General features: G+C 44.3%; 5 protein-coding genes and 1 pseudogene across 28 annotated transcripts; 3 read left to right on the top strand and 3 right to left on the bottom strand.

Annotated features, from left to right (window-relative positions):
• The first annotated feature begins 64,987 nt into the window (after positions 1-64,987).
• On the top strand, positions 64,988-83,328 carry CLDN18 (claudin 18). 2 transcript variants are annotated; one of them, XM_036332471.1, is made up of 5 exons: positions 64,988-65,207; positions 77,273-77,437; positions 79,006-79,123; positions 81,903-82,013; positions 83,157-83,328. In XM_036332471.1, exons 1-5 carry the CDS (start codon positions 64,988-64,990, stop codon positions 83,326-83,328), a joined length of 786 nt encoding a protein of 261 aa, XP_036188364.1. The 2 variants fall into 2 exon arrangements, with proteins under 2 accessions (XP_036188364.1, XP_036188365.1); XM_036332472.1 differs by lacking the exon at positions 64,988-65,207 and adding an exon at positions 69,364-69,583.
• A 9,085-nt stretch (positions 83,329-92,413) lies between these two features.
• Positions 92,414-127,557, bottom strand: DBR1 (debranching RNA lariats 1). 10 transcript variants are annotated; one of them, XM_036332463.1, is made up of 9 exons: positions 127,021-127,557; positions 126,223-126,347; positions 123,717-123,797; positions 121,500-121,585; positions 119,648-119,872; positions 116,456-116,536; positions 116,060-116,205; positions 109,920-110,355; positions 92,414-92,665 (listed from the first exon to the last, which is right to left on the bottom strand). In XM_036332463.1, exons 1-9 carry the CDS (start codon positions 127,215-127,217, stop codon positions 92,429-92,431), a joined length of 1,614 nt encoding a protein of 537 aa, XP_036188356.1. In that variant the 5' UTR covers positions 127,218-127,557; the 3' UTR covers positions 92,414-92,428. The 10 variants fall into 10 exon arrangements, with proteins under 10 accessions (XP_036188356.1, XP_036188353.1, XP_036188354.1 ...); XM_036332460.1 differs by lacking the exon at positions 92,414-92,665 and adding an exon at positions 105,020-106,999; XM_036332461.1 differs by lacking the exons at positions 92,414-92,665; positions 119,648-119,872 and adding an exon at positions 105,020-106,999.
• Positions 127,558-127,912: 355 nt separating this feature from the next.
• On the bottom strand, positions 127,913-131,345 carry LOC118668136 (annotated as a pseudogene).
• A 6,137-nt stretch (positions 131,346-137,482) lies between these two features.
• Positions 137,483-211,117, top strand: ARMC8 (armadillo repeat containing 8). Of its 11 annotated transcripts, none has more exons than XR_004971541.1 (22): positions 137,486-137,762; positions 153,064-153,140; positions 162,182-162,253; positions 163,861-164,003; positions 164,105-164,202; positions 168,334-168,426; positions 172,071-172,151; positions 173,945-174,020; positions 174,117-174,207; positions 176,013-176,073; positions 178,023-178,196; positions 181,486-181,581; positions 190,577-190,659; positions 190,966-191,047; positions 194,702-194,788; positions 197,766-197,858; positions 199,473-199,622; positions 200,787-200,882; positions 201,909-202,004; positions 204,349-204,421; positions 205,084-205,337; positions 205,710-205,804. XR_004971541.1 is itself a non-coding variant. In XM_036332456.1 (22 exons), the coding sequence occupies exons 1-22, from the start codon at positions 137,718-137,720 to the stop codon at positions 208,794-208,796; spliced, it is 2,022 nt and encodes a 673-aa protein (XP_036188349.1). In that variant the 5' UTR covers positions 137,491-137,717; the 3' UTR covers positions 208,797-208,940. The 11 variants fall into 11 exon arrangements, 4 of the variants coding, with proteins under 4 accessions (XP_036188352.1, XP_036188348.1, XP_036188350.1 ...); XR_004971540.1 differs by having other exon boundaries at positions 137,489-137,762; positions 178,023-178,223; XM_036332456.1 differs by lacking the exon at positions 205,084-205,337 and adding an exon at positions 208,763-208,940 and having other exon boundaries at positions 137,491-137,762; positions 178,023-178,223; positions 205,710-205,803.
• Positions 211,118-213,614: 2,497 nt separating this feature from the next.
• On the bottom strand, positions 213,615-232,871 carry NME9 (NME/NM23 family member 9). 2 transcript variants are annotated; one of them, XM_036332454.1, is made up of 11 exons: positions 232,418-232,453; positions 227,957-228,014; positions 227,019-227,122; positions 224,904-224,975; positions 223,297-223,413; positions 222,104-222,179; positions 219,636-219,718; positions 219,247-219,339; positions 217,447-217,601; positions 215,801-215,937; positions 213,615-213,948 (listed from the first exon to the last, which is right to left on the bottom strand). In XM_036332454.1, exons 1-11 carry the CDS (start codon positions 232,448-232,450, stop codon positions 213,887-213,889), a joined length of 990 nt encoding a protein of 329 aa, XP_036188347.1. In that variant the 5' UTR covers positions 232,451-232,453; the 3' UTR covers positions 213,615-213,886. The 2 variants fall into 2 exon arrangements, with proteins under 2 accessions (XP_036188347.1, XP_036188346.1); XM_036332453.1 differs by lacking the exons at positions 213,615-213,948; positions 215,801-215,937 and adding an exon at positions 232,771-232,871 and having other exon boundaries at positions 217,409-217,601; positions 232,418-232,454.
• Positions 232,872-243,737: 10,866 nt separating this feature from the next.
• On the top strand, positions 243,738-282,131 carry MRAS (muscle RAS oncogene homolog). 3 transcript variants are annotated; one of them, XM_036332450.1, is made up of 6 exons: positions 243,738-244,108; positions 268,138-268,348; positions 276,829-276,982; positions 278,253-278,352; positions 280,348-280,427; positions 281,616-281,715. In XM_036332450.1, the coding sequence occupies exons 2-6, from the start codon at positions 268,156-268,158 to the stop codon at positions 281,713-281,715; spliced, it is 627 nt and encodes a 208-aa protein (XP_036188343.1). In that variant the 5' UTR covers positions 243,738-244,108; positions 268,138-268,155. The 3 variants fall into 3 exon arrangements, with proteins under 3 accessions (XP_036188343.1, XP_036188342.1, XP_036188345.1); XM_036332452.1 differs by lacking the exon at positions 243,738-244,108 and adding an exon at positions 269,252-269,303 and having other exon boundaries at positions 268,219-268,348; XM_036332449.1 differs by lacking the exon at positions 243,738-244,108 and having other exon boundaries at positions 268,156-268,348; positions 281,616-282,131.
• The last annotated feature ends 6,227 nt before the right edge of the window (positions 282,132-288,358 follow it).

The following is a 288,358-nucleotide window of genomic DNA, read 5'->3' as shown; positions in this document are numbered from 1 at the left end:
GGATGGGAGCTATGGGGGGAAAAAAGAGGAAAAATGTAATAATATGAACAATAAAGATTTAATCAATTAAAAAAAACCCACAAACCTATCAGTAGGGGACTAGTTAAGTAAAATGTAGTACAAGTGTGGGCTGAACCACATGTAGCTATTAAGAAGAACACGGTTAGTCTGTAAGTGCTGTGATGGAAAGCAATCCAAAATACTATTAATTGAAAAAAAGAAAAATGCAAATCACAGAATAGTCATTCTATACACTCATAAAAATTTCCTTCTAGTGCTTTTATGGTTTTATTTTTTAATGTTTAAATCTTTGCTTCATCTGGAATTCAGGTTAATGTAAGGAGTGAAATAGAGGCCAGGTTTTATTTGTAATCAGGTTTTATTTGCAGTATTTTGTAATTTACAAAAACTTTATATCCACGATCCATTAATTATACCTCCTTCCTCAGCAGATCACAGACTCTTCCTCAGCTAGCATTTTCCTCTCAACAGGTAAAATGTGTTGCAGAGCAGAACTCTCCAGCCCTTAACACAGCATGGCACAGAGAGAAGATAGCGTGTGTCTGGTGCGCTGAGGGAATTAGAAGAGGTTGCTTATGCCAGGCTGCTCTCCCTGGTGGGGGAGCTCCAGGGTCCCGGGGTGGGTGGAGGAGAGCAAAGATTAGCACCTCCGTGTTCCTATAGCCCTTTTCCAATGCGCTTGTACACTAAGTGGGACATTTCCTCAGGAGCCCTGGAATTGCAGAGAAAAGGAGTTGGCATGGGAGGAGGGAGAGAGGGGGATCGTAATCTGACACGGTCTGGGTTGGGGTGGAGGGAGAGTGGGAGACAGGCAGCAGTCAAAGGAGGAGTTGAAGGGTGGGAGGGCTCGTGGGCAGGCACTTTGGGAAGAGATACCAGCTTCATCCCTTTCCAGGAATTGCAGACAGGTTGGCATGCATGTGGGCTTTTAGGTTTGGTCTGAAGTGCTCTGCTAACACGGAGCACTGGAAAGTGGTGGGCATGGAGGTGGGCAGACTCAGGCTGTGCCACTTTCTAGCTAGGTGACCTGGGACAAGTTACTTCGCGTCACTAGGCGCAGTGACCTCATCTGTAAAATCAGGTTAGGAACTATCGTGCAGGACTGGGGAGAAGGAAACAAATGGTTCTCACAGTGTGATCCCCAAGCAGTACCATCAGCACCACCTAGGAACTGGCTAGAAATGCAGATTATCAGGCCACACCCTGGCCCACTATTGGGTGGGACTCTGTGTTTTAAACAAACTCTCAAGGTGATTCGATGCACGTTCAGGTTGAAGACTCAGTGGTGTATAAAGCAGAGAAGCCACCAGAACCAGGCTTGAGGCTGGGAGTCAGCCCTTCATCCCTGCTCAGAAGAGCCCATCATTGGCAGGATGGAGGCCAAGATGTAAAAGGAGGCCAAGATGCTCCTTTGAGGTTGGTCCTTGAGGTTTCATCCCCTATGCTTCATCTGAAGAGATTTTAAAGATAGTATATCTTAGGGGTTTGAATTCCTGGATGCAGGTTAGAATCATTCGGGAAGCATTTGAACACACCTGTGCCCAGGCCCAACCTCGGAGATTCTGACCCAGAGGTTGTGGGCTAGGGCCCAAGCATGCCCAATACCCGCAAAGCTTCCCAGATGCTTCTAATGTGCATTTAGGTTGAGGGCCACTGGTTTAAACTTGGAGTGAGGCTGGAAAGTGGGGATGACAACTCTGCTGCCATTTCCCGCCCTGGGAGTTGGCCCTTACGCTTTTTCAGCAGGTACCCTTAGGAGCTCTACATTTGGGCAGAAATGTGGAGCCTGTTTAATTCCCACTAAAAGCTCTATTTGTATCTTCCCAAATATCCATGGTAGAGCTTCACACTAAAGACTGTAGACTATCTGATCCTCCCTCCCTCCCCTTGCTCCTAAATCCCCACCCCCACCATTAAACCCAACATACACTACTGCTCTGCATGGGGCTAACATTCAGGCTTTCTCCTACCTGGCTAGGACAAATTTCTTGAAGATGGGAAGAAACAGCAAATTAATATTAATATCAAATCAAGCTTTCTCAATAAGAATCACTCTGGTGTGACAGGTTCCATCTCCAGCCCATGCCATCTTCCAATTCGACATACTAATGCTGCGCTGACCTTCCTAACCCTATCTTGTGCAATCGGGCAGGTACCATGAATAATACAACAGACGTAGGACCTGCAGAGAGTAGCATCCCTTCCTCCACCTGGGACTAGGGTTTGGGTCAAACTCAGCTGTAGCCTGTCCCTTCCAAGCAAGTTTGGTGCATTTCAGGTTTTCTACTGGGCCGGAAGCAGAGGCACCCAACTTTCCAGGGGAACCCAGTTACACTATCATCAAATATTTTTTTGTCCTCCACCAACAAAACAAAACAAAACAAAAGAACAAAAAGAGGATTCAGGCCAAACCCCTTGAAGCAGCAAGAGCTCCACTTGATAATGAAGAGTGTTACCTAATGCTTTTTCCATCAGTCAACTGCCTGAGTAACTATGACACAATTTTTAGCAACCTGATCTCACTCCTAGTGTTTCTGCTACCCCATTGAAGACCAGGGGATTCATTAGAGAATACAACTTGATAAAACAAAGCTTTCCCTTTTCATCTCATAAGAAATAAGAATCCACCTTCAAATCTTCCTGTGTGATAGGGCAACTTATCTAATCTCTCTGCAGGTCAGTTTCTTCATCTGTAAAATGGGGTGAGTGTTAGGAGCCCAACTCAGTTTGATGTATAATTTTTTGCTCAGTAAATAGCTGTTGGATGAAAGGAAGGAATAAGAGACAAGGATAAACAATGCCAGTTATAACCCAGAGTCACAGGGCTCGGTCTTGCACAGCTGGAGATAAGTTTTAATAAGTCTGATCGTTTGCCCAGTCCTTTATTCCAGACCACACCTCGGCCAGGATGTCAGAGGGATATGGCTTCCCTCCTGGTTCTCCCCTATTTTGTGTGTGTGTGTGTGTGTGTGTGTGGTACCCAATGACAGAGTCCCCCTGGTTCCCCAGATAGGCAGGCGACTGTTTTGGTTCTCCCCCTGGGCGGGCACAAGATATGGCCTCAAACCACAGCTATTCCTGGCCTCCTGGGCTCTCTCACTCTCTAGTGGATACTCATCTTTATTCCAGGTCTCCTCTCTCGGGCCTCTCCTCTCTCAGGGACACCTGGGTCCTCCCTTGCCTTTCTTCCACTTTGGGAGAGTTTTTGAATCCACATCTCTCTCTTTTATTTCTTTTCTAATCCTCACCTGAGGATGTTTTTATTGATTTATTTTTTAAAAATATATTTTATTGATTTTTTACAGAGAGGAAGGGAGAGAGATAGAGAGTTAGAAACATCGATGAGAGAGAAACATCAATCAGCTGTCTCCTGCACATCTCCCACTGGGGATGTGCCCGCAACCCAGGTACATGCCCTTGACCGGAATCGAACCTGGGACCTTTCAGTCCGCAGGCCGACGCTCTATCCACTGAGCCAAACCGGTTTCGGCTGATTTATTTTTTGAGAGAGAGAAAGAGAGAGAGAGAAACATCAATCAGTTGCCTCCCATATGTGTCCCAACCAGGGATCAAATCCACAACTTAGGTATGTGCCGTGACTGGGAATGGAACCACCACCTTTTTGGTGTGTGTGATGACACTCCAACCAACTGAGCCACCTGGCCAGGGCTGGATCCACATCTTTTGAGAGCTCTTAGTAGATGCAACTTGTTTCAAGACAGACATTGAAGGTAGCTCTCTGTTTTTAGGAACCTCTTAGGAATCAAATGGAAATAAGGATCATCATAATAACAATTAGATTTAACTATTCTATGAGTTTTGTGTAGACTAATTTATTCCTCACACCAACTACATGAGGCAGGGAGTATTATCACCACTATTCAGATGTGGAAACCGAGCACTGAGATGTTACATAACTTGCTCAAGGTTAGACAAAGAATAAATCATAGGGCTTATAGGGCACAGGGTTACACACCCAGGCAATTTGTGATTTTAGCTACTATACTATGGTTGCTTCTTAATGTGCTACAGCATCTTCTCCATCCTGGTATAATTTGAACGTTGAGAATTGGATTGCCAGCATTTGGATAGATTCATGCAAATATGAGAAACTCCTGGATCCCTTTATCCCCTTGTCAGCAGGAGCAGTCCCTCCATCCCCGGACCCCCAGCTGAGAAGACTAGTTCCCTTGCAGGAGGACCCTGTGAATAACCTCACCCAAGGCAGTTGCCTTACAGGAGGATACAGATTCTTCTTAAGATATATTCTCTTCACCTTTCATGGCCTCAAGACTCCTAACCGTTGTCAGATTCCAGCCATTCGAGGGACAAGTCTGGCCTTGAGGATACAGCTTTATACACCAAAATAATTGCAAGATTTTGTTCATTTATATTGGCAAAACCCTACGTAATATACATGGAGATGGAATAAGGTTGATAGACTAAGGAAAATGAACAAAATGTTGGCTTGGGCCAAGTGAGGTACATTCCAGAGACACTGAACTTTAGTTTCTCCTTTTAGGAATAGGTAAAAGTATATGGGTTTGTAAGGGGTAGCTGCATTGTATTAAGTGGAAGCATGAGTTTGTTGATATTGTTGGTGAAAGTTTAAAAGAGTAGAAAAGTATATACAGATGCTGAGTGGCCAAAGGTGTGAACTGTTCTGGGTATTTCTCTTGGGCTCTCAGCCCCACACTTGTTCTACTGTACTCTTCTCTATACCAGCAGAGCTGGAAGCTTGAAAACTACATTTCCCAAACTCCTTTGCTGCTGGCTTCTGTTAAAGTCAGCCAGTGGGAGGCACTGTTAAGAGATTAGAAGACAGGTGGAAGACAAAGCTGTTTTTCTGCTTCTGGATCTAGCAATGACCACATGGGGACTGTAGGCGACTGCAGGTGACCAGCTTCCTGAAGTCGTGGTGACTGCTACAATCACAACCACAGGTCGCTGCAATCGTGACAGGGCTCCTATAGCTGAGGCAATAGCTGCAGCAACAGTGGAAGGAGGGGCTTCCAAGCTTTCTGCTCTGCAGCAGCAGTGCTGCTTCTGCCCATTGCATGGGGACGGCAGGACAGCTCTGCCAGTCTCAGCAGTGAGCACACGCCAATAGGATCTGGGTAGCACCATCTTCCCAAAAACCTTCATAACCCATTTTCTATATTAAATTCTCTCTGTTTGAAATACCTAGGTGGATTCCTGTTTTTCTGACTGGATCCTGACTGACACAAAGAGAGAAAAATAACATCTTCTTCCTTATATGGTTGTTGTGAGTATTAAAGAAGATAAAGGTAAAAGGTACCCAATACAGCACATGACACAAAGGAGGTATTAAATAATAACTCCACAGCCTCATATTCCTTTCTCTCCACTCACGATCCCTCGTTCCTGAGTTCTCTATAACCTCCTGTGGGGGCCACTTTGGGGACACATGCCTGTCCTTTTTTGTCTTTATGTGTGTACTGCTTCATGATTTCCTCCCTTTACATCTCTTTCCCCTGTACTTACAGTCATTCTCTTAAATCTCTTTTCCCCTTTCTCTCTCTCTCTCTTTTTGAGTATAAATTGGTGCAGCCACTATGGAAAACAGTATGGAGATTTCTCTCTTTTTGTCACCCCTACTCTGACCTTAAGAAATATCCTTTCCCTTCCTTCCTCCCCCTCTTCCCTTCCCCAGGCTCCTCCTATTTGCTCCCTGCTCCTGACACAATTAATCAAAAAGGTCCCTGCATTACTTTGAAAGGGAAGTATGGTGCTTATCTATGGTGCATTTGCATGAAGGGAAGGAAAGAAACACTAGACAAAGAAGACCCTGTTTTAGCAACTTTTCATATTCTTGGAAATTCCTAGAAATTCCCTCACAATCTAAGTCTTTATGGAGGCTCAAGGAAAACTCTGCTTTTTGTTGTTGTTGCTGTGGTTTTACTTTTTTCATTACATTTTGCTGCTAGTAGAGCAACAGTAAAGTTATATACAGTGTTTTTCTGCGAATGCTCAGTATTTTAATTATATGATGGGGTAAATGAGATTTGTGGATTCTAACCATATTTCTAATACATTTTATACAGAGAATATTATTTAAAATTTTTAACTGATTTGTAAACTTTTTTTTTTTGGAGGAAATAGTTGTAAATCAGGGACATCCTTGTCTTAAACTAGATTCCCAACAGAGGTTGAAAATTCATGCTAAAGTGACTCATTAGCATATGTTTTCAGGAAAAATCAGTAAGGAATTGGGAAGGGAGACCAAGGAAAAGAAGAAGGGAAAGCAAGGGTATCACCCCTCAGTCAACAACTACTCTCAAGGGGATGGAAATTCTCAGGCAGGCAGGCTGTTTGCAGCCTTAGCCAAAGTGGGGTTAAACAGCATGAGGGAAGCTCTCACGAAAAACAAAACAAACAACAAACAAAAACACAAGTTCTAGCTTTGGGGATAATAACATTTAAGGAACCAGCATAGAAAAATGGTAAAGGGCTTGAGGGGATATTAGTGGAACCCTGCATTTTATTAATTTCATAGGTGTCTGCCCTTGTTTATTGAATGAGTGACTGAATGACTTTGGCTTTGTAGATACAATCTTTGTAAAGAAATAAATTTATCTCTGGTCTCCCATGTGTTCTTCAATTTTAAAATTTCTTTCTCTTCTGTTTTTCTTCTTTTCTTTCTTATATATTTATAAATAGTAAAATAATCACTCACATTTATGAAGTACTTAATCTGGCCAGGTACTCACTTGATTTTGTTTATGGGGTGTTTGGTGTGATTCAGGTATTTTATGTAATCCTCATAACATTCTCCCTGAGATCAGTAGTATTGATGTCCCCACTTTTAATTGGGGGTTGTATACAGATTAAATTATACCCTAATAAATGAGTCTGGATCCATCTGACTTTTACCTCCTCTCCCCTTTACTTCTCACCATCTCTTTTCTGCGCGCGCGCGCGCACACACACACACACACACACACACACACACACACACACACCGTGATTCTTATAACCATTCACTTTAATGGGAGTCGTTTGCAGATATCAAGTCCCAGTGAGTTTATCAGAGAGGGAGTAAGCTGCCTTGGTTAAAATAACACTGTGCAGTAGAACAGAAAATAAGATGTCACGGCAAACTAAACATCTGCACTTTCAAAGGAGCTCCATACATATAGATTTGACCTGCCCAGAAATTGCCAGAACCTTTAGCAGGGGCCAGATGTTGGTAAGTTTCACCTGAACCCCAGGGAGGCCCAAAACATAGGGCAGGAAAACCGGGTGTCCTCCCTCTGGTCATTCCCCAGCCCCTCTCTATGGTTCATTCACCTCAGATATTTGTCCAGAAAGTGAAGATGTTTAGTTTGCCATGACATCTTATTTTCTGTCTCACTGCACAATGCTATTTTCACCAGGGCAACCAAGCTCTCCGATAAACTTTGAGAACATTTGAGCCAGCTTGACAGTGAAAAGACTCAGTGCACTCTAAGTTTTATATATTTATTTATTTCACTTTATTCCATGTTTAGTATGACTGAGTAACCAGTTCAATGGGAAAAAAAGGTGGGGTGGGAAACCAGTGTGGATTGTATAATAAAGCAGCCCTGGTTACTGCACACTATATCCCAACTGTCCCAATATTCCTTTCAAAGTACAGATTCTTAACACGGAGAGATTAAGTGTGATGGGCAGCTGATATTTCACCCCAATTCACATTATGGCTCTGAATAGGAACAAGCAAAGGTGTACCTCTTCAGAGAATCAGAAGGCACATGCCTCCAAGGACTGCGTTCACCAGGCAATGCAGCAGCAGCAGAGAAAGGTCTCAGTAAGGGCTCCATACTCACGGCACAATAACAAAGGCACCAAAAACCTGCAACCAAACTCTGGTTAGCAATATTTCCAGTAGCAATAGTGCCAAGCGGCAAAGCAAGCCTTCTCACCACTTGTGTCTGTATTTTCACCGTCTGCGTGGGCGGTCCCCTTCAGCATCTCCTATGTTTCTTTCCAGTTTCCAGAGGATCCCTTTTTCACCTCCTATCTCATTTAGGAGAGATTGGACTTGAATTCTATTTTGTCTCCCTGTCTGGGGCTTAGGGAATGTAGAATTAAAAAGCTGAACATTGGAAAGGACTTGAGAGGTCATTGAGCATAATTCCCATCCAATGCAAAAAGCCTCCTTCTTGAATACGTGCGATGATGGAGGTCTCACAATCTTATCCGGTAGCAAACAAAATTGTTGAATAGTATCCTCCTCTGTAGAGTTTCCAGTGTGATTGTATTTGAATTGTTTTTGTCTTAAACATGTCTTCTTACAGTTTTACTCATTTAACACCTGCGTTTAGGGACAGAAAGCTATTTCCATAGGGGGGCCATTAAATCTCTGGACAGTTCCAGATGATAGGAAACTGCAAGATCTAATTTTTTTCTCCTTTTAGAAGATGGAAAACTCTGTCCCACACACAACTTTCCAGCAGCTCTGTAACTCTTGCTTTCTGTAAGACGGAGAACATTGTGTGGCCCTGTATTAGTTTGCTAGAGCTGCCATAACAAAATACCGCAGGCTGGGGAATTTATTTGCTTGCAGTTCTGGAGACTGGAAATCTAAGATGAATGCCTTGCAGATGGCTACCTTCTCACTGAGTACTCACACCGCCTCCTCTCTGCTCACAGGCCTCCCTGGAGTCTCTTCCTCTTATTATAAGGACTCGGCCCTGTTGGATCAAGACCCACCTTTATGGCCTCATTGAACCTCAATTGCCTTTTTAAAGGTCCTACCTCCAAATACAATCACATTGGGAATTGTGGCTTCAACATATGATGAATTTGGGGGGAGAGGGAATTGGGACACAAATCAGTCCCTAACAGACTTTCTTGCAGGGCTGAATATGTGCGGGACAGCAGACCAGCACACCCTAGAGTCCTCTCACTTGTTCCAGGCTCAGAGCTCGGGGACACCATGGGGCTGTCCTCTCTTTGCAGAGATGATGAGACAAAAGGAATTGGTGGAGTTCTAACTCTTATTTGCTGGGGATACATAATCAAGAAATGCTTGTGACAGGTGAGTAGGTAAACAAAAAATGCTCAGACAAAACATAAGATGTGCCAATGATCATGCAGCCAAGAGCTGAATGAAACCAAGGCCTTTATGGAAATAAAGAAAACTGAGGTGACAGACTGGAAACTCCTCTTTCTCCCCAAAAGCCCAGGTGGTCTAACACACAGCTCTGAGAGGCGGTTCAGGTACCCACTGAACCAGTGGGGACACTGATTGGAGGAGTGTCATGCTCCCAGGATTCACCAATAAATAGGGTAAGGAAATGCATATCGGGACTGAGAGTTTCCTGCAATTATGACATCGTCTAGTCAGCATTGATCACGATGAGACAGACAACACAGGCTGCAGGACAAGGTGATAGTTAAGGCAAAACCAGGACTGTGGTGGAACTGGAAGCTCCAAACCTGTCACAGGAAGGAAAGATGTGATGGGGAGGGTGGGTAGGTCACCTCGGAGAACCCAGTAATGCCGGTATTTATATATACAAGTGATGTGAGCGTGTGCACGTTCAGGTTGATTACTTAGGAAATACCATCTCATTCATTTCATGCTGCTCTCAGGCCTTCTTGGGTTTTTAGTAAGAATTCCTGCATCACAAGGACCTTTTCAAAGGATGCTGAAGAGAAGGAGCTGATGAAAGGGGCGGAGGCCGGGGGAGAGGATGGCAATGAACTGTCGCATTAGAATCCAGGGTCCAGAATACAAATACTGAGGATGGAACCACCCATGCTCTCTTTCTTCCTCCCTCTTCCTCTTCCTCTTCTTCTTGCCCAAATGACCTTCTCATTCAGGAAATTCTTACAAGCACAGGCACTGGGCGAGGCAGGGGGCACTGACCTGGCCTGGCTGGGCTTCCTGCCTGCAGACAGCCATCTCTGCCCAGGGGCGCTGACAGAGCAGGGGGCTCCGGGCCCAGAGCGGGGTAATTACGCCAGCCAGAGCAGGAGAAGGAAGGGTTCCACTGTGGCTTCACAGGCGAAAAATTATATGTTCAGTCCAAAGCTGTTGAATTCAAAAGGCAAATCGGAGGCACCTGAGGTATCCCAAGGCAAAGCGCTCCTTGAAAGTCACCTCCCTCTCCTCAGATGCCAAAGGGTCCCATTTCAGGTTTATCAAAGCTGCGGGGATTAGCAGGGCCACACCCCCGCCAGCCCCGCTCGCTCCTTCTCTCCACTTCTCGGTTTGTCTAAATAGTTGTTTTGGTGAGTGAGAAGAAAGAATGGGAGGTAATTAGTGTTTCCTGTAATAGTCCGTGTTTCGTTTTGTAATCCTCTGGCAGGTTTATTTTCATGTTAAGCAAAGGAAGTCCCACTGGAATATCGTAATCTCTTCTTAGTGTTAGCACAAAGCCTTGGTGTTTAAATTAATAGAGAAATTTTCAAGGAAACTAAGGCTCTTCTCAAGAGTGGAGTTTAAGGAGCACAGCATTCTTGGGAGCTTGGCTTGCCCCACAGTGTTTAAGGCTGAGGTGAGAACTTTTCTAAGAGGCTGGGTAGGGGTTTAGGCCTGAACTGCATGATTTGCCAAAGGTTACATCTCTACCTGGCATTCTGCTCCTGCGGGGTCTCACTCTCCAGCCCCTTCTGCCTGTAACGGCTGCCCTGGTTCAGGCCTGTCCGATGACTGCCTGTGACTACCCACCCCACTGTGCTCCTCATTTGTTCCAAAGCTCCCAGAGCCCTCAACCCGGGTCCCAGTAATTAGGTCCTAATCCAACTTTTCTCCCTGACCCCTAATCCTCACCTTCACACAGTCATTCCAGGCAAACTATTGTTCTTCCCTCATCCATCTTGCATTTTCCTATCCCCATGGCGTCGTCTCTCCCCATTCCTCGGCAAGGCCAGACCTGGCCCATTCTTCAGCTGGGACTGCCTCCTTCATGGTGTTTCCTCCTCCACTGCTCCAGGCTGGCAGGGCTCCGTCCCACCCTTTGTATTCCATGGACTCCGGCTCTATCTGTCTGTAGCACTGAGCAGTTTTCGCTTGGTATAGATTTCTAATCGCTACATAACTCATGAATACATCTCCTTGCAAGAGACTGGAACACAAGTAAAACTGAAGACCTTTTCACCTCCATCCTCACTCCCTTCTCCCCCCCCCCCCAGAGGCAATCACTCTGATGAGTTTGATGTGTTTGCCTTCTAGGTTGGTGTCTACATTACCTACATCTGTGTATATCTATCTACAAATATAAATAAAATATAAACAGATATCATATACATTACATGTAAATATATGTAATTCTGCGCTTGCCTTTTTGAAGCAGCATTGTTTTTTGAGATCTGCCCACGTTGCTACATATAGATTTAGAGACTGTCTATTCAGTATTCTACGGAGTTTCATCATATGACAACACTTCACATTTTATTTAGCCTATCCTCTCTATTCATGGTCATTCTGTTCCCTCTGCCTGGGATATTTTTCTGCAAGCTGGCCCAGCTAACTAACATCCAGGTATTGCCTCCACTATAAAGTATTTTCTGACCTCACCCTCCTCTCTAAGTATCCCTCCTCTCCTCTGTCACCACCCCTTTGATTCATAGTGCCAGGAAGACTGGCACCCAATACCACCCCCCACACACACACTGTCATGTGGAGCAGCTGCTCCTTCCTCCAAAGCCCTGGCATCTGATGGCCAAAGACCTGGAGGCTCAGCATGCACCCTGGCAAGGACAGCTCTCTCTCACTCTCCAGGGAACCACAGTGCTGACTTTTAAAATAACAACATATTCAGCAGCTGGTACACACTTTTGTGTTTTTGTGTGAGCTCCGTGAGAGTGGCCACTCATTGCTGTGTCTCAGGAACCCGGCACAGAGCCTGACACTTAGTAGGTCCTCAGTAAATGTGCTGGACTCTTTTGTTGGATAAGAATCCTTAGGGGTTTCTGATTTAGAGTCTTTCCTTGAGGAATGCACTATGTTTTAAGAAAATGCTTATTCCCAGCTGCACAGTTTAGGTACATAAAATTTGCGTATTGCAATAAATACTTGGCCTCATGAATTTCTAGCCTGTTAAATAACAAAACTTAAAATGCTAGGTAAGCATGTAAAAAAAGATAGCATCATAAATACCAGAAAATTACAGGTTGGTGATTTTTTTTCCCCCTTTGAACTTGTAACTTTTTACCAGATGAAAGAGTGATGGCCTCAGAGAGAGTCTTGAGTAGAGTTTTTCCTTATATTGCTTGTTGCTGATTTCTTTGGGGCAAGGAGGGAAGCACCCATTATAGTGGACACCGACTAGGGTGGCGGCTCCCCGGTTCACAACACATCTCCCTTCACTAGGAATGTCCCCAAACAAAGATGTGGGCAATCAGAGACTATATCTTACTATGTGAGAGGGATTGGTTGAAGGATAGACCCCTGACTGAAGCAGGGCCAATTGGTCTCTCTTCCAGAATTTGAAACTTGAAGTTCTATGAAACCAGTGACTGGAGTCATGGAGTGGAGTTAACATAATGGCAGCCCCTGGGGAGTTGGTTCACAGATCCTGCTATGGAGGTCTCCTGAAGGTCCTGCTCTGAATCCATTCTTTCCTTGATCTTGTGAGCCAACTCAAGTTCTTTTCAATACATTACCTTTTTGGATACACTCAGATATTCATAAACTCGTCTACCTATTCCAGGTTAAAAATTCCAGGATTTTATTGCTCAAACGTTCTCTCATTCTTTCTGAAGGGAGCTGAGACTCAGCCTGATCTAGATATGGAGTAGAGCTCAGCTGGACTGGTCAGTGGTCATCTGTTACACAAGAATTCCTGCCACCTGGGCAAGATGGGGAAGCAAGAGTCTTCAGCTGTCTAGAGCTAAAGGGGAAGACTTGTTCTACTAAAGAAAGAACATTTGGCTTGCCTTTTAAACAGCTATGTGGTTATAAAAGTAGGGGAAAATTTAGTGTAATTCCTATCTTGAGTTTGCTAATCAGCATGACAGCACCGGTGGTGTCAAAATACCCCATCTCGTCAATCATGTGAACCAAAGCAGTGCCCTAGACTTTAGGAAATTAAACTTTGACTGTTCTGAGCAAAGATAGCCATTACTGTAGAACTATGCCTTGCAATGAAATATGGCTCAAGAGGCTTTAAAAATGAAATTTTAACAATGAGATTGCAAATAAGTACGAAGAGGGAGAAAAAGATAAGTAGAGAAGCAGTGCGATTTCTTCGGGAATTCCCTGATAAGCCCCAATTTTTAATATGAAAGAACATGGTCCCCAACTCAAGGACGTCGCAGTCTGGTGGAGAAGATAAAACTCTTAACCTAATAATTCAAACCCAAAGGGGAAAGTGCTGAGAACCCTGTGAGAGAGAGGGAGAGAGTGGGAGGTGACAGAGCAGCCACTTCCAGCTGAGGGATAACATCCTGTCCTGGTCATTGTTTGTTTTATATAGACTAGATCAGGCTCCTCATCACATTATTTTTATTCATTCCTGTTTGGGGGCACCTAGTAAGTGCTCAGTAAATACTGTATTGCCTGAGTAGTTGACCTGTATCACATTAAAGATTACTAGCATTAGTTGAGCCTTGAGCAACTACCAATTACTTATTACTCGAATGAAAGGCTCCTTATGGACAGTACCTCATTCCATCCTTACACTATGTCTACACATAAGTTGTATTCTTCCCACATTATAGATGAGAGAACTATCTCTTGGAAAATATAAAATGACCTGCCCAAGACCACACCGCTAGTAAGTGGTAGAGTCAGGATTCAAAGCCAAATACTGAAGTTTTCCCATTCTACTCTATGCTTCTTGGGAGATGTTGCAGAATATAAAGTCCAACTCTTCATTTTACCTGCAGCCAGGGAAACTGAGTTCCCCAGAGGGACTGACTCACTTGCCTGGAAGCAACACAGAGGCAGAGTCCAGCCAGGCTTCTGTGGTATACAGCTGGTTTACCTTCCAGTTCACGCAACTCTCAACCTGCCCATCAGAACGGACCATTTTTGTGCCCTCAGGTGTTGTCTCTACATGTCATCCATCATCTGTGACTCTTTTTTTTTTATTAGACTTTTAAATCCTTGAGGTCAGCAATTCTAATCAAATGAGTGCCCAATATAGGATCGAATGGGATTCTTGTTGTTTTAAAAAGATGCAAGTCACTTTCTTATTAGTTCTTTGCAAAAGAATTCATTTTATAAAGCGTTCTCCAAATCCTATAGGAAATGTATTAGGACCTCATTGTTTGCTCTAACCCCAGCTTGGAAGAACCTGAAATCTATTTCTTGCTTAAAGTTTTCCATTGGTCTTCTTTTAGTCTAGTGTATTACCTAAAGCTTTCTTGTCAATTTGATAGGAGATTCTTACCATAAAGACAGAAAACATAAAAACTCCAAGTAAAAAGATTACAATATCATCATATTGCTCCATCAATTGATGAACAGTTAAACAAAACATGGTATAACCAAATAATGGAATATTATCCTATCACAAAAAGGAAGTACTGATTCATGCTATACCATGGATGAACCTTGAAAACATTATGCTAAGTAAAAGAAGTCAGACACAAAAGGCCAATATTCTATGATTCCATCTATATGAAATGTCCAGAATTGGCAGATCTATAGTGACAGAAAACAGGTAGGTGGTTACCCTGATTTGGGGGAGGGGGAAATTGGGTGGGTCATAGCTAAAGAGTACATACAGGGTTTCTTTTGGGGATGATGAAAATGTTCTAAAATTTGTTGTAGTGATAGTTGTACAACACTATGAATATACCAAAGATACTCTATGAATATACTAAAAATTGCATACTTTGCAATTGGATGAATTATATTTTGTTAGCTTTGCCCCTCAGGCTGAGCTTTGACCGAAGCAGTTTGACAAAAAAATGGGCCCTTCCCAGTTTTCAACCCCAACTTCACTGGCAGGAAGTATTGCCTTTATTTCACTCTGATTAGTAACAGGAAGCATTCTGTCTTGAGGGGGAGAGATGGGTAAGGAGGCAGACTGCATCCGTTAGGGGGTGCAAGGACCCTTAATGAAAGGCCAGGTTGTCACTAACCATTCAGGAGGGATTGAAAAGGGCCCCTGGTTAAACCTAAGATTGAACAGACTAGAGAGATGAAAAATTGGGAGATCAAATCTGTGATCCACAGGCCTTGAAAACACCCGAAGTTAATCTCACTGCTGTGGCATTCCTTTTGACTTCTTTCTTTATTAAAGGAGACTTTCTTTCATGTGGTGTTAACTTAAAACTCCACTAACAAAGTAATTGCCACTTCTGTATTTAATTTTTTTTTGTCCTAGACTACAAAAGACAGCTGAGTTTTCCCTCACATCATAAATCTTGGGCTTGTTATTGATGAATTACCGTGTGTGTGTGTGTGTGTGTGTGTGTGTGTGTGTGTGTGTGTGTGTTTTAATTGTGTCTTAAATAGCTCTCCTATTTCAGTCATTCTGCCAACTTCCTGGAAGCACACTGTTAATGGTCGTAGCGATCAAGCACCAAAGGTTTCGCTGATACTTGTTGGACAGCAGTTTTCCAGGCAAGGAGGGGAGAGTTGATCAGATTCAAGCAATGTGAATAATAAAGCTTTGAGGCTGGGAGGGCGGCACGCAGAGGTGATGCATAATTCATCAGGCGAATTAATCAAGTCCCCTTTCCTATGCCCATTGCAATTACTGAGAACTCGTGGAGTCATCAGCTTTCTCACCCTCCCTCTGCCTGGTCCCTTGTCCTGGCAGCTGCAGAAGCTCTGGGTTAGAGTTCCTGGCTGCTGAGGTCCAGTATCCTGGATGGAGGGTACCCAAGACTGCACCTCCCTCTGCCTCCGCTAGGCGAGGTTTTCTCCCATGGCCCGAACTGGGGGAAACGCACGCAGGGGTTTGGTGTGCAGCAGAGCAGAGAGTGGGGACAATTAGTTTTCTTCATGCTTGGCTGAGCCTTAGTGTAGGGATGGACCGGCTTAGAGGGTGAGGCAGATCGCAGATAATAGAAGCTTCATTTCCAACTGACCCTCCAAGCGTTCCGCTAGGCCCAGGAGAGAGGAACAATGCCGACCACCGCAAGGAACGCCAGTGCTGCGCTCCCACCAAACAAGGAGGGAAAAACAAAAGCAATAGACAGGCTTTGCCGTGAAATGGTTTCTATAGTCCCCACCAACAGAATAAAGAAAAGGAAAAAGGCCCTATTGAAGACAGGTAATAAAGTCTGGTAATGAAAAATGTATTTATCACACAAACAAGAAGCGCGCGCACACACACACACACACACACACACACACACACACACACACACACATACACATACACACGGGCCATTGTGTGGGCAAGTTCCTTCTAGCCCGGGGATGTGTCTCCGAGAAAGAAAAAAAGCCTCAAATAGAAGAGCCCTCACTAGATGACCTTGTAGCTCTCTTATAGGTCACCAAAAAGGATGTGAGGGACTTGAGTTTAACACCACGCACCAAAGATGAAAACAAAAATGTTTTCAAACCAGAGGGAGAAATGAAACACTCCTATAATTGGTGCTCTTAGCCTTCTCTTCAGTTGATCTGTAACTATGTAATAAACCATCCCCAAAACTTACTAGCTTGAAATAACAGCCATCCTATATAATAAAAGCCTAATATGCAAATTGTCCCCTCAGGCAGTCGTTCCACCCTGGAGACTTGGAGTTCAACTGCTTGCTATGATGTGTGCTAACCACCAGGGGATGGCACGGAATATGTCAGGCATCAGCAATGCAGCACTGGCAGTGGGCAGCAGTGGAAGTGCTGCAGGCCCTGAAGGGCCCCAACAAGAGCAGGACCATCGTGGGATGGTGGAGCAGGTGAGCAGGTGGTGTCAGGCCAAGGCGGGTGTGAGTGGGGGCCTGACAGCCCTGCTGATCGCCCCTCAGATGGCAACTGGAAGGAGCAGCAGGGGGGCGGGGCCACTGCCCGGCTCCCAGATGCTCAGGGAGAAAGAGCAAATAGCAATATTAAAATACTAGAGGCCCAGTGCACAAAATTCATGCATGGGTAGCGTTCCTAGTGGCTGCAAGCTGGGACCTTCCTTCATTCTGCGCCACCCCCTAGTGGTCAGCACACATCATATTGAGTGATCAAACTCCCAGTAGGTCGAACTCCCAAGGGGAGACTTTGCATATTAGACTTTTATATATATATATATCTTCTAAGTATTTCTCTTCCCATGTGTATGAATCTGTGCACAGGGCCACTAGTTTTATTATATACTAGAGGCCTGGTGCTCGAATTCGTGCACGGGTGGGGTCCAGCCAGCCGACCCCAATCAGGGCCAATCGGGCCAGGCTGCTGGGGGGGAGGGGGGAACGTGGGCAGTTGGCCGGCCAGCCCTGCCCCCTGTTCAAACTCCCAGTCGAACTCCTGGTCCAGGGGACAATTTGCATATTATCCTTCTATTATATAGGATGTTTCACGGTTCTGAGCCCGAGTTTTGACAGGTGCAGTTGGATGATTCATTGGCTCCATGTAGTATCAGCTGAGGTGACTTGATGGCATTCACCTGTCACCTGGGCTGGTCTGAGGGTCCAAGATGGCTTTCCTTTTTTATCTTGTGCCCAGGAAGGGATGTCTGGAAGGCTAGTGAGCTCAGCTGGGATACCTACGTAGCCTCTACTTGTAGCCTCTCCAGCGTCAGGGCTCCCACACAGAATGTTCCCAGAGGGCCTGGGTCTGGAAACTGGCATAGCATCCCTTCCACCATATTTTATGAGAGCTTCCTGAGGAGGGGACTCACTGGGAAGAGTATAATGAATATGCAGTCATCTTAATCCACCGCACTTTTCTTCACCCTGGGAAGAAGAAAGAGATGGCTCCCCGTGCGTGGTATGTGGCATTTGGGAACAATAAAATAAGCAAAGAGAATCACCCTTACAATTACTACCCAGCAACTCAAGTCACATGTTTTCATAAGGGTAGGCTTGGGTGAAGCTCCGAGGAGAGCTGGAATGTGTATGTGGGCTAGGAGGAGAGATCTCCAAATAAATTTTCTAGCCCTGTCTTTGCTCAGTGGCTAGAGAGTTGGCCTGTGAACCTAAGGGTTAGGGGTTTGATTCCCAGCCAAGAGCACATACCTCAGTTGCAGGTTTGTCCACGGCCCCTGTCAGAACATGTGCAGGAGGCAACCAATAGATGTGTCTCTCTCATGTTGATGTTTCTCTCTCCCTCTCTGCTTCCTCCCTTGCCTAAAAAAAATAAAAATAAATAAAAATAAATCTATGGAAAAAATATCCTTGGGTGAGAATTAAAAAACAAATCCTAAATCTCCAATTCAAATGGTTTTCTCATTTTTCGCACATGGCCAACTTCCTCTAGTTTTGTAACTAAATAATCATTTTTCAGTACCTGCAGGCTCCAGAGGATTTATTTCTTTGCTGAATGAATGAATGAATCTGACTTAGCTTCGTGAAGGTAGAAATTTGTCTTAAATGTCTTCTTTGTATTTATCAAGAACTGTATAGCGCATTGGCCTTACTGGGTTTTTTTGTTTGTCTGTTTCTTTTCCATCAGTGGATTCTGACTCCTCCATCCTGGCATAAGTTATTGGGAGGAAAGTTCACTATAAGATGGCTTGTCTTCCACTGCCTCATTTTGCCCATCCATTCTTTCTGGATGTTTGCCTTCTCCTTCATGGGACGGTGCTATGGTCTGAATGTTTGTGTCTCCTCCCTCCCCCAAATTCATGTGGAAATCCCAATCCCTCAGGGTGATAATACGAGGAAGTGGCAATGTTGGCAGGTGATTAAGTGATGAGGATGGAGCCCTCGTGATTGGAATTAGTTTCCTTATTAAAGAGACTCCAGAGGGCTCCCTTTTCCCTTCGCTATGTGACTCCACAGCCAGAAGCTGGCCACCTATGAACCTGGAAGAAAGCCCTCATCAGACACTGAGTCTCCCAGCACCTTGATTTTGGACTTCCCAGCCTCCAGACCTGTGAGAAATAAGTTTCTGTTATTTATAAGTCACCCAGGCTGTGGTATTTTGTTATGGCAGCCAGGATGAACTAAGGTGATTTTTTTTCTCTAAGTTTTACACTTTTCGTAAAAAGTTCAATATCTCCGGTTTACAAGACTTGGTTTCATGGAGACTATAGAGTTTCTAGGCCCATTCAGTAGAGAGAGGCCGGGCAGGAACTCTGACGACACAGCCACAAGGGGAAGGGCTAACAACAGAGCTGGGAAAGTCACCCCTTTTGTTAGTGCTTTGCATCTGTCAAATGCCAATTCAGACTTCCATCAACAGGCATATTTGAAAGGATACATGTTAGGGAAATTTGTTATCCATGCAATTTCAATAAGAGCCAATTCTATTAACTCCTCCAAAGCCCATGCATTATGGCTTGGCTTTCAGGAGCGAGCCTTGAATAAACTTTTCAGTGATTTCACAACACTCCCATTATGGCTGTTCCATTATGAAACAGATGAACATTTTCTTGAACAATTAGACAGGGTTGTGTAGAATAAAGAGTGAGGTTTGCCTGAGATCACGGAAACCTATCTGCTTAGGTGATTCATTTTCTTCCAACAAGGCAGCCCATAATAAGCTTTTCTTCTGGAGCCTTGTCTTGCTTCCCATTTCAATTAGTGACAATGGCTGGAGAATGGGAAGAATGTCTTCTTCATGTCCTTGTGCTGCAAACAAGACTGGCCAATGAAGAGCCGTGAGGGAGGGAAGGGGAAGCAGCTGCAAGGAAACCCAGTCTGCTTTCTCAGAGAGGCTCCAGCAGTGCCGGGATAGGGTCTGGGGGAACTAGGTGGCAGAGCTAAGAGGGGGAAGAAAGACTTGGGTGCAATTCAGCAGGAACCGAGTCACTGCAGGCAGAGTGGCAGGCATCGAGTGACCCTGAGAAGCATCACTGCCTCTCATGACAGAGGCCGGTCTGATCCTCGGGCCTTGACCCCTGCTGGTTTGGGCATATTGAATTGTCACACTTTCTACAAGTCATTTGTACATGTATGTGTCTTGACATACTTCTGCCGTGTTGCTGTGTTTTAGACAGAGTTTCATTGCTTCCTGTCACCAGGTATATCAACTGCTCATTCTTGCAGACACAGTGTGAAAATGAGAGAAATTCAATATCACCAATTCGGTTGTTCATTTATTCATTCTCTCATTGAATGAGCACTTATTGGGCATATAGTGCATACACTGATTTCCAGGCATCCCAACTACTGGGCCATGAACTCTAGCTCAAGAGAGGCAAGCTTTTTATCTTTTGTGTCTGCCTTCTCCTCCATCAAATTACTCTTATCCCCTACATCCACATACAATTCACCTTTGGCAAACATTAACAGTCTGCCCCTCTCTTCCAGACCCTGTTTTAGGCACTTGCAATCAACAGTGACCAGAATATAGGTCCTGTATTGGTTTCCTAGGGCCATCTCTAAGAAGTGCCACAAACTGAGTGACTTCAAACAACAGAAATGTATTCTTTCCCAGGTCTGGAAGGTGAGAAGTCCAAATTCAAGGTGTCAGCAGGGCCATGCTCTTTCCAAAGGCCCTAGGCAAGGAAGGCAAGAAGGAAAGCAAGGCCTTCCTTGCAACTTACAGTCTAGAAGGGAAGAAATGAGAACAAAAAGTGATTGTGGCCTTGAGTGATAGGTAATATGACGAAAGTCGCACAAAGCCCAAAGGCAAATGAGATATCAGCTGTGGAAACTGGTCTGGAAGTTGATATGCACTAAAGAAGAAAGGGATAGAGATGGACAGATCCTAGTTCCCAATCAGCTGCCCATTAGCCCTACACACTGTGAGGGAGCAATGCAGAAGACACAGCTATTATTTTCATTTTATGGAACACCAAACCTGTGAGCTTGGGTCTTTGTGCCTTGGCCCCAGCTAGCCAGATGACCTACCCCAGCTTCTCTCCCCGTGTACTCTGCTAGGATTTAACCCTCCACCCTGGACCCCTTCACAAAAAGGAGAATCAAAGCAAAGGAAGTACAAGGGAAAACAAGGGTTTCTAACCAAGGCCCATTCATTGCAGAGCTTCACAAAGAGGTAAACCAGTGGTCAGCAAACCGCGGCTCTCGAGCCACATGCGGCTCTTTGGCCCCTTGAGTGTGGCTCTTCCACAAAATACCACGTGCGGGCACGCACGTACAGTGCGATTAAAACTTTGTGGCCCATGCGCAGAAGTCGGTTTTCAGCCGGGGCGAGTCTATTTTGAAGAAGTGGCGTTAGAAGTTAGAAGTGGTGAGTGTCGGTCGGTCGGGCGACAGGAGACACAGCACAGCGGGCCACAGGATACGCAGCGCGGGGGAGGTACATTGTTTTGAGGTACTGAGATTGACCCCTTCCAACTCTCCCATCCACACTCGTCTATCTGAAACAAGTATACAAGACAAGTGTGGATGGGAGAGTTGGAAGGGGTCGACCTCAGCGAATGTACCTCAATCAGATCGAGGACGTTTTTAGCAAAGACCAGCTTAGGAGCACCCTAATTAAGTTAATAACAATGTACCTACCTCTACAGTTTAAGTTTAAAAAATTTGGCTCTCAAAAGAAATTTCAATCGTACTGTTGCTATTTGGCTCTGTTGACTAATGAGTTTGCCGACCACTGGCCTAGGCATTCTGGATACAGTGTTCGATCAAGTGCCAAATGTCTCTCACTCACTGCAGGGCCAAAGGTATGTCTGCTCCCATTCCCTCCCCCTCTGGGGCTATGGTCTAAACCAGTGGTTGGCAAACTGCGGCTCGCGAGCCACATGTGGCTCTTTGGCCCCTTGAGTGTGGCTTTTCCACAAAATACCATGTACAGTGCGATTGAAACTTCGTGGCCCATGCGCAGAAGTCAGTATTTTGTGGAAGAGCCACATTCACGGGGCCAAAGAGCCGCATGTGGCTCATGAGCCGCAGTTTGCCAACCACTGGTCTAAACCATGTAAGATAGAAGGACATCACACCAAGGACATGAGCAAGCCTGACCTGGGAGCCAAAGAGATGGACTGCAAGGTCTGTGCGCACACCTCTGATATGCCGCTATCCGAAAGAGTATCTGACTTGATCCTCACCTTGAGTTGTCTTACAAAGGACCCCTTCCTATTACCTCACACTCCAGGAAAGGTGGAGCACCTCAACACCCCTTAGGGAAAATATATTATCAGTCTTCCCCCTGCCCAGGGGGAAAAGAGGACTGGGGCATCCGAGATAACACCATCGTGTGCCACATACAGCACCTTAGTCTCATGAGAGATGTCCTCCTCGGGCACACCCATTTAGGGCATCATGAGTTGATGAATCAGCAGCTGTTTCTCAGTTCTGGAAACCCAGCTCTTGTCCCGTCCTGAGCAGATCATCACCTCTTTCTCAGTGATACTGATTTTTCCCGATACAGATGCTCCATCCTGATCCCTGGGACTCAAATTCGTGGAGGGGGCTTGCTGCTTCTCCAAAATGAGGCAAAAGATGCTCCACTTCTTTGCAAAGACAACTGTTCCACTCCACCCAAGAGGTAGCCATCTCTTCTCCTATTCACCGTCACCACCCTCTTGCCGGGGGGGGGGGGGGATGCTGGAACCCCTTCAGGTCCTTTGGGAGACCGGCCTGTTGCCTTTGTCTTCTGAGTGAATGTCATGGTGTTGAGGGGGATCCCCCACCAAGTGGAGATAGGCTGAGTGCTAATACAGCACTGAGACAGACCAACCCTAAGCTCCAAGAACATTCCATAACCTGGCAGGGGTCCTGACTGCTGCACTTTAAATGCAGGTTCCCCAAATATTCTCAGCCCTCCCATCTGGTAGGAGGCTCACCTCTGACCTGCATGTCCTAGAAGCACACATAGGGTCACAGGGAGTTTTTGGCCACACGAGGTTATACTGAGGTGCCCCAATAACTTACCTAAAATACCCCTTGGAGGATATTCCTCAGTTTAGCCAACTATGAGATGAGACTATACTTTCTGCCCCCTTGTCTGCAGCAAAGCAGAAGACAGGCCCACAGTCAGCCTGGCTCTGGTCTGAAAGCAAGAATTGGGAGGAAGGGAGTGGTGTAATTCCTACATGTGGACCCACATATTGCCTTCATAGGATAATATATTTCTTTGGGATGAGAGAGAATAACTGTAGACTCATTAATTAAAACTCTTTTCATTATGACCAAGTCCCCAAGTCTCTCCTTTGATTGTAATGAATCTGATCAGAGAAGAATTTTCTCTTAGTATCTATGCAATGATAGAACTTTTCATCCCTGATAAGATGTGCTTAGGATTCATCACAAAAGTGGTTTGCCGCCACAAAACCTAAGGTTTTGACTCTCAGGTTGTGAGACAAAAAGCTGATGCATACTAGTTGTTGTTCTTCACTGGTCTGAGTTTTCCTCTTCCTCTTCTCCTCCTTCTCTTTCTGGCTCTCCTATCTTTGAGAGTAGGTTTCAACTGCACATATGTTGAGTAGGGATATCATAATTCTTCCAAATGTTCCTTGGCCCCATATTTATAGCTTCTTCTGTTTCCCTTATGCCTGGGGTCACCATGCCCCACTCAGCACCATAAGGTGGTTTTTCCATGATAGTAGTACCTAAATTTCCACCCACACCTACACCCACCCCCAAGGATGAAAACCTGGGTATAATGTCCTTTTCTCAAGGAGGATCAGCTGAAACTCTTATCTTGGGCAGAACCTGAAGGAGGACAGGTAGAAAGGAAGTGACATCCCATGGTCATTTAAGACGTTCCCTTTTCCATGAATATCCACTTGTGCACAGTACATTATCTGCCATCTTTACTTTTTGCCTTTCTGGCAATGTTGACTCACTGAAAAATACTGGTTTTTATTAAGCTCCCAATATTGTGACTATTTGTGTTTTATGGGATTTTTCTATAATAATTTTCATAGCCTATAGCTCTGTGATGCAGATATACTGCTCTACAAATTAGTCACCATTTAGACCAGTGGTTCTCAACCGTCTGGCCCTTTAAATACAGTTCCTCATGTTGTGACCCAACCATAAAATTATTTTCGTTGCTACTTCATAACTGTAATGTTGCTACTGTTATGAATTGTAATGTAAATATCTGATATGCAGGATGGTCTTAGGCGACCCCTGTGAAAGGGTCATTCTACCACCAAAGGGGTCGCGACCCACAGGTTGAGAACCACTGATTTAGACCATTTTGCAGTAGAGCTCATGAATTTTCCCTTTCATGACTCTGACCTCTTGAAATCTTTCCACTGAACTTTCTCTAAAGCCTCAACCTCACCCTGTAACTGTGAAGACTGTTGTCCAGCCCCCATCTCAGGCCAATCCTCAGGCTCTTGACTTTCCTGAATCTCACTCCCTCTCTACAGCTAAGATCCCACCGATAAAGAACGTGGAATTGGTTGTCCACTAGACCTCCCATCCAACGCAGCCCTGCAGCATGCAATTCACTAATAAGTGAGTAGCTGTTATCGGTCCACACTCAAACTGCTACTCTATATTTACTTCTTAAATGTATTCTTGACAGCCCACTTCAGCTTTAGAAACTGCAGATATGAATGGGGATGTGAAGAGGTATCAGGCCTTACTGTCAAAGAATGCAAGAGGTTTCTGCCATCTGCAGTTCTTGTGGTGCAACCTTCTACCCACAATCACCCACCAACCTTCCAAGCCAGCGGGTATATGATAAGAATGGCTACTGGGGTTAGCCAACAGTGGACAGGGGTTGGGTGGCCATTCCATTCAAGTTGGCATGCTGATCAGCTCCCACCTAACAGCTCAGGGCCTGGGCCCAGCCCTCCTCTTTCGGTGCCCATGGCTGCCTGATCCGTCTGCCCTCTTGTCACCTTGCTTTACCTTCACTGCCCTAAAACACACTCCTTCTCTCTTACCCTGCAACCTGTGCACTTGCTGGTCCCCTGCCTGGATACTTTTTGAGAGCTATCTAAAGAAATCATATATTTTTTAAACATACTTTATTGTTTCCACCACTAAGTGTTACTTGGCTATTAGTTCTATTATCAACTGATTTTTACATTTCTTTATGGTGTTAATTTTTGTCAGTTTGGTGACTCTTGTTTTTATATTCGCAGAAACTGTCAGCCTGTCTGTGGATGCTGCACTCTGCTTATAGCCACATTCTTCTCTCGGAGGCCGGGTTGGGGGATGCTGGGAGTATTCTGGGTGGAAGAGTCACAAGTTGCACTTCTGGGCAGCAGGCTCTGGGTCAGGGGTGGGCAACCGGTGGCACGCGTGCCAAACATGGCACGCCAGTAACTTTTGCTGGCACGCGAAACCCTCTCTTATAATCTTCCATTTACAATTTTTTTCTTAATATCAACTTTTTTTATTTTTCAGATAAATTCAGTGTAGGTGCATCTTAGATAAATAAATAATTTTACATAACATGTATACATTAAAAAATAAATGTATTTTTCATCATCATATACTGTGTTTTTGTCGCTCGAATGAATTTTATTATTCCTTCAAGGTTCTTCACATATGTACACCTTAAGAGATATCAAGTAGGCGTAACATGTTCTCAAAAAATTAGGGTCGGCACACAGAAGAATTTTGAGTCAGCGATTTTGCTGGTTTTGGCACGCACTCACAAAAAGGTTGCCCACCCCTGCTCTGGGTTCTTCCTGGGTGTATCCAGCCACCTGAAATGCCTGCCTAGCCCTCAGTCTGGAACTCTCTGCTCCTACCCAGGCATCAGATCCTTCTATTCACTGCATGGCGTTGGAAAGGAGGGGATGGTGGAGGAGGGGCCCAACATCCCAGCTGCTGTTCCCCTAGACACTCCCTCCTATGACCTGGCAGTTGTTCCAAGACTCCCTTCTGCTCTTCTATCTGCTTCCTCTGAAGCCTCCCACCTCCTGTAATCGTCCTTGTCTGAGTGTGTTTTGGGCTGTGATTTCTCAATAATTCCTTACGATTTTTGGTCAATTTATATCATCTTTTCTTGTTTTCTAGACCATTATGAATTTTCCAAAAAATATATACATATTTTTTTTATTTCTAGGGCATTAGGGTGAGAAAAGAAGGCTGAAACATGTGTTTAGTGTGTCATTTTCACCCAATCTCTTTTTTTCCATTTTACAGATGCAGCAAATGAGGTTTAGGGAGACTAAGTAACTTTTCAAACTCACACAGCCAGAAGTGCGGTGAGACTGGTGGGTGTCATGATGATAATAACTGTCTGTTGGGATTGGCGTAATAATGATGGTAGCACAGAGACAGAGAAGACCTTGTTTTATGGACTTACTCTAGAGGACTCCCTAACTTCAAACTATTGGGTCTATTCAGATGTTCAGTCCAAAAATATTACGTATGGCTTTAATAGGTATATAAAAAGATTCAAGCCGCCAATATTTTTTTTACAGAATACTTAGCTATTTTATTAAAAATAGTGCCCCTAATGAGAATTCGTTTCTTATTTAAAGATCAGCTTTACACACATTGTGTGCTGTATGACCAGGCAGCACTGCTCATATTGTTTAATTCCAAAGGTAACTGACTGGAATTAAACATACCAATCTCTTCCCATCTCCCTGATCTTGGGTTTTGTAAAATGAGGATTCTAATTGCAGTGTTTTATGGTTATAAGTGGTATGTGATAGGCTGTCATTAATTAGTAGTTATTGTAAGCATTAAAGAGTGGTCTCTCAATAAAACAATATAACACACACTTTTAGTTTGAGCAAGATTTCTGATGACCCTCTATTTTATTTTGGAACTTTGATCTAAAAGACCTTTTGCTTTCTTCATTTTTCCCACAAAACTTCTGCTTCAGTTAACACTGCCCTTGGATCCACACTCTGTTCCTGCTACCCTTAAAATTTTTCTTTTCTTAAAAATATCTTTATTGATTTCAGAGAGGAAGGGAGGAGAGAGATAGAAACATCAATGATGAGAGAGAATCACCGATCGACAGCCTGCTCCACATCCCCCACCAGGGATCGAGCCCACAACCCAGGCATGTGTCCTTGACCAGAACTGAAACTGGGACCCCTCAGTCCGCAGGCCAATGCTCTATCCACTGGGCCAAACCAGCTAGGGCTACCCTTAAAACTTTTATCTCTTGCTCCTGGAAAGCTGAGGACCCTCTCCATGTAAGCGATATGAGAACAGTTGGTTTCCAAAATCAGCTAATAAACTTTAGTTTAATTCTTGCTGACTCTAAGGAGACAAGAAAAAATATTTCCCTAAACAAAACCCACCATAAACAAGGCTTGCCTACATTCCAAACAGCAATGCATTAGGAGGAATTGAATACATGGGAGGTGTTGAAGAAAAGGAAGCTACGGAAATGTTTTCATGAGAAGAAATGGCAAAACTTATGGAGGATATTGAGAATGTAAGTCCTTGAACTGAGATTGATTGAGAAAAAAAATTATGAAAAGATTGTCTGCCTGAATAATAGAGTAACTAGCGACCTTGAACACAGAAGGAGTGTAGAATAGGAGTGAAACAATGAAATCTTTTTAGAACAGAGAATAATACTCATAAGAGGCAATTTTTAAACGAAAGACAGAATGTTCTATAATAGAAATATTGGGGGCCTGAACCACCTTGCAATTCATAGAGCAGGGAGCACCAGTGGCCTTGCCTACAAGCACACGGCTAAGAGAAGGGAGAGCAGCTTGAAATAAGATTATTAATTTCTTTGGAATGAGGCCAGTATAACATCCCCTTGCAAAGCTTAGCCAGATTCTTACAAGATCACTGTGAACAATGAAATCTAATGAATATGCAAAAACAAAAGCCAAGACACATCTGGTTACACCAACAAGATGTAGAGTTGTTTGATCTTTGAAATAAAAACACCTTGTTTTCCTGCCTTCCATAGACTTTGTAATATTTGCCCTGATTAATAAAGTAGTTTTCATCCAACTTCAGGCAAGAGCAATTGAACAGAAGATATTATAGGGCTTTGATGATTTTTAAAAAAGATAAACATTAAGTGATATCAGAAAAAAAAATGATGATTTTGTAGGCCTTTATTTAAGTACAGCTTGGAAAACTATAGTAGACTTTCCTGTTACAGTCTACCCAGTATCCTTCCCCTCCTATGGGGTACTGTATCCTTTTTCTGGGTACCCATTTCTCCCTTTGGGGAACTGCTCCTGCCCCTTTTCACAGGTGCTGGAGGGACTGCCAGGCAAAGATGCCATGCTGTGGTTCGTTAGTCTCCTCATGTTTCTGACTTGAAGGTGATGGGAATTTGTCTTTTTCTATTGGTACAGGCTTTAAGAAAGTGACTGCTAGTGGAAACTTTTAGTTTTTGTTGTCATTGTTGTTGAAAAATATTATTGGCAATTTTGCTTAATGAGTTTTCAAAAAAGAAAAAGAAGAAGAAGGAGCCTCATAAGTTTTTAAAAAGGAAGCAAATGCATGCTTGAGTATTCATGAATGAATGACATGAAATTCAGAGGGATAATGAAAACATATAGCAAACAGGATTTTTAAAAGACATCTTGGAAAACCAAAGAGAAGGAATACTGCTAACAAGATAAAATGAAAGAGATTGTTCCTTCAAAAGAGGAGATTGGAGTTGTATGTAAAGAGGGAGATTATAATTCTTAGCTTCCAGTGTATAAAGGGAGACCTTGTGGATTAGGCGCACCCCATGTTCTTGATGACTTTTAGAAGCAAACCTGTTGTTGCATAAGTTAGCTCTCAGTATCTACAGCCATTTTCAGTGGCTATTCTGGTTTTCAGTTGCTTTATAACAAACTATGACAAATTCAATAATTTAAAACAACAACCATTTTATAGTTTCATGGATCAGGAATTCAAACTGGACTTCGCTGGATCATTCTTACCAGTGTGCTGCACATGATGTTAGCTTAACTCACATGCTGGTGCCTTAGCAGGTATGGCTTGAAGGCTAAGCTCAGCTGGGTGCCTCTCACTCTCTATGTAACACCAGAAGTACAAAATTTTATCGATATGTAAATTATCTGGATTTTAAAGTTTTAGTTTAAACCTAGCTAATAATAAATCTGGTATGAGTCTATAATAGAGATATATCTTTTATTCCCTCTTTAGTTTCTTTTGTTTGTGCTCTGTCAGGGTATTTTATGTTTTATTAGGTAAACTTTGGTGATTTATATTTTTCTAATATAGCATTTTTATTACCCAGTTTGATATTCTATATTTATGTATTATTTGTTTATCTCTCTATATAAAAGTCTAAGCGACTGCTTGACCATTCAACTGGTAGCTATGACACGCACTGACCACCACGGGGCAGATGCTCAATGCACAGGCATGGAAACATGGAACAGACTAATGAATCTCAGAGGGAGGGAGAAGGGCGGGAAGAGATTAACCAAAGATCTTATATGCATACTCGAGGGCCGGTGCACAGATTGGTGCACCGGTGGGGTCCCTCAGCCTGGCCTGCAAGAAACTGGGCCAAAACTGGCAGTCTGACATCCCCTGAGGCGTCACGGATTGTGAGAGGGTGCAGGCCAGGCCGAAAGACCTCACCGGTACACAAATCCATGCACCAGGCCTCTAGTTAATGTATAAAATAAACACATTTTAAGTATATAACTCAATAAATGTATCTGTATGTGTACACCTCATTACTAACAACTAGATCAAGAGGAATATTTCTATCATGCCAAAAATTCAATAGCCTTTTCAGTCAATAGCTACCCACCTCCTGGGGTATAATCAAATTTTTAGACTTCTATCATCAGAGATAATTTGTGGGGAGTTTGCTATCTTTGTGAATGGTGGGGGAAATTTTTCCTTCATGATTCCATGCTCTCAAGTAGACGACATGTCCACAGCCCACCTGTTAATCAAGGCCATTGTTTACCTGTAAAAAAGCCCTAACCTCCCCTGAGTGCCATCAGACCCAATGGGAGCTGACAGCTTCATGGTGTCCAGCCACCACAAGTTCAGGCTTTCATGCAGTTCCCAAGGTCATTTCCTGTGTCTCCTTCTTGAAAATTCCTCTAACTTTTGGCTGGGCATCTAAAACATGCCTGAGTCTTATTAAAGACCCAATTGACAATAGAAAGTATCAAAGGCAATATGCAGAGAAAATAATCTTCAGTAATTTCACTGTGCTATCCGGTTTTATTTGCATTGTTTTGCCATTATTGTTGTAACATTTAAAAATAAGCTATAGCCCTGTCCCTTCTTTCTTAGAACTTATTGACAATGTTAAAATGACTATAAGAAAAATACCTCATTGACTTGGCAAGACTCCTACCAAGTGAGGCCAGAGATTGAGAGCTAGAAGCAGCCTACCTAAGCGTGTGTGTGTGTGTGTGTGTGTGTGTGTGTCAGGTATGTCAGGAGAAGGGGTAGATGATAGCTTTCTTAACAACAGCCTTCAAACAATGCTCCTCTTGCAAGCTTCCAGTTTTTCTGGAACTCAGGGAAATTCATTGACTACTAGTATTTGTGTCGATTTATGGACTTTGTAAGCATGGACTTTTCTGTTACTTTTGTACAATCTGTTTTCTAATTTTCAGAATTTCTTCATTTTTTTTAGTCTATATATGGTACCCTGCATCTTCCTGTCACAAGCTTTTTTTTTGTTTTGTTCTGTTTGTTCTTACACTTTAATATACTTAGGATTTTTATAGGAATGTGAGGTAACTATAGTGATTCAATTTACCAACTTGAACCTGGAAGTTTGATATGAATATATTTCAAAACTAATCTAATAAGGCCCCAAAAACCAAATGCTCCATTAAGAGCAATTAGTTTAATATATTCAGATCTTTTCAGAAAATGCTTGGCTCTTGGTCCTTTTGAAGTAGGAGAAAGAATGAAATTGGATCTCATCTGATCAAAGTAGTTAACCAATTCTTAGAAAAAATATACTCCAAGAAATTTATCAATATTTCCCATACTTTGAGAATCTTACAGTGCTCTCCAAAGGAAGGAGAACTGGTTCAAACCTACATTTTCACCTCCAAAAACTCACCAAAGTAAGCAGTCTCTCGCCTTGTATTAAGTTTCATGTTGTCCTTGATTTTCATACCACAAAAGATTAAAGATAATACCACTAATTATGATATTTAAAAAGGGCCCTTCCTGAGAATGATCTGCCACTGGTATTGTACTATATAAAGACTTTGATAAATAGCTTTGATAATTTATACTCATTAACAGGAGAATGCAGGAGATTAAAGGTAGCAAGGGTGAATAGCCTCTCATTTTTGCAAAACTTGTGAAACCTTTTATTCACCTACTAAAGCCATTATTAGGTAATAATAAAAAAGGAGGTGTGCTTCATCTATGAACTCAGAGAGGGAATAAAGACACAAGGAGCTATTTTCTCTCAAGAGAACTGTAGTGTCGTAGATTAAAGGTGGAAAGACAGCCATCATTTAAAGCAGCTCACATCTCCAAAGGATATTTATTCACAAACTGATTAGAGTTGGAAATGAAAATGATTCAGTTGGTGGGAACATTACAACTGCCCTTTAAAGTGTGATGGGAAAGATGAAAAGGAGGCTCACTTACCCCTTCCTTAGCATGCAGACCGAGATCAAAAAGACTCCTGTCCCACTGGTAGCCCTAATGAGCCTGCGCTTCTATTTAGCTCTTCAGCTATTTCCAGTGACTTGGAGGCATGTTGTCTGACAACCCTGACTCCCCCATTGCTGGAGGCAGCATCACATTTTGTGAATATTTTTTTTCCTTGGGGTGGGGGGGGGGGCGGGCAGGAGGAGTGTGATTTGATTGAGGTTTCCAAAATGGTAATGGAAATTAATGAAGCCACTCAGTAGAACCCTTTATGTCTCCCCCAAAAGACCTGCTTCTTTTCTATTGCTACTCATCCCAAAATCTTTAGTCATCTCCTGCATCTCACTTCCTCTCTCATCTCCCTTCAGATCTACTAGCAAATCCTGTTAGCTCTATTCCGAATCTGATCACTTCTCTCCCCTTCCACTTCTTCAACTCAAGTACAACTCATCTATTTCGATTGCTTTAGACTTTGTGTCTCACTCAGGACCTGAGAGCTCAGAACACTGCTGCTATCCAAGTCAAAGGGATAAAGCCAGTTAATGTGCTGGTCAACTGAGAGTCAAAGAGATTTTGGTTTTTGAATGTGATTAAAAGGAGTAATAAATTCAGAAAACAGTCAGTCCCAGAAAAAAAAAAAAAAGTCAAAACTTCTTTAAAAATTGAAACACTATTTCTCCAAAATCAAATTTGTTTCTTGTTATATTTCATCAAGAAAGGGAAAGACCAAACAACTCTTACTTTATTTCAGATGCCAAGTTCATATTCAAGGTATCGTGGAGCAAAAACCCCGGTACACAGGATGGCTCCTTAAAATCACTCTTTGAATCGTTAAAATTACCTTTCATTAGAAAGACACAACTAGTTGGTTCATGCTTATGAAAATTCTTACATTTATATCTGTGTCTTCTGTGGGCCTCACAGTTTTCAACACGTACACCCTTATTTTATGTACCATTATGAGAAGAAAAAAATATCTAAGATGGTATAAAAAACTGAGATATGAAAGGCCTATATGTTCCATGCAGGACTAAACAAGAAATATACTTGCATTTTTTAATTTTGGTCCTGAGTGAATACAGAAAAAAAATTTCTGGGAATCTGAACCAAAAAACTGCTCAAGCAAATTTGCAGTCTAAATTCTCATTATCTATGTGGTCCCAACACTATCAAGCAGAGAATTGAAAGTGATCTCAGCTTGGCTGTGCCCCCAGATTCTCTCTGGAAGAACTCTACTTCCTTCTAGACTAAAATGCCATCCTGATCTCAGAGACATTAACTGTCTAAAGATGTGTGTCTAAGACCAACGATTTTCAACCTTTTTTATCTCATGGCACACATAAACTAATTGCTAAAATTCTGCAGCACACCAAAAAATATATTTTTGGCCAATTTGACAAAAAAAAATGTATAATTTGGATTCATTCACACCAGATGGCTATTGTGGTGTTGACTGCTGTCATTTTTTGTATTTTTTGACAATCTAAGGGAAAAGAGGTCAGTGCCCCTGACTAAAAAATCAGGTATTGCATGCTTTAAAAATTCTTGTTGAAATTCGCTGTCTTAGACTAAATGAAATCCTTCGCCATGTTGTTGATGTCTGGCCAAGTACAGCTTTTGAGTTCAGTTCTGCTCCATCTTGTATAACTACACAAATTTAGTTGTGCAGTACCTCAAAGGCTGATCAATAAGAGGCATACAGGCACACAAACGAATATTGAAATTTTTATAATAAAGAGAAAATTGGGCAGTGCACTTGGAGGTCCCAGATCTGTCTCTTGTTTCAACAGCGTTTGGACGGAACAGACCCAGGGACGCCCCTTCTTCCAGCCTCTGGCCACTCTCCTGCGTCTCATTCTTATGAAATGAGAACCTTCAGCACCACCTCTGGGACCAGTCAACACACCGGTTTGTTTGTTTTTTTCTACCTTCACTCCTTATTGCCAAACAACCATGCGCTCCCACATTCGTCAGAATTATTCCACCGAGGCAGAGGCTGCTGCCAACCGCCTGGCCAGCCTGCATCTGCGGGCCTCCCACACCTACCTCTCTCTGGGCTTCCATTTCGACAGGGACAGTGTGGCTCTCGAGGGCGTGGGCCGCTTCTTCTGCGAGTTGGCAGAGAAAAATCGAGAGGGCGCTGAGCATCTCTTAAAGTTGCAAAACAAGCGTGGCGGGCGCATTCTCTTCCAGGATGTGCAGAAGCCTCCCCAGATGAGTGGGCAAAACTCAGGACGCCATGGAAGCCGCCCTGGCCTTGGAGAGGAACCTGAACCAGGCCCTTTTAGAGCTGCAGGCCCTGGGTTCTATCCGCACAGAGCCTTGTCTCTGTGATTCCCGGAGAACCACTTCCTGGGTGAGGAGGTGAAACTCATCAAGAAGATGGGCTACAGCTGACTCACCTCCGCAGGCTGGCAGGCCCCAGGCTGGGTTGGGCGATATCTCTTCCAAAGGCTCACCTTCAAGCACCACCAGGAGCCTTTGGAGCCCAGAGGCCTTTGAGGGGCCCCTCTGCATCCCCCTGGTGTCTCTGGCTTTTACCTGAGCCTCTTCCCAAAACTACTAGCCATTCTTTTAACCACCCTGAAGCCCTCTCCCATGCATTGGACCAAATGAAACAATAAAGCTTTTTGCAGCAAAATAAAATAAAGAGGAAATTGAGCAAAAATTTCATCAGAACTTAACCTTCCTAAGTTCTCACTTCTCCTAGAGACCAAGAAGAGCAACAAGAAAAGTGGGGGAGAAAAACCTCACAAACACATTTTTAGAGAAACTAAGAGACAGGAGAATCCTGAAAATTCCCCTTGACATGTAAGTAGTATCAAAGGCAGAGTGAACCACAAGCCTGTGCTGGAAGTTTCTGAGGTGTCACAAGGAAAAACCGAAATATGGAGGGGGTAGAAGGGCTCATAGACCTTGGAAATCTCCTTCCAGGAGAGGCTCCCTCTAGAATAAACTCAAATGGACCAAAGATTTGAATATAAAAAATGAGACTATACAAGCTCAGATAATAACATGAATTCCTTTATAAACCTGGGATGCGGAAGATCTTTTTAACTATGACTCGAAATTCAGAAGTCATTTAAAATTTTAATAATTTGATTACATAAAATAAAACAGCCTTTCATTAGATAAGTAAAAAGATCTCTGACACGCTAGAAGAAATAGTTGTCATTCATATTTCAAAGAGTTAATTTCCCAAATACATAAAGAAATTCTAGAAAATTGGAATAAATGATAATCCAGAAGAAAAGTAAGCATAGAAATTATAGAGATTTTTCCCTCATGCTCTAAATATCTCGATTTTATTTCCTGTTAACTTTTGGTTCTGGTTAATATCTCAAGGTCAATGTATAACAGGGGTAAAGAGTTTCGTTCATGATAGTAGATTTAATTCATATTTCTAATAGTCTTTAGAATTTGGAACTTGTGCTTCTCTTCCTTTTATACTTGATAAGATTTTCATTCTTTTTACCTCATATGGTGACTGATGAAGCACTTATTTGAGGAAGGAGAAGGGTCAGCTCAGCCATTTTTGTTTTTCACTTGCAATAACATCTTCAACCAATATTTCTTATTTAATTAAAATCATATAGTATTATCTTTACATTACTTAACTGAGCACTCTTACACTGTAGTGTGTTGCAATAGCCTAAAAGTGAAGTAATGAGAGAGAGTTCATGCTCTAGTTCCCACATTTTCCCCTCAAACCAGGCAGATTAAGGAATCAGGGTATCCCTAAGGCAAATAGGACAGCCTGGCTTTGTTGGAAACAAAACTAGAAACCAGAAAGCCTCAGGATCTCAAGCTCTTTCTCTCTCTCTCTCTCTCTCTCTCTCTCTCTCTCTCTCTCTCTCTCTCTCTCTTTTCCTCTCTCTTCCTCCCTCTCCTCACCCAGTGTCTCTATTTTTCATTCCATGCCTTTTTCTCATCTTTAACTTTTATTCTGCTGATTTATTTTTACTGCTCATGAGCAAATATGGTAACCTCAGGGCTACTGAATTTTAGTATTTTCATGTCTTCAACATAAGGGGTCAGCTAAAACTATCTAAAAGCACCATTCAAATTAGCAAGAGCCAAATTCCAAATAGCTGAACTTGGGTCAGAGGCCCTGTCCTGGTGCAGTCAACCCTGGCCAAGCCCAGGCTCATAGGTGGGTGAGATAGATTCTCAGAGAAGGAGATCTGGACATGGGAAGATTTTCTAAAAAGCGGCTTTCACAGATGGTCCTAGCTCATGTATCCTGATGTAGCCATCTCGCTGTAGGATTGTCTCGTCCATCCTTTGGCTGTATGATTTCTCCTCACATGGATGGGGCTGGAATGGAAATGTGAACATTTGTTTCTGTGGTTTTCTTTTTTTCTCCATTTCTGTATCTGGCCGCCTAATTGACACATTTGTTCATCATTAATTGGTGAATACACTAAAACAGGTTGTAGTTAATTCTGCTACCCTCAGAGCCTTCTCCTTTTTATGGTTACCTTGTATATCTTTGTTCTTGTTCATCATGTGTGGACTTTACAATTTAATCTTCAAAAGGTAATATTATGCCCACACTTTCAAATTCACTGTGCACATAAATCCTCAAGAGGGGTCAGTGATATTGAAGAAGGAAAATGTCACAAAATGGTTAAGAAACAAATATAGTTAACCTGGAAAAAACAAAAACAAAAACAAAAACAAAAAAAAACACCATGTCATCTCTTGAGAGTACAAAACTAAGCCAAAAAAAAAAAAAAGGAAATGGAAAACTCACTTCAAATAATTATGATAACCTGTATGCTATCTATGCTCAACGTTCAGGTATGTGATGTATAGAACTAGATATGGAAATCACATTGGAGTTGGAGGTAGAACTGGACATAGACATACAGCACAAGCTCAGAATGAGTGGGAGCCACTGTGGGCCGGTTCCCTTTACAGTGTCTGGACCCCTCCACTCAGGATAACTTAACAACCACGAAGGCTAGATTTTGACCACGGCAGAGGCATTTGACAATCTACCAGGGGTGGGCAAACTTTTTGACTCGAGGGCCACAATGGGTTCTTAAACTGGACCGGAGGGCCGGAACAAAAGCATGGATGGAGTGTTTGTGTGAACTAATATAAATTCAAAGTAAACATCATTACATAAAAGGGTACGGTCTTTTTTTTTTTTAGTTTTATTCCTTTCAAACGGGCTGGATCCGGCCCGCGGGCCGTAGTTTGCCCACGGCTGATCTAGACAGAGGTAAAACCCACCAAAACTCCTGCTTTGGGTTTCTGTCTTGTGTGAAAGCCAACAGACTCATGACCTTATTCAAATGAAAGAGAAAAAAAGGTGTTGTTGTTTTTTTCCCTCCTTGTCAGGGAATTAAATGGTAAATAAAAGTATTTAACTCTACTTAAAGCCTAAAACAGAGGGGAAAACAGAAAAACTATTTTGTCTGCAGACAAACAGGGAAGATGGGGAGAGACTTCAAGATTTTGGAGCATTAAAAGTGATGCAAAGCCCATTTAATGGGCACCCCCAGAGCTTTTTTTTCCCATGCACCGCAATTGATTGCCATGAGATTATGATGCCATTAAAATTCACTCTGCCCATAAACTAATGCCGTAGAAAATGCTGACGTTTATAGCAGTTCCTACAAGGGACATATTTCAGTGTGAAAGTAAGTCCTAATGTAAGAACTTTATCTCAGTAAAGCAACATCTAGGAAGGGGGAGAGAAGGAGGAGGAAGAGAGGCCGGCCAAGAGTGCTGGGAGTTTTATTTCTCTCAATAATGGGTGTATGGATGCTAAATTTCAAAGACTTTTAAAAATAAATCTATTGGCCTTTGACAAAATCAATCCAAACCCCATAAACCAAGAAGTCATCCACTTGATATTAATGAGCCCACATTTGCATTTATTTGTCTCTTACACTAGACAAACCATTAATTTCGTGTTTATGCTTCCTTTGAAGTCTGAATGCTCATAGATAGATGGCCTCATCGAATCTCCTGCTGCTACATTAATATTTCGCTATAAATGATAAATTTTATCATTTTCCACAACACCCCTTTTTACTTTAAGAAAACTGTGAAAATACAAGCAATAAGTCTTAAGGCCTGAAAGCACAGCTTTTTTTATTTTTAATACTCTTCAGCAGGGATCATTAAAATAGTGATATCTTTAACATCAGGATACCTTTGATGGCCTCTAGAACTTGGAAGCCAAGATGATGTACATCTCATCAACGAATCAACCTTTCTTGAGTAAAAGGTGGTTCAGTTGGCTAGAATCAACACACAGGTCCATTTTTGACCAACACTTGTGCCTACAGTTTTTTCAGAATTTATCTGACAATAGATTCATTTCAAATATGAGCCTAATTCATTGGTTTTAAAAAGAAAAGTATTTTGAAAGGTTTGAGGTGGAAATATTTAACTCCAGGAGCTGGTTCTTGCTTGGCAGAGCATAGGAATGGCAAAGTACTGGGTGAGAGGCAAGGAGTTCTACATTGAATAGATTGATGCTAAATGATATGCATTGTGTTATGTTACGGAGATGGTCACAATCAATTCAATTATTCTATTAAATAATAATTGTGATGATGAAGGTTGTGAAGATGATGATGATGACTACTTATTGGGCCCTTCCTACACATCAACAACCTGAGAGGTAGTTACTACTGTTATTCTTAGTTTATAGATAAGGGAACTGAAGGGAGCAAAGAGGTAAATAGTTTGCAAAAGGTTTAACCAGTACATAGAATGATAGGTCTATTTGCCTCTTTGTCACTGTGCTCTTACAGTCAGATCCCCAAGGGTCCCCCAAGAATGGTTCTGTAAGTGACTCAAACCTTTTATTTAGATCTATAAGACCCTCTTACTTCTGTGTTCATAGTAGAGGTAAGAAGGATTTCATAGCCAGGAATTTCCAAGGGATTAACTTTGGTGACATCACTTACAGTCACAGCCTGAATTGGGTGCATGGAAGAACAGGAACAGCTCTAAACCTTTGGTCCAGGTGTTTTCTTGGAATATTCTGTCCTTGCACATTATTCCCTTCTATCCTTCAAGCAGCCTCTTTTCCATTCTGACAGAGATTCACAAATTCAGTGTCCCCCACAGACACTCACCACCTCTCTCAGATTCGTTCTATCGTTCTTTATTACCCCCATCACCTAAATGTACTTGCCCTTTGCTTATATATAAAGTCTTTGCTACAATTCATGTTTTGCTTTGATGTTTCATTAAAATTAATGTTCATCTTTTTATATTTCTCATAAATATGCAATTATATCCAGGTTTTTTTTTAGGTTTATGTTACACATTCCCTTTGGGGGAAGAATGGGCAAGAATTCTATCTTTGACCAAAAATCCTCATGTTCAAATTGAGTTGATTAAAGAACTATTCATAATCGCTAAAATATCATCATAATAAAAATGTTTATAAATAATTATGGTGCCAGATATTTCATTTGATTTTTTTAAAAAACTTCTGAGCCAAATCTGTGTTTAAGGACTGCAGTAAAATGTTTAACATGCAGACATAAGCTTTGTTATTGAAATCATGTACAGTGTTTTGAGGCTTATTGGTGCGGGGCACTCCTTACGTGCTTCACATGTGATACCACAGCTACTCCTTAAATGGGCATTATCATTATCTCCCTTTTACAAACAGGGGAGAAGCTGGCAGGGGAGATACCATGATTACAAACAGGGGAGAAGACAACTGCCTGGATGATAAGTGCCTCAACTAAGGTCACACAGCTACTAGGAGAGGGAACTGGGCCTGAAACCCAGAGAGTCTGACTCCAGAAGTCCCCTCGTCGCTACAACACTGATTTCTTTTTTTAATAGTCACAGAATAACCCAGAAAGGAAGCCTGTTTTAATATACTACATATGGATGCTGTGGTTACCTATTTTAATAAATTATATATTTTTCCAGGTCTTTAATTAGATTAATTTATTTAAAAATAGCCTTCCTTGCCCTGGCTGCATGGCTCAGTTGGTTGGAGCGTGGTCCCGTACACTGTAAGGTTGCAGGTTTGATTCCCAGTCAGGACACATGCCTGAGTTGTGGCTTAGATCCCCAATCAGGTTCGTGCAGGAAGCAATTGACTGATGTTTCTCACATCGATGTTTCTCTCTCTCTCTCTCTCTCTCTCTCTCTCTCTCTCTCTCTCTCAAATCAATAAAGATGTCCTCAGTTGAGGATTTAAATAAAAATAATAAATAAAGTAAAATAAAAATAGCCTTCCTTGTCACCCTCTAATTTCCTTTTTAATTAAATTTTGTGGTGACGTTGGTTAATAAAATTATATGTTTCAGGTGTACAATTTATAATACATCATCTGTATATTGTACTGTGTGTTTACCACCCCAGGTCAAGTCTCCTTTCATCACCATTTCCCTCCCTATACCCAATACTACCTCCCCCCTCCCCTTTCTCTCTGGTAATTATCATACTGTTTTCTGTGTCTATGAGTGTTTTGTGTGTTTATGAGGGGTTTTTTTTTTTTGGGAGGGGGGGAGTTCTCTTAATCCAACTTTTCACCCAGTATTTTAGTTACTTATATTTTCTTTGTTAAGAAAAATATATGTTAATTGAAGAGAAAATCATGACAATCTCTTAGTTACTCATGGCTACAGCTAAAGCCAGTCCAGTCCTTTTATACCTATCACATAACTTCCCAATTTCCAGTAACACATCGAAGAGGAAATAACAGGCTTTTGATGCTGAACTTGCTCTCTCAAACTTGAGAATGGCACCCAAAATAACAAGACCTGGCTGGAACTGGAGCAACTCAATCTTTAAAAATTGTTTAGTTATTTCCTTTCTGAGCAGCTACACTCAGACAAGGTGATCTGTCTGTGACCAGAATTAATCAGATTGGAGCTAAGAGTTTCGTCAATGTAGACCTGAGGACTTGGCAAAATCTCTTTGAAGCGATGAGAATGAGGAATTCTGGTACTGACTACACAGCTTCTACTTTAATTTCTTATTTTTATGACTCCTTCATATTTCTGCACTTTGGGGGATTAACAGTTTGCCATATTTTTATTACCTCTGAGTGGAATCCTAAAGAAGATACCAGCACATCATAGGCTGAGGAAGTTAAGAAGTTTCCTTAAAAAAAGGTAGGCCAGTGTGGCTTGGTGGGTAAGTGTCGACCTATGAACCGGGCAGTCATGCTTCGATTCCCAGTCAGGGCACATGCCTGAGCTTCAGGCTCTATCCCCAGTGGAGGGCATGCAGAAGGCAGCCAATCAGTGATTCTTTCTCATCACTGATATTTCTATCTCCCTCTCTTTTTCTCTCTGAAATCAATTTAAAAAGGTAGGCTAGAAGCTTGAAAGATGGGGAGACCCACTAATTGACCCAGTAATTGAAGAACCATAGTGTTCATTAGACTAGTTCCCAAGGTCTTGTTGCAATGCTTAGCTCCAGACAGTGTTTTCTTGATGTTGGTTATGTGGCCATAAACTATTGTGCCCAGTGAACCAAGAACTACCCCAGATGATTCAACTTTCAGAAAAAAGAAAAAATAAACTAGTTTCAAAGCATAGCAGGAGATTTTGTACAGCTACCTGACTAAATACATCAGAGGTGAGACCATAATTTAAAATAAATGATTAAGATTTGAAATAATAAATTTAATTAGGCATGAAGGCATTGAAATTTCCACAAATACTGACACTTACACCAATTTGCCTTTGTCTCCACAGCAATGAATTATGAGAATTTAGGGGTTTAGATGCTGAATTAGTAGAGGAGTAATTCTTCTGGCTAGGTTCTGCCTTGAGCCATTGGCAGTTCATTAGTGTTGCCCTAAAAGCACAAGCTCTTATTGGTCATCACTCTTCATGGGATCCAAGCTTGAGACAGCCACTTTGCCTACATTTCCCCCTTCCTTAGTAATAAGATGATTAAAGAGATACAGTAACTGAGAGCTTCTTTATTTTGCTACCTCCATCCACTCTCTTCTTTTCCTACTAACCATTTCAAGTTCTCCATTGGATTTCCTGATTCTTGAACCAAAGCTGACATTCACTTCAGCCCATTCACTTTGGAGAAAGGAATAAAGAAAAAAAAGGGGGAACAAACCTTAAATTTTTTTCTTTTTTTGAAGAAAGAAATGTTAACACACAAGGCTCAGTGGATGCACAGGAGACAAAGTTCTTTCTGTTCAGTAACAATCACCTGGAGCAGGGAGTGCCATCATGTTGGGCAAGGTTGCAGCGCGGGGCCCATTGTGTGGGATTATGTGAATATGTGTGTCAGCCCCTCCACTGCCAGAGCCTGTTCTGTACTCAGAATGGTGTCCATTGTGCCTGTGTTGCTAGAAGGACCCGGGCTCACCAATGGAAAACGCTCACTCTGACCTTCCCCCAATCTCTGCTTTGCTGTCCAAATCTCCATTATGGGTATGATGTGGACCTCTGGCATCCGGGGCTGCTCTTGGCCTGTACTTCTGAAACAAAAGCTATTATACTGCACTATGAAAGCATGGACACAGAAATAAAACAGCCTGAAAGGCTAGACTGAGCGAGGGAGTGTGAGCTCCATTTAAAGTTAAAAACCCATGGAAAACAAAACACTTCCGATTAAATATGGGCTTTCATGCCTTTGTGTACACACATATGTGAGTGTTCGTCAGAACATTTCATCCAAACGCTCATGACAAAAGCGAGTGACCTGTCCTTGCTTTCCGAAGCCAAAGAGAAGTGTCGCTGGAGAAGAGGCCAGAAAGGAAGGAATTTTAAGCTTGCTAGATAAAGCTTGTTCTAATTAATGGGCTCCAGGACAGAGCGGGGATGGAGGGAAGGTGTGTTTTCACTGAGAAATGGCAGGCAGGGAATACAATGTATGTGATGTGTCTGTACAAATGAAGGCGGCAATCAAAGCATTTATGTCCAGCCTGCCTCCCCTCCCCCCACCCTTTTAGGAGAGAAGTAACAGAAAGCAGATGGAGTTTTGCTTTCATTGGGGGAAATTCGGTGTGCACCAAAGATGCTGAAGGCACTACCAAGTGGCTGATGTGTCTGGAGCTACATTCATTTCCTTGAGAAGCCCAAGGTGCTTTGAAAATGTATGTGTCGGGGGGAGATGCTTCTTAGGTCTGGAGTAACCTTGTGCAATTATCTGAGGCTTACCTGGGCTTCAGACATCACCCATTCCACGCACACATCCCAAGCATTTAGATGTGGCTGTTCTTAAAGCTGTCCAGGGCAAAAGGACTCATGACTTCCCCCAATTAAGCATTTTGGTCCCAAACTCACCTCCATTGTTTCGCTCATAGCTGTCCCCTCTGGCTGATATCCCTTGCTTCCTCTCTTCACTTATATAGCTCATGTCTTATCTAGCTGCATAACTCAATTTTAACCAACACCATGCCCTCTAACTCCAAGGCTGAGTGAGGGGCCCCCTCTCCCACAGGCCTCTGCCTTAGTCCTATTACAGAGCCTACCAGGCTGTACTGAACGTCTTCCCTACTCCTTTGGGAGTTGCTGGCCTCATTTCTCCTCTATAGGCCTAACAACATACATAACACCTGACAAAAGCCCATGTTTTGTAAGCATTTTATGAGTGAACAACTGATGACCAAAATTCCTTTCATATCCCAGTTCTAAATCTGCTTATGCTATCACTTAAAGCCAAGAAAATCAATTCAATGTCTCTTTTTCATTAGGAGCGTAGAGTCCCCTTCCACAGAATGGAGAAGACTGAGGTTACCCTTCTGTAGCCACAAGCCAGGCATAGCTGTTGTAAACAGGATCCAAATGTAGAGTATATGACAGTGATGGCGAACCTGTGACACGCGTGTCAGAGGTGACACACGAACTCATTTTGTTGGTTGATTTTTCTTTGTTAAATGGCATTTAAATATATAAAATAAATATCAAAAATATAAGTCTTTGTTTTACTATGGTTGCAAATATCAAAAAATTTCTATATGTGACACGGCACCAGAGTTAAGTTAGGGTTTTTCAAAATGCTGACACGCGGAGCTCAGAAGGTTCGCCATCACTGGTCTATGAAGATGCCACAGGAAGAGGGTGGGGAGAGACCCACAGAGCAAATCCAGAGGTCATTCACCCTGCTGGATTCATGTATGAATCAAAAAGAATCACTGAAACTATGGTTTGTCCAAAGGAGTGAGTGCTGTAAACTGGATCCCTTGTGCATCGATGTTACATTTTGTTCATTCCTAATCCTCAAAGCAACCACATATGATAATCTGAGTTATAAACCGGAACAGAGATACAATATACTGGGGGTTAGCAGCGTTATCTCCAAAGCACTAGTCAAGAAAGTGGGCCTATATCCACAGCCATTCTCCTTTCCTTCTTGGATTTGGCACTCCACCAAAATCCTGCCCCTGAAGCTTCCTCACATGTGTACATGCGATGGCAAAGCACCAAATGAAAACACAAATAATTCAATCTAAAGCCAAAGCCAATTCTGAATTACTTGTCTCAACAGAATTAACTGAATTTGCCAAATGCTCTGATGTTCTGTAACTATAATTACACTTCATAATTTGTTGCAGTACAGTCACTTGGAGACAGAAGTGCTGAATTAATTGTACCATTTTTGTGACCTCTAGACTTTCTCCATTAAGACCAAGTTAATTTCTCAACATGGAAAGATTCATTTTTTTTGTACAGAATAATATCAGTAATAAACCCAGAGCATAAGTGAGCAGTGTGCACAAATGACTGCTATCAAACAGCTATGCGATCACACCCTTGTTCCGCTTAAATGCAATTTATGTCAAATACATTAAGGGAGGATGTGATGAGTATTTGATTTGTTTTGGCTTTGTGGGCAAATAGCATAATTTCTCAAGGATTTGGATATGTGTTTGCGACTAGGCAAAACTAATAAGTAGGGGCATTACCAGGAGGGTCGTTGATGGGGTCTTGATGCATTTATGGAAGATAGGCTTCTCCAGGGAGACACGTGAGGGCATCCTTGGTCAGAAGCACTCCAGGTCATCAAGAAGCCATTGGGCATGTGCCGCTTTTGAGGAGATCTCTTTATCTTTCAAGCTTTCCCTGAATATGTGGATGGCAGTAGGACAAACCTGATATAGTCCAAGCCAACCCTTTGGGCCAATGCTTTGATGCCAGTGTATCTGTGAGGCAGGCAGGACAGTGGCCTGGTGGTCTTTCTCTGGAGAGCACTTTAGCTGATGGTTTGAGCAGAAAGGTTATTTCAGAGCATCATTCTTTTGCAGACTGAGAAATGGCCCATGTGCTGGCCAGGTGCTAACTGAGCTGCATTCATTTCCTTGCATAAGATCCAGGCTGACAAAGATACTCATTTATGGGTAATGCCAATAATCAACAGAATGGACAGAACTAATCAAGATAAATATTCATGGTTCAATGATATCTGAGGGACTGACTGTGCTTTAAATGATGTGTTACTTTTCAAAAGCTAGCATTAACCTGATTTGGTTTTAATGTAAGTGAGGAGTAGAGGATGTAAAACTTTGAACACATCTAAATTATTCATGGCATCTTCTAAGTCTCTTAGCACTAGTTTTTCAGATGCTGTTTACTGTTTAGATATTTTTCCATTGATGATCTTGAGTATGAAACCTACTTGATTCTAGCACATTACACTGTGATAGAAGCTATTATTCCTACTTATAAATTCTACTTAGCTCTAAACAGTAAAGAGTTACTTTGCATTAACAAAATTATTGATGAAAATGATAAATAATAATATGGCTTTAAAAGTGATTTAAACATACATTATGAAGGACTCAATCATTCAAGTATTACCCTATCAGTCATTTATTTAAAAGAACTTGGAACTGGTTTGTAATCAGTATAGTGTTCTGTCTTTATTTCTCCTGAAAAAAAATGGGGATATTACTCTAAATGTCTGGTACATGGCAAAGGTCTGTCATTACCATAAACCAGAGGTTTCCGGGCAGCATCCAGCATACTAAAGATGAGAAATGAAGGAATCAAAAAAGATATGGCACATAAATATTACCAACAGAAAAGTAGGCAAGCAATATTAATTGCATCAAAAATATTAACATTCAAACAAAAATATGTCATAGTAAAGGCTACAGACATGCACTTAAAACACGGACTCTGAGCAGGTTGTATTTTCCAAAGCTGGCTATAAAAATATTGCCCATCCCACATGCTCTTCTGCAATGTGCCCTTGCCACTCCCCATCCAGAGACTGAGTCTGATTTTCCTGCCCTTGAATCTGAGTTGGCCTTAGCTACTGGGTTGAAACCAATGAAATACAACAGAAGCGAAGTTACAAGACTTTTGAGGGGAAAGGTCAGCAGAAGCCTGGCAGCTTCCACCTTGGTCTCTTGGGATGATTGCTCTCCAGACACTCCCAGCTGAATGCCATGCTCTGAGAAGGCCAAGCCCATGAAGGGCCATGGGTAGGTGTCCTGGACATTAGCCCCAGCCTTTGAGTCACCCCCGCTCATGACCTTAACATTTGAGTGAAGTCTCCAGGTGAGTCCAGCACCCCGCCATAAGAGTCCTCCCACCTATTTGTGTCTTCACTACTGCGGTCCCACACATTGTGGAACAGAAACAAGCCTTCTAGATGTTCCCTGAAAGATTACTTACTCAGAATCCATGAGCATAATAAAAACGGCGCTGTGTTATGACAGTAAGCCTGCTCTGTTTTACAGGGATCAATGACCAGAATAGACTCAAAGATAAATCAAGCAGAAATAAACTACACAGGCTCCATATATAAAGTAAAAAGTTATGAAATTTCAAAGAAAATTAAATAATTTGTAATCACAGTGGGAAATGTTACCATGTCTCTATAAAAAAATAGATGAAGGAAATAAAAAGTTGTAAGAACAAAGAATAACACAATTAGCAAGTTGATATAATATATATATACATATGTATATGTATATATATATGATTCTGAACCCACAAAATAAGTAATGCATGTTCTTTACAAATTCAAAGGCAACATTTATTTTAAAGTTAATTTTTAAAAATTTACCTTGACCTTGTATTATGTCACAAGAGAAGTCTCAAATAATTTCAAATAAAATTAATACAATACATACAACATTTGTTGATATAACAGAATTAAATTAGAAATGAACAATCACAAGTTGGTAGTATATAGTATATAAAACATAATATTAAAGCATATAAAGCAAGCATAAATGCGTGCATATGTATATATGCATATGTATGTATATATGTATATAAATGCATCCATACATAATTCATTATTTAAAGAGAAAATCATAATGGAAACTGAAAAATGTTTAGAACTGAAAATTAATAAAAGCATTACTGTAGGATGAAGCTGAAGTACTACTTAGAAGCAAATTTCAAACATTAGATGCATTATTTTTAATCCTGAAAAAATTCAAACAAAAGTAGAGAGGAGTGTAATGACTCTCTCTGTACCCATCTATCCAGCTTCAACCTTTATTAACATTTGACCATTTGGGATTATTTGGGAGCAAAATATATCATATCATTCCATCAATAAATCCTTTAATATGTATCTCTAAAAGGTAACCATCTTTATCATCATACCCAAAACAACTAATAATAATTCCTTAATAATATTTTAGCTTGTTAGTTAGTCAGAATCCAGATTCTAAACAATATATGGTTATTATTTGATTTATATATCTATAATCCCCCCCCCTTTCTCTCATTACTAATTGTTTGTTGATGAAGCCTATTGTTTTTCTTAAAGAATTTCCCAGTCTGGATTTTATTGATTCCATCCCAATGGGGCCATTTAACATGTTCTTTGGTTCCCTGTAGTTAGATGCTGACAGCTAATTCAATCAAGAGTTGGATTTTTAGCAAGAACCCATCATAGGAACCAGCACATCAACTCAGGAGACTTTACAAACCATTGAGGATCATTGCCCACCTCCATTTGGTCATTAAGGGCTGCAAGGTGGTGAGCTCCTGAGGATCTTATTCTTTATTTCCGAACTAAAATTATTCTGAGAAGAACTTTCCTTCATCAACTATTTAGTTACTCTGAGGTATAGTTTGTATAAGAAAAGCAGAATAAATGCGGACACTTCCCTTTCTAAAGGATTTTCAGAATAATGAGTTGATATTCTAACATCAGAAATTACCATAAAGGATATTTTTAGTATCATTATGAGTTCATGGATTTCAATATATATGATATATCTCAATTCACAGCAGATAATATCTTGATGGTCATATTGTCCCACTTTTGGCCAATGAAAATGAACCCCTTTAATTAAGCATCAGGGTCCTATTGTTATGACCCTGGTAGGCTTTGATAGCTTCTTTATTATCTATTGTGACAGATGTTCCGGGATCATTTTGCACATTTTCTGCTCCAGATCTGGACTCAGCCATTCCACAAGAAACTCTGATTTCTTCCAGTGGGAATGATATTTAGAGAAATGCATTTTATATGACAAATTGGAAATAAATTAGTACTGTGGTCATTTCAAGAAGCTAGATGCAAACATTTACTTGAAAAGAAGTAGAAGAAAATATTGAAGCTAAGGGCAGAAATTAGAAACTAAAAGTTGGTTCCTTGCAAAAACTAATACAATTAGTTTTATAATAATAAAATAGACAAACTTTTAACCAGACATTTAACCAAACTAAGCAAGAATAAAAAGGCAGAAAAAAACAACATTTCTGGAGGGTGGGGAGAGGAAGAAGACAAATTTACATCTAAAATGATACTAAAAACATTATTTAATTAATACTATAAATAATCTTATCTAAATATATTGGTAACTGGGTATATTAGAAAAGTTTCTAAGAAAAATTTAAAAAGCAAATTGAAGAAGAATAGGAAACCTGAATAAACCAAAAACTACCAAAGAAATTGAATTGGAAATTGAAAGACTTCCTCACTCTTTATTTGCAAATAAAAGAATTCAGCAAGCTTGCTAGAGACAAGATTTATATACAAAAATCAATTGAAATTCTATATAATAGTAATAATTAATTGGACAAATAATAGAAAAAGATCCATTCACAATCCCAAAACATTCAAATCTACAAAGAGTCTTGTGATACACATGCTTTATGGAAAAAAATTATAAAGCATTACTAAAGTACATGAAAGGAGACCTGAATAAATAGAGACAGATACTCCACGTTCATAGATAGGAAGACTTAATCTCATAAAGATGTCAAGTATCCCCCCAAAGTAACCTATAAATTTAATGTAATTCCAATCAATATCCCAACAGGGTTTTTATTTATGGGATGTGACAAGCTCATCCTTAAATTCACATGGAGGAGTAAAGGGCCAAGAAAATCAATGACTCTTTTGAAGAAGAGGAACAAGGTGGGTGGGTGAGTGGGGAAAGGGTGGGACTGTGGGATGGCAGGAAGGCAGGAGGGGAGGTCTGTGCCCTACCACCTGTGGGACTGTCTATACAGCCATTGTAATGAAGGAAGAGTGGCACTGGTGCCAAGATGGACAAGGAAATCCAACTCTGCCACTTATTAGCTATGTGACCCGGGGCAAAACTCTCAGCCTCTCTCAACATCTTCTTTAATCCTGCCTGGAAATTTAGCTTTATAGCATCCTAGATCATACATGTGTTATGCAAAATATATAAAATAACTGATGTAAATAGTAGGGACATAACATAGGGTATTTAGATACATATCTGAAAACCAAAAAGAGTAATTCAGCTGTAACAAGCTTTATTAAAATATTAATTCGGAAATTGCACTTCCAAATGTTTTGGTTTCTCCTGGTCTTCGGGGATCCTCTTCACACTACTGCCAGGACTGTGTGTCCTGTGTTTAAAAAAAAAAAAAAAAAATCCAGAGGCTCTTGGCCAAGCTCCTTACTTGTTACTGGGTCTTGGCTGTCTTTTTATTTCTGACGCTCACTTACCAAGCACAATTCCTCACTCTCTTCTGAACCTAGAAGTCCTCATAGGTTTCTTTGCCCTGGACACAAACAGATAGCCCTCAGTAAATTTCTCGGTCCTTTCCATAACCTGGACACAGCCCTCACAGGAGGGAGAGCACACAGCCTATCTTCCCTGTGTCTATGAGCCAATAAGCTGCTCAAGGTAACAGGGATATTGCTATCTAACTTTAATTAGAACTAACTTTTTTAATACTAGAAGGTATTACCTGAAACCTTTAACAGTAGTTGTAGGTAATTTTATTTTATTTTATTTTTTTTTTTTTGGCCTAGATTTGTTTCCCAAATTATCTCTTCTTCTATAATTAACATTATGTAATAAGAATAACTAAATAACATTGGAGGTATAAACAATCCTATATAATAAAAGGGTAATATGCAAATCAACCTAACGGAGGAACAACCAGTCGCTATGATGAGCACTGACCACCAGGGGGCAGACGCTCAACGCAGGAGCTGCCCCCTGGTGGTCAGTGTGCTCCCACAAAGGGAGCGCCGCTCAGCCACAAGCCAGGCTGAAGGCTGGCAAGCACAGCAGCCTGCCTCTGCAGCAGTGCTAAGGATCTCATAGGGAGCGGGCCTAAGCCATCAATCAGACATCCCCCGAGGACTCTGGGACTGCAAAAGGGCGCAGGCAGGGCAGAAGGGCCCCCCTCCCCCTCCCAGTACACAAATGTCGTGCACCTGGCCTCTAGTATCAGATAATATACTTTATTTAATTTTTAAGGGGGAAAAAATGTATTGCATTAGTACATCTCTTCCTTGCAGGAAGGGGCCTTCAGTTTTGTCCGAGTTTCTTGAGCAGGGTCTGGTTCACGGTACAGGCTCCAGGTTTCATTACTGACAATGCTTTCTATTGCTGTCGACATAATTTTCCTCACCAGAGCCAGAACTAGGTCAGAGAAACCAGGACTTACTAAGCAATAAGAATTATAAATAATTCCTTGTAATTGTGTGAGTTTGAAACTTATTACATGAGGCATGTGGGCCTTCGACGGCACAGAATAAAACTGAGGTTTTTAACTCAGCTCATCCAGCTAAAATAGGAAGCCAAGGTTAGCTGGTATTAGGGAAACAACAAACACCTTACACCGCTTCTCTGAGGCCAAGAATGGCTTTGTACAGTTCTGGTCTTCACTAAAGTTGGTGAGCAGGGCTTTATGAAACAGTCCTGGTTGGAACCTCTAGACCCCAGAAGTTCTCGACCCCTTTTTCTATCATAGCACACATGACCCATGATGTCCCCATGAGGATCATACTCCATGTATGTGCTGTGATTATGGGCAGCAGCAAGATAAAATAGGCTACAGTTTATGTGTAAGTCCGAGCAATTTCTTTCTCTCCTTAAGAAAGCACATTAAAGGCAAATAAGAGGGATTTTAAGGGGAGAACCCCAAAACTGCTATAATTTTTAATGAATTAAATTGCTCAAAACTTCACATCTTTCTTACAACTGAGAGTACTGCTCTAAATACTTAATCTTGGGTATCAGCTCTCATAGAGACACTATGTTCCAATGACAAGGACGCCCTTCTCTCTTCAGTAGTCACAAATTTCCAGAAAGAGCCTGGAACTGTCTCTCTTCCCCCTGTCGTGGTGGTGGTGGTGGTGGTGGTCACCTCCAGCGGGCACTGCAAAATTTGTGTATCGCTTGGTAACGCTCATCACGATGTCTACACTTAATGAAACTAATCCTGAAGGTTGGAAATCAAAATCCTATCTGGGTTGAGTTTAGGGTTTCCTGGTAAAAGAGGAAACAGGAATCTTTTGGCTCAGTGGCACTTTTAAAAGGAAGTTTAATTGAAGTCTGAAATGTTGCATAAATGCAAGATATAAGTTTTAATTGAAAAATAATTATAACCACTTAATCATTTTTAAATGAGGGCTGTAATTGCAGTCAGTGCACAATAGCCACATACAGACACTGAGATTTCCGCAATAAAGCAGGGATGGTACAGCTTGATTTGCTAATAGCACTTCCACTTCTCCTCCCTTTTGTCTCAAAGATTAATTCAGGCAAGGGCTATTAGTGCTGTTAATTGGTTCTGCAATTTAGACCTTGTGCCTGTGAATGAATGACTGATGCAGTCGCTCAGCCAATAAATGGGAGCACTTCGTCAATGCTCCCCATTGTCCGGCAGGGCATCCTCCCTCCTGCCAGCCCTTGGGGACAAAAGGCTCAGCGCCTCTTCTAGGTAACAGCTTCAGTAGGACCTGAGATAGGTCGACCAGATGCCTTTGAAATGAGGCTGACTTATTGAGTCTAATGATATTCAACTAGCGCTCTTCCCCTGTCACCAGAAGGAAGGTTTCTTTTTGTTTTGAACCGTTCCCTCACTCTGTTATGAGGTTATGAAGGAATAGGAGATCTGGTTGTTATGACGCTTGGCAAAAGAAAGCACCAACTGTAACATTAGCTTGAAGATAAATATACCCCAGAGCTCAGGGAGAAAGCCTTCTTTAATTGCTGCAGAGCCTTCCTGGCATGGGCATCGCACCCCCAGGGACGCCTCGGAGAGTTATCAGGCCCGATGGGGAACCATACCGAGCGTGCCTCCCCCAGAGGACTCTGGAGATAATTGCAAACTGAAACACCACCAAAGAGACATCCTGATTGAAGACTCACTCACCAGTGGTCATTTGCAAAGTCACATCAGATTTCATTATTCAGACAAATTTCCATTGCTCCATGCGAGAGCCCCTCCTCACTGCAGGCCTATCCCTCTCCGCCAAGGAAATGTAGACCAATGCTTTTCGGAAGGAAGACATTAGGAATCAATGGCCTACCTGCCATTTTAGCTCCCTAGAACAGCCTCAGGCCAAGAAGAGGAGGGCGTGAAATGCCCTTAAGGAGGGGAGGGAAGTGAAGATGGCAGGGTGCTCTGTGGCTGACTTGACAGTTGAGCATGGACATCCCTTGAATTCTGTGCAGATTGTGAACTGAGGTTACATATTCATGCTTCTGCCCAGGGGGCCATCCGTGTTCAGTTTGGATCTCATTTGAGAAGTAATTCTTCTCTCCAAAATATAAGTTTAAATCTCTTCTACTCATGCAATAGAAACTGTACCACACGGCAGGAGAGCCAGAGATCAGATGAGAGAGGGGAATGCCACAACGCCAGGAAGCAGTTTCTGGAATAATGAATTTCTAGTACAAATTTCCAAATACTTAAGAAAATAACTTTGTCCATTCTTTAATAACAGCCTAATTTTTACTTTCAGCCCAATGACAGAAACCCAGATCCTCTTCCTATGTTTTCCTGAAGGCTGAATCCAAACCTAAGTAGTAAGACATCAGGGAGGCATCATCTGTAGAGAATTTTATTTTATTTTTTAAAATGTATTTTTATTTATTTCAGAGAGGAAGAGAGAGAGCAACATCAATGATGAGAGAGAATCATTGATCAGCTGCCTCCTGCACACGCCCTACTGGGAATCAAGCCCACAACCTGGGCATGTCCCCTGACCAGGAATTGAACCATGACCTCCTGATTCACAGGTCAACACTCAACCACTGAGCCCCACAGGCTGGGCCATAAAGAATTTTAAAACAATAATAAAATGTGTTCAAAGTCGATCTGCTTTTTAGTATCATCATGTGACAATTCCATATAATCTATATATATAAAAGTCTAAGCGAGCAAACGACCGAACGACTGGTCAATATGACGCACACTGACCACCAGGGGACAGATGCTCAACACAGGAGCTGCCCCCTGGTGGTCAGTTTGCTCCCACAGCCAACCTCCCATGGCCCCTCCCCCGTCAACCTCCCACGGCTCCCATCGGCCCCCATCACTGACCAGGCTGAGGGACCCCACCCATGCACGAATTCGTGCCCGGGGCCTCTACTGTTAATAACAAAATTCTTCTTCTCCAAAACATCTTTTGTTGGTCTAAAAATCTAAAGTTACTGTGGTTACTCTTGATTATTAATACTAATACATACGTAGTCTTCAAATTAGCACATTTTATTACTTCTTTTTTAATAAGCATTTTCTGCATAGAAGTTAATTCAGAAAGTTTCCTGCTATCTACTTGGCCTGACACACTTGAACTTAGCTACACACATTTGTTTCAAGAGTAAGCTCTTAAGGGTTCAGAATCATTGTGTTTGCTTCTGGCACAGTTTAATGTCTCTAACTCCTATGCTACAACATATTCCTGCATTTAATGAGTAGATTTAAAATAAGCCCAGATAGCTTATTTGTTTCAAAGACAAAGAATATGTTTTATTTCAATTCTGTCATTCTGTGAGTGCACTTGAAGTTTTTCTTGTATTTAAAATGTAAAAGAATACAAACTACAGTGTAATTTTTTTTCTTCTTAAAAAAAAAACACAAAACTAACCCTGGCCAGGTGGCTCAGTTAGTTGGAGCACCATCCTGTGTACCAAAAGGCTGCAAGTTCAATTCCCAGTGAGGGCACATACCTACATACCTAGGTTTCTGGTTCAATCTTGGAGAGTCTGATGGCTGGGGAGGAGGGGGTGGGCATGCAGGTATGGGAGTCAGCTGATCAATGTTTCTGATCAATGTTTCTCCTTCATATCAATGTCTCTCTCTCTCTCTCTCTCTCTCTCTCTCTCTCTCTCTCTCTCTCTCTTTCTCTCCCCCTTCCTCTCTCTCTCTAGAAATCAATGAAAAACATCCTCAGATAAAGATTTAAAAAAATCCTAATGTCAGTAGAAAGTATTAATTCATGACTTCCCCCCTTTTCTGTATTAAAATATTTTCATTTTTATTTATTTTTTTGCTCATATATGGAAATTTTATTTTTAAAATGTCACAGTCCATGTTCTTCTTTGGACACTGTTATTGTTTCCTTTCATGATTATTGCTGAAAGAAATGTGGTCATATAGATGGAGAACATGTTAACAAATAATCTTCTGTGATATCAAACGTACTGGACGCACAGTTGTAAGAGGACATACTGATTACTGAAATGTGACTACGTTTTGGTCGCTCTGATTTGTGGACCTTTCGCAATCTATGAGTAATCAGGAAAGCTGTGGGACCTGCTTGGGAAGTCATCCATGATCAGGGAAAGAACTACGCCAAGAGTGGGTTTGAGAGGACACTGGGAAAGAAAGTTGTGTTGTGCTTGCAACATATGGATTCTGTTTCTTTGCTGTTTTTTGCGAAGCATCCTGCAGGGAAGCTATACTCTCATGATTACACTGGACCCCTACACTGAACTGAAACGTGATGGGAAGAGCAGAAAATGTCTGAGAACACCAAGTGCCGCCTTTACACTCCGTGTAAGGATGTGCCTGAGCACAGCCAGAGCTGCTGAGACACGCAGAGGCTGTCCCCAGAAACCTGGTCGCTGCCAATGGGCCACAAATGGCCATTTTATTTATCATCCCAGGTGGAGACTTTCAACAAGCTCCTTAGTGAAGAATGCATTGAAATTGATCACAGAATCTATCTGTATATGCTTTATATTTAATTGCCTGGTTTAAAAAAAAATGAGTTCTATCTCAGTAACAAACCCACGTTTAGATGTTATAAACATCCCCCAAAGATTGTTTCAAATAGATTTGGACAGCTGCAACTTTAGAACCAATGAGTGGATCCCACAAAGAGGTAAACTAGGAAAGCAGCTCCCTCCCCCACCGAAGGCCATGTTAACAACCTTATTTCTGTCTGAGTGAGTTTCATGCTACACTCACATTCTTCGGGAAAAAAATAGAAACACCATAAAACCTCGAGTTATACAGACGATAAGAATCTGCAAAGTACTCTAATCTAAAACAGTAATTGGAGGCATTAATGTATATATAATTGGGGAGTAGAGACCTCTGCCCATCAATTTGACATTAATTTCACTAAAAGAAGATATTAGAACACAGCCTTTTAATGGAATTATTAATCCGATTAAAACTTTATTCACCAACATGAACAAGCAAATCAAAAGAGAAGAAATTAAAATGCCCACAAATACAGGCGAATGTACTTACTGGTGGATAATAATCAAAGAATTGCAGGTTAACCTAGACATCACTCCCATGTATTCTTTCTTGGAAGTAGTACAAATATTGATAATCCTCAGTTTTTAAAGATGTGGAAAATTGTCATTTAAACATACTTTTTTTAGAAGGAGTATAAGCTGATCTACATATATATATATATATTTCTTTTTTTTATTGATGTCAGAGAGGAAGGGAGAGGGAGAGAAAGATACAAACATCAATGATGAGAGAGAATCATTGATTGGCTGCCTCATGCATGCCCCACACTAGGGGTCAAGCCCACAACCCAGGCATATGCTCCAACCAGAAATTGAACTATGACCTCCTGGCATATAGGTTGATGCTCAACCACTGAGCAACGCTGGCCAGGCTGATCTACTTTTTGAGAGAACAATATGATCAAAATTTTAAACGTGAATCTTTTTTAGGTTCATACTAGATATTTCACTTTAGTTAGCTTATCCTAAGGAAATAATAAAACAAGTGGGAAAAGATTAAGGTTGTAAGATACCAATATCATTGTTCATAGAAACATCTATATATACAATCATAGGTAATTGACTAAATGAATGATAATATAGTCACATGATGGAATACTATGCAGCTTTGTAACAGATTGAGGTAAATTTTGATGTAAAGGCATAAAAATTATTCCATGATATATTAAATTAAAAATATAAAGGTTACAGAATACTGAGTGTGATCAGTACATTGAATATATACGACTATTGATATAATAATAATGCAACTTTATTTTGGGGGGTTTTAATGACACTTTAAAAATTTGGCCAGTGGGTACACATTTACTCTGCAATGAGATAAAACTCCAGCAGGCCCATGATTTTTCTGCTCACTCTTGGTTAGACAATTCCACAGTCACTTTAAGTTACAATTACTGTTTCAGCTAAACCAACAGCCCACCCACTTCAAAAATCAGAATGGTTGGTCCATGATACTAATCAAAACTCCAAACTTGATTTAATATCATTTACATATGAGACCTGTTAAGATGCTAACCCTTTGTCATTTGTCTTTTAACTTTGTGCTATGTTTTGCTGTAGAGCAAACCTGCTTCGGGCCAGAAGCCTATAATTAAAAAGGAGAGTGAAGCTGTCTTCTCTATATAGAATGTCTCCTCCCCTCTCCTATGCACCCTTCCTCTCCCAGGAAGACCTGTTGCTAAGTTTCCTTGAGGTGGGGTGGGGTGGGGTTGATGTGGGATGGGAGGGTCAGTCAGGGAATAGGAAAGGTCTTACTTGAACTGGTCCAACAGGAAACTCATTACTAGGTCAAAGAAATTGAACCAGAAACCAGTGTGGAACAATAAGACACCAAAGACAGAATCTAATCTGAAGTCCAAGGGAAGTGGCTGGGGCTGTTTGCTGAGCGGGCTTATCTCTGAGAGAGAAGGTACAACGGAGGGGAGGACATCCCAAGTGGCAGAAAAGGAATGGGCAGTGGTTGGGAGAAGAGAAAGAACGGCCTGTGCAAGAAATAGTAGGGATCCCGTGGAATTAGAAAGGAGGGAGCAAAGGGGAAGGAAGGAGTCATGGCTACCCAGCACTTACCTGTCTGCATGTATTACTACCGCCTGAGCAGGGTGTCTCATGAGTCTCCTTCAACTAAAGGCGTAGCTGAGGCTCAGAGAAGCTGAACAAGCAGCAAAGCAAAACACTAAACCTAGGACCCCTATTCCGATCCCCTGTTCCCTCCACAAGTGGTGATTCCCAAACAACCCACAAAACCAGCATCTGAGTGGCTGCTCACATCACCTGAAGAACTTCTTTAAAATTCATCATCCATGATCCCTGGCCTTGTCCCAGACACATCGAATCAGAATGGCTGGGAAAAGGCAAAATAAGACTTGTTCATAAGCTTTCTAGGTGCTCCTGTGGTGCAGCGAGTTCGGAGCTAATATGTTAGGTGTATCACATTACCTCTAACATATCTCTAGGGCAGGAGGCAGATGAACTGTTTTTCCTGGACACCAACTTTGCTTTACTTTATTAGAGCATCTCCTGGGAACTGCTCTGAGTATATCCCCACACATCGTCCCTCCTCAACATGCTGATGAGACTGGTATTATCGCCACACCAGTGAGGAGCTGAGAGCGGTTATGTGATGCACTAAGGGGCCCTTAGCCAGTAAGTAGCAGAGCTGTGGTAAAGACCCCAATCTGTAGGAGCCCTGGTGCCTGGTCTTTGTCCCTTTCCACACTGTACAGGAGAAAGACCTTATGCTGCGAGGAGGGAGGAGAGATCGAGATACTGCAGACGAAAGGGATAATTATGGAGCAACTTAACAGAGGGATTTGTGTTGGTGGCCAGACTGTGGGAAACCTCGGCTGGGAAAACCAGTGAGAGAAAATCTGAAGAACGGGTTCAGGGACTGCGTTTGTGGACTCCCCCCATTATTCCTGAGTCCGGGGCCTCGTGAGGACCAGGTGCTTTGAGAAGTCTTTATTCTGAGCAGCTGGCTCCCTCTTGTGGCAGCTATGGCTCATCCCTGAATGATCTGGGACCAGGCAGCCTTGTGGAGCCCTGGAGGCACCCTGGCTGCACATTGGAATCATCTGAGAGCTATTAAAATGTGCTCGTTTCCCAGGCCAGTGAAATAAGAATATTAAGGGAGATTGAGACCTTCACTGTCCAATACAATAGCCACTAGCTACATGTGGCTACTGAGCACTTGTGATATGGCTAGTTCAAATTGAGATGTAAGTGTAAAATACACACTGGATTTCAAAGACCTAGTACAAAAAAGAGACTGTGAAATATCTCATTAATAATTTTTTTAAAAAATTATATGTTGAAGTGGTATTTTGGACATATAGAGCTAAATAAAGTATATTGTTTAAATTAATTCACCTGCTTATCTTTTTACTTTTAAAAATGTAGCTACTAGAAAATTTAAAATTACATATGTGGCCCTCAGGTCATATGTAAGATCGCCAGATTTAGCAAATAAAAATACCAGATGCCAAGTTAAAATGGTATTTCAGATAAACACAAGTAAATTTCATATATATATATATATATATATATATACTAGAGGCCCAGTGCATGAAATTCTGCACTAGTAGGGTCCCTAGCAGCTGCCAGCTGCCGGCCGGATACTCCCTCCCTTCCCCCAGCCAGCCCTGCCCTCTGGTTGAACTCCCAGACAACTCCCAGTCTAGGGAACAATTTGCATACTGCGCTTTTATTATATAGGATATATATTGTTGTTGTTAATCCTTGCCCTAGGATATATTTCCATTGTTTTTTTAGGGAGAGTGGAAGAGAGAGGGAATGACAAAGAGAGACATCAATGTAAGAGAAACACATTGATTGGTTGCCTCCTGCACGAGTCCTGACCAGAGCCTGGGCCGGGAAGGAGCTTGCAACCAAAATACATGACCCTGATCAGAATCAAACTCAGACCCTTTGGTCCAAAGGCTGACGTTCTACCCAATGAGCCAAACCAGCTAGGGCTATTTATTATATCTTTAGTATAAATATATCTCATGAATATTTGGAACATACTTATGCTAAAAATAAAATTCATTGTTTATCTGAAATTACTTTATTCACTTTTTCTTAGCAAAGAAAGGGAGAAAATTCTGCAGAGACACAATTCTGACTCAAGCATACACAACCCCTCCTCTCCCCACCCTAAATAATGCACCTTAGCCATCAGTATACTTGGATTCTCAGTATATAAACATTTATATTTTGGTTGGTTGCAACACCACACTTTCCCCAAGAATAGTAAGTAACTTATATTTGTGCAATTATAGTGTTAATTCCTTTGGTGCCCAGAACAATATACAGTCTATCTTGAAGGAGTATTACAGCCTCTGTTTCTAGTGAAATAGAACATTACTTAGAGTTTAAATGCTAGTGTTTTCAACTTCTACCCATCAAGATTTCAAAAATCAGATGGTCTGGTTTATAAAAAAATCATATTATCCATAAAAAGTAAACAGTAAAATAACCTAAACACTCAACAATAGGGGAATGGTTAAACAAATATGGTACCCCACATAATAGAATATTAAAAATTATGTTTGCAATGAATTTTTAATAAAGGAAATATTTTTATAAATATAAATGAAAAAGCATAATAAAAAGTATATATGTAGTATGATACTGTGTTAAGAATATTGTATTCAAGCAAAGAAAACAAGAAAGAAATAAAGCCAAAATATTAACAATGGCACCTCTTAAAGGTAGAATCACAGTTATTGTTTTATTCTCTACTAGAGGCCCAGTGCACAAATTTGTGCACAAGTGGAGTCTGGCCAGCCCGCCCCAATTGGGGCCGATCAGGCCGGGCGGGCCAGGGGGAGGGGCCATGGGCGATTGGCCAGCCAGCCCCGCCCCCTGGTCAAACTCCTGGTTGAACTCCCAGTCAAACTCCTGGTTGAGGGGACAATTTGCATATTAGCCTTTTATTATATAGGTGGTTTTCTTATTTTGGGTTCTTTTAAATAATTTTCTCCTTTGTTTTAAATTTTTGATTAGACTTTATTTTTTGAGCAATTTTAGATTCAAACTGAATAGAAGATACAGAGATTTCCCATATATCCACTGCTCCCCCCCTCCCCGATGCACACACACACAGCCTCTGTTATTATCAACATCTTCCTGCCCACTGGTACATTTGTTACAACTGATGAGCTACATTAACATTTCATTATCACCCAAAATCCACAGTTTACATTATGGGTCACTCTTAGCATTGTACATTCTACAGGTTTAGAGAAATATATCATGACATGTATCCACCATCATAGTATTATACAGTAGTTTCACTGCCCTAGAAATCCTATGCTCCACCTAGTCATCCCTGTTTTGGGTTTTGAAATTTGCTTATTCTTTAACGTTTTCTACCATTTTACATTACTTTTACAATCAGAAAAAAATACTGTCATTTAAAGAAAAACTTTTGTGAAGGAAAATGCAGGTTGGAGCTTTCATTTTCAGCTCCCCTGAACAAAAGCACCCAAAGGTGAACATGCCATCTGTGTGTGGAGTATCAGGAGGAAGCAGGGAGCCTCCTGCACCTACAGCTAGTCAAACAGAAACCAGCCCTCCCACTTGTTTGCTCTCTCGTCTCCTTCTCTTCCTGAGAGCGGGGAACACAGAGAACCAGGGCTTCCTGATTCTGAGTGTCGGCTCAGATAAGGTGTGTGCTGGTGAAAACCTCAGTGACCATCACCCCAACCACTGCCCATCCAATGGGCTTCTTCTCGTCTTGTTGCTTGCATTCATTAACTAGAGGTGATTTGATTTTACATTTTAATTTTTTTATGTCAACTAGAGGTCAGAAGGAAAACATCCTCCTCAGCTCATGTACATGAACCCTTTAGTTTGTAAAACAAAGTCAGAACACAGGATCTTTCCGGAGTCTTCTGAAGCATCATCACACTCCCTTTTATCCACCTAACATACAGAAATCTTTCACCAAGGAGAGTAGTATATTTTCCTTTAGCATACCTCTATTCTTCCAAGTGGAATTTTGATTTCAAATTCTTAAATAAGATGATTTCTCACAGCCCCCATTCTGTTGCTTGTCTTTTTACTTTTTGGATGGTGTCTTTTGACACACAAAACTTGGGCCACCTCTCTTGGAGCCCAGGTCTATTCCTCAGTATTCTAATAATACTCGCTCTCCAAAGCCATCATCATTCCTAGTTGCCAGTCTCCTTCAACGTGCTCACAGCTGTTTTGGGCTAATAATTTCCAAATAGGAAATACACACAGCCCAGGTACAGACCAAACAATCCACTGGTATACAGGAAGATAATTTCAGAACTTCTATTTACAATTATTTTTGTATTATCTTCCTTTATCTCCATGTTAGGTTGTTTTACAATGTAATACAAATAGTAGCACACATGATATCATGTATAAACGACTATGCATATCTGGGGACAAGGACTGTATCTTATTCATTTCTGTATTCCCAGTGCTTAGTGCACTGTCTGACTCAACAGTTGCTTTTTAAATAAACGCATCTATGAAATGAATCAAATCAATCACATGAAATCAGTCGATTAATCAACCAATGATGATTCTTAGTCCCCGTCCAAAAAACATTCTAGAGTTCCTTGTACAGTCATAGTCTCTGTCCTTGGGGATGTTTCATTGCTTCCTTTCTTTTCCATTCCTGATGTGAAAGATTTTTCACCAGGCACACCATGCCCATCCACTTCCACCCACCTCATTCCCTGCCCCCTCAACCAGATCATCCTGAGTCCTCAAGATCTCCTTTCTTTGTTCATCTACATCCTCTCTCAAAGTCATCACCTCCCCTCAGAATCACCAAAATATTCACTCTTACCTTCAGCTCAAGAGTCATGTTTCTGATGCCTATATCCTGGCATTGCTCCCCCTCAATGCACCTTAACGGTGAATATCTCACTGGATAAAGGCAGCTCCTAGCCCTCCAGCTCCAGGCTTCTGCACTCGTGCTGGTCCATCATAACAGTTTTCTTATTTGAAAAGAAATGAGGAAAAAAATGGAGGACAATGTAGAACATAAATACAAATATGTATGTCCTAGCTGTCCATGACTGTTCTTTATTGAGATTGTACTTTTCTATATTAAAATATTCTTTCTCTTATGAATGATGGTGATTATGCTAATTAGTTATTGTTTTTACTGGACATAATGAAAAGTTGGCAGTCCTCTTTAGGTCCTGAAATCTTTTGTATAAAAATTCACTCATTCATATAATCCAAAAGTCTGGGATCACCAAACCATCAGCAAACAGACATTGTTTTGTTTGATTTGTTTTTAAGGTGGAGGCAGGAGACATTGATTCATGGGGTAAAATACAAAGAGTCCACAAGAGGTTACAAACTAAAGCCTGTCATTTAATCATCATGCCTTAGGCTGAGGCTTAGGACATCTCTTTCCTAATAACAATAGCAGAGTTTAGATCTGAGAGAGAATGTGAGGGGCCTGGGGCACTGAACGTCAATGAGGAAAGCCTTCAGAGAAAGATACACAGGTGAGGTCAGAGGAGTCAGAGGTCATCCGAGATGTCATCACACCCATGCCAAGGCTGATTCTGTCTCAGAAGTTTTGGCATATGTTGGAGAAACATGGGCGAAATGGATAGTGTCCATATTTCTGCTGCATCTTGCTCTATCACCAAAGGGAACAAGGTTTGGGTTTTCCAACTAAAATTCTGTTTGGCAGACAAATAGGAACCTAATTTTTGTCCTGCCTGAGAGGATGTGTAATGTTCAATTATTTTCCAAATATACTAGGCATATTTTTATTAAAAGTTTATACACTCAAACTGAGACTCAAAAACACATCCAGATCTAAAAAGCCAATGGATGCTGGGTGGTATTCTGGTTGGCCATGCTTATTGGCTTTCGAATGAACTCCTGAGACTGAAATGGGGTGGGTACTTGAATCATTTATACCCCTGTCCACAGTCAGGGGATCATTATCTCGTTCCTCCCACAAGCCAAACCAAATGGAAATGAGTCACTACATGGCTAATATGCCTGGAACACCCATATTAGGCTGAAAATCAGGTTTCAGTGGTCATTTTTCTGAGTCATCTCTGACTTGGCAACATGAGCTCATGTCAAGAACATGCTGAGTTTCTCCTACAGAATCTGGGATGGACATTTCACCTGGAAGGAACAGGTTGGCTCTCTCACTTCCGGAAATCTGAATTTGTGTTTTTCAGAGCTCACATTCAGTGCTTGGAGATCTCTGGACACAGTGGTATTCAGTTTGTTATTTCTCAAAATATTTTCTATACTTTCAATGAAAAATAGTCTTTATTTCTCTGGGAAACAGAGGGCCAATTTTGATTGAATGGCATAAGTAAAATCTTACAACAATGCCAGAGTTAGCACATGAACACCTTCACGTGTTATCAGACATATATAAAATGCTTTGCCCCTATTTCCCAGATTGGTAAAAAATAAAATAAAATAAAAATTTCTACAAGTTTCCCAATAATCCTTGAATGCTGACCATCTGGACAGAAGGTTAGACATGAGGAGTATTCCCCTGGCCAGAGGGCTAAGGTGGACTTCTAGCAGCCAGAGGGGCAGAGGTACCAGGAACAAGTCTCACAGTCACCGAAGGGCACTTTAAGTCAGAATTCTCTCTTCTCATCTCAGGCTTCACAATTACCCCATTACTGGGAGTTTGAATGTGTGTTCTGACTTTAGACCGCCCCATGACTGAGCACATCACCAAGCTATGACCTCTGCTCTTGCTTTGTGTTTGCTATAATTGTCTGAGTGTATTGCTTCCCTTGTAATGCTTAGTATTTCACATGCATAATCACATTTGATCTACAAAACAATCCAGGAAGATAAAATGGTTATCATCTCATTTTACAGATGAAGACAATGAGGCTCAGAGAGGTTCAGTGACTTAGCTGTTGTCCCACACAGCTAGTCAGCAGTGGAATGAGGATTGAACCCGGGCTGCCTAGCCCCAGAGCCCAGGGCCTTCCTGCTGCTTCCCTTTGCTGCCTTCCTCCTCCACGATCTCTCTGCTGGAGGCTGAGTCAAAGCCACAGAAGCTGCAGACAGCTTGACTACGTCAACTACTCAGTCCCATCAAATAACGACAGTTGATTATTTGAAGATTCATATTTGCAAATTTACCTACTCACTAAAATTATACCCCAAAATCAATACTCAAAACACTTCCTCGGTCATTATTGGACACGTGCATTGAGCTGCCAGAAGTGCATGCTCTTAGCTGCCCTAGAACAAGACGAAGTTCTGTCCCCTCGTTTCAGCTCTCCTACTGTCATCAGGTGTCCTTCTCACATTTAGTGCCATGTTTCCACATTTCTGTGAAATAAATTTCTCTATTTATAATGGCCCCCAATCTTAGTGCTGAAGTTGCTGTCTAATGTCTCCCAGTGCAAAAAGGCTATTTTGTGCCTTTCCGGGAAAAGCATGTGTGGTATTATATAAGCTTCGTTCAGGCATGAGTTACAGTGCTGTTGGTCAACGTTAATGAATCAACAATAAATATTAAATTGGGTATCTTTAAACAGAAACACACACAAAACAAGATTATTTATTGATCAGTTGATGACACTGTGACTCTCAGAGGCTCGCAGGAACCTAACCCTGTATTTCCCTAGGGGCAATGGTTCAGTATTTGCTAATTTAGTGTTCCTGGTGACTCTAGAACTTAACTGCCGTGATTAACGAGTACTTCATCCTGCCTCATAACCAGCGTTACCTAAGTTTTTAAATGAAAGTGGCAATGGCACTTTGGGAGGGCCATAGGATGAAGCCCGTTTATCTCCAAGCATTTCGTGGCTTTAGCTCCTAGAGGCCCTGCCTGGCCAACCTGCCGGGCCTTCCAAGAGTGCCCTCTGCACCTGCTTTACCCTCTACAGAAGGAAACCTGGCTAATCAGGAAAGAAACTCCCTCAAAAGGTAAACAGCGAGGAGAGTGTACCTATGGTGGAAAACAAATGGGTCTTGGTACCATGTTGTGGAAATTATCTCGCCTAGGTAGATAAAGGAGCAGGCTGAGCCCAGGTGGCACTGTTGAGTCCCCTCCTCCATTTCATGGCCCATTTGTGACGTATGCACCAGTCTGTCCCAGAAAACTCTCTCCCTACACCCAACGCTCTCAGAACTGTGTGGTGCCCTGTGTCTACGCTGCACCCCACCATGGCCGTGACCGCCTGCCAGGGCTTGGGGTTTGTGGTTTCACTTCTTGGGGTTGGGGGCATCATTGCTGCCACCTGCATGGACCAGTGGAGCACCCAGGATTTGTACAACAACCCGGTGACAGCTGTGTTCAACTACCAAGGGCTGTGGCGTTCCTGTGTCCGAGAGAGCTCTGGCTTCACTGAGTGCCGGGCCTACTTCACCATGCTGGGGCTGCCAGGTAAGGGCTGGTGGCGGGGAGGCTGGTAGGGGCCACTGGGCCTCTGCCTGAGGCACCATGGAGGGACTGCTGGGGAGGGAGGAGCAACAGCCCCCACCACCAGGGTAAGAACAAGACCACAGAAACCTTAGGGAGAGGAGCTTTCTGGCGCTGTCAGGATCCTGTTCCCCTCACTGGATGGTGCCCAATTCTCCCCAAGGGGCACATTTTAAAAATAAGCTCTATGTGAGCAATGGCACTGAGTCTCAATCACCCACAGTAACAGGACTGAGGGGGCCCAGACTTTAGCCCCAAGATTCTCCTTCCTGAATTGGGGACTGTGACTCTCTCTCCAGGCCCCCTTGTGCCTGGTCCCAGCTGCTAGGGAGATCACTTCGTAAGTCATGTAAATGTCTAACCACTATGCTGTATTCCTGGAACTAATATAATGTTGAAGGTCAACTATAATTGAAAAAATTAAATAAATAAATTTTAAAAGGAATAGACGATGTTTAGATAAATGATAGCACTTCTGTGTAATGGACTACTAATAAGCTCCTGTTAAAATACTATTTTACTCATATCAAACTAAACATTTAACATTAAATATATTAAATGGTGTTTACAAAGCTTTGGTTGTACATGTATGCAATTAAGTGAAAAGAGAAACATCAAATGGTATGATTTTTTAATCAGGTAAAAATTATATACAGAGAATGGATAAAAAGGAAGTATTACAAATTTTGTCTAGGATTTAAAATTATGAGTGATTTGTTAAAATTATCACTACTTACAAATTTTCTATTATGAGCACCAAAAGGTGGAATCAGAAATTAGAGATATTCAGGGTGGTACAAAAGTAGGTATACCGTTGTTTGTGCAACACAGAGTTTATCAAATAGTATTATTATTTATTAATTAATTACTACATTATTTAATGAAGAACTATAAACCTAACTTTGCCCCACCCTGTACAATGTGATAATGTATTTTTAAATTAATAGATGTATTGATTATTTTTATTACTAGCTTACTAATTTTACTCCTCCCATATTTTATTTTATATTGCCATTAGACCACCATTTTTGCTTAACTACCATACATGATCTATATTTATATTCCTAAAAAATGGTAAAGCAAAGGTGAGGGAAGTATATTCTCCAATATCAGTAAAATAATAAAAGCTCCTGGAAATTTGTAACTTGAAATGGCTCTGCCAGAACCATATTTAACCTTGAATATAGGGATGATTTTCCCTAAGAAGTCAGCAAAACATGTGCTCCATTTTTAAAATGATTAAACGAAGTAGTACCGACATTATTACATTATTGTTAGACAGAATCAGACCATGAATTATCATTACATATTATTATAATCAAACCATGAATTATCAGTATTGTTAGATCTACATTTAATTTAAAAAAACAAAAACAACACCTATTGCCATGAATGGGGAAGCCAGCTTTTCCCCTGCGGACCTTATTCACTCTTTGGAAATGGCAGCTAGGACAATGGTCACCTCACTTCAAAGCACAGAAACTCCAGGAAATGAAAAATCCCATCTTCCAGATGTTGTAAAACATAGTCAATGTTTATTTCACCTAAAAAAGCATGTAGCCTTACAACTTCTCTCTACTCATTCAGTATTTTGCCTACGTAGGGGTGGCTTTAGTTTATTCTTTAAAATTAACCTTCCCTTTGTCCAAAAAATAAAGTTACTGTCACCATCTCAAGCAAGAAAGAAAGCTCGATTCATTAGACCTAAATAATATTTCCCTGTCTTGAAATTTTGCATAAAAACATTTGCATAGGGAAATGGGAGTGAGAATAGATAACTTGTAATAACCTATTTTTTAATTTTTCCATTATCAGCTTATTATTTTAGTGATATTATAGTCAATGTGTTGGGGGTTGTCAGACAAAAGTAATAAAATGAACAACTTACAACCAAACTCTTAGAGTTCTCTTTATGAGTAAAAAGCCTGTGTCTTGGTTGAAATAAGTAAAATGGACTTTGCCCACAGAAACAGTGACAGAATCATTCCTGAATGACTCCAACATTTTCCAAACGAATTGGTCAATCCCTGCCCACCAGCAGAGACCATAGTCACTTTTGCTAGTTGTCCCCTCCCTACCTTTTTGATTTGGCCTTGTAGCTCAGTTCAAGGGGTACAGAGACAACAACACTATCACCTTAAGTCAGTGGTTCTCAACCTTCCTAATGCTGCGACCCTTTAATACAGTTCCTCATGTTGTGGTAACCCCCAACCATAAAATTATTTTCGTTGCTACCTCACAACTGTAATTTTGCTACTGTTATGAATCGTAATGTAAATATCTGATATGCAGGATGTATTTTCATTGTTCGCGACCCACAGGTTGGTCATATATGACTCTTGCTTACTCTCTTTTTGGGGGATTTCTGGCTCATACTTCATTATCTACTAACCCTGATCACAGAACCTAAAGCAAGGTGTGTGGTTGAGGGAAGTGTTGCCTCCATTCAAATTAGGAAGGAGACCTTTCATATTTGCTTTCTGTGTTTGCTGGGAATAAAGTCCTGAGAGCGGTGGTTGGGTGCACCCAAGATAACATTGAAATGTCCAGTTACTCAGCCTTGTTTCCTGGAGAACCTGTCCAGGTTAGAGGGGTGTGTATGTGTGTGTTTCAGGGCCTTAAAATATAGATTTAGAGAAATTCTAATTAAAATGTATCTAAATTCAGAGGCAAAATGCACAGCTCAATTAATTCTAAAAAAAAAAAATGTGTTGACAAAATGCAATGGCTGATGTCTAGCCAAGTCTCTCTTTTGCATGATTATATAATTCCTGATACTTTTATCAATTGCAGTGAAAATGTTTCTGCAAAATGTAGAAGATTGTATGCAAAATGTGAAAGGGCTTTGGAGTGTCCTAGTTTAGTCTCCATGTTACAGATGAAGACACTGTGACCTGCAGAAACTCAGCAGTTTGCCCCAAATCACCCAGCACAGCATGCGTCAGTGACAGTGTCAGGAGCAGATCCTCGGCCCCCCAGGAACCTATCAGGCCTCCAGTAACCGGAGTCCCTCCTCTGGCCTTTGTGGAAGCTTCTGTGACTGCCACGTGGTCTTCATGTGCTTCTTGTGGCATGAGGTGGGGGTCAATAGGATACCTCATGTCTTTTCATCCCAATTCCTCTAGGTCAGTGATGGCGAACCTATGACACGCGTGTGTCAGAGGTGACACGCGAACTCATTTTTTTGGTTGACTTTTCTTTGTTAAATGGCATTTAAATATATAAAATAAGTATAAAAAATATAAGTCTTTGTTTTACTATGGTTGCAAATATCAAAAAATTTCTATCTGTGCACAGCACCAAAGTTAAGTTAGGGTTTTTCAAAATGCTGACACGCCGAGCTCAAAAGGTTCGCCATCACTGCTCTAGGATTTGGCTGCCTGTTCTCAAAAGTGGGGACAACTTAGTCTGACCCTAGTTCTCTCTATGGAAATAGAGAAAGAACACCAGAGAGGACGTTGAGCAGGGAGCTCCGCCTTTGCTGATTTAAAGCATCTGTGGTTCACTAGGACAAGTTCCTGGAACTGTTTGTACCTCACTTGACTCACCCCCCCAAAAAAAAATATGGGGGAAATAGTAACACTGCCCTGCCCATTGCTGTAAGATTAAAATGGAAAGCTATAAAGGAAAAGTGGTTTATGAGTTGTGAGGAGAAAATCTGAAAATCTGGTTTACGATGGAGATTCCTGGGCCATTTTTCCAAAGTGAGGTCAGCCAGGTGGTTTCCTGAGATGAGCGAGGCCCAAAGGAAGGGCTTGTGGGGGTTCTCAGCGGTGGGCACCAGCTCTTTCCCCGGAGGGTGGCGTGCTGGGGGCAGAGCCAGAACCAGGAATGGGGCCGGGCCTGGGGGAGGGCGTCCGCTCAGCCCGCCCTGCTCTCAAACCAGCGGGGCCGCGCAGATCAGCAGGACAAGTGCCTCTTGGGGCCGCTTCCCTAACAAATGAGAAAATAATGCCCTTGAACCAAGAGTGAAACTGAACTATCTAAGGAAAACACTGTGAGCAAATACCCAGAGCTGAGGGAAACCGTCTGATTCGCGCGGCTCCCCTCCGGAGCACGGTAGGCGCACACCTTCCACCGAGGAAGGCGGCGAAGGCCAGAGTGCCAGAGGCCCGAAGCCATGTCCACCACTACGTGCCAAGTGGTGGGCTTCCTCCTGTCCATCCTGGGCCTGGCGGGCTGCATCGCCGCCACGGGCATGGACATGTGGAGCACCCAGGACCTGTACGACAGCCCGGTCACCTCCGTGTTCCAGTACGAAGGGCTCTGGCGGAGCTGTGTGAGGCAGAGCTCAGGGTTCACCGAGTGCCGGCCCTTCTTCACCATCTTGGGCCTTCCAGGTAGGCGCTGGGCGGGACCCCCGGCGGCCCCACCAGGTGAGGGCGGGAAGGGGCTGCGAGCTCCCACTGCAGCCAGGAGAAACCTGGGAACAGGTTTGGCTAAGAATAGAATGTGTGACCAGGAGGAGTTGGCCCCAAGTCAGAGAGGGCGATATCATAGGGGAGAAAAATCAGAGAATTCATACTCGTCAAAGGAACTGGTCGTGAGGGAGCAGGTCACGAAAAGGATGGGTCGGATGTAAGGGCGTGCGCATGACACCAGAACAGACTAGGGTTCCTCAAGGAGGAAATGAACTGCGTGCATGTATGTGCATGTGACTTGCTCCTGCCTGCACATACACAGGAATAAGAAAGTAGGATGGTGACTATTACAGCCAAAAAGTTGAGTTGATTTTATTTCATTTTTTATTCAATTTTTCTTTGAAAAGTTGGGTCTCTGTAGGTGCTAAATATATAGATAGATAGCCATTAAATTATAGTCTGTTCTGCATTTATGGTGAGAAGTTCTGGTATGCACTCCTAAAAAACAATGTCTGTCAGAATATAACTATATAACTGTGTACTGTAGCTTTGCCAAGTTGATACATTAACTATCACAGGCATCAGGCATGTGTTAGGACAGTGAACAGTGGATGAACGCATACTTCACTGAATGAAACCCAAAAGGGCTCAATGTCCTGAGCTTCCCTCCTAACCCCATTCTGATCTCAACTCTCCTCCTGTTTTGATGGCCTGGCCCACTTACTTTGGTTCTTATTTACTCTACCTTCTCCTTATCCTACTGGATCAGGAGTAAGTGGCAAGTATGTTGACCTGGAGGACAGACTTCACCATTCCTTGAATGCCTGCAGCATTCAAAGTTTATGTGCCGTAATGTTTCACTTGATTCTCATTTTTATGGCTTGGTTTCTATGGTTTAACTTGCCTCCCCATTTGGAGTATAGATTTCTTGTAGAGTAGATAATACTTAAAATTTTCTCCATCAGGGTTCAGGTTTAAATTCAGAAAATACATTCAGAAATTTAGAGGTATACAGGATGAAGAAACTGGCAAAAATTATTCACTCACTCTTCAATGATTTGAAATGAATCATTTATTCTAAATGATTAACTCATTCATTCATCTATTTTAGTCCACCCATCCATCCATCCATAAGAAATATATAATTATAAAACTATAATTATATTATAATAATGTCAGAATTTAAATATAATTATAAAAGTGACATTCTTTCACCCCTGAAGATGAACTAAATACACATCATAGGATATTATGGGAGCTCTACTTGTGTTTAAAAAAAAAAAAAAAAAGAGCCCTAACTGGTTTGGCTCGGTGGATGGAGCGTTGGCCTGCGGACTGAGGGGTCCCGGGTTTGATTCTGGTCAAGGGCATGTACCTTGGTTGCGGGCACATCCCCAGTGGGGTGTGCAGGAGGCAGCTGATTGATGTTTCTCTCGCATAGATGTTTCTATCTCTCTATACCTCTCCCTTCCTCTCTGTAAAAAATCAATAAAATATATTTTTTTTTAAAAAAGAGAGAAGAAGAAGAAAGAAAAGAGAAAATAAAAGGTCAAGCTAAATGGCTCTGAGGAGTGTCCAGAATATGAGTTTGGTGAGGACAGGAAAATGGTGTTGGGTTCTGCCTCTGAAACAAACACCTTGTGAATAGATAGATGGAAATAAATGTGCATGAAACTGTTAAGAACCTGCGACGCCCTTGAAATTGAATTGAGAAAAGCAATTTAACTAATTCATCTTTATTTTTGGAAAGAAATAGAAGATGTGTGGCCGAGTAGAAGAATTGGGCTATGTATTCCATTTTTGGAAGCTACTTGTATTGCAGGATCAACAGGACCACAGACTACATGGAAGACCTGCTTAGGGAAGCAGGGGAGGGCGAACCTGGCCAGAGGGAAGAAGGGAACCCTATAAGGGAGAGACATGCTGTAGTGTGAGGGGAGAGGTCAGAAGGGACTTGCAAGACCATGGATTGTTGAACTGTTAAATGAAGAAAAATGACTGACCTCATATTCAAAATTAAGGCATGACATCCCATGACTTTATGCTTCATAACCTCTCCACAGAACCTCACCACATTATCAACCTCTTGCTCTTTCTTTATCTTCCCATATGTGGAGCTCCCAAATATTTCCACTCTTCTAGTTGGCCAAGCCCATTTGTCTTTCCGGTTTTACTGAGAGAAAGCCTGCTCCTCTCCCCCTTGACATTTCTACCCTCTGTGGAACAAAATCCCCTCTCTCTCTTCTGTTCAAGGCCGGCCTCTCCACCAGAGCTCTATAGGCCCCACACCATCCTGTCTGGTCATCCAGCTGGTCAGTCCCTCTCCTTCTTGCCTCTTTCATCTCTCCTCCTGACTTATGCTTATATCCTCCTTTCCTGGAAATCTTCTCTTGGTTCTGGTCATTGTCAAATTCTGTCTCTCCCTGTCCATTAATGATACTTTGGGCTTGCTCCTGGATACCCATTGTTCCCACTGCCCAAATGCCCCACCGCCACCACCACCCCAAATGCCATCTCCACAAATCTTCACATATGTGAGGTCCAGCTCAAATACCACCTCTTCCCTGAAGCTTCTTCACATCCTCATATTGACTAGGATCTCACAAACCTTTGTACCAAACCCAGAGCACTCTGATAGCAATGAGCATATTCTGCCCTCATGACTCTGCTCACAAATCCAAAAGCTGAGAAACCGAGGCAGCCATTGAAAAGGTGTACCCCAGCCCTGCCCATCTGGGTCAGGGGAACAGGATTCCACCAAAAGCCAGGAAAGACATTTCGTGGGACTGGATTGGCAGAAAAGGAGATGGTTTAAATCTTTGATAAAATCTAAAGCAAAAATCCTTAAGGTAAAAAACTATAAAACTGCTCTTAGGAACCTTTCTAAAGGAGCTGCCTTGTTTGCTTCTTCTTACAATTGGCTGTTTCACATAAAGTCTAATGCTCATCATCATGTAAAACCAGCTTGTCTTTCCCCAATGTATGGCAGAAGAAACTGGCGCTAGGAGGTGAACTGATTATAAGTTGTTTGTACAGCTGAAATGAGATCTGCAAGAACCGCCTAGTCTTTGGTCAAGCTGCATTTCCTTTCTTAAAAAAAAAAAAAATGTGTTAGCCTTTTTAAATATGTGGGCAAACATCTAAATGTGTAGACACTATTGTACATGGAAGGAAATCCCACAGAGAACTGAGGACACATCTACAAAGTCCAAGAGAACCTGTATCTTGGATATAAAAATGCTTGCCCTGATTTCTCATGATCAAAGTTATGTAGAAATCTGAATGCCTCCTCAGCTTGTGGTTGTGGAAGTTGCTGCTTGGATAGCAGGGCAGTCACCCACAAAGCTTCAAGCCCTAGCATGGGTTAGTCACTGGAGGGTCATCATTTGTGGAGGGGCCACCCATTATGAGAGTTGGACCCCATCTTAGAGGTGAAAAGAAAGGTCAATGACGATGTTAGCCACCTACACTGACTCATCCATCAGCCACCTCCCTTGTTCATTGCCAGGTGATCCTGAGTCCATTTTCCCTGATCTTCCCTCATTCCTTGGTCCAGGCCTTTCTCTTCCTTTTTTTTCTCTCTCTCTCAAATCTTCTTCCCCTATTGCCCTTTATACTCCCTCACCCATGGCTTTTTCAAATCCTCAACCATGTTTTGTCACCAGGAGAGAGGATTCAGGTTTGTACATAGTTAGTCCAAGCCAAAGCCATGAGGAGTTGGAGAGGGGTAACTTCTTTTTAAAGAAGGGAAGGGAACTGGTATTTACTGAACCTGGCTTAGTTCTATGCTGGTGCCAACTCGCATCTGATCCTCACAATACCTCTATGAGAAAGATATCTCTATCCCATTCCAGAGTTTAGGAAATTAGGTTTTAGTGAAGTTACATTACCTGCCTAACAACTTACCTGGCAGCACCCATTCTGAAGGATTTCTCGAGATACAAAAGACCTCCTATTGGTTCCCTGGGATCTATGGAAAATCTAGGCCTTTCACCTTGTTCTGAGGGGCCTTGCCTCTGAGGTCTCACCTCAGACTTCCCTCCTCCAGGCTCCTCTCCTCTACCAGCCCTATCAAAGGCCCCAAGTCGGGGCCTTTGGCTCCTGGTGACTTGCTGTGTCATCAGCCCCACCCTCACCCTTAGCCAGCTCAGTGATGTCAGCCACTCAGTTCCTCTCAACTCCCCACTCTGAGCACCTCCTCCTGAACTCCCTTGAGGTCAATTTTCCCAAGTTAAACAATTGAAATTTTGTTAATAAACAACTAAATGAAAATCTCTAGGGGTAGGGCCAAAACATTAATATTTCTTTAAAAGTTTCCCCAGGAGATGCTAAGGTGCAGCCCAGGTTAGGAACCACACCTGAAGGCATCTGGCTTATCAGTTCATTTTAGGGGAATAAGAAATTTTGCAACACGGAGATAGCAGGGCAGTCACCCATAAAGTTCCCATTTTTCTGTTTGCTTCTATCAGCCCTGAATTCTGCCCACCCTTCATGTCTGATAATGCCTCATTGTTCATTGAAAAGAATTCTATAGTCACACCTTTGGTGTGAGGAATCAATCTATAGAACCTGTTGACTCACTGGTTATCGGCTGATAAGCCTATGACTCTTGCTCAGAATCTATAATAATAAAAGCATAATATGCTAATTAGACCAGACAGCCGAATGACCTTCCTGAGAACCTTCCAGACGAAGCCGAGGCTGCGAGGGCCGAGGCAAGCCGCCGCGACTGCAAGGGCCAAACCCCTTGCACGAATTTCATGCACTGGGCCTCTAGTATCAAATAAGAGACAGAGTGGCTAAAAGAGAAACCTACCTCCTTTAGGGGCAGTTTCTCTTGTTATCTATCTATGGAAAAGGATTAGAATCCCAGTTGGTAAAATCTTCTAACTAGAAAGGAAGTTCGGGTCACAACCATCTATCACCCTGGTTTTTATTAGACATAGGGGAATTCTAGCAGTGAGTGATGGAGAACATTTCCTCCTACTTCCTTGCATCTGCCTCCATCACATTGTCCACTCTCAGAAGAACCTCCCAAGGGGTCTCCAAAGCATGGAAGACTTTGGTCCATCCATCCAGACTGAATTGTGGTTCTGACAATGGCCCCACAAGATATAAAACAAAGTCGTGTCTTTTCCAACTGCAGGCTAAAAGAAAGGGGTAGGAGTAAGCTAAAAGGAGATTCCAGATATAAAAAGGAGCTCAAGATCTGGGTGGACCCGTAGTTCAAAGCAGGTTCTAGTGTTCATCAGAAATCCAAAGGTCAAGAAAGAGCAGGAAAGAAGTGAGGACGTGTCATGCAAACCTGACCCCAGCAGAGGCAAGAGGGCATCTGAAAGCCTAAGGCAAAGGCTGACTGGGACAATCTGGCCACAGCTCCAGTACCTAGGGGCTCCTATGGCACACCAGCAGCGACTCTTCACATCAGGCAAGCCCACAGTGCTTCCACCTCCCACCTGCCAGCATTGCCTTCCCTTCTCATCCAACAGTGTCAGGGAAGGTCACGTACCTCAGCCATAGCCACAGCACACAGGTGATATGTTTTCAGGATCAAATATTAGAATCACTCAATCAAAAGAGATTCGATGACCTTATCCTTTCCAAGAGTGTGGGATAAGAGTAAGTTTTAATAGATGAGAAAAAGACATCTTTTATACTACTTGGTTAATTATTGTTTGGTGGGTTAGCTAGTTGGATGCTTGATTGGTTGAGCATATGAATGTGTTGTTTGACTATGGGAGTGCACCAACATGTGCTAGAAAGATGGAAATGAATACACTAGTAGGTGAAGCATGCTTGCATTTGCCAATAAGGAAATGAACAGGATGTTTGTTACCAAAATCCTATGGGGCCAGGAAAGCCATCAGGCAAGGCTTGGGAGGTCACAGGTGACACACTAGAGCCCTCCTGGTTTAGGAATCGATTCAAGGACCACTCCAAGGCTCTCATGAGTTCTCTTTGCTTAGTGGGGTTACCATGGCTCTAGCATCAGAATTCAGCTGCAGGTCCAAGATGACACTGTGATCAATTCTCCCAGGAATGAATGGTCAGATCACAGATGATTGATCCATACCATAAACCAAAACATCTACTTTGAAACTATAGGTGCTAATAGGACCAAGACTGATCATGGCTGCTTGTAGAATCCTCTTCCCAGGAGAGAAGCAAAGTTAAAACCAGAAGTTTTTTTATAGAGAAGTGAGTCAGAAGCTAATAAATGGAGGTCAGCCCAGCCGGGTGTGGCTCAGGGTTGAGCATCCACCCAGGAACCAAGAGGTCACCAGGTCGATTTCCAGTCAGGTCATATGCCCAGGTTGCAGGCTTGAACCCCAGTAGGGGGCATGCAAGAGGCAGCAGATCGATGATTCTCTCTCATCATTCCTTCTCTTCTCCCTTCCTCTCCTTCTCCCTTCCTCTCTGAAATAAATAAAAATACATTTTTAATAATAATAATAAAAATAATAATAATAATAAATGGAGGTCAGTGGCACAGAACTAGAGTAGCTGGATACCATTGTCCACAGGGAGCTACCTGGTGGAAAAGAGCCTCCATCCCTCAGATACTGCATAAGGCTCTTTAATGAATCCCCCATGATCTCCCTATCCTTTTTCAATATATGTCATTTCATTGCTATGACAACTAGAGTAGGATAGAGCTTTCTGCTTTGCTCCACACAGTTCTTTAGTCCTGCTCTACTAGAACTGTCCAAGCTAGGAGCCTTTCTCTCTGGAAGACATCAAGCCTTCCTTTTGTAAGATTCATTATGCTTGCAATGGACATGTTTACTGACTGTCTTTCCCCACTTTGGTAGAACCTCCATGAGAGCAAAGACCATGTCTGTCCTGTTAATTGCTGCCATCTTGTGCCTAGTCATAGGGCTCAGTAGAAAACCGTTGAGATTGATCACTGCACTTTAAGGACATCCTAGAAATCATTGAAGGTTTCTAGGGTGTCCTTAAAAGGAAGGTCACTGCAGGAGAGCCCCAGCAGGACTTACGACTTCCACTGATCCTGAAAAGGAAACTGCTGGTCAACTGTGGTCATGTTGAAAGGCCTGAGATTGATAGAGTACCTTTTTATAAGTACCCAAAACTTACAGTTCACCATGGCCTTAGTCACCCCCTTGGAAGGAGGCAAAAATACAGTGGCCTTGTTATATCACTCAGTGGCCTTACTTCATTATATGCTATAAATGAATTCTGGGTTTTCCTAAAGTCGACACACAACTATATGAAACGTTGAGCCCTCATGGAAAGACTAGAGAAGACAGATGTTTGGGTTAGAAGTCAAAGCAACCCAGTTTTACTATGAGCTCTACCAATAATTTTTAATGTCACCTTAGTCACACCATTTCACTTTTCTGGTCCCCAAAATATCAAGCTTTAAAATAAGGACACGAAATAGATAAATTCCGTGGACCCTCCCAGCTCCAACTGTCCATAATTTTCTCATTCTACAGGCATTTGCATGCATGTCCTTCATCAATCATAGGATTGTAAGTGATGGTTTTGCATTTCCCACACTTCCACATCCCTTGACAATAACAAGGTTCACATCATGGTTTATGGATTTGCTGTTCCTCAGAAACTCAGTGCTGGTTGGTTGTGGTTGCTGGGTTTTATCAATCATGTTGTCTGTCTGCTTGTGTCTTGCCCCTTGACCCACAGCCATGCTGCAGGCGGTGAGAGCCCTGATGATCGTGGGCATCGTCCTGGGTGCCATTGGCCTCCTGGTGTCCATCTTTGCCCTGAAGTGCATCCGCATTGGCAGCATGGAGGATTCTGCCAAAGCCAACATGACACTGACCTCTGGAATCATGTTCATTATCTCAGGTAAACTAGGAGCCTGGGGTTCCTGCTCCTAGTTCCCTGACGTGCTTCTGGGAATGTCAGAATCATTCTGGCAGAGGAAACACTGCTTCTAACTATTGAGCATAGCTTGCGCACACTTCAGAGCTTTGCACACTAGGATTGCAGCAGGGATGAGGAACCTTTTTTCTGCCAAGGGCCATTTGGATATTTATAATATCATTCGCGGGCCATACAAAATTATCAACTTAAAAATTATGTTATTTATTGAATTTCGAGTCCCGTCTGCTGTTGCCTTGGCAGGGCCAGACCAAATTACATAGCTCTTGGGCCAGAGGTTCCCCACCTCTGTTTGGCAAAATTATAATGAGTGCTAATGTCCCTCTTAGCTGCCACCCCAGTCCCATTATAAGAGACTGGAGGCCCACTGCACGAAAATCGTGCAGGGTTGGGGGATCCCTCAGCCCGGCCTGCACCCTCCCGCAGTCCAGGAGTCCTCGGGGGATGTCCAGGAGCTGTAGGACATCCTTAGTGCTGCCGTGGAGGCTGGAGAGGCTCCCACCACCGCCATTGCATTTGTCAGCCGTGAGCCCAGCTTCTGGCTGAGCAGCACTACCACTGTGGGAGTACACTGACCACTAGGGGGCAGCTCCTGCATTGAGCATCTGCCTTCTGGTGGTCAGTGGGCATCATAGTGACCGTTCAGTTGATTTGCATATTAGCCTTTTATTATATAGGATTCACAACCCTAAGGTAGTCATGTGACTCAACCCCTAAAGGCATTATTTTGGTAAGATTCTAGAAAATGATTTTAAGAGAAGAGTTCTTAACATTGTCAAAGAACCAGGCCCCAAATGTTTGTACTATTTTTTTAAAATATATTTTATTGATTTTTTTACAGAGAGGAAGGGAGAGGGATAGAGAGTTAGAAACATCGATGAGAGAGAAACATCGATCAGCTGCCTCCTGCACACCTCCTACTGGGGATGTGCCCGCAACCAAGGTACATGCCCTTGACCGGAATCGAACCTGGGACCCTTGAGTCTGCAGGCCGACGCTCTATCCACTGAGCCAAACCAGTTAGGGCCAAATGTTTATACTATTAACCATTGGTTCTAAAATGCATGCAAAATCTCTTTCTGCACATAGTCAAATCCTTCCTTAATTAGAGAAATAAGAGTGTCCAAGCATCTAGCACAATGTCTAGGACAGGGGTGGGCAAACTTTTTGACTCAAGGGCCACAATGGGTTCTTAAACTGGACCGGAGGGCCGGAACAAAAGCATGGATGGAGTGTTTGTGTGAACTAATATAAATTCAAAGTAAACATCATTACATAAAAGGGTACGGTCTTTTTTTTTTTTTAGTTTTATTCATTTCAAACGGGCCGGATCCAGCCCGCGGGCCGTAGTTTGCCCACGGCTGGTCTAGGACATAGTGGGAATTCAATAGTCGATGCTTGGAATAACTGTCTGTATAGGAATGGAATGTTCTGAAGCCTATTCCTCTACACTCATTTAAGTATACATTGCCTCAGAAACATTGTGGTCACTTTAAAGCTGACTCCAGAGCTTTCTTGTTCTTTATCTACAGGTCTTTGTGCAATCGCTGGAGTGTCCGTGTTTGCCAACATGCTGGTTACTAACTTCTGGATGTCCACAGCTAACATGTACTCCGGCATGGGTGGGATGGTGCAGACTGTTCAAACCAGGTAACCTCCTAACCTCAGGATTCCATGGTGAATATTGTTGTAGAAATCCAATTAAACACATATGCCTAATGTGACTGTCAGTGCCTGAAATAGCAAAAATTTATCAGAGGCAACCATGCCATATCGTAAATCAACAATGATCTGTAAATTCATAACCTTCATTTCAGTGAAATATCCTTGGTGATATGACTTGAGGCTGATCTGACATTTGCACTGAAATACAGTGACAGTTCACGATATTTATCTAACACTCTTACACAGGCCCCATTGTGGTGGCCATGAAAGTGGCACTATTAACCAAGGCATGTAAATGAGCATCAACCCGTATCTCTAGTCCATGATGGGTACCCGGCTAGGGACAGGTAAAAGATTGAATAGAACTGAGCAAGATTAGTGAGAAAAGTAATGTTTCCATCCTCTTTCAGCTTGACTCTTTCTCTTGTTCATGAATTCATTCATTTTACAAATGTATTGAGCACCTACTGTGGGCCAGGAACTGTTCTGAGTGCTGGGGTAAAGACAAGTTCACAATTCTCATGGAGGTTATGGTGTAGCAAAAGGACATGAAACCCAGCTATAAATTGGTATCTGAAGGAGGGCAGAACTTTTAAAAGATGAAAAAGCAATTCTAACATGTGTATTCATTTAACAACTTCAAAGGGACATTTCTCAAAGTAAGAAGCAGCAGCAAATCCCTGAAGGAGAAAGACCTTGTTCTGAGAGAGCAATGCAAATATTATAGCTAATAACCGGTCATCTCTGGAGTAAATACACTTGGTATTTCTTCAGCCACACCATTATGGGATACAGACAGGGTATAAGGACATGATAAAACCATTTACTCTCTGGCTCCCCTGGAACTCCTATCCCCATCCATGTCCCTGCTTTGCTTCAAGGAAGTGTAACTGCCTTTATCAGCCTCGATGGTCCCCCAGGTTCTCTTGGTTACATTGGTTCAAGGAAGTGTAACTGCCTTTATCAGCCTCGATGGTCCCCCAGGTTCTCTTGGTTATATTAAGGACAGAGAGACAGATTAGGGCGTGGGACAAGCAGAACAGGGAAGGGTGGTCTCAGGTGAAGTCTTGGACTCAGCCTGATCCTAGGGAGCTGTGGGGTCTTTCCTATTTCAGACCAGCCAGCCTCTGTGCATGTGGGGAAAGGGACTCCAGTGGCTGACCCAAAGCCAGAACTCAAGGGAGAGTCACAAGGACCGGCAGGTAAAGGCAAAATAACACAGGAGCTGGGGGAGAGACACAGAAATGGATAAAGGGACACAGGGGAACTGGGCAGGGCACCATTGTACCTGCTACACAGAGATTTTCTAATGCAAACACACTTACATCACATACACACAAGGGTCTATTTTTTTCACCTTCTTATAAAAAAAATCAGAGCTGGCGACACTGGGCCCTCATTCTCAGATGGCAACATCTCTGCAGCTGAGAGGCAGCTGCCCTTTTAACTGGGGCTCACACTCTCCAGGTTGCCACAGTCCCCACTACCCTCAAATGCCCAACTCTGAAATCATTTATCATCACATTTATGGTTTTCCCCTCCATATAACAGAGTTAAGAAAGTGAAGTATTTCCTTACACCTAGCCCACTTTGCTTATTTAAGTTTCTTACCTGTCCCAGATAGGTATACACGGTTGCTAACCCTGATCAAGAGTGTCTAAGTTACCCTAGCGGCTAGGGTGGTCAGCAAACTCATTAGCCAACAGAGCCAAATATCAACAGTACAACGATTGAAATTTCTTTTGAGAGCCAAATTTTTTAAACTTAAACTATATAGGTAGGTACATTGTTATTAACTTAATTAGGGTACTCCTAAGGCTTAGGAAGAGCCACACCCAAGGGGCCAAAGAACCGCACGTGGCGCAGTTTGCCCACCACGGCCCTAGCCGGTTTGGCTCAGTGGATAGTGTTGCAGGCTCGATCCCCGGCCCCAGGTCAGGGAGAGCGCAAGTGCAGAGGCAACCAATTGATGTGTCTCGCCCACCTGGATGTTTCTCTTTCTCTGTCTTCCCCCCTCCCTTCTACTCTCTCTAAAAACAAAATCAATAGAAAAATATCCTCAGGTGGGGGTTAACAAAAAATTAATAATTAAAATGGGCAAATTAAAAAAAAAAGTGTCTAAGTTGAGGAAGGCGACCTCATCCCTCATGCACAGAGGATGGTGTAGTTTGTGATTAACAGGAGGGCTAGGGAGGCAGAGTGGCCCGCGTTTGACTCCTGGAAATGCCATGTTCTTCCTGGGTCTTTGGAAAAGTTAACTAGCCTCTCAGAGCCTCAGTTTCCTCATCTATAAGATGGTCACATCAATTTGTTCTTTATGAAGACGGTACTCCTCCCTACACGGATGGTTGCCGGGATTACGTGAGGTAGGTGAGATGAATGCTTCCTGGACCACAGTAAGAACTCAAGGGACCAAAATTCCTTCAGAAATTGAGACCGATTCTCTCAAACTTCTCTGGTTAAACTGTCAAGCCCCTCCCCTTTGGCGACCTCAGTGATCTAAGAGGTCCAAGAATCCTGCAGCTGAATTGCTGGCTAGCTCAGTGCCGATGCTATGCTCCAGGGCACCTGTTCAGTTGGCTGTGACCCAAAGGCATGTGTGTTCAGGAGGCGTGGGCAGGGGTAGGTGTAGAATCCAAAGGGGAAACAGAGAGGACAGGCATGGCCAGATGCAGTGGGTGGAACCTGGGGAGTTGAGTCAATACAAATATATTTGTAATGTCTCAAGCTTTTCCACATTCATAGCCATCATCTCCCCACTCAGGTACACCTTTGGTTCGGCTCTGTTCGTGGGCTGGGTCGCTGGAGGCCTCACGCTAATTGGGGGAGTAATGATGTGCATCGCCTGCCGGGGCCTGGCACCCCATGAAACCACGTGAGTTTCCCCATCCCAATGTGATCAGAGGTCTGATTGGGTCCATTTTAACATCTAATTCCCAGCCACAATGATCAGTCCAGGCATATGGAGTAACATGGTTGAGCATGAACCTTGTCTTTTATGGGGAATAGAAAAACGGGAATAGGAATATTTCTACCTCAGCACATTTAGGTGCAATCCTATTTGAAGGGGAAAAACCATCCGGGGTTCCCTCTGGCTCCAGTATTCTGTAACTCAATGGCTCTCAGCTTGGAGCAATTTTGTCCCCAGGGGATATTTGGCAACATCTGAAGACACTTTGATTGTTACAACTTTGGTGGGTGGGGGGATAGGTGACACTGGCATCTAGTGGGGGAAGGCCAGGCAAGCCCCCACAGCAAAGAAGCATACAGCCCAAATGCCAATAGTACTGCTCTTGAGAAACCTTGCTGTAGCTCCATAAATGGGCCCGGAGTTGAAGACCTGGATCACCGTCTGGCCCTGCTGTTAACTAGCCCTGCGACTGCCAGCAAATCATTTGCCCTCTCTGGACCTCTGTTACCTCACCCATAAGCTGAGCCAAGTAGAGGAGTTGGGCTGCATGGAAGTACCTTCCAGCTCACAAATTCTATGATTCTTTGGCACAACCATGTTCCCCTGGACACTGTTTCTGGTTCAGCTTCACTTTAATTCAGGGGTGGGGAACATTCGGCCCTTGGGCTGTATAAGGCCCACAAAATCATTTGGTCTGGCCCTGCCAAGGCAGTAAGGGGTGAGTTAGTTAAATATTTGACCAAATATAGCAGGCTAATTTTTAAGTTGACTTCTTTTTTTGTATGGCCTGCAGATGATGTTATAAATATCCAAATGACCCTTGGCAGAAAAAAGTTCCCCACCCCTGCTTGAATTGATTAACGGAGGGAACTGGTAGTCAGTAACTACCAGCTCTACTACAAAGCAAGAAATTCTGCTCTACTGCAGAGGTCGAAAAACCAGTGTCCCAAAACCTAGAGTGACCAATTCTCTCAGTCTGCCCAGGTCTACGGGTTTCTTGGGACACTGGACTTTCGGTGCTAAAACTGACACATTCCAGGGTAAATGAGGTGCTTTGTCCTCCTACCAAATACGTCTATGATCCTGGAATGTTTCTTTGTCTTTCAGTTACAGAGCCGTGTCTTATCACCCCTCGGGCCCCAATGTCGCCTATAAGTCCGGAGGTATGAAGGCCAGCCCTGGCTTTGGGCCCACCACCAAAAACAAGAAGATATACGATGGGGGTGCTCGCACAGAGGACGAGGTACAGTCTCATCCTTCCAAGTATGACTACGTGTAGCGCTCCAAGACACCTGACATGGGCAGAAGAAAACCCCAAGTAGAGCTCACCCAAAAAACAAGGACATTTTACCTTGATCCCTGATGGCTTTTGACTCCCTGCTGGAAGTTAGAAAAGCATTGATTTCACCTATGGGGAGGCCAGATGGTCTTAGCCACATGTCTCTGTCTCTAAATATTCCATCACAAAACAACGAGTTATCAGATACGAATTAGAGCCTATAGCTCACATTTTCCAATCCTCTATTTCTTTTTTTTAATATCTTCCTAATCTGATTATAGAATATGGTTTGAATTCCTATCTGACACTTGAATGATTTAGACAGACTCTCCCTCCTCCTTCTAGCCAATAGCCCATTGATGATCTATTTCTCAACTCATCCTCTGCCCCCCCACCCCCCGCCCCCAACAATTCTGAAAGGAAAAAAAGAGAGTCTGTTAAAAGATATCATTTCCTGCTACTTTTGCCTCTACAAACACTGATTGGAGAAGAGGAGAGAGGGGAAATATATTTGTAATGTCTCTAGCTCATTATCTGAGTTTTCTTATCCTGTCATCTTAAATGGACCAAAGTGATTTCAGTTTGAAGAAAGCAACCAAGCTTTTCCACTTCTTTTGGCATCTGCTCATTCCAGCAAGACTCTCCCAAGGGTTTCCTGAGCCCCCCCCACTGTGAGTCCCCCTTCTGTCACAGACCAGAAAGCATCCCTAGAAGAACGAGAAGAGGTTGTTGTTGTTTTTTGCTTCTCTAAATATATTTGATATTCTACATATAGTTAGAATAAATAATGTATTAGTAAAATGATACACCATCTCTGTGAATTAGCCTCACTGCAACGCATAGATAAAAAAAATGAAAAACTAATTACTTTGATGTTGTCTATATTGTACTCTGTGAAAATCACACTTAAGTCAAAATTTCATAAAATGCTCACTGATCCTAATTCCCTTTGAAGTCTCCAGGACTCAGATGAAAATGATAGAATCAGTGTAACCCATATAAAAACCAAATAATGGAACACAACAGGTCTAGGAAGTGAGTTGAACTAGTTTTGTTGTTGTTGTTATTTCAAGTGATGAGCATGAATTTAATGTTATGTTTCCAAGTGCTACATGTCCACATTTGCAGGGCTACAGGCCACTGTTGGCTGACAGTAGACTCACTTGGCGCTGTGGTCAGCTTTGTTACCCAGAGAGCAGTTCCCTTCACTAAACTGACCTACAGTGTTTAGACCACTGAATGTTTAAGAGCTGAAAGCTCTTTGCAGCCACACACTTTCCCTGTGTTTACATCAGAGCTGCAGAAAGCCTACATTCTTTCCAGGCCACCAGGATTCCATCCCAGCACCAGAGCTAGAATAGGCCCCCTGGAAAACTGAGGTATGGGTAAGGGTGGAGGGGATCTGACCATTGAGTTATTATTTGGGGGGGAAGGAGAGTGGGGGAGGGAAAGACATGTCCTAACTCAATAGTGCATATAAAAGTGACCTCCAAGAAGATGGGTGAATATTCAGAGGATCTTTAGGCTGGACAGACTATATCTGGGGAAAGACCAGATCAGGGCCCATTAAACAGAAATGAATTGTGTTCACTAAGAGACCCTTCTGACTGAGCTATCAGTGGTTTTAGATAAAATCAAATAGAGTACGCATGGAATTCGTTGTCTAAGCTGGGGTAAATGATGAACACATAAATTAATTCAAAAATAAAAAGTGGGGGTGGGGGTGGAGGAAGAGGAAGCTGAGCAATCTAGGGCATGGAGATTGTCAGGAGTCCTCAGGATTTGAGTTGAAAGCGTCGGGGCACAATGAGCTCTCTCCCTCCTGCCACCAGAAAGTCCCTGGTGGGGTGTGAGACACTGGGGTGTGGCTCCGTTGGGTTTTAATTAGCATAGTCTCTGTGTAACACTTAATTGTTTAAAAGTCTCCAGGTAGTTAGACTGTGTTTTGTAATTTTGTTTTGTTGCTCTCTCATTGTATATGCATTGAATATTGACCTGCATGTTTTGTTACTTAAATATTAAAAACAGTTAACTGCCGAGACCGGTTTGGCTCAGTGGATGGAGCGTCGGCCTTCGGACTGAAGGGTCCCAGGTTCGATTCCGGTCAAGGGCATGTGCCTGGGTTGCGGGCACATCCCCAGTGGGAGATGTGCAGGAGGCAGCTGATCGATGTTTCTCTCTCATCGATGTTTCTAACTCTCTATCTCTCTCCCTTCTTCTCTGTGGAAAATCAATAAAATATATTTAAAAAAAAAAAAAAACCAGTTAACTCACATTCGGACAGCTTCTGTTCTTTTTTTCTAAGCTCTGGGAAGTGGAGGTGGGAGTCTTGGCACCTCAAAGCTGAGTGCATCTCCCTGGAGCGTTTCTGCTGGCACTGAAAGTCCTGCATTCCAGGGAACCCCTGGGCCCCCAGCAAGAGGAAATCTGGTCACCATGTGCCCAGGCTCCATAGCGAATAGAAAGACATTCCAACCAGGGTGGGCCTGGCTCCACACCTCACTCTCTTTCCACCTTGTCAGAGTGAGTCCCACTAAACAGGCAAAATACACACATACATATGCAGGAAAAAAGAAAAGAAGGAAGGAAGGAAGGAAGCAAAGAAGGAAGGAAGGAAAGGAGTAAATCTACTTTAAACAAAAAAGATATTTGCTTATTAAGCCAAAAAGCATAATACTTAAAACAACATGATACTGCCCTAGCTGGTTTGGCTCGGTGATTGGAGAGTGAGCCCGCGGACTGAAGGGTCGCTGGTTCAATTCTAGTCAAGGGCACGCACCTTGGTTACAGAGTGGATCTCTGGCCCTGGTCCTGGTCGGGCACGTGCAGGAGGCAACCAATTGATGTGTCTCTTTCACATTGACGTTTTTCTCTCTGTCTCTCCCTGCCACTCTCTCTAAAAATCAATAGGGGGAAAATACCTTCCAGTGAGGATGAACAAATAAAAACCTAATACCATAAAATTCCAATCATGAATTCTCAAGTTTAAAAAAAAAAAAGTAAAGCAAGAGCAAATCTATTGTAAATGGTGGGCAGACAGATGGCAGGGATGAGTGAAGACATCAGGCTAGCTGGTCCCTCTGAGCTGACACATTCCGCCTCTGCAAAGCACTGAGTACGCTGTGCAACGTGTGTGTACTTTTAAGGCCTTCTGGACCAAAGAGGACTATGGTGTGATGCCACCTGTTAGGACAGGGAACGGCCCAGGATCCCCAAAGTGTACTGTGTGCAGGCGGGTTTGGGCTGAGGTCATTTCATGTCAGCACTAATCTTAGGCGGGAGCTCCCAACACTGTCCGGGATCTGAGTCCGTTTGCACCACCATTGAGAGTGTTCCCATTCCTTTCTTGTCTCAAGTGGAGCTGGATCTGACCTGCTCACTCTGGTCTCAGGCTGTTGACCAGTCCAGGCTTTCCCTGTTATCAAAGCTGCCGCCTTGGGCACTTGTTGACAATAAAAAATAAAAAAAAAAACTTATTTATTTTGTTCAACAAGCCAACTTGAATTTCCCCAAAGAATTTTTTGAAAAGTAAAACATCAAACATATTAAGCATGTGGGATTCTGCTGCCCATACTTATTGCCCCAAGGAGGACTGTTGCCATGGGAATGGCTCTGTAAGGAGAACGGAGCCGGGCTGAAGGTGAATAAAATACCATAATGGAGCACAGGCCACCCAGCCAGCCAGCCCCTTATGCTTCTTGGAGTGTTTACCCAAGTCTTAGGAGTTAAATCATAATGAAGAGAGAGTGAGAGAAACAAAAATGTCCCACTGCAACAAACACGTTGAGGGATGGGGGTGGGAGTCAGCATGTGAGTGGAGATGTGTTGAAAGTCAGCAGTGAGTATGACTGTATCTTTTCCTGAAGGCTGGCAGAACCCTCCAACCAGTAGCTTTTGTGTGGACAGACCCGTCCCAACCGTCTGCAAAGGGGCACGGCCAATGGAGCAGACAGAACTCAATGAAGGGTTCACCAAAGAATTGGTGTCAGGATGACCCTCGTGGTCTCTGGCAACAGACTCTGAGACTCTGCATGGCTCATTCTCTGTGACCCAGCAGTCTCATTCCTCGGAATCTGCCCAAAGGAAATCATTCTGACTCTTAAAAAAAAAAAAAAAAAGGTTGTGATTCAAGGCTAAGAAACTATATGTGGAAGGATGGTATGTGGAAAACGTGAAAAGAAACTTGGCACTGTTATCATTCTAGAATAGATACATGTTTTCCCCGGTGCAAGGAATCCCACAGAAAATGGTGCACAAAAGCTGAACAAAGATAAAGCTTTGACTTCTACAAAAGCAAAATGCAATCCATACAAACGAATAAGTTCTCCAGTTGCAGAATTTGTAAAAGTTCTGTGCACTGGCCAGGTTCTCATTACTGCCAAGGGCTTATGTGCAAGAATGTGTGGGGAAAAGGTTTTCTCTTATTATTTTTGTTAATCCTCACCCAAGGACACGAAATGGAACCTATAACTCTTCAGTCTATGGGACAATGCTCTATCCACTGAACCAAACCAGCCATGGTTGTGAAAAAGGTTTTAGATAGTAAAGACTACCAGCAAACATATTGCATTGATGAAGTTTCTGGCTTTCTGTATAAGTTTACTTTCTGCCTGGGATTTTCAAGGCATAATATAGGTGTTCAAGTTACAAAGTAACGTTTTAAGCCAAATAATTAACTTTAAACCAAGGAAGTTGATGGGTATTCACTCTTTTGCTCTTAAGTTCTGAATAGCACGATGTAACTAGTCTCCTGCCTGAAGCTGTTCTTTTCCTTACAATCATTTTATTGAACTGGAATAAGTGACAAATTTAAATTTGTCTTTAACATTACGTAATTGTTATTATCCTCTCCATCTACTTTATTTATGGATATTGCAAATGTGAAGAGATTGATATTTTGCCTTGAACTTGGCATCCAGACTTAAAATTCTTCCCTCAATCCCTTATTGGTTGCATAGTTCTTAGAATCAGCAGTCCCTTGATTAATTGCATTTTGCAAAGTATTTAAATATCTGAGACCATTATTGCTGAATGGCTCCTAAGTAATTAGACCCGGCCCAAATCAAACACAAATTGTATTTGTGATTTTTTATTTGTTCCTGGAGCCAAAACGCCAAAACCTTTTTTATGAGTATAAGAACACAAGGAACACTCCACATGGGTCCAAATAAATTCACTGGATTTCAGAAAAACATGTATTCCATGCATTACCTTGAATTCAAACTGGCATGAAAGATAGAACAGTGTTCATCCACGATGATATGTCATGTAAATGAATCACCACTCTTTGGGAAAGCTCTTTGAAGCAGGACCAAACCTTTTTTTAACTCTCCTTCCCTTCTCCACCAAATAAATAAATAAATAAATAAATAAATAAATAAATAAAACAAAGTTGGGGGGGGGGATGCTGTGAGCACAAAGAAGTGCAACATGGGGTTGTTTTTAATTCTCTAAAACTGGTAAAAGGTAGGGGGGGAGGGGCGGGCAGATCTTAATCCTAACAGCAGGGGAGAAGTTACACTATGTTGCAGCAGCATAACAATATATTTTGCAGAAAGTTGTGTTTAAAATTTTGTTCATAACTGATGGAGAATTTCTCATCCTTTCATGTTACAAGAAAACCATCATTGTAAATACAATATGATCTGAATCATGGGGAAAACAAGCAAGAATCTGGAAGGAAGTGCATCAAACTGTTAATAGTTCTTGGCTTTAAGTGCCGAGACTGGGTTAAGTTTATTTTCTTCTGTTCTGTCTTTCTAAATTTTCTATAAGGGGCATGTAATTTTTATGTTTGCAATAGCAAACTTTCTAGAAGACCCAATACATGTTTTCTTACTCATAGGCACTCCCAAACCTCCTTGCTCTTGTCTCCTTTTACTATAGAACCTGGAAAAGCTCAAATGGCCGCTTTTCCAGCCATCTTTGTCTCGGCACAGGTCTAGCCCATGAGAGGTGAGTGGAAGTCAGAGCCCTGGCCTTTGTGTACCCTTCCTCCATCTTTTTGTCTAGAATGTAGACGCAGTGAGTGATAGGGGCTGCAGGAAGCATCCGGGGACTAAAGCAGAAAGGCCTAGAGAATCAGAGATGCTGGCTGTAACACTATCAGAACCAGAGATGCCAGTTGAGCCAATGCCAGCAGCTGTCAGGTATTGAGACCATAAACAGTTTTGGAGAAAGCTGTGTGGCCGCAAGGACAAGAGCAGAGTTTCTCAACAGTATCATGTGGGGAGAGGTTGTAAATATAAAAATTACAGAGCATGTGAGAAAACAAAGCAGGATAAGAAAATCACCAGATGCAACAACCAAGAAATACCACTTCTCAGGATCGACAGCTAATTGGAAAATATAAGAGACTGAAAAATAAGAATACTGTAAATGTTTCTCAATAAAGACTTGAAGAAGAAAGAAGAGGTGGTATTTTTTATTCTTTATTTTATTTTTATTGATTTCAGAGAGGAAGGGAGAGGGCGAGAGAGATAGAAACACCAATAATGAAAGTCATTGATTGGCTGCCTCCTGCACGCCCCCCACTGGGGATTGAGCCTGCAACCCAGGCATGTGCCCTTAACTAGAATCGAACCCAGGACCCTTCACTCCACAGGCCAATGCTCTATCCACTGAGCCAAACCAGCTAGGGCAAGAATAGGTGATATTTTTAAATGAGCCAAATAAAATGCTTAAAATTTTAAATATAGTCATTGATATAAGAATCATAATTAAGCTAAAATAGTGTTCTAGACACAGCAATGGTGACTTACAAGAGCAAATAAAGAAAGTGACACAACACAAACAGAGATAAAGATATAATACCTAAAAAAGATTTTAGCTACATGACACACAGGATGAAGAGCTTTGACATGTACTTAATTCAATTCTAAAAAGAATAATAGAATGGAAAAGAGGAAACACCATTAGACCTAACGAAAGACATATGTTGAAAACACAGTCTCCTGAACAGAACTGAGCTTATACTTAACTACATTGTTGTGAAAATGAAGAATATCAGCAATGAAAAGACCAACTTAAAATAAACAAAGAAGAAAATTATTTATTACAAACCTTTGATAATGAGACTGACTTCAGCACAATAAATGCCAGAAAACTCTGTAATAATATATTCAAAGTTCAGAGGGAAAACAACTGTCAAACTAGAATTTTATACCCGGCTAAACTATCATTCTAAATTAAGGGCAAGATGAAAAGTAGTAACTATGATCAAGGCTTTCAAGGAACCAACATAAAAGATACTGTCATTTTCAGCTGGCATTTTTATCAGGAGATTGTGTCAGCCCCTCAGGATTTTCCCAATAAGAAAGAGTCAGGTCTGAGGAACTGGAGATTCTATTGACCCTATTTGAATGGGGAATCTCAGGGAAATACCAGTGGAGATTTTATCTAGACATTCAAGAACAGGTGGACCTTGAAGAGCAATCCTCAGCTTAGCATCAGTGCCCTTTATCCATCTGGAATTTCTTCAGTAGTTTGAGAACAGCAAAGATAAATATACTAGCCATGCAGAGGGCCCAGCTTAAACTTACACTATGCTTACCCTGGATTGAAAACATATATCTGGTTAAGTTTTTATGCAAAGGGCAGAAAACCCACTCCATGATTCTGGCTCTCTCTTCCTTCTGCTGACTCACCAACTAAAAATGGTTTCCCTACCCGGACCCAACTCTATATGATATTTTAGTTCAGTTTCTACTACCACCAAAGCATAATCCATGTTTCTCTCAGTTTAAATTCTTCTCAAGAGAGACTGACTGACCACTAGCCAATGAGAAATTGCCATTCCTCTGTGAAGGGTGCACCTCTGATTCTATCAGTTCTGCCCCTGTATAGCAGAAACTGTCGGCTTGCCTACTCAATAACAATTCTACTATTATCACCTTTACTTGCTAAAAAAGTGTATCCACCTCTCCCTCCTCTGACCCTATCCTCAGCTCAAAGGATATACATTCTGTTGCTGTAAGTCAATTATAGTGACTAAATCTCCTTCCAGTGATTGGTATAGGCAGTGGTCAGCAAACTGCAGCTCGCGAGCCACATGCGGCTCTTTGGCCCCTTGAGTGTGGCTCTTCCTAAGCCTTAGGAGTACCCTAATTAAGTTAATAACAATGTACCTACCTATATAGTTTAAGTTTAAAAAATTTGGCTCTCAAAAGAAATTTCAATCGTTGTCCTGTTGATATTTGGCTCTGTGGACTAATGAGTTTGCCGACCACTGGTCTAGGGGAAAGAGCACACGGCCTAGTTTTAACTAGTGATTCGTTAAAGAAAATCTGTTTGAGGAGTCTTAGAAAGATTTCTTCATTCTGAATGAGCATACAGCAAAACAGAGCCCTATCTCCCAAAATATACACACACATGCACACAAACACACATTTTTCCTCCATCTAAGTATAACTGTGACTAGATGTGATGATTGAAAGTGCTAAAGCCAGGTTGCTACCAGCCAGAAAGTAAAGCCAACTCGTGGATTAGGCTAGAACAAGAGAAGCCTGGGGAAGTGAAGCCAGAGCTCTAATTTATGCTCCTCATCGGCAGACATCCCATCGCTGAACTTTTTGGAATGTGTGATAATTAACGTCTTTATTACTTCGCTCAATTTTGGTTGGGATTTGCTATTACTTAAAGCCAAGGCATCCTAATCGAAACAAGCATAGACCCACAGGCCAGGCTTTTATCAGAGGCCATGGGTAGTACAACTCCCATGCCACACAAATACCCACTGTGTCACATGGGTTTGATGGACTTGGGGAGCATGAAGACTGAAGACTATCATAGGATATACCATCTCAAGGGAAGAAAAGTGATAAACAACAAGTTTACCTCAAGGATGAGCAGGGATGATTCTGGATGCAGTGTGATGGTTGTCATTTTGATTGTCCTCTAATCTAGTATGTATAGATTTGTATCTGAGTTCTAGAGCAAGTGCACTGCAAAAAAATAAATAAATAAAGTGAAAAATATCAACAACTGTTAGTGGTAGAAATGGGGTTCTTGTGGTGTCCGCCTGGGGACCCACACATGGGAGATTAGGGTGTTGAGGTTTATTGAAGGTGGAGCAAACACAAAGGACTGTCTGGGTTCAGCTCTATCCTGCTGTGGGAAAAAACCCAGCCTTGTCTTTATCAGGCCCAGAAATAGGGCCCGTGACCAGAAATTCTATGCCAGTCCAAGGCTTAGTCCAGTTCAGTCTCTGTCCTCCTCCGGCTATCTTAGTCTGTTCCCGGCTGAGCTTTGGCTGGTGCTGAGTCAGGCCTGTGCTTGGAGCCCACTTGGAGTCCATGCAGCTGCCAGACCCCAGATGGCTGCTAGGCCTGCATGACTGCTATGGAGAGAGAATGCACACACTTCAGAGTCAAGCACATTACAGAAAAAAAACAGAGAGGGAGGGAGCACTTTGTTAAGCTTGAATTATATCATCTTAGGCTTAGGAAGGAGATAATGTAATTTTTAAAATAACCAATCAATTTCCCTGTTTTTCATAGGCTTGTGTTCGGTCCTTCCCCTAACCGATCCATTTTCTATGTCTTCTGGAGTTCTGTGTCCCTTATCCTAACGGATCCTTTTCTCAGGCCAGACAGACAGGTCTTCATGGTCATTCCCCCCTGTGCCATCTTGGCTTCTACTGCACATGTGCCCAGCAGAAGAATTTCCCCTTTATTTTTTATTCCTCCCCACCCCACCTCCACAGTCCAGGCAAATGGACCAGTTGTATCCTGGGGCAATTGAAAAACTGGTCCTTCCTCCTTCCATGCGGGAGGGAGGGCTGGCAGGGCAATGCTTTGATACCCTGGGATGCCTATGAATGCTGCAACTTCCTAGTGAAGCAGGCCCATCATGCAATTCAGCTCCCCAGTCCATCAGGCTCAACAATGTCGATTTCCTTTGCTCCTCCCTCTTCCACTAATATCTAGCTACCTACACTAGCACAACTACTTCACTAAAAGATCTATGGCAGCCCTGGCCAGTTTGGCTCAGTGGATAGAGGGTCAGCCTGTGGACTGAAGGGTCCCAGGTTTGATTCCAGTCAAGGGCACAGGCTCAATCCCCAGTAGGGGGCTTGCAGGGGGCAGTCTATCAATGATTCTCACTCATCATTAATCTCTCTCTCTCTCTCCCCCCCCCCCTCCTTCCTTGTCTCCCTCCCTCCCTTTCCCTTACTCTCTGAAATCAATAAAAATATTTAAAAATAAAAATAAAATCTCTGTGGCATGCTGAGACGTGCTAGTAGCTTTGGTGCCATGGCCTGTCTGTGCTAGGAGACTAATCTAAAATTTTCTGGGTGGGTGGAGAAGTTTTTTAGTCTTGGACACCTGTTTAGAATCAGAGTTAGATCTTTTTTAAAAGGTTTTTTCTTTTACTATATTTTTATTGTTTGCACTATTACAGACGTCCCCTCCCCCTCCCCCCACCTCCACCGTTGGATCTGAAATGCCAGCTCAGAGTGATTCCAACTGACTGTAGTTAGAAGGACTCAGGCATGCGGGAATGCCGTGATCAATTATCAGTGTCTGTGGAATTGGCTGGGGAATGGCGGCAACATGTCACACACTCGCCCTCCTGCATCCCTTCTGAGATGGACCTCAGCCAATCACTCCCCGCATCAGAGTGAGGATGCCCTCCCTTCAACACCCCATGTTATACATTTAAAAATCTTTTATATGTTATTTATTCATAAGCAAAACTACACTTACTAAAGTGTACTGTCTCCAGCCATTCTCATCACTGTCAAACAACCCACCAAACCCAAGAGCCATCTCATCCTATTTATTGTCCTTTGTGCGTTAAAGTACATGACAATCCTCAACTAGTGCTATTTCTTGAAGAACAACAGCACTTCACCTAGTGAATTTCACTTCAGGATTTTAGTACTTTTGTTGTTTTTAGTATTATTCTTGTTTTCCTTCTTCGTCCTAAAGATTTTTAACCATGAGTAGCTTTGACATGCTTCAAAACTTCTTTTGTTCTTTCAGGGAGCTTTTGGAGAGGGTCCAACTTCACAATGTCCCTGTGAAACAGGGCCATGGAGAATCCTTTGAATTTACTTCCACAAATATTTCTTGAGTACCTACTTTGTACCAGGTGCCATGACAGGTACAGAGATGAATAAAGAAGAAAGAGAAAGTATCGTTTGTTGAGATTCTGCTGTGGTATGCAATGTGCCAATACCACGCTCGTTTGAAGTGTTTCAGCTCGTTTCATTCCCATAACAACCTCCCAAAGCGTCATTATTACAATTACAGCTGAGAAAACGGAGGCTTGGGGAGGTTACATGGCCTGCCCAGCCACTCATCTAGTGATTAGTGGAGCTGGGATTTGGGTCTGTCTGACTCAGAGCCCAAGGTGTTTCAATGCATCACAACATGGGGCCCAATGACAAATATGGCTCATAAGGAAGTGGATGGGCATCCTGGGAAATTTGGAGTCATAGCATTTCCTAGCGAGCTGTATGAAAGTGGGCCCGTTATCACTTTGTAAAGTATTTCATTGTCTAATCACTATGCTGTACACTTGAAACTAACAGAAAGTAATATTGGTTGTCAATTGTATTTTAAAAATTAAAATTTTAAAAATAAATAAATAAATAAAAAATAAAGGCTTCCGCTAAGGGAAAATAAAAAGTGGGCCATTTACCAGTACTAACCTCTCGTAGCCTCAGAAGCCCAGTCAACAGGGTTTGCAAGGTTGTAAAGCACCTATTGTTATTCCCAGCTTTGTAAATTACCATTTCTCAAAGGGGCGGGAGCCGTTTTCCTACACACCAAATTCTCAGAACTTGCAATGGCTACGAATTATGAAACCTAGAAGTAAGTTAACAAGATGTTGCTGCATGGCTTTGAAAAGGTATGCCAGTTACTGGAAGACTCTCAGGAGAGTCTGCAATAAAAGAAAATCCCAAATCAGAGGCAAGTTCAGAGACTTGCATTCCTCCTCCCAAGTCTTCATTCAGTAGAGCTACTGGCCAGGAATGACAAGAGGACTCGCCATTGTTCAGCCTGCTCATGAATTTGCATGAAAAGTGATAAACAACATGACCACCAGGTCGGGCCCCCTGGAATAGCCAGGCATCTACAGTGAGAGGAAGGCCATTATCTACACTGCCTGGAATCCTGCTGCAAATCTTTACAGAAAGGCACAAACTCACATTGGATCAGGCTTTGGCTGGCCTCCCGGGAATGCTGACTCTGTTTGTTAATGCCAGGACAAGTGCGTCCCTGAATGAGGAAATTGACAGGACACCTGTCTCTGCATTGAAACCTGATTAAAAGGGAGTCCAGCCCCTTCTGTTCTCTCAGGAGTCTTCACAGTTTCTAAGCTGTTTAGTTCTTTGTGATTCAGTAATTTTCATGGCAGGAAGACTCCAGCCTTACTTTTTCTAGTGATAATCCATTCACAGTGCAGCATGAATGCTCAGGGAACAGGTTGCCTCCTCAGGAGAGAGAAGGATCATTGCCTAAGTGGCAGGATGTGAATAGGAAATGAAAACTCATCCCCAATACACCCAAAGCTCCCCCTTCAAATAAAGACTTTTCCCTATCTCCTATTACTGATACTGTGAATTCTCAATCCTACCAAAGGTTTTCGTGAAAGAGCCCCCTTAAAAACAGAGAAATAGTGCCCGGCTGATGTGGCTCAGTGGTTGAGCATCGACCTATGAACCAGGAGGTCACAGTTCAATTCCTGGTCAGGGCACATGCCCGGGTTATGTGCTTGATCCCCAGTAGGGGGCATGCGGGAAGCAACCAATCAATGATTCTCTCTCATTGATATCTCTATCTCTCCCTCTCCCTTCCTCTCTGAAATCAATAAAAATATATTTTAAAAAAAAACAAACAGGGAAATAGTGAGGATGGTTGCCCAACATTGTGAATATACTAAAAAATAATGAATTATATATACTTTAAAGTGGTGAACTTTATGTTATACAAATTAAATCTTGATAGTAAAAATATTTTTTAAAACACACACAAGGGATGGGGATGGGGGGCAATAAGGGGATAAGGACACATATGTAAAACCTTAATAAAGAAGAAACACACACACACACACACACAGACACACACACACAAACACACGAAACTCGGCCTTGAAAAACTTGTCCTTGAGAGGTCTGGAGGGCCAGACTCAATTGGAGAGTTCTAGAGAGAGACTTCTGTGCTTCTTGCATTCTGTTGCATTATATAACTGTATTAATTGTTGTAATTTTTTTAGTTAAAGTTATTTACCAGTCAAAATGCTTAACTTTTATCCCCTCACATTCAAATAAATTAAAACCCCAGAAATATGTTCCTTAGTTTCCCAGGGATTTGGAGAACCTGTGGCAGCACCGCTGGCTTGTGGGCTTGAGATGCATGAGAGGAGAGCCAGCTTGGCAGGTGTGAGTCCCAGGGTATGATCCAGGGATGAGTCCTTGCTGTGGGACCCTGGTCTGGTGAGGTCACCAAGAGCATCCATTGTCTACTCTGCTAAGTCAGGAAGCCAGCACCTACTATAACATGAAACATACCCAAACAGAAAATACACTTTATGTCACAATAATAATTGTCAAAAAAAAAAAAATTCACAACCGCAACAGCTTCAAAACACCACAGGTACAGACGTTTCCACTCACTAGACCGTGGCTCCAGAGTTGGAAGAGCTTATTCAATGCAGAAGAGCTCCCTGAGGTAAGCAAGGAACAAACATTCAATAGAAGGTTTCCAGGTAAATCAAGAAAGAAACGTTCCATCCAGTAATGGAGACCTGTGAAGGCGAAAATTAGGACGGACTTCAGACTCTGATCAAGAACAAAATGAATGTTTGTCTTCAGAACAATGCTTACTTTAATACATCAGCTGGTAAAGAGGTGATTATATCAAACAGGAAACTTCAATTGGAGGATCTACATCCATCCTAACCCATCAAAACAGCCTCACTTCTCTTTCTATGCCCAGTGTACAGAGGCCTAGAGCTCAACTCTACAAATGCGAATGTAGATGTGGTCATCTTAGTGAGGAGACAGGAAGGAGCACCCATGGCCTTAGCCCCTGGCAGGTAAGGGGCCCCAGGCCTCATCGACTCTGTTCTTTTACTGCTTTCCTGGGAATTGTCTAAATCAGTGTAAGTTGCTATTATTGTTCGTGGATGGAGGTGGCCAACCATATACAGAAAAATAAACCCTATATCTGCATCTAGGAAATGCAGTTAATTACCCCATTGACCTTTACATTTAGTATACTTCAATTTTAAGAAATAATTTTAAAGATATGATTCCTCCAATTTAAAATCATATTATATTCCAGTAAGAATAAACACAAACAAGTAAGTCCATGCTTAGAAACACTGTGGTGAAATTGTAGAATTGCAGAAATAAAGAGAACATTTTAAACTTAAATCAAGAAAAAAGAGAGGTTGACTACAAAGCAAGAGCATTTGGGAAATAACAGACTTTTCCAGAACATAATGGAATCATATCTTTATGTAATGATGGAAAGCAATTACCATCCTAGCATTTTATACCTAAATATTCTATCATTTAAGAATGAGAGTGAAATCTTTTTATTTTCTATTTAATTTTCTTCTATTTCACTTAACTCTAATGGCATACAATCCAAGTAAAAGCATAGAGTGTTCCTAAGCTCATCCCTTACCCCTCAGTCAGGTTGCCACCCCCAAACCTTTTCAATATAGAAACTGTCAACCACCTATGACTAAAGACTGTATTGAGAGTGCCTGAATCCACACTCTAGAATGAGAAAAATCTACCAGTTTATAGGGTATTAAACCTAAGTATATTTGCCACCTAGCCTGCAATAGCTAATGAATAAAAATTATGTGATCAATTATATATTATCACACTCAAAATATTGATGGTCCAAGCCCCTATGCACTGGACTAATAGGAAGTTCATTCTTTGCTGCAGCACCTTCCCCAAACTTCTCAGATTTCTCATAATTTACATTTGAAACCCAAATGTACCTACCTCTACCCATGGGTGGTTCTGGATGAGATCATGTTCCTCCCTAGCGGGTCCAAAGTGCCACATATACACAGAACCTCTGCCTGTACCCACCCTCAACTCTCCCCCACCCTGTGATGTACCACCCCCTTCCCATCTCATGGATGTACCTCATTCTCTCCCCTCTGGAGTCCAGACTACCATTTTCTGGCTTCTTGGAGGCCACTCTCAACTGCTGTCTACGCCACTGCAGATCTGCCTCTGGCCAGTTGTTCCTTTCTCCCCCAGAATGTGGCTGGCTTCCCTTCTGAGGCCCAGTTCTCTCACAGAGCTGTGTGGGCCCCTCGTGGTACAACTGTGAACCCCATACTTCCTAAATGGCTTTTTCAAAAGTCCTTTTGTTTCTGCTATACATTCACCACAAAAGAACTAATTCAAAAGCCAAAAGAAAAAACAGACAATTGTGTGACAAATGGCTTAGAGCCATGAAATAGTGATTATAAATATAGGCTTTAAACATTCTGAAATGAGGCAGTTCTAAATTTTCAAAGAACAAAGAAAAAGAAAAATGATTTTGTCAATATCAAAAGGACTTTCCAGTTCTAATTAACAAATTGACAAGCCTTTTTAAAGGTGAAAGTGAATTTCTACAGCCTGAGGCATTCATGGGATTCTAGAATACTATAAATCCTGGAGATTGTCGCTGCCGACCCCCTCACTTCAAGATTGAGAAGAAGAAAGTTTACATGACTCTCTCAAGGTCACAAAACACGTTTAAGGCTGTCAAGATTTGAATCATAGCTCCTGACTCCCTTCTCCAGGTCCTTCCCACTCATTCTACAATAGAAGTTGCTTTCACAAATGGGCAAGAATCCTCAGGATTATATTAATAAATATCCAGCAGTGGTTGCTGTGGAGGTGGTAGTGACGGTGTTACGTATATGTGCTGGAATGTTAAGGAGTAGTGGACAGTTCAAGGGCAACTCAAGGGCACATCCGCCAAAGCTGAGATTCAGTTATGACTGGGTATATCTAAGGGACAGGACTGGGGATCAAGATGCAGCAGGTACAGATGAATCAATTAAATGTATCTATACATGAAATAGTACAGCAACTGAGGAAGCAATGCAGGCACAGGATTTTTCAGTGAGGAATTGCCATGCATGTCGGATATTCCCAGGATGGGGAAAACCCAAAAATGAGGCTTCTTGAGAGCACAGGTTGTGGAAACCCATCGATACCTGTTGATTGCCTTTTCCATGCAAGGCTCTCAGCTGTGCCTGGGTAACACAAAGGTAAGCAGGAAAGCAAGCCAAGTCCCTGTTCTATACCCTGTCTTTAAAGATTTTTTCAGTCATAAGAGAGTTGCCTGGCAGAATAAGACAATTTGCCAACTCCTGCCCCACCTGTCCTGGAGTAGTGGTGCAGGCTGGAAAAACACTGGTTATCTCTTGCAGAGAAGTTCATGTTAAAAGGTTCTTGGGTAGCCATCCACTTTGTGGCCCACAGCGCCACCGTGTGGTAGGCACCAATTGACTGATGGTGCATAAAATGCAACTGAAGCAGTAGTAGTCTTTAAGCCAACCTATCATTTCTGGTCCAGGAACTCTTAAATACTTTCTCTGTATGGATATTGTGCTGAACCAACACAAAGAAAAGGCTGTTGAATCTTACGGTGCAATGGACTCTTAGTGATCAGCCACCAGGCCCTAGTTGTCACCCATCTCCTCTGTAAGATCTCTGACTGTGGTCAGACTCATGGAGTCATTGAGCAGTGGCAGCTGCTCATTCCTTCAGACCACCCATTTGATCCATCCTGCTGGTGGGCTCTGTTGAAATAAAGCTTCATTGTCCACAAGAGCCTAACCATGACCAGCTATTGGTAGTGGCAGGACAGTTCGGATCATTATCTTTTCCTTGGATCAGGTCCTTCGATTCACCACTTTCTGACCTTTACTTTTGAGTCCTCTCTATGCCTTGGAAATGTTTTTCTGTCTGCTACTTGCTTGGGTTAGTTCTTCTCTCTTGCCTTGTCATTAAAGGGATGAGGTATGAAGACACTCCTGGCACAGTAACTGACTTGGAAGTGGCCCAGTTTGGCTTATCTGATGGCGAGTGTCTGCTCTGTGCAGACACAAGTGACACAAGAGTCAAAAACACATCCTCCTCCCCACAGAACGTAGCAAATGCTGGTGCCTGGCTGCTGCATTTTCTAAAACATTGGGCCTGCGCCATTACCTCCAGCAGGGAAACAGGCTTTAACCATCTGTAACAGCGACAGGCATGAACACAGATGTAGAGCGGGCCATGCAGGTGCTGGGTGATTCGTTTCCTCCTTGGTCTAGAGAGGACTTGATGGATCTTTGTAGCTCCCCTCAGGCACAGGGAAGAGGTTCTGTTGACTTTAGAGGTTGCTCTACTTAGATTCCTTCTGCACTCAGAGTTTGAGTATAGTACATAAGTCAACCAATTATGGTATCGATCTCACTTTAGATTTTACTAAGCTGGAAATGGGCTTAATCTTTATCTCAGTTACACACCTCTGCCAGGTTCCAACCGCAAGACCAAAGCATCTTCTCTTCCATAAATTGTGGGCTCAGAGTTTGGGGGGGTAAAAAGCCTTTCCCAGATTGCATCCATATAAATACAACAGACTTGAAATCAATGCCATCCCTACGTGAAAAGTTGATTATTGAAGTTACCTCAGTGTCACCCCAATAAATTCAATTTTTAAAAGTCATCAAATGGTTGTTTTTAGGTGAAAACAAAAGGTGACAAACATGCTACTTGTGGTGTAAGAGCAGAGAGAAAATGGGGCTATTTGTATTTGCATAAAGAAACCCTTAGATAGTATGAAAGAAACTGCAAGTGGTCGCCTGTGGACAGTGGTGGGTGTAGGGGACAGGTGGACAAAGACGGGGGTGGAAGTGAGACTTAACGTAGTGTACCTTAATGTATTTCTCCTGCTTTAGGAATGAGGTGGAATGCATTTCCCATTTGTAAATGTTTCCAATAAAATAAAACCGTCCGATGAGATTCCTGGAGTGGGAGGGACACTGTGTGCCTGACTCTGAGGCCCGCCCTTTCACCCCGGGGCTCTCTGCAGGCAGAACCTAGGCTGCTGTGAATGGGCTTCCTCTTCAACCTGCCTCTCCTCAGGGGCATTTTTATAGACTCGGCTTCCTCCGCCCTGAAGCCTGCTGTTCTCTGTCCACTGGTCTCAGGATCTGAGTCCTTCCCTTGGGGCTCCCCCTGAACCATCACTGGGGCCCACAGCCCTCTGGTTCTCTCCTGGGTGGGGTTTCAAAGAAGGGCCCGAACACAACATGGCCAGGCATCCACCTGAAGTTTATTCCGCCGGACACACAGCCAGCTCTCCCTCCCAGCTGGCCTCCATTCCCGGCAGCTTTAAGGACACGTGGCGAGCCAGCACGGCCACGGCATGCTCAGCGCCAGGGCGCCGTATGTGCCGCTCCAGCTCAGCCTGGTTCAGTGACCCTGAGAGGGGGCGGTGAAGGATGGAGGAAAGACAGACAGGAGAATGAAAGCTGGGGCTCAGTGGGACGCTGCTCCCAGATGGAGAGACAGCGCCATGGACTACAAGCTGTGTCTTTATTTTATAGCAGATTCCACCAGGCAAAGATGGTCAAGATATTTACAGCATTCTCGTGGGTTTCAATCCTACTCAACTACATGCACCTGAACGCTATCAAGCCCACATCACTCAGGCACGTGGGGCCACGTGTTCGGACCGTAGGTTCAAGCTCACAACTACAGCTGTTGGCTATAATTGTGCTGGGCGGGCTCTGCCCTCCACGCTGGGACGTGCATGTGGCCACGAGAGGACTGTGCCCTCTCATCAGTCCGAGGCTTGAACCTGTCCAAACACTGTAGCCGCTCTCCACAAGGACATCTTTTTAAAAGACTGTGTGTCCACAGTTTGGTCAAAAGGCCATTTTACGTTTGTTCCACAAAAGGATTTTAAATTGAAAATTGGAGGTACGGATCTAACTGACATCTCTCAGGAGTATTTTAGTGAAAAAAGACCACGTACTGACATAACCCGTCTTCCCAGGTTCAGAATTGTTAGAAACCAGCACTGCTTCTCACATCGAGAAAAGCAGTTAGAATAGAGTACTGGTGTCTTCTCTCCCCGGGAGGAGCCACTGCCTCTTGGGAGAGTTTCTCCCTCTTCAGCACCTAGGCCATCAGACCCCATAGAACCCTCCCCCTAGGGGTGGGCAAACTTTTTGACACGAGGGGAGGGCCGCCAGAACAAAAGCATGGATGGAGTGTTTGTGTGAACTAATATAAATTCAAAGTAAACATCATTACATAAAAGGGTACTGTCTTTTTTTTTTAGTTTTATTCATTTCAAATGGGCTGGATCCGGCCTGCAGGCCGTAGTTTGCCCACAGCTGCCCTAGAGCCATAGTTCTCAACCTTCTGGCCCTTTAAATACAGTTCCTCATGTTGTGACCCCCAACCATAAAATTATTTTCATTGCTACTTCATAACTGTAATTTTGCTACTGTTATGAATTGTAATATAAATATCTGATATGCAGGATGGTCTTAGGTGACCCCTGTGAAAGGGTCGTTCGACCCCCAGAGGGGTCGAGACCCACAGGTTGAGAACCGCTGCTCTAGAGGTAAGAGGACAGGTGGCCTAGGGACAGGTGGCATTGCAGGAGGTTAGCCCTGCTGACCAGAACTGGCCCTTGCTGCAAGGGGCCTGTAAGGAGGTTCAGAACAGCCCGCCAAGTGGTCCCCTCAGTTACACAAACGAATTCCGTTTTCTGTTCCCAAATGAAGAGTATAATTTCGTGGGACCATTGTGTCTGGTTGGATGGTATCCAAACAAGTTTCCACATGAGGATGATGTCTCCAGAGCCTTGGTGTTCACAGACACAGACAAAAGATCGCTTATGCGCCACTTGACTGAGGGACCAACCTCCTCTAAATGGGGCTGTTCTCACTGGCCAGTCCCCAGCTCCAGGGGGAGGTGTTAGGGACTTTGTGACAAAGGAGAGAGAGCAGCGCCTTGTCTGCTGATGGGGGTGTGAAAGGCCACAGCTAGAGCCCCTCACACAGCGGGCCTCTCTTCAAAGTCCAGTAGAAATCGAACTCCGGGAGAGAGCAGCAGGCCCCCGGCCTGAGGAGGGCTGGGTGAATGCAGCCCCTGCCCAGCCCTCCAGGGCCATCCTCTGCTGGCCTCTGGACCCTTGTCCTGTACTAAGCAAGTCACCCCTGGACTTTATCTGCAGCCACCTCAATGGAGACCCCTTTGCTGCTTCCTGCTGAACTCCAGGCCCAGAGGGCAAGGGGGCGGAACCAGCGATCCAATGACTTTGTTTTTAAATCATCTCATTACTAAAAGAGCCCCCTTTACCTACAGCACTTAAAGCACTAAGCCACCCCACATCGCTTTACTTTTTAAAAAAAGGAAAAATCCAAAGCTCTTCTCTCTGGGAAGCCCACTCCTGGGGACTCAGTCATTTCCACTCCTCTCTGGGGTACCTTGGTTCAGAGCAAACCTCAGGAGCAGAGGGTGAAGAGCCAAGCCAGGCCTCTGGAGGCCAAGCCCAGGTTCAGGTCCCCAGCTCCGGGGCGGGAGTCCTACAGGAGCCTGGAGCAGCTGTTTAGCTTCCTGCCACCCCTGGCACCGATGGCTGGGACTGCAAGGATTTTCCCTACCTGTTTCTGTCCTGGCATAGTTTTCCCATGCACCTTGGCTCAGCTGAGGGTCCCAGAAGACAGGAGAGTGGTAGCGTTCCAGAGGTACCAGCTCTGTTTCTCCGCCTGGCCCCGCCTCCAGGTTTCCTGAACTGCCCCCAACAGCCCCAGGCCTTTGCCAGAATCCTCACCGCCCTGCAGGCCCGGATGCTTCCCCAGCCTTGGGAATGCTGGTGCTCTTGGGGGCAGGGACAGAGCCACCTGGCCACCTCAGTGCTGCCATGTGCCAGGCCAGGGACAAGAGAACCTCTCTTCCCCAGCCACTAGAGGCCTAGGGTCTCCAACCAATCAGGATCTCCAGACAGGCACCCCACCCCGTGATAAAGAGGGGTGGAGCCTTTCCCCAATCATCCCCCCCTCCCCCCCGCCCAGCTATTTTTAGATCTATCGGATGGGGAAGGAGGGATTGCTGGGTTTAATCCCTTAGGAAAACCCAGGACCCAGGACCCATGTGAATGGCTCCCAGGCCTTGCTGAGAGGCCACCACCTGGAGCAGGAGGCTGGATGTGCTGCTGCAGGCGCACACACAGACACACACACACACACAGGCGCACACACAGACACGCAGCTCACTGGCCCTAATCTAAAGGGATCTTCCTGGTTTCTAGCTGTCCCACACTAGTCCCTTGGGTGAGTCCCAGGCCTGGTCAGCTGTCAACTACCCTATCACCACCATCCCTAAGCCAGTGGCCTGTCCTGTGCATCTAGCTGTGAAGCCCAGGACCAAAGAACTGTTCTCTCCTGACCCCTTTCCATAGCCAGCCCTTGCTTTGCTGAGACTCAGGTTTCGGGGAATTTTTGTAAGGCCTTTCTCCCACCCCAGTGTCAATCTGCCAGGCTCTGTATCTTGGGGCAGCCAAAGCAAAAGCCTGTGGGAACATGTGTTGGTGAGAATGTGGAGAAACTGGAAGCCCATGCATTGCTGGTGGGAGTAAAAAATGATACAGATGCTGTAAAAAAAAAAGGGGGGGGGGAATGGTGATTCCTCAAAAAATTACACATAGAATTAAAATATGGTCCAGCAGTTCCATTATTGGGTGTATACTCAAAAGAACTGAAAGCAGAAACTCAAATTTTGCACATACAAGTTCCTAACAGCATTGTTCACAATAGCCAAAAGGTGAAAGCAACCCAAGTGCCCCTCCACATATGAATGGATTAAAAATGTGGCCCATCATACATACAATGGAATAGAATTTCCTTTAAAACAATGGAATTCTGATAGATGTTACAACATGAACCTTGAAAATATTATGCTAAGAGACATAAGCCAGACACAAAAGGACAAATATTTACATGATTTCACCTGTACATCATAACTAGAATAGTCACATACATAGAGATATTCCAGAAAATACAGTAGCGGTTACCAGGGCTGAGAGGGGGTGGGGGGAGATAGGGAAGGAGGAGTTAGTGTTTCATGGGGACAGAATTTCACTCTGGGAAGATAAAAAAGTTCTGGAGATGGATGGTGGCGATGGTTGCACAACAATGTGAATATACTTAGTGCCACTGAATTGTACACTTTAAAACGGTTAAAATGGCAAATGTTATGGTATGTATATTTTATCACAAGTTTCTAAATGCTAAAAATGTCACTGGGGCAGGACCAGGACCTAGGCATGCTTATCTCTCCAGGGGTTCCTACTACCCCCTGCAGGGGAGGGAAGAGCCTAGGATTTGGAGTCAAAGATTCATTTACATTCCACATTCCCAAGCTGTGTGCCCCTGGGAAAGTCACTTAACCTCTCTGTAAAGCGGGGAAAATAAACTCTACCGAGCAGGGTCATCATGAGACACAACTTAGCTAAAGCACCTCTAGGCTCAGCCTGGGGCCTGGCAGTCGGTGCGTGTCCCCTGAGTGCAGCCCAGTGTGAAATCTGGGGCTGAGAGCATTTGCTTCGCAGCTCTGTCCCCATGTGTCCCTGGCGTGTGTAGAAAATAACTCTGAAGGTAGCTGTTTGTGACTGCCACTTCCACCAGCCTCGATTTCCCCCTGTGCAAATGGGTCACCCTCTTTTGCACGGCTGTTGTGAGCAAGTGGACTTGGCATGCACCCTGGTCTACTTTGCTGGTAAGGCTAAACGCAAAGGACTGCATCCTCAGCTGACCAAGACCTGACATGCACGTAACCCTCACCTCCTTCCCTTACCTGGGCAGAGTTCAACATTCAATACAGCCAAGAGTTCTTGAGTGCCCACCGTGTGCCAGGCTCTGTCCCAGGTCCAGAGGATACCGAGGGTGGGTAGAGGACTAGATCACTGAGCCCCTGGGGAAAGTGGAGGTCAGGGGGCAGCGAGGCCCCTGGGGAAGTAAGGCCCCCGGAGAAGCGTGTATCTAGTTCCACGATGTGGCAGCAACAAACTTGGCTCTATTTGTTTCCTGTGCCCGACTCCCCAGCCACCGACCCCTCTGGGCCTCGAATCAGGTCCCTGTAAGTCCTGGGACAGTGCTTGCGGTAGAGGTTTTCCACCAGCGTGTTGCTGCCTCTCACCACACCCTTCCCTTCCTGGTTCATGTAGTTCCACAGGTGCAGGGCGTAGGAGTCATTGAAGCTCGGCTCTGGGCTCCACACTTCGTAGTAGCGCCTCCACTCAGGGTAGGAGATGGGGTAAAACCTTTGGGGGTGCAGAAAGGACACGTTCAAGCACCGCAGGTCGCTCAACTCCTGGAAGTCCTCCAGCTTGCACCACACTCTCAGCATCCTCGTCATCAGGTCGGGACCCTGGTTGCCCCAGATGTATGAGTTGTAGTGCTCGACGAAGTTCTCCATGCACTGCCACAGGAAGGCGTGGCGGGGGAGGAACCCGAACACCCCGTTACTGGAGTACCGGGAAGCCTGCGCGGCCAGGAAGTTCTCGGCAGGGATGGGCCTGATGGAGATGATATCCGTGTCCATGTAGACGCCCCCGTACTTCCAGATGATGGCCAGGCGGGACGCATCGGAGCTGACGTGGAGCCAGTTTCTCTCGGCACTGGCGTTGATCTGCAGGAGCAGGTGCAAATCAGCCCCCGCGGGGGGAGGGGGAGGGGGCGTCACAGCAAGAGGCCAGGCAAAATTGGGCTTTTGGCAAATAGATTTTTGGGAAGCGCGGCCTGCTGCCCCTCCCCAGCTGCCCTGGCACATTGGGTCATCCCTAATAGCTGGCCCCAGCTATCCTGAGGTGGTCTTACTGGGCCAGGACAAACCACACCAGCCCCCCCCGACCACCACCACCACTACCACCACCACCACCACCAAGGGTCACTAGACGCTAGCCCTGGTGTATGACTAGTTTGTGAAAAATGAATGTAGCATCTCCCAGAACAATTTGAGCAGAGATTTCTCTTCCCAAGGAGTTTGGGTAATGTTAGTTGGGCCCAGGTGTGGGGAGGCGGGGACCAGAGCCAGCAGGCTGCCTGGTCTTTACAGTCCTGGAGCGCCCTCTAGCGGCAGAGCACTGAGCGCGCAGGGACCCAGCCTGCATGTGCCCTTCACCTGGTCCCTCTCCACTCCCAGCCCCTGCCCAGCGCCTGCCCTACCGCTGCCCAGGGGACGCTAGTCGTCACCTATTTGTTAGAAACCCTGTGCTGGCAACTGCAGATGACACCTCAGTCGCTCCGCCTCCTGCTCAGGGCTCCAAGTTGAGATTTCCTGGCTCTTCAGGGGGAGAGATAGGAGCGCTGGGATCTACTAGTAAAGTCACATGGGGCAAGAGTGAAACTGACCAACTGCCTTTACCCCTTCCTCCCCCTACACACACACACACACACACACACACACACACACACACACACACACTCGGGCCTGTCGCTTGGTCTACAAAATCTGTCTTGCTGACAACAACCAGGGGCAGGTGTGTCCTTCACTCAGAAAACCCACCCAGGAAAGCCCCAGGAACGAGGCAGGTGGCAGTTTTCCTCTTTTGTAAACGAGGACTGTAGTGGCTGAATAATGGCCACACGACGATATCGGGCCCTAAGCCCTGGAACCTATAGCTGTTGCCTCATGGAGAAAGGGGTCTTTGCAGCTGTGATACATTGAGGATGTTGAGATGGAGAGACTATCCTGGAATATCCTGACGGATCCTAAATGCAATCACAAGCGTCCTTTATACTAAGGCTGATGGAGAGTTCACGCACGCACACACACACACGCACGCACACACACGCACACACACACACACACACGCACACGAAAGGGGAAGTGAAGATGGGGGCAGAGGCTGGAGTGCCCAGCTCCACAGGAAGGAGTGTTTTCTAGAGCCCCCCACCCCACACTAGGGGAATGGGCCCTGCCAGCACCTTGAAACCCACCCAGTGATACTGGTTTGGGATCTCTGGCCTCCACAACTGTTCTGTTCTCTTAAGTCACCAAGTGTGTAGCATTTTATTACCCAGCCTTAGGAAACCAACACAAGTACCTTCACAAATGGCCTCAATCCTGCCTCTTGGCCTGCAAAACCTAAAGTACTGACTTTCTGGCCCTTTAAGAAGAAAACACTTTCTGACATTTGGTCTAGCTAGCCTATGATTAGCGCTTAGATAGGACTTTATATAGTAAGCAAATGTTATTATTTTTATGTCATATTTTAGTAACTTTTTAAAAAATGATTTTATAAAATTAACATATTCTCATCACTGAATTCACTCCCAATTCATACTAAAACACCTGCCATTACTGTGTGTGTTGTTTTTTTTTCATCAGGTCTTTTTCTTCCAAATAGATTGGGGGAGGGGAGTTGCATAGCTAAAGTAATCTTACATTATAATGCAAGAGTATTTAATTCCATGTTGTAGTCTTCATAAGGTGGCACAGTTTAAAGCTCCATAATGGACTCATTGAATGGTTCTACTATAAGTTCCTTAAACATTACTTGATTGTGGGTCCTCATGAGAGAAATACTTAATTGAAATATTATTTCCTTATTCTGCTATTTTACTAAGATGAAGATTACAAAATTCTGAGATTTCCAGGAGTTTCTTGATCATCCTATATAATAAAAGCCTAATATGCAAATCGACCGAACAACAGAACGACCAGTCACATGATGCACACTGACCACCAGGGGGCAGATGCTCAATGCAGGAGCTGCCTCCAGCCTGCAGGCCCCAGGCCAGCCAAGGTGGGTACCAGCAGGGGCCCCCCGATCGCCCTTCCAGTCACCTCACAGATCAGCCCTGATCACTGACCAGGCCTAGGGACCCTACCCATGCACAAATTTCATGCATCGGGCCTCTAGAATCTTAATATACCCAATCTTATACAGCAGCACCCCACCTGATCAATTGTGAATTTTCTATTTACATAATTTTCATGTGAAATCTTGCCTAGTTTCCCCTTAAGGTGCAAAAATAGTTTAACATGGATGGGTTTAAAACTGGCAGGGAAAAATAAGGAGTATCCACAGCTAGAAAAAACACAGAAACTCATTCCGTTAAGAATAGCCTCAAACGGAACCTAGACACTAAGATAGAAAGCCAGAAACAAAAGACAACAGGAAAAGGTAAGTAACTTATGGTCTCTCCCAATTACTTGAATCAGAGCTCAACCCAGGCAAGAGTTAAAGGATCTGCCCAACTGGTGTGGTGCAGTGGTTGAACCAGGAGGTCACGGTTCCATTCCAGGCAGAGCACATGCCTGGGTTGTGGGCTCAATCCCCAGTAGGAGGCATGCAGGAGGCAGCTGATCAATGATCCTCTCTCATCATTGAAGTCTCTCTCTCTCTCTCTCATCCCTCTTCTTCTCTCTAAAAGTCAATAAAAACATATTTTTAAAAAAAAAAATAATAAAAGAGTTAAAGGCTCTGGGTTCTAGTCCTGTCTCTCACACTGAGTCCTTACCCTCAGTTTACCCATCTATAAAATGAGTAGGCTGTCTGTGGTCCCTCCCAACATGGGCATTCTAAGATTCTCTGAACACTTACTTGAGTGTACCATGAAGACAATGGAGTGTCTTCAAACAGGCTTTTCATATCCAAAGGGATGAGGAAAACGTTGTCTATTGCTGAGAGGAGGGAAAAGGCTGGGTTCGTGGAGTTTGGGGGCAGCTGCATGGAGCTGCTGAGACCCTTCATGAAGAACACCACCGGCTGCTCAGGATAAACCTTGGCAGCGGACTCCACAGCGCAGGAGACCAGCGGGGACGGCTCCGTCCTCTCAGAGGTCTCTAGGAACACAATGCTGCGTCCCTTGCCCAGAAGGGCTTCCGGCCCCTGCTGGGACTTGTGGGGGGGCAGACAGGAGAAGAGGCAGCTGGGCTTCAGGGTGAGCTGGTAGAGGAAGCCACAGGAGAGCAGCAGGATGACCAACAGGGAGAGCTGGAGCTCCTTCAGCATGTCCACGTCTCCCTTCTGGACGCTCCTTTAAGTCAACACAATTCATTAAAAAGCACATCCACAAAACCGGGTAAAGATAGCACACGCAGAAACAACAAAGGAGTATCGCTTCCAAGCTTAAATCCCAAATGAAACATAAGCAAATCAAGTCATGCAATATTCAAAAGAAAAATGTATTAACTGGAGTTTAACTGGGAAATTTAGGGTGATTCAAAATAGGGGGGGGGGAATCATTCATTAACAGAAAAACTATTAATCACATGCACTAGCTTATAGATTAAAGAAGAAAAGCTGCATGATCATTTTGGTGAATAGATGCCAAGAACAGGATACAATTCTGTTCAACAGAAGGCGTGCAGGAGGCAGCCGATCAATGATCCTCTGCTAAGTCTAACCAAGGCAATAAAACAAGAGAAAAGAATGTCTGCTATGAATTCTAGAAAGGATGAGGCAACAACATCACTAGTTGTAGAAAATATGATTGCCCACCTAAAAAAATTCAAGATAAGTTACTAAGAAACTAATAGAACTAAGAAGAAAATTAACCAGGGAAGCAAACTGAAGTCTAGAGTTAAAGAACTTGCCAAGATCACACAGTTAGCAGACCCATGCCTCTAACTCGGGCTTGCCTGTCCCTCTAGGACCCCCTTCTCCATAAACATTAGCTCTAACTCCAGGAGAGCAAAGATTTCACTTTTTCGATGGTCTATTTTTCACATTCCATATGACTCTTTTAGAAAACACAAAGCCAGTGAATCAGAGCTTACCTTCTAGCCTGAAACTTGCCGTTAGCCACTGTCTGAAGTCTTAGCAATGACCACAAGTTTTTCCTGCTATACTCTTTGATAAATCACCACCTAATCTTCCAACTCAACTACTGAGGGAAGTAAATCATTGGCCGAAGATTAACACTAAACACGAGTTCTCAGAAAGCTCCTCCCTTTAGTAAGTTCCCCCAAACACAGAGACTTGGGGACAATAAAGGCTTCGCACAATTTTTCAGGTGACCCACACACTAATCCTGCCTATTTGTGGATTTATCAAGGGGAGGGGGTTATAGGGTGACGACTTCATCTGGAGAAAGTTGAATATAACCCTGAAGCTAAAAGATATTGCACCTAAGCAGTTTAGTTTCCATCCAAATCATGAGCAGAGCCTTGGGAAAGTTTCATCATCAGACGACCCTGTAATTTGGGCCAAACTTTGCAAACACAGATTTGAGTAAAAGAAAAGAAAGTTCATCACCACCAATAAGCAGTGGACAGCCCCGGGAATCCAAGGTCCTGATGATTTGGAACCAGAATTTATTAGCCAATTTCAGTTACAGTGGCTTCAGGAAGGATCCTTTGCCCTGAGGCCCCCCGTGTGAGGTACAGCTTCCTCCAAGCCTCACAAGGTCAGGTTCATCACCCTCCACTGACGTGGCAACCCCCACATCTCCAAAGATAGTGTCGCTGTCCTGTGGTCTGTGCCCCAGTGCTCCTGGCATGAGTAGGTAGTTATCCTCATTCAGGGAGTCGCCTATCTCCAACTCAGAGCCTTCTCTCAGCCATGAGCAGGTAGCCACAGTTCCCCCTGGGTGCTCTGGTGTGAACCTGATCCTTCCTGAGTGTTTCTGCAGAGGCCTCCTGTCACCTGAGCCACTCTGCCAGGAACTCCCAGGGCTCCCAGATCATCCCTTTAGCCTTCCCTCTGGTGGGAACAGAACTGCCTTCCCTTCCTTCTGCTCCCCTTTCTGCCTTATCTGGCCTGTATCACACGGACTTTGTGTGGGTAGATGCCACAGCAGCAGCTCCTAACCTGGACTCCACAGGTCCCTAGAGGTCCCAGGATGGGCTTTGGGGACCCTGGGGCCATACCCTGCACCAGTCCCTTTGCCCTGAGTGCCACTGATGCACATTCCCTGTCCGAAGGAATGTCCCTGCTCTTTGATGCTCTATGACAAGAACTCTGTTCAAAATTCCTCCAAATGTCTGCCCCACACAATGGCAGGCTTGCTCCGACCAGCCAAGCAACCCCAGGGAGAGATCTGAGTGATATGTGTAATGGGTGGGTCTGGATACGCTGATGAAAGCCACATATGCATCCCGATGTCGTCTCCTTTCCTAAAAGCTTTGGCCTCCTGTGAGAGTTCCTGCTTCCTCCACCCCAATGTGAGCCAGAGCTGGTCAATGCAGTGGACTGTGGAGCCTGGGAAACTGCTACTGACTGATGAGGCCTTAGCAACGGTGGAGTGATGTAGCCCCACCCAGGATGAGGGCAAAACCTCTGAATCCAGTGGGTTTTTTTACATTCAATATTATCCCAGTATTGTCTTTATTTTACAATACTCTTCTGTGGATGTTCGGAGCTAGTCTGAAGAAAAGTTGGTACAGGGAGGAAGACCTTGGAATCAGAGCTGAGATTTCCCCCAACCCCCCAGCCCCACGGATAACCTCTGATAAACTCAACCGGGAAAACTTCAAGGTTTGGGCCCACACTCCCTTGGCTATAAAGGACTCACTGTATCAAGAAGGAAATTAAAGGAATTTTAACACGAAATGTTTGTTGAACTGAATTACACGTGAAAAGTGCACCTCTTAATTCTGTAGCTTCTTTGAACTCTTGATTTATTGTAAGAAGGAAATATTCGAGCCAACAATACTTGCCCTATTTACTTTGGAGCCCTTGGAACCACAGTTCCGGCTTTTAACATATTTGTTAATCAAGTGGGACTGATAAACTTGTTAAAGCATTCAGCTATTAACAGTGCAAAACCAATACAGAGTGATATCTTATCAACATTGTCAATTTCTGCCTTGGCTGGTAGTCAGATGGTTAGAGCATCCTCGTGATACGCCAAGGTTGTAGATTTGATCCCCGGTCAGGGCACATACAAGAATCCACCAATGAATTCATAAATAAGTAAAACAACAAATCCATGTTTCTCTCTCCCTGCCTCCCTTTTTCTCTCTCTCTAAACAATGAATTTTAATTTAAAAAAATACATTGGCTCTTGGTCGGGGTGCATGCCTGGGTTGCGGGCTCCATCCCCAGTGGGGGGTGTGCAGGAGGCAGCCGATCTATGATTCTCTCTCATCATTGATGTTTCTCTCTTTCCCTCTCCCTTCCTCTGTGAAATCAATAAAGGTATATTTAAAAAACAAACAAAAACAAAATTAACAAAAAAATAAAACCATTGCCAATTCCTTTCATCACTGTTCTGAAGCTCGAATGAAGACTAGAGACCTGGGTTTAGGTGCATGAACAGAGACAGTTCACTGCAGAGTGAGAGAGAATAAGTTCCCAGCCTAACACTTGGGAACCCATGTGGGAATAACGGAACAAGTGACATTATCAACATTAAATCCTGAAAAACAAATTTTTTTTTATTGAAAATCTGTGAATTCATGCCAGCATAAAATTCCCTGGTCCCATGACGATATTTTAAACTGTTCTGCGTGTCCAATGGTTCTAGCCTTGCATTTCTGACAATAATGCTTTTGTTCTCCACTCAGCCTTACCAGTCAAACATGCTCCTGTGTACAAAACCTTGCATAGCGATCAGGAAGGTATTTCTGGGTTTGTCCTGGAAATTACTGTGCTAACACGTGTCATTTTCCCCTTTTTTAAGTTTACTTACAGATAAAGGAAGGGATGGGGGTAAGGGCAGGGAGATAAGGGAAAACAGTTGTTCTCAGTGCAGCAGTTGTGCAGACACCACCCTTTCAGGCTGAAGAACAGGGTCTGCAAGATGCATACACTGAACAGTGGCTCCAGTCGGAGCGGAGGGCTGTGTGAACAAGCTTTGCTTTCAAGCTCTGTAAGTCGGTGTTTAGTCTCTTTGTTCTGTAAGGAACTGGAAACATCTTAGAGCCACCTGTGCCATGTGTCCACATGGCAGGGAACTTTGTAAAAACCGACTGGCTGTGAGAATGAGCAGTACCCGATGTGGCTGAAAGAAATGGTTGTGGACTGAATGTTTGTGCCCCCACCACCACATTTGGGAGAATGAAGCCCTAACCCCCAAGGTAATGGTATTTGGAGGCCTTTCTGAGGTCATCAGGTTTAGATGAGGTCACGAAGGGGGCATTCTTACAAGAGGGGAAAACAAAGATCCCTCTCTCTCTCTCCACAAGCATTCACCTCGGAAAGGCCAGGGGAGGACCCAGTAGGAAGGCAGCTATCTACAAACCAGAAAGAGAGTCCTCTCCAGGAACCCATCTTCACCTTGATCTTGGACTTTCCAGTTCCAGAACTGCGAGCAATAGGTTTCTGTTGATTAAGCCATCCGTCCGCGGTATTTTGTTATAGCAGCCCCAGCTAAGACAGAAGCCCCACTGTAAGCGTCTTCTCTTTAACCTCCTTCCATGTGTTTTCAAGTTTGTGTTGAAAACAATGAAAGTGAGTAGTATCTGTCTTTAAAGTAAGGGTACTCAATCTAGTAAAGAGATGAAATTTTAATATGTTTGTATATGAAATATACAAGGGCCTAAGGGCAAAGTCAATTCTCTATATAACTTCATTATTACAAAGTTAAGTCTTGAGTCAAAAAACCCAACTCTAAAAATATGGTCTTAAACATCACATATCTGTATGCAAGACAATAAACTGTCTCATGCTGCATCGTCATCCTCTGCAGCATAGATGGCTTGATTCCTCCTCTTAATTTTCTTTCTTTGTTCAGGTACAGACTCATCACTCAGCCTCTTCCCTGGTGCTCTGGTTAAGTCCTTCCCATCTCCAGACTCCACAGCCTCGCCAGGTTTCCCCTCTCCGCTACCTGGGGAACCCGATGTGTCATCAGAAGAAACAAACATGGAACCTGGCAGGATCCTGACATCAGAGAAGCTTGCAGAAAAGTCAGAGGCCAGGTCAGAAGAAGGTTCTAGGGATGTTGTATTCAGGTCACTATGTGCACTTACAAAACTATCTTCCTCTTCCTCTTCCTCTTCTTCCTCTAACACTATTTCATCTGGATTAGTAGAGGACAGGGCAGAGGTGTCTGTGTTATATTCACTGGGCTCTTCTCCAGAGTCATTACTGCCCCCTTCCTCCTGCTCTTCATATTCACCACACAAGTGGTGTTCTTCCTTGGCCTTCTGAAGACTGACATTAATGTCTGTGATGCCAAGTTTGGCACAAAACTCAGTAGTCTGAGGGTTGATCCTGTGAACCAACTGCACTTGTGTCTGTGGCTTGCTTGGGTCATGACAAGCAGCCGTCACGCTAAAGTTAAATGGAACTTTGAGGTCATGATTCAATGTTTCCAATACTTCATTCATAGCTTCTTCTGTTGGACTATAATCCCACCTATAAAAGTCCAAAACAATGGTCTTTTATACGTCATTGGCCCCAGACAACAAATTATGAAATCTAACTATGAACTTCAGGTACAAGGATAAAAAATAAACGATAATCTAAATTCCATTTAGTAAAATTACAGTTAATTTAACAAAGGACCATTTCAAAATAAAAACAATTCATAAGAAAAGCTGTCTATACAACCTAAAGCAAGTATAAGTTGTTTTAATGTGAACCAAATCTCCACCATATTAGTTTTGTGCATACTTAATCACTTATACACTTATTTGGGTTGGTACTCAACAATCCATTTTCCTGTAAACCATGAATTATTCTTACACTCATTTAACAGGGTTTTATTTTTTTTCTTAATTAAAAAAAGAGGGGGGCGACCACAAAAACCTTGCAAGCATAGTGAGAGCAAGTCCTAAAAAGGTCAGGCTTACCTTGTATGCAGGCCATTATTTTCAGGCATATTCCACAGGCGCGCAGTTACATTAATAAGATTGTTTGTAGCCCTGAGAATAGCGAGCCATTCAATATCATACTCCAAGTAATCAGGAGCACTGGGGTCATGATCTATTTCTATTACCTATAAGAACAAATTGGTAATTTTAACAAATACATATCTATTTTTAATATCTAAGGATTTCAATGTAACAATAAAAGTTAAAAGGAATTTAGTAGACTAAAAATATTAATGTAAATATTCCCAAAGAATTCTCAGACTATATAAATTACAAAATACACAAATTAATAGTTTAGAAAACAAAAATTAAGATGTTTTCTTAATCATTGGAAGAGTAAAACTATATTGAAAAGTTATTTCATTTTCTTCTTACCTGAAGAAAGTCTCTATGTGGTAAGCATTTGTCCAAGGCTAAAAATTTGGTTGCTTTGGCAGTCTCTCCTTCATCCTTAGCCTAAACCATGATTTAAGAAAGAATGTTAAAACATCACAGATAATTCATACATTGGATAGGATGGAAACAATCTTTGTTACACAAAGTTGTGTGTCAAAGGAACAACTGTTACTTTTTCAAAGCAAGTTAGTTCTACACTCACTTGTGCAACAATGGGCACTTAAACTCTTTGGCTTTCATGTCTTACATTCTTACACAAGTCAAAGTAGAAACTAATGGTGATGATGATAATGTTAAATCAAAGCATTGAACACATATATTAAGGCATATAACAAAAGGATTAAAGATAACAGAAGAGCTTAAAAATAAATTGGCAGAGTTAAAAGTACACAATTTTTAGAAGAAATCATGGAAGAAAAATCGTCACTACCTTGAGTTAGGCAAAGATTTCTTAGATACAACATCAAAGTTAGATGCGATGTATCACAATTTTTAGAAGAAATCATGGAAGAAAAATCGTCACTACCTTGAGTTAGGCAAAGATTTCTTAGATACAACATCAAAGTTAGATGCGATGTATCTATAGAATGAAATACTATACTATTCAACAATAAAAATAAAAACACAGATAGATGCTATAACATAAGTGAACCTCAAAAACAAGCAAATAGAAGCCAGATACCAAAGACTATATATTAATGATTACATTTATATGAAAGGTTCAGAAAGGGCAAAGCCATAGAGACACAAAGCAGATTAGTGGTTGCCTGGGCTGAGAATGAGAACAAGGAATGACATCAAACACACACACACACACACACACACACACACACACACAAAGGATCTTTTCAGAGGATGGAAATATTCAAAAACTGGATTATGTGATGTGTGAACACACACTGAATTATACACTTGATTGAATTTTATGTAAATTATACACCAATAAAGCTTTTTGTTGTTAATCCTCACCCAAGGATATTTTTCCCATTGATTTTTAGAGAGTGGGAGGGAGGAAGGGAGGGGGAGGAGAGAGAAAAATATGGATGTGAGAGAGATACATCGACTGGTTGCTTCCTGCACTTGCCTCGACCAGGGTCGAGGATTGAACCAGCAACCCTTCAGTGTGCAGACCGACGCTCTCACCACTGTCCAGGGCACCAATAAAGCTATTTTTCGAAAAGTGAATTGTCAGACAGAAATATGGAAGGGGTCACTAACAAGGTCATAGTAAAAACAGTAAAAAAGCAGTAAGGCACCTGGAGGAAAAAATACAAGGAAACAAGCTATGGGATGTCCTGCTGTGGACCAGGTATCAAACTTCAGTGCTGAAGAGGGACTCAGAGAGGTGGAAGGCACAGAGGTTACATAGATCTTGGCTGCAGGGCAGTTCTGAAGAAAGGTGATCTTTGGGGCTGGTGAAGGGGCTAAAAGAGAACACTAGGAAAGTCAGAGGAGGCTGAGGAGCCAAGAAAAAGGGATCGAATATGTTGTTAATACAGAGGTAAAAGTCCCTGGCTGACAGCAGAAGACGCAGTGGGGAAAAGTAGAAAATCAGATACTTCAATAAGAAGCCAAGCATGTCAGGAGCCCTAAGACACAGAAAAGAGTAACACAGATGTGGAAAGGCAATTGAACCCAACTGGCGAGGCTCAATGGTTGAGCATTGATCTATGAACCAGGAGGTCACAGTCTGATTCCCAGGCAAGGCACATGCCCAGGTTGCGGGCTTGATCTCCAGTGGGGGACATACAGGAGGCAGCCAATCGATGATTATCTCTCATCATTGATGTTTCTATATCCCTCTCCCTTCCTCTCTGAAATCAATAAAATTAAAAAAAAGACGCCTGATATAAAAACAGATGACTTGGACTTGGGAAAATGAAAGGAGTAACCTGGTCTCCTTGAGGAACACAGCTAAAGTGGACCTCTACCACTGAAAAGTGTTTGGTCAAGCAAGTTCGGGAAGCACTGTAAACCACACTGCACTCTTGGAGTAAGGCAATGCCCATTAATCAGTACGTTCAAGACTCAGAAATCCTATAGAAGCCTCCAAGAACTCCTAACTTTGTTAACCAAGCATCTTCTAAATGTTTTCCCTCTGAAACACTTTATGGGGAAGTCAGAGTTTAGTCTGAATCAGAGGTGAAAGAAAGAACCACATATTTCCATAAAAACTTAATCATAGGTATATATTTATTCTCTACCTTCTATCAAACACTATACCATGCAATTACCCAAGGCAAACTTAGACTCATCCTAGATTCCCTCCTCCCTCCATCACCAAATCCTGATGATTCTACTTCCAAAATCTCTCTAGACTCTGCTTTATTCTCTGTGTTCCTTCTTTGCCTTAAGTTACCATCTCATCTTTTGATTAAAGAACCTCCTGTGCCTCCTATTTTATATCACTCCAATCCATCTGCAAAACTGTAGCGAAACTAATCTTTAAAAATGAAAATCTGTATTTCATCACTCTCCAACTTTCCCCATTACCTCTGGTTAAAACCCAAACTCCAGAGCATGGCACTATGATCGTGCCCCAGCGTCTACCCTCCGCCATGGGAGCGAGCTGCAGTCCCCCAAAGGCACCCTGTTCTCAGCCTCTGGCCTTCGCACACATTGGTCCCTCTCATAGATTACCCTCATATCTACTCCTTCCTGCACCATCAATTCCTTTGGAAAAGCTTCTCTTGCTTCATCTCTTTGTCCACATAGTCCGGCGTAGGTGCTCCCAGTACCCTAGGACGTTTTGTCACAAACTTATTACACTATTTTATCATTGCCTGCTTACTTATCCCTTCCCCCACTGGATTCTGGAAGTTATCTTTCATTTCTTTTTTTTTTTTTTTTTTTAAATATATTTTATTGATTTTCCACAGAGAGGAAGGGAGAGAGATAGAGAGTCAGAAACATCGATGAGAGAGAAACATCGACCAGCTGCCTCCTGCACATCCCCTACTGGGGACGTGCCCGCAACCCAGGTACACGCCCCTGACCGGAATCGAACCTGGGACCCTTCAGTCCGCAGGCCGACGCTCTATCCACTGAGCCAAACCGGTCTCGGCTATCTTTCATTTCTTTCTCTAACTTTACAACTGTTTCAACAGTGAGTAGCCCACTAATGTTCAATAAGTGTTTGTTAAATGCAAGAATAAATACTGTGTTTTCTACCTGATGCTGCATCAAGGCTGCAAACTTCACATGAAGGTGTGCGGAAAACCAGTAAGTTGGTTTTAAGTGCTCTAGGAGCTCTGAGGCAGCAGGACTTCCTAAGGTGTTATTTTCCACTTCTTGTCGGAAAAAAGATTTAGTCTTAAGAAGTTGCTTCTTATTTCCATAATGGTATATACTTCTTGGCCAATCATGAGATAAGAATATGTCCATAGGCTGCTTCAGCTTTAACAGAAAAAGAAAACTCTTAAAAACAGATTAACCACAAGCAAAACTCCCTTCCTTCTCTCCCCTGACACATACCATTTACCCACTTAGACCTCTGGATTTTTGTGTAACTCATTCTAAGGCTCTTTATGGAAGGAAGTCACAGAAGTACTAACCTATTCACTCACATAGGCAAAAAGAAACAGCTTTCTCCCCGCCTCACAAATCATCCTTATTTTCCAGCAAGGCAGGTCAGCAGACACACTTTGATTAGACTGCTAATCAGCTATGGTCTTTTACATTCAGTTTCTAAAATATGTAATAGCCATTGTGCTTTTCCCTTTTTGGTAAAGAAACCATGTTTTATGATCCAGAGAAGACATCTAATGTAAATGATACGGTAAACCTAAAGATATAGTCCACTTTTTTTTCTAATGGACTCACATAGTATATACCAAAAATACTCTGTTTGCTATATAAGTCATATTAGAAGTATTTAAGGTGGCTGTTGTCTTCATGGGGAACACAAAATACACTCCATACTTTACTCATCCCACACTTGGAAAACTAAATGTAAATAACTTAAGTGTTCAAGACAATACAAACTATAAGAAAGAGATGACTAACTGGTCAGGGCAATATGTGCAATGAAAATTCAGTTAAGCCCTGGACGGTGTGGCTCAGTTGGTTGGAAAGGTTACCGGTTCAATTCCCCATCAGGGAACAAATCTAAGTGGCAGGTTCGATCCTGGGTCAGGGCGAGTACAGAAGGCAACCGATTCATGTTTCTCTTTCACTCTTAAAAAAAAAAAAAAATCAGTAAACTATATCCTCGGGTGAGGATTAAAAAATTTTTTTCAGTGAAACATAATGACTTTAAACTAGAACACTGGTTGGGAAGTAGTATCTAACCTGGGTCTTCAAGGACTAGTAGGATTTAGACTGGTGAAAAGGAAAAAGCATTCAAAGTAAGGAACTGCTATGAGTAGGCATCGAATGCCTGCAAGCATCCTTATGCTCCCAGAGGCTGTGTGCTATGGTGGGAAGGGCCTGAGTTCTCTCAGACAGGCTCTGCCACTTAACTACTTGGGAGATCTTGGACAGGTTGCTTATCTATCTGAGCCTTGGCCTCTCATTCTTAATCTGACAGAATTTGAGTGGCAATGATATGAAATATCTCATGTGAAAACTGCCCAGTGTCAGGCACTGAAATGGTTCTCAAACAAAAACCTAGCTTCACCTATTCTCCAGCTGAGTCAGTGTTTTTAGAGACCACTTTCACGGTTTTCCCATACCTTCTATCATCTCTACTATTATTTATTTTCTATTTAATACCATTCTTTAAAAAAAAAATTCTAATATTTTCTTTAAAGAATCACTTTATTCCAATATATTTTTAGCCCTACCGTAATAATATCTGAAATCATGAGTTGAATGTTTTATTTTTACTCGCTAAAATAAATTTATTACCATAAGAATTTTTTAATGTTCATCTGTGAACCTCCTAAACACAACTCAAATCCAAATTTTAGAAATACTGAACTATGCTCTTCTTGGAAGTAATATACCAAAATGATCAAACACATTTTGGTACAGAATTACTTTAACATTTTTTCAAGCCTGCCGTATTGTACTTTTTACATACCTGTTTTAATTTATACACTTCAACATTTCTCACATGATATATACTCCTTATTGTAGCTGAATTATAAGGAGGGCACTCAAAATGACCTTAAATTGAAGGAGAGAAATAAGCTGTATTCAACACCTTTAAAAACTGCAAATTATATAAATAGATACACATACTTCCCTAAAACTAGTGTCTGCTATCAATGCTTTTGGGTCTTAAAATCTTATAAAAAACACTGCTCTTTATATGTTTATATGTTCAATTACTAAGTGATCAGAAACTATGAATCTAAATTTGGGGGCTTGTGGTTTTTAAAATGAAATTATATTTAATTTTGAAGCACATTGTTTATTCACATACTGTAGTTTAAAAAAATACCTCCAGAAAGGTATAGCATACCAAGTGTTCCTCCTAGAGAGTAGACCAGTGGATGCCTAGGGCTGGTGGGAGCCGGGATTAATTACAAATAGGCACAAAACTTTTAGGGGTGATAGAAATGGTCTAAATCTGGATGGTGGTAAAATCTGGATGCATAACTATAAATGTACTAAAACCATTGAATGGTATACTTACAATGGTATATAAATCTTATCTCAATACAACTGCCAGAACAATGGGAGGGGGTCCTCCAATTCCTGTCCCCAGCCATCAGGAACACTACCTAGAGGCAGCTAGCGTTAATCAGGTTTTAGAATTTTATTCTAGGGATCTCATCTATGCATATAACATATCATCTATTTCTTTATCCTCCCTTTTTTTTTTTTTTTTACACAAATGGCTGTATACTTTATATTTGTTCTGTGCCTTGTTTTTTCACTTCACTTATTTTGGAGTTCTTTTCATATTAACTGCTTCTTTGTCCTTTTCTTTACTTTTTTAATGGCGTCATATCATTAAACTGCATAGTTATGTCATGATATATTTAACTAGTTCCTAACTTTTGCTACTACAAATAAAACTAAAATAAATAAATTTGCATATATCATTTTGCTCATGCAAAATATACCTAGAGACACATTCCTGGGAGTAGAACTCCTGGGTTAGAGTACTTTTATAATTTTCACAGATATGACCAATTGTCCCTCCAAAGAGTGGTTCCAATTTGCACGCACATCTGCCATGTAGGAGACGGTTTATTTTTATACACTCATGCCAATAGTTTATAATCATAGAGAGCAGGGCACTGGGAACAAACTTGTGACTTAACAGTTACATTGAGGAGACAAGTTTTAGCTACCCAACTTAATTCAAGAAATTTTAAAATCAAATGTGAATACAAGCTATTCCTTTAATTTTAAAATCAAGGTATAATTCATTCAGATATTGTAGGGTGAATAAGTGCAGTGTGGTATATAGCTGATCCTTGAACAACACTTATAGATTATTTTATTTTCAATAAATACCTGTACTGTTTTTGATATGCAGTTGGGAGTACACAGATGTGGAGGGTCAACTATATTCATTGATACACACCATTTTACATAGGGGAGTAGAACATCCATGGATTTGGTATCCATAACAGTGAGGGCGGGGGAGGGTTGTCCTGGAGCCAATCCCTCACAAATATGGAGGGACAACTTAAGTTTTGAAGAAGTCAAACTTATATGTGGATTTTTTTTACCATGCAGGAGTTAGAACCTCTAACATCTGCGTTGTTCAAGGATCAACTGTACTTATGCAATGGAATACTATTCATAAACTAAAATGAATGTATTAGAGTTACATGTATCAACATGAATTTCAAAAACATATTAAAGAAGTTGCAGAAAGATACATGCAAAATGATACATTTATACGAAGTTTAAACATGTTATATAATACACTGTTTAAAGCTGTTACATATATGGTAACGTTATAAAATATTCAAGTGAATGATAAACACCAAATTCAGAACACTGACTACCTAATGAGGAAAGGGAGGGATAAAAAGAGGAATGGGACTGAGGACTGACAATAATGAGTCTCAACTGATTCTGTACTGTTTTATTTCTTAAAAAATCAAAATGAAAAGTGGCAAGAATACTAAGTCTTGATGAAACTTGATGGTGGATACACAGATAGTACATTCTATGTCCTCTATATTTCCATAGGCATAAAATATTTTATAATATAAATTTAAGAATAAATTAGTTCATAGGAAAAATCCAATGAAAAAGGCAAACTATATATTACGCTTAAGTTACTCTGGGGCATGCAAGTTTTAAAGTTTAAAAACAGTCAGAACAACAATACCTTTTCGATAGTCGTGAGATTTGAAGATACCAGAGATTCCACCAATCCTTACACCTCGGTATTTTACTACACCTGCCAAACCTGAGAAATTACAGTTAAATAAGATTACTATAGGCAAAAGCAATCTCTTTACTGACTGAACAGTTTCCAGGCCTAAAATTCCATGCAGTCCTAAAATTATTTGAAAATCAAGTATCATGATAAGGTTACTCTTCTACATAGTAATATGCCAACAATATATAAGGTAGACTGGGGAAGAGAGGCCTAGAAGCAGATCAGCCAAGAAACTAAGCAGAAAGAAAAAAAACAAATGAAATAGGATGTGCTTAGACGAAAAGAGACATAATTTGGTACCTAAAGGAATATGAGGGTGTGGTGAGGGAATAGGCAAAAAGTGTCCTATGATGGATTTATATGTCATATATCTGAAAGTCAGCACATTTAAGGTATAAAGAACCTGCAGTTTCTATATTTCATCTCTAAACTGACCACCTTTAAAAATTTTCACTTTTTCATAATGTTGCACTTGTCAAAAGCTGATCAATCAGTAATGAACTAGAGAAATTAAATTTCTGTAGTTTTCAGAAACACCTACAAACATTTTAGGAAAGAGAAAAAAGGACTGTAGAGTGTAAAGGGGCTAACATTGAACCCGAATCTTACCAGGTCTGTAAATCTAAATGCAGGTTACAGGCAATGCAGAGGATAAAAGGAAAATGTTAAACAACTCAGTGAATTCCAATAGCTAAATCTAGAATGCAGGAAATTCTACAAGAAATTTTCCCATTTTCTTCAACAAATAAATGACATGGGGGTGGGAAGGAGAGAGATGAAAGGAACAGCTAGAGACTTTAGCATCATGACAATGAAATGCATGGACCTTGTTTGGGTCCTACTGAACAAGTCAATTATAAAACAGACATCTCTGTGATAATCAGGGAAATCTAAACATGAACTAGGCAACAGAGAAGAGGAATTGCTGTTACTTTAGCTAGGTATAACAATGGCACTGGGTATTTTTTAAAATCCTTATCACTTAAAAAATATGTACTGAGTGTTTACAGGTGAAATAATCTCATGACTTGAATTTGCTTTAAAATAACTCGTCACTTCTCCCACCAAAAAAGTTTAAGGGAGGATGGGCTGAAATAAGGATGGCAGAATAATTGTGGTTGAAACTAGTTAATAGGTATGGAGATCCATTATACAGATATCCCCAGCTTTTCCAAAGTCTGTGTTACACAATTTCACTTTTATGAAAGACCTACAGAACTGGAGCCTTTTTCTCTCCAGAATGCCTGTTTTCACTAACTGAAAGAAATCCAAAGAGGATTTTTGCTCTAATGAAAATAGGTGAAGAGCCAAAATAGCTTCAGCATTTGTTTTGTAGCCTGCATCCAGAGCAGGGACAGTGGCCCCACTAAGCCCCTTCCCCAGAAACTACACTCAGCATTAAGCCACCATAGCTTTGAACTGTGTCTGAGCATCTGTGCTTTATCTCGATTTATTTTGTGCATCTATTTGCTAGATGTGTCCGAAGGTAGCACAAAAGCCTGAGCTTGTAAAGGAGTTATACTTAGCAAAAAACTGGATGTCATCAAACCTATTGGTATGATTTAGTAGGTTATTTTCTGGGACTGGGAATACTCAAAATTTTTGCATGTAAATTAATGGTAATTGGTAGAATCCTGGCCACTTAACTCAGTTGGTTAGAGCACTGGCCTGATAAGCCAAAGTTGCAGGTTCAATCCCCAGTCAGGGCACATACAAAAATTAACTAATGAATGCATAAATAAGTAAAACAAGAAACCTCTTTCTCTCTTCCTCTCTCTCTAAAATCAATAACTAAAAAACATAAAAATTTTCTAATGTTACCACAGTATTGGTGATTTTGAAATTACTGGTAATTGCTTATTTGCTTTACACCATTTCCCCTTATGAAAGTGTTCACAGGAATATTCTACAGTCCAATACTGAGGAAAACCTGTACTATTCTCTAGTTTTGTGTATGTTTAACAATTTCCAATATAAAAAGTTTACTTTTTTTTCATTTAATAAAAAGAGTGGGGGAAAATAAAGGAATTACAAGTAGTGTGTAAGTTCTTTGCAGTTTTATTATCTATTGCTTGAACCACTAGATCAGTGATGGCGAACCTATGAACTCATTTTTTTGGTTGATTTTTCTTTGTTAAATGGCATTTAAATATATAAAATAAATGTCAAAAATACAAATCTTTGTTTTACTATGGTTGCAAATATCAAAAAGTGTCTAAATGTGACACGGCACCAGAGTTAAGTTAGGGTTTTTCAAAATGCTGACACGCGGGGCTCAAAAGGTTCGCCATCACTGCACTAGTTGAAGCATGGACATATTTTCATGATGACCTATTCAAATGAAGAGACATTCCCAAAACACCATATATCTGAAGACGCTGCCCAACTGGTATAGAAAGCTTAAAAGGCTCTTCCATCCCCTCAAACCAAGAACTTACCCACAAACACATACCTAAATAATAAATGTTTGGTGCTACCCAGCCACCATAGGGTAACTCTTGCAAATGATTTGAGGCTTCGTGGTTCCCTCCAATGAAGACTGTGAGAACCGGGGCCTTTTTCTCTCCAGAGTAATACCTGGAACGTAAGAGCAAAGCTGTCCGTTGGCAAAGAGAAAAGCAATCGGGTGCGCCTACACAATCAGACAGGGCAGCAGAGCAAAGCAAGGTCTTCAGGAAAAATCTGGGCTCCTCCCTTCAAGTTAAAAGGCACTTTCTAAACACACTGCCCATCCCCTCGTAGAGTGTGTCATTGTCCAACCACTATGCAGCGCACCTGAAACCAATGCAAAACAATACTTAACGTAAACTGGATTTGGAAAATAAAACAGTGCGTGGTTTAAATTGCCCATCCTCGTCCTAAAGAACGAAGGGCTGCCACCTCGCGTTTCAGGCCAGTGACGTCAGGAACGTGGTCGGTTCTCAGCTTCTAGAGCCGGGAAGAGCGCGGAGCAGGCGCCCAATGGAAACTCCGGGATCGCGGCACCAACTAGCCCCGGAATCCCATCGAGTACAAGCAGATTAACCTTTCAGCCTCTCCCTGCAGGTCGGGCCCTCAGGCTGCGACCCCTCCCGAAACAGGTGAGGCAGGTGGACAGTGAGGAGTGACACTGACCGAGCGCCGGTTCCTGGAGACACACGGCGTCAACCGGGACGGGAACTCAGACAGAGGGGCTCCGACCCCGCCCAGGGTCCTCCCACGGCCGGCGAGTCCCCCCTCCCGCGGGTCCCAGGGCCGCGCCGCGCCTCACCGGTAGAAGGTCTGCATGTGGCGGTACTTGGGGGGCACGGCCATGCAGCGCAGGTCCGCCTCGTTGCGCACCGCCTGGAAGTCGCCGCAGCACAGCAGCAGGTCGATGGGCCCCGCGCCGCGCCGCTCCGCCAGCGCCAGCGTCTCGTAGATCTTGTCCAGCTCCCCGTGGCAGCAGCCGGCCACGGCCACCCGCATCCTGCCGGCCCCGAGAGCAGAGCGAGCCCCGCGCGGAGAGCCAAGGCCGGGCGGGTCGCTCAGCTCCCGCCAACGTGAACTGAGCCGCCACCTTGTCGCGACGCCTGCAATATATGCCACTTCCGGTTTCAACTCTCGCGAGAGATGGGGCGGAGTTAACGCCAGGATTCCAAAGAGTTTTCGGGAAGGACTCAGGTCTTGAAGTCTTCGCAGTCTGACCGATAATAAAAGTCACAACCACAATACTGAGAAAATAGAAACAAAAGTCCCCAGATAAATAAGTGCGCGGGTGCGATTGGCTAATTCCCTAGGATGAAGCTTTCACGGCAAAGATGCATTCCTGGAAGCAAATTAGAAATAAAACAAAAAAAAAAGATTTTAAAGAACCAAAAACTAAAAATAGTTTTAAAATAAACGTAAAGTCTCACTGAGGCTTTAAAATGATCTCCCCAAAGATTTTCTTTTTTTACCCTGGATTTTATTTTTTTACCCTGAACAAAAAAACAACAACAACAAAAAATGTTTACTTCAGGGGCTATGAAAGACACCATAAAATATAATATCCAGCCCTGACCGGTTTGGCTCAGTGGCTGGAGCGTCGGCCTGTGGACTGAGAGGTCCCAGGTTCGATTCTGGTCAAGGGCATGTACCTTGGTTTCCGGCACATCCCCAGTGGAGGGTGTGCAGGAGGCGGCTGATCGATGTTTCTCTCTCATCACTGATGTTTCTATTTCTATCCCTCTCCCTTCCTCTCTGTAAAAAATCAATAAAATATATTTTAAAAATATATATATAATATCCAGTATGTATCCTCATGATGAGTAACAGATTTTGCAAATTATTCTCTCAGGCCCCTGGGCACACCCAACTAGTCACTAAGAACAATTAATTCTTTCAGGAAATAAAGGGATTTCGACTCATCTGTGGTCAGTGGAAAATCTGATTATTGTATTATGAACAATGCAAACAGAAAATAAGACTCAAATTTGGGGGTTTTCTGCCCCATGAATGGGGTGAATTAAATCACAGAGACTCATACACAATTACTGTCCTTGAGCAAAGGTGCTCAGAAAGAGCTAGGACCTACTGAATCTGGGTGTGACCCCTGTGGACAGTAACAGGGCAGAGAGAGGGAACCTGCCTCCAGCCAGCTCAGAGACCATGCTCCCCTCCAGCAAATTCAAACTTCCTGCAAGTTAAATGTGCCAGTGTGGGTGGGATCCATGGTCCACCCTGACACCGGAGGAATTAACGGAAGTGGGGAGACATCCAACCCAATAGCACCTGGAGAACACACAGGGACAGCAGCTAAAACAGGAGTTTGGGGTGTCCCAGAAACAGGAGCAGATGTTTGTGCTGGGAGAGGGGCAGACTGGCCGCAGGCAATAAGGTAAAGCACAGGGTGCAGGCAGGTGACAGAGTGGAACCCTAGCCACAGTGAGGTTCAGACGACAGTCTCCTGGACTGGGGGCATCACACGATGAACCAAAGGGCTAAGCCAGGAAGCGATTATTAGAACAAGGCAGGTGCCCGGTCACAGGGAATATGGTGAGAACCCAGGGGTTTCAGCTGAGCCTCTGAATTCCTGGCCATGGGCTTCTTAACAGCTCCAAGGAGGTCTAAGTCTTGGCGGATGAGAGAAACCTACAAGAAGCAGGAAGTGGCCTGGCCCCGCCGTGGCAACCTGGTGGTGCAGAGGCAAGAAGCCAGGCAGAACACAATGGCACATGGTGTCCAGGTCTGCCCCTGCCTAATGGCCAAAGTGGATTCACTGCCACCTAGACTACAAATCCCACCAAGCAAGACCTGAAGGGCTTCATTACCCAAGGGGGTCCCCAGTACAGCAGTGAACCCATGGCTGCAGCACAGCCTGCCTTGGAGGCCAAGCCACTTGCTAAGGGGCGACACCTGTGGGGAGTGTGAGGGTGAGGAGAGGGAATCTGTCTCAAGCAATTTCAGAGACCCTGCTCCCCTCCAGTAAAGTCAAACTTCCTACACCCTCTGTGGGATTCATGGGCCACTCTGACACAGGGAAGGCTAATGGAAGTGGGGGGACATCCCACCCAACAGCACACGCCAGGAGTCAGAAAGCAGACTGTGTGCCATCTCCCTGGATAAGGAGAGAAACTATTGCATGGTCAGCTTGTGGTTCAGACAGGGCTATGGTGGGACAGGAATTCCAGACAGTGACCTCGGGACTCCAGGCCACCAAGTGGCAGAAACAGGGCAACTGATAGAGACATGAGTAAAGGCTGAGTGGAAAGACCCCGTGCCCACCATAGAGTCACACCGAAAAAGGGAAGGGGATAGAAAGTCCACTCAGTGTGGAGCAGGCAACAGCCAGCAAAGCAGAGCCAAGACCCAGCTGGCCAGCCTCAGCCCCTTCGCACGCGGAATGAGTTCATAAAGGCTGATCTGCCACAGGCTGAAGGTCTCACTGAAGGAGATCTGGGTCTTTTTGAAGAATGAACAGGTGTTCTTCTTGTTTGCGTGGCAAGTGCTCTGACGCAGCAACATGGCATGTTGAGGAAGGAGCTAGCGCAGGTGCCCAGGGTGGCCTCGATGCCTCGCACTAAGTCATTGGTCTTGAAGATGAGCAGCATCTGGCATGGCACTTGGGTGAGGAGCTGGCTGATCTAGGGGAGGCAGGTGGCCGCGTTGTTGCAGATCTCAGTTTCTCAGTGGCAGTGACTGGAGCTTGGCTGATGCCCCTGTTGACCAAGTTCCACGAGCGGGCCATCAGCATGCAGGCCAACAAGGGGTGGAAGTCGCCAGCTCCCAGATGCTGGCAATACTTCTTCACCTTCTCCGTGTCAGTCCAGATCAGCGACTGCCAGAGGTGGCAGTGGTCCAGGCGGAACTCTTCCGTGAGCGCCTGGTAGAGCTCGTGATCCAACAGGACAATCTCCGCCTCTGCGGTGTCCGGGCCCTTGCGCACCAGCACGCTGCCCGGGTGGGGGTCGCAGTGCACGAAGCCATTGACAAAGATCATTTCACTGTATATGTACCTTTCCCAGGTGGCGCGAGATCTCGTTGACATCAATCTTGTTCCTCTCCATGTAGTCTCTGTCGTTGACTTGCCCACCATCTAAAACTCCATCAGAAGGACCCGCTTGGTGGACAGCTCACAGTGGATTTGGGGGACCTTTAAGAAATCAAAGTGTTTGAGTATTTGGGCCACTTTCTCTGCATTCCTCCCTTCATTGAGGAAATCCAGCTCCAAAGGCAGGTTCTTCCTGGCTTCGTCCACCAGCCACATGAATGCAAACGCTGGAAGCAGCTGTTTGACAGCCAGGACGAGCACCCCCATCAGGAGAATGTCCTTTGAGCTCTGCACCTGCACCTTCGGTTGCTGGACCTTCACAGCCACCATCCACCTGTCATGCAGCACTGCCTTACGGACCCGGGCCAGGGAGGTGGCCCCCATAGGGGTGTCATCAAAGCTCACAAACAAATCATAGATCCGTGGCTGAGGTGCAGGTGGAGGTGCGGACTTGTGGAGTCTGGGGAGAAGCTGGGGAGAGGAGAGGGTCAGGGGACAGGATTTTTTGTTTTGTTTTCTTTTCTAGCAAGTAGTTGTTTGCATAACTAAACAGCACGCTCAGCAAAAGCAGATGAGTGTCTCCAAAACATCCAGGAGGAAAAGACCACATTGTCAACTGACGAGTGAGTGGCCAAGACGAAATAAAACACCTTTGACAACATCTAATTAAGAACATAAGGAGAATAGTTCATCCATATCTGCTCTTTTTTCTTTTTTATCACCACTATACCCTCCTCCACCCCCTTCACCTCCATCTGATCCCACAATCACCACACTGTTGTCCCTTTACATGAGCTTTTTGTTTTCTCTCTTTTTTTTTCTTTTTTGCTCAATTCCTTCCCCCATCACTGCCCCCACACACACCGCAGCTGTCAGCCAGCTCTCTGTGAGTCTGTCACTATTTTGCTTGTTAGTTCATTTTGTTCATTAGATTCCCCAAATGAGTGAAATCATATGGTACTTGTCTTTCTCTGACTGATCTCACTTAGCATGATGCTCCCCAAATTCATCCATGTTATCACAAAGGGTAAGATTTCCTTCTTTTTTTACAGCCGAATAGTATTCTATCATGTAAATGTGCCACTGCCTTTTTTTTAATTTTTTTTAATATATTTTTTATTGATTAAGGTATTACATATGTGTCCTTGTCCCCACGTTACCCTCTACCCCCCCCCCCCCGCTTATGCCCTCACCCCCCCGTTGTCCATGTCCATTGATTAGGCCTATATGCTTGCATATAAGTCCTTTGGTTGATCTTTCCCCCTTACCCCCACCCTCCCCTACCTTCCCTCCAAGGCCCGACAGTCCAATCAATGCCTCTCCGTCTCTGGATCAGTCCTTGTTCATCAGCTTATGTTGTTCATTATATTCCACAAATGAGTGAGATCATGTGGTATTTATCCGCTCTCCAGTTCCATCCATGCTGTGGCAAATGGTAAGAGTTCCTTTTTCTTCTTCCTCTTCTTAAAGAATACCTTTCAGCATTTCATATAATGCTGGTTTGGTGGTGATGAACTCCTTTAGCTTTTTCTTATCCATGAAGCTCTTTATCTGACCTTCTATTCTGAATGATAGCTTTGCTGGATAAAGTAATCTTGGTTGCAGGTTCTTGCTATTCATCACTTTGAATATTTCTTGCCACTCTCTTCTGGCCTGCATGGTTTCTGTTGAGAAATCAGCTGACAGTCGTATGGGTATTCCCTTGTAGGTAACTGACTGTCTTTCTCTTGCTGCTTTTAAGATTCTCTCTTTATCTTTTGCTCTTGGCATTTTAATTATGATGTGTCTTGGTGTGGTCCTCTATGGATTCCTTTTGTTTGGGGTTCTCTGCGCTTCCTGGACTTGTAAGTCCATTTCTTTCACCAGGTAGGGGAAGTTTTCTGTCATTATTTCTTCAAAAAGGTTTTCAATATCTTGCCCTCTCTCTCCTTCTGGTACCCCTATAATTCTGATGTTGGTACGCTTGAAGTTGTCCCAGAGGTTCCTTACACTATCTTCATATTTTTGGAATCTCTTTTCTTTTTTCTTTTTCGGTTGGGTATTTTTTGTTTCTTTGTATTTCAAATCTTTGACTTGATTCTTGGGATCCTCTTGTCTGCTGCTGGATCTCTGTAAATTATTCTTTATTTCAGTCAGTGTATGCTTAATTTCTAGTTGGTCCTTTTTCATGTCCTCCATGGTCTCACTATACTTATTGAGGGATTCATTAAATTTATCGGCGGTTTCCATAAAATTCTTGAAAAACCTTATAAACGTGGCCTTGAACTCTATATCCAGTCATTTGCTTTCCTCCATTTCTCCCATTTGTGACCTGTTTCTTTGTCTCCGCATTTTGGCAGCTTCCCTGTGTTGATAGAGTGGCCCTGTGCGCCAGGTGTCCTGTAGGGCCCAGTAGCTCAGCCTCCCCAGTTACCTGGGGTGGACACTCTTGGTGCACTCTTGGTGCCTTGGTTGTTGTAGAATCACTGGGAGGAATTGACCTCCAGGCCAATTGGCTGTGAGAATCAGCTGTGTCTAAAGTGGGAGAACTTCTGTGCTGAAGACACCCTTCTGGGGCAAGACTTGCTTCAGTGGGGCTTTGGTGCTCACTGAGTCTGCTCCCTGAGTGTGTCCCTTATGGATCTGAGGAGTTGCAGTCTGGATGGTCCCCCTCTGACCACTGGGTACAGTGGCTCCTGGATCTAAGGAGGTGCTAATTCAGCCTCTGCCTGAGGCCACACAGCAGGAGCCAGGAAGAGGCTCAGCTGTGAAGCAATGCAAGCCGCTGTGGGGCCTTGGGCCTTCTCTTGGAAGTTCCGGGTCTGCCTGGCTAGGCTGCAGTTAGGTACATTCACATGCAAAAGCCTCTGCCGCAGCCTGGGTGGGGCGGGGTCTCAGGGAATCCAAGGGCGGAGAAAGGAGCTATGGCTGATTCTCCGCCCGGAGTCGCGGGTCTCAGTGACCCGCTAATTGCTGCAAGCACCTCTGAGGGAAAGCCGCCTTCAAGTTCGCCCGCTGCCGGACAGACCAGCTTCTCCCCGTATGAGTCCTGGGTCCCCAGAGACTTCCCGGAACCGGAGTTCAGAGCAGTTGGGAGCTTGTGATTCAAAAAGACAGCCGCGTCCTCAGGTGCCACCCCCTTTCCTCGCGCGCGCGAGCCGCCGTACCTCTGCACTTCACCTCCGCAGCGCCTCTGGCTCTCAGTGTGCTTTTCTTTCCTTCTAGTTGTAGAATTTACACTCAGCCAGCCTTTCTGTTGTTCTGGATGATGTTTGCTCAGTCCTTTGCGGTAATTTTCAATTGTTGTGTGAGGCGACAATTTCCCGGTGTTTACCTATGCCGCCATCTTAGTTTTTCCCCGCCACTGCCTTTTTATACACTCATCTACTGAGGGACACTTGGCTGCTTCCAAATCTTGGCCATCATAAATAACATTGCAATGAATATAGGGGTGCATACATTGTTTCAATTTAGTGTTTCAGATTTCTTCTGATAAGTTCCTAGAAGTGGAATTGCTGTGTCATAAGGCAATTCCATTTTTAATTTGGGGGGTGTGGGGGGGTAACTCCATACTCCTTCCCACAGTGGCTGCCCCAATCTGCATTCCCACTAACAGTGCAAGAGGGTTCCCTTTTCAGTACATCCCTAGCAACATTTGTTGTTTGTTGATTTCCTGGTGATAGCCATTCTGACAGGTGTGAGTTGATACTTCATTGTGGTTTTAATTTTCATTTCTCTGATGATTAGCGACGTTGAGCATCTTTTTATACGCCTGTTGGTGGTCTGTATGCTTTCTTTGGAGAAGAGTCTATTCAGATCCTTTACCGTTTTTTTAATTGGTTTGTGTTTTTTGGTGTTGAGTTAGGGGCAGAAAGATGTAAGCCTTTCTGAAAGGATTTACATTAGCTATAGACGAAAGGGATGGGAGAAAGTGCAGTGGAGCTAGTTCTGGGATAGGTGCATCAGGGTCCTCAAAGAAGTGTCCATGCCTGTGGATTCACTGTGGACAGCAGATTGGAAAGTTCATTGTAAATGAGAAGTGGGAGCTCCTGAGATTACAGGAATGTCAGAGCTGGTACACTGATATTAACAGGCTAACTAGGCACTCTCAGGCAACTGTGTGTTGTCGGTTTTTACTCTCAGGCAATTGTATGTTGTTTTTAATTTAGAATATCTCATAATTTTTTTCTCGCCGCAAGGGAGAAGGTAGAAGAAAGATTTCTTTTCTCTTCTGGCTTTGGCAATGATTGCGGTAGCCCAACACCCCAGGCTCCCTCAGTGGAGTGAACTTCCTGTTTTTCCTGATCTCAAGTAAAGTTCTCCATCCCTCTTTGCATCGTTAGTTCTTCCAACAATTTTCTAATCTTTTTGCTTAAAACACCTAGAATGTGTTCTGTTTTCCTGTATGTTGTATTAGCCAAGATATATTCAAGAAAAAGTCAACAAGCAGATGTTTTCAACCATTAAAAAAAAAAAAAATCCAGGGATACAATACCCACGGGCCATTTTTGAAAAAAAAAAAAAAAAAAAAAAAAGACTTGACAGTAAAATCTAATCAAACAAGAGCTGGAGAAAAATAAAGGACACAGAAAGGAAGAACTGTGTTTAAAAGATGGATGATTAAAAATAGCGCAGATTAAGTGGGTAGGAAATGTCATAGTGACGGTAGTAGGGTACTTAACGAATAAATATAGATGGTTCTGGAAGACCATTATGATATGGTGACATATTGAGCAGAAACCTCCATGAATAAGGGAGTGAGCTATGGAGATTTCTGGGCAATGAGTTTTCAAGTGAGTGTATGAAATGTTACAAATATCAGGAAAAACATCCATTCTTGCTATCTGCATCTTACAGTAACTGAACTTGGTGATTATGACACCTACCACCACCAGATGGCAGCACACTTGGGGAAAACTCTGGAGAGAGCCCGTCTGCGGTGATTGAACTGAACAGAGGCAAACATAGGATAAAAAGAGTTCTGTGTAGTGTCTCTAGCCTCTGAATCTTAAACTTGTCAGACATTTCATTGGACTTTCTAATTTCATCAGAAAACATACACACAGACACAGACACACAATGTCTCTCCTTTATAAGTTTTATGACTTCCAGATTCCATTCTTGAATTGAAAAGGGTGAAAAGATCAGATTTAAACTGCATAAATTATCTTCGCTTCTCCTTTGTGAAACACACCTACCTACAGATTCTGCTTTTCTACATCAAGTAAGGAAGTCCTCTCTACTCTGTGCACAAGTACAATTCAGGATGATAGGGAGTTCTAAGAACCCCGGAGAAAACCTCAACCAGGTTGTACAGGATGCAAATGGAAAATAAATGCTCCAACCTCAAGATGGATACCCAGGGGGCCATTCTGCAGGTTTCTCAGAGGTCTTGAAGAAATAAGCATGACTTTAATAATGGATGCTTATATTTCTCACTCTCCCTGACCCATCAATTCTGTTCCTTGGAAACTTTTCTCAAATAAACTATCAGTATCCAAATCATTGTCCCAGGACCTGCCTTTTGGGGCACCTAAACTAAGCCAAAAATTAATTCAGTAAACATTTACTGAGTATCCTAAGGTACACAGTGAGACAAGATACATAGAAGATAAAATTCCTAGTGCCTGCCATAATGTGTATAAAGGGGAAACCAACAAATAAACAATGATTACAATATATTGCTAGAAATGCTGTGTTATTGGCAAAAACAGAATGATGAAGGAAGACATGAAGGAGGGGTCACCTAATCTAAACTTGGGGGAAGGGCTTCCTGGAGGATGTATGGCTTGAACTAATAAAGTGTGGATCAAACACAGCTATAACAACTCTATACCACGCAAATATCAACTGAAAAATCAAGTGATACCCCTGTATGAGCTGTGTAGTGGTTATGTTTTGTGCTGTTGAGTATGCAATACATGACATGATTTTAGGTAATACATGGATGGACTTTTAAACTTTGTAGTTATGTTAATGCGTACTAGAATAAAAATAAAGAGTACAATAAACTTGATTTTACAGAGTATTATGGTTTAGGATGAGGCTAAAATTATTTAATGATTTGAAATTAGCTTTAGAAAGATATTGAGTGAATAATAATACCTGGGTGCAGATTGGCAAAGATCGTGGGAATGGTATGCAGATGACTAAAGTTTGAGAAATAGTGTTGTCGTGGAAGGAAAATCTAAAACAAAATTCCTGCTTTCCAGAAACTCAACAGTTTGTTAGGGGCACATAGACCCATAAGCAAGGATGATTAATGCTACAATAAATTTAGAGAGTGGCTTATGGAAATGAAAGAACAAGTAACGGAGCAGGCTCATTGTAACCATCCTGGGAACACCTTTCTGGTTACCAGCAACACGAAGGTGAAACCTGTCCGACCAAGTCCGGGACACACACACACACACACACACACACGCACACGCACACACGCGCGCGCACGCACACACACAGTGGGAGAGGTGAGTTCATCAATCAGAAACACTGTAGTTTGAAGCATATTTTTCATTTGGCTTCAGTTATCAGAGCGTTTCAGTGTGAATTATTCAGATATTTGTCGCCATTTTTTCCTACTGGACCCAGAGGCTGGAGAAATGCTAACATATATAACGCTTTCTACATTCCAGGCATGTTTTAAGAGCTTTACATTCTCCATCCTCCTAACCCTTTTTTTTTTTTTTTTTTTTTTTTGACAGAAGAGAAAACTGACGTAAAGGAGGTTAAGTAACTTGCCCGGGTAATGCAGCCGGGAAATGAAGCAGCAAGGATTAAACCCAGGGGTTCTGACTCGAGTATCTCTTAGCACAGCGCCGGCATCGGTGGGTAAGGCAAGACCATGCTAACGCCGGTCACACTTCAGCGCCGGATTATGAAACTTACTGGGTGGCTGAAGGCCATGTGCTGAGATCACGGTTTCTTCACCTGTAACATAGAGGTAGCGACGCTACAAGTTTGGTGCAAAGAAGGGGTGCGATAAATGTGCAAGTTTGGTGCAAAGAAGGGGTGCGATAAATGTGCAAGTTTGGTGCAAAGAAGGGGTGCGATAAATGTGCAAGTTTGGTGCAAAGAAGGAGTGAGATAAATGTGCTCCAAATTATAGACGTGGGTTCACATATTAGTGCTTAGGCGGCACAGCGAGACCCCGCCCCCGAGGCTCCGCCCCCCGCGCGCGGCAGGTGGGGCCCGCAGCTGCCCTGTGCGCATGCGCGGACTGCCGTCCGCTCCCACCTCTAACCCAGGCTGAGAGTAGCTGCCGTTTCCCAGCGGACGATTCGTAAGGAGGCCCCCCGTGCGGTATCCCTTTGTCCTTCCTTCTGCGGGCCCTGGCCGTCCTCCCGCCGTGTCTGGAGCGTGGTCCGTTCTCGCCTACCTGCCTGGTTCCGCATAGGTACCTGTGGTTGGCCCGACATTTGGCTGTCGAAAGTGCCGGCCCCCGCGCCGGCGTCCGCTGCAGCCGGGTGGGAAGGCTCAAGATGGCGTGCCTGTTGGAGACCCCAATCCGCATGAGCGTCCTCTCGGTGAGTGACCCGCCGCCGCCGCCAGCCTGGGAGCTCGGGCCCGGCGCGCAGCGTTCACCCCAAATGCCGTGCGCCTCTGGAGCACCACCCCCTGGGGTCACCCCCGACTCTGCTTTGGGCGGGGGAGTGAGGGAGGCTGGGCAGGTGTGCTAGACGGAGCCCAGGCCGAGCCAGAGATGCCTCCAACTCCCGGAGCTCCCACCGGTGCAGGTTCTCCGGACGGCATCCAGCGGGCGGGGTGGCGGGGCGGGCGGGCGCGGTTCGGGGTTTGCCAGCGCTTCACTGAGCGGTGCCGCCTCCCGGGGGCCCCCCGGGGGCTCTGCCCTGGGAGCGCGGGGCGTGCCGGCCGCCCGGGAAGGAGCGCCCACCCTGCCCCCGCGGCTTCGGCGAGGAGGGGTGCGGGCCTCTTGCCCTCCACACCCTCAGAGCTGCCAAGCCAGGTCTGTGCGGCTTCCGTGGCGCCCCAGCAGCCGGGCGCTGGCCGGGGAGCTCGCTGCTTGGCAGTGGGGGTTTCCTATCAGTTGCAACGTCTGGTGGGTGTAGTTACTTCAGCCCCTTTTCTCCGCTCGGGAGGGTGCAGCTCTGAGTCTGAAGGAGCTTACCTTGTGCCTGGCATTTCTTTTTTCCTTTAAGGGGACTCAGATCTTGAAAAAGAAGGAAGATCCAATTTTCCTATTATTGAAGGAAGGGAACATATTGACATGCCAGGAAGTAAATACCTGGTGGTGGTGGTGGTGGTTGTTTTAAGCTTAAACAAAACAGGGCTTTCCTGGTGGTGTTGCTCGTGAGAGATCCGGGGCCGGAGGTGACAGTTACTGGGCGATAACTTAAAAGGGTTTTGCAGCAAATGAGACCCATCTAGTGGGGAATGGACCGATTATCGGTGGTCCAGTTGCCGTCCCTGGAAACAAGCCGGTGTGCGCTGGTGGACCACCTTTCCGATGGTTGGGGGGGAGGGGGGGTCGTCTGACACTGAGAGGGTAGGTGGATTATAGATGGCTTCTCAGGTGCCTAGAGTCTGCGACTCCAACCGGTTTCTTCTCTCCCTCGACTTCTCCCGCCAACACACTCAGCTCTCCCGAGGCACCTAGGGCATTTGCTTTTGATTCAGGGTTAGAGCACTTTGGCGTCCTGCAACCTTGGTCACTTAATTTGGGGCTGTCCTACACAAGTTTCTCCCCTAATCCATTTTAGTAGTCCTTTTTCTTATTTTAAAACGGCAACTGGGAAATACTGTTCGCCTAAGTATTGAATCAGGTTAGCCCATTGCTGCACCTCTGGCTGGAATATCCCGGAAATGTTTTGTGGGAGAGCAGGCCAGTGACTTTCCCCTCATGTTTGTAAGAAAGTATGTGTCTACACTGTTCTCAATTCCCTTTTATTATCTCATTTGTCTTTCATTTCCCCCAAAACTTCTTCACTTTTTGTACATTGCCGACTTGTATAGTGCATGCAATTGAGATTTTTTATTTCACTCCCTCAGTAAATCGTTTCTGATTAATTTTATTCAAAAACTTCTTGAAGAATGTTCCCTACTTCTTGTGGGGATTTGCTTTAGTCATAGTCTCACTGGGGGCTTTTAAAACAAAACAAAAATAAAGATTTTCACAGTCTCAAAGTCTGGTTTCTCTGGCCCAGTACTTTGCTGTCAAAAGTGTTGCTTCCCCCTCCCCCCGAACTTCCTTAGAGCCTTTGGAAATCAGATCTTTGGATAAGTGACTTAAACCAGGGGTGGGCAAACTCTTTGACTCGAGGGCCACGATGGGTTCTTAAACTGGACCGGAGGGCCGGAACAAAAGCATGGATGGAGTGTTTGTGTGAACTAATATAAATTCAAAGTAAACATCATTACATAAAAGGGTACGGTCTTTTTTTTTTTTTTAGTTTTATTCATTTCAAACGGGCCCTCGGGCCATAGTTTGCCCACGGCTGACTTCAACTGTCTAAACTCACTGATACTCAAGTGAAGATTGTTCCTTTCAAAGTACTACCTAGGACACCACCTTTTGAAATACAAAGTGCAGGTGGAACAGAAAATATTTAAAATGATTGATTCCCTTAACAAGCTACTTATTCTGCACCTGTAATATATACTTGAGAGAGTACAAGGATGAGAGCAGACATGCCCTTAGGGAGTTCAGTCTGATTGACTCTGTAGCTTGATAAACATAATTCAAGCAAGGGGCAAATCAAATGGTTTTAAAGGATTTTTATTAAGGCCTTTTTTACCTTCTCCCCTTTGAGAGACCTTATTCACTCTTGTAACCTTAACTCTAATCAGCTCATACCATATACATTTCCAGCCTTGATTTTTCTCCATCTGGTCTCACATCGTCAATTGTGTGGATGTGATCCATCACTTCCAACTAAGCACATTCCATCTCCTAAGAAGACTTGGTCATGATTTCCCATTTCTATTAATGATACTATCTTTAACTGATCACTCACTATAAACCCCTTGAATTACCTCAGACTCTTTCCCCTTTCATGCCCCTATATCTAATTAGTTCTTAAGTTTTGTTGGCTCTTTATTCTTAGTGTTTCTCACATCTGTCTGTTCCCATGGTCACCCTTTCATTTTGTGCCTGCATTAACAGTGTTCCCTCAAATATTTTTACTGTCTGTATTGTCTTACCGTCTCAGTTCAAGTTCATTCTCCACATTAAGTTTTCTAAACACATTGGATATGCCACATCCCTGCTTCAATTTTTAGTGGATTTAAAATATATATAATATATATATATATATATATATATATATATATATGCTAGTATATATATAGATATCAGAGAGGAAGGGCGAGGGAGAGAGACAGAAACATCAATGATGAGAGAGAATCATTGATCGGCTGCCTCCTGCACACCCCACACTGGGGACCAAGCCCACAACCTGGGCATATGCTCTGACCAGGAATTGAACCATAACTTCCTGGTTCATAAGTCAGCACTCAACCACTGAGCCATGTCAGCCGGGCTTTATTGGGTTTTTATTGCCGAAGGCCTGACATTTCATTTTCAGCTTTGGGTATAAGATTGTTTATCCTTTTATATGAACTTTCTATGCCATATAAACTGGCTTTCTCAAGTTGAAGTGATGTAGGGTTCTTAAACCCTAGTAACTTATTGTCTGCCTGATCGTTTGTACAGATGAATTATAGCTTTGTATAGATTTATTCATGCGATATACTTTGAGCTTTTGTCATTTTCCAGGCATGGTTGTTGGGTTTGGGAATATAGTGGTGAGCTACACAGATCTGTCGCTGCCCTTTTGGAGATTTTAATCTAATGGGGGAAATAGTTATCAAGTCATCACACACAGTTCTTTGTGAATGGCTGTTAGTGTTATGGGTGAAAAATATAGGGCACTGTTACAAGCATGTAGTAGGGAAATTGATCTAATGTGGAGGGCAGTGAGGAGAGTTAGGGAGGGTCTCCTTGAAGAAATGACAATGAGCTGAGTTCAAAGATGGGTAAGAACAAACTAGGAAAATAGAAGAACATTCCAGGCAAAGGGAACTGCTTTTGCAGAAACCCTGTGCCTTTAATAGTTATTCTATCTTATCTCCTTAGTACATTAATTTCTTGTTATTAATCCCAGCACTGTTTCCAGTACTATCTTGCATATACTAGGTACTCAATAAATGTTGGAACTATTTGTTTTGGGGAGTTGAACAAACACTTCAGCTCTTTCTAGGCTGCACCATGATCACCCATAATGCTCTTTGGTTTTCACTTAGCATTACATCACCCTTTTCAACAAATGTAAAAATTCTCTCATGTTTCGCAAACTTTTGGATGATTTAACATTGCACTTTTAAAACTTTATTTTGAATAATTTTGTATTCATGGTAAGTTGCAAATATAGTACAGAGAGATTCCTGTGTACAGATTACCCAGTTTCCCCCATTGGTTACATTTAGCCAGGAAATTGATATTGGTATGTGTACAGGTTTTTATCATTTTATCACATGTGTATTACAGAATTAGTCTTAAAATCACAGAGATCTTCCCTATGCAACCTCTTTGTAGTCACACCTACCTACTCCCTCTCCCCCACTACCTAACCCCTGGCAACCACTAGTTTCTTTATGTCTATAAGGTTGTCATTTTTTGTAATGTAATGGAGTCATACAGTATGTGACCTTTTGAGATTGGCTTTGTCACTCAACACAGCACCCTTGAGATCTGCCCAAGTTGTTGTGTGTATCAGTAGTTTGTCCCTTTTTATTGCTAAGTAGTACTTCTTAGTATGGATATATCATGATTTGTTTAATCATTTACCTGTTAGATCTTTGTAGAGTAAACTTTGATAATTTTTTTTCTTTTGTAATGTAAGTGCCTGACTTAAGCTTTGATTGCTAAGGCATCCACTTCAAAGGTATCCACTTCAAGGATGCCTATCTTCTATCTGTATGTATAAAAGGCTAATATGCAAAGTGTCCCCTGGGGAGTTCGACCAGGAGTTTGATCGCTCACTATGACGTGTGCTGACCATCGGGGGCGGCGCAGAATGAAGGAAGGCCCTGGCCAGCAGCCAGAAGGCCCTGATCAGCCTTGATCTCTGGCCAGGCCTAGGGACCCTATCCATTCACGAATTTTATGCACTGGGTCTCTAGTTTCCAATAAACATTGTTAGCTGCAGGACTAGATAAAGAGCCAGACCAAGTCCCTCCACTGAGTGCCTTTATTTTAGATATTTTAGTTGATTTCAGTAACCAAACCTTTGAGTCGCTTGTTTTTATTTTCAAGCTTTAAATTCTGGTTTTTGTATTTTAAATTCATGAATAAAGAGTGAGCCAATGAAACCCTAGGCTCACTCCAATAACCCCTAGCCTCAGCTCCAATAAAAGCAGAACCCCAGACCCATGTGCATGTGTGCTTCCCACCATCTCATGATCTTGCAAGTAATGAACCTTATTTAGTTTCCTGATGGTTATTGCTGAAGGGCATCTTGCAACCATAATAAGACATAACTTTTGGTATCCCTGAGATAAATGTCCAAGAGTGCAATTGCTACATTATATGATTTAGTTCTTAAAGAAACCAACCAACTTTTTTAGAGTGGCTCTACCATTTTATATTCCCACCCATAATGTCTGAGAGATCCAGTTTCTCTGCACCCTCATAAGCATTTGATATTGTCATTATTTTTAAAAAATGTGTTTTTATTGATTTTAGAGAGAGGAAGGGAGAGGGATAGAAACGTTGATCAGCTGCCTCCTGTATACCCACTACTGGGGATTGAGCTCGCAATCCAGGTTCGAACCTCGTCTTCTAAGTGCCTGGGTGGAAGCTCAACCAACTGAGCCATCTGGCTAGCTCTTTTAATAGATGTGTGGTGATATCTTATTATGGCCTTAATTTACATTTCCATAATGATTAGTAGTGTAAATAATATCTTCATTATTTATTTAATAAAATCCATACTTTATTAAAATATGAATTAAATATTTCAGTGAAATATTTCTTCATGTCCCTTGACCACTTTCTAATTGGACTGTTTTTTGCCTGTTGAGTTTTGAAATTTCTCCATATATTCTAGGTACGAGTCCTTTGTCAGGTGCTTTGCAAATATTTTCTCCCAGCCTGTTACTTACCTTTTTATCCTCTTAACCATAGGTTAAAAATGAATTTTTATCTCAACCTCACATGTCATACAAAAAGTAAAATGGGTCATAGATTTAATTGTAAAACAAAATAAAACTTTCAGGGAAAATAAAACTGGAGAAAATCTGCAAAACCTTGGGCTTGGTGAAGAATTAAACATAATACCAAAGGCTTGATCTATTCTTTTTTCAATTGATAACTGGAATTAAAATGAAAATGTTTGCTTTTGAAAGACCCTGTTAAGAAGATGATTGTATTTTATTTTGATTACTTTGTAATTATTTGAGAGAGGCAAGGTAATGAAATGCTTTTGAAACACAATGTAGACTAATACGGACAGCTGAGGCACTTATTAATTAAGCCTTCTTTACTATTACCCTTTTTGACAAGCAGCTTTTAGAACTGTATAGTATATTCCAACTCTGGATATTCCTTAATTTTGTTCTATTCTTGAGGACTGTAAGTATTTTGTTGGACTCAAGCTGCATATTGATTTTTCTCTTTACATGGACAACTGACAGTAGTTAGAAAAGAGTTTTCTGTGAAGTTGTTTTTTTTTTTTTTAACATTTTATTGGTTTTTTACAGAGAGCTAGAAACATTGATCAGCTGCCTCCTGCACACCCCCTACTGGGGATGTGCCCGCAACCAAGGTACATGCCCTTGACCGGAATCGAACCTGGGACCTTTCAGTCTGCAGGCCGATGCTCTATCCACTGAGCCAAACCGGTTAGGGCTTCTGTGAAGTTTTAAGCCAACTATGCTATAAGCACAAATTTGGCCTCTCTTGGTTTTTATTTTATTTTATTTTAAGTATGTTTTTATTGATTTCAGAGAGAGGAAGGGAGAGGGAGAAAGAGATAGAAACATCAATGATGAGAGAGAATCATCAATCACTGCCTCCTGCACGCCCCAAACCCAGGATCGAGCCCGCTACCCAGGCATGTGCCCCAACCGGGAATTGCACTGTGACCTCCCTGTTCATAGGCTGATGCTCAATCACTGAGCCACCGCGGCCTGGCCATCTATTCATTTTTATTAATACATGCAAAGTAAAATCTGGTCAGCATATTTTAAAGTCTGCCATTAGTTTACTCTACAGAGCACCAAAAAAGCAAGGGTATATATGTCTGGACGTGGTCCTAAAATAAATTAATTAGCACGAACTTCCTAATCTTTACTGGCAATGTGTGAAGAATGAAAGATGCTCATTGTCTTTCCAGACATCCTGCTGTCTAAGGAAAGAATGCCACCTGAATTTAGACAATAAGTGCTCAAGAAGTCGTTTAAATTTTACCAAGAATTAAAATCATCTTTGTGTTGGATCCCTATTATTTCACTTGGAGATCTAGCCTTCCTATTCTCTTCATTCTCAATAATTTTTTAAAATATATTTTTATTGATTTCAGAGAGGAAGGGAGAGGGAGAGGGAGAGAGAGATCGAAACATCAGTGATGAGAGAGAATCACTGAAAGGCTGACTTCTGCACTCCCCCTGCTGGGTGGGGATCAAGCCCGCAACCCAGGCATATGCCCTTGACCGGGATCGAACCCGAAACCCTTTAGTCCACAGGCCGATGCTCTATCCACTTAGCCAAACTGGTTAGGACTCATAAAGAATTTTAAAATAGTGCTAGAGACCATGAATTTCAGTGATTTTGAGTTATCTTTTTTATTTCTGATTTGGCAGTTGTTTTGCAGTGCCATCTGTCATGTTGGCTTTTGGGTAAAGATATGGAATTCAACTTTCTGTAAGTTGAAGAATAGCTGCCTTCACTGGACAGTTTTACTATGATCCTTGGGACCACTTACATAGGAATGAAAGGTATTTCAAATTAAAAGCTCTTTTGCAGAAACAGCCCCCACTTGTCTCTTTGAGAAAGGAAAACTGTTTTGACTTTGTTCCGTAAAATCAGAAGAATAAAGAGTTAGCTTTATTCTGTGGTATATTCATAATACAGTTATTGGGAGAGGGGAATGCTGAGATTGGCATGCTTTCTGTTAAAAATGAAAAGTTGGGAGAGTTTCTAACCCCTGGGAAGAATCTCTCACCTTAGGATCAGTTAATATTTGGAGGTCTTTACCACCTGGGAAATGATTACAGAGCACATGATTCTTTTAAGAATATGTTAGGCTTTCAAAAAGCTGTCAGTGGTGACTGATTGGATAAGGGGAATGAGGAAAAGGATAGAGTCATGATCACGATTAAGCGTGATTTGCAGGATTTTTACCTTTAAACTAGGTTGTATCATATACTGAGATGTTGAGGATTAGGAGAGGAATGTGTTAAGGTAGAAGGAGGAAAAATGAGTTTCATTTTGGACATGCTGAGTTTAAAGTATTTTCTGGACATCCATTTAGAGTTGCCAGTAGGCAGTTGGATATTCTGGAATATTTCCAATACCACCAAGCAATTGTCCAATTCTCTGTGGACACCATCTGTGTGTTCTACAATTTAACTCAGTTCTGAATGATCTACATGCAGATCATGTCAGATCCCACAAGTTAAAGGTTCAGTCCTACAGACTCCCACTTCAGACACCAGTTGCAAGTCCAGGTTGTTCTTCTGTACCTCTGACTGACCAGCTATAAATCAGGTTCCGTAAGTCCCTCCTTGGATTCGATCATTTGTTGGAACAGTTCATAAAGCTCCGGAAAACAATTACTTATGTGTAGTAGTTTATTATAAAGGATACAAATGAACAGCCAGATGAAGAGGTACATAGGGCAAGATCTGGAAAGGTCCCAGGTACAGGAATTTCTGTCCCAGTAAAACTGGGTTCTGCCACCCTCCTGGCATGTGGATGTCAAATTTTATTCCAGAAAATTTTATAGAGCTTTAACCTCTAGTCCCTTATTCTTCCCCTTCCCAGAGGTTGGTGGATGGGATAGAAAGTTCTAACCCTCTTGCCCTAGCCGGTTTGGCTGAGTGGATAGAGCATCGGCCTGCGGACTAAAGGGTCCCAGGTTTAATTCCGGCCAAGAGCACATGCCCGGGTTGCGGGCTCGACCCCCCCCCCCCCCCGCCCCCAACAGTAGGTGATGTGCAGGAGGCAGCCAATCAATGATTCTTTCTCATCATTGATGTTTCTATCTCTCTCCCTTCCTCTCTGAAATCAATAAAAAATATATATTAAAAAAATTCAAACCCTCTAATCACTTGCTCTTTCTGGTAATAAGTCCCATCCTGAGGCTTTCTAGGGGCCTCAGCTTAATCATTCATTAGCATTAACTCCTGTGCTCAAAAGGGGCTCCTTATGAATAACCAAAGACATTCATATTAGTAAGGAAATTCCAGTGGTTTTATGAGCTCTGTGCCAGGAACTGGGACAAAGACCCAATATATTTATTACACCACAGATACAAAGGGGATCGTTATTTGGGAATCATCAGCATATTTATCAGTGGTTCTTAACCTTTTAAGGATAATAGTCTTTACACTCTCTTTCCCAGAAATATATGCAAATGCCTAAAGAATCACATAAGTTCTAAGTAAGGATTCCCTGAAACCCACACATCAATCTTGAGTTAACAGTTCCTATTCTTTACCCATCCCAAAGTCAACCACAAAAACATAGCAAAATTTTAAAGTCATTTAAAATCATTTCGAAATGGTAAGAATTATAACAATATGGTTTAAAACTCATGTAAGGTATCATGTGGGGTACTTGGCTCTTAAGAACCATAATCTGTTGCCCAGAGTACGTCAGTGATCTTCCATGAGATGCACTGTATCTACAGAAAGGTCTTTGTGTAGTAGATGTATAGCAGGCCTGGGAGGCAGAGCTAGGTTAGGTGCAGATCCAAGCTAGGAGAAAGTAAGGCACTTGTGGGTCTGGGCACAGGCAGAGAGGACTAGATGGAGATCACAAGTGGCTCATGATTGTCTTAGGCCACAATGTGGGTGATGGATCAGCAGCTCCTGATGGTATTATAATAGGAAAGCTAATGTACCGATTGCTGGGAGTGGTGGGCTGACTCTGAGTCCAGAACCATGGATAGCTCCAAGCCAAGTCTGTTTACTGCCTCTAAAAATCTGAAGCAAATAAGGCCTTTTAAAATCTGGAGACAGCGAGCCTATCTGGACAATACTACTTCTGAGGTATACCATGAAAGATGGAACCCAGGATCTCTTAAATCATTACATGATTGCAATCTTGAATAATTTAAACTATTCTTAAGGTCCAGGACAACACCACACCCATGTCTGAATAGCCTCACTGTCATTCAGGATCGGGAAGTAGGCATTTGAATGCATCCTAGTGGATTTTCTGAAGTAGCTTATCATTTTTGGAGACATTTCACTGAACCCCAGCCAACCCAGAGAATATCTCAGTCTTTGTAACACTCCTCACAAACATTATCACTCTTATGCCCCAGAGATGGTTCTTGCTCTCTTTGACATCCAGATTATGATGTTTTGTACCATACATCCTTACTTAGTTTATTTACTCTATCTGGAGGGATGCCTCCTTGGCCCTTGGTCTTCAAACATTTCTGTCTACATTGAAGAGTGAACAAATAGAATTTAATGGTGAGAGGGAGCTTTAGTGGTTATCTAGATACATATAGTTCTTTGTGATTTGTACCATACTTTAAAAGGATGAACCACTGCAGCACCTGAAAGAAGCATGAATATAAATTGCTTTCAGTTCTTGTGATCACCAAAGCATGTTTATAATTGTCAATATTATGCCAGGACTATATTAATATTTTATTACTTTAAACACTCATTACAGAAAAAATAAAGGCTACTCTTCATATCCCTTTTAATCTAATTGTGCCTAGTTTTTCTATTATGAAAAAAACTAGAGGCTGGTGCATGAATTTGTGCACAGGGGGAGGGTCCAGCCAACCCGTCCCAATGGGGGCTGATAGAGCAGGGCCAGTGAGGGGGAGGGACCACGGGTGGTTGGCTGGCCAGCCCCACCCTTGATCAGGGTAGGAGGACCGATGGGGCCAGGCCAGTGAGGGGGAGGGGCCATGGGAGTTTGACTGGCTGACCCTGTCCCTGATACAGCCGGGGGAAGGAGGGGGCCACCCCCCAATCAGGCTGGTTGGCCAGCCGCAGTGCACGTCATAACTACTGGTCGTTCCAGTTGTTCTGGTGTTCTAGTTGCTTGGCTTTTATATATATAGATTTCTTTTTGTGTGACTGTAAAATTATGGAATCTTTGCCTGGAAGAAACCTGCAGATTATCTCTAGTTCATTCTTGTCTTTCTTTTTCAACAGGGAAAACAGAACCAGAAAGGTTGACTTGCCTGCTGTCCTATTAAAGTGTCAGTCAGATTTCCAAACACCTAAATTAAAAAAAAAAAAAAAAAATGTGTGCACAGCCTTACATTTGAGAATTTTATTTTCAAACTTTATGAGCACTAATTTATTTACTATTTATTTTAAAATATGTTCTCTTAACATGTAACGGATTTTCAGTCTTAATTATTTATTGCTTCTTACCCAAGAAGATTAAGTTTAAAATTATATATTTAAGAATTTTCATGATTGTGTTTGTGAAATTAAAGCAGATTATACTCCAGGCATCTTGGTTGTCATAGGTATATTACATTCTATACTGATAGGACCCACCCAGCTGTGAGGTGCCATTTTATAAACTTTCCAAAGTTGCTAGAGGCTGCAGAAAAGCAGGCTTTTGATTAATCTGAAGGAGGAAGGATGCTGTGAACCTATAGAAACACCAAAGAATGAATGCATGATTTAAAAAACATTAAGGATAAAAATAGTTGCAAAAATACTATAAGATTGGTCTGAAAAAATTGAATGAAAATCCTAATGGGGTCAGAAGTTTACCAGAATACAAGAAGAAAAAGAAAATAAAAAACCACCAAAATCTTGGGTTTTAACTAGTACTTGCATTTTGTTCTAATTTTTCCTCCTTTTGGAGGCCAGTGGGAATTTTGGAGTATAGTGGAAGGCCATGATAGTTGTCTGAAAGGAAAAGGTCGTTCTTTGTTGGTGATATTAGCCTGTTTGTATTGTTCCAGAGGGATGCAGATATTTTCCCTCAAAATCGGGAAGGAATTGTGTACTGATTACTTTTGCTTAATAGTGAAATAAGCCTCTGGCAGAGAAATACTACATATCACCAGAACTCTTCAAAGCAACAGTAGGTAGTAGTTTTTAGGATTTTGTGAGTTGAACTCTCTCACCAGAACCAAAGAGAACATATGATTAGAAATTAAGGCACAATTTAAGAAAATGCTGATATCAAAGTATTGATTTCTGATATGCTGGATTGTGGCAACCCTAAGCTCTATGTGGCCAAATACAAACATATCAAGTGTCCCTGGGCTTTAAAATGAATTATTGTGAATTTGGCTTCTCAGAAAATTTTCAAAGCAACCAAAGGAAGCATTTGGGAGAGGAAGGGACTGAGAGTTTTAGAGACATTAGAAAATCAAATTTTGGGGATGGGGAAGGGTTTCTGGAGCTCCCAGTTAACTGGAACATTAGCTATTTTAGTTAGTGGTTCCCAACTGTACCAGTCTTAACACCCTCTTCTTAAAACATATTCTGTAGTACCAGCTAGTTTTTCCTAAAGTGAAACTCATAGGTAAGTTAACTATCCTCACATTGTAACTTTTTAAGAATTTACACAGTGCCCCAGTTGTATTAAGTAAGAAAAAGCAGGAAACTAATATATACCGTTTAAGTAAATACTCAGTTACTACTTTTCTATAAATTATGGTTACACTTACCGTGTGCTTCAAGTTACATTTGTAACTTTCTTCCATATCTGCTTCTTTTCTGTGCTGTGAACGCCTTGAGAGTAAGGGACTCTATCTTATCTCTCTATTACCAGGACCTAACATAACACCTGGTAAATTAAAGATATTTAATTTACATGTACAGTTTCAGCCTGAAATAGGTTTTAAACTGAATTTTAGAGTTCAAACATCCTGGGTTTTTTTGGTTGTATTTCTTTCATCTCTCCCTTAACCAAGATTTTCCCTAACAAACCTGAATGAACAAACATTATGAACACTTTTCTCTTGAAGTCCCTAGTAGTTTGTGGAATAATTGACATATTAAATTTTGATTGGCAGTTGCTAGTTTAAACTTTCATTTCTTAGGGGTCACAGTTCCAGTTCCCCCTTGAAAAGTGTATTATAATATTTTAATTTCTAAATAGCATATGAATTAAGCGAGAAAATAGATAGGCTAATGCTTTGTAAACTGTAACATACTAAACAAGTGTCAGGTATTATAAAAATATTTATCTTTTTTTTCCCACCCTAGCGCCTCTCATCCCAGTTTGCCGAGTGGCGGTGGACCCGCCCTCTGAGCAGCTCCTCCCTGGTCCGGTGTCTTCCGTGGAGCTGGAGCACTTGCCTCTCCAGGGGACCCGGTCAGGGCTGGGCCCAGGGACAATAGCACTGTGAGGCGGTGCAGTAAGCCTCAGTCCCATGGCAGCCAAGAACCTGCCTCCCAGCCTCCGGGGTCAGCTCTGCTAGCCCAGCGGCAGCACTGCACAGCCTGCAGGCATCTGGAGGAGGCGGTAGGGAGCGAGGAGGAGGAGCCTGGGTCGAGGAGGCAAGGATCACAGCCCAAGTTCCTGCCCATCAGCCTGGGGTTCGCAGTGGGAGCAGCTGCTCATCATAGTCAGCCAGACAGTGCTCCCACTGTGGTAGCACACTGACCACCAGGGAGCAGCTCCTGCGTTGAGCGTCTGCCCCCTGGTGGTCAGTGTGCGTCATAGCAACTGGTAGACCAGTCGTTCTGGTCATCCCGCCATTAAGTTGATGGGCTTTTATTACATAGGATATGTCTTTGTATTTATTTTAGAGAGAGAGAAAGGGAAACATTGACATGAAAGAGAAACATTGAGTGGCTGCCTCCTGCATGCCCCCCACTGGGGATCGAGCCCACAACCCGAGTATGTGCCCTTGACCGGAATCAAACCCTGGACTCTTCAATCTGCAGGCTGCCTCTCTATCCATTGAGCCAAACCTTGTAGGGCTGTATGAGCTCTTTGTTTATTTTGGGTATTAATGCCATGTTGGAGCTATTGTTTGCAAATATCATCTCCCATCCTGTTGGTTGCCCTTTTGTTTTGTTGCTGGTCTATTTTGCTGTGCAGAAACATTTTAGTTTGATATGGTCCTACTCAATTATTTTTGCCTTTACTTCCCCTTGCCTGTGGGGTCAAATTCATATGTTCTCTACAACTCAGGTCCATAAGTTTAGTAGCTATGTTTTATTCTATGGATTTTATTGTTTCAGATCCTATATTTAGATCTTTGATCCATTTCAAATTCATTTTTATACAAGGGGGCAAACTATAATCTGGTTTCATTCTTTTGCATGTGGCTTTCCAAGTCTCCCAGCATCATTAATTGAAGAGGCTTTCTTTTCTGCATTGTGTGTTTTTGGCTCCTTTGTTAAAAATTGTTTGCCCAACTACCTGTGCTTTTATTTCTGGGTTCTCATTTCTGTTCCATTGGTCTGTGTGTCTGTTCTTCTGCCAATACCATGTTGTTTTGATTATTGTACCTCTGTAGTATAATTTGAAGTCAGGTAATGTGATATACCTCTGGCTTCGTTCTTTATAAATGGAGTACATTTTAACGTGGGCATTTGAGTTGCCTGTGAATATATTTTGCTTGCAAGCTCATATTATGAAAATATGCTTTGATTTTTTTTTAACTGTATTGTCAGGCAATTAGAATTTATGTAGTTTTTCTTCAGTTACTTTTGCTGACTCAGAAGCTTAAGCTGGCACTGTGTGTTGGCAATGAACTCTTTACTGATCTGGGTTCTGGGTAAATTTGAAAAGTATTTCCTCTTCTCTGTAATAATTTATTGCTAATGGGTACATGAGTATATTTCAGCAGGTATCAGAAAGAAAAAGCAAGGGACAAAAATGCTTTTTCTCTGGTTCTTAAACTAATAATTAAGAATGTTCTTTGTTTTAAATAAGGTTAAGTATTGAGAATTAAATGTAAAAAAAAAATCACTATTATATGTAAGAAATAACATAATAGAGCAAGCCCCATGATACAAATAAAGGGAGCTAAGTGTCTCCTCTTGCTCTTTATGCGCTCACTCTCCCCCTTATATCCAGCTTTAGCCATTTCAGCTTAACTAACTGTCTCGGACCTGAACAATCACTCTAATTCCTAATTATTTTCCCCTCACAGAAAGTGACAACTCCTTTGTTTTAGTTTATATTTTTGCATATGTCTGCATTCTAGCAGTGCAGCTACTGTACAGCAATCTGAGGCACTTTCTCTTGCACCTAGACTACCCCTCGAAGACCATTGATGAAGTCCCTACCCCTTTTCCTTGCTGAGAGCCAGGTTTTCTTTCCCTTTAGTGGGCACTAAACAGAAGCAATGTTCCTTTCTCTTTTTCATACATAGGTGACATCCAACAGCTAGTTAAGAAACTTAACTGCTTCTTAATTCCCAGTACTTCTGTTGGCAAAACTTGCAGGGCTTAGCGCAAAGGTCCTACTGTCTAGTTATGTTTTCAGTGAGAACCAGCTATCTTCTTCCTCATCTTTTTATTTATCTTGTCACAACTTTTCTCAGAATGATTTAATATAATAAGCATTTTGTAGACATTCTAGTGCACTTACCTTAAGTTAGATTATATAGCTATTTGATGTTGTGGGTGATGCTGTGAATTTGTGATTTGCATGGCTTCAGATGTCATAATTTTTCCCCCACTTTCTAGGAAGTAACAGCTAGCAGTCGCCACTATGTTGACAGGCTATTTGACCCTGATCCCCAGAAAGTTCTACAAGGTGTCATGTAAGTAGTATGTATTTAAGAGTCTATCAAGTCTTGTTTGTTTTCTTGTTTGAATCTGCCGAATAAATATTATAATTCTGAAAATGCAGGAAATTTTTTTCTGCCGTATTGGAAAGTTCCCTTAACAGTCATGACTTTAATATTGTACTGTTAAAGAATTGTCTGTTGTATAGTTAACTGACATGGCTAGCTTCATTTTTTTATAGGATACTTGTTTTACATTTAAAAAAATGTTGCTTTGGAGAATGCTTTTGTGACTTTAATCTCCAGCAAAAGCAAGAGAATAAAATTGATGATCCTTTATAATTGAAAAGGGTTAGGAGAATAGCTCAGAGGATTTTCTGTTTGTTTTGATTTTGCTTAACTCAACTGTCTCTAAGGTTCTAATACACTAATGATGTCTTAAATATCAGAATTTAGAAAGCGGTCATTAGAAATTTAAATAAACTCTTGATAACATCAATGCCCTTCTTTTATCTAAAATTCCATGTTTAATGAGAGGGTGTATTTTTAAAGAACATACCTGAAGTGATTGATTATGCTTTAAAAAATTAATTGGGACAAGTGTGATAAGATTGTAACTGAGTGAAAGACAGAATTCTCCAAAGTGCAGATTATCATGCTCTTAACACCTTAGTTCTAAGCGATAAGGTTTAGCCTAAGGGAACCACATAGCACCTGCAGTCCTGAACTGTGTTCAAGGGAAGGAGGACACAAACAAGGGTCAGGATGAGATACATTTGGGATAGCAGCAAAGGCACAAATGAGTCCCTTTCTTCTTCTCTTACTTACCCTGCTAGTGTTATCAGCCAGTGGTACCTTCAGTTTAACTCTTGCTCAGCCATGGCAAGGCTAGGATGCTTCTACTGACTGCAATTCTTATTCAACCCCAACCTCCCTTCTCCTACCTCTCAGCCCCCAAGGAATTGTAGAAGGGATGCCTTGGGAATGTGCATTTGTAACATGGAAGCTAGATAAGTGAGTAAAGTTGCTTGGCTGTTCAAGTTGGGCTGGAAGGGAAAGTTAGGAGCTGGATGGAGACCCACCTGGTATACTTGACACCGTATCTTCTCAGTTTACAGAAATAGGAGATGGTATTTGTTTTCTCATTGCGTTAACTGTGCTTTTGTCCCCTTAACTAGGGGACTTTATAATGATTTCATCAGCCCCTTTTAGGCTAGTTTGATTATTGCCAGGAAATATGGTATTAAATCTATCTGTTAAATCAGGTTGCGTTATACTTACGTACACAAATTAGTTGAGAGGAGGAAAGGTTTAATGTAATACTTCTCCTTAGACAGGCAGACACTCCACACACACAGCCAGATAGTCTATATTGATAATCCTAGAAATCATGAGGTGACTTTATCTAATCACCAGACTAAGAATCACTTAAAATTCCTCAATAAATAGTTTAGTTGAAAATGTCAGACTCATTAAGTGCTCAGTGAATAATAGTAGAAGATAATATTACTTTTTTCATTGCTACTATAATCATAGTAGTATTTAGGAGAAGAACTAAGGTTATGAATCAATGATTTTATGTAAAAGACTTATATCTTGAGTTGTGTCTGATATAACTCGCTAATTCGAGTGTCACTTGTCAATTTCAGAATTTTTTTATTTACCAAAGAACACTGTAGCTTCTTGAAAGTTGGCAAAATATTAAAGCATAAAAAAGTTGGGAAGAGCACATTGTAACAACAAGTTAAGGTGTAGTTTTCTATTTTCTAGCCTTAGTGCCTCTTAAAAACTTGTCAAGTCTCAGACACTTAGCTGTTAGCTAAGACAGGTAAGAAAGGTTTTGTGAAGGGATGGTGAGTGGAAGGAGAATGGGCTTTGGAGTTGGACAACAGTATGTTGAATTCCTGGTTCTGACATTTTGTAGTGGAGTCCTTTTCTAGTGTGTGCTAGGCCAGTTGCTTTATTGCCTTGAGCCTTAGCGTCATCATCTTTAAAGTGAGAGTAATACTGCCCATCTTGCGAACTTGTAAGAATTAAGTCAGACATACAAAATTTAGTACTACAAATTAGCACTAAAGTGGTTAATCGTTAAACGGCCCTAATATAAAACAATTTCAGAAATAAGATGAAGCCCTAGCCAGTTTGGCTCAGTGGATAGAGTATCGGCCTGCAGACTGAAGGGTCCCACGTTTGATTCCAGTCAAAGGCATATAACTGGGTGGTAGGCTTGTGTGTGGGAAGAAATCAATCAATGTTTCTCTCTCACATCAATGTTTCTCTCTCTGTGTCACTCCTTCTCCCTTCCACTCTCTCTAAAAATCAATGGAAAAAATACCCTCAGGTAAGAATTAAAAAAAAAAAAAAAGAAGAAGAAAAGAAACACCAAAATGACGATTCTCCTTGAAGAAGAGAAAGGAAAATGCAAATAAAAAATATTCAACAGATAAAACAATTCAAACTCAAGAAGAGGGAGAGAGGCTAGAATTCTAATTTAGATATATTACACCTATTAGACCAAAAATGAATGTACAATATTCCAAACAAGAGCTTCTTCAGTTAAGCAAAAAGTAATACTGGTTCAAAGTGAAAGTGACATAATGGATCTTTTAGCTTCAGGCTCCCACCTTCAATAATTTTAAAAATAATTTTCTGGTTTTAGATAATATTATGTTTTCACCTAAAACTTACGCTATTTTGATTGTTTAGGAATAAATATGCTTATACACGACTGACTGAAACTGTTTCTCCAGCAGAGCTAGATCTCAATTCTTTTCTTACTTTTTCTACTGTTTTAATGGCACTGTGCAAGGCTTACTTTCTCTCTTGGTTTTGATCACCATCATAATACTCTTAATTTAGACATATGCCATTGTAGGCACTATATATGTTGTTTTAATAGTTGAGCCTTTTCTCTTTACCATGCAAAGACAAGAAGTAGAAACGTTAATTTCCATGTAAAATTCAGTGCCTCTTGAGTTTATTTATTAGTGGGCAAATTTAAGATTCTAGCTAGATTTCAGCTAAAAATGTTTAGACAATTGCATGTTTGTAACATCTTAATATTGGTTCTTGTTTTCCAATTCTCAAAGAGTGGCATATCCCCAAGGCTTACTTTTTTGGCTTTTCTATCTGGATATTCTTATCTCACCTCAGAGAGAATTCAGTGTGTCCAAAATTAAGAGAGATCCTTGTATTGCTAAGGGATTTATTCTCCAAGTTTCTTGGTGTTCCCTGCACACAGGCACCCAGACTTGAAGTAGTCACTCAAGATATGTCACATATCACATATCCTGTACCTATGAAATCACCTTGTTAAATGCTTCCTCAAAAGTCCTTAGTATTAATGATTCCTATGGTTGCCACCCTAATCAAGTGTCACAACTAGATACCTGGATAGATTAATTCCTTTAACAAACATGTGTTGAGTGCCTAGCAAATTCTAGGCATCATGATAGTGTGGAACTATCCTATATAATAAAAGGCTAATATGCAAATCGACCAAACAGCGGAATGACTAGTCGCTATGACACGCATTGACCACCAGGGGGCAGATGCTCAACGCAGGAGCTGTCCCCTGGTGGTCAGTGCGCCAGAAGCCAGGTTATGGCTGGCTAGCGCAGTGGCAGTGGTGGGAGCCTCTCCTCGCTCCATGGCAGTTGGACATCTGCTAAGGACCCCCCTCCCCCGAGTGTAGGAATTTCGTGCACTGGGCCTCTAGTATAATGATAAAGCAGTACTGCTCTGGAAGATCCAAAAGTCTAAAGGAGGAGACAGATAACTAAAGAGATAGTCACCATAGTTTGATTAGTGAATGATAAGTGCAGGTGGCCTTGGTGTACCACAAAGGAAGGGCATTAGCCATTTAGTTATCTCTCTTAAGCAATATCTGCATTCCAATCCATTCCACATTCAGCTTATTGTCCTTATTGCTTCCTTCATGTTTGTTTTCTGTCAAAAACATGGTTGCTCCTTAATCCTCCCTTTAGTTTATCTCTTCATCACTTTTCTAATTTTATGTTCCTGAATAATTTTCAGTCCAGGCTTCTGGGATTGTCCCAGAAATATGCCACTTTTATTTTCAGGATGGTCTTACCTGAGTGGCTTTTTTTTTTTTTGCCTTCCCCATCCACTTACTCAGATCTTGGCCGTTTTCTAAGGTTCATCTTAGTTCTCACTATTGCCTCAAAATCTGTTAAGCTTGTCCTTTTCATGTACTTTTCTGAGCCCTATAAGCACTCAATTTATAATATAGCCTTACATTGTTAGTGTTATTTTGGTCTTTCCAAGGAAATTGTAAACTCTTTAGATCAAGCATCCCATTATATGATACTTTTGTATCATTCATAGAGCCTAGCACATGCTGAGCTCAAAACTAATGGTTGGCTATTTGTAGTATATAAGTAGGGCGTTTTCCCCCCAACATTAAAAGTTGGTAGACATGTGATATATTCCTTTGATCTACTGGGAAAAGGATGTCTTTGACTGAAAGTTAGAAATACTTTTATTTTGTATAAAAATGTAAAATTGAAACACAGGAGGAAAAAGGGAAACATATTTCTTGAATTCTTTTGTCTTTTTTATTAGATTGTTCCAAATGCCTGATAGGCCGGAGGTAATGGAAAAAATACAGGTTTAGCCCTAGCCAATTTGGCTCAGTGGATAGAGCGTCAGCGTGTGGACTGAAGAGTCCCAGTTTTTATTCCCAGTCAAGGGATGTATCTCAGTTACAGGCTCCATCCAGGCCTTGGTTGGGGCATGTGTGGGAGCAACCAATCAATGTGTTTCTCTCACATCATGTTTCTCTCTGTCTCTTCCCCTCCCTCCCACTCTCTCTAAAAATCAATGGAAAAATATCCTTGGGTGAGGATTAACAAAAAAATATGTATGTAGGTTGATACCAGCTCTCTCATTTAATGTGGAGCTCTGAGAAAATCCCCAAACCTGAGTCTAGCTTCCTCATCTGTAAAGTGGGGTTCATCTTACTCAAGGTTGTGATGAAGATTAAATAAACAATGGCTATGGAATGCTTTATAAACTTCAAAGCAGTATATACATCTTGCACAGATCTGTTGTGCTTCCATGTCAGATGATAGTTATGAGTTCGCATTTTACAGAAATATGGATTTCTATACGGTACATTTTATAGTCCACTGATAGTAGCTTCTCTGGTGGATCCAGGCCAGGATGACTTTATTGCCTCTTATGAGACAGATTTCTATCCTAAAAAGTAATGAGTGTGTTATGATAGAGGGTACCTGGGAGGGCCATCTAACCCATACCTGGGAGTTGTCAGGTCATGCTTCTTGGAGGAAGTGACATGACAACAAAGTGTGGACCTGAAAAGTGAGTAGTTAGCCCAGGAAGGGAGGGGATGAGGAGATGAGAGAATAGTTATTGGAACAAGAGACTTCACCTAGCTGGCTCTGGCCCTGAAATGGGATCCTACGCTGTACTTAGATCTGCTAAAGATGGGTATTGTGATAATTGTCATCTTTTTCTGTTTTAACTCTTTCATAGAAATTATCCTATAGCATCCCTTTATAGCAATAGCTGAATAGAATTTATTTGCCAGGCATTTGCATCTCTTCTTCCTTGTCTAGCATGGGCATATTGTACTGGTTAGAGCTGGCTCCTCTGTGTCCTTTTTGCAAACTTCTGAGAGTACTGGACAGTTGGAAGCGTTTTTGTTTGCTTTTCTAAAAACATTCACTCGGACATGATTTCAGATATTTGGAATGTGTTTATATGGTAATGTGGGGATACCTCATTTCTGCTTAGTTTAGGAAGAATGGGGAGAAATCTGGGAAAATGTTATGGTTGGGAGTTCCAGGAAAGAGGGAGCATCCAGAATGGCACCAATAGATAGCTGCTGGACAAATGAATGTGCCGCATTGGTGTAGGCAGATCACAGTAAGAGAAGGAAAGAAGATGAGGTAAATGGCATACTGCTCTGTTTGGGTGTGTAAGCTGATAATTTTGAAGTAAGCTTTAAGAAAACTGCAGGCATCCACAAGGAGGCAGGAGGCTGGATGTCCAGTATCACAACTATGTTTTGATAAATGAGGCTTTGATATCACGTGGTTTTAAAATCAAGTATCAGAACTTGGTAAGAACCTTAGTAAGCAAATAATACTCCTACTATACTCTGTGAACCATATGGAAGATCTGACTAATAGTTCACAGAGACAGCTCAGGCACTGAGCTAATGACAGAAGACTGGGTAGATGAACAGTGTTTGGCTTGAGCTTTCAGCAGAGCGCTATGCCATAGTAGTATTTTTCTGCAATAATCAAAGAAGGTAATGGAGGAGAAGGATATTATAATTATTACTAGTGTTTTAAATGCCAGTGAATTTGGTTGGTATTGGAAATACATGCTGATTGTAACAATTAGTTGTTGGTGTTTTTTAAAGTAACCCCCCCCCCCCTCTGTTTCCTACTTTGTTTTTCTACAAGATACTGGTTTGCTAACTATGGAACTTTTTCAGGATTATAACTTTCAGTGTTGACAAGAAATTCCTATATATTGTAGAGTTCTGCCACCTAGAAGAGGGGAAGTCAAAAGAGATGCTGGTCAAGTATCTAGGGAAGCTTATTTGGGGCTAGAAAGAAAGGGTGAGCTAAGAACTTCGAGGCTCTATAGCAGCAGTTCTCAACCTATGGGTCGCGACCCCTTTGGGGGTCGAACGACCCTTTCACAGGGTGTCGCCCAAGACCATCCTGCATATCAGATATTTACATTACGATTCATAACAGTAGCAAAATTACAGTTATGAAGTAGCAACGAAAATAATTTTATGGTTGGGGGTCACCACAACATGAGGAACTGTATTAAAGGATCACCGCATTAGGAAGGTTGAGAACCACTGCTCTATAGCAATGGCCTTAATGCTATCGGACCTGACTTCCCCTTGTAAGTATTTTGTAACATCCTCTGTACTGTGCTGAAATTAAATCCATAATATAACAAACTCACATACATAACTAAAAACAATGCCTTCCCTCCATATACTATAAAGGAGAAATAAAAAAGAAGGTAATTTCTAATGTTTCAGTATGTAAATGCTTAAGTGGGACTATGTTAGAAAACTTAATACAGCAGTGTGAATGCAAGGACTACAAATGTGGGCTGATACAGGTATATGGTATTGATGACTCCAATACCATGAGTGCCAGTGTGCTAGTGACCTGATTTTCCAAAATGAAATAACTCCTAACAAAAAGTATAATCTCCCTTTTATTTATAGGGCAGGTATAATACTGAAAATTATATGTATTTTTAAAACTGCAAAAATATGCTTTCTATTTGTAAAACTATGACCAGAAATTTTTAGAAATCTCAAACTTTTGAAATGTCTGTAGGGGGCTGAAATGCCCTCTTTCCCTCTTTGAGAACCACAGCTATGTAGATCACATAGTTGTTCTATATTAAGATAGGGCTACTGACCAATCAGAGTATTTTTTTTTTTTTTAGTATATCTTTATTGATTTCAGAGAGGAAGGGAGAGGGAAAGAGAGATAGACACATCAATGATGAGAGAATCATTGATTGGCTGCCTCCTGCACGTCCCCTACTGAGAATCAAGCCCACAACCTAGGCATGTGCCCTTGACCAGAATCGAACCTGGGACCCTTCAGGTTCTCTGTCCACTGAGCCAAACCAGCTAGGGCCAGAGTATTTTTTTAAATATCTTTTTTTATTGATTTCAGATAAGAAAGGGAGAGGGAGAGAGAGATATAGAACCATCAGTGATGAGAGAGAATCATTGACCAGTCGCCTCCCACATGCCCCAGGCATGTGCCCTTGACTGGAATCAAACCAGGGACCTTTCAGTCTGCAGGCCAATGCTCTATTTACTGAGCCAAACCAGCTAGGTCCAATCAGAGTATTTTTATTAAACATTTTATTAGTGGTATTAGGTTTATTTTGAGCTTTTTTTTTTCCTGTCCTTTGGGACCAACCACATGTTTGTGAATCAGTTGGTCATTAATAGGAGATACTCTATGAATACAGTTTTATTCCTGGTGAAGTAAAGATATGAGTTTAGCTAGAATAAAAATTACTGATGAATATGTAAGAAATATAAAACATTTATTTTTAAATCTCCTTAAAAGATAATTGGCTGCTTAAGCAAACATAGTAACAATATATTCTATTGTTTCTAATTAATTTAAAAATAAAACGTGTGACAGTAGCAGCTTAAAGAATGGAGGGAGAAGTGGAAGTACATATTTTTGCAGTGATCTTAAAATACACATGAAATGAGGATAATATCCCTTGAAGACTGTTGAAACGTGCACATTATAGGTTGCAAAGCAACCACTAAAAAACAACAGAACAAAACCCAAAGAGGTACAGCTAATAAGATAATAAAGGAGAACCCTAACCGGTTTGGCTCCGTGGATAGAGCGTCAGCCTGCAGACTGAAAGGTCCCAGGTTTGATTCTGGCTGGGGGCATGTACCTTGGTTGCGGGCACATCCCCAGTAGGAGGTGTGCAGTAGGCATCTGATCAATGTTCCTTTCTCATCGATGTTTCTAACTCTCTCTCTCCCTTCCTCTCTGTAAAAAATCAATAAAATATATATTTTTTTAAAAAGGTAATAAAGGAGATAAAATAGAATAAGAAATATTCAGTCCAAAAGAGGTCAGAAAAAAAGAGTAAAAAAGTCATTCTCCCTGAAACAAGGTCAGGTATGTTCTGTGGACTGGTTGCTTTTATTTTCCCCTCCCAGATGTAAGTAAGGAGGTGATCTGTATTTCTTTATATTCAAAGGCTTGGTGGCCTTTTTTGAAGAACTCAGCATTTAGTATTGGAAGTCTTTTGCCAGTACTCAGGATATCTCCCACTTCCCCCACTCCACTCCTGTCCTGTTTTACAGCCCCCAGGTTCACTCAGCACCTATTTCTATCCCTTCTCTTTGGCGTTCCAGGGGGGAAAGGTCAGTGCATTGACTTTGTCACTAACTTCTGTACTTGCCAATCCAAGATGTGGCATAATAAACATAAAGTGGAAGAATTGATCTTTGATTTCTATATTTCAACATATTGTACCCTTTTCTCTTCCCCTGAATTCAGAGACATGAAAAATGCTGTAATTGGAAACAACAAGCAGAAAGCCAACCTCATTGTTTTAGGAGCTGTCCCAAGGTATGTTTGCTATCATTCCATTATCTACTAATTCTAATGTATTTCTCATTCTCAACCATAAGACTAATATTTTTTCTGTATTGCCTATTCTATTTTTGAACAGCCTCTTAATTTCCTAAATTAATGCCATGAGTTCTTTGAAGCATCTGTAAAAAACAAAACAAATTAAAATAGCAGAGAATGGGCAGTAAAGTAATGTATGGATACTTGTTGGAAATTTGGGAAGATCATTGACTCTGCAATAAAAGATTGTTGGATAGAGAGGCAATGTACACCAACCTGATTGATTCTTTCCGATCTACTGAGAGCCCTGGCAGTTTTTTGTATGAATGGATAACAATTTCTCAGGATTTCAATATCTGTTTTTGAATTAAAAAGAGAGAGAGACTTGGTTGGTCTTTAATTCTGTTTTTCTGTATTTAATTTCTAATTTAAAAAATTTTTTTTAAATTAACAGAAAGTTTGATTTCTTCTGATCTAATAAGCTTCCTTTTGGCAGATAATGACAGTTGTATAACTTTCGATTTGCTGTTACTACTCGAACTAAGTTTTATGTGCAGTTGCTGTAAATTTTTCATTCAGAATTTTTAAATGTTTTGGGGTTTTTCTGTTATCTTTTGATATAGGATTAATGGTTGTATTGTTTTTATCATAGCCAACTTCGAATATATACTTTAGTAACCATAAAGCACTCAGTAGCCTTTTTAGAGGATTAGTATCCAGTATATAAATATGATTTAGGGCATGGCCAGTGTTGCTCAGTGGTTGAGCATTGATCCATGAACCAAGAGGTCATCAGTTGATTCCCAGTCAGGGGGGCACATGCTCAGGTTGCAGGCTCGATCCCCAGTAGGGGGCATGCAGGAGCAGTCGATTGATGATGTTTCTCTTTCATTGATGTTTCTATCTCTCTATCCTTCTTCCCTCCTCTCTCTAAAAATCAATAAAAGCATATTTTAAAAAATAAATATGCTTTAGGGAGCATGAGAGTCCTTCCTTAGAATAAGGAAGATGGTCATAAGTGGTGGATAATTAGAATTTGAAGAGTAGTTGTTTGGAAGGCTGGGCTGAAATGAAAATGGGATGATCCCCGGATTCTCCAAATGGGAGAATTAAAGAAAGAGGAGAGCTCCCCTTACTTGAAGAGCTACACAAGGATTCTGAATATTCCTTGTAGGCTCAACCTTTGTGATCTCTAAGCTATAGCTCTGGTTATTCAAGGTCCATATCTAGTCTGAATGTAAGACCCAGCAGCACTTGGCATTGGCTGTCTTCATATTCTGAAGTGGCAGATAACAGGGACTGTTTCTACAGAGACCACTTTAGACAACTTTTACATTTATAGTTCTGGTAAACTCTTGAGACTATATGATTATTCTTTTGCTCAAAATGAAGACAATCTTTTAGATTTCTTTTCCAAACACTTCTTTATTAAATTATCAGCTGATAAAACAAATGACCATTTCCTATCCTCTATAAGCTTGTCAACAGTATTTTTAGTATGTGTGATGTATTGGTAGTCTTTTTTTTTGTCACATTACTTTTAGCTAATTTACTTTCGTTTAAGTTTTTTAGTCTCTTCTGTTTATCAAATTCATTCTTTTTAGATTGTTGTATTTGCTTCAGCAAGAAACCTCAAGTACAGAGCTGAAAACCGAATGTGCAGTGGTATTGGGAAGTCTTGCTATGGGTACTGAAAACAATGTCAAGTCTCTATTAGATTGCCATATCATCCCTGCCTTACTGCAAGGTATGTAAGGAAGTCATATTTATACAAGTAAAAATAAGAATCAGTTTGCAGTTTTAAATATGGCTGAAAAGGTGAACCTTAAATTTATTTTCTGTTAATAGGACTGTTATCTCTAGACCTGAAGTTCATTGAAGCTTGCCTTCGATGTCTGCGCACCATCTTCACCAGTCCCGTCACTCCAGAGGAGTTATTGTATACTGTGAGTTTTAGATGTTTTTAATCATCAGTTACATTCACTGTCATCATACTTCTAATCTATTTAGCATCTCAAGACTCAACTGTGTTACATTATAAAAAGGTCTCAAGAAGTACTAATTCTTGCTAATTTGCAAATGTCAAATAATCTAGGCTTTGTAAAGAAGTGAAAGATAGTCTCAGACCTTGAGGGATTTATAAGCTATTTTTTTTTTTTTTTTTAAATATATTTTATTGATTTTTTACAGAGAGGAAGGGAGAGAGATAGAGAGTTAGAAACATCGATGAGAGAGAAACATCGATCAGCTGCCTCCTGCACATCTCCTACTGGGGATATGCCCGCAACCCAGGTACATGCCCTTGACCGGAATCGAACCTGGGACCTTTCAGTCCGCAGGCCGACGCTCTATCCACTGAGCCAAACCGGTCTCGGCTATAAGCTATTTTTTAAGACCCATTTTGATCTCTTACTACATACAAATTAAGGCAACATATTTAATGCTAAATGAGTTATAGGGAGCTCTGCTCATTCTAGGTTAAATCCAGCAGAGAAGACTATATAGAGAAGTTAGAATTTGACCTGGGTCTTAAATAATGGATAAGATTTAGAGAGTAAAGAGGCCAGTCTAGGAGAGAACTGTGTAAGAGAATATGCAGGATAGCGGGCAGGATAGTCTAATGCAGGAGGGGTATCAGTGTTAGTTCAGTTGGAGAGGTGGAGCAGAATCAGCTTGCAAGAGCCTTATTTGCCAGGCTAGAACAGAAAATTCATGTGAGAGAATCCAAAGATCTTTGGAATCACTCAGTAGTTTTCACAAACCTCAGGGATTATTAGGGGATGTTTTTATTTGTGGGTTACATGGTGCTTTCTTAATGAAAATTATCCAGGCCAATAACTTTCAAATACTCCTATCCACAATTTACAGTAAGAAATATATTTTTTATTGCCACACTGTGCATATGTGCAAATTTGTGTGTGTGTGTGTGTGTGTGTGTGTGAGAGAGAGAGAGAGAGAGAGAGAGAGAGAGAGAGAGAAAACTGAGGTGGTATTCACAAAACAGTTCCATAAATGTGATGCTCTCTGGTTTCTATTACATCCTTTCTCATTTAAAAAAAAAAAAAAAAAAAATGGTGGTTGTGATTCTGAGCCAACACAAAGAATCAGAATGTCAAATCTGACACATGTGAATCAGAAATCTTGCCCAGAATCATGCTTTACAAATATTTCAAGAACATAAGCAATCAAGAGGCAAAACAATTAGAGATGGGGGACATGTCATGTGGCTTCATAATCTGTCCTTCCCACATCAGACACGTGTTCCCCTGGCTGGTAAGGATTCATCTTACATAATGAAAGCCTAATATGCTAAGTGTCTGGTTGTCCAGTCGTCTGTTCAACCAATCAAAGAGTAATATGCTAATGTATGCTAAGGCCACTCAACCGCTTGCTATGATGTGACTGACCACCAGGGGGCAGAGAGTTGACTGGTCAACCAGTCGCTATGACGTGCACTGACCACCAGGGGACAGACCCTCCGACCGGTAGGTTAGCTTACTGTTTGGGTCCAGGTGATCTGGATGGGCTGGACATGCCCAGGAGCTCTCCCACGGTCCCTCCCCAGCTGGTCAACCTCCCATCTCCCTCCCCAGCCCCGGTCATGCACTACTGGGGTTCCTCGGCCTGGCCTGCGCTCTCTTGCAATCTGGGACCCCTTGGGGGATGTCAGGGAGCCGGTTTTGGTCCAATGCTGCAGGCCAGGCTGAGGGACCCCACTGGTGCATGAATTCGTGCACCGGGCCTCTAGTAGTATTATAAAGGAGGTTTGTGAGTCACCTCGAACAGCAGGGAGGCTCTAAATGACACATCTCAATTGTATATGTCAGGGATTTGTGTGACATTCTTCAGGGAGCTATGCCTCATAAATCTGGAAAGTGTATACTGCAGTGGTTCTCAAACTTGATCATGCTCCAGAATTGCCTGGAGGTCTTGTTAAATACAGATTGCTGGACCTTACCTAGAGTTTCTGATTCACTGATCTCGGTGGGGCCTGAGAATTTGCATTTCTCACAAGTTTCCAGGTAACTTAAGTGCTGCTGGTCCTTGGAGTACTCTTTGAGAACTACTGGTACTATAAGCAGTCCCTACATTGGTAATTCTCCTCACAGCATTCCACGGGGCTCTCCTCCTAGTAAATATCAGTCTGTTTTCCTAAGGTCCTAGTGTCTTATTTACAAAGAGGTTAAACCAGTCACTAGTCTTCTTTACTCTAGGTCAGCAATTTTCAACCAGTGTGCTGCAAGAATTTTTAAAACATGCGATACCTGATTAGTCAGGGGCACTGACCTCTTTTCCCTTAGATTGTCAGATAAAAAAATGATAACAGCCAACACAACAATAGGCATCCAATGTGAATGAATCAAAATTACACCTATTTTATTTTATTTTATTATTCTATTTTATTTATTTTATTTTATTTTATTTTATTTATTTTATTTATTTTATTTAATTTATTTTATTTTATTTATTTTTTTTATTTTATTTTATTTTATTTTATTTTATTTTATTTTATTTTATTTTATTTTGTGAGTTCAGAGGGAAACAACATTTTTTGGTGTGCCGCAGGATTTTTAGTAGTTTATGTGTGCCATGAGATGAAAAAGGTTGAAAATCACTGCCCTAGAAGTTTCCCGTTAACCCCCAGTCCAGTCAGTAATAGAGGGAAATTGATCCTGGCCAGCTGTCTTAATTCCTTCCTCCTCATACTCTAAACTTATTTCATAACCCACTAATGAATTATAGTGCATAATTTGGAAAACTCCGATTGATGCCAACTTAACTTTCTAACATGAAAAAAATTAAGACTCAAGGACATTGTGTGACTTTCATAGTAAGAACTTGCAAATTATGAAGCATCTCAATTTTATGCCTCAGAGACAATGGAGAATCCATGAAAAGTGTTGGTAGGATAATGACAGAGTGTAGTGCTATATGGGACAGTGAAGAGGCCAGCTGCCGAGGCAACTCGGGCACTAAACGGAAGACAGCAGTCAGATTGGAAGAGGGCAGGATGTCTAGTTTGAAGTCTCATTATCCAGTGAGCAAATTATATTAACTATTCTTTGCTTGTTTACTCAACTGTAAACTGCAAATATATGACAATTGGCAGAAAGGGGGGCAGGTATGAAGAAATGCAGGAATGAAAAAATGAGAAAAAGGAGATTTTTGGAGAGCCCTGCAGCAAGTTGGGTGGATTCTTCTCTCTTTTGTACCACCATGTATGTTGCTAAGTGTCAATAGAGAGTATGCTATAAATGAGAAGTTGCTATTGCAAAGATTGACTTACCTAACTATAGTCATTGTGAGAGATTGCTACTGATTACTGATACTTACCATAACATCTTAGAAATCATAATTGCCAAGTTTATTTTTATACAAATTGTATTTTATACAATAACAAGATTCGTGCACTGATGGTTGGGAGGCGTGTTCCTCAGCCCAGCCTGCGCCCTCTCGCAGTCCGGGACCCCTCGCTCCTTACTGGAAGTGGGAGAGGCTCCCACCACTGCCATCCTGCCACTGCACTCGCCAGCCACGAGCTTGGCTTCTGGCTGAACAGCACTTCCCCTGTGGGAGCACACTGACCACCAGGGGGCAGCTCCTGCATTGAGTGTCTGTCCCCTGGTGGTCAGTGCGCATCATTGCAAACGGTCATTCCTTCTTTCAGTCGATTTGCATATTATGCTTTTATTATATAGGATTCCTCCTTATAAGCTATTTATTATTGTATATCTTTACCTCACATTTGGGTTTCAGAATAAATTTCTGTCAAGTCTTACTGAAATGATTTTGTTTTATTGTGAGAATATAGGCTGTTTATGGGAAAGAAATTGAGAATTTTCTGTTTTTGTATTTTATTGTCGATTGATGAACATTAAAGCTCTTCTCCTTATTCTTTGCCCAGACAGTTTTGGTGGCTGTATTGCTTTTGTTTTCCAGTGTTTCTTAAGCAGATCTGATTTACTGTCATTAAGATAAGAGGCTTACATAAGTACCTGCTCATGGAAATAGTTCATTAGATGTGCTCCACATGCCTAAGTTTCTTGTTGCTGTGCTCTCCTTCCCTTCAACTCCAGGATGCTACGGTGATACCACACCTCATGGCGCTGCTTAGCAAGTCCCGTTACACCCAGGAGTACATCTGTCAGATCTTCTCACACTGCTGTAAAGTAAGAACCAGAATAAATAGTCAGAATAATGTAAAATCTTATATGCCCTAAGGAGATGTTCCTGTGTATATCCTCCCAGAGATAACCTATACGTATAAGCAGACCTCTGCATATATACCCTCCCCCTCCTTTTTCTGAAATAAATGAAAGTATACCTTGCATACTTTCTGCACCTTGCATTTTTCACCTAACATAATTTGAAGGCTATTCCAGATCAGTACATAAGGAGCTCCCTTATTCTTTTCTTAAAAACAGTCATATAGTGTAGATGTTCAGTAATTTTTTTTTTTTTTTTATTGCTTAAAGTATTACAAAGGGTATTACATATGTGTCCATTTTATCCCCCCGCCCTAGACAGTCCCCTAGCCTCCCCTATCCCCCAATGTCTTATGTCCACTGGTTATGCTTCTATGCATGCATACAAGTCCTTTAGTTGATCTCTTACCCCCCTACCTCCTGCCCCGCAACCCTCCCCGGCCTTCCTGCTGCAGTTTGACAATCTGTTTGAGGCAGCTCTGCCTCTGTATCTATTATTGTTCAAAAGTTTATAATGGTCTCTATTATCCATGAATGAGTGAGATCATGTGGTATTTTTCCTTCATTGACTGGCTTATTTCACTTAGCATAATGCTCTCCAGTTCCATCCATGACGTTGCAAATGGTAAGAGTTCCTTCCTTTTTAGAGCAGCATAGTATTCCATCGTGTAGATGTACCACAGTTTTCTAATCCATTCATCTACTGATGGGCACTTAGGCTGTTTCCAGATCTTAGCTATGGTGAATTGTGCTGCTATGATGTTCAGTAATTTATTTAACTAGTCCTCTGTTGTTGGACATTTAGCTTGTTTCCCATCTTAATATTATTACAAAACAGTGCTGCAACAAATACCTTGTATGTAAGATATTTTATAAGAAATGGAATTGCTGCATCAAAGAGTGTGTGCATTTGTAATTTTATCATACACTGTCTTGTGTAGAGGTTGTACCATTTTTACTCCTACCAGCAGTGTGTGATCATGACTGCTTCCCTACACCTTCAGTTTCCACATTATTGGAAATTATTTTAAGTGATCTCTTTCAAGCAGAACTGAGAGGTTATTCTGCTCTTTGTTGAGAGAAATTTCTGTCATTTAAGGGACCTGAACCTAACCTGACGAGTTGAAGTGCTACTTATTTTGTTCTATAGTTTACACATTGAGTGTACTCTTTTGATAGCAGTGGGTGATTATTTGAGATCTTTCATAATTTCTACACATTTGCTAACTTCTAACTAAATAATTATTTATCATCTGATGATTCTGTAAGTTTTCAGGACAACATTACTCACCTATCATTTATAATACAAATACAAAGTAAGGAGTTTGGGGAACGATAGGAAAGATGGGAAAGAGAAGTGAACACCTACATACTGAACTAGGAATATCACAGATCACATTTTAGAACAGTTTCCCAAATAAAAGAAAATTAAATAATTTGGTTCCATAAAAATTATCTATTGATTATAATTTAAATGTTTAAACCCCTTCCCAAATCCTAAAGGAAGTTCACAGCCCACTTAATTCTATTTAAGACATTTAGAATTTAAGATTTTTGTCAAAAATCTTTGAAGTTTTCCAGTCGGAGAAAGGTAAATATCACATGATCTCACTCATTTGTGGGATATAATGATCAACATAATTTGATGAACAAGAATAGATCCAGAGACAATGTCAGGGGATGGGAGCGGGCTTGGGTTAGAGAGCAACCAAGGAACTTGTATGCATGCATATTAGCATAACCAGTGGACACAGATGCTGGGGCCGTGGGGGCTTGCCCGGGGTGGGAATGGCTGGGCGGAGCGGGGCGGGGCGCGGGGTGTCAATCGGGGAAAAAGGAGACATATGTACAACTTTAGGCAATAAATAAACAAACAAATAAATAAATAATATTTGAAGTTTCTCTTCCCAGATTGCTTTGACAGTGTGTAAGCTGACTCACAGGACCAGGGATGTCAAATGATCCCTTAACTTTTACAATATGTGGTAAAGTTACAAATACACATTTTGATTCAAGGAAAGGCTTTAAGAAAACAGTACTTTTGTTGAAATTCATTTTACTAAAAATGAGCTAACCTAACAGGGTCTAAAATCTTTCAACAATGAAATGATGTCTTGTAGCTGGCCCTGGCAGGTAGAAAAGAATACTCCAGAACTCTGTGCATCATTACAAATCTTTGAGCACCTATATCCAAGTGTGCTCGAAAACACAGCATCTACTAGTTATAACTACAATAATCCCAAAAGGGCACTGAAGATTGGACCTGGATGTATATAACTACTGCATGTCAAATTTTGTTAAATTATGAGAAATTTGAATGATCCCATTCCTGAAGTTACCCAAATCACTTTTAGAATTACTCATTATAAATTTCTCACCACTTTTAGGTTTGCTTATGTGAAAGTTGTCAATGCTGTTTTAGCTGGAATCATAGTTAAAGGAATACCATTAAATCACTAGTTGTGTTGGAGAGAAACTTACAGGCACCCTCATGGCATTCATGAACTGAAGACAACAGAGAAATTCATCTTAACTTGGCTTTCTTTTAGCCTGATAATGACCTTTGCTACTGTAATTAAATGATCAAATTCAGGTGTTCTGAGATAGAACTAGACCTCAGGAAACATTATAGCATTTATAAACCCAATGACAATAGAAATAGCCTAAAATACAATATTAATCTTTCTTTTGATACACTAACAATATATGTCTTTGAAAACAACTGATCTCATGATCTCTGTAATGTCATTAATTGTAAAAACCTTTCATTTTCATGTTGGTCAGTTTACATATAAAATTCATAATACAGTTTTAAAATTCACAAGTTTGTATATGCTGATGTCAATATCAAATAAATATACATACTTGGGGGAGAGGAGACAGAAAAAGAGGAGAGATGACTAAAATGTTTGTGTTATAAGCTAATCATAGCTATATCTTTGAAATTTTCTCTCCCTGATTTTCAGCTTTATTAAAAAGCTGAAAAAGGCTAGTAATAATATTAATTGGAGCTCTAACTTCTAAATTTTTGTCTCTTCTTAAGCAGTTACTCAGATTTTTGAGACATATCTTTTGGAGTTTAAGATCACAAGGGCTTATGTGCCTCCTACTCTGTGGCTGCTGCCTCCATAAACCTAGGTTCATGCAGGTTGATTTGGAAAGACGAGAAAGACTTGATAAGAATCAAACAATAGCTCTTCCTCTCTAGTTGGTGCAGCCACTAATTCCTTTCTTGCAGTTGTTTTTACGCAATCCTATGTAGGACAGAAAAGAGGAAGAGCTTTTGTAACAAATATTGCTACAATCTTTGGGGTAAAGAATTTGAGGGATTAAAAAAGAACAGTTTATCTTGTTAGTAGTGGGGAACCCTTGTGGTCAGAGAATTGCATTGTGCTTGATCTTGTCATCATTTATAAACATAACTCCATCAATAAAGATATTCCATAAGTGATCCAGTTTCCCTGCTTTTTGGGGGGTGAGTTTATGTAAGAGAAGGGTAACTGAGAATTCCGCATTGTATTGAGTGTGGTTTTCTACATTTAAGTAAATGTTTTATTGGAAAGAATCTTGCTCTTTTTAATGTATTGCTATATTCTCTTTTCTTACAGGGTCCAGATCATCAAACAATTTTATTTAACCATGGTGCAGTTCAGAATATTGCTCACCTACTAACCTCAGTATCTTACAAAGTAAGATGTTAAAAATTATGTCCAGATTTTTATACTTTATTTTGATTTCTAAAATCTTGCTCTAGAAAGAGACCCACATATTTTATTCCTTCTTTGTTAGATATTGTGACCAAGCGTAGTTTTTATCAGTAAAATGTTATGGGGCATTTTCTTATCTATAGAAGTTGCTTTTTAAAAAAAAAAAACCTACCCTTTCTATTTTGTTTTCAGGATATGGTAGTGGCATGAGTTGCTATTGATTTTCACCTGTGATCATTAACAATCTCCTCCAGTTAGATGTTCGTGCGAAAGCTGATGCCTTGAAGTATGTAGGAGCAGTGGCTTGCTATATTAGGAAAAACTTTGGCTTTCATATTTGAGACCTTTAGCCACAGTGACTCAAACTTACAGTATATATCCACATATACATAAACATTTAAAATGTATTCTTTTTTCTATTTGAGTTTAAAAGTCAAGGGTTTTCAGATTTGTTAGTTGAATGTTCTTTACTGTCTTTTATATATAGGTAAGTGGCATCATGATATATTACCAAGCGTTTAGCTAAAACTTCGGACATCTCATTGCTGTTCAGTTAGCAAATTGTAGCAAATATTGGGACATTGTCCTTGTTGTGTCACATTAGAGTTGGGTTTACCAGGAGTTTCCTGAAGAGCAGAGAAGCCGTCATTTGGTCTTCTATCCACTTGTACTTACCTCACTCTGCTCTTCTGGTTCTTAGCTCTATTGCAGCCTGCTAATATGTATGTTTTCCCTACCTCAGATGCCCAAAGTTCACTCTTGGTGAAGAGCTCACAAGGATAGTTGTACTGCCAATGTGAGGGACATGTTTCTTCACATCTCAGCTACCTATCCTACCAGTCCCAGGTTCCACAAAAGAACATCAAATATAGGCTCAGGCTTGGAAGTGAGGATTAGATATCTGGTGAAAACTGAACAGAAAGGTTTAAAAAAAAAATAGCTCTTATAGGAGCTCCTGCAAATTGTAAAATATGTTGTATGTGGTTGAGAGTTTGGGCCCTTCCTTGGTATCATCCCACACCAGTTACCCAGTTTTAAGGAATGGTGGCACAATTTATAGGTGTTTTAAAAGGTAAAGTAATTTAGTCCTTTTCAAATTTTTATTGTAACTTTGTTTCCTCTATTCCCCATTCTCACCCCATATGCAACCACAAGAGTAGAGTACTCTTTTTTCCCTCCTTTAAGTATCTGTTTTTTGTAATTTGGGAAAAGAAATGTCCATTTGAAAGGCAGTTAATAATTGCTTTTAAGTTCCCTTTGCCTTACCAACATTGTATTTGGTACAGTGTTCTCTTAAATTTGATTAGGGATTTATCTACTTAAATATTAGTTGCCATTTTGTTTTTGCTTTTTCATTACTTCATTAATTTTAACTTATTGCACTCCTTAGATATACAGGTTTTATTTCTATTCCCTTGAGTCCTTCCTTTAGTACTTTGGCAGATTTAAATAGTTATTTCTTCAGAAGAGTTTAGATTCTGAGACATTAAAATGCATAATTGTGCCCTAGCTGGTTTGGCTCAGTGGATAGAGCGTCGGCCTGTGGACTCAAGGGTTCCAGGTTTGATTCCAGTCAAGGTCACATGCCCAGGTTGCTGGCTTGATCCCCAGCAGGGTGTGTGCAGGAGGCAGCTGATCAACGATTCTCTATCATTGATGTTTCTGTCTCTCTCACCCTCTCCCTTCTTCTCTGAAATCAATAAAAATATATTTTTAAAAAATGCATATTTGCAAAACTGAAATAAAAACATTTGTTTGTTCATTTATTTTTACAGGTTCGAATGCAAGCACTGAAATGCTTCTCAGTTTTAGCTTTTGAAAATCCCCAGGTATCGATGACCCTGGTAAATGGTAGGCTGGAATTTTCAGTGGAACCTTCATGATTTAATTTATAAACTTTGTAGATTTAAAGAAGTTCTCAATGCTTATTGTTTGTTTTATTTCTAGTTTTGGTTGATGGAGAATTGTTACCACAAATTTTTGTGAAGATGTTACAGAGGGATAAGCCTATTGAGATGCAACTCACATCAGCAAAATGGTAAAAGTCAAGACAATGTGGAAAGAAAGATAGTGTTTCTCAATATCTTAGAGTATTTTGGGACAGATTGACTGGTTCAGTTTCAATCCCAGCCTTGTTTGGGGATTTTTTAAAATTTGAAAGTCATGTGGTTGTCTCACATTTTCTTAAATGGACATGGTTTTTACTCCATTTACTTAGTAGCATGCAGAACAGGAACTCTCTCTCATGTAACATCTAAGACTACCTACAGAAAATTACTTTATCACATTCCCTTCCTGTATTTCTGTTGAAATAATATGGAATTCGATGAGAATTAACCATCACATGCTATGCTAAATATTAAAAGTATTAATCCAGGAAAATATAAAGAGATAGAAATATGGATGAGAATTAAAGTTGATAACCAATGCACGATTTCAGAGAATGTGGTTTCCTCATTTTAGGAAAAACAAAACAAAAAATTCTCATAGAGATGTAACAATTTATAAGATAGTTACATAAAGTTCTTATTAGCATAACTCTTGGCTCCTATAAGCCTTCAATACATGCTGATTCTGTATCAATACATTAACAGATAGGTTGAACACCTGTTGTATAGGGTTCTATGCTAAATGAATTGTTTATTTCAGTATTTAAGAAACTCTGATATTTTGATGAGAATGACAAATTTTCAGTGAATTACTCATGAATTATGAATTGTTTATTGTTTGTTTATATTACTTGTATTTTTTGTTTGTTTGCTTTTTGTTTTAACTTCAAAACTATTTGCTTCTTTGTTGGTGAGGTAACCCTGTCATAGAACCTTTAAAAAGAAAAACAGTGGGGATAACAAGCCTTAAAATAATGACAGCTATAAAGGATCCAACCCTCTAGAACAGGGATTGGGAACCTTTTTTCTGCCAAGGGCCATTTGGATATTTATAACATAATTTGCAAGCCATACAAAATTATTAACTTAAAAATTAGCCTGCTATATATGGTCAAACATTTAATTAACTCACCCCTAAGGTCTTGGCAGGGCCAGACCAAATGATTTCTCAGGCCTTTATACGGCCCATGGGCCAGACGTTCCCCACCCCACTCTATAATATAAGTATTTTACTGATTTGTTTATAGCATCCCCTAAAAGCTACAACATGGGTGTTTTTTTTTTTCACCCAGCTTACTAAAGGAATGTAATTGAAAAAGGAAATTCATTCAAGTTTCTGAAGTGCTTAATGTTCATTACCTTCTTGGGGAGTGCAAAGTAATTTTATTCTTATTCAAAATCAGATATAATTGTGAAAATACATTGTTTTTCAATAAAACCAAATCATTGCCTAATTCTTAATGCCACTACTGATAACCTCTGATTAATTGATTTCTTATGGACACCCATAAGCATTAGAAGATAAATGCTTCTCCTGTTGAAGTTGGAATACCAGCTTAACTTCATTTAAACTTAGATACTTTGTTAACTTTTTATTTTTTTTCCTTTTTATTATGGAAAATTTAAAACTAAACAGAAAAGTATAAAGATCTCTTATGTGCCCAGCATCTAGCTTCGAAATGTGTCCACCTATTAGGCCATTTATTTTTTTAAAAATTTTGTAGGTAGGGTTTTGGGTTTTTTTAATATCTGGCTTATGACATTGGTATCAGTTAGTTTTCTTTGACTGTTAAATTAACAGAACCTCAGATAAGGGAATGTCAAAGCCTCTCTCAAAATAAATGAGAGTAGTTGTCTTATTTTTGGCCCATAAAATATTAAAGGCAAGTAAGTAATTTTCCTTTTAAAGCTTTAAAACACAAGCAAAAACTTACTTTTTGCCATCTTATTCCAGTTTAACTTACATGTGTAGAGCTGGAGCAATTCGGACAGACGACAACTGTATTGTATTGAAGGTGAGCTAATTAATTCTCTAAAAGGCATATGAAAAGTATCCACTCATATGTGTTGAATATAAATTTTGGTATTCCTATTTGTCACTATGGTATGTGTGCATAGAATAAAATAATAGTAAACACCATACTTTTCTTTTTGATGGGATAGAATGTAGTTTTTAAAAATTGGTTTTATATGTGTTTTGAAAGTCAAAGTGAAATAATTATTTCCTTGTCATACTTTATTTTTATGGTAATAAGGGATGTAGAAAGTGTAAAAATATGTAAAATTCAGGTGATAGAAAATATATTTTAACCCTTGATTTTTATTGTTTGCAATAGTTTTATAGGAAGCAGTTCATTAGATCTGCAAATAAAGACTTAAATCACTCTCATGGCAGGTAATCAAAAGGCGAAATGAAAAGGAATAAGTAAATAACACATGAAAACAGTCATTATCATTGATGTCCAAATCAATGAGAAGTCAGAAAAACGCAGATAAGAGACTAGCCCTAAGAGTCCCAAGACCTGAAATCTGCTTTTAGCATTGCCACTACTGCCTAGCTTGGTAACCTTGGGCACACCCCTTATTCTGTTGGCACTTCAGACTCCTAATTATGAAGATGGAGGCAATAATTCCTGCTCATTTATCCCACAGGGTTATTTTGAGAATAACAATACATTAAATGTCTTATTAGCTATAAAGAACAAAGCAAGTATAAATAAATTCATTGTGTGTCATTTTATGAATGTGAGATCTCTCACTATCAGTGTTCAAAATCAACCCAAGGATAAAAAAAGATTAATGGTTGCTTTAGTCTTTGGTGAAGCAAGTCAATTAATTTAATGAGATCTGACAACCCGCTAAGAAAACAACTCTGCATAGAGTGCTAAAGGCTTCCGTGCAAGGACCTTGGTTTATTTTCTTTACTCCTCTACCGCTTCTTTTCTTCCTTCCTCATTGGTAAACTAGGTTAATAGTATCTTTCTTGATGTAGTAGTTGTGAGAAATTCAATAATCCATGTATCTATGGTTTGATAATGTTAGTGACTGTTCAAAAGAAAATAAGAATAAGGCTTTCCTCTTGGAAGCCTAGGTAAAGATGTAATGGGGACTTGGAAGAGAGCAAAGCACAGCTGGCTGGTAGTTGAGAGAGGTTTCCTATAATTGTAATATTTTTCAGTTTTTACTTCCACATTATTCTTTAAAGTGGATTCATCAGCCTTAGAAATAGTAAATACATGGGATGTTTTTATTGATAGATAACCAACCAAGACCAGTGCCAAGATTTTTGAAGGACCTCAGAAATAAAATTGGACGGTTTAGATATTAGTCTTTCCAAGGAGCTCTTTGGAAAACCTAGGAACTATAATTAATGCATTTCACTTGCATTATAGGAGAACTGATGGAATCTGAGTAATGGTAAGATCACGGAATCTTTAAAGCTGTATCTTTTTTTTTTTTTTTTTTTTTTTTTTTGCTCCTGTAGATATTAATCCCCAAACAAAAAATAAAAGTCATCCCAGCCATATTGCTCATTAAGGAAAAAAATAGCATACTTTTTCTAAGGCAAAATCGTTCCTGGTTAAACTGTTGGAGGTCAGCTAGTTAAATAAATACATACATGGTGTAGCACCAGACATGCTTTATTAGGGATTCTTGAAATGTCTTTTTTAAGGTTGTACCATAAGGCTTTAGTCTTAATCGATCACAAAAGCCTGAATAGAGTTTGTATTATTGTATTTTGATTGTATGATTAGCATTTAGTGTACCAGCATAAATGATTAATATGCACTGAATTTTATATATTTTTACATTAAAAAACTCTCTTATTCTCTGTGAGTCTTCATTGAAAATTTCATTGCAAGCATGACTCCCAATAAAAATTACTGAGTTTATTCAGTCACTAAATGATCTCCAAGCTTTTGCCTTTACCAAAAAGCAAATAATTAATGTCACTACCTTTCAGACGTTGCCATGTTTGGTTCGCATGTGCAGTAAGGAGAGATTACTGGAGGAGAGAGTTGAAGGAGCTGAGACACTCGCCTATCTGATTGAACCAGATGTCGAGCTACAGAGAATTGCCAGCATTACTGATCACCTCATTGCCATGCTTGCTGACTATTTCAAGTATCCCAGCTCTGTGAGTGCCATCACTGACATTAAAAGGGTATGTTCTCTTCCTTCAGCAGCTCTAGAGAGGGCTTCCTAAAAGTTTTACTTACGGTTCACTACTTTGAACCACTTGATAATACAGTTCAAAGCCCTTTTAAATAAAGGAATCTTTTACCTTTGGTAACATAGATGATGTTGTTTTTGAGTCCAATTTGTTTCATGTTCAGAAATTTTTTTAATATGTTTTTATTGAATTTTAGAGGAAGGGAGAGCAGTAGAGAAAGAAACATCGATGAGGGAGAAATATCATCGATTGGCTGCCTCCTGCATGCCCCCTACTGGGAGATCGTGCCCACAACCTGGGCATGTGCCCTGACTAGAATCGAACTGCCATCTGTTGGTTCATGGGTCGATGTTCAACCACTGAGCCACACCAGCTGGGCAGAAATTTTTTATTAAGGAAATAATGAGGAAAGAAGAAAATTATGTCCCTAATTCCCAACTAAAACCCCCAAATAGTGGGTTCTGGTCTCTAAGCAGGTTGCTGACATTCTGATAATGTTATCTCATCCTATTTGTGTTCCCAGAATCACCTCTATTGCATTGTACTCGCTCTTTAGGTCAACGTGGTCTTTTGCTATGTGTAACTTAGTGGCCTTATTTTACTCTCCACTGCTGTCTTTCTCTTGTGCTACTTCTCTTAACTTTTGCCATCTTCTTCTCTCTCCTTTTTGCAGTCTTATACTGTACTTGGTCTGCTAGTGACAGGTAAAGCATCATTTAACCTCTAGACTGAGACCATCAAGAACCAAATTGTGCTCACTTTTTCTCAAAATATAAGTTCCTTAGGATAGGTAGATATTCCTTTGACTTTGTTTTTCTGAGTCTATTTGTCATGTTTACTTCTCTAAGCATAGGAGATAAATATTATCTTAGAGAAAGTTTATTTAAGAAGGTCATGGTAGAAGAAACATTGCCTCCTAATTAGTAACCAGTACTGTTTCATGAATATGACTGTATTTTTTATACCAGTGGTCCCAATGGTAAATTTTTAAAAATTGTTTTCTTGACCTCTCTCATGCCCCTGAGTTCCAAAAAGAAAATTCAACTGGCAGCCAACTGTTCATTTGGCATTTGATACTGAAAATAAAATAAACTATTAAGGGTATATATTTTCTCTGTCTCAGGAAGGACCTAAAATGCTTTCACTGATATTTGTGTTAATGATGTATATTGCCCTCTGTGTATTCAAGTTATGTCTGCTCTTCCTTCAGTATGATTGTTTTTCCAGTGGAGGTGATGGGTTATACTGAACCATCTGCCTTGTCTGTTCTCCCTCTGGCTACTTGCTCACACTGACAGTGTCTCACTGGTACAGAGATCATGGGCAAGTCCTACTTATGGCCTCATGGACACCCTTAGTTGACCATCCCAGCAAGGCAAATAGAACACTTTGTTGGACAGGAGAGTGAGGGAATATAGTTATAAGAACTTCTAGCCTAAGCAGGTGCAAATCATTTAACTAGTATGTAGATTATCCCTGCTATTAAGGTTTTTCCATTTTATTTTCATTACAATAAAACTAGAATAGAAATAATTTTTAAAAATTAGCTCAATGCCAAACTTGAACATTAGTTTGTTTTGTCAACTTTATTTAGTTTTTACTTTTTGTTAATTCTCATCCGAGGATGTTTCCTCCATTGGTTATTTTTTTTTTTTAATTTTTTTTTTTTAGAAAGAGTGGAAAGGTGAGAGGGATAGTGGGGAAAAAAGAGAGAGAGAGATATCAATATGAGAGAGACACATCGATTGGATTGTTGCCTCCTGCACATGCCTGACCATGCCAGGGGTTTCCACAACCCAGGTCCATGCCCTTTACTGGGAATCAAAGTTGAAACCCTTCAGTGTGTAGGTCAACACTCTAACCACTGAGCACACCAGCCAGGGCAAGTCATCTTTATTTTTAATGATGGATTATCCAGTGGTTTCTGACCATAAAAGTCTGAGTAACTGACCATAGAGAGAAATTCTTACATGTTAACAAATGTATGATTTTCGTGATATATTAGTCCAACTCAGTATTCTAATATGTTATGACTAAAAAGTAGTTAAAACTTTAAGAATAAATATTTTAGGACTTACATATCAAAGTGAGTGTTCCTCATTATATATTGGGAGATTCCTCCCATAATCCATCAGTGCCTGCTTTGATCAGAATATTTTTGGAACTACTTTTAAGAATTGCCTTCAGAACTACCCCAAATGAGTTTCAGGGTGTTTTGTTTTATTTGTTATTCTAAAGGTTACCCAGCTGGATTTCCCCATCTTCACACATGACAATCATTGACAATTAACTTCAAACTCTCTTAGTTCATACATACATTAGTCAGGGTTTTGTAGCTAAAGTGCCACTCTTTAGGAAGTTTTAAAAGAGGGTCTCTGATTATTTTTGAACAACAGCTATATAATTGCATAAGAGAACATTTTGAAGGCAAATCATTTGAAGAAAGTGGTAGTCACTTGGATGAAGAAGTTATGTCTCTTAGTTATAAAATTATTTACATTATTGATATGCCTTATATATTTACTGGTTCATAGTCACTGAAACTGTCCTATTTTTATTATGGTAGTTTGGTGACAAATCAGGTGTATAGAAAATTCATAACTTAGAAGCCAGTTATGCATATGGAAAGGTAGCATTGTTTCATATCAGTAAGTAGTTTTAATAAATGTATCTAAAAAGTCTCCTGAACATAAGTCTCAGATAACGGCAATAGATAAATAGTAATGATTACCATGGTATAACGTTCATTAAGGATTTTCACAAAAGTTTTCCCTGTTTCTAAAAGTATCTGAAATACTGAAATTAGGCTAGCACTACTCTTAATGTTTGGGAAACCTGCTAAAGACATTGTTGCAACAGCACTCAAATTATCAGCTGTAGTCTGGGGCTGGCAAGACCTGAGTGTGCCTTGTTTTGGAGGAGGGCGTTTCAAAGAGCCGGTGCAAGCAAGCATTAGTGCCACTGAAGCTACAATCTAGGACTGAATTTTTAGGGGTCAAAGGTTTACATATACTAGTGTCAAACACTGTGGCATTCACTTTAGACAGAAGCAGACAGCGTGTATCCAGATAATGCTGACACAAACACACCGAGGTCTCAATCATGTGAGCAGAACCCCAAAATAATCAGGAATTCAGTGAGAGTACTCATATGTTCATAGTTGTTAAACATGTTTCAACTCTACTCAATGGGTTTTATTGAAAATTTAATTTGTGGGCCGACTTGGAACATATCTTTTTCTCCTCTCCCATAGCTTGATCATGACTTAAAACATGCTCACGAACTCCGCCAGGCTGCATTCAAGCTCTACGCCTCTCTTGGAGCAAATGATGAAGACATCCGGAAGAAGGTGAGTCTGGGAGAGGGGCGTCCCCCAGTCCTGACAGCCAGCAGGCAGGGAGTGACGCCAACCTGAAAGTCGTGGTGAAGAGCACTAACAGTGACTGTTTGAATATAATAAAGCAGAGTGACTAAAGGCATAATTGAAGAATGAATGGGACCCGGATTTGGGGGGTTGTTTGTTTGTTTTTAGAACATAGAGTGGCATGGCCGTGCTGGAATGACAAATAACTGGTGTGTTTTCCTGTGTCATTAATATGGATTATTGTGTTGCACATTTTTGCATGTGTTCTGATAAAAATCATTTCTAGCACTGTGAAGTTTCAGACACCTTGAAAGTCCTAACACTAGAATTGTATATGTTATTTATGAAAATACTTTCCAATGCCATTGAGAAATTTAAATCTATTGTATATTGTTCTTTGATATGTGGCTTAGTTATGTTTTGATTTTTTTGCTACTGTGCAAGTTTGATGTGAATAAAATCTTTGTGGAATGGTGATTTTATGTTTAGTGAGTGATCATGTGAATTTTCAGGTCCCAAAAAATGTATCACTGTTGTAGCACCTTATGTTTTAATAGCCTAGTCCAACACTGAACTCATGTTTTTTATGAGAATAGTTTTAAGCAGAAAGTAAAGTATAGTTGTAAGCTCTGACCTGGTTCCCTCCTCAAACCAAAAAACTGGATCTACCACTCAAAAAAATAAACATAATCTAATAAATTTTACACAAGGCTTTTAGGAACATCAGTAAAGTAATCCCACATGTTCTGTCGTGATGAGCCATAGCAGAAAGAGCAAATTGGGCATTATTTACTGAACATGCACTTTACTAAGTCTTTCCATCTATATTGGTATTTCTGAGGGAAATTACAAAGTACTGGGAATTTGTCATGATTCAGAGAAGTACTTGGGCTTGAGAGAGAGGTGTGGCATAGCCATAGGTTTCATGAAATCAATTGAAAAGGAACCATTCTTGAATAAAATTGAAATAAGCAGTAAGATTAGATATGTAAATAGCATTGATTTAAAATCAGTGCAAAAAAGCAACTAAACTCATTATTTTCCATGTACCTCAATTTAGTTCAACTAACAAGATTTTTTGACTTGAAGTGTTCTTAGTAAATATCTATGAAAATCCTTCTTGACACCTCGAAGCTTTCATTTGTAAACTGTTACTTAAAGGTAAACATACCAGTGATATGGTATTCCGTATGTCTGACAAACATAATTTTTGGATGTTGATATGCTTCGTTCAATTTAGGAAAAGGCTTTTATGGCAACTCATAGATAAAACATTTTTTAAAAATTGACGTGGACTGTATAATTTATATACGTAATGATTTGTTTTTGGATGGTTATTAGGACTCATTAGAAAGAGGAGAAGTGTTTTGCCCATTCTTTTAGCTCAAGAAGGTTATGCCATGGACTGAAAGGGAGATAGATAGATGGACTATAAAGGGGGAAATAGGATGTCCATTTGTACTTCTTTGTACTTTTTTGTTAATAAACTATTGTTTTGGAATTAATGACTTAATTTGTGATATCATGTTCTAGAAATACAACATAACAGTCTGATGATCAGTCTATTAAAAGTTGTATTTATAATGTGTATAATTTCCTGGTAAGGCTAAATCCTGATAATTTCTGTAGAAAGATGACAAATAAAGAATAAGTTATCATTATTATAGTTTTTTTGTGTGGTGAAGCAAAGATACTGTGATATTCTTATATAATGGGGATTATATAGAGTTTTTAGGAAGATATTTAATTTCTGGAAAAATGAAGTGTTTGAATAACTTACAGTTCATAGTAATTACTGAAGAGAGATATTGTAAAATGGAAAATATAAGTTATATTGTGATAAAACCTACATGAAAATGGTTCTTAGGAGTGGAGAATCCTTATTTTCAGTGCATAAAAAATGACGATGACCCTTTTTCTTTGAATGCCTTTATTTCTGTTCCATTTTTTGTTGACATAATTATTTGGATAGATTTTTATTCTCTATGAAATATTTATTTACCTTTTACACTTATGCCTTATTAACTTTGATTATATTTTCGTGATGTATAGTGTTGTTTTATTTTTTTAATGCAATATTTATGCTTGTCAAGTTGGAATTTCAGTTTACTGAGTTAATGAGAGGAGAATCTTTGAAAGAAATTTCAAGGATCATAGAGCTATTTCCTCCCCGCCCCACCCCACCCCCCAAACACACACACACACACACACACACAAGTATAAAAATATGAAATGTTCAGTTGGTCTGCCTTTTAAACTGAAAATGGGAATGCAATTCAGTAAGTACAGGGGGTAAGATATATTCCATTGCCCTGTTATGATCAGTTCAGGAAATGAAGCAGAATGAAAAAGAAAAAACTGAAGCTATAAGAGGTAGACAATGAGAGATATACCCAACTGCTGTAAAGGAGAAAGCTACAGGCCTTCTGTCTTCGTAGAATTATGTTTCTCTCTCTCATTGCTTCTAAAGACTTCTGAAGACCTGCTGTGATTTCATTTCTTGATACCTTCTCTCTGGGCCAGACAAAATTAAGCTGAAGACTGAGATATGACCCTTAGGTCAGAGATGTACCACTCCTGCTCTGGAGCAGTGTTGGTGTATTCCCATTAAAAGATACCAACTATATAACAACTCCTGGAGCCTCATAAGACCCAGTAAATAAATATTTGTTGAATAAATATAGAAATGAAAATACAGAAATCATATACAGAGTGACATTTCCTTCAATATGCCCAGACCTCTCTGTGTCCTGTGCTGAGCAGAGTTGGTATTCTAATTCCCAGCATTTCATCACTCTGTGGCATACTTACAAATTCCCTGACGTCCTCTGGTGTCCTGTCAGAGAGGCAAGCAGTGTGAAGAGTTCTTCAGGTGACAGTAGAAAACACTACCCATTGGCTGTGACATGAGAAGGGAGAAGCCTAAGAAAGATGGACCACTGAGCTTGACCATGTGGCCTGGCCATATTCAACTTAGAATAACTCAAGAATTTGTTAGGTTAAGCAAGGGCAGAGGTAGGAATTGAGTACTCAGTGGAAGAAAGGTCCAGAGCGCATTGGCAGTAACTACACAATTCACTATAATCTCTGCCATGGGCAAAGTCTAGTTTTTAATAATGGCCTTGACCACATATTAATGCTGACTAGGAAGCGTAAGTTCAGTTAATGGGACAGTAAAAAGGAAAGAAGTAAAGATACCTAACATTCTTGCAAGTGCTGGCATTTCCAGTCATAACCCCAGTCAGTGGTGAAGTCATGCAGGGGCAGCAGTGGTAAGCAGTCCTGTAATTGTGAGGCTGACTCTTTTATAACAAAGAATTGTTCTTATGAAGATCATTACTTGGTTGGTACCTGTTGATCATAAATTAAGCTGGAAATTTTAACGGCTTGTCTCTCTTCACTCTCTTTAAGGAATTAGTATAATTTATTAGTTTAGAAAGTATAAGTTGAGGAAAATTAGAAATAGTAAGTATAAATTAACTCAAGGAAATTAATAAACTTAACAGGATGTTATTTTTATTTTTTATAAAAATAAAATACATTTCAAATGTTAAAAGTAGTACTTGGTGTAGCCTTTGCTCCTTTGAGGTATCTTACTAATGGAGACTTTCAGAAAGCTTTCCTCTTGGATTTTGAGTACTTACATTTTAGCTGGAGATTTCTTTTGAAAAACTAGAATGTAAGCTCCACGAGGGCAGGGATTTTTTTACGTATTGTTCATCGCTGTATTCCCAGCATCTACAACACTGCCGGATGCATAGACAGCACTTAACAAATATTTGAAGAATGAATGAATGAAAAAAATGAATGAATGGACAAATAGATGAATGAATCATATTGCAAAATTACATTATTAAGCACCCTCAATCAAATTATGTATGGGCCTCCACACATTAAGAACATTTATAATTTTATTAGCAATTCTATGAGTATGTGAAAGTGGAAATTTAAAATAGGAAAAATAAAATCTGATCATATAGGCAAGGGATTTCACTATACTTTAGCATAAAGAAAATGCAGGAAATTCTCATTTTTCAAGAGGCAGACAATCTCAAGGACATGTCTTCTACTCACTTTGATATAGATCAAAGAGAACTTATTTTATGGTATGGTACTTGTTTAATTTTGAAATAATTTTTACCATTTTTTAGTTTTTTTCCCTTTAAAATGTGTGATTTAAAAATAATGTATATTATCACAAGTGAATCTGGACCCATTTTTTTCCTAGGGATAAAAGCATGATTTGGTTTATAGAAATTAGCCTGACTCAGAAACCAACCTATTCTGTAAAGTGTAAACATTGTCTGGTTGGTGGGGGAGGAAGGAAAGCAGTGCAGTGAGATGAAGAGCCATAAGACGCAGCCGTACAACTCAGCATTTATAATAAAACCTCAGTAAGTCAGAGAACAGGAAGGAATGGCCAGTAAGAATTTGCGAGGGGCTTAAGGAATTATTTGAAAACAATTAGAATAGACATGTTGATTTCAATGGGGCTATTCTTGAATCAGTTTGGAAATTAATAATTTAATGTTTTTGTCATTTTTAATGTTTTATAACTGCCTTTCATATTTTCAAGAGTTGAAAACATGAAATCTTAAGTTTTTGTTTCTTACAGGGGGAGGGGGTCATCCAGTCACCCTGGTTTTATATTACGTGAATAAGGTAGTCAAGAATGGGATATTTTTTTCCTTTTAAACTGAATAATTTCTTTTAAAAAGTATAGGCAGAAAAAAATAAAAAGTAAAAAAAAATTAAAAATGAGAATTTGTCTTCTACCTTCTTTTTCCTAGCAAAGAAATTATATCTACGGGGTCATTGTGAGGATGAAGATACAATGTATTTAAAATATTTAATATGGTGCCTGTAAGTGCTCAACAAATGGAAGCATTTATTAGAATATCTTAAATGACTTCATTGGGAGATTAAAAATAAATATGTATTTTAAATTGTACTAGAAACACTGAACAATGTTGGGGCATAAATAAAAAAGGTTTTCAATGAAGACAGTGACTTTAATCTATAAATTTCCAGTTCTGTTAGTTATTTATTCTTTATAGAAAAAGAATATTTGTACTTCAGAAGCATAGAGGCTCTTTAGCTTATCTCTTATTAATTACAAGATGACTTCTTACTCTCTTAGAATAGATTTAAATTTCTGGTTTTCAAAACTTTTTGTTTGCTTTAGCATGCCTTTCAAAGCACCAAATTAAATTTTGGGTTGTTGTTTTTTAAGTTAAATAGAATATACAATATAAATCAATAATTGGTTGAATTCAGAGGTAATAGATATGTTAGGAAAAGTATGGAGGCCAAATGTTAACTTTGGTTATCTAAGTATTACTGTCCATGGTTGCCCTAGATGTTATTTCTCCAGAGTCATTATTCATATGAAGCCCTGTCTCAAATATGCATGTTCAAAATTTGAACAAATGTAAATTCTTCTCTATATTTTTAAAGTTATAAGATTTTAAAGTATATTTTTGAATTTAGATCAATTTTTAAAAATATCTTTCTGTCATCTCAGAAACTTGCTAAGTATTTCACTTTAAACATTTTTATGATTTTTTATACGTTGATTTTATTACTAGTTAGTGTTCTGGGTAACAGTATAATTATACCATGAATTTATATTTTTAAATATTTTACAAAGTACAGTAATTCTAAATGGAAATTTAAAAGGCACAGTGTCAAAATTTTGTATGCCTCTGCCATGAAATCAGGCAGATGCAAGGAGCGATTTCTAAGCCTTAGCCTGCAAGTTGAAACAAGCACCTTGAACATTTTGAAGGTTTTCAGCGGTACCACAGAAGTAGCGCCCTTCAGGACTCGGCTCTGTTACTGAATAACAACACATTCATTCACAATTCAGAATCCATGGATTTAATCTGTGGTAAAATTGTTAGTTATCGTCTTAAGGCTAATCTACCAAAGAGTTGTAAAGGATTTCCGCAGCATTCATTGATGATGGTAAGTATTTGTAAAGAGTTAATGATGACAGGACCAGGCTGTGCCCCTTGCCCACGGTCCTGAGACCCTTGGCCTTCTGCATACTGAAAGAAGCACACCTGGGAGGGGTAATGCTAGATACAAAACAGAGGTATTTATAAAACCAAGTAATGAATATTGATTTCAGACGTTCATTAAGTGGAGACATAACATTGAGTATTGTACTACTAATTGTGATACTGTCGTTGCATAAACCATTGAATTATAGTTCCTGTTCGTTTTTTAAAGTTTGAAGTACAGGTTGGTTATTTTGTTAGCTGGTTACAAAACATTAGATTCAGAAAAAAATATATATCTTTTCTCTCACATACTTTTTGGTACAAAATGGGTAATGAGATGCTTTAATTACATCGTTTTCTTCATCTGGCATTTATGACATGCTTCCTCCTGTGTGTCCAGGAGTGAAGCAGAAGACTGGTGTGTACCTTTTAGGAGCTTATAGTTCAAAATAGCTAAGGAGATGAGACACTAAATTGGTAGATAGTAATTCCAGGGCCTCGTGTGTGTATGTCTTGTCTATACTAAAAGCCAGTTTTGGCATGATTGATACACCCAGATATGATTAAGATATGACTATAATTAAAATAGCCTGTATGAACGGGTCTGGAAGAGTCATCTCCTATGAAGAAGTTTATTTCAAAGTGTTACCACTTTTCTCCTTCCAAAATATTAAAATCTGTTATTGCAGAGTTTTGACTCACAAAATCTGTATTACTTCTGTGTCAATTGAAAATATTTTTCTAAGGGACCTGTCTAGATGTGATTACATTGTAGATTAATATTTTAGAAAGGAAGCTTCCAGAGTTAATGATGCCATAGAGGTACTTTTTCAGCATTTTGTTTTGTAGGCAGCTTCTGTATGGAATAGATATAAACTTGTCATATGTAGAATGAGAGATGAAGGGAGCCTTGGAACACATGTCCACTTAAGGAAGGGTAGGGGAGAGAGGACTGTAACTTAAAGAGATTACAGTTGGAGCACTTATGTCTTTTAAATAGGGTGCAAGTGGGAGGGCACAGGCCAAAAGAAAGGACCCAGTGGGATGGGGCAGAGTAAAGTTGCAAGAAAGAGGTGGGGGGAGGTAATTTCTGGATCAAGGTGCAAGGTCTTTGAGCTTGAAGTACCCAACTTCAGTGTAATAAGAGTGAAAAAGTATGGAGATACTTTAATGAGAAGAAGGAAGTTGAGACAACCTGTGTCCCAGAAAAAAAAAAGCCATGTCCCTGCAAGAATGAGGTGGGCACAGAGGGCCTGAGGGCGTGAGGGAGGTAGGAAGAATTTGAAGAAGGACGGAAACACATAGGGAAGATGGGAATATCCTGCAGGTGAGTGCAAGGCTGGTGGAGCGCTGAGGGTCCCGCCGAGATGGGGTAGCACCCACAGAGATCTGGCAGCCAGGATTGCTGAATTTTCTACTGTAAACCAGCAGTTTGGGATGTGAAACAGGAGTGAGTGGTGGGAGGACAGTGAAAAGAAGGCGTTTGTCTACTAAGTGGAGTATCTGAGCAAGAAATCCAGGTCAGGGAGAAAGGTGTATGCGGGTCGAAAAGAGTAAGCCGTAGAAAGGAAGGTATTTAGGGGCCAGAAGTGACAATGGGGTCAGGGGTGGATGTGCATAAAGATAAGGGTGAGATTAAGTTTGCTCTTGGGTGAGAAGTATAAGTTTTCTCAGCCACTTAGGAACCTGCAGATCACTATATAAAAATTACCCTTACTGCCCTACAGCTGCAGTGTGGTTTCCTGTACTTAATAGTTGACATTCTCCCCATCACTCTTAATTTTAACTTTTTTTTTCTCTTCTCATTTGGTTTGAACATCCTGAGACTTCCCACCCCCTCCTACTCTGAGGTCATTGATCCTCAACCATGGCGGCACACTGGGCTCTACCTGTGGAGCTTAAAAAACAAAAGAAAACAAAAAAATAGGTGCCTAGGCCCCATCTCAGAGACTCTGATTTCATTGGCCTGGATTTTTTTTTAAAAAAGCTCCCCAGGTGATCTTCCCGTAGGAGCAATGACTGCCGTTCATTTGTTGCCCATCCTGGGAACCGCCTGGTGAGCACAGGCCTACTTCTCTAGCAGGGCCCTCTTACACGCATGGCTAAGCATAAGGACTCAGGCTCTGTCTTATCTAAGCCCTCCGTTTCTTAATATGCTGATGGCGATAACTGTAATGGCCACAAAATGGATAAGATAAACCAGATAATGTAACATTTATTCGAACTACCCCTGGCACAAAGAAGTACTCTACAAATATTAGTTTTGTTGATATTTGTGTTGCGATTATGTTAGCATTTTTTAAAATATGCTGTTTTCCCATAGGACCACACAAGTTAAACTTAATTTCTTCCCCACACTATTTATTTTGTATCTATACATTATTGCTTAATGAAGAAAAATTGTAGGCTTTGTTTTTAAATTAAAAAAAAAAGCTCCATGATTGTAGTGATTACATGGAGCAGGGCTTGGTGCTACAGTGGAAAATGGCAAGGGCTACTTTTCTAAATATTTAACTTTTCAATTTGCTTGGAAAGAAAGTAGCCAGAGGTGGCTCTGTCAGAAACCCACGGGTTACATTTCCTAAGAGCTGTGTGGACCATGATTTCCCTAAAATCTCATTGTCGCGGGAACCTTTCCAATGGTAGTCCGTTTTCTCTTTCACTCTTTCTTAAGACTATTTATGCAACACCTCTGCACCAATCATGCCGTGTGGGTATTGTTTTAAGTGTTAATTAAAAATAATCAAGCATAATCGGCCCCTTACGCCTGTCATTCAGCCTGGCAGGTCCTTAGGGGGTAGCCCAACCTTTCTGATGAGATGCCTGCCCCCACCACAAACTGATGGTTCCAGAGGTAAAAACTCTCACTAAAGCCAACATTAAACTTTTAATGACGTTAGCCTACTTGCATTTACAAGCAGCGAAGTGTGTCATCTTTGTGTTGTTATTTATGCAGCATTAACCTTTTTCTCCAGATCATTGAGACTGAAAATATGATGGACCGAATTGTGACTGGCTTGTCTGAGTCTAGTGTCAAGGTGCGGTTAGCTGCTGTCAGGTATGAGCTTTAAATGGTCTGAATAAAAACCCCTTGCCATGTGTTTAACCTGTTTCCTTCCCGGACCTTCACCAAGTAAGCACAGAATCCAGGTGTTACTCGAAAGTCTGCTCAGGTGAATTCAGTGTTAACATTTAAACCGAGAAGCGAGCCTGGGAAGCCCACCAAGTGTTCTGAAGTAGTTGAATTAATAATGGCTGTGGCTATACCTGAAGTGTATACTAGTGATTGTGAAATGCCAAGCAGTGTGTTTGAAAAGTGTAAGTTTCAGCTTCTTGTGAAGCTAATTCTGATTATTCTTTGTAGATGTTTGCACAGTTTATCTAGATCTGTGCAGCAGCTTCGAACCAGCTTCCAGGATCACGCCGTGTGGAAACCTTTAATGAAGGTAAGGAAAGGAAGGATCAGCAAGTAACAGCCATTCCCACGGAGCCCTTACTGAGCTGAGGGAGCTGACGGCATTCCGTGGTCTCGGGGCATGTGTGATTTTTGTGTAGAGCATTTTAAGCAGTTACCTAAGCATCTTTACACCTGCAGAGTGTGTTTCTGAGGTCAGCATCTCATGTGACAGGGAAGTGCATGCTTGGTTTTCTTTTATTAACTAAAGCTTGAGTTACTCATCTGCTCTCCCTGTGTGTTTAGTATTACACTTTGGACTTACATCCAAAGTCATCTTTGTAATTTTTAGTTCTAAAAGGAAAGGAATCTGCCATTTACAGATATAATCTGTTCTTAGTCTTTTGTCATTCCCTTGATATTTTTTAAATACAATTGTTGCCTCCTACTTTTCTAACTTCTTTTTGTCTTAGGTCTTTTCTTGAGGGGGAATAATGTTTTTCAGGTCAATTAAATCTGAATTGAGTCTTAGAATAAAAGCACAGTCAGTTTGGCCTCTGTTCCATCTTCATTTTTCTCTTTAAGTGAACATACACCTTGCATTTCATAATCAGAATTTTTTGTTTTTGTTTTTTACTACCTGCTAAGAAAGCCTCTGGGTATAGGAAGGCTACCAAGTTTTTTTTACTGTAGAGCTCTTGCCTTCAGCTTAAAGCATCAGGGTTACAGTAGAGGCATCACTGTGGTAGAAATAGTCAGGGGAGGTCCAGGCAGGAGGAGTATGTAATGGACTTTGAAGGCAAAAGGAAGGAAGGCAGGAGGATTAGCCAGAGAGAGGAGCAGCATGAACAGAAACTTTACATTACGGCGTGTGCAGGAAGTGTAAGGATGCCTGTGACTAGGAGAGGGGCGGGCTAGGAGCCCCAGGTGAAGAGTTAGACCAGTGCTGTCTTCAGATGAGTAACTTTCCTATTGGCACTCTTTCTTGTCCTTAAAGTGCACCTTTTTCATAGCAGCTTAATCTTTATTGATTCTGTCTACTCAAGATTTTCTTTAACTGTGCCCTGTTTCCCAAAATAACTTTTAAATATTTCTTCTGGAGCCAATTTCTCTCATTGCTCGGCTAAGTACCCCTCTCTCATATGATTCGAAAATGGAGCCCTGGCGCAGCCTGTGTGCCTCAGTGGTTCAATGTCGGACTATGAACCAGGAGGTCACGGTTCAATACCCAGTCAGGGTACATGCCCAGGTTTCGGGCTCAATCCCCAGAGGGGGCATGCAGGAGGCAGCCGATCAATGACTCTCATCATTGATGTTTCTCTCCCTCTCCTTTCCTCTCTGAAATCAATAAAAACATATTTAATTTTTTTAAAAAACGGAGCCTTGGCCGGCGTGGCTTGGTTGGAGCAATCTGGGAGGGTTTTGTGCACTTGGGTACATGTGGGTATAATTACTATCAAACTACTACTTTATTGCAGTTTTAAAGTATAGATACTATTAAAAGCTCAAAAGTAGATCAATAATTTATTTTAGATATTTCAGTTCCTCTTACTTCAAAGTCTGTTTGCATGTCTATTGATTTTTCCTCTTTTACTCTTCCATGTAGTTAACTGTTGATTAGCAAACCACAAGAGAATAGCCATTTGATTTTAATTAAAATGTTTATTTGTCATTATTTTTTGTTACTATTTTGGTGAAATTCTATTTGGTTAGTGTGAGAGGTCAACTTCCAAATTTTACGCTGTCTTACACTGCATTGAGGAAATGTTTTTAAGAATTTCACAGACTCTCTTCTGTTTTAGTTTATCGTTCATTGTTATCTAATTTGAAAATAAAACTTGATAAAAGCACATTAACCTCTATAAAACAATACATATTTTAAAAAGTGAATCATATCAAGCAAAACAACTTTTTAAAGCCTTAGTACGCACTAACTTATTTAAACCAGTGATTCTAAGTAGTGTAATTTTGGAAAATGATTATTGCTCTTACTTTGCCAACCTTCATTGAGCACCCATTTTGTGCAGTGTCATTCGGTTGATACAGGCCAGGGTAAATTAGATCATAGATCTGTAGATTATTCCTTCAGACGCTGAAATTTGTTAAGAGAAAAGGGGGTTGGCGTGTCTACACATAGAATTTGAACAGTGTGGAAAGTAATAAAGGTCCTACAAGAGGCCATAAACAGTGGCCCAGGGGAGGATAGAGTGACTGACTGGAAGGGCGAAGAGCTCCACGGAGGCTTCTGGAAGGAGATGGCCTTACAAGCATGGGTACGGGGTGGGCCTGAGAGATGGAGAAAGGGCATGGAAAGGCAAGGGAAGGTGAACAGTGTCTTAGAGGAGGTGTGGCAGACAGAGATCAGCACGCATAACAGGAGATTTATTTTATCAACTAGCTAACAAGTCACAGGAAAGTTAAAATACAGTATCTTAGGAGAACTGCTTCTGTTTTGTAACTCTTGATTATTCTTAACTTGGGAACGTCAGGCTTGATTAAGCTGAAGAAAGCAGATAATATATTTAACTCTTTTTTTTTATTGTGGTTTTTTTAGTTTTTTGTTTTTGTTTTCTTTGCGATTCTCCATGTCCAGTTTGCATAGCGAGAGCTCCTAGGACGCCTTTTGGGATGACAAGCTTTATCCGGATTTGCTCCCAAATGCAAAGGGTTTAAGGCGGAGTGGTTAGTGCATGAAGTGGTAGTGTTTATGAAGCCTTCCCTCTTAGAAACTGGAAAGAACAGGTTCTGATAATAGTTAGTGGTGGCTAACATTTGTCATCATGTTGTTGTCTTCTGAGTTGAGTGAGCATCTATGGCATTTAGTTTACTCTAGACCTGCCATATGCCTGATTTTGTGCCTGATAACAACAAAAACTATAGCAATAAATTACCTTTTTAAAAACCTTACTTATATAGCCTTTACTATGTGCCAGTTACTAGTCTAAAATCTTTTCGTTTATTGATTCTCACGAAAACCCTATGAAGCAGGTACTATTATTATCCCCATTTGACAGCCAAGGAATTCATATACCTATGCAGTGGTTGGCTGAAATTTTCACTCAGGAAGTCTATGTTCTTAACTTTTTGCAATTATGCTTCCCTTATTATTCACTATATCACATTTTATCCTAAATAGTCCTATAAACAAAGTGTTGTTTTCTTTAATTCCTCAACTCAAAAGCTCAGAGAGGTTAAGGTGCACACATCTCATAAGTGGAGGAGTCAGAGTTGGAACCAGGGCTATGTGATTCCAGTCCCCTCATTACCCGGCCTGTGCAGCAGCTTAATCCATCTGTGCTCCTGGTCAAACAAGTCCTACTAGGGACACATCGGAAAGTTTTGGACCCTTGGGCAATTGTGTGTTTCATAAATGGCCCGAGTTAATGAAGTAGAATGTGCTAACTTTCCCCAAAGCAGTCCCACGATCTTTAAACCTTTGCATGGGGCACCCCTCCCTGCCTTGCCTGTCTTCTTTGTGCAGCAACTCCCACCCTGGCAGTGGGGCTGCAGCTTCTCCAGCAAGATAGGTGTGGGGCCGTAGTCAGAATTATTGCACTAGGTAAAGGCTCACACGATATCAGGTCCATCTTTCCTAACCAGCTCTCAAATACGAGAAATCAGGATAAATTTGGTTTTTCCTCATTCTTATGATCTCACCTCCATGTTTCCAAACCATTAATAGTACCCCTTTTTTTTAATTCCCTAGGTTTTGCAAAATGCACCAGATGAAATCTTAGTAGTAGCATCTTCCATGCTATGTAACCTTCTTCTTGAATTTTCTCCAAGCAAAGAGGTTAGTATTGATTTTCTCTTCCTAGACTTTGCCTGGTCCTACCAGGGGCTTAGTCAAATAACTTTCATAGTAGTTGACACTGAAATTTGAAGACTAGTTTTAAAAACTACTTTTGATGCTGCAAGAAGGAGAGTAGCAAAATAAATCATTTTTAAATATGGTTATTATAATTTTCTGTTATCGCTTTTATTCTGCCTGGCATATTCAGATTATTTAAAAGATATTATAGTTTGCATTCACTCTAAACTGCCTGTAAATGTAAGAAATAATACACAAATAATAGACTATTTTCAAACTATCATTACTAATAAATTAAGACAATTTTGTAAAACCAGGATTATAAGTAATTTCTGCTGGCATCAGAAAATAATCTTTTTTTTTTTTAATCCTCACCTTAAGAGTAACGGTATTTTTCCCTTGATTTTTATTTTTTATTTTTTTTTAAATATATTTTATTGATTTTTTACATAAAGGAAGGAGAGAAATAGAGAGTTAGAAACATCAATGAGAGAGAAACATTGATCAGCTGCCTCCTGCACACTCCCTACTGGGGATGTGCCCGCAACCAAGTGCATGCCCTTGACTGGAATCGAACCTGGGACCCTTAAGTCCGCAGGCCGACGCTCTATCCACTGAGCCAAACCGGTCAGGGCTCCCTTGATTTTTGGAGAGAGTGGTAGGGAGTGGGGGAGAGGGAAAGAGAGAAAGAAAAACATTGATGTGAGAGAGACACATGGATTGGTTGCCTCCTGCTCTCACCCCAACCGGGGCCTGGGACTGAACCTGCAACTGAGGTATGTGCCCATGACCGGACTCGAACCTGCAGCCCTTCAATCTTAGAGCCAATGTTCTAACCACTGAGAAAAATCGGCCAGGGCCAGAAAATAATCTTTTTAATGGTTAGTGTTACTGGTAGTTGTTTGGGGAAGTATTTTCCCCTTGTTTTTTTATACGTTTTATGAATTATTTGAGCATGTATTATTTCTATAGGGAAAATTAAAATCAACTTTAATAAAGGAAGGAGAAAACCTTCTTCAGTTAATGTTATCATGTTAAAATATCTCTGGTCTGCCCAGTCATGAGCTGAGGTTTAGACACTGTCTTTTATTACGCATTTAGTAGACCCATTTTGGTTGAACTAACTTGTCTGCATTGTAAGATCTACAGGCTTCTGACTGGTAATTAGGAAGGCTTTAGTAACAAGGTGGAGGTTCAGAGACAGTTATTTACCAGCAATAATCTTGGAACAAAAGGGAGAGACTGGCAGTTATTCTGAAGGATGACATAGGCGAGATAAGATGCCAGGGCTTCCATCAGTTCTCTGCCCTGGTGGCGGGGATCTTGGTCTGATAAGGATCTGGTTGCAGTCAGTGTGACACCGTTAATCATCCTGCATAGCTGTTGTGATGCCTCAGATCCACCTTCAAAATATTTAGGCTCTAGTTAGGTAGAGCTGCAGTAAGGTAGATGAGCTCAGGTGTGGGATCACTAATGCAACTGGTTTTTCATATTAAAAATAAACTAGACTATAGTTAGCAGTACTGTATTGTATATTTGAAAGTTGCTGAGAGAGTAGATCTTAAAAGTTCTCATCACAAGGGACAAAATTGTAACTGTGTGATGGTGAATTTTAACTAGACTTACTGTGATGATCATTTTACAATACATACTTATATTGAATAATATTTTATACCTAAGACTAATATAATGTATGTCAATTATATTTCCATAAATAATAAACTGGATCTTGAATTGGAAGGTAAGGAAGTGTAATAAGAGCATTATTGGACCAGGACAGAATTGGAATATGGACTATAGATTCAATAAAAATACTGTTTTGATGTTAACTTCTCTGAATTCGGTAACTGCTCTGTGGTTCTCTAAGAGAACATTCTTGTTCTTAGAATAAACATTGAAGTAGTAAGAATAAAGGGACATGACGTATGCATTCTCCTTTCAAGTGGTTCAGAAAAGATTTTAAAATGCGAATATGGGTATATAGAATGAAAGAGCTCATGATTAAGCAAAATAATATGGCAAAATGTTACAAGTTGGTTAATCTGGGAAAAGAATATATATAAGCTCCATGTATTAATCTTGCTACTTTATAAGTTTGAACTTAGTTAAAAATAAAAAGTTTTAAAAAACATACCACAATTTGTGCAAGTAGAGGAATGTGTGTCCTTCAAAAATGTCATCATGAAAGGCACTGCTCTGTTTCTTGGCATATAAATCTCAATTGCTGAAGCCGTTTCTAGAATCCACTTGAAAGATGGCCTTTTAAGCATTCATTGGTGATAGTAAATCAGTCCTTTAGGATTTGAATTTTTATAAAATTAACAAAACCCATTTTCAGCTAAGTATCATAAATTAAATGGTCAGGCTAAAAATGTGCTATTTTAGGTATAAAACATGGTATGACTGTAAGTACAAGACTGACTTTGCTTGTATCATTGAGAAATAGTCCTGAAAGTGGTTCTAAAAGATGAATTCTGTTTGGAATAAGATTGGCAGTGTGGAAGGAGGATAGTTAGTTTCTCTTGGGCTCCATTCTGAATCAGCCTGTTGCTTCATAGTCACAGCTTGGAAAAACACATGAGATAGTGAGGTCTGTGCCTGCACAGAGCTGGAGCGATGCCCTCTCAGGATGGTGAGAAAGAGCCTGTGGAACTAGGTGGTGGGGTCATGAGTATGTATGAAATGTACTGATGGCTAGGATATCTCCTGAGTCTCTCAGGACTACCAGAAAAACAGGAAATGACAGGGATTGTTTGTGTTTTTAGATTTGAGAGAGAATAATTGTCCTTGCCCTTCTCAAGGTGATTTTTATGGCCACCTCACTCCCTGCTCTGTGAAAGTTGCTTGGACTTGGGTAAGAGTGCAAACAAAATCATAAGCAGAGTGCCAGGGTATGGACACATTTAGTTCACAAACCTGACTTAAAGCCGTGTGTTTTTTCCCCCCTTTCTGATGGCAGCCAATTTTAGAATCAGGAGCTGTAGAGCTACTTTGTGGATTAACACAAAGTGAAAACCCCGCTTTACGAGTGAATGGAATTTGGGCTCTTATGGTACGTTTCACTCTTTTATGTATGTCATCATTTGCAAAGAGAATAGAGCTATTTTCAAAGTTAAAACTAAAAAGGTGCTATTTGAAACGTGGAGTTTTCTGTTTAAAAAAACCTTAACTATTTTAGCCTAGTTTCCTTTTATTTATTTACTTTTCATTATTTTTAATTGTTGATAGTATTACAAATGTCCCTTAGTTCCCCTCTTTGCCCCCTCCCTCCACTTCCCACTCTTCCCCAGTCCTTCACCACACTGTTGTCTGTGTCCATGGGCTGCTCATATATGCATATAAATTGTTTGGTTAATCTCAGTTTTCTAATGACCTAGGACCTAGCAGACTCCATATTCAGCTTTCAGATTTAAACATAAGCAAGTTGCTTGGCCACTGTGTGCCACTGTTCTACTAATAAGAAAAGTGGACAGATGTTGAAACTTGACTTAAATTAATTTTGGAAAACAAATTTTCCTCATCATGAACATATTGATATCTGTATAGAGCTACCTACTTTATTTTTTATTTTTTTGTTAATCGTCACCCTAGGATATTTTTTCCATTGATTTTTAGAGAGAGTGGAAAGGTGGGGGAGAGACAGAGAGAGAAACATCGATGTGAGAGAGACACATCAATTGGTTGCTTCCTGCATGCCCCCTCGACTGGGAGCCGGAGATCGAGCCTGCAACCGAGGTACGTGCCCTTGAGCCAAGGATCAAACCTGGGACCCTTCAGTCCGAGGGCCAACACTCTAACCATTGAGCAAAACCCATTGGGGCAGAGCTACCTACTTTACAAAGCACTTTTGTGTCTTTGGGGTTTTTTTACATTTTTATTTATTTAAATTTTTGGTATTTTTTATTTTATTGTTGACAGTGTCACAGATGTCCCTCCCTCTTTATCCCCCTGTTTTCAGCTCCTGCCCAACCCCGGGCTTTCACACTATTATCTGTGTCCATTGGTTATGCATAATAAGCAAATACTTTTTTTTTTTTTTTAGCAAATACTTTTAAGTCATTTTCAAAATGCATGGCACAGTATAGTTGTTAATAAGTCATTTGTTATTAGAGTACATAGAAGGCAACTTGATAACCATAAGGATATTCTCAAAAGTAATAATGGATTTTGTATTTATTTGAGAAATCTTAAAGATACTCAATTGCCTGTGTAGAAAGTAATCATATTCCTAATAAAGGAATATATATAGAAGTGACAGTTATCTTTCTCTTGACAGAATTATAGGTAATTAATAGGAATCAGAAAAATAATGTGACATAATTAAGGATTTTTTGCAGATTCTATTAGTACTTTGAAAATAATCAGAGTTACCATTTTTTAAAATATATTTTTATTGATTTCAGAGAGGAAGGGAGAGGGAGAGAGACAGAAATATCAATGATGAGAGATAAACATTGATCGGCTGCCTTCTGCACACCCCGCACTAGGGATCGAGCCCACAACCCAGGCATGTGCCCCTGACCGGAATCAAACCCGGGACCCTTCAGTCCGAAGTCTGACGCTCTATCCACTGAGCCAAACCAACTAGGGCCAGAGTTGCTATTAAAAATATAATTTAATAAAGCAAATGTAGACATAATTCTTGAAATTTCTTTAATCCTTCCAGAATATGGCATTTCAGGCTGAACAAAAAATAAAAGCAGATATTTTACGAAGCTTGAGTACCGAACAGCTGTTCCGGTTATTGTCAGATTCAGATTTGAATGTGCTGATGAAAACATTGGGACTTCTTAGAAATCTCCTCTCCACTCGGCCTGTAAGTAAAACCACCCAGGCTTCCAGATGAGCTACCTCTGCATATGCATCGTAACACATTGCCCTCCCCTCTCCTCCCAGCAACATCTACCCACAGTGTGATCGAAAAACTGCTTCTTCCCAGAGAAGCAAGGAGTTGATGTCTAGACCTGTTCCCTTCATAGGTGCTCTGGAAGCTGCTTCACCATATATGGCCACCTGACCCTGCATTCCTTCACTGCCTGTCCTGTCTCCCTCTCCTTTCGCCTTGCTGCATATGAGCTTGTCTTAATTGGTTACTTTATTCTTACCTGGTTTGCTGGCCATGTGGGTGTTCTTACCAGCCTAAGTAATTATCTCTGGGGCTTCTGATTCTTTCACTTTAGAGAATCCCCTCAGGGCCATTCCATAGACATAAACCCCACACTCACCCAGCCCACAGTTACTGGACTGCTGAAGATGTCAGTATGGAGAACAGTGGATATATGTCAGAGCAGGAGAGGCTGAGCCTTGCTCTGAGGTCCCTCTCATTGTTCTTTAATGGTCCCTGAGCAACATTGTGAGGGGCCGTTCATATAGATGAAAAAACAAGAGTGGTTTCTTCTCTGTGCCTCACTTGTTCTTGTGTTTTTATTCAATTTATTTAAAGAAAAAAACCAGTTTACCCATTTCTCCCATCCTACCCCCTACCCTCTGCCTCTGGCAGCCACCAAACTGTCTCTGTATCTATGAGCATAATATTCTTATTTATATAAACATATATCTTACATATTATTTATTATGTGTTATTATTTATATTTCACTTCTTTTTTTAGTCTTCTTTATACATTTATGCTCAAAGGTAGCAAGTATATCTATACCATGTTTTCCACATCTCTGGCTCCCACATCTCCCTCACCCATTTTTATGTGCCTACTTTTTCTTTGATATATTTGCATTTGATGATCCCATGTGATTATAATTCCATATTCTATCAAGCCAAGTCTACACTCTCTTCATCCTAAAGTCATAAAAAAAAATGTTGAAGGCAAAATGCAGTTTCAAACACAATTCTTTGGCACCTAGTTCTATATGCTATGATGTTCTCTTTGAAGTATAGTTGTATATTTAGAAGCCTCTGTTCTCTCCTGTGGAATTTTTTCTTTGTTCCCCAAGTGATAATTGTGGATTTCCCATTGTTTTGCAGCATATAGATAAAATCATGAGCACTCATGGAAAGCAGATTATGCAAGCCGTCACTCTTATTCTGGAAGGGGAGCATAACATTGAAGTCAAAGAACAGGTATGTGTTCCCTTCCTTTGAGGAATATCTTCTGATTATTCCAAGAAAGATTTGAATTCTTCCCCCTGGCCCTGGCCGGTGTGGTTCAGTGGGTTGGGCGTTGTCCTGTGCACCAAGGTACTTACCCTTGACTGGAATCAAACCCGGGACCCGTCATTCTGAGGGCCGATGCTCTATGCCAATTAAGGCAGGGAAGGCTTCTTGGAGGGAGTGACATTGAGTCCAGGAGCACGGTCAGTCAAGAATCACTCACAGTGAAGAGAAGTGGAGATAATTTTCTCCAACTTTAATCCGCATTTTGTTTCCCTTCGTGTTCCTCTAGTACAGCGGTTCTCAACCTGTGGGTCGCGACCCCTTTGGGGGTCGAACAACCCTTTCACAGGGGTCGCCTAAGACCATCGGAAAACACATATATAATTACATATTGTTTTTGTGATTAATCACTATGCTTGAATTATGTTCAATTTGTAACAATGAAATTGGGGGTCACCACAACATGAGGAACTGTATTAAAGGGTTGCAGCTTTAGGAGGGTTGAGAACCACTGCTCTAGTAGGGTTCTAATTGCATGTGGCTAATGGACAGGGCTCAGGCCTTCACCCAGAAGGTCATGCGTTTGTGAACAAGTAGCATTTGGAGAGAGAGGGGACTTGCAACACTTCTGAAGCTTCCACCAAAGAGACGACCCCTTTGAGGAAACCGTGTAGGGAAGTAACAAGAGCTTCTCTCGGAAATGGAGTTTTCAAGAAAATAATATTAAATTATGTTTTCCCTTTCATTTATATGATAGCGTGAACTATAAGACATGCCTGCCTTTGCCCAGCGATGACTTATGCCAGGAAAGAAACCACTGAAATGTTTGGGTTCCTTGGGCTTGTTGGCAGTGAGGCCAGGGAGTGAGAAATTAAGACATTCAAAGTGGAATGTGTGAAAATCCTAATTTCCTGGGAAATGGCTCACATTCTTGAGAGAGCTGAGTCAGGGACTTCAGAGTTCTCCTGATCACTGGCCCTTTGTTCTTTCCAGACACTGTGCATCCTAGCCAACATCGCAGATGGCACAACGGCAAAAGAACTCATAATGACCAATGATGACATCCTGCAGAAAATCAAGTATTACATGGTAGGCCCTTGTTTCCTTTCACTGCTCTACACTAGCCGCACCTTAGAAGGCAGGGACTTCTAACAGATGCAGGGAGCTCTCTTCTATCGTGAAGAAGAAGAAACAACAGCAAGTCCTTGAGGCTGTGCCATTGGCAGTGTTACCAGTCACCACCCCAGTTCCCCCAGTCATCTGATTGCCTCCCTCTTATTCAGTGAAGACCGAGGCGTTTGGCTGTCAGCGTCCCCAACCCCTGTCCTCCCTCAAGGCTTCATTCCTATGTGGAGGATCGCTCCAGCCCTCTGGCACCTGTTCTTTGATCCGTTTACTTTCAAACGCAATCTGCCACCTGCTTCCAAACATTTCAGCCACCAGCTCTCATGACGATGCCCTGGATCTTACCACCAGAAACTGCCTGTTGCCAAAATGTGGCTATCAAACATTCTTGCTCATTTCACTGTTGATGTCTTCTTGCAGCACCCTAAACATGGGTGACCCTGTGTTCTCTTTGCCATGTCAGAGCTGCCTGCTATAGAGAATGGCACAGAACTAGGCTGGCTGGTTTCTTGTTAAATTCATTCCAGAACCCAGATAGGCACTCAGCACTGCCTAGTGCCCTCCTGTGGTTCTCCAGCAAGCTGGCACCCTTATTCTCTCTCTCTTTTTTAAAATTATTTTCCCCCATTGATTTTTAGAGAGAGTTGGAGGGGATAAACAGAGAGAGAGAGAAACAGTGATTGGTTTCCTCAAGCCTGCAACCGAGCTACATACCCTTGACCAGAATCAAACCCGGGACCCTTCAGTCCATGGGCCAAGACTTTATCCACTGAGCCCTGACCGGTTTGGCTCAGTGGATAGAGCGTCGGCCTGCAGACTCAAGGATCCCAGGTTCGATTCTGGTCAAGGGCATGTACCTTGGTTGCGGGCACACCCCCAGTAGGGAGTGTGCAGGAGGCAGCTCACTTTTTGTTTTATTAAGAGAAAAGAAGCCAAAATCCTTCAGTGGTTCCCTGTTACACCTTGAATAAAATCCATCCTCTCCTATGATGGCCTGTGAAGTCCCACATGACCTGACTTGTCTTCCTCAGTTCACACCAGCTATGCAGCTCCTTCGTACCTTAGACCTTTTCAGGAACTTCCCCTTCCTCTCAAAACCCCTAGCCCCTTCCTCTTTGTACAACTGACATCGTCTTCGAGTCTCTGCTTAAATGTCGCCTCCTTCAAAGAGATCTTTTCTGTACATTCCACCTAAATTAGGTTCCTACCCCTCCACCTTCCAGTTTTCTCTATCACAGCAATTTGTTTCTGAAAACATATTTATTTGGATGAATGATGAACTTACACATAGTAAATGCTTATTGCTGTACTGTATACAAGTTCATTTATTCAACAAATATGGCCTGAGGCTAAGAGCAGGTGATAAGTTTTGTTTTGTTTGTCTCAATGGAGCCCAAGCTGGACACCTCCTAAAAAAAAGTGTTGGCTTGTAGAAGGAGAAAAGAACCACTCCACTAATCATAGAATGTATTTGAGGAAGCCACATCCGTTTCTTTGTCTGTGCCTAGTAGAGAGAGAGTCCTGCATGGTCAGAAAGTCTGTCCTAGCATATATCACTGGCATTTCTCAGATATGATTAAATTATTTAAGTGTACTGGGGACTTTTTGTGGCTTTGTGTTTTTTTTACACCAGTAGGAAAACCACTTGTAAAGACTGTTTAACCATTGGGCCTTTTTTCATTTAGGAGAAAGCATAAATGACAAATGATCCAAATAGTTGTGCTTTCAGTACATAAAGAAAAATAAATAGAATTGTGTTTCAGACCAATAGGTGGCTGCTTAACAATAGGAGACATTCAAGATAAACCAAGTAGAGTCAAGTTTTTGGAGATGTTCCTACAGAAATGAGAGTAATTTGAATCAGATTATCAGCAGCTGAAGAGATAAATACCAAATGCACATCCATCCAGTTTATTGGCTGCTAGTGACCTGAAGGTTTTCTAATAGAAATAAGGCATAGCTTAAACCTAAAGCACGGAATTTTCATGTCAGTGTGGATTAAAGGATAAGTTACAGACGCCACCTGTGGCCCTGGCGGTGCTTTGTGTGGCAGCCAGAGGATGTCTAAAATGTGAATGTGAGTGTTTGGGCAAGGCTTTCCCTGTTTGCCAGATTCTCCACCATTTCCTATTGTCTTTGGTCCAGTCCGTTCACCCATTAGTGCTAACTTTGTGGCCCCTCAAGACATTTGAGTTTGAAGCCCCTGCTTAAAACCTTTAGGCTATTGGGATTGCTTATAGTATGCCACAAAAAGATGGTCTAAAATGAGATTACCTCCATTTTTGTTTTCCTTTTCTGCATCTAATAGGGTCATTCACATGTCAAGCTGCAGCTTGCCGCTATGTTTTGTATATCAAACCTCATATGGAATGAAGAGGAAGGTAAGAGATTGGTGAGATTGTTCTGAAATGATGGGAAGGAAGTCCCACTCAGGGAAGGCAGCAGGCGCCCCTGAGATCTTGGGTTGAGGCACTGCTCACTGGGCCCCAAGCACCCAACAGCATCGCCCTGAGAAGCTGTGGGACTAGCCTGAGTCAGCTGGACAGTTAACACTGAGCCCCCACCTTAAAGTCAACACTGTAGAAGTAAGTGATAGTCCCTGCTCTGAGAGAGCTGAGGAGGAGGGCAGTGAGATGCACTTGAAGAAGACGAGAGGTGGGAGTGAGTGGGAGGACAGGCCTGTCACTGTTGCAGAGGCATGCATGTCAGGACTACGGGCACGTAAGCTTAATGGAGAAGAGGGTGCATTGGTGAGAAAGGAACAGTACGTGTGACGGTGAAGCAGGCAGCCTGTCAGGAGGTCCTCCACCTTGGCTGTTTACTAGAACCTCTGGGGAATTTGCACCGACTAATCACATCAGAATCCGTAGGCGTGGGCTCCAGGCAAAAGAGTTTTTAAAACTCCCCAGATGATTCCAACCCCCCGATGCAGGAGCGCACGGGGTCTCAGTGCTGGGTTGGCTGCATAAAAATCACCTGGGGAACTTTTGAAGATGCAGATTTCTGGGCTCCATCCCTAGAGATTCTGGTTTATTCGGTCTAGACGGGGTCAGTGCAGGAGTGAGTCACGGAAGCTCTTCAGTGGGGAGGAAGATGATTCCTCTGCTCAGCAGCTGTATCCAGAACAAAGCAGGAGGAGGAGAAACTGGATTCAACGTACAGACCCCAGAGTCCAAGCCTGGTGCTAGGGAAACAAGGCTGCCCTCAGGAGGTCCTACTCTAGTTGGAAGCTAGACCAGAGCCGTGTGAAGTTGGAACTGCCATACGCTAACGAGAGGCAGCAGGAAGTGCTGGGAGGTCAGTGGAGGGTGGAAGAGAACAGAAAGAGGAGACCAAGACCTGCTGTGGGTAGGAAGAGCCTAGTTTGGTGGTGACAGAGGACCCGGTGCCAGGCTGAAGAAGCTGACTGGTCCATGGAGAAGTTAACTGAGGAGCAGACCTCAGGATGGACTGCAGGAAGGAGGGTCGAGAGGCAGGGAACTCAGTTAGAAATCTGTTGGAGAATCCAAGCCAGAGGGGATCCGATACACAGGGAGAGAGGAAGCCAAGGGGAAGGAGGGGGGACAGTGACGAACACTGGTAAAGTAAGGCTCCAGGTTGTTGATTGTAACTAAGGTGAGCAACTGTCTGGCTCATGTGCCCAGTAACCTGTTAGCTTTAATCTCTTAGGTTCACAAGAACGCCAGGATAAATTACGAGACATGGGCATTGTAGATATTCTACACAAACTGAGTCAGTCACCAGATTCAAACCTATGTGACAAGTGAGTATCGAAAGGGCCTGCTTTGGGGTACATTGGATCCTCTTATGAAGAATTGTTTAGCAATTAACATGGCCAAACTTAAAATCTTTTAGATTCTTGGATTCCCTTTTTAATTTTCTGTGAGTCAACTGTGTGACATTTGAGTAAGAGATAAACTAGTAATTAGCAAATTAATAAAGGTCCTCATCTTACTCTGAATTAACACGAGTCTGGGCTGTCTTAGAGGGTACCTGGAAAGGATCCAGAGGCCATTCCTTACATTCCTTTAGTCATTAGAATAGAAATGCATGTGGCTTTCAGAAAAGAAGGCATTCACTAATAAAACATTAGCTCAAAACCTCCCTGAGCACTGCCTTTTGCCTGTCTAGCCTGGCTGCCGGGGATGCAGCAGTGACCACTGAGGAGTCCCTGTTGTCAAAGAGCTCACCCTTTCCTGGGAGAAGCAAAAATCATAATCAGAGATCCCTCTAACCTCAAAATAGTTAAAAGTGTTCTTCCTAGCTGTGTGCACTCCCTTCTACTGCAGCCTTCGCTTTTCAGCTCACTTCCGTGCATAACAATGACTACAGCAACGAGCATCAGCTCTCATCTCCCTGCCTTTCTCATCCTCTACGTTCCCCCTCCAATCCCATGCCCACCCTACCTGCCCTCTCCAGTATCACATCTTCATGTTCATCTTGATTCAGCAATTCATTTCCTCTGCTCTGAATCCCCATCCACTCAGCAATGTTTGTTTTTTAATACTAACCTCCTCCAGGCACTGGTTTAGGCATTAGTGATATAACGGTGAATAAAATTAATGAAGTCCTTGCCTTCATGGCACTTACATTCTAGTACAGAAGACAGACAGTAAGCAAATAAATATGGAATATGATAGCAGGAAATGAGATTTACTATGAACAAAAAGCATGTGAGGGGACTGGAGAGTAAGAAAATTTTCACACAGATTAGTCAATAAAGGCCTCTGAAAATGTGACATTTGATCAAAGACCTGGATGAAATGAGTCTGCCAGGCAGGTGTTCAAAGGAAGAGTGTTCCAGGCAGAGGGGGCAGAAAGTGCAAGGCCCTGAGGCAGTAATGAGCTTGATATGTTCAAGGAATAGCAGGAAGACCACTGAGGTTGGAGGAAATGAAACCAGGGGGAGAGTGACAGAACGGAGCTCAGGGAGGAGGTGGTGAGCACGCGAAGAGCCTTGTAGCCAATAGTAAGGACTTTGGATTTCATTCAGAGTTTAATAGGAAGTCATTGGAGAGTTTTGAGCAAAAGAGACATTATCTGATTTGAAGTTTTATAAGATCACTCTGGTGGCTGTGTAGAGAATCGTCCATAATAAAGCAAAAATTGAAACAGGGAGACTAAAGGCTATTGTCCTGTACATAAGAGATGAGGGTGGTAGTGGTAGACGTTTTGAGAAGTGGTCAGATTCAGGACTTAATCTAAAGGTAGAGCCAACAGGATTTGCTCAAGGATTCGATATAGGATGTTAAGGAAAGAGAGGAAAAGAAACTGCCTAGAGCAGTGGTTCTCAACCTTCTGGCCCTTTAAATACAGTTCCTCATGTTGTGACCCAACCTTAAAATTATTTTCGTTGCTACTTCATAACTGTAATGTTGCTACTGTTATGAATCGTAATGTAAATATCTGATATGCAGGATGGTCTTAGGCGACCCCTGTGAAAGGGTCGTTGGACCACCAAAGGGGTCGCGACCCACAGGTTGAGAACCGCTGGCCTAGAGTTTTTGCCTGAGCAACTGCATAGTGGGTTGTCCTTGACCAAGATGGTGAAGAATATGAGCGAAGTGGGTAGGGAGAGGGAGATCAGAAGTTCTTGTTTGGGCGAGCCAACTTTGCAATGCCTATTAGATAAACGAGGGACTTGGAAGAGTGGGGCTGTGCATATAAATATGGTGATTCAGGGGCAGGATGTAGTATCAGCCATAAACTTGTTTCTGTAGGAAAATTTCCTTGTAAAACTCAACTCATTACTTAGAGACAGTTTGAATAGAGCTTTCTATTCTGATGGGTTGCTCTATTTGAACTATCATTTTTATAGAGTCTTAGATAATTGCAAGAATATCCCTTAGTATACCACTTTTTAAACTGTAGATTATATCTATTACTTTGCTATAGAAACTGCACTTGAGGCCAGCTTATTGCATGCCCAGTCTACTTGGTATACTTTCATCAGCCAATAGTAACTGAAAATGTTAGCCTTTCCTCCATTAACATAGAAGGGAAGACCACTGCTAAAACCTGACTTCCTGATTCCCACAAGCTCATAACAGGAGCAGTAAAGGAGGCCCCCTCAGTCCTAGCTCAGAGGAAGAACACCTTTACAAGGATCAGGAAGGTCAAATCGCTGCCCACATTGCATCTTTCCTCTCCAACTAGTTATCTTCTTTCCCAGTCACAACAAACGCACATCCCACATTGTCAGTGTCATTAGGAGAAGATCTACATGAGCTTGTAACCCGTTCTGAGGCGTTGGAACCATGACAGCCTCATCCCATGAGCTTCTGGCCCCTTCTGTGCACCTTTAATCAGCACCTAAACACCTTCCTGGGTCAATTTTAGTTTCCCAAACCCTAAGCTTCCTCCCCAGTGTCCTGTAGCACTGGGTAAAACCTGCATGGCAATAGAACATAATTCCAGATCCGAGACAACCTCATGGCAGTGACAAGGAAAACTATAGACCATCACTGGGCTGCAGCAGGTGTAAGGACTAGAGCAGCCCTGTCTAAGGGAACCACAGAAGAGGAATGGAGCCAGCCTGGTGTGGAAGTGTCTTCTGACTACAGAATTCTGCCCCTGAGGGCAGGTGCCCAGCTGAGCTCACCCGGTTCCCTTTGGGGAGTCTAACAATTTTTAGACTTCCCCGCTACCATCTTTGAGCCGCAGGGTTTTCCCCCTTTTTAATCCTTCTGAGATGAAGACTGACAGGAACTTTGTGGTTTCAGGGCCAAGACGGCGCTGCAGCAGTATCTGGCGTGACGGGAGCATCCGGGGCACCCGCAAGCATCCCACATCCTTGGTAAAGGAAGTACAGGAACTAGCCTCATTTGATTCCTTCTATTTGCACACGTCACCTTGGACTGCAGGGAGCTGTTTTGCAAAAGCAATTTGGTAGGCTTAGATCTCAAATTCATCTTGAGAACATATTTTTGAGGTAGTAATTTCCTCAGAGGACTGTTGTGTTTGTTTTGGGGGGGTTTTCTGAGCTACCTGGACTCTTTATTAGAACAATCAATCATTTTCCTTTGGACCTACAATTTTTTGCCTATGCTGCAGCCACTTTGTGAGTGAGAATGAGTGTGTCTGTGCATACACAGATGTATGTGTACATGTGTGTGTGCACGTGAGTCAGGATGAATGGATGTGTGTGTGAGGGGGATACCTCAAAATTTTCTTTTCTTATTTTGTGTGAAAATCTCTTTTCTACAGATTTTCCAGGGTTTAAGCATTGCTTGCTGTATAAAATAACTTTACTGAATTATATACAGTTTGAATGAAATGTTATTTTAAAAACAAAACAATTGTTAAGTGTTCCATAAAGGTTATGTTGAATTTTGATCAGATGAATATTTGTAAGTAAAAAATATATGCATTTCTGAACCTCAACTTACATAGATTTTCTTTATAAAAGAACAAAGAAAAGAAAAAAAAAAAGAAAAAGAAAAGGTTGGCTATAGTTGGCCTGAATAACAGGCACGATATATGGTGCTGTGCAAAATAGTAAGCTAGCATCTTACTGCCGTCAATGTCAGCCTAATTCAATAAGCTCTCAGACTTCCAGGTCGGATGGACAGGGTGAAGGAGAGTGAGGGGACAGAGTCACCATAGGTTTTTTGAAACATCAAAGGGAAACATAACTACTGATAGTGGAAGCCCAGCCATAACTCTGGGCTGCCCTTGGCAGGAACTGGGCACAGAGCGCCTCCCAGCCGCCCTCAAACTGCTGTTGGTGCAGCAGTATCTGGCAGGATCTGAACCAGTCACAGAACCTTGTGCTCAAAACTAAAGTAGCTCCTCACTTCCTGGAACAAAGTCTGGTCCCCTTGTGCTGCCTGAAGCAGCACACCTCGCTGTGAACCTCGAGAACGCTCCTCAGACCATCTGTGGAAAGAAGCCAAGAGCAGGATAGTGTGGAAAGCTGTTTTTCTCTTAGCGACACTGCCATTGAGTGTCCTTTTGTAAAAGGAAATAGGAATGTTAGTGAGAGATGCAGCTAAGATCTTTTCCTGCAAGAAGCCAAAAACACTGCAGTTTGAGAGAAGGAAAGGGACTCTCCCTGGGAGGACCAAAGAGGAATCCTTTCCACCTGCCGGGTCAGCTTCGAAGTGAACTCAACCGAGATTGCTCTTGACTGAAGGTAGAACCAGCCTTCCTCTCCCTTTGTTAAAAGACGGTCAAAGGCACTGTGGCCAGGAAGGGAGCCTGCGGCCAGAAGCTTACCGTGGGCACATGCCACACAGGGTCCCGAGCCCACCAGCCACTCCTGATGAGGTCGTGCACATCGCGGGCACCCGCCACCAACCTGTACCTTCCTTGGAAGATTCAAATATGTTTGATTGCTGATGAATGTTTTTAAATGTATTTAACGCAATTTTTCCTGTTCTCAACCTGACCACACGCGATTCAAACACAGAGATTTCCAAGTTGTTACTTTCTCAGAACATCATTGATTTAAAAATCTGTCCCAACAGGCACTTGGGTTTTGTGCAGCTGTCAGTGTGCTAATGTGAGAACATCCTTGCTTGGCACTTGTAACACAAAACAGTATGGAGTTGGTATTTAAAAGTACCAGGTAAATACACAGAAACCAATAACGAATTGCTGAGACAATCTTGAACCCAGATAGCATTAGGAAGCTAACGGCCCAATGAAATAACACGTTCACACTTAACCTCTGTGGATAAATCTTGCCTGTGGCTATAAACAGATGATCAAAGAAAAAGTGCTTTACTATAATTAACTTTTCTGATTTCAATGAAGGAAATGTATTTATTAAAACAAAGCTGTTTGCTGCTCTACACAGGTGCAGTGTTCTGTCAGCAAGAGGTGGGAGGAATGGGATGTGATCTTGTGTCTTCACCCAAGTTCTTAACTAAGCTTCTCGCTCTCTCTAATACTGCATTCTGTTTCTCCTTTTGTGCCCTGATTGTAACCCAAAACTTATGAACTAGAAAAGAATGTCCAGTTTAATGAGTTGCATTTTTTTCCCTTGAGCACTTTATGTGGAACAATACATGTTCTCCTGGTAGTGTTTGAATGATATGATTTTAACACATGCTAATAAAAGCCAAGAAAGATCATGGCAACTTCTATAAAGGAGTCTGTTTTCCAAACGTCTGGAACGCTAGGAAACATTAGAAGATAGTATATACTGGCTTCTGCAACCTGTGATTCTTGGTGAATGTGAAACCAGGAAGTGACTTCACATTTCATAGGGGGTGGCTGGTGCCGGAGGGTCACTGTAGCTTCCAGGGGCCTCTGCAGCAGTCTGGGGGCCCCTCTTCTCCTGGCCTCCTGAAGGCCAGCAGACCCTTTACAGGTGGCCACTGCCAGCCACCAGGATGCCCCCAATGTTGTGTCGCCCTCCGTCCTCTCCTCTTCCCCTTAGTATGCCACCTGGACTTGGGCCCAAAGCCTGGCAGATGATCAGCTGCACGGTGCATGAGCCGCCGCTGTCCCTCTGCAGGGACCCACAGGACCGTCACTCCCCTCTGTTCCTGTCCCACCTCCAGAATGTAGAGAAGCACCTCCGATCTCTTGGTCTCACTAGAAAAGGAAGAAAGCCAAGGACACCTGCCCCAGAGCGTGAGGGGAAGATGGGGAGGTGATTGGCAGGGGAGGGAATTCCCCTGTCGTAGAGGAAACTTGGAATTGAGGCCTGAGAGAGGAGTCGAATGGGAGACTGACCCCAGATCCTGATGGAGAGTTGACGGAGCGATCCCAACTCGTTGCCCCAGCCCTGCCCCTTTCCCTGATTGCTGGGCAAAGAGGCACATGTCGGTTCCCAGCATGAGGGGAGTTTTGATCCATGATCTAACTTCAGAGGAACTGAGGGGCACCCCAATCCCAAGGGCCAGATGGGGCCCACTTGAGCCACCTGCCTTTGCCCCTCTGTCAGCAGCCCGGGCTCCTGACCTCGTCTGCCAGGCACTCAGCCCTCTTGCTGAGAGGAGCCTCCCTGTCTCCATGGGGCTGGGCTACCTCCACCCTGTCAGGGACTCCCACCCCAGATGGCAGCTGTCCTGCAGCCCCAGGTTTTCTTCTGTCAGAGGGAGCCAGGCCCGGGCTCTGCCAAGGAATTCTGCCTGCAGAGTGGGCTGACGTTTTAGCCAAGCTCTGGACCCTTCTCCCCTCCATCTCCTACCACCTCCATCCCTCTGCCTTGAACCTTGTGGATTCTGAGAAAAGGCCCTACTGTGTAAAGGAAGGAAGAATGTGTCAGCACTCCTCCCACTCCAGCCCTGTCACCTAGGGCCCCCGTTTCTCCCCCACCCTGCCACTCCCAGCCACTTCCTGGGAAGGCTTAAGATGGTCACAGACGCCAACACATCCTCCTCCACCCAGGCTCAGTCCTCGCCTACTCTTCTCTCTCCCCTGCTTCATTTCTCGTCTCTCACCTCTCCGGTGATGGAAGATCCTTGGCTTCCCAGCCTCTGGGGAGATCAGACAGCTGTCAGCTGGGTGTACTCCTAAGCAGCTCATTCAGAGCCATACAGCATCCGTGGTGTGGAAAACCAGGCCCAGGGCTCTGGCGATTCTCCAAGGCATTTGCCAGCTCTCACGTGGGCACAGAGCAATTGAATCCCCCTCTTGAGCCCACTCCCAAGGGAAGAGCACATCTCCACGATGGGCGGTCTGCAACAGTGGGTTCAACTTTCCCGACGTGCCCTGTCAGGGAGGGCTCCGTTGTTCCCCACAGGGGCCTGTGCAGATGCTGATGAGCACAGCCGACAGCGTGCTTCCATCGTGAGGTGGCTCAGGTCTCCACTTTCATGCAGCTGGGCTCAGCCTTCTGCCTCCAGTGCCAGCACATGCGCCCTATGCCCGAGGCTGCAGAAGGCAATGCCCGTGAAGAGCAGTCTTCTGGGGGCGAACTTCAAGTTTAAAGAACTTCAAGTCAGAGAAGCAAAGTTCTCTGGAGAAAATGAGCAAGTGAGAAGGAAATCGCTGACATTGGCCTCATGATGCAGAAGAACACGGCCTTTTGCTCACTCTGAGCGGAAAGGTGATGCCTGGGCTTAATGAACTTACAGCAAACCGGTAAGAGGGAGTGGCTGTGCATGTTAATATTCATGGGGTAATAACAGTTACTTCTTACTGAAAACCGGTTTCCCTCGCGGGCACAACCATGGAGGGAGGGCAAAGTCGGGCAATTCCGTGAAAGCTGGAGGCCACCGGGTCCACGAGGAGCTCTCGGGTTTTAAAATTAGGCTTTAGCCAGAATCTAACCCCAAAACGTGGGGGAAGGGAGCATCAGGAAAATAGATGAACCTGGCTCCAATGGAACCCCCAGCATTGCTTCAGGAGCACCCCATTTACTGAGGACCCAGGGGCAGGCCTGCGGCATCCCCGGACTGCCTGTGTGGCGTGGACAGGCCGCATGAGGGCTGAAGGCCGGGCTTCCCCTGTCTGCCTCCAAGCCCATCGGCCTGGCAGTGTCGAATCCAATCCTGTTGCACGGCTTTCAGGTTCCTAGTTACCCAGTTAAGCTCTGAAACTGTTTAAGCCATAAAGTAGATTTATTCCAGTGTTTATCGGGGAGACACTGTCCTGTGTAACTAACTCCGTTTCCCCCAAGACAACACAGCAGAGTACAACTAATGTCCACTTATTTTGTAAAATTCCAGAAACAGCCACAAAAGAAAAGTATATGTGCTATATACTGTTTAATAAAAGACAGGAAACTATTTTATTATTCATGAAAGAGAGCTAAACTAAAAGAAATCGGTGCTCAAAAGAGTTAAGATCCGATTCTAGAGCTTTCCTTATGCGCAGCAGATGGGAACGCACTGGCATTTCACTTGCTGGCCACGCCCTGGGTCCCATGCTGCGGAGGCTGCACGTCCATCTCAGTGCACGTCCTCAGGGAAGGGAAGCACCTCGGTGGGGCCCACCACTCCTTCCTCGCGGTCTGTGGGACGACAGATGCTCTGTAGGATTCCTGAAACAGCCCCATCCCAGTCCTCTGTCCCACACACCGTCCACAAAGAAACACAGGAAAAGGGGACCTAGCTACATCACAGACAATAAAGTGAGGGGTCAGGGGGGAAGGGACGGCAAAGAGAGGTCCTGATCTGTGTGTCGGGGACCAGGAATTAAAGAAGTAGGAGAATGAGTAACATTGGTTGAACGCTTACTATGTGTCAGGCACCAGGCTAAGAACCTGGCACCCGTGGTCTCCTTTCGCCTTCACAACAGCCCTATGAGGAAGACCCTTACTGCAGAGGTATTATTATGGGACTAAAATGGGTCTGTCATTATCTCCATTTCACAGATGGGGAAACTGAGGACCAAAAAGGTAAATCATTTTCCAGAGGCTATTCAGCTGGTAAATAGTGGAGCCAGGATTCAAACCCTGGGTTACCTGTCTCCAGTGACCTTGACCCTTGCCCCTTAGCAGAAAAAGTGCTGGGTAAGTGGGAAGCACACTCTGCTCCTGTCAGCTAGAAAAGCAGGACACATCAAGCAAACGGAGGAACATCAGCATCCTGTGAGGCTGGGCACTTTTTCCCGGGCTGTGATCTGGCCTCAGCCCTTCTGGAATTCTCCCCTGTACCCATGATCACCTGAGACCCAAAAGTCAGCCTCATGATCTCCCAACACTCTCCCCAATGACCCCGATGAGTATTCCCAGCCAGTTCGCTCTCCTTATACTTCAGTCTTGGACCTCAGGGACACCTGCTTGTTTCCAGTTGCCCCTCCAGAAAGGATGACCCTGTCCCATGACCTGGGGACATCAGGAAATGCACCGGGGGCTCTGAGGGCAGGTGCCGGAGGAATGCTGGCCCTCACAGTGCCCCCAGAGCACCTCCCGCGGGGCATGGCTTTGAGGAATCGCAACTCACACTCGGGTGTGTGAACTCGGTACTTGCCAGGATTTCTCACCTCCCTGGAATCCATGGCACACTCAGCTCGCCCTCAGCTGGCAGGGGCAAGGATTCAACGGGGCCTGTCCTACCTTACTTTGCCCTCAGAACACCTATTCTTACTTGGCTGCATTCAGATCTTGAAAAAATGAGGAGCATAGCAAACATTTAGGTAAATATATTAAACATTTGGGCACACACGGGTTATCACCATTTCAGATCTGCATGGGGCCTCCTCCCAAGAATCCCCTCCCCACCACTTTACATCCTTTGCTTTTCCCAGGACATTCACCCTCTGGTCCCTTCAGGCTCAAACTAGAACCGCAGACCTCGGCAGCAGGAGCAGGGCCAGGCCTGGCTCTCCACGCGTGGAATGGGGTAAGTCCCGTGCGCTCCGGGCGTCTTAGGTTTCTCACCCATATTTGGAGGTGATGACCCAGTATGCTTTTCCCAAAGTGTGGGGCCTGAGGGATACGAGGGTGACAGAGGGCCCTTCTGTGCAACCCTCAGCTCAGCGACCTCACCAAGGGCCTAGCATGGGGCCTGCAGAGAACAGGGGAAGTGAGGGGATGACATCTGGCCACTCACTGGCTTGGATGTAGGCTTCCAGAAAGTTCTATTTTCCCAGTGGTTTCCACAGGAAAATGCAAAGAAACTTGGCAATGAAAATATGGCTCCAAAGTAATGCCGCAAAAAAAATGTAATAAGCTTTAACAGCCGCTGTTACTCTGAAAATCCAAGCAGATGAGGACTGCACTGCGACTGCAGCTGTGTAATGGCTCCTGTCTGAGCAGCCTTATCAGATTGGAGCCTTGGTTACCACATGGTTATCATTCCCCCCCGCCCCCATATATTAACTAAAGATGAATAGAGACCAAACCTGCCTGGATGACTTACCCAGAGCGGCTTCCGGGACGTGGTCTGCGAACGTAAAGCTGGGGAAGAGCAGAGCCAGCTCTCGGCGGGCGTCCTCCGCGTCCCGGCTCCCGTGGACCGCGTTAAAGGGCACTTCCGTGCCGTACTGAGCGCGGAGACTGGGAGCATTGGCAACATGGACAAGACACCGTTGTTTCATTTGAAAGAGAAATGTTTTGCTTTCTGGCAACGTGGTCGCCAGCTACCAATGGACACCCTGCACTTCTGCGAAATGGCTTTTTCTCGGTTGGAAATGCCAAGAACAGCAGCCAGGGTGACAGGAGCTGACATCTGTCCCGCCCGCCAGGGCAGCATTCTGGGCACGCTGCCTGGTGCTTCTCAAACGTGCTCTCGTTTCACTTGTGCCACAGCCCTGGGAGGGAACGGTGTGGGTCGTGGTGGAAGCCCAGGGGCGGCCGTTTTACTGATGTCATAACCAGGGGCTGGCGCCTGCCAAGGGCTTCAGATAGGTCTCCAGAATCAACCCCCAGTACCCCCATCAGTTAAGGCTAATATTGCTAGGACTTCCTGTGTGTCAAGCACTGTGCTTCATACATACAGGGTGTCCCCCAAAAATGTGTACATACTTTAACAGCTGGCAGCTCCGTTTTGAAAATGAAATGCATTTTAATAAACACTGCCTTTAAAATTATTCGAAGTGTGTGTTACATTTTTGAGGGACACCCTATATATATGCTCACTTAATCCTCACATCAACATCTGAGGCAGGTCCCATTATAGCACCCATTTTTCAGATGAGGGAATCGAGGCAGAGATTAAAGCATGGCCCAAGGTCACACAGTAAGAGGAAGAAGAGAGATTCTGAAATCTGTCTCTTAACCATGGTACTCTCTAGCCCCCTTGATAGTTGCTCAGATCCCCATTTTACAGATGAGAGAACTGAGACCCTGAGAAGGGACATGCCTGAGTATATGGTAACCTAAGCTCCGAGCACTGGGCTGTCTCTCGCTAGCCCAGGCTGCCTCATGTATGAATGTCCCTGGCCTACAGCTACAAGGTGCAACCTCGGTTACTTAGCCTCTTGCTCATTTCTTTCCTGTTGGCTGGGCCTCTCACAGCTTCAAAGGGAAGAAAGATGTGGTGGACTTGGCATTGGTGGTGTCAGGCTAGAAACACACAGGGGCAAGGAGCAGACCAAGGACAATATGCAGAACAGCGTGCTCACGCTCAGAGCACCCAGGGAGGGGAGTAGGCATTGAGGGGCTTGAGTGCAGTGCATATTCCTAGACCCCACCCAGGCTCTGACTTGACTGGCCTGAGGGGGGGGTGGGCCTGGGACCTGTGTTTCCTGGGTGAGTGTGGCAGGTGGTCCTGAGACCACCCTTTGGGACCTTCTGGCTACAGAGAGAACAGTGAGGCCTGGGTCCAGCAGCAGCCTTCAGAATTGGGTAACGGAGGCAGTAAGGAGGCATTCGGCGAAGGGCAGGGGACTGGATCAGAGGGTGAGGATGTCAGGGTCTCCCCCAAAATTACAACAAAGGAGGATCGTGGCCATCAGAGAGCCCTCTGTGTTACCCACGATTCGGGGCTGAGCATCAGGCAGGGCTCTCTGCTTCCCCAGATGCAGGTTCTGAGATGGATGTAGGGACCCCAGCTAGTGACATCACCTGTCAGGCTGCTCCCTCCTGGCCACGTGTGGGTCACAGGGTCCCATGAGGGCTCGCCAGGCGGTGGCAACGTCCTCGGTGTCCTCAGTCCTGGTGAGGATCAGGAGGTGGCTCGGCCCACTGCACATGTGATGTACCAGCTTCTCAAATGCCTCCTGGAACAGGGAGGGGAAATGGGCCCGAGGGTCAGCGGGGCCCGTCCCACCCACAGGATGGGCGGGGTCAGTGAGCAGCCTTGCTGCCAGCCAGCAGGCCCCTGAAGGGCCCTTGGGAGGGGTGGTGGTGATGCCCCCCCACACCCAGAGGAACCAGGTGTAAGCTAAAGGCAGGAAGAGGAGACTCTGGGTTGACTCATTTGGGGTTGAACATCTATTATAATAAAAGGTAATTAGACCAGACAGCCAAATGACCTTACGGACATCCTTCCAGACGACCTTCCAGACAAAGCCACAGTGGCGGGAGCCGAGGCAGAGGCCGTTAGGGATGATGAGGCAGGCAGGCGAGCATTTAGGGGCAATCAGGCAGGCAGGCAGAGTGGTTAGGGGCGATGAGGCAGGCAGGCAGGCAGAGTGGTTAGGGGCGATCAGACAGGCAGGCAGAGTAGTTAGGGGTGATAAGGCAGGCAGGCAGGTGAGTGGTTAGGAGCCAGCGGTCCCAGATTGTGAAAGTGTGCAGGCTGGGCTGAGGGACGCCCCCGCCCCAGTGCACAAATTCTGTGCACCGAGCCTCTAGTGAGATTATAAGAAACTAGAGGACTGGTGCATGAAACTCATGCACTGGGGAGGGGGTGGGGCGTCCTTCAGCCTGGTCTGCACCCTCTCACAATCCAGGAGCCCTCAGGGGATGTCCAACTGATGGCTTAGACCCACTCAAGGGAAGCGGGCCTAAGCCATCACTTGGACATTCTAGGCGCTGCTGCAGAGGTGGGAGACACTTCTGGCTAAGTGGTGCTCCCGCTGTGGGAGAGCACTGACCACCAGGGGGCAGCTCCTGTGTTGAGTGTCTTCCCCCTGGTGGTCAGTGTGTGTCATAGCAACTGGTCATTCTGCCGTTCTGTCGATTTGCATATTTGGGTTTTATTATATAGGATTAGGTAGGGGCATTTTTAAAAATCACATATATGGAAATCCTGTGGATGCTGGGTAACCAAGGGTGGGGTGTAGTTGAGACTTTTTTGTTTCTTTGTTTTTGGGGGGCAATACTTTAGAATCCTTTCTCTTCCTTCAAGTAACAGCTCTCTGGTTTTCCTTCCTGAACAGCCCTTCCCCCATTATTTGGCCCTAGTCTGGCTGACAACCATAATGTCTATCCACACCCCCATACCCCCCATGCACACACACCTCAACGAGAGGGAGGGCTGTGACCAAGTTAGGCCGCCAGCTCCTTCCGCCAAGTCCATGAGCCAAGCAGATGCAAAGGGAGGTGGCTGAACCCGAGTCCAACGGCAGCACCTCAGCCCCCGAAGTGACTGTCCCTGAGGTTCCGCTCCTGAATTTCCCTACAACTGTCTTGGTTCTTCTCCCCAACACCTTCTCGTTCAACTCTTCCTTCAGTTCCCAGAGTTAGGGAGTATCATTTCAATCAATCCCTTATTTTGTTACTTAAGGTAGAGTCCAAATCGCTTCCTGCAGCCAAAGCACCTTCACCAATGCAGCATCATGACCGAACCAATTCACAGCCGCCTCCTGCTATATTCTTGCTCTTCCTAATTCTCTATTTTCTCCCAAACTAGTAACCTGTGATCATACTCAAAAGAGAAGAGATGGGAGTGGGTTGGACAAGGGGAGCGGACGAGCTGACCTCTCCAGCTCTGTGTTGGTAGAAGAGTCGCATTTCTGCCTCCGTCATGGTCCTCTCTTCACTCATTATAATGTCAAACCCAGCTTCCTGGATCTGCAGAATATACACACACATTCTGAAAGGGTAAATGCAGCCCAAATTCCCATCTAAATGAGTTGAAAAGTAGAAGGTAATAGAAAAGGCAACATTAAAAACAGTGGAAATCCTCATCTTTATCATATCTTTCCTGCTTAGATTTTTTAATTTTAATTTACATAAATGGAATTTTGGTTAAAGCTCCTTAAAAGCTTTCTCTCCCTACTAGGAAGGACACTGCTCCACGATGCCCATCCCTGTTTCCACCAGAGGAGACCCGAGGACAGCCTGTGGGGTGCGTGTTGTCCCTCTACCTTCATGATAATCTCATCAGTCTTCCCGTGGCCGACTGCATCTGGTTTAATGATCGCCAAGGTACAGGTCTTCTCTGATGAAGCTGTAATAAGCCAAGGGTGGTGCTGTCAGGCACTGGGCTCATCCATCTTGGAGGCTCTCAGGAGGCCACCTGCAGGGACCACACAGCCTCTGCACACAGCTCCCAGGGGTCCCTCGCCTGGCCTCTGGCTGCGCCCCTGCAGACCTGGAATCTAGTGGGAGCACAGGTCTGGCTCCAGACCTCAACCTCAACCTCAACCTGGCTGCAGGGGACGGAGACATGCTAGGGACACAGACCTGGGAGGGAGGGAGGCATGGGGGGGGGTGAGATCAAAGGAGCAAGGGAGGTGTGGGAGGAGATCAAAGACTACCAAGGAACAGAAACCCAGAAACAGCTGAGAGAGGAGGCCTGCAGGAGAAGTAAGGGGGAGCCGTGGCAGAAGCAACACAGGCCTGGCTACTCCTGTTCCTTCCTGTCACACTCTCATGATTCCTGGCTCTGACTGCTGCTGACTGCTGTGTTCTCCTCTCACTCTGCGGGCTCCTTTGCCAATGCTTCTTTTTTACTCCCCTGGCACATGGCCAAGGAGGGCTGCCCTAGGCCCTGAGTCCACGTGACCCTTCAGCGCCAGCGCACATGACCAAGCTACAGCTCTCCAGTCTTCTTGGCCTCGTTCAGTTTCCCCGGAGAGAAGCCCAAATTGGCCAGTGTGTTGTTTGCAGCTAAGGCACCAGTCATAGCTCACCGACGCGTCTACTGACTGGCTGCCCTTTGGTCAGTGTCCATGGGTCCAATCAGCCGTGACGCTGAGGGAGATGCCACATAACCACAGTCCACTGCTCAGGCCGCCGGCGCTGCAGGGAGCCCGGTGTCCAGTCATGAGTCTGTCCTGTTGTACTCCTGTTTGTATGAATGGTGCCTTGGGGACCAGCCTCTGCTCTCCACAGACTCTGTGTCCTCCTAGCCTCTTCTAATCTCAACTTTTACATCATTTGTGTTGCAATGAGACTTAACAAGATCTGAAAAATCTCAAAAGAAGTGTACTGCAAGGCGTGAATTATTTGAAGCAACATCTCTACTCATTTCCCTGTGAATTCCACTTACAACCTCCTATGAGCGCTATGAGCACTTAGACCTTAAGGGGCTCTTACATACATGTCCTTGTACATTGACCAGTGAATGAGGTCAGCTAGAGGTACACGGTGAGAAGAGAATTGGCCAGAGCAGGGGCCTGGAGAACTCCAGCTTGAAAAGGGAGTAAAAGAAAAGACGCCAATGAAGGGGAGGCTGAGGAGAGGCCGGACACGTTGGGGGACACTGAGAAAGGCCGTGACCAAGAGAAGCCAAGAGAGAAGAGGGTTGGAGAAGGAAGACGTTGCGAATGTCCGCGTCTGTAGGAAGATGCCGTAGGACGTGACTGGGAACGGTCCCTTGGATTTGGCATGAAGGTCAGTGGTGCCCTGGGAGAAGCAGGTCAGGGGGAGCGGGCGGCAGCCACAGGTCGGGTGGCCCCCAGAGTGTGGACAAAGTTCCGGAAGCTCAGAGTGGGGGAGAGGAAGGCCAGGGCAAGAACAGGGTTTTGCATTGTTTTCTAGGCTGAGAGATTGGATTTGAAGGAAAATAAGGGGGAGGGGACTCACAGGAGATAACCCAAAAAGGAGGCAACAAATGTGTCCTACAGAAGTCAAATGGACGATTTTTCTTTTCACACTGGAACCGTCTTGCTCTCCTAAACTGGGCCTCTCCTTGTTAGAACCCAACTCAAACATCCTCATTGCCCACACACCAATACACAGCCTTTCTGCTTCGTGCAATCATCGAATCTTCCTTCTCTTTCCAGCCCTGTCCCCGAACTTAGGCCTGGCTGCCTCTGGTGTCTCAGTGGCCTTCCTCCTCCCCAGCCGCAGCCTGGCTGACGTGGACTTCCCCCCACACTGTCAGGAGGCTCGGGAAGGCCTGCCGGGCAGGGCCGTGTAGGATCCTGAGCTGTGGGGGAGCAAGGGCAGAGGGTGCAGGGCTGTGGGGAGAGAAGGTGTTCAGCTGACTTTCTGATACGTCAGAAAAAAAGGTGAGAGAAAAAAAGAAAGAAACTGGAGCTCTTTAGCTGAGATAAGGACTAAGGAAACATCAGCATCGTTACTTTACAATATTAGTGTCGGTATCCTCTACTTTATTCCAGGGAGCTTTTCCTGACGCCCGGAAGTGGCCGTGAAAGTCACACTTGCTCTATTTGAACATGATCAGAAAGCCGTGAAAGGTGCCCAAAATGCTATTAAAGGACAGAAAGGAGATATGAAATGATGCTGGAGGGCAGGTGGCCAGAGGCAAAACGTTTTACAAGTGGCTCAGGTGGCTCGATAAACTGACTACTCGTATATTTTTTAAAAACACATCAGGTCGGAGTCTGCTTGGCCTTTTGGCCTTGCTGGTTGGCTGGGCACTCACCCACGTCCGCGTCTTCGCCGCCGTCCTTTGCATGGGAAAAGCGTTCCTCCTCCTCAGAGAGAGCCTCATCTTTGATCTGATACAAATTGGTCATTAATTAAATTAATTAATGAGGTCATTAATTAATTAAAATGACCACAAAAACCCGCAGAAACCCCCAAAATAAAGGTTCAAAATACAGAGCAACAAAAGGGCCAAGATGATCCATCTTGGAAACGAGGAGAGCGTTGCTAGCGGCTGTGCGACGGTGCGGGGAGGGGGTGCTGAGTGTTTGGAGACAAGGAAATCCGTGCTGAGCTTAAGGCTCACAGTCGGCCTGTTTCCACAAGCACCGAGTACACATACAGAGCTGGCAACGGAAGAACTGAAAGGCGAGTAAATATGAAGCGATTGCCCACACAGTGCAGGGGAGCAGTCCAGAGAGCGCACCAGCATTTGGGAACGCCTTTCTTGGGGGGAAGTTGCCAGTTTCCTGGGGGGGAGAGTATGATTCGATGCCTGTCCATTCTATAAAAACAGGACTTTGCCCTTTGGAATCGAATGTGAGAACTGGAACAATGAACGCTGACCACGAAGGCCCCTTTGGCAGGTGCTCAGAGCTCCAGGATGTGTCCCTCTCTCTGCCGCAGGTGTGTCTTTCTTCGGAGGCAGCCAGTTATTTATGAAAAACTCAGCCCGTGTCATCGTGGAAATAGTATCTCAGAACCACAGGCTGTTTCTCATGGTCCTGACAGAGCTTAATTTCTAAAGTGAAGACGCGAGCCCTCTGGGATCACAAGTAAGACGTCCAGGAATCGAGGTGAGGGCGGCAGGTCACCAGGAGAGATCTCGCCCTGGGGCTGGGCTCCGCCTGCCCACTCCTCGATTCCATCCCTTGATTTTCATTTCGGACTTCATTGTCAGGGATCCAGAAACCCTGTGATGAGTAGCAGGAGGGGAGGAAGGGAAGTGGATAAAGAAAGTTGAAGCGTTCTGGGTGAAGGGCAGCTTTTTAAAAGAAGGCTCCAGAAGGAAGATTTCAAAATGCACGTGTCAGCGGGGCCTAGTGCTCTCCCTGCACTCTCAGCGGGGACTCAGGTGGGCATTTAATGAAGCTTCCAGCTGACAGGCCCAGGAAAATTAGTGGGAAGGGGAGGGAATGGCAGGTCTGGAGCACGCCCTGAGCTTGCTGCTTACAGGAGTGGCCGCCTTACCACCTTCCGTTCTCTGCCTTCAGCCAGCACCTTCCTCTCGGCCTCCAGCTGGTCCAGGATGGTTTTCTGCAGCAGTGGGGCGTTTGCTCCTCTAACCACAGCCACCAGTTTCCCTCCCTGCAACAGGACAGATGTGCTGCTCAAGCCACAGGAAACCCAGATGCTAGTCTCTTCAAGAACCAGTGGGAGTGTCCAAGCGCTTTGTTTAGGAGTGTGCCCAAGGTCAAGGTCATGGTCAAGGCCCATCCGCCCCAGGCCCACAACCTCCATCTACTTCTCTGCCTTGTACTCCAGGCCCCTCCTTTCAGAACTTCCTTCAGGGCCATGGGGAGTCGGCTAAGGGAGGGACAGGATGTGAGTTGCCTATACCTGGCTCATGCCCTCAACATGTATCTATCTATTAAGCACTTACCTGTCAAGCACCGAGACCCAGGCAAAGGCTATGAACACTAAACACGAAAAGACACAGTCGTGCCCTCAGTGAGTGGGGAGCCGAGTGGGGGCAGAAAGGTGATCATCAAACAAACAATTACAATAGAACGAGGTCGTTCTAAAGCAAATAGGTCATTGCTTTAATGGGGGGTGTACAGGATGCTTGGAATTCCGGGCAAGACTCTATTCCCAACTCCATCTGGGAGGTCAGGTGGTGTTTGGGGTGAACCTGGGTTTCTTGCTTTCGCTTGTTCAGCAGCGTGTGGCTGGGGAGCACACTCCTCTTAGCTCCTTCCCACGTCTCCCTCCCGCCCCACCCATGTTCCCTCATATGACTTCAGTCTCCCGACTAAAACGCCAGGCGCAAATGTTTTATCATAAGCTCCCGATCTGTAATACTTGCAGTGCTGAGGGGCCCAGACGTTTCCAAACTAAACCCTGACCTGGCTATCAGGAGGCCTGGGGGACGGGGGTGGGGAGAGCCCCCAGGTTCCCAGTATAAGGAGGGGCTGGACTGGGTCAGGAAGAAGATGTCATTCAGTTGCCTTCAGTGCCTGTCAGGAGACCTAAACCTAGAGAGCCAGGAGTGACAGTGGGCCCTCGGGGTGTGAGCCTGGATGCCATACCAAAGACATCCCAGTTACCTTCAAATCACTGCACCGCTGGTCTGTCCCCAATAGTCCCTCTCGTTTCTGACTCCGTAAACGACCTTCACGTTTTATGATACATAAAGGTGCATGCAGAGCTCGTCCACCCATGAAGGGGTACTGGGTGTGCTGTAAGCTCCCCTCCACGGAGCAGAGCACAGGAAGCTGAAACGCTGCTCTGAGAGTGGAACCTCAGTCAGGAGTGTCCACCAGCCGGAAGCAGCGTATCAGTGACTCCTGTTCTTCCCCTGCACGGCCCGGCCGAAGCTGCCCCCGCTCAGGTGACAACCCCGCCGGCCAGTGAGCGGGGCCCCAGCCGCCGGCCAGTTGGGGCCTGCATCACCAGGACTTCAGGACATCGTCCTCTGCCAAAATGATAAAGGCAGTCAAGGAGCAACCACATCACGGGTTGGGATCAGTGTGACCCCTTGGTGACTCCCAGTGAGAATTAATGCCTGTGAGACTCACCCACCTGAACCCCAAAGATCTGCAACCATCAGATAGTCCTGGTTCTGAAAACGTACTTACCGCATAGAACAGGAAGGTGGGCTCACACCTCCCGCGGTATTTTTCGAGGACGTCAAGACAGTCTGCCTCCGCCTAAAGAAAACAAGCTGCCAGCAGGTCCCTGGGCACAGCGGGTACAGGGGCATGATGGCAGGGACTGCACAGGACAACCCACATGCACACTGCACTCCATATACCACACACACACCACCTATCACATACACACCACCTATCACATACCACATATCACACACACACACCACCTATCACATACCACATATCACACACACACACCACCTATCACATACACACCACCTATCACATACCACATATCACACACACATACCACCTATCCCCCACACACATACCACCTATCACACACACACCACCTATCACACACGCACCACCTATCACACCCACCACCTATCACACCACACACACACACCTATCACATACCACATATCACACACACACACCACCTATCCCCACACACCACACACACACACCACCTATCCCCCACACACACACACCTATCCCCCACACACAAACCACCTAGTCACACCACAACCACCTATGCACACACACACCACCTATCACACACACACACCACCTATCACATACCACATATCACACACACACACCACCTATCCCACACACACATACCACCTATCACACACACACCACCTATCACACACACCACCTATCACACACACACACCACCTATCACATACCACATATCACACACACACACCACCTATCCCCCACACACACACCACCTATCACACACACACACCACCTATCACATACCACATATCACACACACACACCACCTATCCCCCACACACACACACCACCTATCACACACACACCACCTATCACATACCACATATCACACACACACACCACCTATCCCCCACACACACACCACCTATCCCCCACACACATACCACCTATCACACACACACCACCTATCACACACACACCACCTATCACACACACACACCACCTATCACATACCACATATCACACACACACACCACCTATCCCCCACACACACACCACCTATCACACACACACCACCTATCCCCCACACACACACCACCTATCCCCCACACACATACCACCTATCACACACACACCACCTATCACACACACACCACCTATCACACACACACACCACCTATCACATACCACATATCACACACACACACCACCTATCCCCACACACACATACCACCTATCACACACACACCACCTATCACATACCACACACCACACACACATTGCATGCACTCACTGCACACACGCACACCACACATCCACACACCGTGACTGCCCGCCCCAGGTGAAGCCCTGACTTGCTTTCATGCTTCTATTGTTTTTTCATCAGAATCATAACAACTGTCCTGCCAACACGTTGGCAAAAGTTGTTGGCAGTGTACTTTTTTGAGGAATAAAACGAGAGGAAAAATGGTTTCCCCTGCTCCCCACCGGCTACTCCTCCAGCACCAGGAAGGTCACTAAGTCCTGCTGCTGCCCGACTGGCAGCCTCAGGGGCGGAAGGGCCTCCCAATGCCCTTGTGTCTGGGAAACCTGCCCACGGACGTTCCTCCCCACGCCCTGCAGTAGCGTCCACACGGACTCCCAGAGCGGGAGGAGCCAAAGTCCTTGAAGCCAAACTTGTGGCGAGGTTAGCGTGAAGCCCATCTTCTGTGTTCAGTCTTTGAACCGCAAACCCACGGAGTGTCTCTTGCACAGGTCTCCGGAATTTATTCCCATTTCCATACACTAATCCAGTAAATGTTTACTCAGAGTCCCCCTTGCGGAGCAGAGGACAGAGATCCTGAAACCCTGAGCTCTGAAGGGGAAGCTCCAGAGCCCACAGTGTCTGTGAGCTAAGAGGGAGCACACCCCTTGGAGTGGCAGGCATTCTGTCCCTGCGGCCAGAGTGACGGTCAGTGAGGGGCTGAGGAAGGATTTCATCCCCAGAGAAACTGCGAGGCAGCATGACGAATAAAAACCCACAGTGGATGCCTTTTCAGTGCTCTGAAAAGGGAGCTCGCACTTCCTGTTCCTGTGTTGAAATGTTGCCTTTTCTTACAATGTTGAGCGACAGCCCCGCTGAGAGGATCTTACCAATGCAAAGTGCAGAAGGTCCAGGCCAACCTCGATCCTCATCTTCTGGAAGAGGCTCACCACGGGCTTGCAGGGGCCACACCAGCCTTGATAGACATCGACCACTGCGCGGCACCGGGAAAGAAGCAGGGGGGCTCAGTGAGCCCCAGCGTCCAGCATGTCAGGCCAAGTTTACACCCGCACATGCTACCTCCCTCAGATGGATGTCGTTTGCAGGGACATTAATGGTTACAGGATTTATTATCCCGTCAGAGTATAAGCGAGCATGGAGACACAGCTATCCCTCATTCTCAGCAGCTCTTTGTTCTGAATTCTAAACACAGTGAAGTAGTGTAGGGTGGGAAATCATTTACTTACCATGATCCCTTTACCGTAAGGAATTTGCAGGCTCCGTGCAGACCTAGCCCAGAGTGGCCCTCAATAAATATTTGAATGGACTGAAACCATCTATTCTAAAAGGTGACCTGTCAGCATACAATCAATTCTTAGCTTCTTTGATAATAAACAGAGCTTTGACCTTTTCCCCTGATGAATTACAAGTGACTTGCTTTGGGTAAAGGAGAGTTTTGTTCACTTTAGAAAGTCAACACTGTTCTCCTGGAAAGTGACTCTGATAGAGACCCGGGTGGAAACTTGGATACCGTGGTCTTCGGTCCCCGTCTGTGCTGTGCACCAGCGGTGGGTGTGAGGGAACCTCTCTTCTGCCTGCACCTGACCAGGAGGCCTGCTACCGGATAGTACTGACGAAGTTCCTGAACAGAACTCACCAGCAGATAGATGGTCAAGCCAAATCTATATGTACAAAGAAATCACCTGTTCTTCATTCATGAAACTCAAGGTTACAGGAAAATGGTGATCATTGCAGCTTTTCTCTTCTTGGTAAATCTGTCATGTAGCCATTTTTAAAAGGATGGACCTCAACAATTATCTTAAATTACCAGTTAGTCCTTTGGAACTGAGCATTTCCTCCCAAAGCTCCTGGGTGCTGATGTTGACCTAACATCAAAGAAGAACAAATATTGTATTACTGAGGGCACAAATGGGGAGACACTGATATATTTGCTACAGATCCCCCCCAGCCCCCCTCATTCCTGTAGCTTTACAACAAGTCTTGGAATCAGGCGGTGCGAGGCCTCCATATTGTCTTTTTCAAGATTGTATTGACTATTCTAGGTCCTTTGCATTTCTACAGACATTTTAGAGCCAGCCTGGCAATTTCTGCAAAAACTCCTGTCAAGATTTTTATTGAGATTGCATTGATTCTGTGGATCAATTTAGGAAATAATTGAAGTATTAACAACTTTTGAGTCTTCCAGGCCATGAATGTGCTGTTTCTCATCATTTATTAAATCTTCCTTAATTTTCTCCACATCAGAAATTGACAGAGAGTTTATGGCCACTTCCCCACATTTTCTATTATCTACAAAGTATTCTGGATTATATCAAATATTAAATACAAGGGGAAATACATATTATCCCTCTTCATAAATAGTATACATTTTTGTATGTTTTTATTTTGAAACAATTTCAAACTTACAGGAAATTTGCAAGTACAATATAAAGGAATTTTTCTTCTTGAATTATTTGAAAGTAAATTACTAATCTAATAGCCCATTATTCCTACATAACCACAATACAACCCTCAAAATAAAAAATAAATACATATATTATTATTATGTAACTCTTGGACTCTATTCAAATTTTATTGATCCTCCCAATAAAGTCATAATAGCAAAAGCTCTAGTCGGAATCATGTGCCAGGAGTCTCTTTAGTCTCCTTCAGTCTGGAAAAGTTCTTTAGTCTCTGATTTTCATGACCTTGACACTTTTAAATTCTGCATACTGGTTATTTTGTAGACCATTCCTCAGTTTGAGTGTGTTTGGTGTTTCCTCCTGATTACAGTCAGGCTGTGCATCTTTGGATTGGTGGAGCTGGTTGGAATTGGTTGGATTGGTGGAGCCGGTTGGAATTGGTTGGAATTGGTGGAGCTGGTTGGATTGGTTGGAATTGGTGGAGCTGATTGGAATTGGTTGGAATTGGTGGAGCTGGTTGGATTGGTTGGAATTGGTGGAGCTGGTTGGATTGGTTGGAATTGGTGGAGCTGGTTGGAATTGGTTGGAATTGGTGGAGCTGGTTGGATTGGTTGGATTGGTTGGAATTGGTTGGAGATGATTGGATTGGTTGGAGTTGTTGGAATTAGTTGGATTGGTTGAAATTGTTGGGTTGGTTGGAATTAGTCAGATTGGTTGGTATTAGTTGGATTGGTTGGAATTAGTTAGAACTGATTGGAACTGGTTGGAGTTGGTTGGAACTGGTTGGAGATGGTTGGATTGGTTGGAGTTGGTTGGAACTGGCTGGAGTGTCAGAGAAGCAGAAGAATGTTCCTCCCATGGCAACTTATCAGGTGACATACAATTTCCATCTCCCTCATTTCTGCTGATGTTTACTTGGATCACTTGTTAAGGTGGTCTGTCAGGCCCCTCCACTGTGAAATTATTCTCTTTTCCCTTTGTAATTAGTAAGCTTTTTTTTTTTTTTTTTTTTTTTTTTTTTTTTTTGTAGGGAGCTAGTTTGAAACCATATAAATTAAAAGACCATGACAATTACTACTTATTCTTAATACAGGTATGCTAAGGTCTTTGTCCCTTTAAAAGGGCTTAAAACCTAGTATCTGCAAATACTCTATTAAAGCTCCATCTTTCTGAAAGACAACATGTTTTCATACTTTTTTGTTTTGATTTTTTTTTTTAAACAGAAGTCTTCTTGATGCCTAACATGAGAGAAGAACGTTGGACTGATGTCATGCTGGGCCCACAGCCATAGTCCTGAGGGAAGTGACAGAAGGGTTCTGAGGAGCCCCACGCCACCCCCACTCTCTCTCACAACAGTGGCTTTCAGAGGCTCCGCTGTCAGTGGCAACTGTCCATGGAGCACACCTGTGACGGTGTGAGCCACACCTGCCGTGCCACCAGGGCCCTTTGGACAATTGAAGGAGCAGAACAGTGTGGGGAACATGCAGACTCCAGTAGGGAACCAATGGGGAGTGTGTGGCACCTTTTGGCTCCACTGTCTCTGGATGTCCTGTTATTTCTATTTCTATTTAGAAGGAACCCTAAATAGTCTTAGCCAGAGAGGGAACAGGGTTCCTGGGTTAGCAGACCCTAGAGCATTGCTTTCAAGGGGTTGACCTGTTAGACAGGCAACGCTTCCACAGAAGCCTCAGTGCACACCTTCTCTCCCTCCTCCCTCGGCACAGGGAGCACTTGCTTTGAGTACTGCAGTCAACTCGAGAGCTCAGGAGAAACACATGAAAAAAATGTTATTAGCCCCAAAGGGCATAAAGGTATAGACACATGAAAAGATAATCATATGAGACAAAAATCTTAGAGCCACCACAGACAGCATTCAGACTAGCCTGGAAGTGTCTAAAGAAGTTTTATGGTGTTTTTTTTGTTTTGTTTGTGGGTTTTTTTGTTTATTTATTTATTTATTTATTTATTTGTTTGTTTGTTTGTTTTTCTTTTATTTTATTGCTTACAGTCTTACAAAGGGTATTACATATGTGTTCCTTTTTTCCCCCGCCCTTGACAATCCCCTGGCCTCCCCTGGTGTTGTTTGTGTTTTTTAAAAATATATTTTTATTGATTTCTGAGAAGAAGGGAGAGGGAGAGAGAGATAGAAACATCAACGATGAGAGAGAATCATTGATCAGCTGCCTCCTGCACACCCACACTGAGGATCGAGCCTACAATCCGGGCATGTGCCCTCGACCAGAATCAAACCTGGGACACTTCAGTCCATAGGCCGACACTCTATCCACTGAGCCAAACTGGCTAGGACTATGTAAAGAAATTTTGTCACAACCATTCTCTCTTCAGGTTATGGATTTTCCCTCTCGTTTACATAAAGGATATAGAGGCACAGAGAAGCTGAGAAAATCATTTTTGCAGCATAAGTGCTAGGGCCAGGGGCTTAGAATTTACAGACAGAACATGCGCAGCTGGCAAGATTCATGACTCTAGACTGCTAGAACATAAAGGCTGGAAGGCCATAAGGGATAACTCCCCTAATACCCTTCTTCTACAGATAGGCAGTTATGTGGTTTGTCCAAAATCTCAGAGTTATGTGGTTTGTCCAAAATCTCTTGAGTCTAAGACTCAAGAACTATATCAACTTTTCAGGCTTCTGACCCTCGCCGGTTTGGCTCAATGGATAGAGCGAAGGCCTGCGGACTGAAGGATCCTGGGTTTGAATCCCCACCAAGGGTACGTATCTTGTTTGTAGGCTCAATCCCCAGCCCTGATTCCCAGCCCTGGTTGGGGCACCTGCAGGAGGCCACCAGTCAATGTGTCTCTCTCACATCGGTGTTTCTCTCTTTCTACCTCTCTCCCTTCCACTCTTTTCAAAAATTCAATGGAAAAAATATCCTCCGGGATTAACAAAACAAACCAAAGCCTTTTCAGGCTTCCAGTCTAAAGCTCCTCCCTCCCCCACCCCCCATGCACTACCCTTAGACTGACAATGCTTTCTCCCTTTAAAAAAAAAAATCACTAGGCTTTCGAAATCCACACGTGAAGTGCTGGTGCCACAGAGAACAATGAAAGTTAAGTTATGTGTCTCAAGACCCTGCCTTTCTACTCTCCAGGGGGTGCCTGTGGCCTGAGCATTTATCCTGATGGGCAGAGCTGACTCGGACATTTTAAGGTTTGCCTTAAATTGTACCCATATTACAGATCATCCAGATGGTCTCCTATGACAAAGCACTCCCCGGACTCCACAGCCCATGCCTGCATGTTTACCACAGCCTAGAATCCCCCGCGACTTACTGTCCAGGGCCAGGAAGAAGCAGCAGGCTCGGCTTATGGATTCACTTATCTTAGGCGCAAATGAAGTGAAGCACTTGCTAAGACAAATGCCCGCACACAGCACGTAAAATATCAAAACGTACTTGTGGAGTAAGCAACTGATTGAATAGATCAGTCGTGGAACAACTGGGTCTCCAGAGAGCACACAGTTACAAACTCAAAAGAATCTATATCATAGCCTCGCAGCAAGTTGCAATTCTATTTCAACAATAAATAGGTCACATCAAATTATATGGATCAATACTTCTTGGTTGTTTAGTTTCATTTTAAAAACTATAAAAGTGTTATCGAGTGTCAAGGCGGTATAGCACTGTAAGCAAGCATAAGAGCTTAAACCCAATGTTATATTGTTTCTATTTAAGTGCACAAAAAATTGCCATCACTACGAGACCGAGATCTATACCCAGGTTTGGGAACTGCCTGTCAAATACCGCTGGCAAAGAGGATCACTTGTCTACTGCTCTTCCGGGCCACAGCACCCTCATCCTCCAACCCCAACCAAGTGCTGGAAGTCAGCGCCCCTTGAGGCTTACCTGCAGGGCGATTTCCTTCTTCTTGCTTCCCATGGCTCTGCAAAGACAGAAGCCCTGTTACGCTCGCTCGCTTCCCGACACACCCGCAGCGCACGCAGATCCGCGAGCCTGCCTTAGACCGTCCCGCCCCGCCACCCCGCACCGTCTAAGGTGAACATAAACAGCAGCAAATAAGCGCACTGATGCAAATGGACACCCCACAGTGGAAGCGGATCCTGCAGCCCGCGGGGGTCATGGCTTGCAGGGCTGGGGTGAGGGCATTTACTGCGGAGCCCACAGAGGAGCGCCAGGCGATGGCATCTGAGCAGCTAAAGAATTCGGGTGGAAAGTCCACAGAATCCTGTTATTCCTACTGGTAAGTGTATTCCTAGGGAACTGAACCACCGCGAATGATCTTCAACAGGTACACAGTCTTCAACGTGCAGCAAGAGTTTACAAGTCAGTCGTCAGTGACTCAGCCACGGTCGTCATGGCAACACAGACCAACACCAAGTTAGCCAGGCAATAAACATGCAGCATGTAAGCCACGCCCACTCCAGACCCAGAAGAAGGGCAGGTGGGCTCCCTGCCGTCAGAATTGGACGAAAGAAACACTCTCATTGGCTGAGGTGTTTGTCAGTTTCTGGGGGATTTGGACCCACCCAGCAGAGACCATGCGCCTCGGTATTATATTACACAGTTGCGTCCGGAATCCCTGCATCTCTCCTGCCCCGCCAGGGCTGGTCTGCAACTTTCTTCCTTTTTCTTTTACCGTTGCTTAATGCATGCCAGACATTAAGGGTGACTTCAGTTTTTATGGGGTTCCCTTTAAGACAGAGAATACAAAATTACAAATTCAAAATTAGGTATAAAAGTAAACTGAAACAAATAGAAAGCAGTTACAAACATGGTGCAAATAGTCTATACAAATTAAATGACAGAGATTGTCAGTGGATAAAAACTATTCCTAACTGTGTGCTGTGAGAAATCCACTTTAAATATAGAGACGCAGATAGGTTGAAAGTAAAGAGGTGGAGAAAGCTATGCCATGATAGCACTAATCAAAAGAATGCTGGAATAGCTAAATGACTGCAGGCAAGGCAGAAAATGTGTCAGGGATAAAGAGAAGGCATTACATTATATTAAAGGGGTCAGTTCTCCAAGAAGACATAACAATACTTAACAGATCATCAAAATACATGAAATAAAACCTGATAGAACAGCAAGGAGAGATAGATAAACCCGCTATTATAGTTGAAGACTTCACACCACTATTTTAGTGATGAATAGATCCAGCAGGCAGATAATGAGCAAGGATATAGTTGAACTGAATAACAGCATCAATACATTTGATCGAATTCACATTTAAGCAATACTTCATCCAACAACAGCAGAATACAGGTTCTTCTCAAGTCACATGGAACATTCACCAAGTCAGACCACAACGTAGGCCATAAAACATACCTTCCCAGATTTAAAAGAATAAAAATAATACAGAGTGTGTTCTCAGACTGCAATAGAATTAAACTAGAAATCAATAATAGCTGATGAAAGAAACTGAAAATATTTAAAGAATTAATATTGTTAAGATGTCAATTCCTCCCATTGTGATTATAGATTAAACACAATTTCAGTCAAAATCTCAGGAAGCTCTTTTGTGGAAATCAACAAACTGCTTCTAGAGTTTATATGAAAAGGTAAGAGATGCAGAATAGCCAACACGATACTGAGGAAGGATAACAAAATTGGAAAACTCACTCTACTGGACTTCAAGACTTGCTTTAAAGCTACAATAAGCAAAGCAGCATGATGTTAGTGAAAGAATCGATACATGGATCAATGGAACAGAATAGAGAGTCCAGAAACAGGCCTATACCAATGTAGTTAACTCATCTTTGACAAAGGGACAAAGAAAAGTCAACCCAGAAAGGAAAGTCTTTTTAAAAATGGTGCTGAAGCCCGGCTGGTGCGGCTCATGTGGCTTCAACCCATGAACCAAGAGATCACAGTTCAATTCCAGGTCAGGGCACATGCCCAGGTTGTGAGCTCAACCCCCAGTAGGGGGCATGCAGGAGGCAGCCGATCTATGATTCTCATCATTGATGTTTCTATCTCTCCTTCTCCCTTCCTATCTCTGAAATCAATACAAAACATATTTTTAAATGATGCTGGAATAATTAGACATCCATTTGCAAAAGAAAAATGAATCTGGATCTTTTGGGCAAAGCTATCCAATGTTTTCACAAAAATTAACTAAAAATGGATCATAGACATAAGTGTAAAATGCCAAAGTATAAAAGTTCTAGGGAAAAACATAGGAGAAAATCTAGGTGGTCCTTGGATTTGGCAATGCCTTTTTAGAGACAACACCAAAAGCATGATCCATGAAAGAAAAAAAACCTGTAAGTTGGACTTTATTAAAATAGAAAAACTCATGATCTGCAAAAGACTTAAGAGAATGAAAAGACAAGCCACAGCCTGGGAGCAAATATTTGTAAAGCACATATCTGATAAAGGACTTCTATCCAAAATATACAAAACTCAACAGTAAGAAAACAAACAACCCAATTTAAAAATGGTCAAAAGATCAGAACACATACTTCACCAAAGAAGATATACAGATATAAAGCAAACAAATGAAAAAGATGCTCAACCTCATTTGTCATTAGGGAATTACATAATGGGATACTGCTACACACCTGTTAGAATGTCTGCTAGCTCAAACTGACAATGTTAAATGCTGTTGAAGCACAGAGCAGCCCTGGCCAGGTAGCTCAGTTGGTTAGAGCATTGCCCTGACATGCCAAGGTTGTGGGTTCCATCCCCGGTCAGGGTACATACAAGAGTCAACCAATAAGTGCATCAGTGGGTGCAGCAACAAATCAAAGTATCTCTCTCTCTCTCTCTCTCTCTCTCTCTCTCTCTCTCTCTCTCTCTCAAGTCAATAAATAAAATTTTTAAAAGATACAGAGCAGCAGACATTATTTATCGTTGGTGGGAATGTAAAACGATACAGCCGCTTTGGAAGACAGTTGGGCAGTTTCTTACAAAGCAAAACACAGTCTTACCATGTGATCCGGCAGTCATGCTCCTACATCTTAACCCAGCTGATCTGAAAACTTATGGCACACAAAAATCTCCGTGTAAATGTTTAGAGAAGCTCTATTCGTAATCGCCCAAAAGTGGAAGTAATCAAGATGTCCTTCGATGAGTAACCCACCGGTGGCACATCCATACAAAGATCTCTGGGACTCAGCATTGCAAACTGGGTCTGCTAGCGGCAAGTGGTGTTTGTTGCCACAAGGTGGTGGTTACTCGAGCTCTGAATGGTTTATAAAATTCAAACCAGAAACTAAATTCCTGCCAGCACACGGAAGGTTGGAAACTTTTTATTCTTTTTGAAAGGGTTAGATTTCTTGCCACATGATCTCTACTATAAAATGTAGCCACATCTTTGCCGGACTAAACCACAGAAACAAATTTAGGGGAGCCACGTGTCCCCAGTTTCACTCCTGTTGTCCTGTGTACTTATTAATAGTGATCCTTTTGCCGAAACCGGTTTGGCTCAGTGGATGGAGGGTCGGCCTGCGGACTGAAGGGTCCCAGGTTCAATTCTGGTCAAGGGCATGTACCTGGGTTACGGGCACATCCCCAGTAGGAGATGTGCAGGAGGCGGCTGATGGATGTTTCTCTCTCATCGATGTTTCTAACTCTCTATCTCTCTCCCTTCCTCTCTGTAAAAAATCAATAAAATATATTTAAAAAAATAGTAATTCTTTTTACTTTCAAAAGTGTAGAGTTTAGACAATACAGAACCTCTTCAAATTTCCCCAAATGGATCACCTTAGGTCACCCCAGCTTTTTATATCTCGATTTAATGAAATTTCCACCTTTTACATATTTTATGATATGGGTCAGTGATTAGATAGCTTTGCCCTAGCTGGTTTGGCTCAGTGGATAGAGCATAGCCCTGCGGACTGAAAGGTCCTGGGTTCAATCCCAGTTAAGTCCACATGCCTGGTTGCAGGCTCAGTCCCCAGTGTGGAGTGTGCAGGAGGCAGCCAATCAACGTTGATATTTCTCTCTCTCTCCCTCTCCCTTCCTCTTTGAAATCAATAAAATATATATATATTTAAAAAAAAACACACACACACACAGCCAGACCGGTTTGGCTCAGTGGATGGAGCGTCGGCCTGCGGACTGAGGGCCCCAGGTTCAATTCCGATCAGGGGCATGTGCCTTGGTTGTGGGCACATCCCCAGTGGGAGGCGTGCAGGAGGCTGCTGGTCAATGTTTCTCTCTCATCGATGTTTCTAACTCTCTATCCCTCTCCCTTCCTCTCTGTGAAAAATCAATAAAATATATTTAAAAAAACAAACAAACAAAACACACACACACAACACAAAGACATCGCTTTAATTAGACCTGCCCTAAGAGAAGTCCTATTTTTGGTTAGTTTTGCTTTGTTTAATGCAAAAAGTTCTAACGTTAAGGGTTACTACAGCATTTCAGAGAAAGATGGGAAAAACAAAACCTTTTTCTTCCTCCTGCAAGTCACATTCATTGCCACAAGGGGGCGACTTGCTCAAGGGAAACCCTTCTGAGACCCAGGAACATTTTCTTTTTGCTCTGCGGAGTCTTTATTTTAGTTTTGTGCTTTGCTTTTAGGAAGAATGTGCCAGGAATGCTTTCGTCTCCCCCTCCTAATGTCTTTTGTTATTGTCTCTTACATATACTCACGCGCTCACCTCACGGTGGAGGAGGGAGCCCCATGTGTGGGAGCCGCCCTCCTGTCTCCCTGGCTCCCCAGCTGCCTCTTCACGCTGCACCCGGAGCCCTGGAGCGCGGGTTCCCACTCTGAGCACTGGAACCTGTGCCCTGGGAGTGGGGAGTTGGGGGGAACCACTGAGGTTTCTTGCAAGAAGCTGGATGTCTTGGCGCCACGTGCCATCATCGTGCATCTGGGATGGGCTCTAGGCATCCAGGCATTATCTACGTGGAGCTGGACCCTGCAAGTATGTCCCCTCTGTCATCTGACGTAATGTTAAGCCTCGTCTTAGAGGCACTACAGCCACTGTAGGAGAAAGGCTTCTCTTCCTGGTTCTAGTGTGCTCACTTGGCAGGTTCCTGCAGCGCCTGGCTCCTGCGCCTGCAGCCACACAGAGACACACAGCTCATCTTTATGGGCAGCTTCCTCCAATACCCCAGAGGTCGGTTTTCCAGTGCATCACTCCTGTGGGAAGTTTTCCAGCCACTTCCACAGTGTGGCTCCTTTCCATGGAGGCTTCCCTCAGCACCCAAGAGGAATGCCTTCCAGTGAATTCCATCTGCATGGAATGTCAGCGGACTTCCTCATCCAGTGAGCCATGGTTGCCCCGGTTCCAACAAGGTATGGATCTTAGCTTGGTGGAAGAAGGTGAGGGTCAGGACCTCATATAGGTTTATTCCTTCCTTGGGTGCTCTGCCGTAGGCCTTGAAGATGCTCTCTATATCGGCTTTAACTATATTCTTTAAAAATTATCTTTTCCCCTTAATAGGTAGCCCCCTCTTATACTTATTAATTCTGTACATTACAAATTCCTTGTCCAAATCACTGTGGATACACCAGTCTACACTTCTACCAGCAATGTATGAGAGCTCCAGTTCCTCTACCATCAGTTGTTTAAAGCCTTGCCTACTAACTCCAACATCTGAATGATCTGTATATCTGCTTCTATTGTCTATTTTTTCTCTTGCTTGTCCATTTTATTTTCATGCCTTTTCATCTGCCTAGTTATTTTTTATTATATGCAGACATTGCATATAGGAGGTATGGAGACTTCAGATGATGTAATTTGCCAACCAAAGTGTTCCTTCTTTCTTCTCTTAAGACAGGAGTGAGGGGTGATCATCTCAATTCGGCGAAGAACTGAGCTGGGTTGAGGCTGAATTTTAATTTTTGCGAGACAATCTATCCCTGGTTTACCCCTACCACTCCCATGTGCATTTTAATCGAGAACCTTCAGGTAACTCTGTATCTTCATCCATGAAAGACGGTGGAGATTCAGAGCTGCCCTTCAGAGGTTCCCAGTCTAGCTTTCCTGGCTCTGTTGCCACGGAGATGAAAAATCTGGCAAATATCATGAGGGAGGAGCTGGACTTGTATTTGAGGCGACCCTTTCTTCTTGGGGAGCCTTTGTGTTTTAAGCACGATGGGACTATGGAAGATTTCATTCTGCTTATTAGAAGCACTCTCAGGTCCAGAATTCAGCAAATGCCAGGTGGAGAAAACTGGTTGTATTTTTAAGGGCACCTGTGTTCTAATTTGTCATTCTAGTACCATATGGCCACTAAAAGCTTTGCTGGTTTCTCTTTCTTCCATTAGAGGTCTTCCTTCTGGGCAAAGCTTGATAATTGGCCAGAACCCCAAACTGGCAAATGTCCTGGGGAAGGGGAGAGAAACAGCTGGAGAACCTAGTCCCATTTCATTGCAGTAGGAGCACTGGCCTGCCAGAACCTACTACATCCTGCCTAGAAGAGAAACTTTCCTCGGCTTTTGAAAATAAAAAATCTTTTCTTTTTAAACTTTCATCTCTCGCATGTATTTCAAAATCTTAGAGTTGACTTTTCTTTCTTAACAAATTTTGGCTGCAATGTCACTACCTTGAAGTTCTGGGCTGTCAAAATACAAATCCATGTTTTTCAGACTGTAGGTCACAACCTATGAAATCAATTTAGTAGGTCTTGCTAGCAATTTTTAGTGAAAAATAATAGAAAAGATCAGAATGCATCACACATAGTCAAGATAAGTATCATTTCATAAAATTTTTATTTCACTTGCGTGTGAATGCTTGTGTTCTGGTTTGCGATGTAAGCCTATTTTTTCCTATGAGTTGTAGCCAAAAATGTTTAAACGTCACTGGATTTTAGTTTAAACAGAGGGAGAGCCATGGAGGAGAAAAACAAATGATCAGAAACAAATATATTAGTTGAGTATGGACAACTTTTTGGAGAAGTTTGGCCATGAGTGAGAAGTAGATTGATTGAAAACTGCTCTTCTGGCTCCAGAAAGCAAGAGGGAACCCATGTGAGAGGAGAACCATAAGCATCAGGACAATAAGCATCAGAGAAGGAAAGCTAGGCGTAGCTTCGAATGCGGCAAGTGATGGGGAGGTCAGGTGGGGGTCACAGAGAGAGCTAAAGATGAGAAATGACTGAACCTGTATCAGTAAAGGCCATGGAAACCCTGAGAGCCCAGCTGGCTCAGTGGTTGAGTGTCAACCTATGAACCAGGAGGTCACGGTTCGATTCCCAGTCAGGGCATATGCCCGGGTTGTGGGCCCAATCCCCAGTATGGGGTGTGCAGGAGGCAGCCAATCAATGATTCTTTCTCATCATTGATGTTTCCATCTCTCTCTCCCGCTCCTTTCCTCTCTGAAATCATTAAAAATAAAAAATAAAAAGAAAACCTTGAGAAGAGACAAAGTAGTTCTTGGTGCCATATCATGGGCAGCCCAGGGAAGAAAGGCCTTGAACTTGGCACAGAAGAAAGGTCAGCTGATGGTATGAACACATACTAGTATGTGGGTGGGGTGAGGCCCTTCTGCTAACCCATAATTGGTGCTTCAGGGTCAGAAAAGATCTAATTTCAGCCACAAGCCTGAGAGACTGGGATGGAACGAGTGCTAGTGTCCTCTTCACCTTTTCCCTGCTTTCTCAACACCAAACACACACACCACTGACCTGCCCACCAGGACATAGTAGACTGTAGCTCGGTTTACTGGCTGGGATTGGGCTTGGGCTTACATCTACAGCCAGGGTGGGACCCGGGCTTACATCTACAGCCAGGGTGGGACCCAGCCGGTATGGCTCCGTGGTTGAACAGCGACCTATGAACCAGGAAGTCACAGTTCGATTCCTGGTCAGGGTACATGCCCAGTTGTGGGCTTGATCCGCGGTAGGGGATGTGCAGTAGGCAGCAGATCAATGATTCTCTCTCATCATTGATGTTTCAATCTCTCTCTCTCCCTCTCCCTTCTTCTCTAAAATCAATAAAAATATATGAAAACAGGGTGGCTAAGTCCTTCTGCACGAGTTGCTGGGAGGTGTGCAGGCCCATCACTCTGACCATGTCTGGAACACCATGAATGCCCAGGAGCCCAGAGCTGCCTTTACCCCCAGGACCACACTGGGGCAGGGAGTTCTGGAGGAAGATTGTGCCACAATGACCTGGCTGGCTCCTGGCCCTGAAGCCCCTCCTCCCCCCGCCCCATCCCTCCAGGTTTCCCACGGAACCCCCAGGCACCAGCTTGGGTCTGCTCTCAGGCATGGCACTCAGCAAGCCTCCTGACGGGGAGGTGAGCCCAGGACACATCACAGTGGATGAGGCACATTCGTTCATGTCATTGAGCAGGAAAGTTCTACTCTGGGTCAGGCCAGCGGCTCTGATGTTTGCCCCATTCCAGGCGCCGGCTCCAGGCCTGTGGCTGGCCTTGGACCTCAGGACCTGGATCTTGGGCCTGAGTCCTGCCTGGGTTTCTGGCCAGGAGTCTGGCCTTCTACCAGGCCCCAAACACACCTGCTCAGCCATGCAGACCTGCAGGAATTTTTGGAAAGACTTAAGCTCACGCATGCCTCAGCATATAAGGTTTTCTGTCTCTCAGCAGTCTAGCTGATGGTTATTTGTCTTTCCGTCCCTGGTTCAATCATCCTCTCTCACAGAAAGCCTGCCCTGGCACTCACCACCTCCCTGCATTGGCTTAGGCACTCGTCTTCTGGGAGCCTGTGGCCCCCCTGGTGCCTCTCTCTTCCACACCCTTGTGCCTCAGTGGCACTCTGAGTTTGCTTGGAGGTAGGTCCTGACACACAGCAGGTGCTACACAGCACCTGATACACAGTAGCTGCTCTGGTAGTGTTTACTGGGTGAGTGAACTCTCAAACCAGGCCTCGCTTTTCTGCTCAGTGACCCTGTTCTCTGAAGCTTCTATTTGCCAGCAACGGAGCCATGTTGTGTTTTAGGGTCTAAAGAGCAGAGGAGGCAGCCCAGATGGGACAGGTGCCCTGTTGTAAGACCCCAGCCACAGCCTGCAGGGTTTAACTCACCCTCAGAGTCTCAGATACCGGTGCGTGATTACTACTGGTAGCTGTTTAAATTCCATTTCCAAAGAGACAGTTTTATTGAAGATTTGGATATGAATGTGGTATAAAGGCAAATCTTTTAAACACTCTTGTGCAGACGTCTCAGCTCAAGCTGGGGGCACCAGTCTGGCCACTGTGCCAGTCAGGGCCCAGGAGGGACTGTCAGACAACCAAAACCCACAGACCCTCGACCCCCGCCCCCCACCCCCCAGGCCTGTGGTAAACAGAAGGGGAAGAAAGGGCAGGCTCTGGGGCAAGACCCAGCCAGCCAAGATGAACATCTGTCCCTCGAGTCCCCTCCTCGACCAGTTCTGCTACTCCCTACCAAGGTAACAACTCTTGATGGCACCCAGTCCACTCCCCCTGCCACAGGGTCTAGGGGTCCATGGGGCCTTCAGAGCAACAGGTGGAAGTGGGGACACGGGGGGCACAGTGGCTGTCATCCGAATGGCTGCATGGCTCCTGGAATGCCACTGAAAACCGGCATCAAATTGGGAGCCCCAGTGTGGCACGGAGGACTCAGGGAGGTGAGGTCCCTTCAGGCCTGGGGTGGAGGGCAAAGCTCTCAAAATGATAAGGGGTTGGGTTCCCTGGGTATGTAACGTTGGTTCTAAGGCATCATCAAGGTCCACCCACAAAAAAAGCGTCCTCAGAAATGACACTGATAATCCAAACTACACTGAGATTCCATTTCGCCCCCCTCCCCTAGCATGGCTATAATAAAAATGACAGACGGTAGCAAGTGTTGATGAGGATGTAGAGACGCTGAAACTCTCGCACATTGTTGGTGGGAATGTCCAACAGTGCAGCCACTCTGGAAAACAGTTGGGGGAGTCCTCAACATGTTAAACGTAGTTAGCACATGACCCGCAATTCTCCTTCTAAGTGTATATCCAAAGTGAAAACATGTTCATACAAAGACTTGTACAGGAATGTTTATAGCAGCTTTATTCATAACTAGAGGCCCGGTGCACAAATTCGTGCACCGGTGGGGTTCCTCGGCCTGGCCTGCGGGATTGGGCCAAAACCAGCTCTCCAACATCCCCCGAGGGGTCCCAGATTGCAAGAGGGTGCAGGCCAGGCTGAGTGACCCCACCGGTGCACGGGTTGGGGCTGGGGAGGGACACGGAGGTTGGCCAGCCAGGGAGAGATGGCAGGAGGGCTCCAGGGCGTGTCTGTCCCATCTCGCTCAGTCCAGGATTGGCCAGATCCCAACAGCAAGCTAAACTACTGGTTGGAGTGTCTGCCCCCTGGTGGTCAGTGCACGCCATAGCGAGCAGTTGAGCATCCTTAGCATATCATTAGCATATTACACTTTGATTTGTTGAATGGCTGACTGAACACTTAGCACATTAGCCTTTTATTATACAGGAATACCCCCAAAGCACATGCAACCTAACTGTCCATCAGCTGATGAGTGGGTAAACAAAAGGTGGTGTACACATGGGATGGAATACTGTTCCGTCATGAAATGGAATGACGTGCTCCTACATGCTGCAACATAGATAAACCTTGAAAGCATTGTGCAACGTGTAAGAAGCTGGTCACAAAAGACCACATGTTGTATGATTCAACATACGAAATGTCCTGAACTGGCAAATTTAAAACTTAGGTTAGTGATTTCCAGGGAGTGTGGGAGGTGGGGGTGGGGGGTGAGGCGTCAGGGGGCCGGAAAGGAGGAGTGACTGCAAATGGGCACAGTTCCTTGGGGAGGGGGGGGGTATGAAAATGTTCTGGAAATTGATCATGGTGAGGGTTGCGCAACTTTTGGGAATGCACTACAAACCACTAAATCGAATAAAGGGTGGAATTTTATGGTATGCGAATTGTACCTTTATTTTTAAAAGAGGGAAAATGACGCCCTTGGAGGAGTTAGCGGAACCGAAACAATGAAACGGAGCGTGAGTGTCGCCTGTCCCAGCCGCGTCCCAGTGAACGAACTTTGAGCCCAGGCATGGTGCAGCCCGAGGGAAAGGCGGCCCTGGAGGCAGGATCCAGAAGACACACGCCCCGGGATTCTCGGGGCGCCGGCGAGGGTGGCGATCCCGGTCGCCGAGGACCCGGGCGGCTCAGAAGTTGGCCGAGCGGAGCGGAGATTTAAAGGTCGGAGCGCAGAGGCCCTTAAAGGGGCCGGACGAATTCCCATTCTGCGTCCGCCTTAAAGCCTGCTCCGCGGCACCGCGCGTCGGACCCGGCTAAGTGCGCGGGGCCGCGGGGGAGGCGGCAGCGCCGGCCTGTGCTGTGGTCAGGCTCGCGCGCCCTGCCGGGGCCGGGGGAGTCCGCACGGGAGGTTGGCACTTCGCGGGCCCCGGGGGCGGGCGCCGGGGTGCAGGCGGGCACGGCGGGGTCGCCGCTGGGGGCCCGGCTCCCCCCGCGCCCGCCGCGCTCTATTTTTAGCAGCGCTGTTGCAATATAAGGAATGCGCCGCGCGGCAGGCGCTCGGGGCGCACTCGGGCGGCGCGGTCGCTTTAAGGAGGCGCCGGGGCGGGGACGGGCCAGAGCCGCCGGCGGGCCGGCGGGCCAGCAGCCGTCAGTCCGGCTGGAGCATGAGGGAGGCGACCTGAGGCCGGAGCCCCGCCAGGGCTGGAGCGTGCGGTGAGTGGTCGGGGCAGGCGGGGCCCCGAGCGGAGGAGAGGGGAAGGGGCCCGGCCGCGCGGCCCCCGGTCCGGGCGGGCGCTTTGTTCCGGGGCTGGAGGTGTGGCCGCCCCCGGCCGGGCCGCGCGCTCCTAGCTGCGTGCGCTCCGGGGCTGACGCCGAGTGGCTTTGGGCCGCCACCCCAGGCTCCCGAATAACGGTGTGCGGTCGTGAAATCGGCCACGAGTGAGACTCCAGCGGGGAGGGCCTGCCCGCCGCCCCGAAAGCCTCTGTTGTGATAACCGCACTTGGGTTCCTTGTTTGCCCCGGCGAGACCCCGCGGGGTGGTGGGTAGCGGGGCTGGGGTGGGGTGGGGTGGGGCTGGGGAGGGGTGGGTGGGGGGGCGCTTTCTCCCCTTCTAAAATGGCGTTGACGGGCGCTGGGATCCGCGGGAAGAGTTGTCAGATCCAGCTGAATAACAAACAGCACCTTCTTCATCAACAAGCCTTCCCAGCGCGCGGGGCTCTGCTCACGGGCCGGGCTGGGCTCATTCATTGACCAGACCTGGCCGGGGCGCCCACCGTGTGTGTGTGTGTGTGTGTGTGTGTGTGTGTGTGTGTGTGTGTGTGTGTCTGGGGGGGCACAGTGCCAGCTGCTGCTCGCGGGGAAGGGCCGGGAGCAATGAGCCACAGCTCAGCGTGGTCGGTCCTGGGCTCCGGGGAGCTTAGGGTTTCTGGGAGCAGACAGTGTGGAAGGTCCGCGAGGGCCTCCTAGAGGAGTTGGTGCCTGGCAGGAGCCTGGGCACGGGATGCCCAGTTAGCCTGTGGTCGGACCCGAGGTCTGTGCTGGCAGAGTCTGGAGAGGTGGACAAGAGCCACTGTCATCATGGCCCTGATCACAGAGCTCAGGGCTGGAATGGTTCCTGCCGCTCCAGGACCCAGCTCTGCCCCTGGACCTGACCGAGAGGGTGACGGACAAGGCTCAGACTTGTGGCCGCAAAAGCGTGAGTGACCTTCCTGGCAGCGGGAGTAATGAGGAGATCTGACTGGGAAAACCCTGAGGCGCTGCTGACAGGGCAGCCATCAGGGCACACGCAGCCCAGACAGGGACGTGCTTGCTCATCATCTGAGGAGACTCCTTCCGAAAGGTTTTATTATCACCCCCATACGCGGGGGGTGAACTGGTGCTAAAAGGCCCATCACATGCCCACCATCCTGTCTGGGATCAGGCTTCAGAGCCGGCAGCGGTGAGGGTCCGGCTGTCCTGGGCTGGAAGGCTCCAGGTGCAGCCTGGGCTACACTTTTGCTCTGTGGCCATCCCCTGGTGAGTTGGCGTGTGGGGTGGTGAGCTGTTCGTATTTAATAACCGACACGTGTCAGGGGCTTCGCTGTGAACAATGCACTTCCACGGAGACAGGTCTTAGACTGGCTCCTACTCTTCTGAAGGAAGAAACTCGAGCTGGCTCACATTTTGTAAGTCTCCTAATTTCCTGTAAATTGCATGTCCCTGCTGACGGGGGTTGAATGTTTCAGGCCACAGCTTTCACCCATGGCCTGTTCTCGCGGCCCAGGGGCCAGTCAGCCGGAGTCTCCGTCTGTGGTTGACGTTGTCGTTTGTCCTTTCCCTGCCAGGGCAGGAGGTGTGGGGCTTTGATGCTCTGGGGTTTTCACAGCGGCAGGGTCTGCCAGCCTCTTTCTGGGGAGGGGGGGGGGGGCGCCGGGGCCCCTGCGGAGCCCTGTGAGGCAATCCACAGCCTCCCGGAGTTGCCAGCTTTGCTCCGGCATAAGGCAGTTTGTATTTTTCCACGACTCCTGTTTTCATCTCCATAAGACATTTTTGTGACGGGTATAACTTTTATTTTATTATTGGCTCTAGCCGCAGATGTTTCATGCCTTCCGCGATCTGAGCTGCCTATAAAGTGACAAGTGTGTGATCCCTGGGGTTGCTTCCCGGGCGCCAGTGATCCTGAAACCAGGGGGACCCACTGGGCTCCGATGGACTGAACCAGCTCCGGGGCGGCTGGCTCTGACATCAGTCAGAATCACATGTTGGCCAGCCTGCTAGATCGAGTGCATTCTCAGGGAAGTGCGACCTCCATTTTATATTCCACATCTGGTGTAATCATTGTTCTACCCATGAAATGCCCCCAGATGGAGGGTGCCTCCCTGCAAGTGATTGAAAACATACCTGCTCAGGGGCATGGCGTCGTTTAGACAACCCATACGCACGGGAACCAAGTGGGCGCACCTTCCTGTGCAAAGCTGGAATGTCCTCAGGTGTCCGCAGGGTGTGCACGGAGTTCCGGGCCCAGGGCAGGCATCTGGCTGGCTAGGAGGCACAGCTACCTTTGTCTGGGGAGGAGAAAGAGGAAGGAGCTGGGGGAGCACCCTGTGCTCTGGGGCATCTGGCAGGTGCCCGTTCTCTAGACTCAACCTTCCTAATGCCGCGACCCTTTAATACAGTTCTTCATGTTGTGGTGACCCCCAACCGTAAAATTATTTTCGTTGCTACTTCATAACTGTAATTTTGCTACTGTTATGAATCGTGATGTAAATATCTGATACGCAGGATGTATTTAGGCGACCCCTGTGAAAGGGTCGTTCAACCCCCAAAGAGGTCGCGACCCACAGGTTGAGAACCGCTGCTCTAGGGGCTGAGCTTTGAGAGGAATTCTGTTGGTGGGCGCTGAGGCCTTGCCAACCCTCGTCGTCTTGGGTGATGTCACTGGGCCCTCTGGTACTGGGTCAGAGGGGATGCTTTGGGCTGCAAATAATAAACCCCAAGTACTGGTGGACTAAGCAGACTTTAGATCTCCCAAAGATGCTCTCAGCTCACGTGAGGTCTATAGACAGGGATTGGGATGGTTGTTAGTGCCACTTCCAGCAAGTTCTTGCATGGAACAGGCAGCCAAGTAGGCTGAGGGTCTGAGGTACAGAGCAGTGGATTTTACTTTCTTGGGCCACAGCCTCTTCAACATGCCAGGGAGAAGCCCAGAGAAAAGTTGCTCAGATGTACAAAGTTGGGCATACAGTTCAGAGGCTTCATGGATCTTCTGAAAACGAGGGCTGGGTCCCAGTTATAGCCCCCGGCCTAAGCCATGTTACTTCGGTGCTGTTTACCTAAGACTTACCGTGTCCCTCTGCCTTCCGGCCAGGCCAGCGTGCCTTCGTGTTAGAGGCAGTGACAAGAATGGAAACAGAGTGGACGGTTGTCAGTTCTCAGTCTGACTTGAAGTCTATGCAGTCCGCCAGCGGGTCTGTCTTGCGGAACTGACCATAGAGCCAGCAGTGCTGCCGCCGCCTCATGCGTCAGCCAGCCATGGTTGCACTCCTTGGTACCTGCCACGCATTCCCTGTGTCCGTCTCCACGGCCCTCCTTGGCCTGGCCCCCACCACTGAGCCCCTAGGCCAGGGGTGGGCAAACTTTTTGACTAGAGGGCCACAATGGGTTCCTAAACTGGACCGGAGGGCTGGAGGGCCGGAACAAAAGCATGGATGGAGTGTTTGTGTGAACTAATATAAATTCAAAGTAAACATCATTACATAAAAGGGTACGGTCTTTTTTTTTTTTTTAGTTTTATTCATTTCAAACGGGCTGAATCCGGCCCCCGGGCAGTAGTTTGCCCAGGCTGCCCTAGGCCCTTTTAACCTGTTAGCATGACCCGAGGCAGGCTTCTGCAGCCATCTCTCTTGCAGGGGTCCTAACTAGCCATGTCCTTTAGTACTCATTGTCCTTTAGTATTCTTGATGGCTTACTCAGTGAGGCCTGCGGATGGCCAGTGGACAAATGACAGTGTGGGTCATTACCGGTTGTTGACGTGACATCCTGGGTCTCATCAAAAGAGCCTGGCATGTGTCTATCTAAACTGACACCTAATGTTTTGCTAATGAGGTTTTGGGGAGCACTGGGAAAGATTTTGGGGGAGCACCTGGAAAGGATTTGGCTGTGCAGCATGCAGGAGGGTGGGGTGGGGAGTTGGGAGCTCTGAGCTGGTTCCGTGCCTCTGTGACTATCTATAGGGCCTCGGGTGGGTCCCATGCTGCAGGGGCCCAGGCACCATCTGTGACTTCTCAGCTGAGCCCTCAGGGTTGTCATGGGGATTAGATGAAGTACACAGATGAGAACATGCTTGGGAAACCAGAAAGGGTTATAAAAATGAAGAGCATTATCAGCATTCAAGCAACCTTCAGATAACAGGCTGATAGCCCCGGCGGGGCCCCCTGGAGCCTGTGTGGACTGGATTCAGACCCAGAGAGCATATTTCTCCGTGGTGAGCGCCATGATCTTAGGTGGGTCACATACAGCTTTTATTAGTTAGAGACTTGTTTACATTTACAAAAAATGCAGGCATCACCTCAAGCCGTTTTTTTTTTTTTTAAATGGATATTTAGCTCCGACTAAGGCTAAAGGAAGATTTTTAAGTGACCCCTTGAGTTCAGGCTGGGAAACTTTCAGCAGGGGAGGCCTCCCTGCAGTGCAGCCTGTGGGCTTCAGCTGGACCCTTCTAGAGGCAGGGAGCTTGTTGCCCAAGTCAGGCCCCTCCATCTGGGGGTCTGTCACCCTTGCAAAGTCTTCTCCTTCCTCACGCGAGGGGTCCCACTGGATCTGTCCCACACAAACCTGTGACAATCATGCTTTCCTCCAGCACCAGCAGCTCCACTTTCGTCAACTGCTCCTCAAACAGCGGGGTTTAAAGACAGCCTCTCTGTATGTCCGCCCGCTCCTCCCTCCCTCCTTCCCTCCCCACCCTTCCTCCTTCCCATCTTTCCTGCAACAAAGAAGACTCATGGGCCAGGCTCTCTCTATTCGCCATTTTAATTTATAATTTTGCCATTAGCCTTTTATAGATGAGGAAACAGGCCCAGGGAGGTTAAGCAGGCCACCCACAGCCCCAGCCGGAGAAGCAGGCCGGAAGGACTCTGCTTGGTCCCACAGCAGGTGCTCCTGTCACCCTGCACTGCTCCCAGCACTGGGGAACCCAAAGCGGCACGTCCCTTCTCTCCTGCTGCTCACGGGACATGTCCTCGGGGCCTGGCCTCATGTAACCAGCGAAGCGTGGAGCAGAGGTCTCCGGGGAGAAAGGAGGGAGCACGGGACGTAGGCGGCGGCAGAGGCACAGAGGTGCCGGAGCGGCTGCTGGCAGAGGCGGAGGGAGGACCCCGATGACAGTGGGTTTCCCTGACACTCACTCATCTTTGTTTTTAATTCTCACCTGAGGATATGTTTTCATTGATTTTAGAGGGGGGGGTGGGGGAGAGAGGGAGAGAGAGAAAGCAACATTGATGTGAGAGAGAAGTATCGATCTGCTGCCTCCTCCACACACCCCAACCAGATCGTATCGCACACTCCGGGTTTGTGCCCTGACGGAGAATCAAACCCTCAACCATTTGGTGTACGGGACAACACTCCAACCTACTGAGCCACCCGGCAAGGGCTGTCACTAATCTTACAGTCAATCACGAGCCCCTCAATCATTTGTGCGCTTGGTATATTTTTGAATTAAAAAGAAATTAAAAGCCAAAACCATAAGGGATGGTATAATAAATACTATCTACCTACTGCCCACGTGGCCCTTTTCATGATGGTGCAGGACCTAAAACACACCCCTCGTCTTCGGTGTGGGGGTCCTCAGCCTGCGGCGGCTTTCGGAGCCTGGCTCCGGGGTTCCCACACACCGGCTCTTTCAGCTCAGATCCTCAGCTGGTTCAATGAAAACACCTCCTGGTTTGTCCATGGAGGTTGTTGCTGGATCCTTTCGCTGCCTCTGACCACGCTGGGGAGGAGCCACAGGGGAGTAGGATGAGTGTGCATTTTTGGATTTAACCCTTTTCAAAAAAGTGGATTCACCCTCAGAGAACATCTGCCTTCACCCTGTGGGCTCAGGCCAGACTGCAGAGCATAATGTAGCGGCAGCTGTGCAAACGGAACTGTCATTTACACGGTGGGTGTATATATTTGGAAAAGAGAGAGAATAAACATGGTTTTCATTTTATAATTAGATGACAACGATTCGATGAGCAGCTCACTTACAAGATCTTTAACAAAATACATTTTCTATTCTAAAGTATTGGAATAGAAACATTAAAGGAAGGAAGGCTGCAGTCCAACCTAGAACCTTTCTAATCCCTAACTTCACCTTTCCATGTTTCCCTTTCCTCAGCCTTCCCAGAAAGAGGGTGCCTGGCCCCTGGTCCGGGGGGAGGTCGAGGGCGAGGCGGCTCCCCAGCTGCAGAGGGTGTGAGCGCTCCATGACAGCAGGACACGTTTCTCACCCAACTGCTCGCACCTTCTGCTTTCCACCCCAGCTGCCTCCACACCCCCCATCCCGCTTGCGTGGGGCTGGAGCTTGGGTTAGAGCAGCCAGCAGAGCAGTGCTTTTAAAAGCTGGGCAGGGACGATGCAAATGCTTCTGGAAAAGCCGTCCACACGCCCCATCTGCAAGGAGTCATGCACCGTCAGGAGCAAAGATCTGAACTGATTTCATGGTAAACATTGGGGACCTGAGGTGGCCCCCGCGTTCTCTTTATTAAGTGGTAAGAAGGAGTGGAAATGTGTTCTGTCCCTGCCTGTGCCCTCCTCCCTCCCTCGGATGGAGATGCTGCAAAGCCAGCCAGGGCTGGGGGCCGCAGACCTTGAGAGAACCTGCTTTGTTGGGGTTTGTCTCCCACAGAAGTGATCAGGGACTGTACCAGTGAAGGCAGTTAGACATATTAGAAAACCAATTCCATTTGACTACACACAAATATGCATGCATGTTATGTGTACACACCTACTCTTTTTTCCAATATTGATGGTTTTGGTTATTTCTTAAACTCCTCCCATTATTTCTAACCATCTCTCCTTTGGCTCCAGCCTTAACATCTCTCACTTAGATTACTGCAATAGCATTGGAACGGCTTCTCTATCTCTAATTTAAAAATAACTTTAAATTTACTGATTTTAGAGAGAGAGGAAGGTAGCTAGAGAGCGAGGGAGAGGGAAAAGGAGGGAGGGAGAGAGAGAGAGAGAGAGAGAGAAACATCAGTTTGTTGTTCCCCTTATCCATGCATTCATTGGCTGATTCCTGTATGTGCCCTGACTGGGGATCGGACCTATCACCTTGGCACGTTAGGACGATGCTCCAACCAAACGAGCTACCTGGCCAGGGCTCTCTATCTCTAATTTTACCTGCCCCCCCCCCCCCCACATCTATCCTAAAGTTAACCAAAATGAAGTATCTCAAAATCAGATTTGAGCATTTTATTCCCTTGCTGATGGACCCTTTAGTAAGTAGGAGGGGCTAGTCCTACCACATGGTAAAATACACTGCAAAGCTGGAGGAATGCACGTTGTGTTGTTCTGCATAGGAATCAACAGGCCAATGAACCAGAAGAGTGTCTCCCGAAGTCTGTCAAACCTTTTCATTTGCAATGAGGCTCAGGCCCACTTTTTTTTTTTTTCCACCCGGTTCCCACCCCACCCCATGCCCTTACCCCCACCCCCACTGTCCTCGTCCTTAGGTGTACGATTTTTGGCCAGTCTCTTCCCTCACCCCCCACACCCCTTCCCCCCCCCCCAAGAATAGTCAGTCCACTCCCTTTCTATGCCCCTGATTCTATTCTATTCACCAGTTTATTCTGTTCATCAGATTTTTTATTCACTTGATTTTTAGATTCACTTGTTGATAGATGTGTATCTGTTGTCCCTTTGTTGTTCATAATTTTTATCTTTACCTTTTTATTCTTCTTCCCCTTCTTAAAGAATACCCTTCAGCATTTCATATGATCCTGGTTTGGTGGTGATGGACTCCTTTAGCTTTTCCTTATCTGTGAAGCTCTTGGTCTGACCTTCAATTCTGAATGATAGCTTTGCTGGGTAGAGTATGCAGGCCCACTTTTTAAAGGAAAGTTCTGTTTTTGAAAGAACCTGCTCTACCGACTGTGTGTTAGGCTGCCCCTCGTGTCCCAGGTACCCAGACGTAAAGTGCAAGTGTCCGTAGGCGGTGGAGCTGCGTGGAGGTTGCTGAAGGTGGTGGGGTGGGGAGGCCTCGGCCCCTCGCCTCCCCAAAGCATTCTATGATAATTTCCGAAGCAAAGTTAATTTTCACTCAGTGTAAGGATTTTCGTTTCATCGTTTAGATTTTCAACATAGCTTCTTGAAAATCTCCCTTTTTAGATAACCCACAGATTCAGCCCTTTTCATTCTCACTCCACTGGAAGCGAGGTCCCAAGGAAGAGATGGAGGCAAACCCGTCTTTCCTGGCGAGGACCATTCTCTCACAAGCAGGCTCAGCAGCCCAACATAGCCTCTGTCATGCTCTTCTTTCAATGGCTGCTTTATGGGAGCCGGAGATGATGGGAAAGGGTGGAGCCACTGTCCCGAAGCCTTGGGGCATCTATGGGGGGAAAAAATATGACTTGTATGAGATGTGTCTTCCCAGCCATCCCTCCACACCCACATTCCTCAGGTCCAGAGGCTTGGGCAGCACAGCTGGGACGGCCTCGTGCCCCTCACACCCAGGCCCTTCTTTTCCTGCAAAGGAAGCCAGGCCCCAGGTGTCCTGGTGGCACTCCCGGGAGCCAAGGGCAGCTGGCATCAGAGCCTTCGCACCCACCCCCCTCCCTGACCCCCAGACCCACCCTCCCGAAGCGGACAGCGGCCCGAGTCCACTTCTCTGGGACTGGGTGGGTGTTTCCTGCATGTTTGAGATTTCACGGAGGAAATCAAAATAAAGAAACAAAGCCTTTGTTTTACTTCTGGACTCAAACTGGGGCCGGCTGGAGGCATGGAAAGGGGGAGCAGGAGCAGGTCACTTGGCACTTTAACAAAATAACCGTTCTAACAAAGCATGTAACGGGCTTTTTCTGTTTGGGGCTGGTGTGAGTAGGGGAGCTGGGCGGAGGGCTGGGTGGGCCTCTGTGTGGCAGGAGTGGGCCCCCGGCAGGGGTCTGGGCCCACCAGCAGGGCTGCAGAACTGGCAGCCAGCGGGGCCACAGGGAACCCTCAGTCCGTCCTTCCTTCCTCAGCAGACCCACAGGAAAGTGGGCCGGGACATGGGCGTGAGCTCCCATTTCTGCCCTCCCTGTGGGCTCTGTGACCTTGGGCTAGTCCCCCATGCTGTGAGCCTCCTTTGCCAGGTTTGTAACAGGGGCCAGATGTCCCAGCCTCCTGTCCCTCTTCTTGCTCTAGCCCAGTTATGTGGGGTCAGGCCTCAACCCACACATGTGGAACTGGGGCGGTGGTTCCCCCAATATTTCTTCATTCTTCCCGAAGGATTTCTCCTTGTAGAAGTGCTCTGAGTATATTATTTAAAAAAAAATAAAAAATTAGTCAAGCATTGACGAAATCTGCAGTATTTCTAGGGGTTTCGGGTGGGGCCTGTGCCCGCTGGCCACCTGGCCTCGGCAGGGTCAGCTGCCACGCTTTGCATGCTCACAGTAGTCACTGGCTTCCTCATTTCCTGAGCCTCACCAGGCAACGAGGCTGCTGTCTGTAACAGCTCCCACCACGTGTAGGAAGGGGTCACCCGCTGCTCAGAACAGGGCAGAAGTTAAGCTCCTCAGACAGCCGCCTTGCCTGCTCACGCCCTTGGAGAATTGCTTGCTGGCTGGCTGTCTCCTCAAGCTCAGCTGACTGCCGTTTTCCAGGGGCCAATTTTCCTGGACAGTATCCCCAGAACTTCTGAAAACTCCAATTTTCCATTACTTTTGACTGCAGAACAATAATGACAGCTATTTAGACTAGGCCGTAGGCCTGTCCTTTTATATCTGAAAAGAGCCATTATAGGACTTGGCTAAAGCCCTGGCTGATTTGGTTCAGTGGATAGAGCGTCGGCCTGCAGACTGAAGGGTCCCGGGTTCAATGTGTGCCCAGGTTGCTGGCTCAATCCCCAGTAGGGGGCATGCAGGAGGCAGCCGATTAATGTTTCTCTCTCATCATTGAAGTTTCTATCTCTCTCTCCCTCTCCCTTCCTCTCTGAAATCTCTCTATATATATATATATATATATATATATATTTTTTTTTTTTTTTTTTAAGGACTTGCCTAAACAGGAGTTCTGCACCCCCGTCCCACACCTTTACCCGCAGTAGGAACCAGCAAGAGTGCTGGGGATCAGCTTTTCCCTTTATCTGCACACCTGAGACAAGCCAGCACGGACTGCAGGTTGCGATTATTCCTCTTGTCATCAGAAGTAAAATGTGCTTCCTGTTGAGCCCTAGGGTGGCCCAGCAGTAATACTTCGGTCCAGCTGAGCGGCTGGGTCTCCCGGGGGAGTGGCTGTACCAGGTGATTCTAAGGGAGTGCCTGTCTTCCCCTCCCCCCCCCCCTTCTCCTGAGCACTTCGGGACAATCAGAAAACACCGCTCCATGCGGCTCGGGCACCCCTCTGGCCAGTTTGGTGGAGGGGGGAGTTTGACAAGAGTTCCTACAGCACAATGAGAATAATAATAGCAAGCACCTCATGTGCCAGGTGCTGTTCTAAGTACTTGCTCATAGTAGCTCGTTCTGTCCTTAAAACAGCCCTGCGAGGTGGGTACTGTTCTTCGCCGGTGAGGAAGCTGAGGCACAAAGGGGTGAGCCATGTGCCCAAGGTTGCATGCCTAGCAGAAGGTCGAATGCTTTGAGTCATGACCTTCTATAAAGGGCTGTGTGTAAGCCCTGGCCAAGTGGCTCGGTGGTTGAAGGTTTCAAGTTCCATTCGCCATCAGGGCACAGACTAGGTTGGGGGTTTGATCCCCGGGGGCGGGGGGGGGGGTGCAGGTCTGCCCACTCTGCTGTTTGCCCCTCTCTGCCGTCCGGGGCTAGTCGTCCAGCCTGGCCAGGCTGGTAAAAGAGCAGGGAAAACGCGGCGGCTGTGGAGAGCTTGGGGGGAGAGAGGTGAAAAGTGGCCTTCCCTGGAGTGGGCCTAAGTCAGAGTTTAAATCCGTCGTTCCACCCCACCTTCAGCCCGGTCCAACCCTCCAGAGCCAGGCAGCCGCCCCCCCCCCCCCCCCCCCCCGGCCGGCTTTACAGCCTCTGCAGAGGAAAATCCCACGCCGCCCCAGGCTGCTCATTGCCATGCCCTCCTCGTGTTCAGGAAGTTTCCCTGATTTGGCTCCTGCAGGCTCTCAGAGTCTGATGGCTCTTTTAACAGGGCGATGGCTTGGCTGGCCCCACCTCGGGAAAGAGCCGGCCCGGTTTCTTCTAGTTGTGGGTCAGACATAAAAATGGTCACGTTTTTCATTTATGGTGTTTAACAGTTTGAATATAAACGAAGGAAACACATCAAAGCAACAGCCACTTGTGAAGGTGCCTGCCGGCCCTCCCCCTCCCCTGGCTCTGACGCACTCAGTGGCTGTGCCCGCCCCTGACGGCGCTGGACTGGAAAGTCTCCCTCGGGCTGAGGAGTCCAGCTGCTGCCCAGTGTTGTTTCCACGTCCTCGAACCTCACACCTCTTCGGGGCCAAAGCCGGGCCGGGCCCAGGCAGTGCGAAGGGTGGCCTGCCTTGGAGTGGCCAGGGCCCTGGGTGTGTGCCTGCTTGGGGCACGCTCCGGGCAGACCTGGGAGCAGGGGCCTGCGGGCTGGGGCACCCAGGGCAGTGATCTGTTTGGCTTAGATAATGTGTAAAGCTTTTTCATTGGTAGCCAATATTAAAAAATCAGTCTCACATACAAAGTCAGATTTCTGGCCCTGGCCGGTTTGGCTCTGTGGATAGAGCATCGTCAGCCTTCAGAATGAAGGGTCCCGGGTTCGATTCCGGTCCAGGGCATGTACCTTCATTGCAGGCTCCTCCCTGGCCCAGGCCCTGGTCAGGCATGTGCAGGAGGCAACCAATTGATGTTTGGGAAGGAGCTCCTCCCTGCCACCTGCTCCTCCTGCTGGGTTGGTGGCCACGTGTGTCTAGTGGGTCTCCTGGCATGGCATCTCCCTGAGGAGGGCTTCACCCCACTCCTCTGGGCTCTGCATGGCCCCCAGGCATTGCACCCACACCACCTCTGCCCTACCCTCCACCCAAGCCAGACTCCCTCGCGGCTCCCACTGTCAGCCCTGACTTTGGAAATGCAGACAGCTGATGCCTGGAGCGTCTCTGTGCCAGGGCTCCAGATGAATCCTGAGATAAAGAAGAGGAGGTCCAGCCCTCCACCCCCTCCCCCCCGCCCCCTGCCCCACCTAGGGGGGGAAATATGGCAGTAGAACACCTCCTGCTCCTAGAACTGAGGGGAGGAGAGGAGAGAGGCCAGCTCCTGGGAGAGGCAGAGCTCCGTGGTCCCTGCAGCTGGAGATGTGTGGCCTGTACAAGCACAGACCTGTGACCTCAGGGCTCCTCATCACTGACAGCTGAGCAATGCCTTCTTGGTTAGGAGGCTGTGGGGAGTCAACAGGACAATGGCTGCAGAGCACTCTGGCTGCCACCTGCTACCTGGGGGCGCTCCGCAGTCAGGAGCGAGGTGGCCTGGTGGGAGGAGGCCTGGGCGGTGGAGGAGGGCCCAGGAAGGAGGGATCACTCGGGAGCGTGGGTTTGAGACGGGCTTCCTGGTGGAGACGGGGAGGCTGCTTCTTCCCCAGGGCATGCTTTCACAGGCGGGGAGCCAGTGCTGGCAGAGACTCATGGGCAGACCTCACGGTGCCCTGCCAGGGGCTGGAGCCCTGACAAATCAGGTACCACCTGTCCTCAAGGATGCCATACTGGGAATCAGCAGGAGCAGAGGCTGCACGAGGGGGCAGGGGTGCCCGCATGCCTTGTCAGCGGGGAGAGCTCCAGGCACCCGTGGGTAGTGTTCTGGGAGGAGCAGTGTGCTTGGGTTGGTCAGGGGGCCGTGAAGCTGGTATGGTGGAGGGCAGTGCCTGCAGGGGCCCGGGCAGAGGGCAGAGCCAAGCACTGAGGTGGACATGCCACATATGGCAAAGTTGCCAGGCCTTGGCCTCAGATTTGAGTAAAGGGAGGTTTGAGCTGCTGGGTGAGGAAGAGGAAGAGAATGCCAGGCAAAAAGATGGGAAAGGGGGTCTGGAGGCCAGGGGAGCGGTGAGCAGTGGGGTGGGGGTGGGGGGGCGTGCTAGCCTAGTCTAGCATATGAAGGGTTGATAGCAGCCCGAAGAGGTGCTGTGAGGACACAGGGGCTCACAGGAGTCTTCCTTTGAGGGGCAGCTGAATCCGAATGGGGACGGGGTAAGGCAGTGGCCTGCCAGGCTTTGGGGAATCCCAGAGTGTTAAGGAGAACCCCCCCAAAGGAGGGCAGGTGTGAATGACCTTCCCAATGGGCATGCAGATTTCTCCTAAAACTGAGAAGTTCTTAAGTAGGGGTGAGACTGTCCCGGCCCTAGGAAAATATTAATAGGCCCCCAGGTCTGAGAATCCAGCAGCTCTAAACATAAAGTCACTTCGTCCTTTCTGTCCCTAGCTGCCACTCAAGCTGGGAGCCAGCCTCTAACAGGGGGAGGTGGTGAGCCTTGCCCCTCAGCCCTGGATTGAGTTCCCTCCCCACTTGTTGTCAGTGGTTGGGCATGGGAACACAGTGGGGGCTGAGTGGGACTCTGAGGCCATAAGGGCCAAGTGGCCAGGTGGTAGCACCCCCACGACCCAGGGGTGCTGCTCTGACGGGTTGTGTGGACCCTGCAACTCTGTGTGGCCCTCGTTGGCCCCTCGGATCTGAGAGCCTCTCAGACCTACCAGGTGCCCCAGGCCAGCTGGGTGGTGAGTGGAGGCGAGTTTTAGTGTTTAGTTGCCAGGCCTGGGTGCCAGATCTCAGCTTCACTCGCCCTTCACCACGCTGTGCCCTGTCTCAGACTCTGTCTCCCTGCTGGCAAAATGGGGGCATTAAATGCCACCGCACACAGGTTCCTGCCTTCAGGCCTTTGTGGCTCTGCCACACCGTCCGTCCGTGTGACCTTCCTGCACTGGGCCAGGCGCACTGAGTGCTCTGGGAGCGTCCTCTGCCGCCGGCGTGTGTACCGGGAGGAGGGCGGCAGCACTGGCGGCTTGTTCCTTCACTCTCTGGGGCTCTTTCCGGTGTCGGGTGTCTTGTTAGGTTTTCTTTCTTTCCACAGAGGCATCCAGAGAGGGGCTGGGCTTTGCAACGGAGAGCACTCCTGGACTTAAAGACCAGAGAGAGACCCGTATTTAATGCCGAGTTCCCGTATTTTGGTATCTTCCGCAGTCTATTCCGTGACCAAGCATCTCCTGAATGCTGTGTCTTTGAGGAGCCTACATCTCACCGTCACTCCGCCAGCATTTGGGGGCTGTCTGTCCTGCGGCATTGCTGTGGGCACGGTGGCAGGCTGGGCCAGGATGCTGCCCTTAAGGCAGAGCCCCGCCTGCAGGTGGTGTGAGAGCACACGGGGGAGGGGGTGGTGAGGGGCTGAAGTGAGCTTCACCTGTGGACCCTGCCAGTTTGCTGGCGTGAACTCAGGAAGGACCCTGGAGACGGGGGAGGGCTTCCCGAGGAAGAGGGCTTGGGACACGCTGGGAAGGATGCTGGTGTGGGTAACAACGTTCTGTTTGTTGAGCCTCACTGTGGGCCAGATGCTGAGCCAAGCAAATCCATGTGTAGCCTTTTGCAACCACCACGAGGCACATGCTGCCACTGTCCCCCCTTTTACAGAAGAGACAACTGAGGTTCAGAGGTAAAGAGCTGGCTAAGGTTGCAGGCTGTCTGGGTCCAGAACCCACGCTCCTGGGTGAGGGGCTCCTGGTGAGCGGCCAGCCCCAAGCCTGTGTGCAGGACCACAAGGCGACAGGCTGGGGCTGGGGCAGGGACCAGCACGGTGGAGAGGGTCCCAGACACAGGGGCTGGAAAATGAGGGTGTCAAAGCCACCTGGTGCTCCCACAATGTGGGCAGCTGCCCGATACCCCCAGCTTCCTCCCTGGTCCTCAGTGCAGGAGGCCACCTGGCAGTACCACAGCTGTGTCCTGTGTGTGGACTTTATCCCAGTAGGGATGAGGGGCGTGTCTGTTTTCAGTGACTGGTATGGGCGCTGACCTCCTCAGCTGCTCCTCCCACATCTGGCCTTGGAGGCCTCCCTGACTGTGACCCTGCCTCCCTGGCCCATGTGGACCTCTTCCCCACGCTCCTGGACCTGCTGCCACCCACCCCCTGCCAGCCTCAGAGGACGCCTAGTAGTACGATGGGCTGCCCAGGGCTCTGGAGGCACACTACATGGCTTCAGATCCTGGCATTGCCTGGTCGACCTTAGAAAAGTTATTCTGCTCTGCTGGGTCTCAGTTTCTTCAACTGTAAAATGGGGACAATTAGAGTCAGTCACACCTCATAGGGTTGTTGTGAGAATTAAATGAGTGAATTTGGTAAAATCTTCCAGCAGCATCAGGCACACCACTTCCATGAAGTGTTTGTACTGTTTTTAACGCGATCACTGTTATCACTCTTATGCCAGGTGGCTTCTGGCACCTGCTCTGGGGCTCAGTGCTGGGTCCTCACTGGCTAGTCTCCAGGCCCTGCCCAGGAGGCACGCTCACACTAGGGATCAGACCTAAGTGCTAACAGTTGTCATATAAGGAAGTTCGAGGTGCTTGGAGGTTGTGAGTCAGCCCAAGGGCATGGTGTCCCGCATCTGGATGACTTGGAGCCCTGCCCTTTGCCTGGATCTCTGGATTCCTGTCTTCTTTCTGCCAGCAGGTCCAGGTGTGGTCCTGGCAGAGGAGCTTGGATTTGATGGGATAGAAAAGCAGGGCTGATATGTTAACAGAAGACTTAGGTCATACAATCTGTCAATCAACAGAAGAGCTGGTTATCTCCAGAATGGTGCAGTGACAGTGCTGGGCTTGGGTCAGCAAAGGTGTAAGACAGAAGGCCCGGAGCTAAGTCTTGAGGAGGGGAGAGTGGAGCCTTACAGGTTATCTCCAGAGATGATCAGGCAGGCTACCCCGAAAGGTCCTGAGCTCTTCCCAGGGAACAGGATGGCCACTAGGTGGGATGTTTTGAAGGGGACCAGATGAGTAGTGGGTTAGACCTGGGATGGCAAACAAGTTTCCTCTCTGGACCAGTCATCCAGTTCTGGCTGCCAAGGCTGCTGGATACAAAGGATTCTAAGACTGAACAGGAAAGAGAACCGTGATTGATTAGTGATGTCTGCCATGGCTCTGGGACTGGGAGGGGCAGCACCCATGTCACATACTCACCATCTAGATCTAATGATGTTAAGGTCCTTTACAGCATAAAATAACACATACATGTTGGGTGGTGGTTACGTATTACTAATGAAGTGAGCTGAATGCACTGGCAGCTTCCTGCGAGGGTTGAGTGGTGCAGTGACAGGGCTGGGCTTGGGTTAGCCAGGGTGTGAGGCAAAGGGCTGGAGCGAAGTCTTGGGGAAGGGAGAGTGAAGCCCTAGGGATACCCAGGGGCCTGGACCCTGGCCGGGCCACACACCAGGGAGGCACAGCCTGCCAGTCAGCAGCCCATTTCTGGGAATTGTGCAGAGGGGAAGGGCAGCTCTTGGAATTCAGAGCCATTTCCTCCACGTGGGTTGGGTCACTCCCCGCACTGTGTCCTCATCCCGCTGAGTGGGCACACCCAGATATCACACAGAGGAGATTAGCTTCCCAGGGTGATTCAGCTCAATGTGAATAGAAGTCCCTTACTCTCCCAAGAGCTCCGTTAATAGTGACTATGCCCCCCTCGTCCAGCCCTATTTCCCTAGACAACTCGTAGTTCAACTGATGGGGTTTAGGAGAATCTTTAAAATAATTAGTATAGAAATAGAGAAGCAAAAGCAGTAAGAACTACGCCTTCAATAAAGTTCGCCTCACCCTTGGGAGAGACTGTTGGCCACTGCCCCGGCTCTGAGAGTCCCTGGTCCTAGAGTCAGGGCCAGGGAGGCAGCCACAAGGATGAACTCTGCGGGTTAGTGAATCACGGCGACAGGCACAGAGAAGTCCTGTGATGTTACAAAACTAATTGCCCAAAGAACTCAAGGCCGTGGGTGTGATGGTTCCCAGCCTGACCGGTGGTGTCCAGCCAGGCCACCGCGGGCATCCACGCCGTGTGACTGCTCTGTAGCCTCCCCTGGCACCACTTGTTCTGGCCAGGACGGCAGGAGGCTGCTTAGGAGATGGCAATGGCTGGGGAGATGAGGTGCATGGAGAGGCCAGGAAGCCATGACCCCTTAACTGTGTCTGCAGCTGAAGCCATGTCTTTCACGTGCCCACTTAGAAAAATGGGCAGTGTTTTGGGGTGTCCTTTTGGGAAATAAGCTCTGTAGAAACCCTAGAAACTGGAAACCTGGGAAGGAGGGGGCAGATTGGGGGATCTAACCACGGAGTTCTGCCATGGTGGTGGGAGGGGAGGCTGCTGGGAGCGCACTGCTGTTCCAGGCATTATATCTGACACAGTGTGGATGGGGCAGGTAAATGGTTCAGATCACTGCCGTCCACCAGATTGGAGGGAGACCGGGACCCAGGACTTTGCATATCAGGGCAAATATGCCCTTGCTGGAGGCCCTCCAGTTTTTTTGTGTGTTTTTGTTTTAAGACTGGGACTGTACACGTTCTTGAGCATTCTGTTCTCCTGTTTTACAAATGGGGAAACTGAGGCTCCTGGAAATGAAGAAACTGGCTTTAGGTCACACTAGGCATCTATATCAGAGACTGAGGGGCGCTCTGCCCAAGACTGCTCCCAGGAGGTCACCCCCTCCCCCAAGCACACTTGAAATTGCTGGTTGAAAAAGTTCTCCTGGGGTCACCAGTCTCCCAGCCCCACCTCCTAGGGGTGTGCGCCTGCCCGTCAGAAGAGCAGGCTCACCCCCTGCTTCTTGGCCCAAGGGAGGACGGGGTGGGTAGAAGGCTGCTTCGGGGCAGCATGGGGTCATTGAACAGACCCTGGGCCTCCCCGTGTTGGATCCTGTCTGGCCCTGTGAGCGGCAAGGGAATAAGAAGACGTGGCCCTTGTCCTCATGGAGCTTCCACGCTGCCCGGGGAGGCGAATCTGCCGTTTAGGGAACAACTTCAAGTTATGCCAGCTGGTGCTGACCCTGGGGAGAGGAGGGAGCAAAGGACAGACAGCTGTTTCCATGTGCACATTATCGGGAGCGTCGAGGCAGAGGCATTGCCTTTTAGAAAGACGTTTCCAGGACAGCGACTTTCGGGTTGCCCGTGGGCTGGGCGCGGCTCTCCAGCGGTGGTTACCATGGGAGCCAGCGCTCATCTGCCAAGTGGCTGCTGTTCCAAAAGTTGGTTTCTGAGTGGAGGGGGCTGCCTGGAACCTCAGAGCCATTTCCCATGGAAACAATGTTCTAAATGATGGGTGACGTTCCCACACACGCCTTTTAATCTGACTGCCTGGCGCTGCGATGGCAGCAGAGCTTTCTAGTGGGGGAGGGGCAGGAGGCTGGGAATGGGGAGCCTCAGAGCAGAGGAACCATGGGAAAGTCTCTCTCCCTCCCTCCCTCCCTCTCTTTTGCACACACACACACCTCCACACACACTGAACTAGGCTAGAGAACAAAGATTTGAGCTCCTTCTCTGAGCTGGGCTCATTTCATGCATTTTAATTTTATGCCTTAAGGCAATTCTGCAAAATATGATTCTCTAACCAACCCCATCTCACAGATAAGAAAGTGAGGCTGGGAAGGGGAACATGCCCAAGATCCTTCAACTGGTCAATAGGAGAGAATCCAGCACAGAAAATCGTGTGGGGAAACTTTAAGGAGAACCTCACATCCACCTTCAGCACCCTCCCACCTCAAACCCTGAATTTATATGTCCATATATATATATATATATTTTTTTACCAGGTGAGGGAAGTTTTTTGTCATTATTTTTTCAAATAGGTTTTCAATTTCTTGCTCTCTCTCTCTCTCTCTCTCTCCTCCTCCTCCCAGCACCCCCATGATGGGATGTTGGTACACTTGAAGTTGTCCCAGAGGTTCCTTACACTATCTTCATTTTTTTTGGATTTTTTTTTCTTTTTGCTGTTCTGATTGGGTCTTTTTTTTTTTTTTTTTTTTTTTTTGCCTCCTTCTATTACACATCGCTGATTTGATTCTTGACTTAATCTGCTGTACTGTTGATTTTCTGTTGCCGGCTCAGTGGGTTTGGGGGTCTCAGAAAAGGAACAATGGCATCTGCCAGCATTTCTGTCTGACAGAAAGCTGCCAGCACCCCCGCCCGCCAGCGCTCACCCTGATGCCAGACAATTCAGTTCCTCCCCACATGTCCCTGGTTCCTTTCACGCTGCTGCCGCAGCCCTGGAGCTCAGAGGGGGTGAGTCTGAGGAAGTTTGTGTGTGGGCCCTTTAAGGGGAATGCCTGGAACTCCAGCAGCCTCCGTGTCACTCGGCCACAATCCCTACTGGTTTTTACAGCCAGAAGTTGTGGGGACTGCTCTTCCCAGCACTGGGACCCTGGGCTGGGGGCGCTGGTGTGGCTCTGGGACCCTTTGCTCCTCCAGGGGGGACCTCTGGAGCCAAGGTAGCCCTCCTGATTTTTACCTGCCCCACGTGGGTGTGGGACCAGCCCATTCCGCGTCCCAGCTCCTCCCACCAGTCTCCGGTAGCGTCTTCTTTAATTCCCTAGTAGTAGGGCTTCCATCCAGCAAGATATCAAGCAGTTCTGACGGTTGTTCTGTAGTTTAGTTGCAATTCTGATGTGGTTGTGGGAAGATTCAAGGAGCACATTTACCCACACTGCCATCTTGACTCGAAGTCAAGAACCACCATTCTAGAGTGATCTCCAAGGTGCCTTCCAGTTGAATAGGCTGTGCATATAAGCAGTTTGCTCCTTAATCGCCAACCAATTTTTCATCCTGTGGTGACTTTTAAAAAATATTTCTCGCCCTGGCCACTGTGGCTCAGTTGGTAGGAGTGTCGGCCCATACCCCAAAAGATCATGGTTCCATTCCCAGGCAGGACACGTACCTAGGTTGCAGGTTCAATCCCTGGCCCTGATTGAGGCCCATGTAGTAGGCAATGGATAGATGCTTCTCTCTCACATCAATGTTTCCCTCCCTCTCTCCCTCCCTCCCCCTCTCTGTAAAAATCAATGAACATGTCCTCCGGTAAGGATTTTTTTAAAAAAAATCTTTCTCTGCACCACGTGAGACCAGCCTGTTTTGTGGAGAGTAGTGCATGCCCTTTGGCATTTTGCCTCCCCTCCCCATTTACAAAGACATCATTTAGTCAGGGATTATCTGGGGGGAGATTGAAGACTGGAAAAACACGTCCTTTAGGAGAAGATCCAGCCAAGAGCCTTTATGAATTGGGGAGTTTTTTGGACCCATTCTCCCACCCTGGCAACCCCTTCTTTTCTTCCTGGGCTCACAACTGCTCCCAGAAAGGTCTTATCAGTGTGGTTGGTTCGACTTGGTAGAGGAAGGAAGATAATCCCAACCCCTGGCTGGGAGACTTGCCCCTTAGCCTTCTGCATGGTGAGGCCGGTGCTGTGGACAGTAGGTTGTCCGACGGTTGTTCAGAAATGCCAGGGTTGAGCTTCCAGTTCCTTCAGGGAGCATCTGCTCCATGCTGGTGCTATGCCAGGCTTTGTGCTACAGACAGGGACCAGAGGCAGTCCCTGCCCTTTTGTGCATAATACAAGCGTAGAAGATTTTAGGTGTGTGGTGACCTCTGTACCAGAACTCCGGGTCTCAAACCCAGGGTAGAGGTGATGCCTCTCAGGGGAGTGTGATTCCCAGGCTCAGGCCTGACCTGTGAAGAGATCTTTGCTCTTTCTGGGGCCCCAGGGGTGTGCAGAGGATGCCCTGGGAGAACACAGAGCTGGTCGGGGGAGAGAGGAGAGTGTGAGAGGCTACAGGTACTGACCACTGGAGGGTCGGTGATGGCAGCCGGTGACAGCCTTGAGTGTCTAGTAAAGGAGCCCGGGCTTGACCCATCAGCTGTGGGCAGCACTAAAGGGTCTTTACCACAAGGGTCCCAGTCTAATTTTGGTGCTAACTGTGCATCCAGCCCTGTTCCTTTGCGTCTGAGTTGGGATGGAACCCTGAGTTGGCCTCCTGTGGTCTCTCGGGAACTCAACCCCCAAGTGCTGGGCACCGTGAAAGAAGGGCCCCCCTCTGGCAGCGTCCTGCCTGCAGCCTTGCAGGACAAGCAGAGGGTGATTATTAGCAAGTCCCTGGTGAGTCTGTTGTGGGTGGTCTGAGCACTGACTCACAGGTTCAGTTCATGTTCTCTATCATGTTTACCAGCATATTTTTTTAATCTTGTTTTACTTTGAGAAGGAAATCAAGAGAAACAGTTTTCCTTCCCCATACCTTCCCACCCACTTAGTATTTCTTGTTCATGTTGCTGCCAGCAGAGAGTGGAAGGGAGCTTTAAAAACAGCCTCTTTCACAGATAAACACACGCACCCGGGCCCAGCGTCACCACTCACCCCCGGCCAGGAGGGGCAGTGAGGAGCTGGCTCTCTCCCACCTCTCTCCATCTCCGTCTCCCTCCAAGGCCTCTGTGGCCCCTTGGACCGCCATCTCTGTCATGTGGGAGATAGTTCATTGAAGTCTCAACTTACCCCCATCTTTGTAGGGAGACCACAAGATGCGGGGGCTGCAGCTGGCCCTGGCCCCTCCATCCCCCACTCGAAGGAGAGGCAATCACATGTTTTCAAGTGGCTTAAACATTTTATTTTGTTGGGAACATTTTAATATGGTTAAGCTTTTCTAATATACAACTATCATACATGCTTCTTAAAGAAAAGAAAATTGAGAAAATTCCCTGAAATCTGCATTAGACACAGCCACCTGCCAATCCTCTCTGCCTGGATCTAGGCATGTAGGTTCACAGATGGGTAGCTTTATGGAAGTGCAATCATAGGTACTTGCTGTTTTGCAGCCTGTTGTTTTTTTTTATACATAATATAAACTTTTTCTAGTCAAGTGAATATCATCCTTTTTAAAAAAAATATGTTTTTATTGACTTCAGAGAGAGAGGAGGAGGAAGGGAGAGGAAGAGAGAAGCATTGTTGGGAGAGAACCATCACTTGGCTGCCTCCTGCACACCTCCCCCACTGGGGATTGAGCCTGCAACCCTGGCTTGTGCCCTGACCAGGCACTGGCCCAGTGACCTCTCAGTACATGGGGTGACGCTCAACCAACTTACCCACATCGGCCAGGGCTGAATACCATCTTTTTTTAATGGCCGCATAGTGTTCCATTGTGTGGGTAACTTTTTCTTTAGCCGACCCCTCCCAACATTTAAGTTCTTTTCATTTCTTTCCTGACTCTTAACAGATTGTACACTTGTCTGCATATCTCCTTAGAATAAGTTTTCACATGTTGGTACAGCTACAAGAGAGGGCATGTCCATCTGAGATGCTGCTATATTGATGCAAGTGCAGTCTCAGACCAGTGTGGACAGATTTGCACTTTCACCCTTACTTCCCCACACTGCAGGGAAATCCTAAATGTCAACATCAAGCTTCAGTAACTGCAGGAGATTATGCAATGACTCTCGCCTGTAGCCCCATGCAAATCAGTGTGGCCACATAACCCACATTTGTATCTAACACCCTTTCTGTTGAGATCTAGACTTGAGGACTCTTCTGGAGTTGAAAATAACTGTAAAAGCCAGTCCTTTCATCTGATAGGTGAGAAACCATGGCTCAGAGAGGCAGTGGCCTTCCCAGGCAGCAGCAATGCACACAGGACACCCAGTTTGGGGCCCTCCCCCTTCCCCCGGGCAACTACCTCCTCACACTCTGCTGTGAGTCCTTAAGTTTCCCAGTCACACATACACTGCACCTTCCCCAACTTGCTTGGTACACTGAGGTAGACTCAAGCCTTCTCCCCCCTCAGCTCAGGGCCCGCTGTCATGCTGCCCAGGAATGCCCACCAGGAGGTGGTATTGCATCTCCCTGGCTGGGCCCGCAGTTAGCAGCTTAGGTCCCTGGCAGCAACCCTCAAATTGTTCTTTAGGTGACTCTCCCTCACTCCCAATGGTGCTTAACGTTTGGGGCTGTCAACCTCCTGCTACTGGAGACTGTGGACTTCCATTGTTATAACAGGTCCTGGTGTCCCTCCTATTTGAGTGCTCCTTCCATGCTCCCTGCCTGCCTCTCCTTGTCACTTTGTGACACCATTTCCAGAGGCCACTCTACTTCTCTGCTGTTGCCTCTTCACAATCAGGCCTCACCTGTTCAGGCCCAATTAATCTTTTGCATCCTAGCCCCATATTTCCAGCTCCCTCCTAGGCACCTTAATTCAAGGTTTCTCAGTGTTGGCACTTCTGATGCTTTAGGATAGACAATTCTTTGCCGGGGGGCGGTGGGGGGGAGGTGGCACTGTCCTGTGCATTGTAGGATGTTCAGCAGCATTCCTGGCCTCTGCTGACTAGATGCCAGTAGCACCCACTTGGTTTTGACAACCAAAAATATCTCCAGACATTGCAGCATCCCGGGATGGAGGGGAGAATTGCCCCTGGTGGAGGACCGTTGCCTTAGCTGGACTCAACATCATCAAAACAAAACTGAGCCCTGCTCCTCCCCTTCCTTTCCCCCAACTGGAGCGGGTTGACCAGATGCCGTGAGATTCTAGCACGACTCTGTGCATAATAACAGTTAAGCCGGCGGAGGGGAAGGAGGCAGGATCACAGAATTGGGAGAGTTGGAAGAGGCCCCTGAGACCCTGACTGAGCTCAGGTGTGCTACGCTATTGGGGCCTTCTTTCCTTTACACAAAGATGGTCTCAAATCCTTCCCAACTCTTCATCCAATGGGTCAGAGTTGATGGGAAAGGTGAACCTCCATGCTGTCCCTGCTCAGACCACAACCTCACGTTTACCTGCACAGGTAGGCACAGGGCAGAGTTTAGTGGTGGGAAAGCTTCTTTGACATGGCTTTTGGCTGTGCTTATTACAGACCATGTGGCATCTAGTAGTACTGTGTCCCCAAGGCCAGTCCTGGCACAGGGTTGGGATTCAGTAAATGATTGAATCAGTCATTCTAACAGTGACTGTCTCTGGGTGGTGGGATCAGGGGTGACATTTTGATATTCATGTGCTTTTTTTCATTTTCAAAACTTTCTAAAATCGGGAGTGTTTATTACTCCGTAAAAAGGCAAGAAAACCCGTGACCATTTCCCCTTAAGTCAGAGAGGAGAAGGTCCCTGCCTCATTCCTCATGTCTTGCTTCCCCAGGTCTGACCCACAGGAAACATGGCAACCAGCGCCGTCCCCAGTGACAACCTCCCCACCTACAAGCTGGTGGTGGTGGGGGATGGGGGCGTGGGCAAGAGTGCCCTCACCATCCAGTTCTTCCAGAAGATCTTTGTGCCTGACTACGACCCCACCATCGAAGACTCCTACCTGAAACACACAGAGATCGACAATCAGTGGGCCATCTTGGACGGTGAGACCTGGCTGGCAGCCCTGCAGGGGGCTGGGGGTTAGAGGCAAAGGGTCAGGGAAAGTTGGCAGGCTACAGTGGGGCACGATGGTTTTCTTCTAGTTGCCATTAGGGAACAGTTGGTATTATGAGGCAGTTGGTCCAAGGCCATGTATGGTTTCCAGGGTAAATTCTGAACAGCTTTGTGGAAACCAAAATGTGTATTCAACAAAGAGGCAGGGCGAGACTCATGCCAACTCAGTGATGTCATGTTGGTTATTTCTTTGCTGATCAGAAGCTCTGATTAACAGTTACAGATGTCTCTAGCTAATAAAAAAGTGGAAAATCAATTTCTCAGTTAAACACAGTTTAGTTGGTAAATGTCCCTTGGAGGGGAAAAACTTGCATCTGACATTGTGTTGCTAGTTGAGCCTAAATTGGTCTAGATTAGCAGTTCCCAAAGTGTGGTAGCCAGGCCTGCAGCAGCAGCGTCACCAGGAAACTTGTCAAAACTGAAATCCCCCAAGTCCTACTGATTCAGGAATTCTGAGCATGAGGCCCAGCAGCCTGTGCCTTAACAAGCGCTCCAGGTAATGCTGAATTCAGAGAGCCACTGTTCTAGATTCCCCCCATTGTGACTTCATTCTCCGAGTCTCTCCCTTAAACAAAGGGACTGTCATTGTAGGAGGGGAGCTTTGAAAACCACTGGGATCTAAGTCCTCTGCCAGATGTGCGATCTGCAAATACATTCTCCCAGCCTGTGGCTTGTTTTTCATTCTCTTAACAGTGTCTGTCAAAGACCAGATTGTTAAAATGTCCCGAAGTTCCATTTATTAGTTTGTTCTTTTATGGACTGTACTTTTGATGTTCTAAGAAGTCGTCATCTAACCCAAGATCACAAAAGTTTTTCCCATTATTTTCTTCCAGAAGATTCACGGTTTTAGGTTTATCATCTCCCCTGAGTTAACATTTGTGTATGGTATGAAGCATGGAGCGAAGCTCGTTTTTTGTATATGAGTGTGCAATGGCTCCAGCACTGTTTGTTGAAAGACTGTCCTTTCCTGACTGAATTGTCTCTTGTGCCTGTGGTGGGAATTGTTTATCTGTTTTATGCCTTTAATCTGTATGTCTGTCTTAAAACCAGTACCACGCTGTCTTGAACACTGTAGCTTTATAATGCGTCTTGAGGTCAGGTACTGTTAAATCTCCAGCTTCGTTCTTTTTCAAAATTGTTTTGGCTAGTCTAGGTCCTTTGCATTTCCATATGAATTTTAGAATCAGTTAAATTCTAAAACTCTAGATTTTGATTGGGATTGTATTGAATATATAGATCAAGTTGGGAGAATTAACATCATAACAATGTTGAATTCCCAACCCATGAGCACAGTATCCTCTCCATTTATTTAAGTCTTTAAGTCTCTCGTTAGTTGTTTTGTAGTTTTGAGTGCCTGGGTCTTTTACATATTTTGTCAGATTTATACAACATCTGTGTTATAAATGATATTTGGGTTTTTTTAATTTTAGTTTTCAATTATTTGTTGCTAGTATATAGAAATACTATAGAACTTTGTATATTAATCTGGTAACCTGCAACCTTATTAAATTCACTTATTCTAGTTTTTGTTTTGTTTTTTTTTTTGTATTCCATTGGATTTTCTGCATAGGTGATCATGTCTATGAGTAAAGATAGTTTTACTTCTTTCCAATCTGGCTGGCTTTTATTTCTTTTTTCTTGCCTATTTCACTGACTAAAGACATACTTGTCTTGTTCTTGATCTTAAAGAGAAAGCGTCCGCTCTCTGCATTAAGTTTGACGTTAGCTGTAGGTTTTTAATAGATGCCCTTTATCAGGTGGAGGAAGTTCCTTCCTATTCCTGGTTTGCTGAGAGTTTTCATCGGGAGTGGATGTTGGATTTCGTCAAATGTTTTTTCTGTGTCTACTGAGACAATCATGATTTTTCTTTTTTAGTTTGTTAACATGACAAATTAACATTGGTTTTTCTAACATTGAACCGACATTGCATCCCTGGGATAAACTTTACTTGGTCATGATGAATTGTCTTTTTATATATTCTTGGCTTTGGTTTGCTAAATTTTGGTTAGAATTTTTGCATCTATGTTCTTGAGAGATCTTGGTCTGTAGGTTTCTTGTAATGTTGAATAATGTTGAATTTATCGAGTGAATGGGGAAGCATGCCCTCTTCAATTTTCTGGAAGAGTCTAAATAAAATTGATATTATTTAATGTTTAGTAGAATTCACCTAAGAAGACATCTGGGCCTGAGGTTTTCTTTTTATGAAGATTTTAAACTACAAATTCAATTTTTAATAGGGCTATTTAGGTAATATTTTTTTTTTTCAGTGAGCTTTGGTAGTTTGTGTCTCAAAATTTTTTAGTTCATCAAAGTTATCGAACTTATTGGCATAAGGTTGTTCATAATATTCTTTTAGTGTCCTTTTAGTATCTGTAGAATCTCTAGTGTTGTCATCTCTCTCATTCCTGATATTGGTAGTTTGCATCTTTTCTTTTTTTTTTCCTGATCATGCTGGCTAGAGATATGTCAATATCATTGATTTTCTCAAAGAACCATTTTTTTAGTCCATTGGTTTTTCCCATTTGACTTCACTGATTTCCACTCTCATCTGTATTATTTCCTTTTGTCTGCCTACTTTGGATTTCATTTGCTCTCTTTTTCTAATTTCTTAAATTAGGAGCTGATGTCATATATTTGAACATTTGTTTTTTCCCTAGGTATTCATTTGGTGCTATAAATCTCCCCTAACTACGCGTTTAGCTGCATCCCACAAAATTTAATAAGTTATGCTTTTCTTTTCATTCAGTTCAAAATACTTTCTAATTTCCCCTTTGATTTCTTCATTGACCCATTGGCTACTTAGAAATATATTATTTAGTTCTCAAGTATTTAGGAATTTCCCAGAGATCTTTCTGTCATTGGTTTCTGTTTTAATTTCATTGTGTCAGAGAATAAACAGTATATCCTTTGAATTCTTTAAAACATACTGAGTTTTGTTTATGGCCCAGGATATGGTCTGTCTTGGTAAATGTTCCATGTGCACATGAAAAGAACACATCTTCTGCTGTTATTGGATGAAGTATTCTATCAGTGTCAATTAGATCAAGTTGGTTGATAGTGTTGTCAAAGTTTTCTATATCTGTATTGGTTTTCTGTCAATTTGTGCTGTCAATTATTGAGAGAGGGGTGTTGAATTTCAGAGGGTAATTATGAATTTGCCTATTTTTCCTATTAGTTTCTGCTGCATGTATTTGGACACTCTATTATTAAGTGCATAGGTGTTTGAGACTGACACATCCTCCGATGAACTGACCCTTTTATTATTGCAAAATGACTTTCTTTTAACTCTGGGTCGGTCCTCCTCCCTGCACTGGGGCCTGGAAACTCTCTCAAGGCAGTAAGCTGGCATTCATAGGTGCCCTCGCCTCTCTTCTATCTCTTCTCTCAAGGTCACCACCCTTTGTTGCCTGATGTCCAGTGTCTTGAAAACCATTGTTTTATATATTTTTGTCTGTGTTTTTTTCTCTTTTTTTCTTTTGGTTGTTTGAGGTGAGAAGGTAAATCCTGTCCCTATTACTCCATCTTGGCCAGAACCAACACACAACTTTGTGTGTACTAAAAATCACTGAATTTTACATTGAAATTTTAAGTGAAAAACATTTTTTTAAATTAAATCTTTATTGTTCAGATTATTACAGTTGTTCCTCTTTTTTCCCCCCATAGCTCCCCTCCACCTGGTTCCCACCCCACCCTCTGCCCTTACCCCCCACCCCCACTGTCCTCATCCATAGGTGTATGATTTTTGTTTAGTCTCTTCCCGCACCCCCACACCCTTCCCCCCCCCCGAATAGTCAGTCCACTCCCTTTCTATGCCCCTGATTCTATTATATTTTAAAGGATGAATATTATGCTATTTGAATCATATCTGAATTTTACAAAACATCATCCCTCATCAGCCTGTCTGCAGCCCTGAAACATTGGACAATTCCATCAGGTGCCTGATGGTACCACACATGTTGCCACCTCAGCGACTCTGCATTTGGTGTTCTCTCTGCTCAGAACACTCTTGCTGCAGAAATGCACTGTTACTTTACTTAGGTCTCTGCTCAAATGTCACTTCGGTACCCACCCTGCCCCTGTCATTTCTGTCCCTTGCCGGACTCTTTTTTCTTATGCTACCTTTTACAATTGAGCATATATTTGTTTAATACATTTATTTATTTGTTTCAGTTTTTATCATTCCCCAGTAAAATATAAAATCATGGAAGCAGGGAATTTATTTTATCTACTGTTATATCCTCAGCATTTAGAATACTGCTTGGCTCCTAGTAAATCCTCAGGAAATGTGGAGTGAATGAATGCATGCATGCATGAATCCTAAACAATATATGTACAGTCACAGGCTTGATGTGCTAGCTGTATTATTTCTAACACACAGTAAAATAAATATATCTAACTGAAAATAACCTCTATTAAAATCAAAAACATTTAGGAACTTTCTACAGTTATCTCATACATCACCCATCCGAGTATATACTTTGGGACATACTGAATTAAAGGCATATAAACAAGTTTCTGTGCCACAGGACTCAAAGGAGACCACGCCATGGGGGTGCTAAGCCTGGGACGCCTTCCAAGTGCTCTGAGCTCTGGGGTTTCTCTTCTTCCAAACTCAGAAAGAGCAAAAGCATGAGGAGGAGGCAGAGGCGGAGGCGATGGAGAAGGGACTTCCAGGGTCAGACCTAGCTAGAGACAGAGCTGGGCCTGGGGGCTCTTGACTCTGCCATGCACCCCCCACTCTACCCCCCCCCCCCATCCTGTTGTGCTGCCTCCTCAGCTGGCCCAAGTCTCGGGCCTGCAGGGTGGATGTTGATCAAACCCTCTGCCCACTGACAAGAAGGGCAGGTATTTCTGGGCCTTTGCACGCATATGGCCGCCAGGCCCCGCTCTGCCCAGCTGGCCTCTGGAACCTTGCATCTTTCTTCCATCGACAGAAAACAGCAGTGGGCCCAGAGTCTCAGACACCCATCCACCTTGGGTCCAGCTCTGCGGCTGCTCTGTCCGCATATCCACAGGGGGGCTCGGTCTTTGCAAAGAGCAAAAGCCCTGGCTCTTCTGCACCCTCGGAAGCTGGGATGCTTCCACCCTGGCTCCTGCCCAAACCTCAGACACAAGTGCTGGTGTCTTCTCGGAGGGGCCTGGAGCTGGCTTTTCCCCGAACACTCGAATCCACATTCTTTCTGGGGAGAGAAAGGGGAGAAGGACAGTGGAAGGGCAATGAGAGCCAAAGGAACACTCCTTGGGAGCTTTTTCTGAGCGAGGGGTTTACGTGTGGCTTCTGTGCTCGGCAGCCCTCAGGCCCACTCAGAATAGACACTTCTCCATGGCTCCAGCTGAGAGGGGTGCAGGCAGGGCTGGCCGGTCCTTCCACCCAGCCTCCCCTTTCTTGCTCCCAGTGATGTGGGACGACTGCTCCTCTTTGCTGCTGTCTCAGATGATGAGCCCAGCCCCGCAGGGCCCTGCCTCACCCCTGATCCTGGTTCCGTCAGCCATCACTGCTTGATTGCTTCCAGGAACGTGGCGCTCACTGATCTCCAAGGTGCCTGGGCAGTGCTTGCTGGTAGAGAGCCCCTCCTTACATTGCGGCCAGATCTGCCTCCCAAGCCCTCTTCCCTGCTGCTCCTTCTGCCCTCACAGCAACGTTAGCAGTTACCGCTGACCACTCTTTTCCTGAAGGCCAGACCCAGTGCAGAGGGCTCACAGATATTACTGATTTCATCCTTGTAACAGTCCTGCTAAACTGGAGTGAACACTCTGCAGGTGAGCACAGCTGCTCTCCAGCCAGCATGCTCCGGTACTACTGTCCCAGCTGATGAAATGGGGAAATACTTCCGAGCCATTGAACGTTGCTGCTGCCGCCTCTGCTACCCTGTGCGCCCCCCCCACCCCCCCACCCAGTGCCCGTCCAGCAGCCCTCTGATTGGTTGCCTCTGCCCAGGTCCTTCCTCCACCTCCTCAGAGGCCTCCCTGCCTCCATGGCTGTCCTTCTTTGGCTGCCAAACTCTGACTGTATCTCTCCCTTCTCTGAACCTTCAGTAGCTCCCCAGTGCCCAGAGAGTTCAAGCACATTCGTTTAGGACCCGAGGACCTCAGCCTGTGGTCTCCCTGTCTCCTCTTTCTACCTCCTGTTCCGCCCCCCCCCAAACCTTTTACCCTGCACCCCAGCCTCCTCACTGCTCTCCCTTTTCCAGCCCCCAGGCCCTTGCTCAGGCTGTTTCTCTGCCTGGAAGACCTTTCCCCAGCCCCATCTTTTCATGTCAAAGTCTGTTCATCCTTCAAGGGCAGGATTAAGTGTCCCTCACTTTTATTCTTCCTTCAAGGACAGGATTAAATGTCTCCTCTTGCTGAAACCTTTCATAATCCTTCTAAGCTGAAGAGACCGACCCCCCCCGCCCCCCCCCCCCCCCAGATCGCCCATAGCATGTATCACTTTCTGTTTCATATTCTGATTTTCCTTCAGTCCGACTGGACTGTTAAGGAGTTTGATAGCCAGATGCATGTCAGCCTTTAATCACCCGAAGGACCGCGCAGAACGGTGGGCACAGAGTAGGTACTTAGCAAACAATTGACGAATGGATGGCTGATACACCGTAGGGTGCCACAGGCAGGCTGCTGCTCTCCCCGACAGTGGGCGGGCCTGGCAGTCACCACACCCACGTGCTGTCCCCGTCCAGTGTGTCAGGATTATGCTGGGCTCTTACACTGAGTGAGAAAGGTCCTCTATTTCCCGTGCTCCGGAACGACTGATAGGTTACAAGAATAGCTTTGTGCCATTCGTGGGGTAAGATTTTATCTCATCAACTTCATCACTGATTATTGGCCTACTCAGGTTTTATATATTTTCTAGAACCAATTTTGCTCATTTATACTTTCTTAAATCATCCATTTCATTGAGAATTGAAAATCGATTGCTATAAAACTGCATATAGTTTTCTTTCATAATTAAATATATATCTCTGCTCATAGTCATAGGCCTTTTCTCATTCCAAATGCTTATTTGTCTTCTCATTTTTTTCTCTGATAAGAATTGGTAAAGGTTTTTGGTGTTTATTTTTAATTGGTCATTTCAAAGAATCAGCTTTTAATTTATTGATATCAATACTTTTTCCTTCCTCCCATTCTCTAAATTTCTACGTTTAGTTTGTTTTATTTATTTTCCTTCTCTAGCCTCTTGATTTGAATGCTTACTTCATTTTCAGTCTGGTTTTCAAAAGTGCATTGCAAGCTGCCTTTTTCTCTGCGTGTCACTTTGCCTCATGCCAGAGGTTTTATTACTGTTTATTGTTGTTCAGGTCTAAATAGTTTGTAACTTCTGATTTGCTTTTCCCTCTAACTGGAGAGTTAGAGAGCGGCATAGCTTTTTAAACTTTCAAGTGGCTAGATTCTTTTATACGCATGCTCCTGTTGACTTATGATCTTATTGTATTGTAGGCAAAAGATGGCTCACATGATTTCTGATTTCTGGAATTGGTTGAAATTTTTATTTATAGTCTAACATATGGCCAATTTTGGTGATGATTTCATGTGTATTTGAAATACTTATTTCCTGTTTGAGTGTAAAGTGTGTTCTCTCTGTCTCTCGTCCATCTCTAAGGGAAGCCCATTCAATTCTCCCACAATGATTATGGAATTTGTTGATTTCTGCATTTAAAAATCCAGATATGGCAACATTAAATGTCCCTGACTTCTGTTCTTCCCACAAGAACAGGACTAAATGTCTCCTCTTAGATTTGTGACTTGGGCAGTGAGAGGGGATGGTTGGGAGGAACCCTTTGCTGAGATGGTTCTCCCAGCTCCCCACTCCTCTTCTAGCCCTGGATCCCCCCACCAGCACCCCTCTAACATCCTCATCCTAGGAGGCAAATGGCCCTGGCTCTCAAGGGACCACTCCTTCCCCTGGGCCCTCCTGGTATCCGTCCACACAGCTGAGGAGCCTCCTAACCCAGGTGGCCCGTCGGACTCTCCCCGGGCACATCCACAAACAAGCTAGACGCCCCCCCTCCCACCGGGGGCTGCCAGCAGGTGCACTGTTTCCACTTACAGAGGAGGAAAGGAGCTGAGTCAGATGACTCCCTAAGAACCCCTGTGGGAGGGCGCAGAGGGGAGCCATGCCCGGGCCAGAGGGACTTGGAAGCCCAGCTGATCACAGGCCTTTCTGTAGACCAAGAACCAAGGCCCGGGGAGCACCATGGGTTGGGATCTGTGGGGCCATAAGCAAGTCAATTAGAGCCTCACACTGAGGTGTCTGAGGCCCCGCCTGGACCCCCACAGCCCAGCCCAGGGGCCTGTGTGGCTCTCGTGGGGACAGTTTGGATCGAGCCACTGAGGGGGCAGCAGCAGCATGGGGTCTGCAGGCTTCGGGGGTCCCCGCGGGACTGGTGACAACCCTGATTGGCCCATCCCACCCCAGTTCTGGACACGGCCGGGCAGGAGGAGTTCAGTGCCATGCGGGAGCAGTACATGCGCACGGGGGACGGCTTCCTCATCGTCTTCTCGGTCACGGACAAGGCCAGCTTCGAGCACGTGGACCGCTTCCACCAGCTCATCCTGCGCGTCAAGGACAGGTGGGCACAGCGGGCGGGCTCCCCGCTCCTGGCTCCCAGCAGCCTCTGTCTTCCTGTCTGTCTGTCTGTCTGTCTGAATCCCTCTCAGATTTTCAGGTGAAAGCTGAGGCACGAGGGGCAGAGCTGAATTCAGACCTTGTTCCCTCCGATTCCTACCCTGGTTCTTTCTATGGGGTCAAACTGTTCCAATTTAATAGATGTTTTATTACAAAGAAAAGTGAATTTTTTCTCCGGATTACATTGTAATTGCTTAAATTGCATTTGAATGCGAGCCCCCCAATTAAAGGCTCTTTTTTTTCCTTAGCTTATATGGAGTAGTTAAATAATTTGTAGTCTGTTTTAAGCCTGATTGTTTTTTTCCAGTTAATTGCATCTTAAAGAGGCAATGGAAAGGAAGTAAAAGGGCAAACTTTGAGCAAATCTCAGTAAACTCCCAAAATTCAGTTAACACCTGTTCCAAAGGCAAAATATTAATAACTTTACAAGGTAAAGGAATACACAGTTCTCTCTCTCTCTCTCTCTCTCTCTCTCACACACACACACACACACACACACACACACACACACTCTCACACTCACACACACACCTCTAAGAGAGAAATGTGGGTTAAAACCCTGACCATAGCAATCTCAAAAGAGAAAACATAAATGACTCGGATGTGGGTAAATACTCAACCTTCTAGCTGTTAAAGAGGTGCAAGGAAATATGATTAAGTTCCGTTTCCACCTGCCCGATTATGATTTTCTTAGTAGAAATAGCCGGCGCTGACAGCTGCTGTGAGCGGGCATTTACTCGCTGTGGACCGCGTTGGGCCACATGTGTCAGTGGGAGTCTCTAAGGCAGACATGCCCTTGACCCCGCCTCCTCCTGGGAGCCATCCCGATTCTGCAGCCGCCATTCATTGAGTGCCAACTGCACGGCACAGCATGGCCCTGGTGCTCCTCACGGGTCACTGCCCACGGCCACGGCAGCCGGCACGGTGGGTGCATCTGGGGGGCCGGAGGTGGAAGGAGGCAGGTCTGGGAACCCCGCCCCTGGCCCAGGGGCCCCTCCGTGTCCTCACTCACAGGGCTGAGCCAGGGGGTTCCCCGGAGGGCCCCTCGCTCACCTCGGAACAGGCCTAAGCCTCCAAACCAGGGCAGGCAGCACCCCCGGGCCCCTGTCCCTTCCCGGAGGTCTGTGGGCTGTGTGAGGCCTGAGGTGTGGCTACGCTGCCTTCAGGGGGGTGGGGACGGCGAGACCTCAAAGCTGCTCTTCCTTGTTTCCCAGGGAGTCGTTCCCGATGATCCTCGTGGCCAACAAGGTCGACTTGATGCATTTGAGGAAAATCACCAGGGAGCAAGGAAAAGAAATGGCGACCAAACACAATGTAAGTTGCGTGTGTGTGCATGCGTGTGTGTGTGTGTGTGTGTGTTGGGGGTGCCAGGGGATGTGTAAAGGTCACTCCTGCCGTCCTGGTCTGTGTGGATGGAAGGTGAGCCTCGCTGGTAGTGGGCTGGGTTCCACGGGGAAGCTTGGCGGGCACATGCGAGGGTGGGATATTTTGTGAAACAGAACAACGGGCCAGAGAGAAAGCACCCTCGTGTCAGTCATTAGAGGCCCCCATGTGGGGAGCAGGTGCCTTCGCAGTGGACTGCAAGCTGCGGGCACAAGCACCTCCCGGGCCTGACTCAGCAGAGCATCGCTGGGCTGTGCCGAGGGCAGGCTCTGCCCCTGTCTCCGGGCCAGTTGCCTGATGACGGTCAGACTCCTCGGGTCAGCTGCCAGGCGCTGTGCTGGGGCAGCCTCCCAGCCACACACTGAGGTGGATTCGATGATCTCCCTCTCTCAGGGACTCACCCTGAGGTCCGCCCAGGCCACAGTGTCAGCAGACATGCTATGCGTGTTTAGTCCGCGGTGACACCCCTTTGCCGGCTGGGTGGTGCTGGGTGGGGCCACTGGACTCTTCCCACCTCTCCCTGCATCGGCACAGCCCCTGCCCTGACCTCATGGGCCAGGCACGTAGAAGTCTGCCCTGACTGCCCGGAAGTCTGCAAGGCTGCCCGGGCCCTCTGCCCCGTGGGCCCAGCTCTGTGAGCACAGGAAGGGGACTCACTGCGAGGTCGTTCTGCTTGTCTCTGCCTTCTGCGTTCATGCTCACATTCATTCAGCACCCCTAGGCCGGGAAACACAAGTCCTTTCCTTCTGGTGACAGCAAACAGACACAGCAGGTTCGAGCAGGTCAGAAGGTGACATGTGCAGGGGAAAAAGTAAATCGGGGAAGAGGGTTGGGACTGTGGGGTGCAGTGGGTGCTTTTCCAAATAGGTGGCAGGGAAGGCCTTGCTGGGAGGGTGCATGTCAGCCAGGACTTACAGGAGGCGAGGGACTGAGCCCTGCGGGTGTCAGGAAAGAGGTTCCAGCAGAGGAGTCATCGGCGCAGAGGCTCTGAGGCGGGAGTTTGAGGAACAGGAGGAACAGCAGGAGGCCTGTGTGGCTGGAGCAGGAGCAGGAGCAGGAGCAGGAGGGGTGAGTAGCAGCGGGAGGTCAGAGAGATGGTGGAAGGCCTATGGGCTTGCACTCAGAGCGAGAGGGGAAGCCTTGGCAGGTTGTGAGTGAGGAGCGAGGTGGTCTGACTCATGGCTGAGCAGCTTCGCCCAGCTGGCCGTGTTGAGAGTGTCTGTGGGGGCCGGGGTGGGACTGCGGCAATAGCCCGGGGCAGGCGACGTGGGCCAGTGGGGCGCACGAAGGTGGCGAGCAGTGGATGCGTTCTGCGTGTATTTCTAAGAGAGACAACAGAGTTGTTTCACAGATTGGATGTGAGGAGGGAGCGAAGGAAAGGAATGGGGTGGCTGCAAGGTGTGGGGCGGAGTCACTTTCAGAACACTGAGTGCCTGTCACTGGGCCGGGGAGGCTCCAGGAGCAAGTGTGTGGGGAGACCAGGAGCGTGGCTTTAGATCTCTTTAGTTTGAGGGTGTGCAGTCCTGGCCGTGGGGCAGCCTGGCCTTAGGCTTGCCCGCCCGCGTCCTCTCTGGGCCCTGGGAAGAGGAGCAGAAGTGCCCCGGGTAGAGAAATAGACTCGGGAAGGAAAGCGAGTAGAATCAGAGAGTATTCTAGTTTGATAAGTGAAAGTCTTTAGTCTTCCGGAATAGAAAACGGTCACGTGAATTCTATTTTTACGGAGCTATTAAATATCTCTGTGGCTGGAGAGCAAGAGGGAATGGGAAAAACTGTCAGTGGAACTTGCAGAGGGAGAAGCCACCATGGGACTTGGGGGTGTCGGGCCAGGGTTCTACGGGGCTTTGAAAGCATCCGGCTCCCAGGGCCCCTGAGAATTCACATGTGGCCTCAGTGCCCCTTTCACCGAGAGGGAGCTTTGCCTTCCAGATCCCTTACATAGAAACCAGTGCCAAGGACCCACCTCTCAACGTGGACAAAGCCTTCCATGACCTGGTCAGAGTGATCAGGTAAGCACGGGGCCCGCCCTACAAACAGGGCCCCCAGGCAAGGTGGGCGCCAGAGGGCCGGCTCTGAGGGGAGGCTGGGCACTTCTGGGCCTGTTTTTAGATTTCTTCACCCGCCCCTCTTCCCACCTGCTGTTGCTCACCCCACTGTCTCTGAGTGAAGCATCACTAGCTGACGGGAGGTGCCTGCTGCCTGAGCTCCGGCTCCTCTCGGGGTTCCCCTGGGTCCTGCAGTGTGGCCTCCCTGAGGCAGCTCCCTCCATCCTGCCCTCCGTGTCCCCCCGGCACCGCAGCTGCCCTTTGACATTTCACCTGAACGCCCAGCATTCTGACGCCCAGGCTCAAATCTCAGGGGGTGTTGAGCATGTGTCCCTTTGCAGACCCCACACGCAGTCCGTCTACAGGATTGTCAGAAACCCCAGTCAAGTAGCCTCTCATACATTCCTCCGCAGTCACCTGGTGCTGAGGAGCCTGACACAGCCTCCCGGCTGGTCTCCCTGTCATCCACCTTTCCCATTTCCAATGTTTTCAAGTTAGGTGTGAAACCACATACCGGGCTCTAACGGTGTCCTTCCTGGCTGCCAACCTCAGCCCCCAGCACAGCAAACAGGCACACACACACACACGCGTGTGCACACACACAGAGACACACAGACACACACACAGAAACACACACAGACACACACACGCACGCGCACTCCAGCTGTGACGTTGCAGGCTGCATCTCTGCACTCTCAAAATTATTTTTCTCGTAGGCATTTTATCTCCAGTTAGGATATGCTATCACCAGGAGATGGCGAAGTCTTGGTTACAGACCTGTAGTTCCCAGGAGAGGTTTTAGACATAGGAACTATGAACAGAAAACATGTATAAAGCTTGTGCTCGGCTGACCTGTCATTTTATTTAAAATAGGAAACATGGAAATAGAGGGGAACATTATATAACACATAGCGTAGAGTATGATTTAAATCGATGTGGCCACAGCATGGTGGAGCAGTTCTCAGCAGTAGAATGAGACACTGTCCAGGCCCTGCCCTCCTTCAGCACCTAGGACAGCGGCATCTCTGCCACTCCCACCCCCACCCCTATCCCCAGCCTCCCTGCCTCAGACCCAGAGCCCAGGGAGGGAAGGCACAGGGAGAAGCAAAGCCCACACTGACGTTGACTTTCTGCCTTTCATTGTCTCAAAAGGCAACAGATTCCAGAAAAGAGCCAGAAGAAGAAGAAGAAAGCCAAATGGCGGGGAGACCGGGCCACGGGTACCCACAAACTTCAGTGTGTGATATTGTGATGGGCCTGGGGCCCTGGGCACAGTCACCGTGAACTGGCCAGCCCTCGGGCCCCCTCCACTGCCTCACCTCACCGGGAACTGTTTCTAACCATGACCCTTGACCCGAGGACTGGGCGCAGGAAGGGAGACAGGGAGGGTGGGCGGGGAGGAAAGGGGGTCCGGCTTCCTCGAAAGGGCACAGGCTTCGTGTCTCACAAGACCCAGCATCCGAGCCCTGCGTGTGATTCAGCCGGCTCCTCCCGTCTCCTGGCGGCTGTGTTGTTTCTTTGGACTGCGTAGTGTCGGTTCGAGGTGGACGTTTACCCTCCACGTACAGCGTACGAAACAAGCCATGACCCAGCTCCCCGCTTGTCTCCAGTCCTCGGTGTCTGAGCTTGGGCGTCTTTTGTCAGGTTTTTAAATTATTTTGGTGATCACTGTTGCCTCGAGGGGGTCTGTGCCCACTGTCTGGGGGAGTTTCACCTTCAGCAGATCCCCTGACAGCACGTCCGGAACACCGTGGTTTTTCGCTGAGTTTTCCCGGCGGTGCCAAACGCACCTCACTGTGAGGGACAGTGACTGGGAGACCGCGGTGACTGGGGCCCGAAGCGGGAGGCCTCAGGGGCAGCAGTCCCTGCTCGTGGCCTGAAAATGGGAGCCATGAGAGCCGTGCCCCGCAGGAGGGTTTCGTGGCCGATAGCAGGAAACAGAATCTCATTTTGCTGAGGGGAGAGGCTGGTGCGAGCTTGCCAGTTCTTTTTTTTTTTTTTTTTAATATATATATTTTATTGATTTTTTACAGAGAGGAAGGGAGAGGGATAGAGAGTTAGAAACATCGATGAGAGAGAAACATCCATCAGCTGCCTCCTGCACGCCCCCGACTGGGGATGTGCCCGCAACCAAGGTACATGCCCTTGACTGGGATTGAACCTGGGACCCTTCAGTCCGCAGGCCAACGCTCTATCCACTGAGCCAAACCGGTCAGGGCAAGCTTGCCAGTTCTAAAAGGGGTTTCGTGATCCTGGAGATGTAGAGACTCAAGGGCACAGATCTGCCCAGGTGTTCGTGTCTTTCCCCGTCGGCGTGGGCTCAGCCTGTCCCCACCGGCCTGTGCTGCCCACAGCTCTCCATCACAGCACACTGACGGCCTGCATGCTTCTCCACGCCACCGTGCGCTCCTCGGGGCACCATCCGGGATTCTGGTTTGTGCTGAACCTTACGCAGAAGTGACCCAATACTGTTGTTACCTAAACAGCACCAACACCCGAAACCATGTTCCCTCTGAATCAACTGACGACCACCCCTGGAGCCCCGTGAACCCTTCGCAGAGTCAGCATCAGGCCGCCTTCCTGGCTCATACTGACAAGGCTTGTGTTAACCTCTCAGATCTTAACTGTAACGTGTGATCAGAAGAGAAAGGAAGGTTGAGGTCAAGACATCGCTCCCATACCCCTGTTTCTACGAGGGGGCAGTCCCCCAACTCCCTGGTGATGTCCCCCTCCCCCTCAGTGCTGCTGGTGAGAGCCCAAGACTGGATTTGGGGGCCGGGGTGGGGGGGCAGGGGCAGCAGGCACGGCAGTGACCCCTGAGAGGAGGTCAGGGATGAAGTGGCGCACCTTGTGACCTTATTTCCCGAATGTGAACAATCGGGTCACTGGGCAAACTGGAGCACCCCTAGCAGGTGGCCTGGCCACTGTTTGGAGAAAGGACCAGGGAGAGCGAGCGCCCGGCTGGACATCGGGACGCCGGATGCTTCTCCAGCTCTGAGCGAGCACCGAGGGGCCAGCCCGGAGGGACCTGCTGCAGAGGGAAACAGCCGAGAGTTTTGTTAGTTGGAAATCAAACTTCTTTATGTGTCTAAATGGCCCTTTTTTTTCTGACCCTAAAAGAAAGGATAATAAAGAACATTCCAGATCAGGCATCTCACAGCTCCCCAAGAACCTATCCTGTTAATGAGTGGACATCTTAAACACTAACAGGACCAGGCTCTTTCCAACCCATATGCTCCCCTGAGCCACGGCCCGTGTGCCCTGTGGTGGCGGCCGCAGGCCGGTGAGGGCGAGGCAAGGCCGGTGGCAGGAAGTCGGCAGAGATGTTTGTATCGAGGCAGCGGTGGCCTGGGACCAGGGGCCCTGCACATGGGGCAGTGTCCACCATCGGAAAGCATCTCCCGGACACGGACCACCACCGGTGCACCTGCCCACGGGGGAGCCTGCGAAGCCCTGAGCACTATGTGGAGAGTCTCGGAAGCAGATAAGCTGACCTCGAGTGAAGCCCTTGGCCGTGAAGATAACAGACAAAGGGGTTCCAACCGCTCCCGGGCCCCCCCACCCAACGGGCAGTGCATCTACTCTGCCTGACCCCATCTTCCAGGGCATCCATCCTGCACCCAGCCCACAGCTCCACTCCTCAGTGCCCGATAGGGAACCTGGGTCAGGGGTGGCCTCCGTGGCCTCTGCCGTGGAGCCAGTGGTCAGCCTCCATCTCCCATGACCTCCTTTTCCTCCAGGTGCGATGGGTAAATAACACTTTTAAAAGACAGGTCTTTGGGTTTGAGAGAACCGTGAGCCCGCCTGGCCTCGAAGGCTGCCAGATAGGCCAGGGTGGCGTGTGCCCTGGGGCAGCCCCAGCACAACATTTTCTCCATGGCCTCCTGGCAGGTCCGTCTTGGAACCAGCTGGCCCTGTTACCCGGTCGGTGACTGAGGAGCCCAACGGGACTTGTGTCTTTTGTGACATCCCGGTGTTTCCACTGTTTTTCCAGACGAGCTGAATAGCACAGCCCCTGAGCACACCCTTCCTGAAACCCCCACCCTATGCCTTCGCCACTGTGTGCTCTCAGCCTTCCTTCTAAAATCGACACCCTCCCCCTGCAAGGGCTCCTTTCTCCCCCACTGGTAATCCTGGCCGCTCTCCCACCCCCACCGCCTGGGGCCCGGCCACGGACTTCCCCTGCACTTTGCCACGCAGGGGACGTTTGGATGGTTTTTCTTAGGACTTTGCCTCCCGCCTCGCTGTGGAGCGTGGCTGGTGGCCTGTCTCGCTAACACGTGGCAGCTCTGACTCAAAGGACCTTCACGTGTGATGACAGTCAACCCAGAGCCATAGACGGGCTGCCTCCATTCGCAGCCCATTGGATTAGAAGCCCCATGTCGGTTTACTGAGAACGAAAGATACTTGAATAACGGAGCGCCCGTGCGCGCCCCGCTTCTGTTACGCAGTATTAACAGGTGGCCGTTGTCGTGAGACGAGAGCGATGCCTGGAGATCTCGACGACGCGTGAGCCTTTTATGTAACTTTTTATTAAGTCTTTGTGTATCTCAACTCATTAATAAAGAAATGAAGAGGAACACGTGTCGTATTTCCTCTTATTCGAACATTCCTGAAGTTTTGCTGACAACACTGTCCGTTGACAGTGTCTGGCTCAGAACACCCATCTCTCACGGGCGAACCTGAAGTAAGGAGACCACTGGGGGCCTGGGAGGCGTCTCCTTCCTCACGGAGCCCGAGGAGGAAGGCAGGTGTGCGGAGACACAGCCCCTTGATGTTCGGCAGCCCTGGATTGGAGCTTTGCCCCCGGCCTGTCTGGGCCTCTGAGCACGGTTCCTGCTTCAGTGCTCAGCCGCCCGCCTGGGAATGGGGCGGGAGTGTGCTCCTCCGAAGTAGGCGGAGGGGGCTCACAGCAAGGAGCCCAGGAATGGCGCTCTCTGTAAAGGCCACCTGCGGGGTTGTCTGACGTCCTTTTCATGGAAACTGCCCCCGGCCCCTGTGATTTCATTTTTCTATTGATTGCACCTGGTGGGTACTTGACCAAGCTGAGCCTCTCTCTCCTGTATCATCTGAGTCCTCTCTCCATGGGGTCCTTCCCATCTTAACACAAACAAGAACAAAACCTTCCTTTGACCCACGTCCTCTGCCAGATCGACCCGCTGCTTCTCTGCTATCTTTTGTAGAAAGGGATCTTAAAAGAGTAGCCTGTGCTTACTCTCAGGAACCCCTCTCATCCCTTTCTCTTTAAACTGCTCCAAAGAGGCGTCCACCCCTCGTTCTCCCACCGCCTTTGTCAAGGTCCCCAGTGGCTCCCATCACGTGGAATTCAGTGGCGGGCTCAGTCTTCTCATCATTGATCTGCTTACCGCATTGACACAGCTGACGATCCCTCTTCCTGGTTACACTGTCTCCCTCTGGCCTCTGGGGTGCCGCCATATCTGGTGGTTCTTCCTTGCGGTCCCTCCCTAACCTCCTTTGCTGGTTCCCCCTCTTCCACCACCTACGGATAGAAGCCAGGGGGCGCCCCGGTCAGCACCGCAGCGTCAGCATCACTCAGAGTGCTGGAAACCCATGCTCATGGGCTCTGTCCCGACCTTCTCAACCAGCATCTGCATTTTCGGGAGAACCCCAGGTGACTCAGGTACACTGAAGTGTGAGTACCACTGGCCTAACTTCAGCTCAGCATCAGTGGAACCCAGCCCTGGACTCCCTGTGCTCCGCGGCCCAGTTCAACCACGTGCAACCAGAAGAAGCCGCCTGGGCATCCATCGCAACAATTCAAGTTTGCGCCTCGGTCTGCCACAGTGGCAAGATTCTGCCCGGCGAAGGCAGTGAGCTCGGAAGCGTCCCGCAGTCAGCACGTGGTTCCCTTAACTGTGGGAAGCTTTTACGCAAAGGCAAGTGGGCTCCAGGTTTGCTTCACAAACCCTCTAGCGTTTTTCTTAAAATGTGGACAACTGCCCAACTGGTGACATGGTTCCTCGACCTAGGAACCATGAGGTCACAGTTCGATTCCCGGGCAGGGCACATGCCGGGGTTGCCGGCTCGATCCCCAGGGTGGGGTGTGCAGGAGGCAGCCGATCAGTGAGTCTCTCTCATCATTGATGTGTCTATCTACCTCTTTCTCCCTTCCTCTCTGAAATCAATTTTTAAAAATATTTTTTTTAAATAAAAGGGGGGAGGAAAAAATGTGGACAAGGATGCTCAATGTAAAGAACAAGAGAACACGAACAGTCGGAGCTGGAAACGGGTAAAGGCCCTGTCCTTCGGCACACGGAGGTGAGCTGCTCTGTGCCAACCACTCTCCTGCCCCGGGACTTGCACTTTCTAGGCTCGAACAGCAAACATCGTGCCAAATAGCTCATTACATGTTAATGTGGGAAGTAAACAAAGAAAAGAAGGCTGAGTTTGCAGGGATCCAAGAACTGATGGGTGCTCTCAGGAGAATGTGCCCCCGGCAGCGATGCGTAAACCGTGCACTCTGGCTCACGCCAGCTTCCTGGCCAGGCGGGCACCGGCGCCGGCGCCGAGGGCCGGAGGGAAACACCTGGATGAGTGGTTCTCCAGGTCTGGTCCCCAGTCAGCAGCTTCAGCGTCACTGAGAACTTGTTGGAAAAACAAATGACCTGGCCCCGCCTCAGGCCCACCGAGGGTTTGTCAGCCCTGCAGGAGATTCCGGTGCTCCCTCGGGTCTGAGAGCCCCCGAATTACAATGAAAACCCCATCGCACGCAGGTCAATGGCAGCTGGTTCGTTCTCCCCTGCAAGGCAGCAGCTGGCTGTCTGGACCAAGTGGCCCAGGTCCTGCCTGCATCTGAACCCCAGGGACCCCCGCACATGCAGAATGGTGTGTTTCCTGGGGGGACAATCATTTTCTCGGTCCTCACTGTGCCACCCACCATGTGTTACCCAGAGGAACGATGAGCTGACCCCTTGACCCTCCTTTTCCAGCTTTAGGCCCTGCCGGTAGTTTCAACGGCCGCTGAGAGAGGGAAGAGGAAATGAAAGGAGCGGAGACCTGTCTCCCCTTCTAAGGAGCCGGACAAAGCTCTTCACTTGGTTGACACATCCCTGCACACGCCCCCACGGCATCCTGAGGGAGGGGCCCGCCTCCCTTCTCCCAGTTCCCCCGGGTGACTCAGTGTGCGACCCACGCATGACTCACCCACCGCCTCCCCGCCGTGGTTAGCAGCACCTGCCACTCAGAATTGACAAAAGAGGAGAGGAAATTGGATGCTGTGGCAGCCGGGGAAGACTTGGTTGGGTCCGGAACCCTGCTGGGAAACGCAGGCAGACGAGGGGTGTGAGGCAGGGAGCGGAGCCGCCTCAAGTCCGATGCCATCACCTGGGATTCATAACCACCTATGCCAGTGGCTCGGAAAGGACTGTGTGTTAGTATTGGGGTCACTTCAGGAGGTTTCGGGGGGGAATCTCGAGGCCCAGGCCACACCCCCAGAGAATCTGGAGCCATTGGCCTGGGTAGAGGCCCGGGTATGAAGACTTGTTGAAGCTCCCCAGGTGACTCAGTGGCACAGCCAGGGTCCGTGGGGTTCAGGCCCCTTGAATACTGTGCTTCTCAGTGATGATTGGTTAACACAAGAAGCAGCTGCCTGCAGGAGCCCGTGCCTGAGGGTTACGCAGGACGCCAGTTTCCCGCCTTTGTAAATGGACACCTACCACAGGCATCTTCTCTCCTCACTGGTGCTCCCAGAGCCTGGCTTGACCTGCCGACTCATCTGCTCACAATCTGTCCCAACACCTCATTCCCTCACGTCCCTTCCAAGTTTATGGAAGGCCTGGCGGCACAAAGTTCACACGTGTTTACTAAAGGAGTGGATAATTACTACAGATACCAGCAGGGGCCTCCAGCCTTAACACCTCAGTCAGACAGGCTCC

The sequence above is a fragment of the Myotis myotis genome, unplaced genomic scaffold, assembly GCF_014108235.1.
Source record: "Myotis myotis isolate mMyoMyo1 unplaced genomic scaffold, mMyoMyo1.p scaffold_m19_p_13, whole genome shotgun sequence".
Classification (NCBI taxonomy): Eukaryota; Metazoa; Chordata; class Mammalia; order Chiroptera; family Vespertilionidae; genus Myotis; species Myotis myotis.
This window is presented reverse-complemented; position numbering and strand designations above follow the sequence as displayed.

Coding starts and splice junctions, on each gene's coding strand:
- ARMC8 (XM_036332455.1), top strand. CDS start 137,718: ATGGCGTGCCTGTTGGAGACCCCAATCCGCATGAGCGTCCTCTCG. Junction 162,254..163,860: donor GTTTTAGGAGCTGTCCCAAG/GTATGTTTGCTA, acceptor CATTCTTTTTAG/ATTGTTGTATTTGCTTCAGC. Junction 178,224..181,485: donor CCATCACTGACATTAAAAGG/GTATGTTCTCTT, acceptor CCTCTCCCATAG/CTTGATCATGACTTAAAACA.
- NME9 (XM_036332454.1), bottom strand. CDS start 232,450: ATGGGAAGCAAGAAGAAGGAAATCGCCCTGCAG. Junction 227,123..227,956: donor CAGTTCCAAAGGACTAACTG/GTAATTTAAGAT, acceptor GGTGCCGCGCAG/TGGTCGATGTCTATCAAGGC. Junction 222,180..223,296: donor AAGGCAGAGAACGGAAGGTG/GTAAGGCGGCCA, acceptor AATTTGTATCAG/ATCAAAGATGAGGCTCTCTC.
- CLDN18 (XM_036332471.1), top strand. CDS start 64,988: ATGGCCGTGACCGCCTGCCAGGGCTTGGGGTTTGTGGTTTCACTTCTT. Junction 65,208..77,272: donor CACCATGCTGGGGCTGCCAG/GTAAGGGCTGGT, acceptor CTTGACCCACAG/CCATGCTGCAGGCGGTGAGA. Junction 79,124..81,902: donor GTGCAGACTGTTCAAACCAG/GTAACCTCCTAA, acceptor CTCCCCACTCAG/GTACACCTTTGGTTCGGCTC.
- MRAS (XM_036332449.1), top strand. CDS start 268,156: ATGGCAACCAGCGCCGTCCCCAGTGACAACCTCCCCACCTACAAGCTG. Junction 268,349..276,828: donor TCAGTGGGCCATCTTGGACG/GTGAGACCTGGC, acceptor ATCCCACCCCAG/TTCTGGACACGGCCGGGCAG. Junction 276,983..278,252: donor ATCCTGCGCGTCAAGGACAG/GTGGGCACAGCG, acceptor CTTGTTTCCCAG/GGAGTCGTTCCCGATGATCC.
- DBR1 (XM_036332460.1), bottom strand. CDS start 127,217: ATGCGGGTGGCCGTGGCCGGCTGCTGCCACGGGGAGCTGGACAAGATC. Junction 123,798..126,222: donor ACCAAACATTTATTATTTAG/GTATGTGTTTGT, acceptor GTAATTTCTCAG/GTTTGGCAGGTGTAGTAAAA. Junction 110,356..116,059: donor AATAATGGCCTGCATACAAG/GTAAGCCTGACC, acceptor GTTGACTTAAAG/GAGCGTCCAGAAGGGAGACG.